The 250,247-nt window shown below is 37.7% G+C and overlaps 1 protein-coding gene, 1 long non-coding RNA gene, 1 other non-coding gene and 1 pseudogene across 3 annotated transcripts; 2 read left to right on the plus strand and 2 right to left on the minus strand.

Moving 5' to 3' along the window:
• Positions 1-928: 928 nt before the first annotated feature.
• MAN1A1 (mannosidase alpha class 1A member 1) lies at positions 929-173,673 on the minus strand. The gene is made up of 13 exons (XM_518868.8): positions 173,454-173,673; positions 172,374-173,198; positions 130,788-130,884; positions 125,871-125,986; positions 114,570-114,650; positions 72,180-72,274; positions 28,490-28,613; positions 24,990-25,083; positions 17,517-17,632; positions 13,403-13,622; positions 12,142-12,314; positions 4,050-4,165; positions 929-3,683 (listed from the first exon to the last, which is right to left on the minus strand). Exons 2-13 carry the CDS (start codon positions 172,974-172,976, stop codon positions 3,557-3,559), a joined length of 1,962 nt encoding a protein of 653 aa, XP_518868.3. The 5' UTR covers positions 172,977-173,198; positions 173,454-173,673; the 3' UTR covers positions 929-3,556.
• Positions 93,250-93,806, minus strand: LOC104006964 (large ribosomal subunit protein uL13-like; annotated as a pseudogene).
• On the plus strand, positions 109,879-123,988 carry LOC107975270 (uncharacterized). Its single transcript, XR_001718686.4, has 3 exons — positions 109,879-110,106; positions 120,183-120,272; positions 123,644-123,988. It is a non-coding gene; the product is annotated as an uncharacterized LOC107975270 (long non-coding RNA).
• Positions 151,166-151,270, plus strand: LOC112209602 (U6 spliceosomal RNA). The gene has a single exon (XR_002944436.2). It is a non-coding gene; the product is annotated as a U6 spliceosomal RNA (small nuclear RNA).
• Positions 173,674-250,247: the final 76,574 nt, after the last annotated feature.

Below are 250,247 nucleotides of genomic sequence, written 5' to 3' on the forward strand. Positions count from 1 at the left end.
CAAATAGTTGTAGCAAAGACTATGAATATAAGATCGAGTTTCCTAATTCATGCACTTTCTCACTCAATTGTGAACTACACTCTCGGCACTAGACGGAGAAATGGGGGAAAATGCCAGTTGAAGTTTCTTTTCTCATGGGGTTTCATACTAAGGGGTTAGAAAGACATAAATAAGGAAATAAATATGTAATATAGCAAATGCTAAGCAGAAAATCAAATAGTGTAGGGGACAAAAGGTGGAGAGAATTTTACACTGATTTGTCAAAGAAGCCATTCTAATGAGGTGACAATTGTGCAGAGACCTGATAAAGAATGAGCTATAAAAATATTAGGGAAAGCGAGTTCCAGGCAGTGGCAACGGCAACCAAAATATCTGAAATATTCTAAAAAGTAGAGTACGAATTTGAAGAACTTAGAACCTGGGCTTTTTGAAAAATTTTGGAGGATCTCCTACAGCATAAGTTCTCCTTTTTCTATTAAGCCTCTTTGACCACTCAAACGCTATGGACCTCCTGTTCCCATGAACTTATATAGAATTTTAGCTTGTAATTTAACACAACTAAATGCTATTTTTGTCTTGTTTTGAGGGGTGGTGTGGGGTTAGTCTCATTTTCTTAGCTGCATTGCAAATTTATGAACAAAGAACATAGTTTGTGCTATTTCTGACATCGAAGCTTCTAGCCTCTGTGTCCTGGTGTTGAACATATGTTAGATCCTTAATAAAGGTTATTTGATTACCCAAACACTGTATATGCGAAATTATGTGCAATGTAAAGTTTCTTAATGGGAAATATTTCCTTGTCAAGACCCTACAGGTGTGGTATGGAAATGCTGTTAGGATCAAATATTTTTATTTGCAACTGAAGGCACTCACCCCTTAGATATACAAAAGCCTACTAAAAAGGAGAAAAATATAACAAATGAGGAGATATATTAAAAGACTTTATTCACAATAGAGAAATTTTACAAATATAATTTTTAAAAATTATGTGTCAATCTATTGTTTCCCATAACATTGGAGATTTATATATAAAGTTGAAAATGACAGAATGGATTTATGTAAAAATAAAAAACAATCAATGTACACAATGTGTAGCTCATATGAAAACCTCATGACAAGTCACTGAGTTCTGTAAACTGCCATATAACTTACATGTGTAATATTAATTGCACAAAGTATATCAAGACATATTGAAGAAACACAAAATTAAGTGCTATTTTAATGGTTCATCTTTCAGTATGTGAATACGTATATAAATTTAACTGCACAGTTTTGTTGAAAATAAGTTTCAACAATAAGACTTCAGTTGTTAAAATTAACCCAAAATATAACTTTAATTAAATTACATCAATACAATATTAATCTCTTATCTTGTTTACATTTTTGGTGTTTTGGGACTTTTGTTAAAAAAAAATCCAAGTTCTAGAATTGCAAAAACTTCATTGTTGCCACTGAGAGAGCAACATATAGTACAGCTTCTTGTCTATTCACACCAGGACACCAAGGTACCTCATGATGCAGTGTGTACACACAACCTGATTTTAATACTCTATCTGCTGCAGAAATACTTATCAGCTTTCAAATCAAAGTGAAAAGAAAATGAGTTAATTTAAATGGCAAATTCAAGGACATTTATACAAACATTATATTCTTAATACATACAGCCCAATTTTGGCAATAATTTTTAATATTTTGCCTTAAAGTCCTGGGAACAAAGGGCTCTTGCTATCCATTCATTTCATTAGGTGAACTGAAGATATGAGTGGGAGAAGTTATTCTGGATCACAGAGACACATTAGCATGGAAATAATGATGTACGGAAGAGTCTTTTTCATTTACTAATTTTACTAATTTATTCTTTGACATACACCAATGTATGATATTGAAAAACAGAAAGCAGGTCATAAAGATGGTCCTGTCCGATAAAGGAAATCTTTTAAAACACTTTCAAAAGCTAAAATAACTAAAACTATGAAGCCTATTGTTAGCTAAGAAAATAATTGTCTTCAATAATATTAGGTGGAACCATATGAAACTGCTGACAGTTTTTAAACTACAAATGCAGCAATTTCATATGCTTCAGCCTAATCCATGGGGTTGTACTGATCTTTCTGACCATTCTCGGCTGAAAATTCACATGGTCAAAGTCTTTGCGCTTCAGTATATGCATCGTATTAGCCCTTTCATGGAAGTATATCTACATAAATATATATGTATATATAGTGGGCCAATGTAAGCAAACACAAGGTATCACACCAAATCTATTCTTGAGAAAATCATTCCTATTTCAAACTTAATGTTTAAAAGAATCATATATTGATTTTGATTTACTCCAGGACTGTGGGGGATGGGGAGTGGCCATTTCTTTATATTTCTTCTAAGTTGTGATCTCTATGTTGACTATAACCATACTAAATATGCTATATTCTTATTTGGCCTAAAATTTATTAGATTTTCCTTGATTGATCATGAATAAGTAAAATTGGTAAAGCTTCTTTCAGAGTCAAATCCTGCTTTCACAAACTGAAAGGAAATAATTTACTACATTTGAGATAGAGCCTTTTTCAAATCTGAGAAATCTGAACCAAATAGAATGCTTTATTTTCCGAAGAAAAAAATCAAGATGAAATACAAACAAATGAACTAAAAGCCATATGAAATACCCTCTCTTTAGACAGACCCAATTTCTTCATATATTCAGTTAAACCCATAAGCTAATCCATTAAGTTGTACTATTTTCTTTACATAAATGTAATTCAGTGATAGCAGAGCTCTGCAAAATTTGAAAGCTCACCTCTCTGTGTAGTAGGGAATGGAAGAAATTAACTAGTATATAATCCAGAAATGACACAGGGCATTTAAAGTAAAATTAAAGGACACATTTACAAAATAGAAAACACTAATATAATTAACCAACAAAAATATACTGCAGTTCCGATGAAATGAGGTCAACATGACATGATCCTTTTGGAATGACTTTCGAATTTGAATTACAATGTGAGTGAAGTATTTCAGAAGACATTCTATCAAATAATGATAGACCTGCATAACGAGGCTGTCACAGTTAGAAGATCTGTCTCTGGTGGACAGACAAACCAGATTAACATGAAATTGAAAAGGAAAAAGCTTTTTTATACTTATTATTATGGCTTTTTGCAACATGGCAAAACATTACAGCTTAAAGCAGACATCATCTCCTCTTAGAGGAGGAAAAAGTTTTGCAGTCAAATCAAATTATAATTAAGAGGTCATCGCTATACAATTCTATTCAGTTTAACAAAAACGATATTACACCTTCATGAACTCCAGAGATAATAGGTTACTTAAAAACATAAACAAAAAACTGGTGGATACACTGGCTGAATTAATAAAGGATATGATAAGGAATTTAGGTCCACCTATACCTATGATAATAAACATAAAAGACTGCAAAACAACTTAAGAACTTAATCGCAGACCTACTAATCAAAGTTCATCATGTGCCTGATTACCAGAAAAGGAATTATTAAGGTATACAGTGAAGGGAATGGAGCAGAATAAAATATAAAATGTCTTTTTATTCCTCTCTGATTTCAACTTCCTTTTTATCTTTAGGGAGGATAGGGAGAAGATGTGCCTCGCTATTGAAGATCCAATGCTCCAGTGGAAGAAGATCGTCGTCAGAAAATATTAGGTACAAATATCTGGTGAGAGAAACATAAGTATATGAGGCCCAAGAGACTAGGCAGGCAGTGAAACCACAAACACACAGCAAAAACCACATCAATGTCTCCATTCATCTTACCAAGAAACATAGACAAGAGTCAAATATATCAAAACCCTGAGGGGTTATACTCATTAACATGGGGTAAAGCAGCTACTCAGTGCTTTGGTGTTAGCAGTACCAAGTCACTGAACCTAGTTATTGAGAATACGCCTGCAATTATAGCCATGCCTGATATTCTGAATCAGTCATAGTTGATATTACTTGAATGTGTTCATGATAAAGACATCTACAAAGATCTGTCCAGGTACCTTAGCCACATGGTTTTAGAATAATTTTCACCTACTTCAATGTCTCTGCCAGGAAGAAACTCTGCTGCACGTCATCATAACTCTCATGAAGAAGGTAAACATCCCTTAGGCCTGAATAGCCTCCATTCACTCTGCAATGCTTTTCCAAGGCCTAAATTATAAAGAGGAGGGAAAAAAAAAATAGTCACATTTCAGTAAACTGATTGTCACTAATTTTTATTATTAGATTGTCAAGTTCAGATAAAACTTTTTTTTTTTTTTTTGAGACAGGGCCTTACTCTGTTGCCTGGGTGGAGTACAGTGGCACCATCATGGCTCACTGCAGCCTCTACCTCTTGGGCTCAGGTGATTCTCCTGCCTCAGCCTCCCAAGTAGCTGGGACCACAGGCATTCGCCACCATGCCTGGCTAATTTTTTGTATTTTTTGTAGAGATGGGGTTTTGCCATGTTGCCCATGGTTGTCTCAAACTCCTGGGCTCAAGCGATCTGCTTGCCTCGGCCTCCCAAAGAGTTGGGATTACAGGCATGAGCCACTGTGCCCAGTCAAAATTTATTTTTTACAAATTGGATTCAAATTAAATGAAAGTTTGTTATAGAGTTTTAGGTAAAAAAAAAATTAAAACCATAAACTAAATGTAAATTAAAAATGAAGTCATAGAACATATGGACCACATATCTTACCTAATTTGAAACACTTCTGTGTTTAGTTTTGGAAAAATTTTTCACTGATTTTTACCAATTCCCCCTATGGTCTGGAGCAGGGTTTAGCAAAGTATGAACTATAGGCTAAATCCAGTCCACTGTTTATTTTTGTAAATAAACTTTTATTAAACCACAGCCATGTTGTTTAAATATTGTCTGTGGCTGTTTTTGTACTACAATGACAGAGCTAAGTAGATGCAAAAGAGACTAGCTGGCTGTCCCCCAAGCCTGATATTGTCTGGCCCTTAAAAGAAAGAGTTTGCTGACCCTTAGTTTGGAGAGACTGCTAATGTCAACTGGGATCATAAACCACTGGTTGAGAAACCGTACTGGAACAAAATCAGCTGCTTCTATAATCAAAGTATCTGAGTTTCTGAAAATTGATTGTAGGGTACTAATCAGTGATATTGGTAACAGAGCTAAAAGAAGAAAATGAAAGACAGTGAGAGACATGTGGCTGGGATCTATTCCTAAAATACATGGTTTTTTTTTTTTTTTCAGTCTAGTATGGAAGAAGATGGGATGACTCCACTGACAACTCTCTAGAGAGAAATGATCCTACATTTCTGTAGTTGTCTGAATTTAATGAATATTTGGAAAACAGATGGGTTGGGCAGTGTGAGGATGAACATTTAGGTAACAACCTAAACCAACCTGCCTTCCACTTTGTTGGTTACCACTAAGATGGCTGCTGTTTGTGTTTTCTTTTTTCCTTTCAGAGCCCACTTTCTTTCGTTTGTTTCTATTTTTCTTTAACCTTTTTCCAGCTTTACCGATGTATGACAAATACAAATAGTATATACTGGAAGGTGTACACTGTGATGTTTTGATATACACTACTTCTGTGGATATACACCATCTTCTGTGGTGGATATACATCATCTTCTGATGTGGATATACATCATCTTCTGTGGATATACACCAAGAATTAGGATTGCTGGATCATGTGGTAGCTCTATTTTTAATTTTTTGAGAAACCTCCATACTGTTTTCCATAATGGCTATATCAATTTTCATTGCCACCAACAGTGTACAAAGGTTCCCTTTATTCTGCATCCTAAGACTGATTATCTCATGAATTTTTGATAATAGCCATTTAAAAAGGTATGAGGTGATATCTCACTGTGGTTCTAATCTGCATTTCCCTGATGATTTGTGATGTTGAGCATCTTTTCACTACTGGCCATCTGTACGTCTTCTTTGGAAAAATGTCTCTTCAGGTCCTTTGCCTATTTTGAAATCAGGTTGTTTTTCTGCTACTGAATTGTAAGTTCCTTATATATTTTGGATATTAACCCCTTATCAGATATATGGTTTGCACACATTTTTGTTGTGTTTTTAGTTGATTGTTTCCTTTGCTGTAAGGAAACTTTTTAGTTTGATGTAGTTTCATGTGTTTATGTTTGCTTTTGTTGCCTGTGTTTTTGGGTCGAATCCAAAAAATCATTGCCAAGCTCAATGTCAAGGAGCTTTTCCCCCGTTGTTTTCTCCTAGGAGTTTTATGGTTTCAGGTCTTACATTTAAGTCTTTAATTCATTTTGAGTTTTTTTTGTGTGTGTGTGCTGTTTATATTTTGAAATTACATTTGTTGCTCTGCTAGTTACCAGGCATATTCATCTCTAGGAAAGTTATTTTCTGTTCATCACATCCTACTAATCCTATTAATTATATGGTCAAATAAAAATTTCCATCGTACAAAAATTGCCATCTGCAATCTGGTTCTCATTTATTGACTGTAGACAAAAATAATAAAGTTTAAGACTAAAACCCTAATATATTTTATAGTGAAATAAAGAAAATATAAACAAGATATACTTACTCTTAGTTTCTCATGTCATTTTTCACTTACGTTTTAGTTTTCCCCTGTGGATCATAATTCTGTCCCTCTTTTTTTTTTACATGTATAATTGTACCCCATTTTCCCCCCATTTAATCCAACTACCAAGAAGATGGAAAGCATAGACTTTGCCTTATTAGTTGAGAAAAACCTTCTCTGGCTAGAAGGGATTTTGGAGGAAAATAAGGCTCTAAGAATGTAGAGCCCAGAAAAGAGGCGAGGGAAAGTAAGTACCAGCCACGGATTCTCATGAGCAGAGATGCTGCACTGAGAGCTCAGCTCCCATCTGCAGATACTGATAATGAGGTTATTGATTTTTCACATCAGGGCTGGAGGACAGAAGGGAGAGAGCAGAGAGACAATGAGGAGAAGCATTTAATTACCTGGTTAAAGAAATTCTGGCCAGCAGGCCACATGAATAAAGAAAATAAAGAAAATGCCTCATGATTTCATACTTTTAAAAAGCCCCGAAGAAAATAAGACCGATCAACTTAAAAACAGATGCTTCGATTAAATTCTAAGTTCCAGACAGTGCGTCAAATGGAGGATGAGCATGAAGAAAGAAACTTTCAAGTCCTATTATTTTTTCTTTCCTCCTTTTTTTTGACAAAGAGTCAAATACCAGATATGTAGAGTAAGCCAAAAATTATTGGTTAAAAAAAGGAAAAAAATCAGAATTTAGAAAAAATGGGCAAGCTTTTTATGGGAAACCCTATTTCCGGATATTTCTTTAAACAGATTTTAATCCCAAAACCTTTTCTTAGTTGTTCCCTTGAGGTTTTTTGGTAATGAGCTAATGAGAGGGCCAGCCATGATAAACAGCCACTCCTCCTCTCCATGGAAACTGCTCTAAGCTCCTTCTTTTGTTAGAGGAGTTGCTTTTGGGGTGGACAATGCCTAATCACCTTTCTTTCTAGTTCACCCTCTCATTCTTGTTCCCCACAAGTCCTCTTGGGGTAAGCTATAGTATTCAAGAACACAGCCAAAAATTTTGAGTAGTGGGCCAACTTCCAGCTTGAGACCCCCTTATCAGTGGCCCCAGAGGTTCCACGTCCCAGGCAGCATCTTCCTTCTCAACATGGGGTTGTACGTGAGAATAAAACAAAATGAAGAAATGCTTAGACAATAACAAGGGCTTCAGAGGGTTAGAGAGGCCCAGCCACTTTGTTTTTGAAGTTTTCGGTAAATTAAAAAAAAAATTTTTTTTTTTAAAGGAAAAGCACCCAAGAACTGCCCCTCGCCCCTTACGCAAAAGTCTAGATTTTAAGACATTAGGAACGTGAAGCTGGGGACAAATAGCTTTCCTGGGCCCTTACAACAGCCCTGATTCTATCAGCATCTCAACAGTGGAAGCTGTCACGTGTTTGTATGACTAAGTCTAACCAGATCATCATTGTACTACAATCTGTTCTTGGAATTCTCAGCCTCTAGGCATAGGGACCACCTTGGTTTTGAGTAAATGCTTCTATTATTAGTGACCCTATGTGACTGGGATGTGCTAATAGCAGAGAACAGGATATGAGAATGTTTATAATGATTGAAGCTCTAAACAAAGGATGAAGGGTAGGTAAGAAAATAGCAAGCATCATGAGTTAAATCCTAAGTCAGAGGACAGAAGAGTATTCTCTTGCCTACCAGATATATAAATGGCTGATCCGTGGAGTAAGGCTGTCTGCTTGAGTGTCGTCTGAACTCAAGGATAGAACACAGAGAATCAGGCACCTTGAACAAATCAAAGAGGGTTTGGAAACAGGATGAAGCCTGAGGAGGCAGGAGTAGGAAGGAGGAAAAGAAGTCACTTTCTGAGAGTCAAAATGTCTGAGTGGAAAAGGTTAGGTTTAGAAGAGCAAAGAAAATGTCTGTGCAAAAAAACAAAACCAAAAAACCTGAAACTACCAAAAAAAAACCCCTAAAGCCAAAAAAAAAAATCCCAAATCCCTAGGTAAGGCTTTACCCTTTACCATAGATCAGCTGAGACATTATATAATCTATGTGAATATATACATACAATATCCTGATAAAGCTCATGCTGTAAATTATCAGATGTTTAAATGGAAGGAATTTGTCAGTTTCTCATGATTTTTTTTTTAAAAATTTTCGAGAAAGTCTCGCTCTGTTGCTCAGGCTGGTGGCAGCAGTGTGATCTTAGCTCAAAATAACCTTGAACTCCTGGGCTCAAGTGATCCTCCCTCTTCAGCCTCCTGAGTAGCTAGGGACTATAGGAGTGTGCCAGCATGACGGGCTAATTTTTAAATTTTGTAAAGACAGGGTGATGACTTGTTGCCCAGGCTGATCTCAAACTCCTATCCTTGAGCCATCCTCCCACCTTGGCCTCCCAACATGCTGGGATTACAGGCTTGAGCCACCACGCCTGGCTTTCATGACATTTTTGAGAAAAAGCAAAAGAAATTATCAGTTAAATATTATTTCTGTCAGGCAGACTCACAAGTGCTTGAACACCTGTGATTAATGGAGTGCTGTTAACCCACAAAAGAACTCTCTAGTGTTGTACTGCTGGATTATATACCTTTTCACATGTTATTTGACATTATTATTAGAAATTTAATTAAGACACAGAAAGCAGGTTTCTCAAGTGTATCAGTGAAAGAAGGCTGGGAAGGGAGTGCTTTGTTAGAAGATAGGAAGACGGCTTACAAATACTTTACAAACTGAAAGTATGGGTGAAAAAGCACAGTGCAAAGGAGATGTGACTCAACGGTAGCAAATGGAGAAGCTAACACTGACCATAATTTCAATATAAGCCAGTTTTTTTTTATTTTTTTGGAGTTGGAGTCTTGCTCTGTCCCTCAGGTTAGAGTGCAGTGGCGTGATCTCGGCTCATTGCAAGCTCCGCCTCCTGGGTTCATGCCATTCTCCTGCCTCAGCCTCCTGAGTAGCTGGGACTACAGGCGCCCACCACCACGCCTGGTTAATTTTTTTTTGTACTTTTAGTAGAGACGGGGTTTCACCGTGTTAGCCAGGATGGTCTCGATCTCCTGACCATGACCATGATCCACCCCCTTTGGCCTCCCAGTTTTTTTTTTTTTTAAATATAAATCTACTAAAAGAACAAGTTGGACCATAAGCTGTGAAAAAATCACACTGCGAAGAGAGAAGAGAGGTTCACACTATTCAGCCCTAAAAGACCACAGCTGGAAACCAGGTCAGGAGAAGAAAATCAAGGGAAATGATGGATGAGGAAAGGAAGAGATGGCAGAACCTGCTGTCTTCGGATAACTGAGGAGCTGAAATGCAGAAGGGAGATTTTTTCCCTCTGGTACCCCCAGAGCACAGAACACTGTAAATTGTGGCTTCAAAATAAATAACTTTCTAACACCTTCAATATTACCAATTGGAATGAGTTACTTTATTAGGTGATACATTCCCCTTTGCTGGAAAGTCCTTGGGTTGATGAGGAACAGCTATCTTGCAAAGATATGGAGGGGAGTCTTGTCTTTAAGTGGAAAGCTGGATGAGGTGATTTTTAAGACCCCCTAGTTTCAGTTTGCGTTCCCTTAAAAATAAAGCATGAGACAAGGGTTGGACGCAGGATGCAGGAAGTCTATCAGGGAGGTGACATCAGGAAGTGGGCAAGTGGGAAGAGCAAAACAGGGACAGAAGAGCCAATGAATCATATTGTTACAACTGTGTGCAACGAGGCTCACTCCTGCTAGAAACCCTCTGAAGAACCATGTAGCATGCATTCCAGAATGATTCTTGAAGGAAAGAAGACTGGGATAGTTATCCACCAACTTCAAAACCTCCTTGGTTGATAGCCACTAACTCCCCAGCACTTCCCAGACCACAGCCAGCTGGCTAGGGAAAAGCTCTTCCACCTTCTTTTCCTGACGTGGTTTCCAGCTGTGGTCTCAAGTATGCATCAGAACAGCCAAGTGCTGGAGGTGGGAGCTGCAAGCATATGCGGGGCTGCTGCTGAAACACAGGAGGCCACGGGGGTGGGCATAACACCAGGGGAAAAACGTGCGGCCATGCCTTCGAAGTCCCAGTTTTTCTGGTTTAAAAAATGCAAGACCCTACAGCACTCCTGGCTCACCACTATAGCTCAGGTTCTAGCAGAGGTTACTGGGGGCATCCCCCAAATTGAGACCTCAGTGTTGTGACACAGGGAAACGATTTCACGTCATATATTATGTTAAAGAGTTGACAAGAAATAAAAATCATAACACATAAACCAACCTTATGATCCCATAAACAACCAACCCCCTGAAGAACACAGCAAACCAAAGCATCCTGTCTACCTGGCAATACGAATTTGCTTACTTCCCATTTTTGATCCCTTCTCGGCCATACATTTTGTACATTCTAACATCTATAAAATGGATGTCATAACTTAATTGGCAGTGTTATTTTTCTTAGCGGTATATAAAATAATGATGCTTCTTACTAATTATGGTGTTTTAGATTTGATGGAACACATTATTCCTGATATTTTCAACTTAAAATATTCAATTCATTTGCCGGCCAATTGAAGACCAAAACAATTCCCTATCACCAAAGTTTAGAAAAGCTTCAATTTTAACATTTTTTCCAGAGGAAAAAAACAGAAATGTAAAGAAATTACAATGACTACTGATTAAATGTAATAAAACTGCCCCCTCAAAGAGGCCTAGAGAATTGCTGTTATTTAAAATGACTGATGATTAATGATAAGACACATATTAAATGAAGAGGATAATAAGCAAGATTCACCGATGGCTTCCTAAGATATTAGTTAAATTTTACCAAAGGCAATATTCATTTTAGATTTCCTGAGAGAAGTCATTCCTCATGGACAGTTTTTAAAGATAGCTAACTTTCTAACAAAGAGTGCTAGAGAATGAGAGTGTAATTAAAGCATTTGCTTGTTCTTATCCCCTGAATTCCCTCCCACTCCTTGAGGAATAACAACTCTTACAATTAGACAGACATTGTTAGATGCATATCCTGCAGGTTGCCTCCTCAGGCATTCGGCACACAAAGCATTCACTAGATTGGTTTAGGAAGGAGGTATACTATCCTCGGCAGGAAGAGACCCAAGAGGTGACAGACAAAACAACACACTGGGCAGATGGAAAGCTTACAGATATTCCAAGAAACCTGAGACTGGTAAAGGAATATCCTCATACAAAGTAATTCTTCTATAAGTGCTTTCTAAAAGTTAGATCTAAGTAGCTATTTACTCTAAGTAAAAGCATATACTAGCATTTTAAAGCCCAAAGACAGAAAAAAACATGAAGTGGTTTATTGAAATAGAGGTGAATATCCCCAAGCTGCCAACAACCCTTAGGTGGAATTAAGAGATCATCATTTTTGTATTAATGGGAACTTAATTTTAGACTATGCCTTTCTAGTTATCTCCTTCAATATCTAAGTCTATCAGTAGATATATCTATATCAATGTTACACAAAGCAAAGCTGAAGCCAGGGATATAAAATGACTTCAATGAAAATACACAGTCCTGGGTGGAAAAAATCCTGGTCGAAGCATTAAAAATTATAGAAAAGTTGATAAGCCTGATTTATGGGTATCACTGAACATTTTTTACTATGAAATTTATCTATAAGAAACATGCAAATTAAAACATCACCTCTACGGCTTCCCAGGCCCATTTCCTGTACTTTGGATCATGAGTCAGTCTCCACATATACATGTAAGTCTCCATAACTTCTGGCCGTAAGATGTAGTATTTTTCATTTTGTCTTGTAGCGATGGCTTCAACACCACCATCAAATCTGAAAGCTTCTGGTCCCAGTTTCATAACTAAAGGACATGGAATGAATGAATAAGGGTTATTTTCCTGGACAGTGCTTACAGTCAATAACTTAAATGAAACTAGAAAGTACAGTCATCCCTCAGTATCTATGAGGTATTGGTTCCAGGACCCTCCGAGGATAACAAAATCCATGGATCCTTGAGTCCCTTATATAAAATGGCAAAGTATTCGCATACAACCTAGGTACATCCTCCCATATACTTTAAATCACCTCCAGTTTACTTATACTACTTAATACAGTGTAAATGTTATGTAACTAGGTGTTATACTGTATTGTTTAGGGAATAAAGATAAGAACAAAAACTCTATAAATGTTCACTACAGACAGAACCATCCATTTTTTGGGAACATTTCTGATCTGCAGTTGTGGAACCCAGGGATACGAAGGTCTGACTGTACTTTAACAACACTGAAGAGAAATGTCAAAGTAGTCATTTTAAAAAAGAGTTATAAACATCATGTAATATATAATATTCATATACTTAAACAATTTAGTCATTGAAAAGAGTCCATTTTAGAAAATATTAACAATTTATTTTTTTCATTTAACCCCCATTTACTGAGCACCCACCAGGCAGATACAAGGCACCATGAAATACCATTTGAGTTAGCCAGAAACTTAGTGGTTGACAATCCTAAGTAATTTCGTAACAAAAGGCCAGTTATTTACACTTTGTGTTTCAAATTCCTATTTTATAAGAAGGGAGTGGGATTCATGATCTATTTCATGGGGGATGTGGAGAAGATAAATAATGGTTAATAAAATGCTAAGTTTCTCTTTGCAGGGAGATAGAGACCCTTGCCCAATGTTATTGGCAAAAGCAGAAGTCAGTAAATTAGGCTGGCTTTAACTCTTTATGGCCTGGATTTTTGTTTCTTGGTAAACTAAAGGTAGATATTTTTAGGAAGAAAAGCATTGCCTTTTAAAATAAAATATACATTCCTTTGAGACATTAATCACGATCATCAAGCTTCATAGGCAGAGTGGATAGTCTTTTGAGGGCAGCAATGACAAAACTGCATGAAATCAAAGCATGTGGGAATAGACCGTAAATGAAGAATAACATGTACTCACATGTTCGATTATATGATTCATGACAAGTACGGGCAATTTCAGCCCCGAGTTCAAGGTAGTGTTGGGCCATGCCTTCGGGAGCTGCATCAGCCCCGAGTGCGAACATGCCCCCCGCGAAGCAGGTCAGGTGGCCCATCTTGTGCTCCAGGAGGCCCCCTTTCCACTCTGCGATGTAAGTTAGTCCGCTGCTAGACTTGCGGATCAAATGAGTCTCGATAGCCTGTGAAAAACACTTATTTTTTAACATTTTGTAATCTCTTCTCAAATTTATACTAAAAATATGCCCAACATTAAAAAAAAGAGAATAGAATACACCTGACAATCAGAGTTTGGTGTTAAAAATCCTTTCAACCTGAAATTACATGCCATTGCTTTCTGTATTCCTCCTCTAGTTTATGCCTTATTTGTTTGATTAGTCAGAATTAACACTGCTGCGCCAGCACATTTGGTTTTGCTTGGTTCTGTGACCAAACATTGTATTCCTCATATTCAAAAAACTTTCCCCTTCCCAAAGACAGGCCACTGTGCAGCAGTAATAGTTGGTTTGGTACATTTTCATTTCCATAAGTGGTGAAATAACACAGCCCCTGCAGGCCCTAAGGTGGATGAAGAACACAGCATATTTGTGCATGAGATCCAGGATGGTGGCAGAACTCTTCCTTTCACTTCCGTAGGCTTGGAGGGATAACAAAATAGAGTGGCAAAGAGGAGGTGTTCTGGGGCCAGAAGACTTGGCTTCAAATTCTAGCTCTGACACTATCTCTAATTTGTGGGAGTGAACAATTTGCTTACTATATCTCTAAATCTCAGCATCCTAATCCATAAATGGGAACAATAGGATCTCCTGATACGACTCTGCCACATTTTGTTTATAAAGCAGTCACTAATGCAAGTGGCACTTGATAAAAGTCATTTATAATTATCATTTACATCTCCAAAATGGTGATACTTGAATCAAGTTCCTCTCTAATACTTCTATTAAAAAGCACACTATTATATAATGAATAAATGTATATATTTTAAAAATCAGAAAAATCTTTAAATTTGGGAGAAATGATAATGTTTACAAAAATGATTTATAAGACATCTTTTATTTCTATCCCAGGTCTGTTGATATTCTCTTAAACTAGACAGGTAAGTAAAATATGCCTTATATTTTAAAAAGCAAAAATAAAGTGTGTTTGGCATTGCTAATCTCCAATTACTCTAACAGAAAATGTTCTCCCCGCTGCCCCACAATTACTTCATGGAAGGAAAAAGGACATGACTGTGTCTATACCTGTACACTGCTATCAAGAGAGAGGGATTTGTTAGGAAGCACATTTAGGAATAATAGACACAGAAAAAAACTTGTGATAGAGAAGAATGAATGAAAATGAACACACAGGAAGCTAAAACCTTTCCTACCTTTATTAGAAATAAACGAATGAAACCAAGATGGTAAGAAATAAATGAACATATTACTGTGCTCATTAACTGTGGTTAAGCTAATGTTATTGATGGTTTAGTTATTACATTAATATTTCATTGTTATTTTATGCAACTGAACATCTTAGCTATTTATACTTCTCACAACACAAATTGCAATAAAGTCCTTCAAGCAGATACTTGTTCATCACCTAAGAAATTATTCTTTCTACATGGCAAGAGTAATAGCTTTTGAGGATGAGTTAGAGAAACATTATTACCCTGTTATGGATCCTAAATAAAGTATTTCTGGCATGATTCGGACCAAGTTGCTACCTCCTAATAAAAACTACAATGAAATTCCAAGACCTTCAAAGCAATAATTTTGTGTGGCCATGGGAAATATAAATAAATACAAAGAAGGATAGTCTTTAGTAGATCTGAAAAAACTGTGTCAAGGATACAGATAATTGATTAGAAAAAAGAGTACTATATATTTTGTGATTTAATCCTTCTATAATTGATTTAAAAAACTGGTTTGATGAAGCCTTCAGAATCGTAAGTGTCTGATATGTCATCTGCCCAGGTATCATTTGCCATTGTGAGTTCCTACTGTAGTCTCCAGATAGGGCCATGATAGCCAGTTGAAAGCTCAAAATATTTTGTTATTAAAATAATCAAATAAAACATATCACTCTGGGATTAAATGCTTCCCAAAATCTACTTGAAGCTACAACAGAGTAGCCGTATCTTCAGTAATCAATTGTCCAGAACAATAGTGTACAGCATCCTCCCCTTGGTTTACAATAATCTTCTAAAGTACAACTTAGCAGAAATAAACTTTGCTGTATAAGACAATGCTACTTCTCAAAACAGAAATTTAGTTGTTCTAGCTTTGCTTTCTAAGTTGAAAATATACAGTGGATTGAAAATTAGCTTTTACTACTAAGAGAAGCAGGAAACACTTTGACTTCATTTGTTCTTAATGGATTTTCCTGTCAATGATTTGTCTGAATACAATATACTAAAAGTTGTGTGGGTATGGTTTTAGGAATTAGGAAGAAAATATTTCAAATAATATTTTAAAGCTGTCTTTTTTTGAACATCAAGAGCTTAGACGGCCAATTTAAGATTAGAATAATTAAAATGTCTGCCAGTATGGTAATTAGAGGATGAAAGAATGGAAACTATAAAATATGGAGAACTCCCCAGGTTAAAATCTGAAACCTCACAGCAATGAGGAAAAATAAGCCTAAAAGAGGCCATGTGGATCATATCCTAGTTTGCTTTTGATGTTAATCACGTGCTTTTATAAAGGCTGTGCCAAATGTAGGCCAATGTTCTCACTAAGGCGCTTCTGGTTCCTACATGTGAAGTAGTGAAGACTTGTAAAGGAAACCAATGTTATATTCAGTGTAGTTAACCAGAACAAAGCAAGCTGCATTTATATTTAAATAAACAAGTACGCCTATGTCAAAATAACCCAGACCTCTTGTTAGAAAGACCAATTTTATAATGGCTACATCTTTGGGATTACAAATTTCCATTTTTTTCCTATGAATTAACACTTTATTAAAAAATTTCTAAGCTGTCAAGAAAAATAAAATTTTTCTGAGGACTGAGCCACTATTTTACAACACTACTTGAGAAGCCTTGATAATAATATTAAAAGAATATATGTATTACCACATAAAATACTTAATCGCAAAAGCACCTGATTCCACTAAAAAATTTTGTTCCTGAAGAGTACAAATATTTTAGATAAAGTAATTTTCTTTCTAACTTTATTTACTTTCTAACTTTATTTTCGGTTTTGATTGAGGCTTAACTGGAGGTGTTTCTTAGTTTACTTTTATACTAGCCTCCTCCTAGAGACTTTAAATAGTTTCTAACTTACCTTACTAACTTACTGCTTGCAAATTAGTAAATGAAGATTTAAGTGTAGAATGGAAATTCTTACAAATAAATCCACAGTGGATGAGTTAAAAGGAACAGGTGCTGATATAGACAAACTTTAATCTTAATTTTGGTTCGACATGTAATCTCTCTGAGGTACAGCAACTTTATCTGTAAAACTGGGTAATATCTCAAGTACTGTGAGAGAGAAAAAAACCCAACTCCACCGCTTCATTTAAAGGAGCTACCTAACACACAGCTTAGCACATGGTAGGCAATTCAACACTCAACTGTTGTCTCTTACTTCTCCACTGTAAAGAATCTTTGATACTATTAATGATCTTCCCTGAAATATGAGTTTGTTCAGATTTTTATGTGTGGATTTCCTTAGAGTACTGTCCATTTATCTCTGGGGACAAGTTAACTTCACATGGAGGTAGCCATTGGGACTGTCTGTCTTCTCAGGCAATTTTAACTTAGGCAATTGTCAGAACACAAATTCAGGATTTCCCCCTGCATAATTTAAATTGTGGTCCTAAGTAGAGAATTCATATTTATCAAAGAATACTACTTTTTCAGATATGTGACTCTTAACTGAGGTTTAAACCATGCAAAAACTTTAACAGCCCTATTAGAAATAAACATCAAATATGATTACCATTATTACGATATTAGCAGATATCGAACTCTACCTAATTGGAAATACTTTGTAACTCACTCATGTAGTATACCACTTATTCATTAAAACTTGATTAATACACAAATTATAAGTTAGGGCTGAGTGGCAAAGATGATTTAAATATTGGGTTACCTGAACAGCATCAAAATACATCTTCTTAGCTTCCAGATCTGTCTTGTCAGACATTAACCAGGCCTTCAGCAAATACTCATAGAAGCTGTCTCCAAGTCCTCCAACTGATACATGATCTGGAAAGAGAGGGAAATGAATTTTAGAGTGATTCAGCTTTTAATTCAGATAATGCAGCAAAATCACATTAGCAACTAGGATGCAACCCTATGTCAACTGCAAGTCACTGTTACATTTAAATTCCAACAAATCTCTTATTTTCAGAAAGATATTCTGAAATGAGCAGATGGGCTATTAACTAATGTAACATACTCTAAATAATTACCAGAGTAGTTTTGTAAACATGGAAGATAAAAGATATGTAATTACCCCTAATTCTAAAAATCTGGTTCTCTAGTGAAAAACACCCAACTAAAATGTTCACAGTATATATTTAAATACATTTTTATTTGCTTTAGTTCTGAATAATATAAAATTCTGGCAAAGCTATGAGTATTAGCAAATCTTTTTCAGAAGGTGGTTTGTAATAAAACAAGAAGCTCCTCAGGTTCTTGCCATTATTATTATTTCTAAACTCACTCTGTCACCCAGGCTGGAGTGCAGAGGCACGATGATAGCTCACTACAACCTCGAACTCCCGAGCTCAAGTGATCCTCCTGCTTCAGCCTCCCAAGTGGCTGGGACTACAGGCACGCATCACCACGCCAGGCTCATTTTTAAATTTTTTGTAGAGACGGCATCTTGCTATGTTGCCTCAGCTGATATACAACTCCTGGCCTCAAGCGATCCTCCCACCTGGGCCTCTCACAGAAGAGGGATTACAGGCATGAACCACTGTGCTCAGTCTATTATTATTTGATAAATTTTCTAGTGCTATGAATCTGAAGGGTCAAATACCTATGGGACAGGGGCAGTCAGAAAGGATATGGGGCAGAAGAAGAAGTTTTTCCTCCTAATACTCCATTCCTATAGTCCACCTTCACTGCCATTTATCATGCCAGATCCACTACATGTATTATCAACAATCTCACAACTGTAGGATAGGTATCTTCATTTTTTTTCTTTTTTTTTTTTTGAGACGGAGTCTTGCTCTGTCACCAGGCTGGAGTGCAATGGTGCGATCTCGGCTCATGGCAATCTCCGCCTCCCAGGTTCAAGCGATTCTCCTGCCTCAGCCTCCCGAGTAGCTGGGATTACAGGAGCCCGCCACCACACCTGGCTAATTTTTGTATTTTTAGTAGAGACAGGGTTTCACCATGTTGGCCAGGCTGGTTTTGAACTCCTGACCTGATGATCTGCCTGCCTCAGCCTCCCAAAAGTGCTGGGATTACAGACATGAGGCACTGCGCCTGGCCCAGAGTTCTAATGACAGTGCCCCTTCAATCTATTCCCCACATTAATGCCAGAATAGCCCTCTTAATACATGAATGAGATCACCCTTTACTCGAAGCCTTTCAATCCTGTGTGTTTGGTGCCATGCAAGATCTCAATCTTCTCTATGCCATTCAGTCTTGCTCCACTTGCTCTCTGCTCACTTGCTATAAAGCCCTTCTTTTGGCTCCTCAAAAACATCAGGTTCAATCTCATCTCAGGCAGGGCTTCTATAGGCCTTGTTCTCTCTGCCTGAAATGGACCCTAGGACCCCCTTCCCCTTCTTTAGTAGTTCTTACTCATACTTTGTATCTGGGACCAAATGGCACTTCCTCAAAGGAGTGTTCTCTGACAATGCCACTAGGTTCCTTTGTCACACACTTTTTGGTAGCACACACTTATCACCTGCAATTTCATAATGTGGTAACATTTTCTTCTGTCTCCTCCACAAGATCATGAACCAAGAGGGCAGAGACCAGACCTATTATGTTTCCCAGTCCACCCCAGCCCCTGGAAAGTGTCTTGCACATGGTAGGTACTCAACAAATAACTGACGAACAAAGCAAAATTCTTCTATGTCAACCTTAATAAAGGGCTGTAACTACTCAAGCTAAAGAGCCATGTTTTAAAGTAGTAAAGTATGTGATTTTCTTTTTGCAGAAAGTGTAGAATTATAGTTTAAATTTTAGTGTAAAAATATATTTAAAAAATTCTAAGTCTGATTCTTGAAGTAACCTTTACAGTTTCCTAAATCAACACAGAAACCTCTGACATTTACAAACTAAATAGACTAAGTACGAACTCATCAATAATAAGCCCTGTTGTTATCAACATGATTGTAGGAGACACATGCAAGTGATGCGTGGAAAAGCAAATCATGGTTTGGCATTGTCAAAACAACACTGACTCGATGAAGTGATAGGAAACGATGGCCAGGATCCAGACGTGTCATTTGGAGTTAAAGCAATGAGAGCTGAAAACCAATGGCCAGAAGCAGCTTGATGTTTTCCTCCCCTTGGGTTATGATTTTCTAATAGACGGAAGAAGCAAGTTTGAGCAGCTGGGGATTTTTTTTAAAAAAGAAAAAAGTGTTATATAAGAATACATTTGTTTTAATTAATTTTGGTAAGTGCTAGTTTTCTATTTTTAAAATTTCCTGCCTATAAAAATTTCACATTTAAAAAAAAAGAACAAGACAAAGGAACGTAGAAGAGAAACAGGTCTTCTCATTAATTTAGCATGTCACTCACTAAGCTTCCTTCAGGCCTGGATGGCTGTTTGTCAACACAGTCCTGTGTAAACATCTTAGTGGATGTCGGGGAGAGCAGGCCTGAATTTATCAGCAGGAAAGGATCAACCTACTTCTGGAAATAACATAATATGGTATTTTTATGTCCAACTGCTCTAAAGGTGAGGTGTACTGTAGTCAGTCAAATATTACGCTCTTCTCTGAAGGAGTAATTTATTCTTTTCTTCATAAGAATAGGTCCCATAAAAGAATTTCTAATATCTAAAAAAGAGAAAAAGCAAGTAGCAAAAGAATCAAGACAAAGAAGAATTAAAATACTCAATATCTCCCTTTTAAAATTTTTGTTGACTTCATCTGAATTTCTCTCTTTGAAACAATCCCCCAATGATGCTAGTGACACTACACATAGCTAGCTAGACTAGATATAGATAGATGGATGGCTGTTACAGAAATCAAGGGATGATAAATACTCTGTGTACAGACAGGAAACCCTGCCATCTGGCCTCAATAGTAACAAGATCAGTTCATATTATCAGTGACCAGGACCAGATACTGCCTTTCAGCCACAACTGAGGAGCAGGGGCAACTGCTAAAAGAGAACAAGCAGAACAACCATTAAAAGCAGAGGCAGGTCCAGCGTGGTGTTTCACACCTGTAATCCCAGAACACTGGGAGGCCGGGGAGGGCGGATCACCTGAGGTCAGGAGTTTGAGATCAGCCTGGCCAACATGGTGAAAACTCATCTCTACTAAAGATACAAAAGTTACCCTGGTGTAGGGGCGGGCACCTGTAATCCCAGCTACTTGGGAGGCTGATGCAGGAGAATCGCTTGAACCTGGCAGGTGGAGGGAGCTGAGACTGCACCACTGCACACTACCCTGGGCGACAAAGTAAGACTCCGTCTCCAAAAAAGAAAAAAAAAAAAAGGTAAGGGGCAAAAAGATAGATCAGACACAGAGCACATATGTATTCACAAAATTCAAGTAAGTAAACACCTACTAGGTGCAAGACACTGTGTACTGGCTTAGTAAATATGACTAAGACATGGTTACTACCCGCAAAAGCTTTGGATCCTTAGGAAGATGCATATGGATGTGAATCATCAGGAAAAGGTTTGTGAGAGGAAAGCACTCAAAGTACTGGGGCAGGGAAAGAATAGAGGAAAAGTGGATGCTAATAAATCCCAACCGGAGCACTGAAGAGGGGATCCTGGAAGAAATGGCAATTGAGCTGGGTCTTGAGAGGTGGGAGGGCTAAGGAAATGGCACAAGCAAAGACCTGAACATGGCCAAGCAGGCCTCGATTGAAGAATAAAAAAATAAGTGTGTTTTCCTCTGGCTAGAACACAGAATGGGGGTTGGGGCAGGAGAGAGAGCTAAGACTCATCAATCCTGTTTTGTTTTTTGTTTTTTTTTTTCCATCAGGAAATTGGCCCATAAGGAATCTAAATATAAAGGGCTCTTTGTACTAGGAAACATGGCCAAATACATAGCATACAGGTGACCCAGAAGGTGAAGCGGAGATGTTCCAGTACAACTGGCTCCTTCTGTCCCCCTTCATAGCAGCTTCTAAATCCTAAATCATAGGAAGGAAACAGTAAATGAAGGAGACTTTTCTTCAGCTTTTGAAATGTGTGGTGAGGAATACTCCAAAAATGCTTGTGCTTTTAGAGAATCACATCCTGTCACCTTATACTTAGAAAAATATACAAGGGCCGGGAGCGTGGCTCACGCCTGTAATTCCAGCACTTTGGGAGGCCAAGGTGGGCGGATCACCTGAGGTCAGGAGTTTGAGACCAGCCTGGACAACATGGTGAAACCCCATCTCTACTAAAAATACAAAAATTAGCTGGGTGTGGTGGTACATGCCTGTAGTCCCAGCTACTCGGGAGGCTGAGGCAGGAGAATTGCTTGAGCATGGGACAGGGAGGTTGCAGTGAGCTGAGACTGTCCCACTGCACTCCAGCCTGGGTGACAGAGCGAGACTCCATCTCAAACAACAAAACAGAAATATACACAAGTTGTTTTATCCCTAGTCCTCTGGTGGCCCTCAAACTGTTGAGTCTCAGCACCCTTTTGTAATCTTCAAAAGAAATGGACACCCCAAATAATTTATGTAAATAATACCTATATTTACTACACTGGAAAATTAAAATAATTTAAAAATATTTTCGTTACCTCATTTAAAATAATAATTACATGCCCATTATGTTAACATATACAATTTTTCAAAACAGTTATATTTTACAAAACAAAACAAAAAATTAGTGAGAAGACTGACACAATTTCACATTTTTGCATATCTCTTTCTTGTTTGCCTTGACAGGAGACAGCTGGATACTCATGTCTGCCCTACTTTCAATCCTTTGCTATATGTTGTTTTGGCTGTAATACATCAAAGACAAGTCAGCCTCACACAGTAATACAGTCAGAAAAAGAAAGGATATTTTAACAAGCTTTTCACACAATTGTGGATATTTTTCTTTGATACTACAACAAGAGTCAACAAGTGGTTTCTTTTTTAAAGGTTAATTGCATTGTAAAATTAGAAATTACATTAATGAATTTTCGTATTGTTACATTAAAAGCCACTGGTCTATCTTGTACTTTACACAGATTGTTTTCCATATATGATCTTATAATATCATGCTTTGGTCATTTGGAAAATACTGGCTCACTGAACTATGCAGATCTTTCAAATATTGACCCATTCCATTATACAATATCAGAAAACCACATTTGTTAATATCATCATCAATCTAATAGGAAAAGTATTTGTGTCAAGCTCATGGTAGCATGCACAAGTTTTCCAAAATTCTATTTTTTATTTAGAAACTTGGATTATAATCATTGGCACAAATACCGTGACTTTTCCTTGAAGTGACAAGCTTATTTTCAAGAACATGGCTCCTGATTACCTAGCCTAAATAACCATTTTTTAAGTTGTTCTTTCAAGTAAAAATGTTGAATCTGTGAAACAGTAAGTGGCTAGCTCAGCTTGCAACTCAAAACACCCAAGAGCTTTTCCTTGATGCAACTATCATTTTTCATAATTCAGCAGGAGTGATTTATGAGTATTTTCCATTTCACGTCACAGAACATGACAAAGGTGTGTACTCACAGGTTGGTATTTATTAGAATCACTATTTTTTTTTTTTTTACTGTTTCAGTACGCACATTCATAAGTGAAACCAGTATCCTTTTTTTAAATGCTATTAAGAATACAATGGGGGCTGGTGTGGTGGCTCATGCCTGTAATCCCAGCACTTTGGGAGGCCAAGGCAAAGGGATTGCTCAAGCCTAAAAGTTTGAGGCCAGCCTGGGAAATATGAGACCTTCTCTCTACCAAAAAAAAAAAAAAAATTAAAAATTGGCTGAGCATGGCATCGTGCACCTGTAGTCCCAGCTACTCGGGGGGGCTGAGGTGGGAAGATAGCTTGAGCCCAGCTTGAGCCCAGGAGGCAGAGGTTGCAATGAGCTGAGATTATGACACTGTACTCCAGCCTGGGTGACACAGTGGGACCCTGTCCCACAAAAAAGAAAAAAAAAAGAAAAAATATGAATATTAGTACTATTTGGTGTTTGTTTGCCTTTGTTCTCAGTGAGGCTTCAGCAGTATCACCTAACACTGTAGGTGTAAATATCAACACATTAGAAAAGGCAGAAAGTCTTTCAAAGTACCACTATTAAAAGCAGAGGCAGAAAGAGAGATGAGATACAGAGCACATATGTATTCACGAAATTTAAGTAAGTAAACATCCACTAAGTGCAAGATACTGTGTCCTGGCTTAGTAAATATGACTAAGACATGTATTATATGTCTTGTTATTATATATCATTATACTAGTATTATAATAAAAATAGTTTTGACCTTGTGGGCCTCCTCAGAGGTCTCAAGGACTTCCAGTGATCTGTTGACCACACTTAGGTAAGTGGTAACCTTGATTATAGTCCTAAGGTTTCAACAGCTAGGCCTTCCAGAGCTACAGACATATTTTAGCATATGGATTTTGGCATATTCTTTCCTATTAAACTATTCTTTAAGAAAAGTACTTCTAAAGTAATAGTGAGGTATCTAAGAACATGATATTAAAATATAAAGAAAAAACCCAAATTAGAGTAAAATCTTAAGGCAGTGTACTCTTGCTACAGTTGGGTATCTCAATATTCTTCACTTGTTTTCAGCTATTTAATCTACTACTGTTTTTCCAAATCAGCTTGAGAACATTTCTTTCAACTACTCTGAATCTTTATGCCCCTGCTCAAAATCGTCTGAAGAGTCTTAAGTGCAGGCTTCTAGGATCAAAAGTTCTTGTGCAATACTTTCTCCCATCCTAAAGGTAATTCTACTGGCAAGAAACCTTTATATCTGGCAGCTTAAAATTAAGAAGAGAAAAACAGGCTGTTTGCTCTTCCAATTTCCCAACTCTTAAAAATTCAGGCTCCTCTCTCATTATATAGCCATGCAGAAACAGAATGTTAGGAAGCAGAATGGTCTACCTACTCTCTATAAAACCCTCATAGTCATTAGTACAAAGGAATGAATTTCCTTTCTATCCACATGACCAGCTTGTTACAGATTAACATCCCCACACTACTCTGGCCAGATCTTCCCTTTCTGATTAATAGCTGTAAATGTGCTTATATGTCATCACACTTGGAGTTATATATGAAAAATACACAATCCAGTTTCCTAATATCACAATCTGATGACAGAAGCCTGTTTATTAAAGGAGCCATGCCCTTTTCTCCTTTTCTAAACATTTCTCAACAAAATCTGTGCTGCTTTTGTGCTTCCTCTCTCTCCACGAGTACAGTACCAAAAAGAGCTATAATAATGCAAATCTTCTGACTTACGTTGACCCCACTGTCCACTACTGGGATTCAGATAGTTAGGATAAAGGCCTTGTGGTTTTTCCAGTTTGTTCAGTACTGTTCGAATATTCATTACCTATAATAGAAAATAAAATGTTACCGTGAAAATCTAAAAAACAATTTTCATGCCATTCTTCTTCTTCTTGAACATACAAGTTGACTTAAATGATGCAGAGTTAGAACAAAGATAACTGCTGTTAGCTTATTATTACAAACATAATGACAGTAAGTGAATATAGTCACACTGATCAGTTATCTACCATTAGCCAGATGCCATACTAGGAACAAGGGGCCAGTGGATAAACAAAGTCACCGCACTCTTAGAATTGTGCATCCTAGTGGGATGGGACAGACAATAAATCAGTAAGTCTAGTCATGTGTCCCTTAATGACAGGGATACATGCTGGGAAACACAGGCAATTTAATTCTTGTACAAACATCATAGAGCACACTGTCACAAATGTAGTTGGCACAGCCTACTGTTTCTAGGTTACAAACCTGTGTAGCATATGTTACTGTACTGAAGTATTTGTGTATCTAAACATAGAAAAATACACTATAAAAGATGAAAAATGATACCTTTCTATAGGGTTATACATTTTATAACCCTATACATAAATACAGGGCACTTTGTATAGGGCATTTATCATGAATGAAACTCGCAGGACTGGAAGTTGCAGTGGATGAGTTAGTAAGTGAGTAATAAGTGAATGTGAAGGCCTGGGACGTTACTGTATAGTACTGTAAACTTTATAAACATGGTACACTTAGCCATTATTAATACATTTATAAAAGTATTTTTCTTTCAATAATAAATTAACGTTAGTTTACTGTAATTTTACTTTACAAACTTTTTAATTAAAAAAATTTTGACTCTTTTGTAATTAGCTTAAAACACACTTTGTATAGTTGTACCAAAATATTTTCTTTCTTTATATTCTTATAAGTTTTTTTCTATTTAAAATTTCTTTTTAAAGTTGTTTAACTTTTTAAACTTTTTGTTAAAAACTAAGACACATATACACATTAGCTTAGGACTCCACAGGACCATCAATATCACTGTCTTCCACTTCTACATCTTATCGCACTGGAAGGTCTTTCGGGGCAGTAGCACGGATGGAGCTGTCAACTCCTGTGATAACAATGCCTTGAAGAGGAATACCTCTTGAAGGACCTTGCTTCTAGAGCTAACTTAAAAAAAAAGTGGTACATTCTAAAATAACAATAAAAACCATAGTAGTACATAAATCAGTAATGCAGTCATTTAATTATCAAATATTATGTACTGTACATAATTATATGTGCTATACTTTTATATGACTGGCAGTAGAGTATGTTTATGCCATCACCACCACAAACATGTAAGTAATGCATTGCACTACGACATTATGACAACTATGATGTCACAAGGCCGTAGGAATTTTGTCAACTCCATTATAAACTTACAGGGCCACTGTCACATATGTGGTCCACTGTTGAATAAACACTGTTAAGTAACACCTAACTGTATAGTATGTCAGGAGATGATAAATACTGTGGAAAAAAATAAAAGGGTGCTATGGATTGAACTGCATACCCCTAAATTCATATGCTGAAACCCTACCTCCCAGTGTGATTGTATTTGGAGATTTATTTGGAGATGGTTTAGGTTATGATGGTAGAGCCTTAAATGGGATTAGTGCCCTCATAAGAGACACAAGAGCTCTCTCTCTCTCTCTGTGACTCCTTCTCTCCCTCAGAGCACAAAGAAGACATCATGTGAACACACACTGGGACAGTTCTCGTCATCTACAAGCCCAGGGAAGAGGCTCAGAATAAAACCTACCTCATGGGCAGTTTGATCTTGGATTTCCCAGCCTCCAGAACTGTAAGAAATAAATTTCGGTTGTTTCTGGCTGCATTTTTGTTATGGTAACCCGAGCTGATTGAGAGTTAACGGGACAGGGTGATGTGGAGAGGCTATCCCCTGTTAGTCAGAGTGGCCTGGCGAGGCGGAGGTGTTTGAGCAGAATATTAAAGAAGTGAGGGAGTAGGCCACGTGGAAATGTGGAGGAAGAGCACTCGCAACAGAGAGAAGAGCAAGTACAAAGGCCCTGAGGAGACAGCAGGTTTGCAATGCTACTGAGGCCAGAGGTGAGGAGACAAAGGGGAGAATGTCAGCAGGTAGAGGAGAGGAGAGCCAGGGCCCAGGTCACCCAGGCCCCACAGGCCACAATAAGGGCCTATTTTACTCTGAGTGTCATGGGAAGGCTGAGGGGGTGAGGAAGGGGTGGTCAGGTGGCTACTGTATGGTGTACATACAGTACACCAGGTGACCTGATGGATCCCAGATCAGGACAGCAGTAGAGGCAGTGAGACACCCAAAGGATTTCTTAGTGGACTGGGCCTAGGGTTTACCAAAAAGAATAACCAGGAGGAGACCACTGGGTACAGTGAGATGTCATTTACCAAGATAGCAAAGACTGGAGAAGCACGTCTAGGCGTTAAGTCCGAGGCATTTTAAGTGGGACTTGTCTATCGGGCCTCTTAGTGGAGATGTTTAATAAACAGATATAGAGTCTGGAGTTCAGGGGACAGGTTGGGACTGAAATAATAAACTTGGAGTCTAGAGTATAGAGATGGTATGTAAAGCCCAGACACTAGATGCAACAATGTAGGGAGTGAATATAAAAAAGCAGAGGCACAGGATTGAGTGCTAGGGCTTTCCAATATTTAGAGGGTGGGGTGTTGAGGAGGACACAAAAAAGACAGAAGGAGCATCCAGCAAAAGAGGAGACAAACTGGGAGAGTATTACATGCCAAGCGCAAAGTGTATCTCAGGAACGAACAACTGACTGTGTCGAATGCTAAGAGGGCAAGGAAGATGAAGGGGAGAATGGTAAGTGGCTTTAGCACTGTTGTGCTCACTGGTCACTGTGACAGGTGTGGCTGGGGGAAAAGTCCTACTGGAGCAGGTTCAAGAGACTTGAAAAGTAGACAACAGAGACGACTCTTTCAAGGAATTTTACTGTAAAGGGAAGCCAAAAAGCAGGTTGAAAATAAAAGTAGAGTGATGGGGGGAACATGAATTTATCCAAATATTGATGGGTTTGCTTTCGGAAAACGAGGGACCAATTCAGGTGCAACATCACATTTGTACGACACTTTCAGTCTGTCTTTCACATAGTTGGCTCCTGTAGTGCATTTATTACTAAATATTTTTAGATAAGGAAACAAACTTCAGATGAGTTAAGTAACTAACTTAAGGTAGAGGGAACCAGAGGTGGAAGCTGTGCCCTCACATCCTGAACTAGAGTGGTGCACTGGAAAGGCTGTAGGTTTACAGTTTGGCTAAATGAAATGCTGCATGTTGCAAAACTTCAGAAAGAGCTATAACAAATTTGGTTATTATTTCCACTTCAAAAATTCCTAAACCTTCTCAGAGACGATACTGTTTCTCATAAGTGTTGCTTTGCAGGCCAAGGCACATTGAAGAATCTCACCTTTTCAGCAAAGATGGGGTTTCCTGATAAGTGGCTCAAGTGCATAAACTCCAAATGCAGGGTTCCAAATTCTGCCAGAATACTGCTGCCTCCAGAGGCCCAGGGCCAGTTCCTTCCAATACCACTAAAGAAGAGATGACATCGAAGAGTTATGGGTCAGACTAACTCCGTTTTTCACTATCTAAATAGCAGACATGAAATAGACAGCTTTTAAAAAAAGGCATCCTAGCTAATAGACCACTCTAGATATTATAAAACCAAGCACTGTCTTCTTTGGCTACCAGTTTTAGGGTTTGTCTCCTATCTCCAAATTGAAAATTACTGTTGACTTAATTTAGAAAAAAGCTGCTGAGTACTTGCTGTTGGTGAACACGCAAATCTTTTGGAAAATACAGGTGCTATATAGATGCATAACCATTCCACATAGAATATAAAAGAAAATCTGACCAAAACACTCCCACCATGCCCAAATGCCACATAAAGCTCTTCAACATTTTAATTTCAGCCTAAGAGACCAAGGAATTTTGGACATTCACATTATATACAAAATTTTATGTGGATAGAAGATAAATTTCAAAGATTCACTAATTATACACTCACTTCATCCCTCTCCAAATCTTCCTGCATTTACCAGACTTCCTTTCTTACGTGTATCTTCACACTATTTTATCTTTTTCTAAGCATATTACCTAAGGTGCTAACTCATTCTGTACTCTATATAACCTATGATCAAGAATCTCAACAAAATTTTGTTATAAAAATCTGGAAAGGTGAAAGCCATGAGCTTCAGAAATTATTGCTTCATGGCCTTTCTTGGAGAAATGCTTTTTTAAAAAACTAGGCCTTTTAAAAAAGTTATAAATGTACATACATACAAATACACATAAAGTGACTCCTGAGACATGGCAGTACTCTTGGGTGCAGTTTATTTCTGGAGAGCCACTTAACACTTCAAGAAAGATGTGGTAATTCAAAAGAATAAAGTTCATTATTCTCCTAATAAATTCCCTTTCTGATAGCTAAAATCCTACACTTTTAGTTTAGATGCACATTTAGTGCATGCCTACTATTTGCTAGGACTATACATGGCATTGGGTTACAAGCATGGTTATGATAATCAATCACTTTTTCTCAAAGACCTAATAGTGCAATGACAGAACAAGAACTAAGCATAAATAGTTCCAATCACATATGATGAATGCCGAGATAAATGTGTGAAGAGTTCTCTGAGCATCTAAAGCTGGGACACACAATCCAGCGTGGTGGGGATGGATCACAAAAGACTTCTTCAAGGAAGAGACTCCTGAGTTGATTCTTGAAGGGTAAGTACGAGTTGGTGAGAAAAAAATGATGAGAATCTGGGCAAGGGAGAACACACGAGCAGAGGGGCTGGCCAGGAACCAGAGGCAGCTCTTACACTGCAGAATGGAGGAAAGGGAGGTTGGTGGGAGAGAAGGTTGGAAGGACAGGCTGGAGCCAGGTCTTAACGGCTTGTGGAATTCTTGCTTTCCTCTCTTTCTAAGGTAGACCCCATCAAAATGCTGCTCTTGGTGTCCACCCCCACTTTGTTTTTTGCCATGTATCAGTCACAGCTCTGGGTAAACCCTTTCAGTCCTGTCCTGGCATCTGCTGCCAGGCTGCTGAGGAAGAGAGAAACCATGAGGATTACTGGCACTTGCAGTCCTGGGCTCGCCTCACTCTCACTTCCTGCTCCTTTCTACAGCAAAACCTAGAGTTTCCTCCAAAACACTGATATACAGTACATCTAAGAAAAAGTAAAGAGAAATAAGACACAGAGATCTGAAAATGATATATTCATTTATTTTACAAAATGCCCTAAATTTATTAGGCTCTGGGAATATGAGTCAGGTTTTATTTTCATAGTTGGCTTATAAAAAAGAATTTCCAATCATCCAAATAGGATAAATAGCTACTTTCAAAGTTTACTAACATATGGCAAATGCACATGGTAATTGGTCATTAACTAGTTGTCATGACATATCACTGTTTTATTCCAATCACTCCATCACTGACTAACGTCAATAAGCCTATTTAGCAAAACTACAAATTTCTGTGGTCTGGAGAAATATTAAAAACAAAGCTGCGACATAAGGCAATATCAGGGTAAGAGGAGATGATGACTTTATCCTGGAAAAGAAAGAGAACATAGTGTTGAGGAAGCCCAGCCCGCCTTCCAGATCTTCAGGGACTGGTTAAGTTTGGGGATTAGAGCATGTGGTAGCACACTCAGATGAGAAAGTTAAGCAATATATATGTACTAAATGAAACCTCAAATTACTTTGTATCCATGTATTTGTTCTCTGCCATCAATGTGGTGAATCGAGAAAAATCCAGAGATATACTGGAAAAGCATTCAATATGTTTAGAAATATTTCTTAACATTTAATTTAAAAAGGGTTAAATTTATCCTTCCTCCCTCTTTGTACACATTCATATCAGAAGGAAAATGGTACTCTTTTCTGTCACCACCCCCCCAACCCCCAACCACGGAAGCAAGAACATTAAAATCACTAGCAGAGGAAATGTTATGCTAATAGAAAGAAAACTGGATTTAGAATATAAAGTATGTTCATATGAAAGGACATCTTTGGTTACCATTCATTCAGTCTGCAGAATTAATGTATTTCAGTTAGATTACTTATGAGATCAACGGTTCTACTGGCTCTTTATAAGTCAGGGAAGGGGTTCAAGAAATTAGAGATGGCACAACTATAGACATTAGATGAGGACATGGGGCACACATCTATCTACCACATGCCGCCACAGCTGAAATGTGTCTGTGTGTCTCAGAGAAATGGCTGCCTCCTGTCTTGCATAGCAAGCATGTAAGCTTTGGTCACTCACAGATTGAGGGAGATGAACTGAATGATTTCTAAAGTCATTTTTGTCTTTTAAATTCTATAAATCTACTGAGGAATCTATGTGTTTATAAGGCTTTAATGTTTAAAATGATGTATGGACATGGGCATTTGACACTCAAATGGGGGGGTTGGTGACAAAGGGAAATGAGGCCAGAGTAAGAGTTCAGCTCCCTTGGTCTGGTGGAGAGGGGGTCACAGTGTCTCGGGCATTCCCGGTTACCAAAGGTGAGGCTGGGCCAAAAACGAATTTTATCTATGGCAGTGGGAGATTTAAAATGTCTCTAACTTCAGTTCCATTATGACAGTATTTTAAAGACAGCTATGGTGTTCTTTATCTGGTCTATTTTATAAAAACTAATAATATTTAGAAAAATATTTTAAAGATAAAATAATAATTTGTGTTCAGAAACCATTAGTTCCATAAGACAGGCATGAAAGGAAAAGATATTTAAATATTACCAATCTTGTTACAATGACTACATTTCAAGCCAAGACGACAAGTTGGCCAGTGGAAATATATACACAAAAAGGCAATAAATGTGGTCTGGGGAGCTGCCAAGTGTTTGGTTCAAAGGATTCTGCAGCAGAACTTCCAACTTCTACATCACTCTAATTATTTATTTCTGTTTCTTCCAATTCCTACTTCTTCCATTTTAAATTGGAGTATTACTTAATGTATATGTTTCAATTTTTAAATTTTCAGTATTCTATAAAGGTAATAAATATTTAAAAAGAAATATATCACAACTAAAATAATAGATTTTGGCAACTATAATTAGAAACATCTCTTTAAAGGAATTGAGTCACTATGATCTTTTGAAAGTGTGGAATGCTTTTGTTGCTTTGGAGGCTATAATTTGAATGTAGTTTATTAACTGTGGTAATATATTTCATCCTACTTTACTCAAAAACAAGAAGGCATAATTATTTGCAGACCTCAGAGCTCTGATAGCAATGGGCTTTATGTGCTTTTCCTCCTGTCTTCTGGGAATGGTTAATAGGGCCGGAGGAAGGAACCACAGTACTAATGGTGCTAGTCTATTCATATCTGAATCCTATGGGAGAGATGCTAACTCTTTTCCTAGAGCCTGTAATGATTCAACTAGTTGGAGGATTGCTCTGGATTGATAGTGTATTCTTTCAAAATAATCTTAAATTAAGGTAACTCAAGGTACAGGTTGCTGTGTGTGATGCATCATTCCAGTAATCCCAGCACTTTGGGAAGCTGAGGCAGCCAGCCCACTTGGGTTCAGGAGTTCGAGACCAGCCTGGGCAACATGGTGAGACCCCATCTCTACAAAAAATACAAAAATTAGCTGGTCATGGTGGCGTGCACCTGTAGTCCCAGCTACCTGGGAAGTGGAGGCAGGAGGATCACTTGAGCCTGGGAGACGGAGGTTGCAGTGAGCTGATTGCCACCGCACTCTAGCCAGGGTGATAGAGTAAGACCCCGTCTCAAAAAAAAAAAAAAAAAAAAAAAAAAAGGTATAGGTTACAGTGACTGTCCCGATACAATTTGGATCATTAACAAATATATTTGGCTACCTATTATCATCAAATGTACCAGATAATTTATAGAACTGAAGCAATTCTAAAAATTGCCAGATGAATATATAAACAAAGCATTAAATAGTTATAAAGTCTTGATTAGCTATGACTTTCGATTTATTCTTCCTCACTGCTTGCTATTTTATGCAAAATGGGAAATGAACCAAAAATAATTTTCTTGAGAATTCTGGTTTGAATAATTTCTGAGCTGTAAACAAACTTCATTCAAGTTCATAGTCCAGAATATAGCTGACTCCTTGGGGTTATACAGTTATCAATTTTTGGAAGAAAAATACTCCCTCACATCCCATACAATTATTGCAAAGGCTCAGTCATGTATGCAAACAGAATGGCAAACAGGGATATTTAATTCAAAAGAGCAGATAATCCAACATTATTCCTTTTGGATTTTAGCACAGATTGGGAAAGAATAATCAGAAATTTCATCAACGATTGCGTCATTTAGCTGTATTCTCAAAGTGAATTGATTTTTAGATAAAGCAATTTGGGCTTCACTTACAAATGCGTCCTTCCTGAAAAGGTTTGCACAGTGCTGATCTTTCAAATTTACACTCTTAAGACCTCACTAAGACCTGGAATAACAATTCCAGGGGACTGGCATTCTAAGACTAGCCACGATTCTATTGCAGCTTGCAGAAACTGACTGTGGAGGACTATTTCCCAATGACTATCCCTCTGGGGAAAGGTGGCTAATACAGGGCAGCTATTTACTGAATTAACCCATAAACCCCAGCTTCCTGCTTTCAAACAGCAGCAGGGTAAATCTCCACACAACTTTTTAACTAAGGGCCAAAATAATGTTTAAAATTAGTCATATCTTGCTCCATCTCATCATGGGTAGCTGTTTTAGACAAAGCTGAAACTGAAGGTGTAACAATTTAGTTTACTCTGACTCTCAGTACTGCTGTTCTTACATCTGACTATCTTGGGCTGTGCGGGAAGACGGGGGTTATGAAGACAAAGATGGCGAGAGGCACTCTCTGATTCCACAAATAACCTGCTCCTGAGAGGTTCAAAGATGCCATATTTCTCGTTCCCATCTATCTTTTGGGTAAGATCTCCTTGCTAACTTCTATCAACAAATTGCAGATAAGTCGAGTGCAGTTTCTGTCCAGTTACTGGGCAAGTTGGGATATTCTATCAATAGCTTCAGAGAACACCACCAAAAAGGCGAGCAGAACTGATGAAAAAGCAGTTTGGTGTATTTAGATGGGCATGCATATACACCACTTAAAAAAAAATCAGTCCTACATGCTGCTTTAAATATATACTGCATTTTTCACAAACATTTTCCATGCCAATCAACGTACATCATTATTGCTGTTGAGTGCATACTATCTGACTAAACAGATACATTATTTAAAAAAATTTTCCAAGGATATATTCCGATGTATTTAAACTCACTGCAGCACTGGACACTGAAGCTAATTTATTTTTATGTTTTTGCCACTATAAACAATTCAGTGGTGTCTAGTTTCTTTTTTTTTCATTCCTGTCATGTTTATGAATCATTTCTTTTTAAAGCTAACTTATTTTCAGACAAAAATGTCTACAAAGATGCCAGCTGGAAGATGTCAGTTTAATTATCTAAACTGATAATGAGGAAGGACTTGGGAATGTGTATTAGAGACATAAACATCCACTACTTACAGAGCTATTTCTCTTTCCAGTGTGGGCCAATGATATCCCACCTCATATGGTAGCCTCCATAGCCCTTGGGATATTGCACATCCACCTGTTGTAAATCATCATATTGAGTCTTTTTAAAACTGGGGAGGAGAAATCTACACACAATCATTTATATCAAGATATTTTTCCAATAAGCTTCAAGTTGGAATAGAAGCATAGTATATTCCATCTTCGGAAATAATAATATATGAAGTTAGTTTGCCAAACATCTCTTAAAATTTCCCCTTACTTTGATTTTAGATACAACTGTTCCATCACTGTAAGAGTTAAACACATATTTTCATTTCAAGACAGTACTTAAGACACTAACACCATAGTGAAATTTGGCTATGTTTTCCATCTCTGTCTTTCATTCTATGGGTCTGTGGATCATCTATGGCTTAAGACACATGAAATCGGTACAGACTTCAGGCTTTTAGCAACTCTCCAAATTCTGTCCTATGGTCTCTTACTGTAGCCAGTGTGGCCAGTATTACTCGCTTCTCCTAGTTTCTAAGATCATCAGCAACAGATACCTGTGCATCACGCACATGTTTTATCCCAAAGTCTACAGCAGTGCCAAGAAAACAGCAGTGCTCAATACATGCTTAATTTAATAAAACCGAAAAGCAAAAACAAAGAGGTTGTGTCATTGGCTCCCACCCTAAACTTACATCTAGATAATCTAATCCCATATTTAGTGTCACCACATACATGCCCCTCTTATAGCCAATTTAAGGAAAACTTCCTCTTCCAGGCTGATCCCATGATTTACTATCACAAATTTGCAATGGTCTGAAGTGACTTCTAAGAGTCAAGAAAAGGTGAAATGAGGAAAATAACAACAGGGTGGTAACTTCTTATGAAGGCTTAAATTTTATTCAATTTAAATGATTGTCTTTTATTCTGAATCTCTGTCCTTCCTATTTTTGTGATGTTAAGCTTATCTTTTTTTTTTAAATGAAATAATAGTAGGAATTTTTTTTTTTTTTTTTTTTTGAGATGGAGTCTTGCTCTGTCACCCAGGCTGGAGTGCAGTGGTGCGATCACGGCTCACTGCAACCTCCACCTCCCAGGTTCAAGCAATTCTCCTGCCTCAGCCTCCTGAGTAGCTGGGATACAGGTGCCCACCACCATGCCTGGCTAATTTTTTGTATTTTTAGCAGAGACGGGGTTTCACCATGTTAGCCAGGATGGTCTCGATCTCCCGACCTCATGATCTGCTCACCTCGGCCTCCCAAAGTGCTGGGGGGGTGGGGATTACAGGTGTGAGCCACTGTGCCCGGCCAATAGTAGGTTTTTTTTTTTTTTTTTGGTATACTTTTTAAATGAAATAAAAACATTGGTAACCTAAGGCCAATCTCTCAATAATTAGGAAAATTTTTACCTTGCCCATGAAAGCTACAAGTCTGGCACCATTAGTCTCAGGGCCCAGCTGAATTACCAGAGCAATTACTATTGGAAAGAACAGTTCACTATCAATTATACCAAAAGTAATGGTAGTTTTTGGCAGAAATTCTGAGGCATAAAGGCCAATATTAAGTGATTCTGTTCAACAGGTTAAAAAGTAAGCACTTCGGGGATGCATCTTGCCAAACTCAGCAACTTAAGACTGAGCCAGTCAGTCAGGCATAATTTACTGAGTGCTTACTCTATGCCCGTTACCGTGCCATCCAAACACCAAACACCCTAGGAAATATGCTCAGGTTATTTTTGATGACCAAGATATCCTACACTGAAATGTTGGAGGATTGGGGTCTCAATTGCAACTCAATTAAATTTTGTTCTGGCAGCTGAGTAGAGGAAAAACAGTTTTTGGAAAACCATTTCTGTTCTTCCTCTGGGCATTACTTAGCCAAGATCAAGAGGGTCTAATTAAACTTCTATAAAATAAACTGAACTTCATCTGACTGGTATATGAAACACACTGATATCTTATTACCCATTTCAGCAGATCCTTACTGTAGGTCTTTTCCGGATATTAAACTACTTAGGATTAAATGGAACGGATTCATTCCTTGATGCCTAGTACATTCATTATCACTACACTTCAGAGTGGGTAATCAACTGTTTTAAGGCAGGATCAGTAAAATGGATGCTATTAAGGAACCCACGGGGAGAAAATGGTATTCAAATTCCCAAATGATGAATTAATATGAAGCGAGTTTAGGAAAACAGATGATGTCTAGGTAATCAGGATCAATAATTAGGGTGTAATTTTTAAGCTGCATGAGGTAAGTTTAGATATTTCTCTTCAAATTAAATGCATCTACCCAACCAAAAGAAACCAGACAGTTAATTAAACCATCTTATAATTTAAAATGGTAGCTTTTCTTACTTTTGGTTTTTTTATGAAAGAAGTAATGCACAAATAAAAATGTGCGCATAGCTAGTGATAAAAACAAACAGATTCAGAGATTACTCTCAAACAGATGCTGAAGAATAAAGCTACCAAACTACTTCATTCTCATTTTCCTTCCTTCTGCCTACAACTTATGGTTTGGAGGTTGTTGGATGCTGTGTTATGAAACACTTTGGCATCTAAAATTTTAAAAACATAAAGATTAAAGAAAAAGACAAAAGAATAAAAAGGACAATAAAGAATAAAAAATGAGGAAAACTCAGCAATAAAGATAGATAATCTTTTCAACAGAACATAAACTACTACAACGAAGTCAATGTGTACCCTGTTTTGGTCCTTAGAAACACCTTTATATAAAATATAGTCAGTGTTAAAGGACAATCTGCATATAATCAGCTCTTTGCTGCCTTGCGACATCTTCTGTGTTTCAACTTCTCATGCCGAACTAAAGGCAGAAAAACAATTCTGTTTCTTTTACTACCACCACCGCTCCCTCAAAAAGACAGTTACATAATAGATGCCATTTTATAACTGCTGCATTTGTAATAAGGCAGCGACAAATCCATTTCTAACATATCACGGTAATCCATTATATTTTCTATGAAATAGAAAACAAACAAGGTTTATTACTCAAGAGTTAAAATATTTTCATGTATTGATACTTTCAATTTATGTTTACCTTTAATTTACGTGTTTATACATTTTCAGTGATTAAGATTATATTATTGGATAAATATATTGCAAATGTAATGAAACTCCTAAAAACATTTTTTTTTTTTTTTTAGATGGATTCTTGCTCTGTCAGCCAGGCTGGAGTGCAGTGGCACGATCTTGGCTCACTGCAACCTCCGCCTCTTGGGTTCAAGCAATTCTCCTTCCTCAGCCTCCTGAGTAGCTGGGATTACAGGCGTGCACCACAGCACCTGGCTTAATTTTTGTATTTTTAGTAGAGACGGGGTTTCAACATCTTGGCCAGGCTGGTCTCGAACTCCTGACCTCGTGATCTGCCCGCCTCGGCCTTCCAAAGTGCTGGGATTCCAGGTGTGAGCCACTGCACCCAGCCCTAAAAACCTTTATAAAGTAAGAATAATCAAAATGGGGCTATTTTTCATGCTCTGAACTTCTGGTAGCCTCTTAATAATGATACTAACATTAAAAAATGTTTCAAAGAACAAAGTAACTGGCTGATAGTAAAACTACATATTTTCTAGAAGAAATATTCAAAATATATCAGTGTTGACAGAAATAACTGCAGTTTATAAGTTTTTAAATTGTAAAATGCAAAAAGTAAAAACATCACTATAGTATTTTGTATTTTTGTTTTGTGTTTTTTAGACAGGGTCTCACTCTGTCACCCAAGTTGGAGTGCAGTGGCATGATCTCAGCTCACTGCAGCCTCTTCTTCCTGGGCTCAAGCACTCTTCCCACCTCAGCCTCCTGAGGCGCATACCACCACGGCTGGCTAATTTTTTGTATTTTTGGTATAGACGGGGTTTCACCATGTTACCCAGGCTGGTCTCGAACTTGTGAGCTCAAGTGATCTGCCTGCCTTGGCCTCCCAAAGTGCTGAGATTACAGGCATGAACTACCACACTTGGCCCACTACAGTATTTTGAAACAAATTACCGTCATTATTTTGCCTTTAAGGAAATACTCAGATAAATGAATGCTGACACAAGAAAACTGTTAACTTTTGGAAACTGTATTTTTTAGAAAGCATTATAAAATGCTAAAATAAAAATCTCAGAATAGCATTTTGAAATTAGAGATACTACACTCATAGGTGGGAATTGAACAATGAGAACACATGGACACAGGAAGGGGAACATCACACACTGAGGCCTGTTGTGGGGTGGGGGGAAGGGGGAAGGATAGCATTAGGAGATATACCTAATGTTAAATGGCGAGTTAATGGGTGCAGCACACCAACATGGCACATGTATACATATGTAACAAACCTGCATGTTGTGTACATGTACCTTAAAACTTAAAGTATAAAAAGAAAAAAACAAAAAACGGAAATTAGAGATACTAATCATTCTCATTTTATCTTTAAGGAAAAGGAAGAAAGAAAATAAAAACCTTTCTTCTTTATGTTCTGCTAATGGATTCTGGGCTTTACATGGCATCAAGCATACAGTATGAGGTAAATGGCAAAGGATACAGAAAAGTTTATGTAATAATTAGGCCCAAAACTCTCACTTCTAGGGAATCATTAGGGTTAGAGACTGGTAATGTGATAAGAGTCTCTACGAGATAGATGAATCTGAAACAGCAGGAGAGAGGCTGAACTTCAGACTGTTTATACTAGACTAATACCAGACTTTTCCAGATAGATCTGGTGTGAAATGAACTGTTGAGAAATAAAGCAATGAGCCAGTGGGAAGATTCCACAGTTTATAGATTGGGTCTACACTTGGCACAAAATATATCTTATGGTTGGGATGAGTTCCTTCTTTTTCCTTGAATGTCAATTTAAGTATAATAACAATATTTTTTGGGCTATTTTTCTCTTTACTCAAAATGAAAATGTTTTCTTGGATCCCAAGGGGGAAAACAGATATTCTTAGAATTTAAGATTACTTATTTCAGTTAACAGTGGAATGCCAATGTGAAAAATGGCAAAACTGTCTTGTAATGTGTGACGTGCAAAATAGAAAATAAAACAGGTTGATGTGATGGAGTCTGATGAGAAGCTTCTTTAGACTGGCTTGTTGTGAAGAACATGTAGAAGCAGAGATCTTCAAGGTGAGACCAGAAACGATCGAATGAACCTGCCAGTGAAGACCTGGGAGTGGCTCTTACAAGTGTCCTAAGTTAGGCATGAGTCTGCAAAGTGTGAAAACAGAAGCTTGGCTGGTGTAGCTGACAGTCAGTGAGGGGACTCCAGTGCCAGGGCCTCTGGAGAGCTGATGCAGGGGCAGATTACACAGGGACATTAGGCCAGATCAAGCGTTTCAATTTATTCTAAGTGCAGTGGAAAAGCATTCCAGGCTTTTAAACAGGGGATGATAAAGTCTGATTCACATTTCTAAAGTTCACTCTGGATACTGTGGGAAGAATAGGTTACATAAAAGGAAGAGTGTAGGCAAGCAAGCAAATGATTGTATAGGCAAAAGGCAGATCGTTGGTGGCCTGGCCTGGGTGCTGATAGTAGAGATGGACTGACGTGGAGGAACTGGAGTGATGTTCGGGAGGTAAGAGTTGTCAGGAAGAATTGGATTTGGGGATAAGGGAAGACAGGATCAAAGATGACTTCTAGTTTGCTAGCTCTAGCAGCTGGGTAAGTACTGACAGCATTTAAGACGGGGAAGAGTGAAGTAGGAGCAGGTGTGGTAAAGACAAGCATGCGTTCTCTTTTCAGAGTTTGCTATAATAACTATCACCCACAATTACAAGGAAAAAGCCAAACTCAAGCATTTTAATTTTCCTTTTTTAGTTATTTATAAAGATCAATTTGTTCAATTTGAGGAACATTTTTTCTGCAATGGCTTTTCTGAAATCATTAAAAAGTATAACAATAACATACATATGGCAAAAAATGGAAAAGAAACAAAAGATTATGTAACAGAAATGAATCTGCCACATACTCCAGATCCCACTGTCATTTCTCAGAGTAAACGTCAACGATGTAATGAAATCTCTTCCAAAATTTCCTAGTGCACAGTCATGTAATGAAGAGTCAAAATAATAAAAAAAAAACCCAACAACAACAAAAAAAACAAATGGAAGTATACCATACATGTTGTATACTGTGTTTGCTGAAAACAGAAAGTATCCTGGTGCTCTGCCTAATTACAGCTGCACAGTATTCTGTGGATGTACAGTAGTTACTTATTCAACATTTTTCTTTTGCTTCAAGTTTTGCTACGATAAACAATGTTGCACATGCATGGATAGGTCTCCAGGATAAAATCCTACAAGTCTAATTCCAAGTCATAAAGTATGTATTTAAAATTTAATAAACATTACCCAATTGCCTTCCAAAGAGTATGTCCTAATACACATTCCCTCTTAATGGGCATGAGAATGGTCTAGTTGCTCACTAACTGGGCATTTATCAAACTTTTAAAACTTGGTCAATCTTTTAGGTTAAAAGTAACATCTTAATGCTGCTTTAACTTGCATTTATTTAATGATAAGCTTCCAGTGTTGAATGGCAAATTGAATTTTTTTTGTTTTGTTTTGTTTTTTAAATGGAGTATTGCTCTGTCGCCAGGCTGGAGTGCAGTGGCCCAGTTTTGGCTCACTGCAATCTCCCCCTCCCAGGTTCAAGCAATTCCCCTGCCTCAGCCTCCTGAGTAGCTGAGACTACAGGCATGCACCACCACGCCTGGCTAATTTTTTGTATTTTAGTGGAAACAGGGTTTCACCATGTTGGCCAGGATGGTCTCAATCTCCTGACATCATGATCTGCCTGCCTCGGCCTCCCAAAGGCGTGAGCCACTGTGCTCGGCAGCAAATGGAATTCTTTTTCTGAGAAGTACACCTGTTTATGAATGTCTCATTTACATATTGAGTGTTACTCCCTCTTTCACTTCTATTATGCTTTATAATTAAAAAAAATTACACAAGTAATGCATACTCATTGTAATGAGTGAAATAATGTAAAGATGATAGAGAAAAATCTAACACTGTATCCCTACCCCATTGCAATTCCTCCTGCGCCTCCAACCTGCCAATCCTAGTTCACCAATGTTATCCATCCACATGCACACACATATATGGATATCTAGAAAGGGAGTTCGTTGTTTTTCTAATAAATAGGATTACATTGTATACATTACTTAGCAACATGCCTGTTTCAATTAGTAGTAGCTCATCACAGACACTTTTCTAGGATAATTTTTAACAGCTGCATAGTTACATTCCATAAGTGAAGAATCACATTTCATTAAACCAATCCTCTATTGACAAACAGGTAGACATCTCCTAATTTTTAAAAATTCTACAATCATGCCACATTAGCCACCAGTGGTCATCCTAATGGTTTTAGAAAGAGCTTTTTATATATTAAGAAAACTTGCCTTCTATCCGTCCTATGTTTTGTAATTTTTTTTCTTGATTTGTCGTCTTTTGATTTTAGTCATGTTTTGGGTTATACTAATTTTCATTTGATAAAAATTTTCAATTTTTCCCCATATGTGTTCTGGGTTCTGTACTCTATTTAGAAAGCTTTCTCCTCTCACCTAAGATTATGTTTAAAAGACCCTAAAAATCTGTACAATAACTTATTTTTTCCTAATTAGGTTCAGGAGAGAAAGTTATAGTAGTATATACAGTATGTAAAGTTTACTGTTTTAAGCTATAAATATTTTTGTTTTTCACATCAGATAACACATTGTATTAGGCTCACCTCTACAATATCTTAGCTAATTATCGCTATCGAATATTAAACCACCGAAGATCCTCAAATAAGGTCTTTTCAATGTCCTTTACTTATAACATCGATTAAAAAAAAAAAAAAAAAAAAAAAAAAAACTTGATTCCAGGCTGGGGCCACTGCCTGTACAGAGTTTGCATGTTGTCTCATGTCTGCATGGGTTTTGAGTACTCCAGCTTTTCTTCCACATCTCAAAGCTGTGCATGTTAGGTGAATTGGCATGTCTACATGGTCCTAGTCTGAATGAATGAATGAATATGTATGTATGAATGCACCCCATGCTGGGATGGCGTACTGGCCAGAGCTGGTTCACACCTGGCACCCTGAGCTGCCAAGGTAGGCTCTGGCAACCAGCAACCTTGAACTGGAATAACTGGGTAAATAATTATCTGTTTTTTTTTAATTAATCTTTCTTAAATGTTAAGTATAGCTCATATGTACTTCAATGTTTAATATTAGAAATGCTTTGATCTTTAGAAGTTTGGTGATGTTTTTGTGACCATGAATGTGCTGTAGAAACTTAACCCTTGTTTATAACAATTAGCCAAGGGTAAAACTGGTTTGGTTATATGTCATTTTGCTTAAAGCTGCAGTTTCAAAGAACCTGCTGATGACATTAAGTGAGGACTTACTGTATTCTGAAATTAATTTTCACTTTGGCATTTCTTTCTCTTTTCCCATCTTACTGCAAAATTTCACTGATTTATTTTTTCTTTATAGAGATTTAGTGTTTTCATCAATATTTCTCCATAAAGAGAAGGGAAAATCATTGCATTTAAACAACAGAGAACATTTTATCCAGAGGAGTTTTGACAATAGAGAGACTAAAGGTAAATTAGGGAATGGGTCAGACAATCATTAAGCAGCATTTATGCACTTAGAGAATTTTCAGGTGTTATCTTGGGCATGTCCCTTCAAGTCTTTGACAGCAATTTCCTGATCTATAAAACAAAGTAACACTTACCTACCCCACCTTATAGAGTTTTAGTGGGATCAAATGGAATAATACACATGAAAATGCTTTGAAACTACAGGGATTAGTCCAGCAAAACATTTTTATCTTTTTGGATTAAGCAACTGACATTTAGCTAACCAAAAGAGATCTGTTTTTGTTTTTTTTTCCCTTCAATTTTAGACATCTACTCAAAAAAAAAAAAATTCACCAAATGTTCACTTGGAGATAGAATTGTAACACAAGTAGTAATGAAACAATGTTAGGTATTCCCAAAATTTAAAAGTGTAACAAATTGCTACTGTTAACAGCCAACTTTCTTAAAGCAATGTAATTGCTACACAACTACCAAATATGTAGCATTTTAAGAAAGCTCTTACATGTCATACGTCTTCTAGAAAAAGGTAATAAAAGTATTTCTAATAGTAAGAGACAGCCACAGACATCAATGACACATTATACAACTTAGTAAGAAAAGCTAGGAAAATCTTGTCTGGTGATTTTTTTTTTTTTTCCTCAAAGGAATATCTTGCAGGTGGCTAAGTAATCAACTATGAGTTCTTACAGAATCATCATTTAAAAAATCCATACGCTTTTGAATATCCACATGCACAGGAAATTAATAAAAGTTATTCTCTTTATTCCATCATAAGAGGACTTTTACCACAATCTTCATTTTAGAATGATTTTCAAAAGACTACCATAGAAACCTTTCTTCTGCCAAAACTTGTTCATTACGACAACTACTTTACTATGGACAATATATAAGGTTTGTAAAGGACATCATGATATTTGGAGTTGCTGATCCAATCACCAGTGAACCCACTGGTAAAATGCAATAGAAAATTTAAAGCTTAATTCCAAGAGGTAAAAACTTGATAACATAGGAATTTATTTTACTTGGTGCGTTTAAAGATACATTGATTAAATTTTAATTTAATTAAACATAACTTTCATGTAGTATCCTTTTATATGTAAAATGGTTTAAGTTTCCTTCTCTTTAGAATGACTTGTAAACAAATAAGGCAATGCATATAACCAATGTTAAACTTCTAGCCCTTCATACTTATTGGTAATCCACATTAAAAAAATAAACAGGCACCTTCTTTAAATGAGGACACTACAAGTAAGAGTTGTTTATGTAATTCAATTAATCACCACAACAACCTCGTAGATGGTAGGGTATTACCGTTTAGCAAAGGAAACTGGGACTCTACAAGGTTAAGTGACTTGCTCCAGTTATTAAGTGCCAAGGGTGGGTGGGTTTCCACACCAGGTCTGACTAGTTTAACAATGTGTGCTCTGCTTTTTTCAGATACTACAGGATGTCATTTTTCATATAAATACTTCTATATAGGTTAGCAGTTAAATTAGCCAATTTCCTGAGCCAAGGAGAGCAAAGGAAATTTATTAGCACTGAAAATTGAGATATTACCAATCTATATTTATTTGAAACAACACGGCATTAAAAAAACCCAATATGTACAAAACTGACTCATAATATACTTTTTTCTTTAAAAGTCCCCAGTGAAAACATGTTATAAGAAGACAATAAAAGAAAAACAATGCTGACATGTTGTAACAAAGAAAAAGAAGACCAATTTTTTAATACCCCCGAAGCAAATTCTAAATGTATTATCAGCAGGTCAACAACAGTTACAAGCCCAGTGCTTTAGCATTATCTGAAAAAATTTCTGAGCATAAAATAAATTTTTCTATTTTTTTAGGCTCCAATCTTTAATGACAATATTCTCTTTCAATATGTAATTTTTATTAGATAATAAAATGTTACAAAATATTAAAAAGCATAAAAAAGTAACCACAAATTTTACTTCCAATTCCTGCCCCATCCACACTTTTCCTATTCCCTCTCCACAGATAACCACTGTTACTTGTTTCTTCAATCGCATTTTAAAGATAATTTTTGCATATACTGACAAATATGAATAGATATCTTCCTCATGTTACCTAATACTAGCAAACTAAACATACCATTAAGATCATATTCTTGTTTTGTGTCTAGAATATTCAGAGACCCGTTTTCTTTTCTTTTTTTTTTTTTTCGAGACAGAGTCTCATTTCTGTCACCCAGGCTGGATTGCAGTGGCACAATCTTGGCTCACTGCAACCTCTGCCTCCTGGGTTCAAGCAATTCTCATGCCGTAGCCTCCCCAATACAAAAAAATACAGGTAATTTTTGTATTTTTAATAGAGACAGGGTTTCACCATGTTGGCCAGGCTGGTCTCAAACTCCTGACCTCAAGTAATCTACCCACCTTGGCCTCCCAAAGTGCTGGGATTATAGGTGTGAGCCACTGCGCCCGGCCTCAGAGACCTATTTTCCAAAACTTTATTTTTAATGAAAAATGTCAAATATATGAAAAAGTAACAGCAAGAGTGAGATAAACACTTAAATTTACTCATATACCCACCACTTAGATTTAACAAATATTAGTAATTATTTTGTTGTAGTGGCTTCACCTATCTATATATAAGCATAATATTCTTTCTCCATATTAATATACTTTTGGGAAATTATTTTGAAGAAGTCACAGATATCAATTCACTAAATATTTTACTATGCATCTCCAAAGAGTAGGGAAATCCTCCTTTATGACCACAATACCATATGGCAACAAAGAACATTACAAAGAACAATAATTTCCTCAAATGACCTAGTATGTTGTCCATATTCAAACTTCCCCAACTGACTTCAAAATGTGAAGAGCCATATTTTCCAGAGTTCATTTTTGCTACAGTACTGTTAGCATAAGATAAATATTATATTTTGGCTAATATAAAACGTATTACGGATAATACTTTTTAGCTAATAAACACCCTGAAGTGTTTTTTATTTTGGTTGTTGTTATTATAGTATCTTTCATCTTTTTTTTTTAAGGATTTTTTTTTTTTTTGAGACAGGATCTTATCCTGTTGCTCAGGCTGGACTGCAGTGGTGTGGTCATGGCTTACTGTAGCCTTGACCTCTTGGGCTCAAGGAATCCTCCTACCTCAGCCTCCCAAGTAGCTGGGACTACAGGCGTATGCCACCATGGCTGGCTAATTTTTTAAGTTTTTATAGAGACAAGGTCTTGCTATGTTGCCCAGGCTGGTCTCAAACTCCTGAGCTCAAGAGATCCTCCTGCCAAAGCCTCCCAAAGTGCTGGGATTACAGGCATGAGCCACTATGCCCGGTCCACCTTTCATCTTTACAAAACAATGACAACACAAAATGATCTTGATTTCATTTTCACATTAGCACAGGGAATCTTCACCATGACTAGTTTTCTACAGTTTGAAAAATGCACAAAATTGCCTTTAAAATGTTATTTATATAATCACAGCTGAAATCCTGGGCAGAGTTTGGGAGTGAGGAGAAAAATCCAGCTTCTCTGGTGGCAGAATCTCTCTTCTCCTTGCCCCATAATCTCTCTCCTTCCTGACCTTGCCACTGGGATTCCATTTGGTACTCCCATTTTGTTATTCAAAAGGGAAGGGAAATTTGTTGTACTGATGGTTGCACAACTCTGTGAATATACTCAAAACTACTGAATTGAACCTTTTAAATGGATGAATTATATGGTATGTGAATTATATCTCAAAGTGGTTTAAAAAGGGGGGAAGGGAAGAAATAAGAAATAGGAAAAGAATTTTGTGAACAAAATTAGTTCCCTATAGTGGAATTTAAAAATTTTCTGTTTTTGTATTTACTGAAATAACAGTCTAATAATTAAACTAAATAAACTAAAGCTCCTACTCATTCTACTATTTTGGTTACATAACCATATTACAAGTGATATTTTTCTTAATGTAAGCATAGCCTATGCAGTTTATAAAACAATCAGGAATAATTTTTTTGCTTATAAAACAAATCAAATAATTCTTTTAGCAGAAACCAAACACCACCAAATCTCATAAGTTTAAAGTTATCTGACTTAAAAAAAAGTAAGTAACCTTACATTTCATAGGTGGCACTGAAAACTGGCACAACTATTCTGCAGGGATGTTTGGAAAAATGTATCAAATGTATTAATATTCATACTTACTAATTGAATTCATTTCTAGAAATTTGCCCTAAAAATTATAATTTTATCCCCAATAAAACTTATATTCCCAAGTAAAAATGGTTTATACATTATAGTACTAGTTATACTATTATAAAACTGAAAAGAGTTTGGATATCTAAAAACGGGAGACAGGTTAAAAATTACAGCCTATTTAGGAGATCTGATATTATGCAGCTACTAAAGGTCAGAGAATGCTTAATGACAGAAAACTATTGAGGATATTTTAAAAATGGAGGGACTTCTGGCCTCTAGTAATGGTGAAGAAAATTGGTTACCAAATACTCCAGTAATAGCAATTATAAAATCTGGGCATTATATATATATATTATAAAACTCACCTATTTAAAGGCATTAGAAAGTGACCAAAAGGCAGGCACAAACTAACAGAGCATTAACCATTGAAAGACAGCAACAGCAATTCGTAAGAATTTGAGTTAAAGGCTTTTTAAAAAAATCTGATTTTAAAAAATTGCAGTTATATTTTAAGATGGCACAGGACAGAGTTAAAGGCTGGCAGGGTAGCTGAAAGATCAGGGTGGAATCCTGGAAACAAGTAAGGCATAGAAGAGGTGGGACCAAAACACTGGGTATAATCTCTGCTGAAATCCCTGGATGACCACTAAATAAGACATGCTATAAGGGAGACACTGGGGATCACCAAAATAGCTGAGAGAAACCAGAGGGATAGCTACCTTTGAAAGACAGACTGCACTAGACAAGATTTCATGTTTGCTACTTTTATAGACTGAGTACTCCTGAATCCGTGCTCTACTCAGGATGCAGGAAGTGAAATCCTTACTGAAGTGTCAGAAGACAGAGCTTAGCAATGTCTACAAAATTTGCCAAAATCCTTGACTGAATGCTAAATTGCACAGGTACGGAGAAGATCCCCAGGGTGCCAGGTTAAAAACCAACAGCTGGAAATGGAAAGAACTGAGCAGAAATACCAGCTGTCGCACTTGGCAGGGGACACAGTTTATGGTTTGAATCCAAGAGAGTTAATGGCTAGGTAAACAATAACAAAATAATTCTCAGAAGAACGTAATATATCAAAAGCTACTCAACATATCTAAAATATCCAGTTTTTAACACAAAGTTACCAGACATATAAAGAAATAGGAAAACGTGACCCATGCTCAGGAAGAACAACAATGAACAGAAATGGACTCTGAGTGGGTCTAGATGCTGGATTTAGCAATGACTTCAAAGCAACTATTTAAATACATTCAAAGAATTCAAAGAAAATGTGCTAAATAAATGGGCAGAAGAAACAGTAAACTTGAAGATATCACTAAAAATAATTGTATCTGGGGCCGGGTGCAGTGGCTCATGCCTGTAATCCCAGCACTCTGGGAGGCCGAGGTGGACAGATCACAAGGTCAGGAGTTCAAGACCAGCCTGCTCAACATGGTGAAATCCCGTCTCTACTAAAAATACAAAAATTAGCCGGGCATGGTGGTGCACGCCTGTAATCCTAGCTACTCAGGAGGCTGAGGCAGGAGAACTGCTTGAACCCGGGAGGCAGAGGTTGCAGGGAGGCAGATGTTGCAGTGAGCCAAGATCGCGCCACTACACTCCAGCCTGGGCAACAGAGCGAGACTCTGTCTCGATAAAAAAAAAATTGTATCTGAAGAATATTCAGAAAAGATTAAATATAAATGAACAGAGCTTTAGAGACTTGTGAAATAACATTTAGGGGTCAAAGAAAAGTATAACTGGAGCCAGGTGCGGTGGCTCACACCTGTAGTCTCAGCTACTTGGGAGGTTGAGGTGGGAGGATCACTTGATTTTGGGCGTTTGAGGCTGAAATGAAGTGCCATTGAACTCTAGCCTGAGTGACAGAGTGAAACCTTGTCTCTTAGAGAGAGAGACAGAGAGAGAAAGAGAAGGAGGAGGAGAAGGAGAAGGAGGAGAAGGAAGAGGAGGAGGAGAAAGGGTAGAAAAAATATCTGAAGAGGTACTGGCTAAAAACTCCAGATTTTGTGAAAGCCATGAATTTACCAATATTAAAAAACCAGCAAACACAAGCAGGATAACTATAACAAGAACCACCCTAGCTATGGACATCAAACTCAAACTTCTGATAGCCAAAGATAATGAGAAAATCTTGAAAGTACCCAGAAAATAAGTAACACATTACATACATGGAAACAATGACAAGATTAATGGCTGACTTCTCAGAAACAATGAACAGCCATAAGACGCAAGAATGGCATCTTCAAAATTTGATAAAAAATCTGAAAACCAATAACCCTTCTTTATATATTTTTTAAACAACAATATATCTGATGAAACTTTTCTTCAAAAGTGAAAGGGAAGTATTTTTGGATTGGCAAAAAATGAGATAATTTGTCACCAGCAAACCTGCTGTAAAAGAAATACTAGAAGAACATATTTAGGCTGCAGGGAATAGCTACAGAGGAAAAAACTAAAGGCATTGAAAATGGCAAATTATGTAGGTAGATATAAAGTACATCTGTCTGCCTATCCATGCATCTATCTGAATTTTTTCGCAAAAGGTAAGATGGTTAAAAAGATCTCTACTATTTTAAAGTTCCTATAATTTACTTGAAATACAATACTAACTCTAAGTAAATTGTAATCCCTAGAGCAGCCATGAGAAAAGAAACTAATATGAAGACAGACAACTAACATGTCTAAAGAGGACTCAAAATGAATACTAAAAATATTTGATTGCCATAACACACACACACACAAAGCACAGGAAAGGAGTGAAAGGAACAGCAGGCAGCATGAGCTTCATCCATGCATCAGTGCCCCTTGCCTTTCACGTTACACAAGGGTGACGCACAGCAGCCTGGGTGGACGCTGCACATGACACTGGCTTGTGTTACAGCTGAGGGAACCCTAATCTTTAAAAGGTGCTGCTAGGAAACATGCCCAATCTTTGTTCCAGAAGGAAACATCATTATTGTGGACAGCAAACAAACTAAAAACAAATGAAATCAAACAAACAAAAAACTGCCCATTGTCCTAAAAGATGATATTTTAGACACATCTTCCCAGGCTGTTCAATAAACATCCTTGAAAAAGACAGTAGGGAATAAAAATTGATATGATCAATAATTCCATTCATAGGCATCTACCAAGAAGAATATATAAAATGTTCATATAAAGACCTGGATATGAACTTTTTATTTTTTAATTTGAGACAGAGTCCCACTCTGTTGCCCAGGCTGGAGTGCAGTGGCGCAATCTTGGCTCACTGCAGCCTCTGCCTCCTGGGTTCAAGCGATTCTTGTGCCTCAGCTTCCTGAGTAGCTGGGATTACAGGTGTGAGGCACCAGGCCTGGCTAATTTATATATTTTTAGTAGAGACAGAGTTTTGCCATGTTGCCCAGCTGGTCTTGAACTCCTGGCCTCAAGCAATCCTCCTGCCTTGGCCTCCCAGAGTGCTGGGATTAGAGGTGTGAGCCACCATGCCCGGCCTGAACGTGAACTTTCATTAAGCAGTTTTACTTATGATCACTGAAAATTAGAGATAACACAAACATCCATAAACAGGAGAATAAACTATAGTATATTCATACAATGAAATACTACTCAGCAATATAAAGGATTGAACTAGTATACACAGAATACTTACTAATGAACCGCAAACACCATGCTGTACCAAAAAAAACTATACAGCAGAGTACATATTGCACATTTGCTTGTATAAAATTGTAGAAGGGACAAAACTAATGTATACTGACAGCAACATATCAGTGGTTGCCTGGGGTCAGATGATGGCAAGTGAATGGCTGCAAAGGGTCACAAGGAAAGTTTTGTGAGTAACGAAAAGTTGTATATCTTGATTGTGGCAGTGTCTGCACAGACGTATACATTTGTCAAAATACACTGAAATTTATACTTAAAATGGGTGTATTCTTTAGGTAAATTATGCCTCCAAAAAGTGGATACAAAGCAAAAACGAATGGAACGAAAGTATACAATTTCATTGTTTTGTTTGTTTTTGAGACATGGTCTCAGTCTATTGCCCAAGCTAAGTGCAGTGGTGTGATAATGGCTCATTGCAGCCTTGACCTCAAACAATTCTCCTGCCTCAGCCTCTCCAGTAGCTGAGACCACAGGTGCACACCACCATGAGCAGCTATTTTTAAATGTTTTGTAGAGATGAGGTGTCACTACATAGCCCAGGCTAGTCTTGAACTCCTAGACTCAAGCTATCTTCCTGCCTTGGCCTCCTGAAGTGCTGTGATTACAGGCATGTGTCATTGCACTTGGCCTGTTTTTTAAAAATGAGACTTGAGTGATGCATATGTTAACATCGGATTGAAATTTCGAGTGATTATTTTTTCCCATGAAAATTTTTCTATAATCAGAAAAAAAAAAACTGTTTTATAAAGTGAATTTAACAAAAAGTTTTACTCACTAAAATTTTAAGAGAATGCACTATATATAGAGAAATACATCTGCAATAATATTTCATTGCTCTGTTCATTGAAATGCTTAGGAAACCAAAACTTTTTTAAAAATATGAAAGTATTTACTGGAGAGAAAAAGAGACAAGAAACAAAACATTTTGTATCCTAGTTCTTAGTTTAACATATTCAACTAAAAGTTAAACAATGTTGAAATTTATTAGACTTGTGAAAGGGATATGGTTCAGAGAGACCCCTGTAATACAGTTTTGTAGTAATTACTTATTGATTGTTCACCAGCATATTTATTCCTCAATAACTTAACTGAAGAAAGTTTTACCTTTAGTTTAAGAGCAAAGAATGTGATTAACTTCATTCCAACCCTAGTGGTATTTCATGTGTTTATAATGAATCCGAAGCTTTGGGTAACACAAATGATCATAATGCAAATATCATGACATTGTGGTATTATTGACTTAGGGTTTTCTTTAATAATATATAGTGATAATTTTCAAAAATCTTAATAATTCTTTCACCAAATTTTTCACTGAGAAACTCAACCATCTAGACTTGCCATTCAAATATACATAATGGAATACGTTATTAGAACACAAAAGACCCTTGTAATTCAGAAAAAGAATTCTATGATATTAGAACACAAAAGACCCTTGTAATTCAGAAAAAGAATTCTATGACTATACATCCTAAATTTTTATCACAAAATAGCTCAGACTCTTTTAGAACACTATTTTTTTTTAAAGAAAAACCCCTAATTTCTTAGCCACAATGATATGAAATTCAGAATAAATCTGAAGAACTTAAAAAAACAAATTTGGAAGGAAATGTTAGAATTTTTCTAAATAAAGATACAAATTATGTACCTATCCATAAATGAAAATAAATAGTTATAATTATAGTATGTCAATCTTATACTTTTTAAAAAATGACAAAATATAGGCATAAAAAGTGTGGGCCCTTATATAGCGGCCCATTGCAAAACTTCATATGTGTAACTCTGTGTGACTCTCCCTTGTTCTCACTACTTGGCCTCCCAACGTTCAATTCTCTCATTGAGGGCAAACAGAAGCCTGCTTTTTAATTTTTATTAAAAAGAAGCATAAACACAGCAATAATGCTAATTTTCTGCAGTGGGTACTTTTTAAGATTTCATATAACACACCACAGAGTATTCTCATTAGTAACTAGTATACATGTGTAATAAATGACTTACCTCAAATTATTTTCAAATATATTTGAGGCAAGAACTTTATTACTAGGGTAATGATATTAAGATGGCTATTTTGAAGAACATATAACAACATTTATCAGAATCAGTGACTATCAAACTGTGTTCTGGAGACAAAAAAAAAAAAAAAAAAAAAACGCAGATCAGAAATACTAATAATTGTTTTGGATAAAAGAGGTTCCATGGTGAAAAAAGTTTGGGAAGCAGTGTTATAATAAAGCTCCATCCCAGAGATGAGCAATGTACATTGCACATTAGCCAGTTAATAGTTCTGAGAAGTTTACAGTAATGAAACCTTTTAAATCCAGTGTTGACAAACTTATTTATCTATAGAGCTGTTTTCTTTTCATAGATCATCAATTAATATTTCATGGACATAATATTCTGGGTAATGCAATTTGGGAAATATTACTTATATATAAATTGTTATGTTAGCTTAAATATGTAGGTATATATTTCACAAATGCAGTTGAGCTGCAAGCATTTTTGACTGAAAATCAATGGCACCCACTTATGTCCTCTGAGTGTAAATACTTTAACAATACTAGCACAGAACATTTCATTTTTCATGAACCTTTCTCTTGGTTTCCTACAGTGCTAATCCCTCTGTCATGTTTTCAACTCAGGCAATCCCCTCTTCTCTGTTTTAAAAATAAAGAAAACAAACAGATAAAGATATGTACATATATCTGCCCGTTCTGACTTCAGTTTTTTGGTAACTGGACTCATTCTAAGCTGTAGCAATTGTGAACCTGAACCCATTTTACACGCCATTCTCTTCTTCAAATTAAAGGAAGATTCTTTTTTTAAAGTTATTTTTGACTATCTGAAACAAGTGAACAGAACTAAAAAATACAAACTTGTTAGCTCTGTCAAATACCTGCTCTTTCTCACAAGTCAGGCCTTTGTTTTGGTAGCAGTTTCTAGTCAAATGATCTGATGACAGATGATCTCAAATGAAATCTTTACTGCTTGATGGTGAAACCAATTCCAGGAGACCAACCAGAGTTTAATACTATACCCAACATTTCAAGGGCCTATCCAGCTAGGAACTTGCATTGCAGGCTTGTGTTTTTGGGAAAAGGTAAACAAATATCAAAGAGGTAAAACATGACAATCTAAAATGATCGCTCCTGATAGCTGGCATGATTTGGTCATAATGCTTCATGGCTCTTGAGACAGGGATGAGCAGGAACCTGAATTAACTAAACACAAACACGACCATGTCCTCCTCAGGACCTTGAGTGCTTCCCACTGATGCCAAGACAAACCTGAGACCCCACCACAGAGTCTGTCAGTGTTCGCTCTCCAGCCTGCTGCTCTCTGCCCCAGGCGGCTTTGCCATCCTTCAGCCTCTTGGCCTTGTCCTGTTCCTTTTCAATACAGAGTTTTGACACTCCACATGCTCTGCTGCCTGGACCATCCACTCTCTTCTCTTCCCCTAGCTCTCATCTACACATCCCCTTGATCCCAGCTCAAAAATGACTTCTTCACATCCTGCAATTCGAAATGTTTTTGTGATTAACTAATGTCTGTCTCTTCCCTAGACTATAAACTCTGTGAGAGTCACCAATAAAATGTTTACCACTTATCTCCTGCACCTGGTCCAGGATCTAGGAGAAGGGTGTTCACCTGATATTTCCTGAATATGAACATTTTTTTGTTTTAGGGGGAAAAAACCCCAAGTGAACATATTACTTTTTAATTCTCCCAAGAGCTTTCATTTTCTTGCCTTCAACACAGTTATGTATTAATGGAACTTTGTGGAGTCCCTCAACTCCATAGTATAGCTTATACTGGCAATGGGAAACCAAGTGTTATGAGAAGGAGGTGGTGATTACTTTTCCAAAGTGGGGAAGGGACAAGGATGAGAGAAAGAGATGATGACATCTTTCACAGATGAGATGACACAACTGAACCTTTAAAAATAGCAGGGTTTTGTTGGAGGTAAAGTCCTTCAAAGGGGCTACATGTGGATGAACATAGGGTTACAGAGTGCAGTGCCTACTTAAAGACAAGCCCTGAAGCTTTTGGAAAACTATTAAAGATTCTTGATTAAAGGGAAAAAGTATGAAAAGCAGAGTGCTAATATGTTTTGAGACAATGAATCTTGAATTATAATCACCATAATCCCCACGTCTCAAGGGTGGGTCCAGGTGGAGGTCACTGGATCATGGGGCAGTTTCCCCCATGCTGTTCTTGTGATAGTGAGTGAGTCTCATGAGATCTGATGGTTTTATAAGCATCTGGCATTTCCTCTGCTGCCACTCACTCCGTCCTGCCGCCCTGTGAAGAAGGTGCCTGCTTCTCCTTTGCCTTCCACCATGATTTTAAGTTTCCTGAGGCCTCCCCAGCAATGTGGAACTGTGAGTCAATTAAATCTCTTTCCTTTATAAATTCCCCAGTCTTGGGTTTTTCTTCATAGCGGTGTGAGAACAGACTAATACAATTACTGAGGAGCTTTCATCTAGAGAAGCCTCCTCAAGGCTGGAGGCTTGAGGAGTCAGGACAAGGTGGAGGGAAGAGCAAAGGTCTCCTCATTCCCTGAGGGCCTGGCCAAGGCACTGAAGGAAGGATGAAGCCCCTGGACTGGGGGGAAATGCTTTCACTCTTACCACTGAGGCTCTCACTGAATATAGTTTCACGTTTGATCACATGATCACAAAGACGGGGAGAAGACAGAAGAGCAGTGGAGTCAAAAAGATGGCATAAAGGAAGGAAAATCAGTTCTAACAAAACATGTTTAAAAGAATTCAGGTTCTATAATCCTAGCTTTCACATACAGGCAAGAAAGGTGCTATGTATATAGTTGCCACTTTTAACTCTTTAGAGAAAGATTTTGAACTTTACATTTATTTTTTATCTTTAAATAGTGAGAATATGCTTAATGAAAGGTGGTTGTATATATCAAACCCTAGGATTACTGGTGAAATATAGTTCTGGTAGGTACGTAGAATTCAACCTGACCCATGGAAAACTTTTAAAAATAACACTGGAGGCTGGGCGTGGTGGTTTACGCCTGTAATCCAGCACTTTGGGAGGCCGAGGCAGGCGGATCACGAGGTCAGGAGATCGAGACCATCCTGGCTAACACAGTGAAACCTCGTCTCTACTAAAAAATGCAAAAAATTAGCCGGGCGTGGTGGTGGGCACCTGTAGTCCCAGCTACTCGGGAGGCTGAGGCAGGAGAATGAGGTGAACCTGGGAGGTGTAGCTTGCAGTGAGCCAAGATTACACCACTGCACTCCAGCCTGGATGACAGAGCGAGACTCTGTCTCAAAAAAAAAAAAAAAAAGAAAAGAAAAACATTGGAATTACTTAATGATCAATATACTACAAATAGACAGAGTGATAGCCTACAATGCCAATGAGTGATAGCCTACAATGCCAATAAAATACTAAGATAATTTTATCTTCCCTGCCTTTGCCCTGAGTATCGGGAAGTTTAAAAGCATAAAATTATTTCTTTTGGTTCCAATAGTTCCAAACTATTTCAAAAGGAAATTCAAATTATAAAATTGGATATTCATGCTTGTACCAGATTAGATTAAATCAAATTAATGAGACTTCATACATACACATATATATGTGTGTGTGTGTGTATATATATATTTGGAAATCCTTGTAGGCTATAGAAAATTACAGAAGCATAAGGCACTAATATTAGCTTATCTGGCTGCCTATAGCTTCTAAATTCATAATTTTCCTGACTCCCGCCTCTTCTCTTTTACTCTCTTTTCCTTTAGAATCAACACAATAATGTATTTTGTAACGTCTTCAGTTTGAAAAGGGACCTATTTTCCCTTCTTTAGAAAAACTTGAAAAGCAAATTTATAATTCTTAAGGATTATTCTATATAGTGCTTATGCTTACACCACAAATTCCATTTTTTGAAACTTCTTTATCAAACATAAATATGAAATTATCACTTTCTTGCTCATTAGACTCAGAAACTCAGATTAGTGAATTCTATAATTTGAATCCCTTTGAATCTAGCAAAAATTTTGGATACTAGCACCAAATATGTTGTTCATTTATCACTCTTTTAGTACAGATTGACACCCTCCACCACTTTATTGCTTACCCAACCAATATTAGAGAGTAATGTGTTTAAGTACTTTCCAAGCGATTTCACATGAAAACCACCTAAGAAAACCTCTTTATCTAATCAATAACCTCTCTGGGCACATGAACACAGTTTGGCCTACTTTAAAGTGGAGAAAATTAATACAAATAAGAGTGTGCCGCAAATTTAGTCTTGTAATATTTACATCTAGTTAAAAATAATTTAGAATTTTCCTTTAAGCCAATTAAAAAAATATTCTCAAGAGTAATCTAAAGAGGATCAAAGTCCACTTAATGTAATGAGACAATATGCCCATTACAAACTGTCAGATGATAAGAAACTGGTCTGGGCTTAAAGGTAAATGACATTTAGATATTTATTGTTTATGGCAGCAGCCTTTGAAGCCAAATGCAGGACTCTTAATTAGAGTGCAATAAGCACAGGGTACAAGAGGAAACTATCAAAGCTGCTAATTCTTAAATCTAAAAGCAAGAAAAAAGGCTTTCTTAAATCTTCAGACATACATTGCTCCCATCCCTTGGTGCTTCTGTGAAAGGTGACACACAAGAGATGCTAGAGATTCTTGCAGAGACTCCACAATAAGAAGTTGGCAATGGGACCCTCACTGTTCTACAGCTTTCAGAGGCTTTTGATGTATTGCGTATTATGAGTTATAGAGTGCCACCAATGCAATTAATTTTAAAATCCAAAACCTTTGCACAGTAGAATTATTACATTATCACAATACTTTGTAAAGAGCTGGACAGTGACCACAATAATATCTGCACCAAACAGATTTTTGGATTGTCTTGAGGCAAAGTATTTAATCAAGAGTTGTCATTTCACAAAATAGAAAGGTATCCCCACATTTGCTGATTTTTTTTCTGTGACAAGTGGTTGTCAGCAAGTATGCTTCCTACCAGATAATTTGAAAAGAAGAAAACAACACACTTGATCTCCCACTTCAAGATAAAGGAGGTGACAATTTAACAATAGAACAAATCTGCATTTTGAAAGAAACTCATTCTAAGAAAAGATTACTTGGAAACTAAATTTAATGAAAATATTTGTGAAAGTGGTTCACCTTTAAAATTCATGTTTGCATTTAACTTAAAAATTGAGTTTTTCTACCTTATTTTAAAATCTTCCAGAGGAAAAGTTTCAGGAGTTTCTGAACTCATTTTTAAGAATTGTGTTTGTATATGTGTGTGTGTATGTATGCAAAATAAACATTAAAAAAAAATTTTTTTTTTTGAGAGACAGGGTCTCACTCTGTCACTTAGGCTGGAGTGCAGTCTTACAATCATGGCTCACTGCAGCCTTGATCTCCTGGACTCAAGCAATCTTTCCACCTCAGCCTCCCGAGTAGCTGAGACTACAGGCATGTGCCACCATGCCCGGCTAATTTTTGAAATTTTTTGTAGAGACGAGGTCTTGCTTTGTTGCCTAGGCTGCTGTTGACCTCCCAGGCTCAGGCAATCCTTTTGCCTCGGCCTCCAAAGTACTGAGATGACAGAGTATGAGTCACCACACCCAGCCACATAATTCTACATATTAAAAATTATACATTTAAAAAATTTACATACGGGGATACCTCATTTTACTGCACTTTGCTTTATTGCACTTCACAGATACTGTGTTTTTTACACATTGAAGGTCTGTGGCAACCCTGTGTCAAGTCTATTGGTGCCATTTTTCTAACAGCCTGTGCTCACGTTGTGTCTCTGTCAAGTTTTGGTAATTCTTCCAACATTACAGACTTTGTCATTATGATGATATCTGTTATGGTGATTTGTGATCAGATGGTACAATTCTAAGTGTTTTAGGGTGCCACCAACCACGCCCACATAAAGTGATGAACTTAACTTGTAAGCATGTGTGTTCTGAGCTGCTCCACTGACCAGCTGTTTCGCATTTCTCTCCCTCTCCTCAGGACCTTCCATTCCTTGAGATACTACAATATTGGAATCAGGCCAATTCATAACCCAACAATGGACTCTGAGTGTTCACATGAAAGTGAGAATCGCATGCCTCTCACCTTAAATCAAAAGCCTAGAAATGATTAAGTTTAGTGAGGAAGGCATATCAAAAGTGAAAACAGAACAAAAGCTATGCCTCTTGTGCCAAACAGTTAAAGGAAATTAAAAGCTCCAGCGAAATCATGAATGATAAGAACGCAAAACAGCCTTATGGCTATATAGAGAAAGTTTTAGGTGGTGTGGACAGAAGATCACACCAACCACAACATTCTCTTAAGCCAAAACCTACTCCAGAGTAAGGCCCTAACTCTCTTTAATTCTACGAAGACTGACAGAAGTGAAGAATCTGTACAACAAAAGTTTGAAGCTAGCAGAGGTTGGTTCATGAAGGTGAAGAGAAGAAGCTGTCTCTGTAACATAGAAGTGCAAGGTGAAGCAGCAAGTGCTAGAAGTGCAGAAGACTTGGCTAAGACTACTGCACTAAAATGTGTTAGTGGCCACACTAACACATTTTCAATGTAGATGAAACAGCCTTCTATTGGAAGAAGATGCCATCTAGCATTTTCATAGCTAGAGAGGAGAAATCATTGCCTGGCTTCAAAGCTTCAAAGGACAGGCTGACTCTCCTGTTAGGGGCTAAATGCAGCTGGTGACTTTATGATTCCAGAAATCCTAGGGCCCTTAGGAATTACACTAAATCTGGCTGGGTGTGATGGCTCACGCCTGTAATTCCAGCACTTTGGGAGACCAAGGTGGGCGGATCACTTGAGGTCAGGAGTTTGAGACCAGCCTGGCCAACATGGCAAAACCCCATCTCTACTAAAAATACAAAAAATTAACCAGGTGTGGTGGTGTGCTCCTGTAATCCCTGCTACTCAGGAGGCTGAGTCAGGAGAATTGCTTGAACCAGGGAGGTGGAGCAGTAAGCTGAGGTTGTACCACTGCACTCCAGCCTGGATGATAGAGCAAGACTCCGTCTAAAAAAAAAAAAAAAAGAATTATGCTAAATCTGTTCTGCCTGTGCTCTATAAATGGAAGACAAAAGCCTGGATGATAGCACATCTATTTATAACATGGCTTACTGAATATTTAAAGCCCACTGTTGAGACCTACTGCTCAGACAAAAAGAATCTTTTCAAAATATTACTGCTCATTGACAATGCACCTGGTCACCCAAAAGCTTGGATGGAGATGTACAAGGAGATTAACGTTTTCATGCCTGCTAACATAATGTCTGTTCTGCAACTCATGGATTGAGGAGTAATTTTGAGCTGGGTGTGGTGGCTCACGCCTGTAATCCCAGCACATAGGAAGGCTGAGGCAGGTGGATCACTTGCTGGTGTCGAACTCCTGACCTCCTGGCCAACAAGGTGAAACCCCGTCTCTATTAAAAACACAGAAATTAGCTAGGCGGGGTGGTGGGTGCCTATAATCCCAGCTACTCGGGAGGTTGAGGCAGAAGAATGGCTTACACCTGAGAGGTGGAGGTTGCAGTGAGTCAAGATCGTGACACTGCACTCCAGCCTGGGCGACAAAGTGAGACTTTGTCTCAAAAAAAAAAAAAAAAGGAATTTTGACTTTCAAGTGTTATTATTTAAAAAGTACATTTCATTAGGCTATAGCTGCCATAGACAGTGATTGCTCTGATGGATCTAGGCAAAGCAAATTGAAAGCCTTCTGGAAAAGATTTGCCATTATAGATGCCATTAAGAACATTTGTAATTTATGGGAGGAAGTAAAAAAAAACAACATTAACAGGAGTTTGGAAGAAGTTGATTCTAACCATTCTAACCCTCCTGGATGACTTTGAGGGGTTCAAGACTTCAGTGGAGGAAGTAACTGCAGATGTGGTAAAATAGCAAGAGAACTAGAATTAGAAGTGGGGCCTGAAGACATGACTGAATTGCTACCATCTCATGATAAAACTTTCATGGATGAGGAGTTCCTTCTTATGGAGGAGTAAAGAAAATGGTTTATTGAGATGGGATCTGGTGAAGACACTGTGCACACTGTTGAAATGACAACAAAGGATTAAGAATGTTACATAAACACAGTGATAAAGCAGCAGCAGGGTTTGAGAAGACTGACTCCAAATTGGAAAGAAGTTTTACCGTGTGGAAAATGCCATAAAAGAGTATCACATGTTACAGAGAAATCTTTCATGAAGGGAAGAATTAAAGCAGTAAACCTCATTATTGGCTAGGTGTGGTGGTGGCTCACACCTGTAATCCCTGGACCACACGGAACTCCCTCTCCTACATTTTTTTCAGCCCCACTGTGAGTTTGCATCCGTGGTACTTTTAAGAGGGAGTCACTGCTGCCGTCAGTCAGTAATACTTCCTCCTTTTTTGCTTTTTGGTTTTGTCTTGAGTTTCTTTTCCTCTCCCTCTCCCTCTCCCTGTCCCTCTCCCTCTCCCTCCCCCTCCCCCTCCCTCTCCCTCTCCCTCTGGCTAAGGTCTAAATCAAACATAGTGTGGATGGCCCCTTGATGATTTCAGGAAATCTGGATGGGCACTATGCTGGCAGCAACCTGTATGAAGTCCTGAAATTCCATAATGATCCATTCTCTTGGGTGTAAAATATTGCTCAGCTCCTCAAATTTCTAGGTCCTGTCATAAATGTGATCTTTGTAAAACTGATACTACTTATTAGTCCTACTTTAACAAATAAGAAAATCCATGCTTAAACAAGGTATGTTGACTAATGGCTGGGTAGCATGCTACATTTTTTTAAAATAAAAAAAGATATGTGATCACACTTAAAAAGATAGAGTTATATTCAATAAAGCACAGCACTTTAAATACACACAGTTAGATGGACCTAGGCAAATATATGTAACTGTCACATTATTCTTAAAGTGATGGAAGCAAGACTTACATCCCTGCTCTTTCTGCCTTTTCTTTACTGCTGATTTTTCTTAAACACAGTCAGCACAGTTATAGGAATTGGCACTGTCAGATATTAAAAATTATGGCAAATATGTAATTCATAATTGATTCATTTTTCAATGTCCATTGAAAAATGTATAAAAAGGTACCACGCTGACTTCGTCCCCAAAGGGGACAAAGAGACAATAAGACAAGATATTCTATAGTTCTCAGTGAAGAGATAACACCAAGGACACAGGACATAATAACAGTAGAGATGAGAGAACACATAAGAACATGTAATTGTTTTGTCCATGGCATACGGAAGACCTCTTGTAAAATTATATGCTCTAAGGGCTCTGCAAGTAGATTAATTGACCTTTGAAATAAACAAATGTAATCATATTTTAAAAGAAACATACAAATTCATACTACTTGTATAATGAACTCGAACACAGCTATTTGAAATGATACCCATCTTAAAATGGCATATATAGTTTTTAATGTACTTTGGGGGGTCAGAATAGATTTATGCTTAAATTTTGAAAAACTGTTCACTGATAAAGCCATTATAGTAATTGCATAGGGTCTGTTTATTAATTTGTCACAATTAAGTCAATAAGAGCTTTACTAATGTCCTATTACTTGATCAGTTTTGAAAGTGATTATCTTAAGAACTTGACTTAATTGGAAGCCTCTCAATTTACAAGGTACATTAAACTCTCAGTAGCATCTTAAGATTATTCAACATATGCAGCAATCACTGTTTTGTACAAATGTTCCATAAAAACTATAGCATGACATGACAAAGAGGGGAAGCAAGATTTAATTTATAATGTTAAACTCCCACTCACATTTTCAGGATAAAAGGGCAACATGAGCATTCACATAAAGTCTTCCTGAAACTGGGTCTATTATTATTATTATTATTTTTTTTGAGACGGAGTCTTGCTCTGTCGCCCAGGCTGGAGTGCAGTGGCAGGATCTCGGCTCACTGCAAGCTCCGCCTCCCAGGTTCATGCCATTCTCCTGCCTCAGCCTGCAGAGTAGCTGGGACTACAGGTACCTGCCACCGCGCCTGGCTAATTTTTTATATTTTTAGTAGAGACGGGGTTTCACCATGGTCTCGATCTCCTGACCTCGTGATCCGCCCGCCTCAGCCTCCCAAAGTGCTGGGATTACAGGCGTGAGCCACCGCACCCGGCCTGAAACTGGGTCTATTATTAAAAGATGAATAAAGGAATCCTAACAATTCTCCACCTTATAGATGAAGATAATTTGTCATGATTGCTAAATCACCAAATTGCACTGCCTGTACTTACGCGCAGCTGCACATTAATTTCCAGATTTGTAAATTACAATTAATTCTCAGTATTGCTCCATCACTTTTTTTCTCTAGTTAATAAAAAGAATTGCAATTAATAATTCTTCATCCCATTTTTCAGAACATATCAACTATAACTATTACTGCACAAGCAGGAAACATGGAGTAGTTAATGTATCCACTGAGACTGTGAGGCCTTTAAAACTATTGGCTGTAGCCTAAATATTTTATATTGACCTTCCAATTCCCAAAGATTCAATGTAGTTAGTTGAATATTTACAATGATTAACAATTATGAGGGCTGATAAAGTGCCTTGATACCTGGGCTGATTTTCAACCATGTATTCAAACTATTTCATAAATTTTAAAATTAAACTTTACTAATTAGATATTTGAAAGGTTTGTCCCACAATAACAACATAAGACCAGTTTTGAGATTAATCACAGGAAAATTGATTTCTGGGTCATTAAAAACCTGGGGAATTCAATTCCTTGAAAAGATTATTCCATTGCTAGCTTGTGAGGGAGGTATATGAATTTATGCATTCTGACTTGTTCCCAATCTAAGTTCTGTACACAGCATAAATTTCAAATTGCTGAGGCTGATTCGCAACCAATTGTGTGAACAGAGTGAACAAAGCTGAATCTGTAAAACACTAGTTCTGTGCATTTGAAAAACTTGAGATGAAAGCCACTTTGAAATTGTTGCATTAAAATAACTATAATTGTCCTTACATGAAATTTTCCTGGTGAGTTAACTGCTTAAACTGTGGTAGACGCTATGGGAAAAGTAGTGGTCATATTTAACAATCCAGTCCCATCTGCTTTGAACCAAGGTTCTATTTGCCCAAAATTGAAGGGTGAGGAAGCCCTCTTAACAGACTTCCCACATACAAGTCATTTAAAAAAGGGATTTAAGCAATTCTCGGGATAAACTGCCTCTAAATTCTCTACACATCACCTTGGATAAATTTTTGCACTTTAATCATTCATATGCTATAATTTACCCTTAAATTGTAGAACTTTCTGAAAGTATAGAAAAATATTTTAAAATATCTAATTTATTGTTGAGTAAAACGTGAACCTGGTCATTCCATTCATGTCAATTTCCTGCTCTTGCCCTATCAGAAACACAGCAGGAGCCTGAGCAGATGGAAATTCACGGAAAAGGCGGGAGGGTGGGGTGCAGAAGAAATGAGGACCGCTACAGCCTGTGTTCAGAGGCAGATATGGTCTGCTCCTGCCTTCAGAGAATAAAAAACACTTAAAAAACCCATTTACCTGAGTGTTAACTTCAATTATGACCAGAGAGGAGGGAAGAAAGGAAACTGTTCAGGCATCCTGAGGTTCAGGCATCCTGAGGTTCTTCAAATTCCTACCGCCTCACAATGCATGACTAAGAACATCCTTTGTTCAGACTTCCTTGTCCCTAATGTCTCCATAAAGGTGGCTATACACAAAGTACATTTAAATTAAGTGTTGCTATCCTGTTATAACTGTCCACTTGCAATAAATAAATGTCCTTAGTTTGGTCAAGGTATTGAGTGCCTGGCAGAGCTGTAGTGATCCAAAGTTTGGTGACAGGATTAAATGATCACAGAAGTGACCTCTGTTCCCTCCTGCTCATCTGGTGGGAGGGTAATCCCTGATTCTGCTTCATTCTTCGCAGTACCCTTAGGTACAGGGCCAGGTTACCAGCTGTTTATAGTAAAGCCATTTTGCCTGAAGCTACAAAGTGTGACTTTATGGAAATAGCTTTACTTTTAAACAGTAACCCAGAAGTTTCTAATAAAAAATGCTTATTTTTTCCCCTCTATGCTAAAAATGCCTAAAGTTTACTTTCTAGTCTCACTGGATTAAAAAAAAAGTACAAGGGGAAAAAGGACATGCAAACTCTGGGTAATTACTGCTTGGAATTGGCTGCTTTCCAGAAGAAGCAACAAACTGCTTAGAGTTAAGTGGAAACTTTGTGTAACTATTAATGAAAGTAAACAAATGATAGAAACAGAACACAGGCCCTACTCCTGCTTCCCCAACAGTGGACCTGGCTGCCTCACTGAACGGCTCTGAGATTTAACTACATGGCTCTGATGGCTCAGTCATTTCTTATTACAATGGTTCTCAAAGTGTGGTCGTTGGGCAAGCAGCAGCAGCAGTAGCTTCCCCATCAGCTGGAATCTGGTTAGAAAAGCAAATTATCAAACCTTAGTAAATACCTACAGAATCAGGCTCTCTGCTTATGATCCAGCAATGTTATGTTTTAATGATCTCTCCTGGCAATTGTTATATATTCTAAAGTTTGAGAAGCACGGTTCTATTAAAGCTGGGTATTTTCAAAGTAATTTTCTAGGATTTTAAAATTTCAATAATTAAATTGACCATCAGTGAATAGGGAAACGTTTTCAACCCAATGTTTTCAAATGCAACTGAGATGAGAAATAAAGCTAACCTCAGCATATAAATGCTGGATTTAAAACAATGATTCTTGACCCTAGCTGAATATTAGAATGTCCTGGGAGGTTTTTAAAAAATGCCAGAATTTTATCCCCAAACCAATTGAAACAGACTGGGGGAAGGGAAAGATGAAGGCAGCAATTATATGTGTGTGTGTGTGTGTGTGTATGTGTGTGTGTATATATATATTAGAATCCCAGTTATTCTGAGGCATGGGAAAGTTGAGAGTCACTGATACAAAGCAACCAGAACAGTTAGACCCTTAGCAGAACAGTCCAAGAACTAGGAAACAGGGCTATGTGGATATTTATAGCAGACAGACAGACAGACAGACAGACACACACACACACACACACTTTCATAGACTGGGTTTGCACCACATTAATTAGGCACTAGCTAGCATGTAAGATTTAGGATAAGAAGATAACTCTGGATTGCCTCGCATCCTTTTAAAACCTAATCGGCTGAACAGTTCTAGTTTTTAGTACATAATTCACTAATAAATATAATTTTAGGGAGCAAATTTAGTTTTGATCCTATAGGTTGGATCCCAAATAATTTAAAAAATAATAAAAGCTTGAGCATGGAGCCACCACTATCCTACATAAACCACATTGAGACATTCTCTCCACACATCCAATTGGTTCCATCATCTCTTTTCTGCCAGAGGAAAATACAACTCCAGCTTGAACAGGTCAGGAGCACTGATGGCTTAAAAATGAAATGATGTCCATGAAAGGACATCAGAACCAAGTTAGTCAGTTCTAGATATATACTATTTTATCATATACCATATTCATATATACTCTTTCATAATGAAATATTGAGAATAGAACCATAAATTAAGAAAAATTCCAATGTCCATCTGTTTCATAGCACTCTGCAAGGTTTAACCTTCTGCACATTAACCAGATTTCCATAAAAGCCTTATGAGGTCAAGATAGGCATTATTATTGCTATTATTTTAGTTTTACTTATGAAAAGTTAAGTGAATTTTCCAGAGACAGACAGCTAATAGCAGCTTTAACTATGGTAATAATATTCTAATGTTTGACATTAATAACTACATACCACTATTAAAATCTTAAAGTATTGTTGATTACTAGTTCCAGAAGACTACAAATGGCCAAATGAATTAAAATAGATAAAAGAGGGAAGTGGGAAACCCAACATTTAAAAAAAATCCAACTGGGGGAAGAAAAAGAAACCATAAAGAAGGTTAACTTAAAATACTTGGAAAGATGTAACTTCTTTTTTAAAAACTTTTCTACAGTTTCTAAACTTGTCTCTGACTTCTTAATAGATCCATAAAGTATATAAATAAAACATAAAGTGTAAGATGGAGCTCTGATTTTATACTCAGGCTTATATCACTGCTACAGAACATTTTTAGGATAATTAAGCAATATTTTTGCCTCATAGAATACTAGCACCATTAAATCAATTTGATCTTATGTTCAGAAAATTTGTTTATTGATATTTTCATATTATTTCTATTATATTAAAGTATGGAATTGTATTCTGCTTCATTTGAAAATATAATATACTTCTTTCAAATCTGAAACCAGGAACTTTAAAAAACTGTTAGCAAATTTAATAACGCAGAAATTTATGCTTTAACTGTCAAGTAAAAACATAGGGAGATATAGGAAAACACTTTAACAATATTTAACCTATCAGATCATCTTTCATAGTTTGAGTTTATTAAAATTAACCAACTATAATGTAATATTTAAACATTTTATACCACCAAAGTATTAATAAACCCAACAAGGGGGCTATCACCTTTTCTTAAAATATACACATTATATGCTTCCCTAGGATAATCTTTCACTATTAGAAGACAGGCAGCTATGTACTATTCTTAATTAAAGCCCTATTTCAGTCAAAGTAGAGCAATCTGCAATTTAATTATAACAATATAAACTGTAATGTAACTAATGACATCGTATGTATTTTCATCAGATAATTAGAATAGTCAGTAAATAAAGCTTTACAAAGCAGGAAATAAAACAGGTGAGGGGTTGTGCCTCATTCATCACCTCACTGACTAATGAGAGTCTGAATGAAGATCAGTCATTTCCTATACACGCCTTCATGGTGTGCAATAAAAGCACACACTGTAGACAGCTCTACTAAATGTAACACCAAGCAGGCGTCAGAAAAATCCATACAGAGAAGTGATAAAATAGTGTATAGCTAAAACTAACTCATTTATCAAGAAAGACAGAAAAATTATTAGGAATGCCCAGACTGTATGCCCTGTGATAGAAATGAATAATGGGAACATTAACTACATTATTTTAAGAACACACTTTTAAAAACCCAAAATCTAAGTCTACTCTACCTAGACTTGAATTACCTTTGCAAATACAGAAATGGTGAAATGCCTGATTTTACAAATCACAGAGGTAATTTTTCTGCTTCAGGTTTGAGAAAAAAAAGCATAGGCCTCTTGCTAATAGTAATAACAAGAACAGACACCAAACTTTGACATTTTCACATTAGAGAAATTGAGTTCTACCAAAACCTAATATTAGAAAGGTAATGATTTTCTTTTAGCAGAGGTGTGTAACTTATGCATTCTCATTCTATGATCATATTGGTGAAGGAAACATGTTAGTCTAGTGAGGAACTGTATAGCATCTAGGTTATCAAATGAGTACTTTCCATTAAATCACAATTTCAGAATCTATTGAATTAAGAATTCTTATTGAATTAACAATTTAAATAGATGTGGCAGAAAAGACAATTAAAATTTTTTTTTTCTGAACTGCTTTTGGGATAGAGTTCCTCATGTAGTATATGAGTGAATTATTTAGGTTCTCTGCATATATTCAGCTTGCACAAATACTGAAATACAACTTGACTTATTGATGTTTTGTCTCCAAATACATAAATCTCCCCAATTCAAAATGCTGCTTGCTTCAAATTCAACCTGGTGAGTACTTATTATCTCTCCTTGGTCCATCTTAGGTTTGTCAATTACATGTGTGAGTGTATAACACAGAAAAATAAATTCTGCTTTACCAACCAGGCTGTGAGTCCCCTGAGGGAAAGAACATGTCTGTTATCTTCTTGAATAAAGTGAAGAGAAGTAGAAACTCTTCCCAGGACTTAGTAAGAAATCTTTATCACAGCAGAGACTCAAATAAATGCTTAGTTTTGACAAAGAAAAGGTAAAGAAACCAATTATCTTTAGGCAATAACCAGAATACCAGAGGAATGTGAACAGATAATACCAATAAGTTCACACTGTTGTTAACATATAGATGTTGACAAAGAGACACATTCAAAACTATTTTCAAAATTGAGAGGGAAGAGCAGAATTATGATATTACAGCCAGCACATTCAGTGTCTCTCCAGTGGTAATTCTTGCCAAGAGTTTCAAAGCCAGTCAACAATGAATGCACAGCTAGTCTAAAAAGCATCTTTAAGCCCCCCTTTTTTCTTCTCCTGGGCAGCTTTCTACATTCTCTTATTCTGAGAAGGTAATTAAGAAAATATGATTTTGCCAGATACATGTTTCCCCACTCCTTTGAAACTTTTGCTGGTGACAGCCTTCCAAAACTACGAAAGCAGCTCTAGGCCAGCTGTTCCCTATACCTTGGACCATACTGTGAAAATAAAGTGATTCGCAAAACAGTATATATGTACAAATGACACCAACAGCACATTTTGAAAAGTAATCTTGTAGATAAATATGAAATGTCACTTCTTGCCCTACAGGAAAACTTTTAAGATGATAAATCAGTCTCAGAGCTGGAAGTACAGCTGATTCAAGGAGTGTACTTGATTAGGCAAAGAAACGGGGGAATTTTAGTGAACTAATATCACTATTAATTTTGCCAGTGCTTATTGTGTGAATTTGGGTAAGTCACTGGTATTTAGTAAATGGGATTGAGAGTGGATACAATATATAATTAAAAATTCATGCATGTTGCCAAGAAGAAATTATTATCAGCTGCCAAATGGTTGCTCAATTTCATCCAGTTTAACTTCAAAACATCAGTGAATACATAAATGAAAATGACACATTATTTTTCACCACATGCAATTTTTCTGTAATCTCTGAAATTAAATAAATTCTAATGTAAAATACTGCGCAAAATGAAGTCTTATAAAAAATTTGAACACCCTGGTTAATAAATTCTTGACAGACATAGGTATGAAAGATACTAGAGGATTTAGTAATTTAATAAATTAAGTATTTGTGTACGGAAAAATATCTCCATGGTACACTAAGGATAGATTTAACTAAGGAAAAATCCACTTGGCAGTTGGAAATAAACAGTAAAGTTAAATATACTTCAAAATAGTATATTTTGAATTCCAATTTCTTATGCTTATTTCAAGGGAGGCCAGTACTAATTAAGTAATATCAGCATCTCATAAAAATGAACTCGACTTTTGCAAAGATGTAGCCCACACCTCTATTAGATTTAGTAGGCCTTTCTCCAATTTCATTATCTTCCAGGAAACGAGAGAAACTAGCTTCACAGAATTTAAGAGAAGGCTGGAGTGATCATCTGCTCTAGGATTGTAAACTGGGGGTCATTGGTGGTCTTCCATTGTACTGTTAGCTTTTGGAAATTGTGTAAAAATCCATGTAGTCAGGAATATGCACTTTATGAGAGGCATATGTTCATCGGAATCTGAAAGTGGTCTGTGAACCCCAAAATGTTCACAAAGTAACTACTGAGTTCACCTACCTTCCTGGTTACAAATTAGCCAAGAGAGTTTAAATGACTGCTGCAAAGACAAACCTCGAGCAGCTGTAAAGACCTACATTCAGGTCTCTTGATAACCAATTAGTTTAGTGTACTACTATGCCCATAACACTTTTCTCAGTAGGGAAAAAAATGAGTTAATTGTGCACAGTGCTTTTGTGACCAGATCTTGTTTTAGGTAAGAGAGTAGTATCTTGGTCAGAATACTACCTATAAATACAAATTCTGAAGATAAAAAAGGTAAGAAAGAAGGTCTACAGGAGTCAAATACTTATGGGCCTCCAAACACAAACCAAGCTGCTTCCAAGCCAAGCTCAGAGCCACCCCTGCATTAAGGCCCTACAGTACATGTATGATCTTCAAGCTGACAGAGAAAGCCTGAGGACCCTTAAAGGAAGAACAGATCCTGAGGCATCACATTCTGCAATAGAGAACGATTAGTATCTCAGTTTAACATGGCCCAGAGGTGTGAACTCTCCCCACCCCACTCCCCACACCTATAGATAGGTACAGGATGATTTCAAGGTGTAGATATATAATATACAAATGAAACTAAAGCATGGCATCTCACAAATTTGTTAAAGGAAAAATAAAATAAACTGATTAATTTCATGGTTTTATGATTAATATTTGGACAGAATGTCACTAAAATAAATAATTAGGAAGAAATGTGCATTAATCTTGCCAAACCATGCTATGCATTCTCTTGGTGTTTCTAAACCAGAAAGCTGTTTCATTTGTACATATGCATCGATGTGCGTATAGACATCTAAGTACATATTCTAGCTCTACCATTTACTTACTGTATGATATTAGGTAAATTAATTAATCTCTCTGTGACTAGAGCTTCCTATTGGTAAAATGGAGATAACAGCATTGACCTTACTGGGTTGTTGTGAGGATAATATGTAGTAAAAGGACTAAAGAGCCCATCACGTTTTATAGTGACAATAATAGCTATCATCACTGTCTCATCATTATCACAGAGAGGTACAGGCAATTAATAACTTATGGGCAGGAAGGCGTTAAGAAGGAAGCTTAAGACAAAATCGTTTATTAATGAAATGCTTAAGTTATGAAAACTCCAACTACTCTCTGGGAGAACACCAGAAAGTCTGTTCAGCCTGGGATGTGTGTGTGTGTGTGTCTTTTCCAATTGGAGCCATATTCTCAAGAACTTGGCATAGCAGGGTTCTCCACCAAAGAGGATGAGAAGGTTGGATTGATCCGGGTGAGTGCATTGGCTGCCTTCCCTTCTTACAACTGGGGGCTGGGTAACCACAGGTGCTCCCAGTCTCCGTTATACCAGCTCCTTTTATGGGGGATCTGATTAGGCCAAATATTGTATTTCTGCCATATTTCTGACCAGTAGCTGAACTTAAATAAAGGTTCTTAGGAATTTGCTTCTTTGGAAGTGAAATGCTTTGATGACAATTAAAAGATAACGGGATTCTTTTGGTATTTATGGAGACAGTATCATTGATGCAAAGTCACTATGAAACAGTGTAAACCTCCAATCGTGTCTGGCCTGAATGACTCTGTTGAGGTCATGCCATCCCACAATGGGGACATATCTGAGGCTATGGAACACTGAAAAGCTAATAGCTGCCAACGAAAAGACAGATCTCAAGACTCCCAGTGGAGTCTGTTAGTCACCAGTATCATACAAGTAATTATCTATCTAATGTATACTTATTAGGCAACAATCTGGAATATTTCACCTTAAAACATGTTGTTGAAAATGAAGAGTTTTACCTTTTCATATTCAGCAATGCCCAAGGTATTCCAGAGGGAGTATGAAATGCAGGTAGCAATTTTACCCCAAGTTCCACTGCTTTCTTTCGAAAAATCTGAAAAGTCAAACAGTTAACTGTAAGCTACTGTTGCAAGCAAAACAAGATGAACTATACTATTATCTAATAGTTACCACTCTTCTACTTTAATATTTTAGTATTTTCTACTTTAATATCTGACAAAAAGTTTACCAAATTAACAGAATTACCCAGTAAAGCAACAATGGTCCAGGGGCCATCATACTGGGGGATATTTATTCCCAATCTTGGTTGCTCATTAGAATCATGTGGGGAGATTTGGATGCTACTGATGTGAATGTCTTACTCTTGAGATTCTAATTTCTATGGTTGTAAGCTTCTGGATCAGGATTTTAAAAGCATCACAGGCGACGCCAGGTGATTTCAATGTGCAAGCCAGTGGGAGAACCACTGTTGTTGGAGGATAAGACCCGGACTGAGAACCAGGAGATCTGGTCTATCCTACCTTCACAGCACTATTATTTACTAGAGCACAGAGAAAGAAGTTTGAAAAAGACATTATCACAGGTCTGTGTGTCTCCTCAGCCCTTGCAGCTTTAACTTTCTCTGATGTTAAGTGTAAGTGATATAAAAAATACTAAGTTAAATTAGGTACAGAGTCTGCCCAGAGTTTACTAGGGAAGATAATTATATGCACATAAATATCTAGAACACAGATATAATGAGCTGGAGATAAAATACTAGGTGAGTTCAGTGAGACTGTATGCTGGAGATGGCATTTAGATGAGAACTGTATGCAGCATTGAACTGGGGCTGATAATACCACAGACCGGAGTGAAGATTGAAAAGTAAAGAGGGAATCCCTGAGGGATCAGCCTCCTCCCCACAGAAGAAGGCAAGTGGGGCCCTACAGAATAAACAGGGAATGGGGCAGCCTGCCTGACAAAAAGGGGATACTGGTAAATGAGGTCAGGCATTCACAGCTCAGGGCAAAATATGGAGGGCCACAAATGCAAGGCTAAAACTTTCATTCTGGTTAGAATGGAAAAATAATGAAAGTCTAGTGTGCAGAACTGTGTTTTAGGAAGATTAATTAGATGAGGCCCATCCTCAGTTTTAGGTCCAAAGAAAAGCTCTAGCTTATTTACTGAAGAAAGGCCTGCTATAGTTGTGGCACCAAGCAGGTACCTGTTCCCCTCTCCTTTAAGCCGTATGACTGAGCATGGTGGACTGGAAGCGTACCATTTCCTCCTCAAACAAGGAAGAAGTGAGAGAGGCTGGAGGAGCCCTGAAGAGCATGGAAAATGGAGGCAAAGTTCTCTGTCAGCCACTGGGGAAGCATTCACTAAAGCAATTGACAAAGAAGTCACGTGTGGCTTCTCCAGAGGGAAGGACTTCAGTGTCTAACTCCTGCTCTAAGTCCTGAGCCTCTCCACTGAGACATCCAGGCACTTGGGCTCCCACACTGAAGGTAATCCAGTAATACCAATGTTGAGGCTACTTCCCAAGCCCTATCTTTTGAAATCTTAAAAAAATTTTTTTTTTAAATTTAAAATTTTCCTCATGCATACCACAGATCTTTTGGAATCTAACTCTCATTTAGTAGTGGAAGTCAATAAAGAAATGACTTTGGTTGACAGTCAATTTAGATAAACTGACATTCCTTGTATACAAATAAGGAAATACATTTGTAGTATATAGAAAATGCTAAAAAACAGAGGTGCCATTTTCTCCACAAATTATTGTAACTCTTGTCAAAGGGGACAATTTCCTGTATCAATAACTTGTAGTGTATGGAGAGGAGAAAAAAAAGTAGAGCAAAGGGTATATTCTTCTTTCCCTTTCTCTGCCTTACCCCAGAGAAATTTCATGTTGTCTTCTGCTACAAGGATTTATCCAATCACTGCCCAGCCATCTGTTGACTTTCTGGTTTCTACCCAACTTTTAAAAACTGTTAATTAACTCCTTTTCAAGAAACTTACATAAGATCGAAGTCAAACCACGTAATTAAACCACCAAGTTGGATATAACCATATGGCACAGTTGAGGGCTTTGAAGCACAATGCCTGTGCTTGAATCTCAGCTCAGCTTCTCCAAACTGGGCAATCTTGTACAACTTGCCTAATTTCTCTGTCCTAACCTTCCTCATCTGTACAATGGAGATAACAACAGCATTTACTTTTTTAAAGGCTGTGGAAAGAAATAATAAGTTATTATATTTAAAGACTTTAAGACACGTAGTAAACACTAACAGGTAGTTGTAGTTTTTATGGTGATAATGATAATGGTATTTCCTCAAGAAGGTGGCTTTTATCCAACTGTTGTTTTGGTGCCTTCTACTTATTCAGACTCCTCTCTCTTGTTCTCTCTCTCTGTGTGTGTGTGTGTGTGTGCGTGTTAGTTACTCCCCACCTGCCTCTTCCCCGACATACACACTTTTAATCATGTGTGTGCATTCTCAAGAGCTAAGGCTTCAGTTCTCACCACCTATTTGCATTCTCAAATTCAACCTTCTATTTTAGCTCTAGTTCAGTACTTCTACCTGTGTACACACATCACAACTTGGGTGTCTTGTTATTTTCTGACACTTAACATGTCCAACATGGAATTAATCATTTAATATTCTGGGCAAACTTCCCCAGCTCTATCACTGACATTATTTTCTGGTCAGTCCCTTGGACACAAGTGAATAGGCATTTTGATTTTTGATTTACTGCCTCCATCAGTCACTAAGTATCACTGTTAACTCATTTGAAATGTCTTGTATGCAGTTCATTCTCTGATAGGAGCATAGGCCATGTTCTCATTGCCAGGTACTATGAAATGCATGATTAAAAAGAAAGAAGGTCCTCCTATTTAGCCTGCTTGTTTCCTTATTTCCATTAATAATTTTTCCTCATTTCCATTAATCTGTATTTACGTTACCAACTTTCTACCACACAATTTTCTTGTTCAAGAAATGATAATGACTTCCTGTGTTGTCTAACATCGGGTCAAATCTGCTCTACTAACAGTTCAACCACCTCTATGAATCAGACCCTTCAATTATTTTCTGTCCGTCTGGCTCTGGCTCCAGCTCCAGCTTTTGAGTCTTCATGGTCTTAAGTTCTCATTCATGTTCAGTCCATCTTAGCAACTTTATTTACACATTCTCTCATTTTAAATCACTCTCTTCTGCCTCCTTTTGGCTGATCCAAATTTACCTATTCTTTAAGGCCAAAGTCAAGTCCAGGCCAAGACTCCAGGTCAAGATCTTTGCCTTCTGTGAACTCCCACACTGATAACTAGTACCACACAATGCAGTCTTTGATACAGATCTCTAAATCAAGATACAGAAGGCAAGAGAGAGATCTCTGAACGTTTTCTTGTGTGTTTTCTCTCATATCCCCCAATAATTTTTCTTACTAGAAGTAGAGAAAAAGACCCCAATTTCTCCTTCACTGCCTATTATACAGATCTAACCCAGATCAAGTCATTTTTTATTTAAATTTACTGATATCACCACAGGGCTCCTATGAGTAGTAGGCAGGAAGATATTAATATTCTCAGTTAACAGACAGGAACAGCGGCCCCTTCCCATATCGGGGTTTTTGCACTTGCAGTTTCCTCTGCCTGCAATGCTCTTTCCTGAGCCCTCTGTATGCCTCGCTCACTCTTACCTTCAGGAATCTGTGTAAATGTCCCCTCGAGAGGTCTTTTCCTAACCACCCCACACAAAGTTGGCCATCCTTATTTATTATCATATCACCTTGTTTCTTTTCCATTATTTGTCATGTCTTAATTATTTTATTTGCTTGTTTATTGTTTGATAACTCCACTAGATACGATCTCAACGAGGGCATGGAAGCAGCTGGCACTCAATAGATGTTCATTTAATAAATAAATGAATCAATTTAAGATTAATGATTAGGTGAGCACAAAAGTAATTGTGGTTTTTGCATTGTTGGAATTGGCCATTTGATACTGGAATACATTCTTAAATGTGGTTATGTTACATATAATTTTAATGGGCATTTCTCGCTTTATTAATTTTTTCCTAATGAATTATTGTTTATTTTATGTTGATTTTAGACTATGGAAAGGATGTTAGACAAAAAGCAAATTCCAGTGATTTTCTTATTTGAGTTCAAAATGGGTGGTAAAGCAGCGGAGACAACCTACAACATCAACAACACATTTGGCCCAGGAACTGCTAACAAACATACAGTGCAGTCTTGATTCAAGAAGTTTTGTGGCCGGGCACGGGGGCTCATGCCTATAATCCCAGCACTTTGGGAGGCGGAGGCGGGTGGATCACGAAGTCAAGAGATTGAGATTATCCTGGCCAACATGGTGAAACCCTGTCTCTACTAAAAATACAAAAATTAGCTGGGCGTGGTGGCACATGGCTGCAGTCCCAGCTACTTGGGAGGCTAAGGCAGCAAAATCACTTGAACCCAGGAGGCGGCGGTTGCAGTGAGCCGAGACTGCGTCACAGCTCACCAGCCTGGTGACAAAGTGAGACTCTTGTCTCAAAAAAAAAAATAAAAAAAATAAGTTTTGCAAAGGAGATGAGAGCCTTGAACATGAGGAGCATAGTGGCCAGCCATGGGAAGTTGGTAATGACCAATTGAGACCAATCATCGAAGCTGATCCTCTTACAACTACATTGGAAGTTGCCACAGAACTGGACGTTGATCATTCTATGGTCATTTTGCATTTGAGGCAAGTTGGAAAGGTGAAAAAACTGGCTAAGTGGGTGCCTCATGAGCTGAGTGAACATAAAAAAAAATCGTCGTTTTGAAGTGTCTTCTTCTCTTATTCTACACAATAATAATGAACAATTTCTTGGATTGTGATGTGCGACAAAAAGTGGATTTTATATGACAACCAGTGATGACCAGCTCAGTGGATGGACCGAGAAGAACCTCCAAAGCACTTCCCAAAGCCAAATCTGTACCAAAAAAAGGTAATGGTCACTGTTTGGTGGTCTGCTGCCAGTGAGATACACTACAGCTTTCTGAACCCTGGTGAAACCATTATATCTGAGAAGTACGCTCAGCAAATCAATAAGATGCACAGAAAACTGCAATGCCTGCAGCTGGCATTAGTCAACAGAAAGGGCCCAATTCTCCATGACAACGCCCAACTGCACGTTGCAAAACCGCTTCAAAAGTTGAACAAATTGGGCTATGAAGTTTTGTCTCATCTGCCACATTCACTTGACCTCTTGCCAACCCATTACCACTTATTCAAGCATCTTGACAACTTTTTGCAGGGAAAACATTTCCACAATCAGAAGGATGCAGAAAATGCTTTCCAAGAGTTTGTCGAATCCCAAAGCACAGATTTGTACACTACAGGAATAAACAAACTTATTTCTTGTTGGCAAAAATGTCTTGATTGTAATGGCTCCTATTTGATTAATAAAGATGTGTTTGAGCCTAGTTATAATGATTTAAAATTCATGGTCCAAAACCACAACTACTTTTGCATCAGCCTAATAACATACCTGGGGCATTGTAATAAGAAGCCATTGATATTATATTGTTTGCAAAGTGCTCCATCCCGTTCCACTAGTTGCTACTGTCTGAAAATAATTAGCTCCAGTATTCTAGAGTCTCAACCTTCGGCACAATTAGGGCACAATTACAAAATATTTTTAGATCAAAATATTAATTAGCTCATTGATGCTTGAATCAAATCATACATGAGACTGAATCAACTTCAATTCTCAATGTTTGATTTGTTATCTCCTCCTGAGCTCTGATGAGGTTACTGGAGGAAGAATCCAGATTCTGAAAGAGAACATCCTTCTATCTAAACTGGTGAGCTTGTAATAAAACTAGCTTGTAAAATTAAAATTGCTGAGAGAATGAAGGAGGCATACCACAAATCATTCTAAAGGGCAATTAAGTTTTAAGTAGCACATATGAGATGATGTGCTGAAAAGCAAATTATTACAAAAAGTACACTAAATGGTACTTTAGTGCTACTTCAAATGGGGATAGGCATGATGGAGAGAGCCCCGGACCCAGGTCCTTGGACTGGCTGTACTACTGTTTCCATGTGAGGCCTGAGCTGGTCAGTTAACTCTTCTGGTTCTCAATTTCCCCAGAAAAAAGAGGGAGAGTAAGGCTGGTCATTTCTGTTTTTGATTTATCACTGGAAAAATAAGTACTCAGAAGCTACAAAACTAGTACTAAAATGTGACTGGGAAAAAAGCAAGACAAATATCATCTTTTGAAGACAGGAATTGTTAATTTGCCAAACAATTGTTCACCAATCTTGGTTTCTGGTGTTTGTTGGTACCTCTATTTGGTGGGGAGGATTTTATAAAGTTAAGAGAGCTAGGTGAAAAATTACAGTTCATAAAATGTAATCCTTGCTAATAGAAGATATTTTTTAATGTCCACTAAAAGAAAATATGGTTTTTGTACAACTAGCAATCAGTTTGGGATGGGCAGACATCTTATGATCCAACAAGAATTTTCTAAAAGATTTTGCATTCTAGGGATTCTGATTACATTCATAGCAAAAGTCAAAACAATGTAACTTGCTGAAAGAAGGGTGGTAAAATATGATGCAACAGTTCTTTCGAGCATGTAACTAACAAATAACTTTAAATAAAAACTTTTATAGCCTAAAGTTAAGAATTTCAAAATAACTACATAACTGTATCTTTTCTTTACACTTAAGTAACATCATCAGTCTTATTGCTGTTTTTGATCAACGTTTTAAAAATTTCAAAATTTAAAATCTATCAAATAAACACATTTATCTTTTTACTTTACCCTGACAGATAGTATCAGACGAGGCTGTAAACAAGACATATGGTTTTCTTTGCCTTTCTAGTTTGCAGTTCCCTAAAGAACTATGTAGGAATATATACATGCGAGAGCAAAGAATAAGGAAAAAAGAAATGAATAAGAACAGATGGCTTTGGAAGGAAATATTTTCAGTTCAGACATGCTTCAGTTTGAAATGCACAATCAATATCAAAGCTTTTCTTCAAATGCTCATGTTGAAAACTTCACCATTAAAAGATCAAACGCTAATTCACCATTAGTACAAGTACAGTTTACCTATTACTCATTTTCACTACATAAAGCTTTCAGCACAAGATGCCATAGACACAACAAATATCTTTGGCTGCAGATAACTAAACCCATATACTGTTAGTTGAGTTGATAAACTTGCACATAATATGGGCCAAAATCAATCACTAAACCAGTAAGTACTTATTAAGCTATTCTGGCTTTTTAGAGTAGACCCTTGAAAGATTTAAATATCAGAATAAAGGTATGTAAAAATAACTAATCCAGCAGAAACTTAGAGCTGGAAGGGACATCAAAGGTTATCTAGTTCTATAATCTGATACACAGATGAGGAAACTGAAGTTCAGAGAGGGCCTATTCTCCTAGTTAAATGCTCTGATGTGGGATGGTTTACTGCCAGCTACACCCAAGTGAATACCAGCTTCCTGTCATCTCAGAGACGGGTGATCCTTTTGATCCAGAGGGACTCTCCCTTGTGGGCACACATCTTTCTTTCACTGTCTCTTTCTTTCTTCTCATTCTGTTTCTGTAATTGATCAAAACCTAAAACCGAAGTTTTAAATTAAAAAAAATTATGTGTTGTATTTGTCAAATTTCATTACAAACTTCATTTTTAAAAAAATAATATATTTAATTAGATGACTGCTTTTGTCAATTACTTTGTTTTTCTCCCCTGTGATTCAATACAATTTAATTTTTAGCCTTCAGGCAATTAGATGAAAAGAGTGTTGCTTATTTTCCTGAAATATTAAAGCACGGAGATCTTCCCAACTTGTTTTTTTTCAAAATAAAAAGGCTACACATGCTATCCTGCCAATAACCATCAATTATAACCAAGAAGAATCAATGCAGCTGTGCTTTAGTCTTGAGTTTACTAATACATAAAAGCATAAAATTTAAACAAAGGAAAACACTTCCAATTGTAAGCATAGTTTAAAAATCTAAATGTAGAATGTTCCAGTGAATAGGCACTTTAGATCTAGCTTTTTAAAGATATTTATTCTCATGAAAAAATAGGAGGTAGTGAAGAGAAGTGGCTTTTATGCTATCTCCTAGTCAAAATGAGTAAATGTTGATAAATGAATGAATAAAATTGTATCTCGTTATTGATTTTTTTTTTTTTCCTGAGAGAGGACTCTCATTCATTCCCTAGTTCCTGAATAGAGAGGGTTTTATAAAGTTAAGAAGGCAAGATGAAAAATGGGGAATGCTGGGGAGAACTTCAGGCTGTTGTTCAGGGCAGGGATATCACCACTGTCCACGTGAGCAGCAGTAAATGCCATGTTCTACTGGCAGTGTTTCCCTGAGCATCAGCGTGGTCAAGGCTGCCTGGGAATAGGCACACTGAACTAAGAGTCAGGAGCCCTAGGTTCTAGTTCAGGGCTTGCTACTCACCAGTTATGCCATAAAGAAAATGGGTCACTTCACTGTTCCAATTTTCTCTTTTGTAACATGGGAACACTCGATAAGACACTTCCTGAGGAACGTTTCTGCTCCACAGGACAGGCTTATTTTAAGACTTAATAAGCATTTACTACATATTTACCAATGTGGTAAGGGCTATAAGAGAGATACATGAGAAAAAATTAAATCCCTGATCTGAAGAAGCTTACAACCAGGAAGGTAAGTCAGCCATATAAAACCATATAAGCATAAGATATACAACATAAAACAATACAAACCATAGGTAGAGAATAAATTGATACATGCTGTAACTGTGGGAATTTTTTTTAAAAAGTGAGTTAGGTCTAGGGGGAGAGGTAAGGTTGAAGAGGTGACACTTATATAGATGCAGGTGTGTACTTATTTGGGAGTAGGTATGTACATGTTTGTGTACATGCTCTGGATCAATGTGGAGGAAGATGAGATAAAGCAAAAGGGAAGAGGAAGTGCTTTTCATGATAGCGAGCAGGTGGAGAGCTAGATTACTAGGGTCTAGAAAATGGTGAGAGAGAGACAGATTAAATAAGATAAGTTCATGGCCTTAAATACTGGGAAGAGAAGTTTAAAAGATGGTTAAAAGAGCACATCAGATGTCTTAAGGAAGTCCTAACACTACCTTAGTGCCTCCCATTTATGGTAAGTGGAGGGATTTCTGGGTCATCAGGGTTAAGAGAAATAGGGCAGGAAGAAAGGCAGTAGTTCTCATTGGTTATGGGACTTTTCTGAGTGTAAGAGGCAAACATATATGAACAACAACATCAAAAAAATACTGTATTGGCTACCTGACAGAAGGAAAATAAATCTTAAGAAATAATTAGGGTCCTTTAAAAAAATTTTCCTCAAGAAGAAAGTATATGCTTTTGTACACATAAATGAGTAGCGGGCTGGGAGCAAGGAAATAGTATGATAAAAGTTACATGTCCTTCTAATATGCATTCAATATGGAAGTTAAAAAAGGGAGAGGAGGCCGGGCGCGGTGGCTCACGCCTGTAATACCAGTACTTTGGGAGGCTGAGGCGGGTGGATCGCAAGGTCAGGAGATCGAGACCATTCTGGCTAACACAGTGAAACCTCGTCTCTACTAAAAATACAAAAAAATTAGCCGGGTGTGGTGGCGGGCACCTGTAGTCCCAGCTACTCAGGAGGCTGAGACAGGAGAATGGCGCGAACCTGGGAGGCGGAGCTCGCAGTGAGCGGAGATCGCGCCACTGCACTCCAGCCTGGGCGACAGAGAGAGACTCTGTCTCAAAAAAAAAAAAAAAAGGGAGAGGAAACCCAATGGCTATACAGCTCTAGTGCTTCAAACTATTCTTAAGTGTACCACATGTGTTATTGTAGGCTTTCTAATTACTAAAATACCTGCCCAAGAATGATAAATAATAATAAATTACAGCAAGAACACCACAGTAATCCAAGTCATTACACAGTGCCTAAAGCTACTCATTCTATCTCAATTTTAGGTTTAAAAAATGGGCAAATCGCCAACATGACATTTAGAAAAATATGCAGTATATAGTGAATAATGTTTACACTAAATATGACAATTTCTGAAAATACATTTCACATCAAAAGGAAAACATCTTTATTTTAAAAAATATAACGCCTACTAAAGGGATGGGAATTATGAAAGCACACATACTCTATCTGGCTATGATTTCTAACTGAATTTATGGACTCCACTACATAGATGTTAATATGTGACATCATAGGGTTAAAATTGGGGATGTTCTATTTACTACTGCTTTCAGACATCAGAAATCATTAAAATATACAAAATCCAGGCTTGGTGATCTTTGTTCAAGAAAAAGACAAAAGAAAAAATGATAGCCTCATCTATGCAAATACAGTTGGACCTTTGTATCTGTGGGTTCCACATCTGTGGTATCAACCAGTTGCAGATCAAAAATATTTGGAAAAAAATGTATGGTTGCATCTGTACTGAACACGTATAGACTTGTCATTATTCCTAAACTACACAGTATAACAACTATTTACATAGCACTGACATTATATTAGGTATTATAAGTAATCTAGAGATGATTTAAAGAATACAGGAGGATGTATTCAGGTTATATGCAAATACTGTACCATTTTATATAAGGAACTTGAGCATCTGTGGATTTTGGTATCCTCAGGGGGTCCTGAAACCTACCCCCACAGATACCTAGGCATGACTGCATATCATAATTCCCTGACATATTTTAGTTACGAAGCATTCTACACTAGTGAATTTTTTTCCTGTTAACTGAACCTCATCTCTGAAGAGCATCAAAATATTTATAGTTTAAAAATTTATATAAGTTTTAAAGACATGTTTATCTTTTTTTTATGATTCGGTGAAATGTAGAATGATCCTGCCTTTACTCAGCATCACCATCATACGCATACAGAGCTGGGACTAGGTGATGGAGTTTTCCATTATCACTTGAACAGTCTGTACGATCTTGAACGCTCACTTAACCTCCTTTCTGTGCCTCAGTTTCTAAATATGTGAATAGAGAATAATCTTCCCAAATCACAAGATGGTTATAATTAAAGGAACAAGTATTTTTTAAAAGAGCAACAATAGTTATTATTCTTGGCTATAAGATAGTGGTTTCCTCAGGAATAATAGAAGGATACTAGGCCTTTTGTCCACACACTAAATGGTCCAAAAGCTGCTGAGCTATCATGTCTGCTTTCTATAGTCCTACTGCTTCTTTGAGTTATTAGCTATCAGTTCATTACAACGAGACTTCTCACTGTTGTATTCATTCTCCTTCTGAGTTGCTGACTTATTTTGTAAACAGTTACCTGCACAAGGATCTGATAAGTCAAATGTCCTTCCTCTATCTTACGGTGAAGGGAACAAGCTTCAGGACATGGTCCCTTTTTGTGTCACATGCCTGAATTTGAACAATTAAACTCTATAGGTATGAAAGAGCAATTAATTACCATATTATGTAGTAGTAATAGTTTGCAGATTTACAAAGTCAACTGAATACCTATGTGTACAGGTTTTGTTTCTTTTAAAAAATGTAAAATGTAAGCTACTCATTTTTTCATTCTATTTAAGCAAATGTAAACCTATCCAGTACACACCTAATACCATTAGGCAGGTGGTTTGTTATTTCTGCATAATCCTCCTTTATCATATATTATACACTGATACCTTTAAATTGCCTTTGGGTACAGAGTCTATAGTTTTATTTCAGCTGACAGATGAGCATTTTAAATTATCAAATGGTGACACTGCTGGACAGAAAATTTGGTATCAATGCAATTTTTGTCTTATGTTTGTGTCCCTCCAGGCAAGTTAATTAAACTCTTAGTCTTAGTTTCCTCATCTACAAAATGGAAAAACATATTTGTGCACCTTGAAACTCAGAGAAGTTCTCTTTTTCCCCATGCCAATATTAAATTTTTATTTTCTTAAACAATGAATACATTCTCATTATTGAAAAATCACAAAATTAGACATAAAATATAGAATCTTATTAATCTTGTCTACCCAGAAATAACTATTAACATCTTAAGTGTCTAAATGGTATTGATTGCATTTTTTTAAAAAAGGTATTGTTCTATATATACTATTTCATAATGTTTTAAACCCATCCCTACCAATTTAATCTACATTGTATACAACATTCTATATCGGGGTCAGCAAACATTTTCTATAGAGGGTTAGATAGTAAATATTTTAAGCTTTACTAGTCACATACTCTGTCTCACGTTTATTTTTAATAATCCTTTAAAATTTAACAACCCACTCACAGCTCTGGTAGTATAAAAACAGGTCTTGAGCCAATTTGGCCAAAGGGCTGTAGTTTGCTGACCCTTGTTTCCTAGCACTGGATACATTTCTGTAACATCTTTTTAAAAATAGCTGTATCATACACTAGTTCTGGTATAATAAGGATACACCAGAACTTATTTAGCCAGTCTTCTATTAGTCAATATTTAGGTTTCCCTTGTTTTGATATTACAGACAGCTTAGAATGAACATCCCTGTACATACTTATTTGTATATATAATTATTTCCTCAGGTTAAATGTTTGAAAGTGCAATTTCTGGTCAGCATTCATTCAATTCATTCACTCACTCACTAACTATAGCTGTAGGGTCAAAGTAGCCATAGACAAAATGTGAATGAATGGGCTTGGCTATACTTTGCTAATCCCTGAATTTTGCTAATTTACTTGAAAGCATCTTTATTTTTTTTTCATTTAGAGGCTTTAACATATTTTCATATATCCCATTTCATGACAACACTGCATCTGTTTTTAATAGATCAGTGTTATATTCTTACAGTACTATAAACAACTCAATGAAAAAATGCCCTGCCTTAATAACGATCATCATCAGAACATCAAAATGTCACATAACTCAGTATCTTTTTTATTAGAAGAGTTTTGAAAATATCAGACTGAAATAGTTTGGCAGGCAAACGCCTCTTTAGAATACAAACACAAATAATAACAAGAAACATAATTTATGTTGTCCATTGTAGCTACTCATGCACTATCTAAATGTCTTGTTTTTTTATTGCTTTTTTTTTTTTTTTTGAGATGGAGTCTCGCTCTGTTGCCCAGGCTGGAGTGCAGTGGCGCGATCTCGGTTCACTGCAAGCTCCGCCTCCCAGGTTCATGCCATTCTCCTGCCTCAGCCACCTGAGCAGCTGGGACTACAGGCGCCTGCCACCACGCCCGGCTAATTTTTTTGTATTGTTAGGAGAGACAGGGTTTCACCGTGTTGGCCAGGATGGTCTCGATCTCCTGACCTCGTGATCCACCCGCCTCCACATCCTAAAGTGCTGGGATTAGGGGCATGAGCCATTGCGCCCCGCCTATTGCTTTTTAAAGCTATTGCACACATGCACATATTTCAACATAGTTGAAACTTTCTAAATTACAAACTTTCAAAAAGGAATTGCTTGCATAATTGACCTTTTAAAAATGTTAATCCATTTATTCAACAAATATTTATTTAGTGCCTATGTACTTACGCACCAAGTTGCACAAACACTTGGGATACGTAAGTAAACATGACAGCTGTGGTCAATGACTCATAATAACACTTGTTTTTGAAGTGTAACACTGGAAAAATGTGATACATAGGAAAAGGATCAAGTAATAACTTCCACTCCTCTTCAAAAAGAAAATGAAGACAAATACTATGAATACTACACAAGGTAATCAGATAAATCCTCACCATCAATCTTACCACATACAATTGGCAAATTTAGAAAGAGAATAGCACAAAACTGTAAAGAAAGTTCATTTAAGTGTTTTTGAAGATCTTAAATTCAGTTTTAGATAAAACTGACTTTACCCAATATGATTTATGTACATTACATGTATATGTTTTCTTCTGAGACTGGCCAACATCCTGAAGGTTATTGTTCAGACAAGAATCATCCTAAGTAGTGAAGTAACTGATCTATTAGATTTGTTGAAAAGGACTAGTTCTAAAAGAAAGAGTGAGATAGCAGCATGTGTGTTTAAAAAAGATCCAAAGCTCTAAGTGGAAAAAACATAGGCGGGCAAGGGTTAAAAGGGAAATAACAGAAGTGATGGTGGATGGCAAGGCAAGGGTAAAAGGGAGTAACAGAAGTGATGGCAGATGGGTGGCAGTGCAGAGTCCCGTCCTGGGGCCGGGCACCAAACACCGGCTGTCTATAAAACCCACAGAATCAAGGTGCAAAAGAAATTGAGTCAAGCTGTTTCAGCACTAAACAAATACAGCAACACACTGTTTAAAAACTTAATGTCAATACTGAACATTTCATTTGCTATAAAATAGAGTAAAAGTGAGGTACTGTTACTCTGGCCCTAATTTTAGTCACTCCAAACCAGTACCATTGAGGGCAAATGGCTGATAACCATGGGAAAAAGAAACTATCTTATTTTAGGCAGTGATAATAAAAACAAATAAACAATTCTAGTAAAGGTCAACATGGATCTTTAAGGAAATAAGATTTCAAAAGCCTGTTTAAAAAACTTCTTATATGGCTATTATAAAAAGTAATAAGTAAATAAATAAATAAATAACAGAAGCTGGTGGGGTTGTGGAGAAAAAGGAATACTTACTCACTGCTGGTGGGAATGTAAATTTAGTTCAGCCATTGTGGAAAGTAGTTTGGTGATTTCTCAAATAATTTAAAACAGAATTACCATTCAACCCAGCAATCCCAGTATTGGGTATATACCCAAAGGAATATAAATTGTTCTACCATAAGGACACATGCATGTATCTATTGTGCACTGTTCATAATAGCAAAGATACAGAATCAACCTAAATGCTCATCAGCAGTAGACTAGATAAAGAAAAGGTGGTACATAAACCATGGAATACTACACAGCCATAAAAAATGAGACCATGTCTGTGAAGGTTAATACTGAGTGTCAACTTGATTGGACTGAGGGATACAAAGTATAAATCCTGGGTGTGTCTGTGTGGGTGTTGCCAAAAGAGATTAACATTTGAATCAGTGGGCTGGGGAAGGCAGATTCACCCTTACTCTGATGGGCACAATCTAATCAGCTTCCAGTGAATATAAAGTAGGCAGAAAAACGTGAAAAGGAGAGATGGGCCTAGCCTCCCAGCCTACATCTTTTTCCCGTGCTGGATGCTTCCTGCCCTCAAACATCAGACTTCAAGTTCTTCAGTTTGGGGACTTGGACTGGTTCTCCTTGCTCCTTATCTTGCAGGCAGCCTATTGTGGGACCTTGTGATCGTGTAAGTTTTATATGTAAAAGGGGAGTTTATTAAGTATTAAGTTAATACTTATAGTTTATTAAATATTAACTTAATAATTATATTTTATTAAGTATTAATTTAATACTTATAGGATATATGTAGATCTACAGATATATAGTTCTGTCCTTCTAAGAGCGCCCTGACTAATACAATGTCCTTGCATCAACATGAATAAAGCTGGAGGCCATTATCCTAAGCAAACTAACAGAGGAATAGAAAACCAAACACCGCATGTTCTCACTTGTAAGTGGGAGCTAAACATTGAGTACATATGGACACAAAGAAAGGAACCACAGACACCGGGGCCTTCTTGAGAGTGGTGGGTGTAAGAAGGGTGAGGACTGAAAAGTTACCTATTGGGTACTATGCTTATTACTTGGGTGAAAAAATAATCTGTTTACCTAACTTCCGTGACACGCCATGTACCTACCTATATACCAAACCTGCGCATGTATCTCTGAACCTAAAGTAAAAGTTAAAAATAAAGGTAACTCAATTATGCAGCCAGGGAGATTAAGCAAAATATAATACAGGAAAAAACAACAACAAACAAAATACAAAAAAAAAGAATCTTTATTATATATTAATGATAGAAATTTGTGTCACACATTCTTCAGGGATTTTAAGAGGGCTCTTCTACCTGTTTTATTTAACAGGAGTTTTCCCAAATATAAATGAAACCTCGAATAGTTTAACACTCCATTTGATAAATACAACATTTGTAAGACTTCAAGAAGAAGCTTTACTATGATCTCCTATAGAAGAAATGTTTCCTTCAGTTCTTGACCCAGTAAATTAGAACATGCTTTCCTAAAGAGTGGTGACAGCCAAATCATGAGGTCTATTTTTTGTTTTTAGCTAACTTTTTAAAAAAGAATTCTGCTCATTGTAGAGAGAATGGTTTCATGGTAATAGGTCAGTGGTTCCCAAAATGTGGTCCTCAAGACAGGCAGCATCAGCATTATGGAGAAACTAAGAAATGCCAATTAACAGGCCCAACCCAGATTTACTGAATCAGAAGCTCTGAGAGCAGGGCTTATACATTTGTATTTTAACAAGCTCTTCTTGGGATTCTGATGTACACTACATTTGAGAACCACTGAACTAGGTTAACTCAGGTAATTCGAAAGGAATGGGAAATAAATTGATTGGAAACAATACTTTAATCAAAATATTTGTATAATACAAGTACTGTATTGTTCCTGCAGTGAACAAAGCAAAAATTGTTAATAATCTTTAGTCTGGCAAATAGCACATGAGATATTAAACCATGAGGTCCTGAATGTGCAGTTTAACAATCAACTCTCCATTTGCTGTTATATTTAAGAGTAAATAGGACAGCCAATTCCTGAACAAATGGCATGCCATCACTGCATAATTTTGGTTTTTATGTGCTTGCGGTTGTTGTTTAGGAGCTTATTTTACTGTTAAGTCATGTCTCTAAGTCATTTAAGAGCATTAGAATGAAAAGATATGGTCAAATTTATGAGGCCAAGAATGAACCTCGTGTGAGTACTTTACACCACATTGAGAATCTAATCATTGGTCCATAACACAGCATTTATTACTGTTTTCTCTTTTCATACAGACTATGTTGCAAATTGGCATACAATAGTATCCAGTTTTAAAGGGCCATTTATATGTAAAGTAGCTATTTTTATCTATTTGTGGTAGTTCATGGGTAAAATACCCTGTTTTAGCATAGGACTGGTGATAGGAGGTTAAAAACATTTTTAAGAAATGAGAACACCTTTCAACAGTGAAAGCTATGCCAATACTGTAGATTTGGAATAACATAATTGAGAAACATCTGTAAAATGAGGCCTGTCTTATTTTATGTACAACTTTCCTGAGATACATTTTGTACAACTTTCCTGAGATACATTTTGGACTTCTTTTAAGTGCCTTTTAAAAATTTTTTTTTTTTTTAAGACAAGGTCTCACTCTGTCACCCAGGCTAAAGTGCAGTGACACAATCATAGCTCACTGTAGCCTTGAAAGCCTAGGCTCCAGTGATCCTCCTACCTCAGCCTCTCAAGTAGCTGGGACTACAGGCATGCACCAATACACCCAGCTAATTTTTAATTTTTTTTGAGACATGGTCTTGTTTTGTTACCCAGGCTGGTCTCAAACTCCTGAGCCCAAGTGATCCTCCTGCCTTGGCCTCCAAAAGTGCTGGGATCATAGGCATGAGCCACTGAGCCTGGCCTCATTAAAATTCTTAATAGGGAAATCAACAGGATGGAAATATAAACTAGAGATGTATGTAAATATTTCTTGATGTCTAAACACTTCAGGAAACTTGAACATTTTAATAAAGTTTAATAAAAATTTTAAATAAATAAACATTTAAAAAAATTTCCTAAGGTCTTTCCAAACTCTTCACACAGCCTAAACTTCCTCTACCAATGATTAATTAGAATCCAGAAGGCAGGGGAAAATAAACATTGGTTTTGTGCTGGTTCAGCTTTTACATTTGAAAAATCATAATACTGTGAGAAATAGAAGATTTCCCACTAACATCAAGAACAAGGCAGGGATGTCCCCTCTTACCACTGCTTTTCAATATTGTACTAGATGTCCTATAAGAAAAAATAAAAAAGGAAATAAAAGGTATACTGATTAGGAAAGAAGAAAAATAAAATTTTGTCTGCAGATGACATATTTTCTATGCAGAAAATCTGAATCAACAAAAGAAATCTGAAACTAATAAGTGAGTATTGCAAGATTTCAGGATAAAAGGTTAATATAGAAAATCAATGTTTTCCTATATATCAGCAATGGACAAGTGGAATTTGAAATTAAAAACACAATACCATTTAGATTACATTGTGATCACACACTTAAAAATGAAATACTTAGGTATAAACGTAACAAAATATGTACAAGATCCATATGAAGAAAACTACAAAATTCTGATGAAAAAAAATCAAAGAACAGATGGAGATATTCCATGTTTATAGATAGAAGATTGAATACCAAGATGTCAGTTCTTCCCAACTTGGAATAATAGATTACTGCAATCCCAATAAAAATTCTAGCAAGTTATTTTGTAGATACAAACTGATTATGAAGTTTATGTGGAGAAGCAAAAGGTTCAAAATAGCCAATTTCTGACAATGATTGACACTACCCAACTTCAAGACTTTCTATAGAGATACAGAAATCAAGACAATCTTGTCTTGATTTGTGGTACTGGTGAAAGAATAAATCAATGGAACAGAATAGAGAGCCTAGAAATTGATCCACATAAATACAGTCAATTGATCTTTGACAAAGGAACAAAGACAATTAAATGAAGAAAAGATAGCCTTTTTAACAAATGGTGCTGGAAAAACTAGATATCCATATACACATACAAAAAAAAAAATGAATGTAGACACAGACCTTATACCTTTCACAAAAATTAACTCAAAATGGATCATAGACCTAAATGTAAAATGCAATACTATAAAACTCCTAGAAGATAATATGGGATAAAATCTAGATGACCCTGGGTTTGGAGATGACTTTTTAGATATGACACTAAAAGCATGATCCATGAAAGAAAAAATTTGACAAGCTGAGCTTCATTAAAATGAAAAACTGCTCTGCAAAAGACACTGTCAAGAGAATGAGAAGACAAGCCAAGGCCTAAGAGAAAACATTTGCAAAACATGTATCTAATAAAGAACTGTTAATGAAAATTATACAAAGAACTCTTCAAAATAATGAGAAAGCAAAGATTCCAACTTTAAAAATGGGACAAAGATCTTAATAGACACCTCACTAAAGAAGACAAACAGATGGTAAATAAGTATATGGAAAGATGTTCCACATCACAAATCATCAAGTAAATGCAAATGAAAACAACAAGATACTAATTAGTACCTACTGATTAGAATGGTCAAAATCCAGAACACTAACACCACCAAATGTTGGTGAGGGTGTGAAACAACGGGAACTTTCATTCATTGCAGGTGGAAATGCAAAATAGTACAGATAGTTTGGAAGACAGTTTGGCAGTTACAGAACTAAACACACTCTTACCATATGATACAGCAATAGCACTCCTTAGTATTTAAACTAACGAACTGAAAATTTATGACCATACAAAAAACTGGACAGATGTTTACAGCAGCACTTTCAGACATGTATTATAGAATATTTACATGTACATGTTTGAATTATGCTTGTTTTATGTTGAAATATAATCTGTAATTTACATACATCAAGATAACTCAGTACATTAAGTATTATTTACAGAGAGAGATCCAAAATATATCTCAAGATGTAAGGCAGATTCCACTAAGCTTGACTTTCTAAATAACCTTTTAAAAATTATGTAGTTATTTCAAAATATTTTTAATTAAAAAGACACACACAGATATGAACTCTCCAACACAAACATACAGCTGTATAGCCTAGTGTAACATTATAAGACACACGCCATAGTAAGCAGCATCCAGATCAAGAAACAGGACTTTGCCAGCCACCCTAGAAACCCTACGTGGGCCTTGTCCCAGTCATACTTCCTTCTCTCTCCCCCAAAGTAACCACATCCTGGCATTTACTATCCTATATGGTTTTAGCAACCAAATCTACATCATTAGACACTATAGACAGTCATGATCACTTCAAAAAAGGATGACTTTGAAGCCTCTTATTTTAAACCATAGGCGTCTCATTTTTTCTTTTCTTTTCCTTATAATTTATATGGACAAATCTGGGTTATTTCAACTGTGGGAGACTTATTCTATGGGTTCCTGACTGCATTATGTGTGGTGGAGTTTGGCACATTCTTCCTTCTGTATTTATGACAAATTGGAAGCTGGATGTGGAGACTTGATGCCTTTGGCAAGACTATAGGTGATATGTTATCAGGAGGCACTATGTGGTTTGCTCTCCTTTTGAGAAGTAAGCAGCTGTTGGTGACCATGGCCCAGATCCATTAATTCATCAGGGGTTGTAAAAATGGTGATTTTCTACTTTTATCATTTCACTTTCATTTGTAAGCAGGTATAATTTTAAGAGAAACAATGCTTATCTACTATTTAGTTACCAGTGATACAGTTCACATAGGAGGGGCAAGATAAGTGCCTGATTCTTTTCCTTTATTTACCAGACTTCTTCTTTAAAAGCAATTTATTTGATTCGGACCACAAAATACAGGGAAGGAGCAAGGGCTACCCTGTAACGCCCTGGTCACACATCTTCCCAGTCTATGCTTCTATACATACTCTTTGTAAAACAGCAAGCTCATACTGTCCCCAGGTGTTTTTTTTTTTCCACATTATCACAGCTGCAGAGTATAGGATAAGGTGGGAAGTTAAAACAGATGGCCCATTCAGAAGGTAGGGCTCCCTCCAATGCATGTTCCAGCTCCCTTTTGCTAATCTTGAAACCAAGGTAACTGGCTCTTCTTACTACTGTTTTACTTTTTTTTTTGAGACAGGGTCTCACTCTTTCACCCAGGTTGAAGTGTAGTGGTGCAATTTTGGCTCATTGCAGCCTTGACCTCCCGGGCTTAGGTGACCTTCCCACCTCAGCCTCCCAAGTAGCTGGGAGTATAGGCATGTGCCACCATGCCTAGCTAATTTCTGCATTTTTGTTAGAGATGGGGTTTCATAATGTTGCCCAGGATGGTCTCAAATTCCTGGACTCAAGCAATCTCTTGGCTTCTCAAAGTGCTCGGATTACAGGTGTAAGCCAATGCGCCCGGCCCTCATTTTTCTAAAACAACTCTCTCATGAACAAGTAGGCCATAGACAAATTACGCCTGAACAATTCTTAGAGTCGTTTAAAGTAACAATATAGAAAGGCAGTTGAATAATGCCCTTTCCTTACCCCCAGCTTCCTAAGTCCCAGGCTGTCTGTGGCACCTGGATTGCCACCCTTGGGTCCTCTACACCCCACGGCAGCAACGGTGGAACGGCAGGCCAGGCCAATCATAAGGAATAAACAGTCTTTACTGGGCTCAAACCAGGAGTCCATAGGTCTTGAGGACCTCTGTGTAATTGTTTTCTCCTCCACATTCTTTTGGGCCTGTTTACATAGCCTCATAAGCTGTTTTTTCTTCCAATAGCAGATATTGGCCTTCTCCTTCCTCTTCTCCTGGGTGGCTGTCACTGCCTGGTACTTCCAGCCAAACTCGTGAACCAGGCACCCCAGATAGGCAAATTTTCTCACAGGCTTCAGACACACAACCTTGGGAGCAGCAGGAAGCATCATCCACTTTTTCTTGTCATAGGGCAGTGGGATCCCATTAAACACCTTGGGGTGGTCAGGGACGGCCTGGCCTCGCTTGGTCTTGCGAAGCAGCATGCCTCAAGCGGTCTGCCAAAAGATGCAGCTGGGAGGCCTCAGGAAGGGTTGGTGTTCATCTACTTGTGAAGGAAGGCCAGGTACTCCAACCTGTTTCTGTGGAAAGTGCCAAAAATGTTGATGCCTTTGCAGTACACGACCACCACCTTCTGGCCCAGCAGTACCTGCCTATCCAGGACGGCTGTCAGGCAGACCAGAAGGTGGCCTTGGCCAGTGAGCACCAGGACCTGCCCCTCCATCTTTGGCAGCTGCCTGGGAAAATACCAGTTTTCAAGATAATTGCTTTCCTGTCATTCTTTGAAGGTGACCAATTATTTTTGCTTTTCATTATGATGAACTTATCCATTTATTGATTTTTATTTTTAATTAGAGATAGGGTCTCGCTATGCTGTCCAGGCTGGTTTTGAACTCCTGGGTTCAAGCTATCCTCCTGCCTCAGCCTCTCAAGTAGCTGTGATTACATGCATGCTTCACTGCCCATGGCTTGAACTTATCAATTTAAACGTACTTAGTGGATTTTAATCTATTATAGTTCTTATTTTTACTGAAACTCAAAATTCTCATTTTTGGCCAATGGAAGCCTCTTCCAGTTGGCTCCTGAGTCCTTTGACCTTACTCTAGCAGTCTTTGTTAGCTTCTTTGTTACCTGGTTTGATATTTCAGACTAATCTTGTACATTTCCAATTTCAGTCTCTTCTCCAAGAAGCCCTGGTTAGTGGAAAATATTAATTCAAGCCCGCACTCTGTGTGTTAGAGATGCTCATAGCTACTGGTTTCATTACTGTTTCTAGGTCTTTTCAGGGGACATACATATATACACATATTTATGTATATTTAAAATACAATATATCATATGCTCATATTAATATTTTCAATTAAAACTCAGAACTATAGTGTTTTTCTTTGTAACATATCATACAATTCACCCATTTAAAGTATACACTTTAGTGGCTTTAGTATACTCACACTGAGTTGATTCACAATTTTAGAACATTATCATCATCTCAAAAAAGAAGTGCTGTGTGCATCAGCAGTCACTCCCCATTTCCCTCCAACCCCTCTTGTCCTAGGCAACCACTAATGTACTTTCTGTCTCTATGAATATGCCTATTTTGGACATCTTACAGTATTTATTTGGTTGTCTGAAGCTTGTTCCCAGGTATATTCATCAGGAAAGGGTCCTGGAAACAATATTCCCAAGTTCTTGCATGCTGATAATAGCCCGCTTGTGTCATTTACACCTGAAAGTCAGTTTTGCTGGGTATAAAAATCTTTGTTTCTCATTCTCACCACGGCTGCCAGAATATCCCTTGAGTTGGTCATTAAAATGAGAGATCTATTTATAATACAATAGAATGCAATCTGCGAATTTGGGGTAAGAAATGAGTTAAAACTATGGTCATCCCCTAAGTAAAGAATCAGTACATATTCCCAACTGTTTCTGTGACTATTGCAGTTTATTGTTTTCCTTGAACGACTTCTCTACTTTTTAGCATCTGCTTTCCACTATCCACCAACTACCTTCTCTTCCATAGAACACAATATTTTTCCAGGGGAAAAAGATGCCCAACTTTTCTACTTCTTTTTCATTCCCATGTATACATATCTGGACTACCTAAGCATTGTATGGCAAGAAACATAACTCTACATTTAACTGGAAGGAGTCATTGTGTTTAGATACAAAAATGGGTTAAGAAGTTTTGAGTTACAGGAAGGAAATTTATCCCACTATACCCCTCCCCTAATTTATAATATTCTGTGAACTTGAATGTTAGTGTATCATAGTTCTAGAAAACTGGATTTAAAGGAATGCTTAAAAGACATTTATTTCATATTCCATTACTTAAATCAATTAAAAAAAAACAATGTGATAAGGGGTTTGCTCTAGGTAATACCTAATAACCAAACAGAGCCTGAGAAACCAGAATTCTAGATTCTAAAGGTAATGTTCTTTCCACCCTATAAGAGCTACTTCTTAAGTTCATTAGCTGGATGTCTCCAATACAATGATTATTTCAAGTAGCCCCATCTCTTTTTTTTTTTGAGGCAGAATCTCACTCTGTTGCCCAGGCTGGAGTGCAGTGGCGTGATCTCAGCTCACTGCAACCTCCGCCTCCCGGGTTCAAGCAATTCTCCTGCCTCAGCCTCCCGAGTAGCTGGGGTTACAGGCATGCACCACTACACCCAGCTATTTTCTTTGTATTTTTAGTAGAGACAGGGTCTCACCATGTTTGCCAGCCTGGTTTCCAACTCCTGACCTCAGGTGATCTGCCTGCCTTGGCCTCGCAAAGTGCTGGGATTACAGGCGTGAGCCACCACACCCAGCCAACCCCCTGTTTACAAATGATTTACCTATAGGCTCAAAATTTGGTGATTTCCCTTAGAAAGAAAGAGAACTAGTAAGGGCCTCAGATCACTACATAAAAGTCTACTCCAGTTACATGTTCTCAGACAAGTAGCTCGTATCCTATTACTGGAAGGAGAAACACAGTCTTAGGGTGACAAGGAAGTAAAGTGACAGAATACATTATTAGTTTTTTGTCACATCTATAGATTCCATGAAACAGCTTTAAAAAATTAAGTATTTCAAATTTACACACGGCTTCAATATCGGTGTAGTCATAACCAAACTATCAATTCCTATCATGAATAGTCTTACATTTGCTTTGGATAATTAAAAATAAAGTAAAATATTACAAAATTGTAAACATATACTTTCTAATTGTCTTCAGTTTCCATGGTAAAGCGAGTCTAGATTTTGATTTGTAAAGCCTCACGAGTTTCTGGTAGACTGTGTCCTTCCCTTTTAATAGTCACCTCTTTATCTCTCAGACCAGGTTTTCTTTTTTCTCCTGCTCATTACTGAACAGCTTTTCTCTTACTCCCTTCTTTCTCAAGCAAGCATTCATTCTTTTTGAAGTTTCTTAGGGGCCATTTACTGCTTGTAACAACAGGAAAAAGGCTCTTTGCTATGCCTTTCCTAACACCTTTCAATTAGATCCTGTAGGAATAGACAAAGTCACTGACTGTGCCAGGTATCTCAGTAGCCCAAAATTTCCATGTATGCTAGTAATAAATATAAACTTTATTATATGCTTATCTATAGCAATAATATATTAATAGAGCATATACACTTATCACAAATAATTCAACTTTTGACTTCTAAATGGTTAAGGAAAATGAAGAGATTAGAAATGCTCATTTTTTTTTAAAGAATACAAAATACATACTATTTTGTACCACACTTTCGACTGATTTATGAATGTGTGTGTGTTTTCAACGGAGAAATCTTGTTACTATCAGCAGCCTTTGTCTTTTTGAACTGCTTTGGATAATATAAAGACAAAGTAGTTGGATCTGAGACTGCAAGGATTTATGACCAATCTTTATTTAAACTTTATGTCACCTCCATTTCCATGTGAACTGAGGATAATATTAACAGCTAATAGATGTTGTTGTAAATAAACAACCTTCTAAGATGGAAATCTATAAATTGACTATAAAGAAGGAAATCCAGTTACCACTAAGTCATTTTCTTTATGAAACAGATGTCAGAAAGGGAAAAAGGTGATTTTCAAGACTTTATAAGCTGAATTCTAGTATGAAAAGTTAAAAAAATTTAAATCTTTAGAGGTTGGAAAAACTGAATCCTGAGTAAGACTGGGGCAGAAATTTAGTTAATGATTGTTTTCCAAATCTGTTGTGATTTTCTCCTTTAATATTTTCTGATCAAAAGAATATTACAAGTTCTGTATGGAAATTCAGATGAGTACAGAAAAACAGGCAGGGGGAAGGATCACATACCAACTGAAAGCAAATATTTAGGAATATTAGGTTTATAGTTTAGAAATAGCTCCACATGCATTTTTCTCTGTATTTTCCATAGCTGAAATCATATTATACATGAAAGTATCCTGCATTATTTACCCTACCCATACTTGCCCATGCCCTTGAATAAACAAGCATAAATTTTAATGGCTGCATATTACTCTGTTATGTGAGCATTCCATGATCTGCTGCACTCCCTTGCTGCTGAATATTTGAGATGTTTCTTCTTATTTACTAAATATATAAAATATTTCCAAGACCTGCTTCTGGCATAATATAATTACATTTTTGGATTATTTCCTTTGGATAGATTCCCCAATGCAGGATAAGAGTAACTGGAGCTAAAAGGATCTACTCATATATACAGCACTTGTTTTTTTTCTTTTCCACAACACTTTTATTATATGACATTCCCAACAGCAATGCCTGAGAGTAAAATTTTGCCCCACTCTTACCAAACTAGGTATTAACATGATTTTCTGTCTTTGTTAATTTGATAGGAAAAAAAGGTTGGGGGAGAGGAGTCTAAGTGTTGGTATTTTATTCTGAGTATTCATAAAGTGGGTAAATGCTGATTCAGCATCTATCTGGACATAGGGGAAAGCATTGAATGGTTAAGGAAAAGTAGTGGGAATTGCAACACCAAGTAGTGGGGTTGCATGAGATTGAGAACATCTGTCAGTGTGGAAAACTGCCCATTTATGAGTAATAATTAAACTCCATTATTTGAGGGGACCTCCTGAGATTTCACTATGGGTTGGATCCCTATGAAAAATTCCTGACAGATGCACGTCACTGGATCTAATCTTAGTTTAACCTTAGAAGCACTGGTTTTGAGTGTTCTCATTTGTGAACAATTAACATAATTAAGAGAAAACATACTATAAAATGTTCACTGTAAATCTTTAACTATAATGAGTAGATATTTTGTAGTTACTTTTATGATATATGACAATAAATCTGAGCAATCCTGTCTCACTTTTTCTAAGTGAATAAAATATAAAGAGCACTGGAGTCCAAATTTTTATTCACAGTCTAGAGAAATTCATTGAAGTGCTGTCAACATATGGTAGATTTACGAGCTATTTCTAAGTGCTTTTTGGAGTTCTCTAATTACATAAAAGCATACCAATTGTATTGGTAAGCCTTCATAATTTATGTCTGTTGATAAAGCCAAAATATTTTAGTTTCATCTGAAATGACAAGGTATTACCTCTTCCCTTCATTTATATCAGATATGATTTGAAAATTGAAAATAATGTTTTTTTCTAAATCGTGAACATCTACCTCATTCAGTGTCTCAACTACCTCAACTACCATTTTCAATATGCCTGAGAAAAGGCTGAATGTATACCTTAACTGTCACAATGTCACACCAAAATATATACATTTTACCAACATTTTGAAGTGTATCTGACTTTAGTTCAGAATAAAAAGAGGGATTAAAGCTGAAATCACATGGCTGTCTTTATATATATTGAAAGTTTTTGTTATATGTACTTACTGGATAATGAAAACCATTTTACTCTATTGATGAAAAGAGTCAGAGATTGAAGAATAAAAACATGGGAAAGAAAATGAGAATTTTTTCAATTTAATGAACTATATTAAAAATTCAAGGACAGCTTTGTGTTTTGAGAAAGACTTAAGTGCAATGAATAAATGTTTTCAAACACAACTTGTGCAAAAATCTATTATTAACTCATACGCATTACGAGTGTGATGGTTGAGTTTTCATAACTTAATTATTCTTTGTTGCCCAAGAAGTGGAAGATTTCATGGGCTAGAAGGTTGCTGCTAGTTCTTTTTTTTTTTTTGAGACAGAGTCTCACTCTGTTGCCCAGGCTGGAGTGCAGTGGCATGATCCTGGCTCACTGCAACCTCTGCCTCCCGGGTTCAAGCAATTCTCCTGCCTCAGCCTCCTGAGTAGCTGGGATTGCAGGCATGCACCACCATACCCAGCTAATTTTTTTTATTTTTAGTAGAGACGGGGTTTCACCATGTTGGCCAGGCTGGTCTCAAACTCTTGACCTCAGGTGATTCACTCGCCTTGGCCTCCCAAAGTGCTGGGATTACAGGCGTGAGCCACCGTGCCCGGCAACTGCTAGTTCATTTTTATGAGATTTAGGTATGTAACTGATGAGCAAGTAAACAGAAAAGGAAGAAAAGTTGTGGTACCAACCCTGGCAACACTGGTTTTGGGAATAATATGTGGACACGGTCATGTGCTTTGCTACAGACAGCAGAGTCTAATCCCATTTCTGTCATGTCCTATATGGCTAAGGAATTAGCTTCTCAGAGCTTCAGTGTATCTACAATATGGAGATGACATAATTACCCCAGTATTGATACTGTGTACTTGGCACACAATAAACCATAAAAAAAGTTTTATCACCATTGCTGCCCTCCTTCTCTTCTTCTTCATTCCAAAGGAAAGAAAGAAATGAACCATCAATACAGAACTCTTAAGTTCCTCTGTTTAGAATGTTACTTCCTCCAAATCTTCCATAGTTGACCCTTCTATGTCATTCAGACTGTGGCTCCGATTTGGCCGAAAGTAGTCCTCATCATCTCCCTTTCCCACCTTCCATCACTTTATCACATGGTTATATTGTATTTTCTTCAGAGCTCTTATTGCCATCTAAAATTATCCTGTGAACTTGTTTAACATTTTACCCCCTTATCATGTAAATTTTACGAAAGCAGAAACTTTGTCTAATTTGTTCACTGCTGAATCCTCCAGAGACTAGAACATGGCATGGAACATAAAAGATGCTTAACACATTTGCTGAATAAAGGAGTGAATCATAAGGTACTAGACATGTTAAAAATTGGAAGCCTGACCAGATGATAGACAGAAGTCTACTATAACTAGTTATTCAGGGCTCAATTCTAAATTAGTATTATTCCAAGTTTAGTTATAAAGCATTAGACGGCAGAAACTCATAAATGCTGGAGTTATTTGCCTTAATAGCTAAACCTAAACTGTATTATACAGTGTTCTTTCTACCTGACAATAGTAACTACATCAGAGAAAACTAAGGAAGTCACTATTTAATAATCATAATATCAAGTTAGACTTAAGAACTGAAACACATAAGTTAGCAGTAATTTATAAATTAGAGCAACTGTGGGTATTGTTTTGTCAATAACTAAAAATAACATAAAATATGATTACACAAGTAAATGCATCAACCTAAATGGTATTTATAAAACTAAGATGACAATCTCTTCTGCTTATCTTTTCTAACCCTAGCCTTCTACCTAATGGCAAGAATGAAAAACAAAAGTGTTTAGAATAAAGAGCCACGAAAAAAATTATTCTGTTCTATGCCTATCCTATTAAGGCTCTGGAATTTCCTTGTTTTTGAAGGACCTTAGAATCTCTATTTGTACTACTTCAGAGGAATCGGATACTTCAAATTATTATAATATAAAGATCAATTGTTAAGTTAAAAACAAACATTGCCCTCAAGGCTTATGTTTATTTTATTATCAATTTAAATGAATTTTCAGCTAAATTATAAGACTGGAGCTGTTTGCTTTCAAATGCAAACAAATTGTGGCATACTCAGATATATGACCTCTCTTGGGAAAACATTTCATCATGTAGCAGAAGTGAATTCATTATTATTATTAAAATGGTTAACCCTATGATCTGTCAGTGAACTATTTTCTAAAATGTTTTAAAGAAAAAAACTTAAAAAAATACATAAACCATAAATCTACATCATAAAGTGATAACACAAGAAAGTCTGGCAAATAAAATCTTTAGAGGACTTCCTTTAGAAGGCACCTAATTCCCAGACCATAAAAATTTTTAACAGAAACAAATTTTTTTATGAATCAAATGATAGTTTCATACATTAGGTAAGACTTAATTTATAGAAGAAATCCAGGCCAGGGGCAGTGGCCTCATACCTATAGTCCTAGCACTTTGGGAGGCAGAGGCAGGAGGGTAACTTTAGGTCAGGAGTTCAAGACCAGCGTGGGCAAAATGGTGAGGCCTTATCTCTACAAAAAAATAAAAAGTAGCCTGTAATCCCGGCACTTTGGGAGGCCGAGGAGGGTGGATCACGAGGTCAGGAGATGGAGACCATCCTGGTTAACACGGGGAAACCCCGTCTCTACTAAAAAATACAACAAATTAGCCGGGCATGGTGGCAGGCGCCTGTAGTCCCAGCTACTTGGGAGGCTGAGGCGGGAGAATGGCATGAACCTGGGAGGCGGAGCTTGCAGTGAGCGGAGACTGCACAACTGCGCTCCAGCCTGGGCGACAAAGCAAGACTCCATCTCAAAAAAAAAAAAAAAAAAGTAAAAATAAATAAATAAATAAAAAAGTAAAAAGTAATTAGCCAGGCATGGTGGTGTGCACATACAGTCCCAGCTATTCAGAGAGCTGAGGCAGGATTCCTTGAGCCCAGGAGTTCAAGGATGCAGTAAACTATGATCGTGCCACTGTGCTCCAGCCTGAGTGACAGAGAGACCCTCAATTCTGAAAAAACAAAACAAAACAAAAACCAATGACAAAAATTCAAAACAAATTCACAGCACCACAATCGAACTGTCTACATTTATCTATGCAGATAAAATTCCGTATAGTTTAGAAGAAACAGCTCTGTATAGGTATAGTTGCATTAAAATCCAGCTAATTAGCTGATATTCATTTTGTTTACATTTCTACTGCCAACTCTAATTATCTGACTTACTTCTTAAGGCTCTAGAGTCATAATGTTTGTTCAACAATCACATATTTAAACTTCATTCTGCATGAATATTTCCCTCTGCTTTTTGTTTAAGCAGCAACCTTTGCTCAGTACATATTTTAGTATGGATTTATGAATTTTATAGAAAGTGTTTATATTTTAGCAGTATTAAAAATCAGTTCACCGGTACTTAGTTTTTTTTTAAACAGCAATTTTTACATCTTATTGTTTTTAAAATTGAAATATGTTGCATCGTCAGTGATAATAGATATCTGTCCCCTCAAAATCTCATCTTGAAATGTGCCCCCCCCCAGTGTTGGAAGGTGGGGCCTAGTAGGAGGTGTTTGGATCATGGGGGTGGATCCCTCATGAATGGCTTGGTGATGAATGAGTTCTTGCTCTGCAAGTTCACATGAGATCTGGTTGTTTAGAGTATGGCACCTCCCTTCTCTCTCTTGGTCCCTTCTCTGACCATGTCACATGCCTGCTCCCCCACTGCCTTCTGCCGTGAGTGGAAAGCTTCCTGAGGCTTCATGAGAAGCCAAGCAGATGCTGGAGCCTTGCTTATACAGACTGCAGAACCGTGAGCCAAATAAATCTCTCTTCTTTATAAATTACCCAGCCTCAGTATTCTTTTATAGCAATACAAAATGGACTAACACAGCCATGCAGATAGACTCTGGCAAAATCCCCCCTCAACCACTCAATCTCATGTTATCCTAGATTATGACATCACTTAAAACTGCTTCATTAAAAAAAACTCTTTTAATTCATACATCCCACCATATAGCCTTAACTTTAAAAGCTTCCAGTAACCTATTAAATTATGGCTACTACTCCTACGCTACTTCAGCTAAACCTCAAGCAATTCAACCAGTCCATCTTCTCTCTAACCACTACTCACCTGCCTTTTTCCTACTGCCTTATATTCATCTTGGACTGCATGGTCTATACATTTAATAAATTCTGCCAATACTTTAAAATCCATGCCTTTCTCTCTGTGTTACCTGGCTACCAAACCTCAACTAAAACCAACTAACTGCCTTCTCCATGCTTGTACCTAAAGTGCCGAACACTGTTGGAAAAAGCATCATACACTTGTGAGGATTGAGGCTACCATAAATTCATGGCTACCAGCCTAGACACTGTCCAGAACCTCTACCATGTTTCTGTACTCAGCCCTTTAGAATGACAATTTTAAACTGTACACGTTCACATCAAACATCTCTCCTCTTCCCCTGAGTCTCAGCAGAAATCCTTGTCTTGTATTTAACAGGATCCACCAGAGAATAACTATCTCATTTATTTGCCACCAAGTCTAATAAGTTACCTACTTGTATTCCTACCTTCTCCTCCGCTTTCTCATATTGCAAAGGATGCCTCCCCAAAGGCCATCTGTTTTCGTGAATGCCACCTTCCCCTAACTGCTTAAAGACCTTGAACTAATCTTAATTTCCTTACCACCTTCTCTTCTTCAATCAAAAACAATTTGGATTCTATCCTATTACTCTACTGAAGTACCCTCCATAAAGTCATCCATGACCTCCATGTTGTAAGATGCTAAAGAGAGTCCATATACAACTTCTAGCAGCAGCACTTGACACAACTGAACATCTGTTTTCAAAATAGTATTTTCTCTTGGACTCTGTGAAGTCACATTCTACTAGTTTCCCTCCTACTTCCCAGACCACGACTTCTGAGTCTCCTTTTCTAGCTCTTTCTTCTCAACAACACTTAAATATTAAGGCCTATTTTCTCAGTGTATAATGCCCTGGACAATCTTACTCCTGTCCATTCTTTCAATTATCATTTAGTTGTTGATGACTCATGGGTTCAGGCCTATCAATATCTTATCTTCTGTGCTTGAGATCTCTAATGTCTAGCTGCTACTCAGTAGCTGGGAGCCAGAATGCCCAAGTTTGAAGCCTAGCTCTGCTACTTTGCATGTCCTTGGGCAAATAACACTCTGTGCCTCTGTTTCTTCCTCCATAAAATGAGAATAAAAACAGTTCCTACTCCTACTTTATAGGGTTGTTGTGAAATTAATATTTGAATTAACATTTGTCAATGGGGACTGTGTTTCTCTTATTCACTGTTGTTTCTGCGGCACCAACTGCAGTGCCTCAAAGCAGGTATTCAATAAGCATCTGCTGATTCACTTAATGAATGAAATTACCAGATGGTAAATTATCACAATTCTGAGGCATTTTCTGCTAGCCCTATTAAATTTTAAATTTCTTGCTACAGCTATCTTATATACCCTTCTAAAGGAGATCACAATTTGAAAGAAAAATAATTTGCAAGAACATTCCTGAAAAAAACAACTTTTGTTGAAAAACATTCACTCACAGGCAAAAATCTGTGTTAGAAATCCATGTCAATATGACTCAGGCAATAAAAATGATTTGAAGTATTGGTTTCAACAGTCATTATGAATTATAAAGTGATTCAATATAAATCAAAATAGAACATATTACCTCATCTCTTTCATTAGGCTTTTGAAAAATGAGAAGTGACTGACCTAGTGAGCACTGAAATCAAAGAAAAAGTGGTGGAAGGAAAAGCACCAGGTCTTTAACATCCAGGCAACACGGCAGGCCGCTGCCAAACAGCAACTGGCTCCCACCACAGACAACAGCAGTGGTGGTATAGAGGGCAGTATATGTCTGTCTGTCAACTTTACTGTTTCAAATCTGGAAGGCCGGGGAGAAGCCTACAGAGTAGACGGTATTTTCAGGAGAGGGGAAACTTTGTAAACAAGTGCTTTTTACTTGAAAATTTAGTGAAGATGTGTGTTAGTGAAGATTCATATCCCAAGTCACACTCGTCACCCTACTTTGGTGCCACTTTATTGAAGGCTTTTTCCAGTGAGACTTGCTGGCTCCAGTTTGGGGACTCTTGACAAAGTTATCTTCTCAGTAATTCTTATCTTCTGCTACTCTGGGCAGTTAAGAGGGCTACACAGTCTAACCCAAGTCAGTGGTCGCTGTGGTGGTCATGAATGCTGTTCATCACCACCTCTTCACCCCTTTAAGTTGTAGTGGCCCTATGACTTGCTCTGGCCAATGACATGTAAGCTGAAGTAACATGGGTCTTTCAGACAAGTGCATTAAAAGCCAGTGTGGGATTTGCCAGAATCTCTTTTGCCACCACTCCCTCTTCCCCATGACAACTAGAAATGACCTAGATGGCAGCTGCCCCAGCAGGTTGGACTCTGAAGGAAGGATGATGAGAAGCAGAGTCAAGGTAGAACATGCTGTCTTAATCCATTGAGATTTCAGGCTGTTGTTGAATGATAACACAGGTCTATTTCTCACTGATGTGAATTTGTAGTTTGCTGCTATGTGTAGGGAACTATGCTAAACTAAAAGGGATAAAAATATTTCATTAAAAAACAACTGAATTTGGCCAGGTGCGGTGGCTCATACCTCTAATCCCAGAACTTTGAGAGGCCAAGGTGGGTGGATCATGAGGTCAAGAGATAAGAGACCAGCCTGGTCAACATGGTGAAACCCCATCTCTACTAAAAATACAAAAAAAAAATTAGCCGGGCATGGTGGTGGGAGCCTGTAATCCCAGCTACTCGGGAGGCTGAGGCAGGAGAATTGCTTGAACCTGAGAGGAGGAGGATGCAGTGAAGTGAGCCAAGATCGCACCACTGCACTCCAGCCTGGGCGGCACAGCAAGACTCCGTCTCAGAAAACAAACAAAACAAAACAAAACAAAACAAAACAACTGAATTTTCTGACTTTCCCTTTCTGTTAGGTTTCAAGCACTCACTTGGCAATGAGATCAAGGGCTAGGCCAGCTTCTACCATTTACACATTAAGTATAAATAAGTTTCAGGACTAGGATTACTAGTGAAACGTAGAAATGTGCTCATGAATTGTGGAGATAAAATTTTTACAGCTTATAAAACTATGCTTTCAAAAACAATTATCAGTACAAGATAGGGCTTATGCAGAGGGACAAACAGAACAGATCTGAGTTTAGGGGTAGGTATGATTTCTGTAATTCACTCTAGGACAAGAAAAAGCAGTAATTTCTTTTGACTAAAGTATGTGTTGTTTTTGAATCAACTCTGTACACTCCTATATTCCTTTTAAAGTACAAATTAAATTTACCAATCATAATGGAATAGTCAATGTGTAACAGCTATAACTCATTAACCATGGAAATTTAATTATAAACATAATAAGCAAAATTACAATTCTCTGTTTTACTGAATTAAACTTTTAAATGAAAATATTAGCTATTCAGTATTTTACATTCCTTTCTTATAAAAATTTCAATAATGCCAAATAGTAAATTAATATTTAAAATATATGTAAGGCTAAATCTAAACCTCTAAGAAATCAAAGGGCCAAACACATTAATATACAACAATTACATAATTATATAATTACATTAATATAACAATCAGTATCACCTGATAAATATAATTAAAATTGTTCCTTTCTAGGAAATTGGCATAAATGTGTCATTAAGTTTTAGTTAGTTTCCTCAAATTAAGGACCATATATGTACCCTGTAGAATCACTTTCACATTTACTTTTTATAATTTCTTCTTAGGTTTATAATTTCAGAATGCTCTATGTTAAATCTATTTTAAAGGTCTACAATAAATGACCTACTGTATTTAGTAATGATATAATCTACAAATAGTCTCCAGCCGATTTTCAAAACTTTCTTTTTCAGAGAATCAGGATGTACAGAACAGATAAAAAGGAAGATGTTTTGCTAGCTGGGGTGGGGGTTGAAGGTGGAGCCACAGAGGCTATTTGTGGTTAGAGATCATGCATATTGTCAATCACCTTACTACATTACATTTTCTCCTTCCCATCTCCTACCCCAAGCCTTCCAGGCTAGTTGCTTATTTATATTATCCATGTACAGATTTTACTTTAAAAGTCACTGGAATAATTTTCTGTTGTGGTTTTAAAAAGTAAAGGTCACAGAAAACCTGTTGAAGAGTTTTAGTCAATGACTAAATGACTAAACATTTACTAAATGTTTTCTAGTGACAGGCATACAGTGTTAAGCATGAGGATATGAAAACAGCAGAAACGTCATTTTTATTTTTGAGTTGTACAAATCCTACTGGGGAAAAGGGAGTGAGTAGGTGAGAGGGCTCACAGAGCCATAAACAATGAACTATAATAATAGCGTATGCAGAGAATGCAGGAAAGGAAGTGAAGGGTGGGAGGGGGTCTCTTAGTGTTGTACAGCCAGGGAGGGCCTCGGAGGGGCTGTATCTATCTTGGCGGGTGGAAGGAGCAGGGTGAAAGACATTCTAGGTAGACGGAATGCAGATTTAAGAAGCACACAGATGCGCTTGGTGCATTTTTTGGAAGAAAAAGGGTCTGTTATACAGTGGAAGGTCCATGAGGACTGTTATGAAGGAAACCAGAAAAGGTAGGCTGAGGCTGAATTACAAAGGCTTTGTAGGCCAAATCAAAACGACTCAACTTTTAAGGCCACACGGACCAGTGGTGGTTTGCAAGAAGACTGTGTGGAGTGATGACAACCTTCCTTAGTGCCACAGTGGGGAAGAGACTGAAGAGGGGAGACGCTGGCAGTACGAAGGTCAGTTGGATGAACATCACTGTCGGTTTTCTCCCTGTGTACTGGCCGGTCATTCCAATAACAAAACCGACCAACCAGAACATCAACTTTTTTTCTTACAGGTCTCATCAAGTTTTCCAGTTTTGGTTTATGAGCTACATTTAATCACTAAAATGTAAGCTCCACAAGGCCAGGGATTGGGGGCTATTTTATCTCAGGCATATCTCGAGGCCATGAGCAGTGTCTGAGATATAGTTGGCACTCATCCAATATCTGCTGAAGAGATACTTGATTTCTTCCAAATAGTGATTGTGATCTGGAGCACATCTCTCACGGTTTTTTCCCAATCACCGCCCAATCTGATAAGCACCATTTCCATGTGCCACTCTGTACAGGTGAGGACACTATACAAAAACATGCCTAGAAGAGTCTTCCTGCTGAGGGGGCCACTCAAACTCACGGTCATCAAAACTTTCTGTCTCTTAATAAGTGAAAAACATGGTTCTTACTGCTCTCAAGGTCTTTCCCAGAAGACTGTCTCAATAAGGACGCTGTTGAGAAGGGGCAGAGAAAGCTTTATCAGCTTTTCTTTCATTCTGCAATCTATTTATATTCTTATTTTTCTTACGACTTTTTGTTTTTTTTCCCCTAAATTAATGAAATATAGACTTAACCACATATTTATTGTTTCTTAATGCAGACGTTTGGAATTATGTATTTTTTTAAGTATAACTCTGGCTGCTTTCCAACAAATTTAATGTGATGCTTATACTGTAGTTGTTAAGTAGTCTAATATTGTATACTCATTCCTTGATCTAGTTATTTGAGAGATTTTTAAATTTTCAAGTAGTTTTACCATTTTAAACGTGTACATTTCTAATGTTATATTTTGATTGGAGGTATGATGTACATATTTTCCTAAAATTTTCATTGTCTATAGCATATGAAAAATATTGTAAAGAATTTAATTACTATATTAGTCTGTTTTGTGTCGCTATAAAGGAATACCTGAGGCTGGGTAATTTATAAAGAAAAGAGGTTTATTTTGGCTCATGGTTCTGCAGATGGTAGAAGCAGCATAATACCAGCATCTGCTTCTGGTGGGGCCCTCAGGAAACTTATAATCATGGCAGAGGTGAAGAGGGAGCAGGTGTCACACATGGCCAGAGGGGGAGCAGGAGAGACAGGTGAAGGGAAAGGAGGTAGCAGACTTTTTTTTTTTTTTTTTTTAAAGTAGAGACAGAATCTGGCTTTTATTGCCTGGACTTGTCTCAAATTCCTGAGGCTCAAGTGATCCCCCTCCCTCAGTCTCCCCAAGTGTTGGGATTACAGGCATGAGCCACCATGTCCGGCCAGATTCTTTTTAACAACCAGACCTTGCTGTAGCTAATAGAGTGAGAACTCACTCATTACCCTGGAGGAAGGCACCAAGCCATTCATAAGGGATCTGGCCCCATGACCCAAACATCTCTCATGAGACCCCATCTTTAACATTGGGGATCACATTTCAATATGAGATTTGGAGGGGACACACATCCGAACTATATCGATTACCTGATTTTTAATTTCACTGTATCACTATTTCAATTCTTCCTTTTAACTATATTGCATAGCTGTTATTTCTTCACTGTATGGGATTAACATATATTTTTATTTTAAGGTATTGTGATCACTGTTTTCAATTCTTTTTTTTTTTTTCCAATTAGGCCTTTTGTTGATATCTCTACTTTCTGGATTTAAATCTACCTAATTAGAGATCATAATTAAAGTTCTTTCCATATATAAGAAAGCAGGATAAATGTGAGCTCAATTTTTATAATTTAGTATTTAGGCAGGATTTGGGAGGGTGCTAATGTATTTCTGGTGGATCCAAATGTATTGTTGGATTTTTCTTGTTTATACCACATATTTCTACCTTTTATGGAAAATTCAATATAAGCAATATATGTGGGTTATTTTATGGTATCAAATTTTTTGTGTTCATAAAAATAGCAAAACCAGATTGCTGTTAATGCTCTTCCATTCTTTGCTCTGGTCACTAGGAAACCAGAAGATACATTCCATCCAAAGCCCAGATGATTTACAAACTGGCAGAATACACTGCTATGTGCTAACCTTATCTGAAACTTTAATATGCCCTAACTTTCTTCTCTGTTTTTCCCCAGCTCTGTTTGAATCATACACATTTTCTGGCACTCTGATTTTTTTGCAGAATCAGGCAGGAGACAGATGGATAGTCTGGGAGATGACTCACTTTCTAATGAATTGTGGCAGACATTGAGTTTGAAAGGTAACCAGTCATATATCCTAATTTTCTAGAGAATTTCTAAACATTTTTATGATTATCCATAACTAAATAAACTCTAAAAAATCAATTTCTAACCCCCAAATACTCCGAATGTCTTAACCCTATTATGAAAAAACAACTACATCTTCCCACCAGTAAATTGACATTCTTAATCTTCTCTCTCTCCTCCCTACTCCACAATCCTACTCCCCTCTGTGTTTCCTCCTTGTTAGTCTTAAAATTTGGCAGTATTATATTTATTGAGTAAGTCTCTTTCAGCAGTATTTCATACTGGTGTTTGCAGCAGTGGATAACTTTTAGGGGGAATCTGAAGAAAAATCCTTTTGCTGCCTTCAAAATGAGAGGTTATCATAGTAAACTCACCTACTGTAAAAATCTATTCTGTGTCTTTTACCAGTCTTGGATAAGATGTCTTCCGCATCTTTTTTCTTTGAAAGCTAGTTCTTAATCATTTTGGCTTCCAGGAGTTGGCTACTGTTTTTCTATTTTACAAAGTTAAAATGTACAGGCAGAATATTTTCTTTGAGGATTAAAAACTCTGGTCTATTCTAAATGTCGTCTCTTAGCTTACAAAATATTTTTGCAAATCAGATTACATTTTTTCAGGTATCTTATTCAACTGTCAGTTTCCATGTGGTTTGTCTATTTTCTCTGCCATATTTATATTCACCATAGTGGGCGAAATCTTATTGTTGGCTCCTACACGTCCTATCTCCCTACTCATCTCACAGGGCCTCGATTTCCTGTTCAGGAATTATCTATACTTCCTTATACTACTCAGTCTTCACGGGATATGAATCCAAACTTTGAGGAAGACTTCTAGCGTATCCTTTTTCATTCTCCAAGATCCCCAAAGAGGCTGCATGTAACTGAAACTCTGACAATTAGCCTCTTTCTTCAGGGACTTTGTGTCTTGAGTAGAGTAACAGAAGGGTGGAAGAAATAGTCCATGTTACTAATTGCAGGGTGTCCCAAGGTGATAGTACAGCTATAGAGATCCCCTATGCCAACTTGACACTTTTTGTTCCAAGTTGCTCTTCAGCCCTCTCTCTGATTCTGTAACATTTCTATGTCCTATTACATTCACTTTCTGCTCAATATAGCTATTGGTTTCTGTTGTAAAACAAATAATGTTACATGGTATATTCACATAAATTCTTTTCTACATGTGTCATCTTCTCTTGCAATGTCATATTTTACACGTTTTGCACTTGTCAATTTCAATATCATCTTTGCTTTACTCTTATTCTGTAGCAGCATTTCCAAAATTTGTTCTGAAAAATAATTCTAATTTACTGTTAACAGATGTCACTTTTTTTTAATAGAGGAAGGCTATTGTTCAGTAAGTGTGGAAAATGCAAGGATAAATAAAAGTTAATTCACTTCTTTTTTTGTGCATTCTGAATTTCCAAGAAAGAATACAGGATGTAGCTCTTCCCAAACTTATTTTTAGTATGTATACAGATACAGATTTATCCTGCCATATTAAAAGAAACTAGTGGTCTTTAGAACATATTTTGGGTAATCATATTCTAGATGCTGCTAAATTTACTATCTCCAGTGAGAATTTTAGCTCCCTTCCAGCTTATAATAGAGCAGTGCTACCTTTTAAATTTATTTTTAATACTGATCCTTCCTATTTAATATTCATCTTATCCCCATCCTAGCTGTTTGTAATTCTTGTGGTTGAGCTTCTTATATAGCATTTGAAAATACTGATGCTTGACTTTTTTATGGTGCTACAAAATATTTTAACTGAGCTATGAGGTTTCAAATTTTTGAATATGTGCCTGTAATCAAAGTTTACTACAGGTACTTCATGTTTCTATTATTTTTTTGGTAGCTTAGACTTCTGCTGGGATTCTTAACTATTGTCCAGTGTTTCTAACTGTAACTTTCCTGAAACACATATCACAAATCAGTAGTACTTCTCCTGCTTTTGCATACAAATTGAAGAATCTTGAGCTGATATCAATGTGGGGTCTATCTACTTCTGATGGTGAATTGTTCTTAAAATACTCCTGAGCCTCAGTGATGAAATCAGAATGTTAAATTATGGTGGTTTAAAAGTCCCTCTATGAGATACATAGAAAGACGAATTGTCCTAGACACCTTAGTAAATTGTCTGATCTATGTAAAAAGTGTGTGGTATAAAACTTTATCAACTATTTAAAACCAACTTATTCATAATTTGCTATGTTGGTGTTCTATTAAATGAATGCTCATTTAAAAAAATTTTGGTATGAATACAAATAGCTCAAGAACAGACCTGGGGTAAAAAATTTTCTGGATCACATTCCTAATGGCCAATTCCCCTGAATGCATTCATCAAATGAAAATCAATTGTCAGGGTCTAAGTAACTGGGAGAAATAGGCAAGTGATGATGTTAAAACAATCCAGTATTAATCACTTCTCACTTGCCAACACCACTTCAGAGAATAAATATTCATTGATTATAGCAATATTATTCAAAATAAAAAGATACTGAAAATAATCTAACTGTTCAACATTCTGGAAACTATAAGAAAAAACATGCTAAGAATATGGGTCCCTATAACTAAAGCACTCTACAGATACAAAAATAAAAGAAAAAAATCTTAAATTTTTATCATAAAATTTAAAATACAGAAAACCTACATGTAATAAAAACATGTTTGTATAGTGATAATGACAAAACAGACTGAAAGAATAGTTATTTGCAATGGAAGTGTTCTTTGTAGCCATTTGTTTACTAAAGTTCACTATACAGAATTAAAAAATATCCTTACAAAGTCTTAGGCAAATTATTTTATCTATAGGCAAACTATAATATCTGTGGGTATTATAATTATATATATACATATCAAGTGTACACATATATAGAAACACATATATGTATGTAAACTTAAAACACTGAGTGAAAACGTATCCTAATCAAACATGATGTATATTTAGAATAGATACATATGTGTTTTTCCTACATAATACATATGTATTATCCTAATTGAGCCCAGACACAAAAGGATGCAATCCTTATTTCCTCCAAATTGTCTCACCTCCACATAGATTATGGAAAAAGTTAAAACCAAGGTCATCTTAGCATATCATGTCCAAAGCAATGAGAACATCCTGGCATTGGATACTCAAGGACAAGTATTCTAAAAGCAGAAACCTATTAACTAAAATAACATTAGTTAATTTTAAACATAACTTTTTAAAAATATAGGGTTTTAGGGTTTTTTGGTTTTGGCTTAATCCTTAGTATACCCTAAACTGAACTGAACACATGAAGTTATCTGGTAGTGGAAAAACAGAAAAAAGGGAGGAAGAGGCATAATAGACCAGGGGATCACATTACCCTGGCTGAGAAGGTAACAGAGTTCACAATGAACAACATTTAACACGAAAACAGGAGAGATATAGATGAATACAGAAGTCATCTATATACTTTGAAAAGATCTAAGGTAGAATAAAATCTAAACAGAGAGGAAATGTAAGATTGTGAGGGTTGTATGTTTTGGTTAAGAAAGTACTTGAGAGACAGGAACAAAGTCAAGCAGCTTTTCTCATTAAACATTTATTGCTGTGCTTAAATCTGTTTGAAGGAGCATAGCAATACATGAAATACTGGTTTGGGTAAGATCTACTCTTTCCCCAGCCGGAATGCTGAGGCTAACTCAAATCTGACTGACGTGCAACTGAAATATGTGACAGTTTTTCCATAATGTCAACATTTAACACTGTCAACATTAAAGATGAGGCCCATTCCAAAAACCCTTAGTGGACACTCAAACGATATTCATAAAGTTGTCCAAAACCTTTCAAGAAAATAGCATCAGTGACCTTTATGAGGATGATACAAAAATCCTTTCTTAATCTATCAATAAAAGGCAGCTAAATTTAAAATTCCTGCTTTGCTCCAAGCAGTGGATAATTAATGAAGCCTTGACTCAGGAAGAGCTCCAAAGCACTTGATACAGGGATGCTGGCCTTTAGGACTGTTTACTTGGTAGCTAAGTGTCTCACCCCCTTAATTACATAAAAACTACAATTTTTATATCTTACTTGCCAGGCTTTATTCATTTAAAAAAGTTTTTATTTGTATTAACATTAAAATAATTCTCAAAGAAAAAAATTCATCCACAAGCCTGCCACTACACTAAACTTCTTTAATTTGTCCATAGGCACATATAATTTGTAGCTATAATCACACCACACGTAACATAATAGAGCCAGTTTCTAAAGGCATTACTTAACATTCCCTGACAATATGTTCTGCCAAACTTTCCCAGCTTGCTCATTTCATTAGTACATATTGTAAGAAATTCAGTGTAAGCTACAGCTTCATTGAAACATAAAAATTCCATAGATTCCTTCTAAATATATGTCACGAATGGCATATTTTACCAAAAATGTAGTTTAAGACACTTTATAATTCACATTTATATACCACTTTTCATCTTACCTCTTCTCCAGACAGATAGTAGGCTGAGAGTAGTCCACCAACAAAGCGTATATTTACTTCAAAGACAGAAATTTCAGCATTCTATGGAAAAAAAATTCAAACATGATGATAGTACACAATTCAGAAAACCATTATTGTGATAAATTATACTAAATACTTAAATTTTGTTCAAATCTTATGCTTGCCCAGAGAAGTTTATATACAGGGGGAAATGTTCTCCCTTTTAAAATTAAGGTATTAAATATCACTGTGCATTATACGTATCGAAACATCACTAACGGACCCCCAAAATACGTACAATCATTATATGACAATTTTTAAAAATAAAGGAAGAAACATACTTAAAATAAATGATATGGTTTGTCTCTGTGTCCCCACCCAAATCTCATCTTGTAGCTCACATAATTCACACATGTTGTGGGATGGACCCGGTGGGAGATAACTGAATCATGGGGAGGGGTCTTTCCTGTGCTGTTCTTGTGATAGTGAATAAGTCTCACAAGATCTGACGGTTTTAAAAAGGGAGTTTCCCTGCACAAGCTCTTTCTCTCTTTGCCTGTTGCCATCCATGTAAGTTATGACTTGCTCCTAGCCTTCCGCCATGATTGTGAGGCCTCCCTAGCCATGTGAAACTGTTAAATCCATTAAACCTCTTTTTCTTCCCAGTCTCAGGTATGTCTTTATCAGCAGTGTGAAAACGGACTAATGCAAGAGATAAAAATAATTTTGACTGCTAAACAAAATTACAAAAATATTTGTCAAATAAAGTTCTTTCCTCTCTCTTCAACAGCAGATACAATATTTGATATTCTCTATTTGTGTAAACACAATGGGGCCAGGGCATTTTTTTTTTCCTGCTCTGCATTCTCCTTTATTTTATTCATTTGTCTGCTTTTTCTTCCTGAAAGGCTATTCAGCCTATACTTAGGCTGGTACTTCAACATTAGTCTAGGAATCTTTTCATCATGATGCACAACTGGACTGCAAATAGGATTTGAAGTCTGAGGACCTGGGTTCTAGTGCTGGTTTCCAACTTTTTGCCTTTGGCTTGGGATTGTTCTTCTCATCTCTGAGAAGATATTTCATCTTCGCATAAAGGACATGATAATAATCATGTATGTTATACCATGCTGAAATAGCCCTTATTTACATCAATAATAGCTTGCTTTTATTATTTACAACGTGCCAGGTGCTGTGCTAATGTCTTTATATAGACTCTTTTAGTCCTCACAATGACCTTATGAATTAATTACTATTCTTATATCCATTTTAAAATGCTGAAGCTGAGACTTATAGTGGTTAATGTGACTTTTTGAAGTTCAGACAACTAATAATTGGTAGAAGCAGGATCTGAACTTGAGTACTGTGGCTCCTGATTCAGGGCTCTGCTATTCTGACTTCTATATACCTCACAGGATAATGCACCAAGTCTCTTTATTCATGGTCATATAATTAGTAATTACTGCTAATATTTTATACTTGATTAGTAAATAGATCTGTCTTACATTCTGTTACTAGATAAGTTAGAATAACTAACCTACTATTTAGATTATAAAGTACATTTCAAGCTTTAGTTAGCTTCTTTTCATGTTCATTGGGCCTACTGAGTAGTTGTTCACTTTTGCCTAACATCAAACCATTCACTAATAATCATGGGACTCACAGCAATTTATAATATATGGAGTCAATATCTGGCAAATAAACTTAGTCAAAATCATGAGATATTATTTCCTTTAATAAGCATTTATTAAGCAACTACTATGTGCCAGACCCTGTCCTAGGTGATAGGGAAATGGCAATAAGGACTGTTAAGGTCCTCAAGCTCACTTGAGTCTACATTTTAGTGGGATAAAATATTTCCAGAAAAAAAAGGAGATATGTATTAATTTTATCCTTACATGCTCTCTGTAAAAAGGTTTAAGAATCTAACAATTAAAGCCAAGTAATTTCTTAAGTTAAAAAAAATTCAAAAAAATTCCTATAAAAGGACAATTATGAAAACAAGTTAGGAGACAGAATTACTAAGTCAAAGTTAGGCAAAAACATCACAAAATAAGACTGGTGTATTTAACTGTATTTTATAATTTGTAATGTGCACCTGATATAATCTGATTAAAAGTACTATATATAGGTGTAATTTAACTTTGAGGTCTATCACTCTGAACGAATTTTACATAAATATTGGCAAAGGCTTTAATATTCTACAAAATTACTGATAAGGAAAAGCGAAGCTAATCCATGTATTTAGTTTGGTTCACGTGACTACGTTTCCTATGTTTAAGAGTAATAATATCTAATAATAAAATCTAATAAACTTAAACCCTCAAATCATATTCCTCTCAATTAGTACTTGTGTTTTTCAGTTTTTAAACCTGGTAACAGTTTCCCACATTTCTGCCTATTGAAGACTGTTAAGATGATATTATATTCTTATTCTGGCTACAGGTTCTTGACATAATGCATTTTCTCTTCCTCCCGTGAAAATTTTGGATAATTAAGACCTTTATATAGACATCCGATAAAAATTATTGCAAGGTGGAGGTCTGAGTCATGTCAAACACCGCCAGAAATATATCTTCAGCTAGACATCAATCAACTGTTGGATGCAGTTATTCAACCAGTTATTGATCCAATTACATATTCTAAAACCTAAATTCTATTTATCTTGTACTGTGCGATATTGAGAAATGACCCTGCAAGGTGCCATACTCAAGGTCACTTGCTATGGCTTTGGATTTCATGGATCTAATAGTCTGTCCAGTGAGCCTGTTTAAGAAGCAAATCTGGTTTGTTAGTTAATCCATGAAGGATACCAGTGACTGCTATGTCCTTGTCTTTAATAAATCTTGCTCTGGAACATCACACCACCACCATCACTAGTTCTCAAGTCACCATCTTCTCTGTTTGAAAACCAGAACCACATTCGAATCTCCAACATATAATTCTTTCTCTCTCCTTTTCAAAGTTAAGTTTAAATAATTTAGAAACCTTAATTTGAGGTCTCTTTCAATATTCTAGGTTGTATTATGGTTTTAGGCCAAAAGATTGAAATTTAGACCCTTTAGTTAACTCTTTACAGATTCGTAGATGAAAAGGACTAAGAAGATAAAAATTCTCCCACCACACCAAATTGGCTGGCTATCCTGCAGAAATCAGAAAGACCTGGGATTGAAGGCTGATTTGGAAGCCATCGGAATTTGAGGTCCCAGATAACTAATTTATTCTGAGTCTTGGTTTTGTCATACGTAGAAAAGGACAATGAATTCCTCCGTGATGTAAAGCAATGTACACAATAGCTGGTAACGCACTCAACAGACACTCAATAGACAGCTGTTGCCACTACCACTGTGCAGCTCAGCCTAAACGAACTAAAACCTACCTTCCCAGGGTCACTGGAAAATCAGAAACTTTAGAATCATAAATACTCATCTTCTTTGGCCCATATGAGGTCTTATTTCTCAAGGGCTTAAAAATCCTCTTTTGAAATATAGAAGTTGACCAACTTCCTTTGGGGCTTGATATATTTTGTATGAAATCTGGATTTTCAAAAGTGAATTTCTACAAATGAGGGTCTCAGGCCGTTTTTATAAACTTCTGATTCTAATTTCCATTAAAATAATAAATTTAAATGAATACATTCTTATTAATAGTCATGATGTTCTAAAAGTTTTCTACCGACTTACCCTAATGACAGAGGGGGTATTTGCAGCAGGGGGAAGACAGTAGGCAGACAAAGCAGCCTGTAACACTAAATCTTGTGAGATTTATCCTAACAATTAATGTGAATTTTGCAGTCTACCTATCTGAGTTTGTTTTAAAATAAAATTAACTTCCCCTTTAAATCTTTAGGATTGCATTCCAGTATGCCCCATGTATTCAGTGGCTTCTAGTACACAGTCTTACATCAGTGGCAGTTTAAGAAGTACATCCCGTCTTTTATTTAAATTCCATGTACCTATTAGTTAATGTCAACTGATAAGCAAGAGGAGATTGGAAGTTTTTGGTTAAGACCAACCAATAAAAAAATCAGAATTGGAGAAATTGTTCTTTCATTTTGATTTACTTATAGCAATGACCACTTAATCAAAGAACACACTAAACCAGATTCATCTATAAATTGAATAAAATACATGGTATGCCTAAATTTACACCTAAAATCAAGAGATGAGTATTATAAATCATGAAAAAATTATACCTCAGTACTAATCTCTATTATTGTCTTGGGTGTTTGAGATTGATAACTTCCACCTTAAATCTATCCCTTTTCCATATATTTTTGTCTACTCATTTACAATACATGTATGTAAATTTATGAGATAAAGTGATAAAGACTGCTAACATGAAAAAGAGTCTAATATATAAATTATTTTGTATGCTTCCCTCCTTCAATCCTAACATCATGCTCCATCTCTCTGCAAAGAAAGGCTTCTTCTGAACCAACATATCATGAGATCATGGACAGGAAATATCTAACCCCATCTAGGCAACAGAGAAAATGAACACTTCAAAATCTGTTTCCAAATGAGTACCTGAAAGACCAACCTCTTCACACTAGACAAGACAGCACTTTAAACAACTCTGAAATTTGATATTTTTATAGGCAACTTATTCACCAAAATTAGCTATACGATGACGTATTTTAATAGATTTCACTAAGTGAAATAACAGGCTTGACAATGAAAATAACAAATTTTAGTTTTGGAGCAGATTCAGCCAGTTTCCTTTTGCTTGAGGAGCTATATCGAGATGCAAGCTTTCCCTGAGGAACAGATAAATTGTTTCTTTGGACCTTCAAGCCTTACGATGTTTATTTAGAGTCACACTTATATTAGAATTCTCCTTAATTATTATCTTATGATTCCATACAGCATGACAGATCTGATTGATTGCATTAAATGGAAAAATATTTCTTGGAAAAGAACTTATCAGACATATTTAAATTCTATTGAGTGTTTGATTTTCAGAGTGAACTAAAAGTGTAATAGTTTTTGTTTTTAAAAGGACAATTCTCCGATCTCTACAATCAGAGACTACTCTTTGGCTAGCTATTCCTCCAAACTCTGTATCAGCTTTCTACTTAGTGAATTATGAGCCTGGGGTACGGGACTATTATCATACATAAGAATCAAGCAAGCTTTAATAACTGCCCACTACATACCAATGCAATATTTCTGTTTAATATCAACTGTTTCACCAAAATCCAATGTAAATAACAACTGCTCCATTACTAGCACATGATAATGATACTTTAATCAATGGCTTTGTTAGAAGCAACATGAGACTTTTCAAAACCATTGATTAAAGACTGGTAACTACCAATAAGCCTTGCCTATGTTTAGGCTTAGCATACACCTTTATTTATAAATGATACTTCAAAGTGTGTGCTGGATTAACACTTTGAGGATTAAAAGTATACAACTCCTTTAAACGATTAAATTGCAATATTTCACAGTGTAAGTCAGTGTGTCACAGTGTATCCTGGCAGCCTTTGGTTTCCTATTTAAGCAACGTGGCAAATCTCTTAAGACTGCTAACAAAGTCCAAGTTCTGTGGGCCACAAAGATATGCAAATACCTATCTTCTCTATGTTAATAGATTGGTTTTACCATGCAGGTCCAGAGGCTCTCAAGCAGCAGTCCTAATTACCATCAGAGAGAACAGCACAGTATCCTCTGAAAACCAAAACCCAAATCATCACTCTTGGTAGGTATTCCCTAGCATTCAGATGGAACACACTCAATAACTTCATTTAACAGGATAATTAATTTAGTTATCTGCACCCATCAGGATGTAATGTGGCTCTAAAACAGACCTTTCTCAGGAGCAACACTAAGGCAAAAGTAACTTCTTTCATACTCTATGGCATGGAACTCTGGACCTAAGCCAGTACTCAGTAATGCATTTGAGAAGATCCAAAGTTGCTTCTTGAAGTCAACATATATCCTCCTGACAGGGAACCCTACAACTTACTTTCTTGAAAAGTAGGAGGGCATTCCAACTGGGTATGCAAACAATCTGGATCTTTACATTAAAGAAAAAAAAAAGTCACTGTTGCCACCAGTACTTCTGTTCTCCAAAACACAAGGTGTTCATTACAACCAAAGGCATGATCCAGATGCTTGCCAAAGATCACAATTACAGTGTGTTGCTAGTTAGTGTCCACAGCAGGCTGATCATCTATCCTTTGCCATTCTCAAGGCTCTGCCTCTCATACTGAGATATCGCTTTACCGCAGTCCAGAAATACGGCTTTAAGGAAAATTTTAACACAGCTTTAGCTTTTACAGAGGGTTAATATAAGAAATTGTTATCTGGAGAAAAATTCTACATATTCTATAAAATTCATTACAGAAGATAGTTTTCAATATTTCTCATGTGAGGTTCTAGGTAACCAATAATGTTTTAAGAGCCAGTAAAAGAACACAACTGAAATTAGAAATGCCCAAATAGGAAACCCTTGATCATTTGTTCTTATGCAACTGATCTTCCTGTTATCAGGGGCCACTACAAATCTGTTCTGGAAATAGGTTAGGTAATAACAGGTAGACCAAGTGACTTGAACTCCAGATCATCTGTAACTATATAAACAGATGACACAATACAGCTACCCTTGCACCTGAGCTTTTCTTCCAGCTGAGTATAGTATAGACTGTCAGGAAGTAGGATAAGATGGCTTAACTTCTCATTCATTTAACAAATATTTATCAAATCACTATTGAACAATAAGCTCTAATTAGTAATCTAATATTAAGATGACATGCCTAACCTCAGAGGACTCAAATTCTCTGGCTGCGTATATATTTCTCAACTCTTTGCATTTCTTCTCCAATTAAAAAAACACACGGTCATTGAGTTAGGCAGACTGTGTTCAAACCAGAGATCTTGCTGCACAATTTGGGACAGCCTAATTAACCACCTATTCATCTATAAACATAGTGAAAAATACCAGTTACTACTCTGTATGCTTGTCACAAAGATTAAACATGATACACCCATGAAAAAAATCACCTATCATAATACTTGGTATGTATCACATATTACTAAATAGTTTCCTTTTTTTTTTTTTTTTTGAGACGGAGTCTCGCTCTGTCGCTCAGGCTGGAGTTTTTTTTTTTTTTTTTTAAATAGAGATGGCGGCGGTGGGGAGGGTCTTACTCTGTTGCCCAGGCTGCTCTTGAACTTCTGGGCTCAAGAAATCCACCAGCCTGGGCCTCCCAAAGTGTTGGGATTACAGGTGTGAGCCACCACGCCTGGCCAAATAGTAGTTGACCTCTTTTCATTTTTCATTTCTTCCCTCCTGAGATAGCCTGGCTCTAGCTAGGGTTCTCTGACTACTTTTCCTGCTAGACTAAATGCTCCATAAGGGTAAATGCCTGATCCTTAGAAGATACTTAGTAAATAACAAATGAGTGAATGAAGAGTGACTAATCAACAATCAGTTTTAGATCCTTTGTCCTAAGATTACTTTGAGTTAAAATTAGAAAATGCATTCATGGAGTCAACACTTAGGGTTTTCTGCTAATATCTATGTGCCTCTACAGATACTTGAACTGAATACAAGCTCCTTCTGTGAAGTCCTTGTTCCTTACTCCCCAGAACATATTATCCCAGTAACTTATTTCAAGCCAGATATTAAAGTAATTTGAACTTTGTGCTACCAAGTATGCAAAATGAATCAACTTCCTATGCCCTAATGAAAAGAAAATGAGTTTTAGTTAATTACAGTATAAACCAATAGAAAACATTTACTTTATACTTTTCAGTGATATAAATTGGATATTTCACATTAACAAATTTATTCTTGAGTGTAAAATTTGTTTATACTTAGGAGCACCATAGGATAAACCAACTCTCAACAATAGTGTTTGTTTCATTTTTATTTTCCCTTTGCAATAAATTTAGATGCATTAACTTTTCTTTTTTTTTTTTTTTTTTTTTTTGAGTCCGAGTCTCACTCTGTTGCCCAAGCTGGAGTACAGTCGTGCAATCTCAGCTCACTGCAACCCCTGCCTCCCGGGTTCAAGCTATTCTCCTGCCTCAGCCCCCCAAGTAGCTGGGATTACAGGCGTGTGCCACCATGCCTGGGAAATTTTTTGTATTTTCAGTAGAGACGGGGTTTCACCGTGTTAGCCAGGGTGGTCTTAATCTCCTGACCTCATGATCCACCCGCCTCAGCCTCCCAAAATGCTGGGATTACAGGCGTGAGCCACTGCGCCTGGCCAACTTTTTAAATAATACCCTTACACTGTCAATTAGAATACCTTATCAGGAAAAAGTGTTAACTAAAATATAAGTAATAATATTTATAAGCTAGAATGATACTACATGTTATTTAGTATAATTTTTCTTTTTTTTGCTAAGGCTTTTTCAATTTCTCCTTTCTTCATATAAATGAGAAAAATTTCTCAATGTTTTTTGAAAAAAAATCCTGTAATTTTAAAAATAATCATTTGGATTTCTGGATAGAATGGGTGAATATAAGACAAATTCTAATGTGACATATTAAAACCAACTAGAATACAGTAAGCTGGAAAACTTCACAATGTAATGATTAGAAAAGTAAGTCAATATATTTCTCCAGAATTTATATGTTACTATTTTTAATATGGGAAACATTATTGTTTGGATATTGTTGACAACATATTTTTAAAAGGAAAACATGGTAATACCCAAAGAGACCTGCAACAAATATTTTTCAAGACCTCTTATATTAAGAAAATAGTATAATAAAGACATTTGAGAAATATGGCTGTAATTTTTTGAAATATGTATATTTAATTTTTATGAATACATAACAGTTGTATATATTTTAAAATTATATCTTGAAAGGTATAACCCAAAACTATCATTAACAGGCCTAAAATATAAATGCAAAAGTCTGCATACTAATTGAGTAAAATTTTATTAAAAACTAAAATAAAAATTTAAATAAACAAAGAAAACTTCAAAGTTCAGTATCTTAGCAATAACTCATTGTTAGTCTAATCCTTTCACTTACAAGTAAGGAAGCCCAGTAAATTCTTCTCTTCTACATAGTCTGATATCCCCTACTAAATTCATCTTTCCTTCTCCCAGGTCCCCAGGACCCATGGAACACATTCAAGGCATCCTGTGGTGGTCTGAGGACAGCCAACTGCCTTCTGTTACAGTAACATCTTGTCTGTTACCTTTGCACTTAGTCATTTTAAATAAAACTGCTCCTCATCCTCCACCAACCCCAACCTCTGGCCCCAAGTCCAGAGCTCCTCAGACTACCACAAGTTGCACAGGTCGTGAAAAGAAAAAAACTGCTATTATATTTGAGGAGGTTTGGGGCAACAACGCTACAATTACCAGATGGACCAACCCAAGATTCAGTAAGAAACTTGGACACTATTCATAAGTCAAGTGTTACTAAAGTTTGCTTTCCAGTTTTCCATCATTAGTGTTTCAGAGGAATTTAGTTATTATTCCCCCACCCTTTCTCGAAAAGACAGATATCAGTCGGTTTCATATATAGCTAAAGAAAAGTCTGCAGGTTTTTGAAGGTAGGAGCTGATTTTAATAAGAAGGTAGAACTGAAGTTTTTTTTTTTTTTTTTTTTTTGAGACGGCATCTTGCTCTACTGTCCAGGCTGGAGTGCAGTAGTGCAATCACGGCTCACTGCAACATCTGCCTCCTGGGTTCAAGCGATCCTCCTGCCTCAGCCTCCTGAGTAGCTGGGATTACAGGCACACACCACCGTGCCTGGCTATTTTTTGTATTTTTAGTAGAGACGGGGTTTCACCATGTTGGCCAGGCTGGTCTCAAACTCCTGACATCGTGATCCGACTGCCTCGGCCTCCCAAAGTGCTGGGATTACAGGTGTGAGCCACCACGCCCGGCCCACAGAAGTATTATTAAGAAAGCAAGCCTCCAAAATGAAACAGTTTTTTTTCCAGTGCTTTAATTTTTCATATTTAGCTCTATCAATATCAGCACTACCACAGGTCATTCTAATCAAATAGCTCCATAACCTTGAGCAAATCACTAGCTCCTTATGCCTGCTCTCTCATGTTTAAAATAGAAGGGTTTAACACATTGATCCCCAAGGTCCCTTAATATTGATCGGAATATTGTCTTCTTTATATTTTAGATTCAATTATTAGGCAAATTAAACACAGACTCATCTGCCTGTCTTTTAGGTCTCCCAAATGCAGTATATATAGCAATTAATTAGGGGAGTAGAAACAAAATATTAAACTTTTAATTTATATAAGTTTTTAATTGAAATAGATGGGGGAAAGACTTAGCTTTACTGATCCTTAATATTCTACCTAACACTGGTGTCCTCATTTGGTCTCTGAGAGAACAAGAGTGCCACAAAGCAGAGGCAACAGCAGGGAAATTCTCTTTGTCCACTTTCAACATATAGCATGTTACTTGTGCGTGGTGACTGGGATTTACAGAAACTATCAAATGCTTACCCGAAAGACAAAGAGACTTTACGAGAATTTCTGCAAAGTGGTCTCAGATTAGAAATAATACCGATAACGCACACTGAAGTGAACGACTAAAAAATTCCATGGCCTCCATGCTTTCTTTTCTTAGTATAAGTTCTTTGTCAATATCATTATAAAGTAAAACAACGACTATCAAATTAGAGCTGATAAGACGTAGTCCTCCCCAGTCAAAATTATCAAGAAGTATTAGAAGTATTCACTATCCTTAATTCTGATTCTTTCCCTCAGTATACAATGGGCCATGAAATATTTGCTAAGAATGATAGCATACAGAATTTAAAAAAATATATCACATATATAATCAATTTATTTTTACTGAGAGATGAATAAGATCCACAAAATTTGAAGCTTTCTTTACGGGAAAATGAATGCTGCTGCTACTGCTGGATACACCATGACACAGTGTAAAAGCATAAGCACTGGAGCCCCATGGACCTACATCAGAATCATAGCTCTTGACACCCAACCAGCTGTGCAGTCTGGAGTAAGCCTCTGAGGTTAAGATGTTTAATATACAAAGGTGTGAAATTAATGCCCATCTCATAGAGTTGCAGTGGGACTGAACAAGAATACTAGGCACATGTAGGTCTCAATAAATACTAATTTCTTTTCTGTTACTCTTAATTTGCCAAAAAACAAAGACATACATTTGTGTAGTGAGGACAATTTAAGAATATAGTATAAGATAATAATATCTGTAGTATCTAAAGTTGAAATATTTTTGTTAGGGTACATTATAATACAATAATAGGGCCCACTACAGAATTTATCCATGTTAATTGAAGTTTAAGGACTGAATTAGCAATTCTTATTTAACTTACCACATTAAAATCTAAATTTTCTTCAACCCATGATTTTGCTTCTTCAAATTCATGTTTCATTTCCATAATAAAAAGTGTATCCAGGGCATCTACTATAGTTGCTCCTTTGATGTTACCTGAAAAGATCAGAAAAATATTTGATAAAATACTTTGGCTAGACAAAATATATGTAAATTGACCATAACTAAGAAAGGGAGAGGGTAATACTGGATTTATTAATAAGCAATAATATTAAACATAGTCTAAAATTCTTTCAATGAAAGTATAAAACGGCACCAAACTAAAAATTATCACAGGCTATCGACTGATATACTAATCTTTAAAGTTTCTTCTGAGTTATAAAAATAAATGTCTCAGAAACTTCTCTTAGAAATTTCATTAGTGATTGCATTCTCTCTCTTTTTTTTTTTTGAGATGGAGTCTCATTCTGTTGCCCAGGCTGGAGTGCAGTGGCGCGATCTCAGCTCACTGCAACCTCCACCTCCCGGGTTCAAGTGATTCTCCTACCTTAGCCTCCTGAGTAGCTGGGACTATAGGCGCATGCCACCACGCCCGGCTAATTTTTGTGTTTTTAGCAGAGACGGGGTTTCACCATGTTGGCCAGGATGGTCTCAATCTCTCGACCTCATAATCCACCCACCTAGGCCTCCCAAAGTGCTGAGATTACAGGTGTGAGCCACCACACCCGGCCTGTGATTGCATTCTCTAGCAAGAAAAGAATAGGCCTAAAATCAAGGAGCAACAGACTTATTAAGACTGATGTAATTACATCAAAGTGCACCTGTGCAAAACTCTAAATATAATTAGATCTAAAATTGTTTAGTGATAGTTCTAAGAAGACATTACTCTAAAATGAAATTTCACCCCCATATGAATTCTGACTGATGCTAACTACCCTCCATCCCCTACAAGTCCTGACCTCTGTGGTTTATTTCCTCTGAATTCCAATGACATGGAGACTTCCTGTTGCCCTGGCATTCATCACCTTCTATCTTGTATTAAAATTACACGTGTGCATCTTTTAGTCTATAAACTTTTTTTTTCTTTTGAGACAGGGTCTTGCTCTGTCCCCCAGGGTGGAGTACAGTGGCGCAATCATAGCTCACTGCAGCCCCAAACTCCTAGGCACAAGTGATTCTCCTGCCTCAGCTTCCTGTGTAGCTGGGATTATACGTGTGTGCCACCATGCCTGGCTAATTTTAAAATTTTTTTTGTACAGATGAGTCTTGCTATGTGGCTCAGGCTGGTCTCAAACTCCTGGCCTCAAGCAATCCTCCCACTTTGGCCTTCCAGAGTACTAGAATTAGAGTCATGAGGCATGCACTTAGCCTATAAACTTAGAACAAACAAGTCATGTCTTATCTCCAGATTCCTTATGGTGTCCTGTGGAATTGTGACAATGATGCCCAATTGTAATTGAGTAGTTTAGCTTCAAAACGCAGTTTAAAATGTTTTTCTTTGTCCTTTCTTCCAGTCTCAAGATGTAACCTTGAAACAAACTGTAGAAACCTTTTTCCTTAGTCTTAAAATATACCCTTGAAACATGCTTTGAAACTTCACTCCCCTTTCCCACTATGCACTCCTTCACCCCATGAACATTTACGTAACTGTATACTTGGATCTAATTATGTGCTTACTAAGAAGTTCCAGGGGCTAATCTTGTGACAGATCAAGCATGGAGACCCAGCTGCAAAACTTCAGAGACTACCTCAAGGCAGTTAGTCAGCAACCCAGCTATTGTTGATATGTCAGCCCGCACTCCAGGTAGACTACAGCTAGAGACAGCCACCAGAACAAGACATGCAGATCTTATACTCAGGCACCCTTCCCATATGCCTCCCAGTCCAAGTCCCATTTTTAAGACCCTCTTCCCAGCCTCAAGTCTGAAGCAGTTTCTAGAGGAGTAACCCGGCCACTCCTAGCTTTGGAAATAAAAGTCATTTTCCTTTCACTGAACTTCATCCTTGTTATTGGCTGTGCAAGTGGCAGGCAGCCGATCCTGCACTCAGGAGCACAATGAATTGCTGCTGAAAGACTGAGCACTACACTTCCTATATGTAATTAGCACTCTGGACGATCCAAGACCAAATCTATAAATATAAGTGAAAATTATTTCACTGGCACATGCCTTTCAAATGCCAAGTTAAGAAGTTATCATTAGGAAACTATAAATAATAGAATATTAAAACACTTGATTTTCAAAAAAGATAAAAATTGTAAATCTTATCTAATAATAATGAGAAAGAAACCTGAAGATCCTTGCATTTTGTGAAATGTTTTACTGTAATCCAATTTCCTTTAAATTTTTTGAAGCTAGAACTATGGATTCAGAGAGACACTGGAGGGAATATTTTAAAGTGGGCATTTTGAAATATATCAGCTTCATATTTTCATTGACATTTCATTTCTAAGTTATTAAGAGCCTTAAGTTAATATTTTTATTTCTTGTATTTTAGCTTTACATGAGTATAATTGGTCAAGCACAAAACACCTCTCTTTGAGGTACAGTTTAACTTGAAATCTTTTGTACCACTGAAATCTTGAAATAAATAGTTCTAGTTTCCTGCTTAAGATGGAATTGGGAGATCATGAATACTTAAGATTTTTTTAATATTCATTAAAGTTGTTTAGGAAGGAACCAGTCTTACTCTGTCTAGGAAAAAGATGGATGCTTCAACATAGCTGGTGAGAAACAACCATGAGAAGGAAGCAGACCTGAAGAGCTCCCCAATGGCTAATAACCGGGAAAAGATTCATAATGCCTAATACTTTCTCCAAAAAGGTTGTTTTTAGGGTCAAGACTCAAAATAACTTAGCTCAAACTAAAAACTATTTCCTAAGAAGCCAGGTGGTAAAGAACTTACATTTTCCTATCCTCTCCCTGGTTTGCTGAGCGAATATACGGGACTACATATTACACAGATAAGAAATTTGGCTGAGAAGTGGGCTAAAGAAATCATTTAAAAGTTTTTCTCATCTATAAAAATGAAAACTTTGTATGTCTTTGTAACAAGTTCCACTGTATTGGTATTTCTATAATAAGAAAATCATTATGTATCTTATTTTAATTTGAAGATGAAATGAGATTAAATACCATTTGAATTATTAATATTTCATTTCCTTATGCTAATACCTGAAGCTCTTTTTCTAAGAGCAAGTTCTTGATTATGAAAAGTGTTTTTTACCGAAAAAGCCAATGAAAACCAAAAAGCAAAAGTCAGGCCTAAGAGACCTAGTATATTTTTAATGTTCAATAACAAATTTTAAAATCATAAATGTTTTAACAGAGAACCAAATAATCCCTTTGATAAAGATTACGGCAATTTAACACATTAACTGATTTCTTAATGGTACCAACGACTTTTATAGAGATAAACGCAAAATGGAGTTATAATTTTTTCAAAAAATGTTATAATAAACAATGAAAAAATAAAGGCCTCTGGCTCTGCATGAGGTTTCAGAGTTTCTCTCTTCAATTCATACCTCCCCTTACCCATGTTAACTGGTAGCTGGGTCCTAAAAACACTACTTTAGAAGTGTCTGGAATTACTTCTACTGCCTCTACTTCAGGTATAGGCGCTCTTCATCTCAAAACTGTGTCACTCTGATAGACCAACAGTCTCTTTTCTTCTACTTTTCCCAGTTCTTTCTACCTGTTCTTGCAAACCCTGCAATGCCTTTCTCCCAACCTGAGGTCCTACTGGTTCCTCAGAACTTCATGGAAGTATATATTGAACCACCTGGTGCATTGATAAATCACTATTTACATATTATATGCTGTGCACTAGGCAAAGACTTGTGTAAAGACCTGTGCAAAGACTCGTATTATTTTCATCATCACCAGTGCTACAAGTAAAGCCAAACACATGGAAGGTTCTAAATAAATGGAAAAGCAAAATGTCAGAATTAAGAGCATGGACTCTAATGTTAGCCACACCAGGGTTCAAGTCCCAGCTCTGCCAGTTAGTAGGTGGCTATCTCTGGGAAAACTATTCTCTGGGCCTCATTTTTCTCACCTATAAAATGTATATTTTAATGAGGCTAAATAAGATAATGCATGAATGGCACCTGGCACACAGTAAGTGCTCAATAAATGTGTGCTGAAACTGTTATTATGTGAATTGCTATTATTTAACATTTTCAGTTAAAGTATAGAAAGTGTTCTATTGTTGAATTCAGAAATTCCAGAGTAACACTGTATTCCCTTCATCCTGTTACTTACAGACAAATTTTGAGGATTAGAAAGAAATCAAGTGCAGTAGGAGGATACTGGGCAGCTCTGTGACCCAAAGAATCCATGACACCCTTGTGTTACTTAGCTTCCTTACTTCCACAATGGAATGTTATTAACACCCACAGTACCAGTCACAGAGGGCTGCTGTGGGAACCAAATGCAATAAAGCTTGCAAAAGTGGATAAATGGAAGTTCAATTAACCTAATCCATCCTCACTTTCTCTTCCATGGTACAAACAGGAGAAACCTACAGCCAAAATTGAGATACAGTGAAGATCACCACGGCTGGCTGCCTTGCCCAGATTATCTATAAAGGCACAGCTTTTACCTAACAGGAAGCAGTTAGTGCAGCCCACCAAGTGCTTCTATGCTAGGAATCACCCGAGGCTAAAAATTATGATACTGCATCCTATAACCATTAAGTGAGAATCTTTAGAAGTATGCCCCAGGCATCAGTACTCTTTAAAGTTACGCAGGTTATTCGAGCAGGTTATTCGAACACATAGCCACTACTCTAGCTGAAGGACACACTATGCACAATCCTTATCTAATTCCATCAGGTGTGCAAGTTTCCTAACCAAATGGCCTGGAGGGCCATATTACACAGACTTCTCCACCATCCATAAGCTCAAGCAATTGGGGAGAAGTTATTGTCACTAAGAAACCAAAGCACATCTACTCACCAAACAAACTGCTTGAATGGCCTCCTTTTGATATAGGTTTGAGTTCATTTAATCCCCAGGCATAACCTTTATAATTATTCCAAGCATGTTTCATCATCTAAAAAAAAAAATAAAAACAGGATTATAATTTGAATGGAGATGTTTTTGCTACAAAATAGGTAATATATGAAGAGCAAAGGCTAAAACATTAAAATTCATTAGTTAAAAGGATGACTAAGTAAAAGAGTTATGATTATATAAACCAGAACACACATGCTCATATAAACATGCTGGTACACATACACACTACCCTTTTATGTTTACAAATGGAAAGTTTTCGTTTTTGAGTCCATTTAATCCTATTTAATACAAATATCATTTTCAAAAGTCAGTTCCCAACAACAGGAATTTAGCTTATCTTAAAAGCATGAACCATGTCTACATTTATCTAGTTCATTTTCATAACAGATTAAATCTGCAAAGACTATCTTTAAAATTTATATTTCTGCACAAAGTTCTTCTTACTTTGTTGGCCTCACAGCATACAGACAAATATTCAGGTTATCCCTTTAAACCACTTTGATGTTTCCTGACGAAGACTATATGGAGAAGTATTTTTAAATATTTACAGGAAATAAAAAATAACACTGTGATTATGCCTAGATTTTGGAAAAACTTGTCTATTTTAATGTAATCAATCTTTAATTGGATACACGTGTGTATATGTATGTAACTGAAGATTGATTCAGTATATTCCTAATTGAGAGTCCACACACCAATAATGGTTTTAAAAGCCAAATCCCTCTGCCATAAATTAGTTGTATAAACTTTTTTCAATGACTCAAAGAACACATATAATTATTTTTGTATACATATTTTTTAAAAGGATTGGGACTCTTCAACTGTCTAGAACTCAGTAATCAAAATATGGACATAATTGAAAAAGGTTCCAATCAGGCTCCATATTTTAGAGTATCTTAAAGCATCACACAAAGTTATAGATATTATTTACGGGCCGTTTACAACTCAAAATCTTCATTGAGATCAGTATCATTTTATTAATAACAAAGTTTTCATATGTTCCTGAACACAACAATCAGCATCTTTAAGCAACTTGTAAATTACCTTCCTAACTCACCACTATTACTACCAACAGTTACCAAGAATCAGTACTATCTGCTAAGTACTCTGCTAAATGCTATAACTTCAGTATTGTAACCAGTTCTTGCTACAACCCTATGAAATATGTTTTATTACCATTGTTAGGGAGATGAAGAAACTGAGGTTTGGAAGTTAAAAAACAACTTTACTCAGTCACCACATTTTTCCACAGAGAAGGTGCCAGGGTTCATCTCCAAGCTAGCCTGACTCCAAAGCCCATGGCATTAACCAACACATTGCATCACCTTCCTTTAATGAGTCAGCAAAAAAATCTTCCTTTACTGAATCAGATTATTGATCTTCCAACAATCAAAAGAATGTGTATATGGTAGTGTTTTCAGGATTTTTTTCTTATACATTAATTTTGTTGAGAAGTAAAACAGATTTGAGGGTCACATGACTTGATTTATAATCCCTACAATGCCACTGATGAGTCACATACTTAAGGATGAGTCACAGTTTTTGTGACTCTGATCTGAAAATTTGGGATAATTCCTTACAGGATGCATGTAAGGAATACATGATCGTGGTATATGTTTTTGCACCTTGCATACTGCTTGACAGATGGCAGGTAATCACGTTTATTAAATTTTAAATCTATATTAAAACTAATTAAATTCACATCACAGAAAAATAGAAACCAATGAGCCTCTGAAAGACTAGGTATATAAAAAATCTACAGAACACCTAGAGATTATATTTGAGTTTTATTTGGTTTTTCCATTAAATGTACTACATTTAGTAAATTCTTCATTCCTGTAAATTTCCAAAGATACTTTATAAATTCAAAAGCTTTTGGAATATACTGAACATCAAAACAGAAAAAAAAGTTATGATAATTTGTTTCAGCTTTGTCAAAAATGATCATTTATACAATGTACCACTAGTAAAGGATCTCCTAAAGTAACCTCTGTAGTATATATTAACTTTTCCTATCTTCTTCCCTCAAGGGAAAAGCTGACACTAATTGGTTAGTTTCCTACATTTCAAAAGTTGCTGACATATTTCTCAAAATGGGTTCCTGATCCCATGGGATTTCTATGAGTTAAAGTTAGAAAATACGAAAATGATGTGGTCAAAATGCCCTGAACGAAGCACTGGGAGGGGTTTATCCAGCAATTATAAAGAGGAACAGTCATATTGTTAACCAATTCCACCAGCTGATCACTGCTGGAAATGATTTACCACATTAAAGCTAACTGTAAGACATTGTGTGAGTGTGTGTGTACACATGCATAGAATAACTATAAGCTTCAATTTAAAAGTCACATATAAAATCAACTTGTTAACTCAGATTTACGACTTACACAAATATTTGAAACATCAAAAGGCTACCAGCTTTTAATTTTGTAGTATTAAGCCATTACCCAGCTGAGTGGCGATGGGGATAAAGTCATTTAATTTCTCTAGACCCAGTTCTCATGAGCTGGCAGGACAAGGAAGTCACTTCTAAAAGTTAACTACTAACAAGGACAGAATTGATCCCCCCTCTTCACAGGCTCCTTAGGTTTCTTTTGTAGTCTTTCATTAACTTAATTAGGGTTCTAAAGCCTGACATTCCATGTAGAAGTAAAATGGGCCCAAATTTCAAATGCAGCAGTGAAACCCTCACAAAAAAAGATAAACTGAAAGCAAGCCAAAGATGTTTTCTTCCTGAATACGTATATTTGCTCCTGGTGAAAGGTAGAGCTGACACACTGTGTGAAAGGAAACAAAGGACCAAAATTTCATAATTGCAACCCATTATTTTAACCCAGAAAATATTAAATTGGGTATAAGGCATTAAAGAAATAGTACTACTTCCCCTTGACTCCATGCTTATAAGAAAAGATTCTTTGATTTGTACTTTCTTCTTAATTGGCATCAGGGCTCATTAATTAGGCCAGGTCATTTATTGAGTATCTGCTACACTATGAAAAGATTCTAAAGGACTAAAAGGGAAGTATACAGGACGCTGTCTCACTTACTATCTCATTGATAATGTATGGAAACATAAGATACTGCCTGTTTACATACTCAGTAAATGTTTATGAATATAGAAGAGTAAGAAAACTAATTAAATGTTGTATACAACTCTATTGTTGTTTCTAACAAATTAAGTTTAATGTCCTGATCTAATCAAGCACACTGAAGAAAGAAATACGTTGGAATTTCCCTAGTATGCATAGACTTCATATCTTGCATATTTATTGCTAGAACTCCTCTTAGCAAATACTTCTATTTGCTGAAGTTTTAAACACATAATCTTTAAATTTTTATATTAGACACATTAAAAGTCTTTGAAAATTACATGATTTTTCCAGACGGATCTCAGGAAAACTTTGGGCTTTCATTGCCCTATTTCACTGAAGCCTACAAGTTCAAGTCCCACTTATGGCCTCCTTCTATGGGATCTTACATAAAATTTCCGTAGTTTGTAGGATGTGATGCTGGCCCAGCTGAATGAACCAGGGCTTGGTGCCCAACTCAAAGGCAGATAGCTGAGAGCTAGCCATGAGCCTCCAAGGTGGGGTGCCCTGGTGTGTAGTTCTCACTAATGGATGGGATGAGTCAACCCAACCATCCACTCTACCTAGGGAAGTGTAACTGGGAAACATTCAGAGAGAACCTAGAGGCCAGACAGTGATACAGAAACAGAGAAGTACAAATACACAGGAGAAAGGGCTGTGAAGCAGTAGAAGCCATGAGAAAGAAGACAAGAAAGGCAAGGAGAAAAAAGTTAAGAGGAGGCTGAGGCAGAGATGATTTTGCCACTTGGATGGTTCCCCAGTGGAACTGTGTTAGGCCTGTACAGCAGCTATAGAACTATCAACAATGCTGTGGAGTCCTGAATGTTGGTGAATCATCTTCCCTTTTCCTCTTTGCCTGCTAAGACTGTTTGTTTACTTCCCCATGTGTACTTGTAGAAAAGCTTCTCATTTACTGAGGAGTAATGCGTAAAAGCGGGTCACGGGCGAACGCATATGAGAAACTGGGTTCATATCTGAGCTCTGCCATCGTCAGTGTGACTCTAAGCAAGGCAATTAATCTCTCTGAGCCCACTTTCTGCACACACAAAATGTGAATAAAAACACCTCACTGGTTGTGGTGATGATTAAATAAAACAATGCATGTAAAGAGTTTAACATGTTGCCCGACACACATTAAGTGCTCAATGCATTTTAGGCATTATAATTACTTTTATTAAAAACCTAAGAATGTCTGTGATCTTTGCAATCTAAAAGAGCTTCATAATTTTTCCTAGTATAACACATAAATAGGAAGGACAAATATATGTGAAACCAGGCAAACTTATATTGTACACAAGCTCTTTATCAATATATACATTTAAAAATATACACAACTATTTGGTATCCAAAAGATGGAGGAAGAAAGGAAGAGTAGAAAGGTCCTCTCCAGGTGTAAGGCAATGTGGGGTAATCTTTAGCTATGGAGGTTCATACACTAGCTTTCATAAAATCTTAGTTGTGCCAAGGTACTGCTGTGTTAGTGGGGGTTTGTTCGAGGGATTTGAGGTTGATCTGGGAAAAAGACAGGACCACAGAGGCAGTTAACACACAACAACCTTTAATGAGTGGTGCTTTGTACAGGGTTGCGTGGGAGGGCATCCAGAGGCTTAGGGTGAGGAGGTCACCATGCAGAAGGGGAGGAGGGCGAAGGAACTCCCAAGAGAGGTGCATCGGAATGAGGGCTTAGGACTAAGTGATGTCACTTTGCAGCATGATGGAGTAACTCTATTATCAGAAGACTTTGAAGGGCAGTAGCAGCTCGGTGTCTAAAAACCACAAAGCTCTATCTTATCAATGGCTAACAGATGCTAGGTAAGGTTTCACAGAATGTGTAAGGCAGGCTCTAAATGCTAAAAATCTGCTTGTTCGGGCTATTTTTAAAATAATTAGATGTATTAAAAATTAGTTTGGTGTTGGCGGGCTCTTGAATTAACGGGTCTCAGCCTGCAGTGAGGAAATAACCTAGAGACCAACAGACAGAGGCCATGTTTGGCTCACTTATATAACAGTCCACTGTTTGTCATGAAAGGGAAGAAGCTCTGTGGTCCAGTGATACTCATGTCCCTGCTGTTCTTGGGGACACAAGGGGCTGTGTCTGGTTCAGGCAAGGTCTGAGGTGGAAGAGCAATCTAACTCACTGATTGTTAAACCTGAAAGTGATGTGCCATTTCTCTTAAAATTACACTTAGGGTTGATGCTTTGAAAAACAGTGATTTTAAAAGCCTGACAGCAATTTCCATCAAACTTTGCTTAAAATTACTTGGCTGTCATATAAAAGTAACTTCTAGAACTTTCAGATAAAATATTTTCAGGGTCATTGAATTAACCTTATTTCTTTCAATCTTTGGTGGAACTGGAAAACAGAACGGAGAGACATAGATAAAAAGCAACTTGGGGGAAATTAATTCACAATTTCTCCAAACCTTCACTTATCCATTGGAAGAGAATTTCTCCATGGATCAACAAAAGACGGCAATCTAACCACCGCTTCCACCGCTTATCTAATGCTATCCCCACCACCTACATTTCCTTATGGGAATGAAGATCTGGAGGGCCAGGACAACTGGGCAGCAAGAGACCTGATACTAAGGCCGGTCTATCACAGCCACATGGCAGAGCAGGTCACAGTGGATAAGCCTGAGGCCAGCTGCCTCAGGGTCTGCCCTTCTACCCCTTAGTTCTCTCATCTTTCAAAAAGAATAACCCATTTTAACAAATGCACCACTGTGGGTTGAGGTGCTGAGACTGCGAGGTTGTGCCTGTGTGGGGACAGGGTGTATATGGGAACTCTCTATACTTTCTGCTCAATTTTGCTACGAGCCTAAAACTGCTCAGAAAATACAGCTTACTAAAAAAGTAAGTATTATCTCCCTTACAGCACAGTGAGGAGATCAGGTGTGACAGGGCACCTGACTAGAAGACACTCAATGAGCCTGGCTGACCTTTATCCACTCACGCCACCTCCTCAGAGTCCTCCTAGGCTTCAGGAGGTTAAACAGATAAGGGAGAACTTAGGGAGGAAGTTCTCCTTCCTTTGATGCTTTGACCTTTAGCTGAACTCAGAGTGGGCAGAGCAATTACGGGAAAGGAAAGAAAAGAGGCTAATGTCACCAAGAGGTGACAGTGCAGAGCCTGATGTGACTCCGTCTTCACAAAGACTGCCTGCCTGGAGTCTACCGCAATTACACCTGAAAGTATTTAGCACCCTCTCATGCAACAGGTATCAAGATGCCACCCAAGACAGTCTTAGGAATGATCCTTGTCCTTACATCATTCCTCAGTGAGCGAGGGCCACCTCCAGTCACCTTCTAGCTGTCATCACCCAGTATGTGAAAAAAAGCCCTCTAGCCATGATAGTTTCCAATTTTACCCCATATCAAATTCAAACACTCATTCACATGCTTTGCTCTTTCAAATGCTGAAATAAATGTATCCCCTTCTCTCTTTCCCAAAGGCTGTCAAGGTGTTCTATTTTCAAGATTCTTTACCCCAATGTTACAATGACAATTACTACTTAGTAGCTACGGTTGCGAGGATGAGAATTATAAATGGGAATAAAGCAGTATTGCCAGATTTAGGAAATGGAAATATTACACAGAACCTACTTATACTAAAAAAAAAAAAAGTTGTTTATCTGAAATTCAAATTTAACTGAAAGTGCTATATTTCATCTGGCAACCCTAGGACAATGGGATAGGACACATTCGGTCCCTGGTTCTGAGTCCACTGTCTGCTCTCTGGTTTGTGCCCCTGTTCTGTGATAGGCTCGAAAAAGGGGTCAGAACATTTGAAGGGCCAGACAGGAACAGAACCACCAGGTATAGGGCAACTAGAAGTGAATGGGAAATGTGACAAAACGAGAGTCAAGCCCCTGACTAAAGCTATTTAAAAAAAAAAAAAATCAAAACTACGCTGGCTAAGGGTTAAAAAAAAAAAAATCCGTGAGCCACAGTTAGCCCACAGTCCAGCAGTTTGCACTGCAACCTCTACTTTACAGGCACGCGTCTAGAACTAACCACTCTGTTTTTAGGTCTGTGGGCATGTGGCTTCCCACCAGCCCTGGTTCCCATAGCTCCGCGAGGAGCTTCTATTCCACTTCTAGCATAGGCTACCCTTCAGGGCCAGCTTCCTGGACTGCTCTGGGAGCAACATATGTGCTATCTCTTTGCCACAAATTAGCAAAAGTCTTTGAGATCTGAGGTGCATAAAGCATTATGTGGAAGCTTCTCAACAATTCTTTCACTGGATGAGCAGTAGTTTCACATTTTAGAAGTATTATTTTGTTCTACAAATCAAACTATAGGAGCTGTCGTCATCATGGGTTATGGAGGCCGAGGCTGTAAAGGAGGAAGTGAATTAACTTTGTCAAACAGCTACCACACTGCACTGTGAGGGGAATTTGATATAATTTAACACATCCAATCCTTACAACACCCTCTCTGGGGTATTATTATCCCTGTTTTACATATGAAGCTGAGGCCCAAGGTAGTGTAGAGAAGAGCGAGGCTGGAAACTCTCTCACGCTGATTTTCTCCACTATACACTGAACAGAGCCCTCACTTTTTTGCTGCTTGCAAACCTCAGACAGTCATCTGAGGCCTCTGAGCCCTCCTGCTCCTCCATGCACAGAAGGCAGCTCTATCTGGGGTCTGAGAAGCTGTGGCCAGGCCTGGCACCAAAATGACACATGCCGAATCAGGACTGGGAGCTGGCTCAACTGAAGACCCTCACAGCACCACCTTTCCTTGCCTGCCCTACATCCTTCAGTTCTCACAGCCTTCCTCCTCCTCCACTTCGGCTCTCAGCTCCAGCTCTGTACCTAACTTTTCTCCTCCTGCCCTGTATGCTACTTGGGCAGACAAGATGGTGTTGCCCTATTCGACCTGGCCTGTCACTAGATTTATGGAAAACCATGAATTCCTCTACTCATGCCAAGCTGCTGTCTACAGCTCTGATATTTCCTGAAGTTTACTACCACCACGGGAGCTAATGTGGACCAGCTTCTCTTTCCTCTTTCTGTATTACTCGACTTCTTGTTGCTATGTGTGCAATTCGTTTGTTGCCAGGTACTCGAGGTTGCCTCTTATCTACTGAGTGGAGAATATATATATGGATGGGGATTTTCTTCAGATTGAGGTGTCCTGAATTCTCCTACAGCCAATTTTAATGTACTTCTAAGTTGGCAGGAGATATATAAAGAAACAGTAATTATTTAATGCTATTGCATGAATTCTAATGTGCTACTGAGCATTAATTCCCCAGTGAAATGAAAGCGTGGTTAGCAATAGCAATTTCTTTAGAATAAGAGTCAGAACAACTGATAAAGCCAGTTTTAAAAAATGAGAATTCTAGTAATCACTACTTGTAAAGGACAGATTGTTCTGTTTCTAAGAAGTATCTCGTTCTCCTAAGGAAAACCGTGTTTCCAGTTCTAGCTAAAAAAATTGGATCATATGCATTTAATGGTTCTCTTTTTTTATGGCCAAATTTTGACATTATTTTATAAAAACTCTTGTGCTGTTACCAAATGGCAGAGGGTACAGGGGAAAAGAAAAAGAATAAAGAAATACTTGACCAAAATATAAGTCCATTTCTCTAAAACATTCTAAGGGATTATAATTTAGCAACTCAAAAGTTAGAGGTCAGAAAAGGGCTTATTCATAGGTGAATATCTAGTCCATTCCTTTTTGGAAGGAGGCACTATTGCTGAGAACACTTTCCTTACATAGAACAGTTTGGCATCAGCTTAGGGTCTACCATTTGTAGTTATTTCCTTATCAAAAATATCTGTCTTGTGGTTGATGACTATGGTCTCCAGGCAGAAGCTGTCACTGAGTTCAGAAGTTGTCACTTTGTGTTTAAAGGTTTAACCTCAGGGTTTTTGGTCTGTTTATTCGGCAGATTTTTAATTAACACGGAAACTTTGAATTCATTAGCCTTGCTAAGACCTCTGTGGTCAATGTGAGGCCAGCAAGTGACCCCTTGCAGGCCTGTGGTGACAGGTGATCTTCCTCACTTGGTCCCCAGGCCAAGATCTGACAGGGCTTTCCCAACATGGGAAGCATCAGCAACTACAGATCTTTAGTGATCAAGAGAAAAAGGTATTCATTTTTTGTGGGTTTTTTTTTTTTTTTTTGAGATGGAGTTTTGCTCTTGTCGCCCAGGCTGGAATGCAGTGGCACGATCTTGGCTCACTGCAATCTCCGCCTCCCGCGTTCAAGCGATTCTCCTGCCTCAGCCTCCTGAGTAGCTGGAATTACAGGTGCCCGGCTAAATTTTGTATTTTTAGTAGAGACGGGGTTTTGCCATGTTAGCCAGGCTGGTCTTGAACTCCTGAGCTCAGGTGATCTGCCCACCTTGGCCTCCCAAAATGCTGGGATTACAGGAGTGAGCCACCATGCCCAGCCAAAAAAAGGTATTCCTTGCTGGGATATCACAGATGCTCCCTTAATATCCTAAGGAGAGCTAAAAAAGTGTGCCATAGAAGACAAATACTATTTTCATGTAATGTCTAATCTCAAAAGTTTTTTTTTAATACTTGTAATAAAAAGGTAAGCCCAAACATTCTAACTCATACATATATCATTCCACAACTTCAAATTTTCACATTTTAATTTTTGCAGCAGTGACAAAATGATTTTTAAAATTGAAATGTACTATCTTTAAAAGATTTGTTTATAGATTTATCAACCTTATAAAGACTAAGCTTTTTCTTTTAGATTCCTTTTTTAAACGTTACAAATACTATGAGGTTATCGCTAGTATTACTAGTAGTTAATAAAGTTACTAATTATTTAGTGATTGATAAAAATGAATTAGCTTGAATTTCATTAAAATGAGCAAAGTCAGATATAGTTACCTTTTTAAATTACATTCTTTTATTCTTCTTTTTTTTTTTTTTGAAACAAGCTATCCCCAGAGTCAAGCCCCATTCTTCAGTTAGCAAGAGGAGAATTGCAGGGCACAAGTATTTCCCTTTTATCCTTTCTTTCCTGTGTGTATGTTTTCTAAAACAGACTTTTTTTTAAACAGAAGTTTTAGATGCACAGCAAAACTGAGTGGAAAGTACAAAGTTCCTATATATCCTCTGTACCCCAAAGGCACAACCTCCTCACTATCAACATTACGCACCAGAATCGTACGTTTATTACAACTGATGGACCTACACTGACACATCATTATTACCCAAAGTCCATGATTTACATTAAGGCTCACTCTTAGTGTTGTATATTTCAATGGTTTTGACAATGTATAATGGCATGTATTTACCACCACAGTATCATAGAGTATTTTCACTGCCATGAAAATCCTCTATGTTGTGCCTATTCATCCCTCTCTCCAATCCCCAGTAATTTACTGTCTGCATAGTTTTGTTTCATCCAAAATATCATATAATTGGAATCATAAAATACGTAGCCTTTTATATTGTAGCCATGTTACTTCCTTCACTTAGCAACATGCATTTAAGGTACCTCCATGCCCTTTTATTGCTTGATGGCTCATTTCTTTTTAGTGTTGAATAATATTTCTTTCTAGTGCTGAATAATATTCCATTGTCTGGATATACTGCAGTTTAATTATCCATTTACCTATTGAGGAACATCTTTGTTGCTTCCAAGTTTTGGCAATTATGAATAAAGCTGTTAAAGAAGAGACTTGCACAGTATAAGCATTTCCTTTTCAAATTAAGGCCAGAAATCACTATTTTCTTAATTAAAGGATTATGAATTGTAATTCTGTAAGTTATTATTATTTGAAGGTAGAATTCATTAAAAATAGATTGGCCATAAAATGTCACATATTATAGGAAAATTTGTTTTTCCTAAAAAAATAAAAACACCTTCTGAAGTAACTGTCCTTAAAATTGTCCATTATTAATAAGTGGAATATCCATTGTCATCTAGAATCCATGATCTTGTAAGATTCTGAAAGTAATCCTTTCATACTGCTGATTACAGTTTTACAAATTATTATCTGGGCATAACAATAATAAAAATGTATAAAAGGACTTTACTTACGAAATGTAATACTACCAGAAATGCTGGTTCCTAAGGATAATCTTGGAGTAGCAACTAGTGATTCTACAAGACTTAAAATCCATAATTGGTGTGTCCCAAAAATGTATTTTCTTATCATCATCCTTGTCACAGAAATAGCATTTACTGAACACTTACACATCAGGAAGTATGTAAAGCATTTCTCCGCTCATCCCTTACAACAACTCTGCAAGGAAGGTAGTCTCCCCAGAAAGAGTCCCATTGCACAGATGAAGAAATCAAGAGGTAAAGTAATTTTCCCAACATCAGATCTTGGTGGTGGAGGTTGGCTATGAACTCAGATTGAGTCTGAAGCCTAACATATATTACCTTGTACACTGTCCTGAGCCAAATGTGTGACCCATGCAATCTGGGGGAAACTAGGCTTCCAAATAAAATGTTACTCATGTGCTGTTGATATATATATCTTTGTATGTTTCTGTTACTTATCTCATTATTCTGGAAAAATTTACATTATGTTTAAGAGTGAGGCTTTCAGAAACATGACATGCAAAACCAACTTCCAATCTTTCTTTTTTTGAAAACCTTGCAGATGCAGGGAAAGCATTAAACGTACTGCTAAACTAAAAAAGTGAAAATATGAGTATCTCTTACTTCTGTACCCTGTAGGGAAAAAGTTACCTGACATATACTGAAACAGAACTTTGCTTTACATACATTTTAATAGCTAAAAGTTCCTTCCTTTGAAAGGTATCTGTTCACCTCTACTTGGGCATCCTACATGGGTTCTTTCATCACCATGAGTCTTGGTTTCATTGAGGATTGTATTTCATCACCAAAAGAACACCCTAATAATTTCATTTTGTGTTACTGAAAAGAGACATATTGCTCAATATTACTAGCTTGAATGTCAATAATACTCTAAACATTGCCACTAAATGGCAATATCAGATTTCTCATTAAACACATGCAGAAAAAAAGTACTGAGATATGGATTATTTTTCAAAGCTCTCTTCTATGGTTTCATCTAGACTTCTACATTACTAAGATTATCACTAAAAATGGCAAATAATTATTTTAGACTATATGTGATACAGTACCATCTTTAAGGCAAGCACAAACATCTAATATGCCTGTATCATTACCACCCTAAAATCATATTTTCTATGGACTGAAGATCATCTGAGGTATTCTGTAAGTGATGGCAAATATTTCCTGGGCCTGCAAATGCATTACTCTAACCCTTCTGGTAGGGTTTTAAAATCTGATAGAGCCTGATTTTTTTTCTTCAAAATGGTAAAAATAAAAATAATAATAATAATAATAATAATAATAATCATCATCATCATCATCCATTCTATTGTTGATGGATGGCAAGTGGCCAGCAATAAATATATGCCAGATTTGGCAACCTGTTAAAATAGACTGCATTACTTAATATGAGCTTTGAATGCAATGACTTCCAATTTTCTTCAGCTATTTTATGGCTTAAAAATTGGGCAAAGACTGCCATAAATTAAGAAGTCAAAGAAATGTCAAGTTTGTCAGCAGAGGTGAAATTGTTTTATTATTCCAAAAGACTACACAAAGCTGCAAAACAATAATAAAAATATGAATATCTATTAGACCTACTGCAGATAATATAGATATATTTACCCCACAACCAAACCTCTTTTTCCTTTGCTTCTTGCTGAAACTGACAGCTGTAAAAGCCTAATGTTCTTTCTCAGCCTCTTCACAGCTAGAAGTGGCTACTGGTCAAAGTTCCAGCCAATGGGACTTTTGTCAAGGTCAATGGGTATCTTTGCTTTCCCTCTTCCTTCTGCCTTGAAAAAAGGTGTGGCACATGCAGATATGCTGTCGCAGTGGTTGCTCTGCTGTCATAAATGAATTAAAGCCAGGAGAACTGCAGTGGTATCTTCTATTTTTTTTTTTTTTAAGAGACGGAGTCTTGCTGTGTCCCCCAGGGTGGAGTGCAGTGGCGGAATCTTGGCTCAGTGCAACCTCTGCCTCCTGGGTTCAAGTGATTCTTCTGCTTCAGCCTCCCAAGTGGCTGGGACTACAGGCGCTCACCACCACGCCTGGCTAATTTTTTGTATTTTTAGTACAGACGAGGTTTCACTATGTTGGCCAGGCTGGTCTCAGACTCTTTACCTCGTGATCTGCCTGCCTCGGCCTCCCAAAGTGCTGGGATTACAGGCATGAGCCACTGTGCCCGGCCAGTATCTTCTCTTAAGGATGGGTCAGCCAGTTGTGTTTACAGTTCAAACTAAAGTTTGAATTACCACCAATCACTAAGGCATTTAGCATTTAAGTAGTTATACTTTGGTTGTTTTTTAAAAACTAGAGTGATCAGCTCAAAACTGGGCTATGTACTATTGCCCCAATTTGAGAAAACAGAAGTTTTTCTCTGCAGTATTTTTCATATTATTTCGCAGCTGAAACTACTCTAAAGGTTTGACAGTGACAACTGTGTAATAATAAATAGTATGATTTACCAAAAAAATTACAGTAGCCAAGTCCTCTGATTAAGTTTTAAAGACTGATGTGGGCTTGGGGGAAGGCACAAACGGTTAAAAACAAAAAAAAAGAGGTATGTGGTTGGGGTTCCGGGATTCACTCAGAAAACAGCAACATCATGGAATAATTTGAGGAGTTTTTCTCCACTTTCTTTGAAAAAAGTAAAATATTTGACCAAAATCAAATAAATTATTCAAGTAAATATTGTTATCAAAGAAGGCTATATTTCTTGGTATAAACCTCAAATATTAAGGCATCTTCTATAATACAATTTATCTGTAGTGCTAGTAAAAACTGAATTACCCCAATAATTACATACCACTCTGTTAATAACATTAAACAGCTTCAGCTTTGTGAAAAGGGGCTCTTGTTAAAAAATATTTTATAATAGTACTTGTATTAAATACTACGTTTCTAGTCAGCAAAACTTATAATACTATTTGAAATGTTTAATTTTTACCTAATTTTACAGGGTATCATAGCTGAATTACAATTTCTCTTTCTCAAATGTAAAATTTTGGACTCTCAAATATGTGTACGTGAAAGAATACAACTTTCTCCCCAAAGTTTTACTGTAACTACATGAAATCTTATTTAAAATAGGTCAGTATACTTGTGATCTTCTACTATCGATTTCCATATAAACTGACTCTCTCACACTGTTTTCTTTTCAATGTTTGAACAATATTAGAATTCCATATCCTTCATTTCTGGAAACAAGACTGTTGTTCCAAACAGAGAAGTATGACCTTCTACCATTGACAGAAAATACCTTCCCAGTACTGAATATAAAACGCTGTCCTTGGCTTAGGACTCTCTAACTTGATTTAAAATATCCTTGTGTAAAATGCTCCTCCAAACCAGAAGGATATTTTACCTTCTACAGGATGCTCTGTCAGGATTTATGAAGGATCTGTCCCTCTCGCCTGCTTCCTTGGTCCTGTCTCAGAAGGTCACCTTCCCAATAACTAACTACTCACCTTTGAATTTAACTGACAAAGAACCAAGGTCCTGAAATCTAGTGGACTGACTACATGGCCTGCAATTTTTTTTTTTTTCTTTTTGAGACAGGGTCTTGCTCTGTCTCCCAGGCTGGAGTACAGTGGCACAATCTCAGCTCACCGCAGCCTCAACCTCCTAGGCTCAAGCAATTCTCCTGCCTCAGCCTCCCAAGTAGGTGGGACTACAAGCACGTACCACCATGCCTCGCTAATTTTTAGTATTTTTAGTAGGGACAGGATTTTGACATGTTGGCCAGACTGGTCTTGAACTCCTAACCTCAAGGGATCCACCCACCTCAGCCTCCCAAAGTGCTGGGATTACAGGCATGAGCCACCGCCCCGGCCCTGCAAATGTTTACTTTGAGCAATGGTAAAAATGTTCCAGGGGCCGCAGCCCTCCATAAGTGGCCCACTCCTATAGAACTCACAGAGAAGGAAGCAGATCACAGCTTCCTGAGCTAGGCAGAAAGCAAATTCCCCCAGGAGATTCAGTTGGGCAGCAGGGTGGAACCTGTCCTAGTACTGGACTCTCCAGACCAAATGCCATTCCCATGTTCCTTTGTGCCAGGCAGAACCATTCATTCCTTCCACAATCATCTTGAGCACCCACAGCTACATGGCCTATACTGCATTCAATTCCTGTCCACAAGGAGCTCACTGGTGTACAGCTGTATGTCTGTGATGATCTTATCCACATTACTAAGTGTTGTCATTCTGGTTCCATTTCTGCTTTTTTTCTTCTCCTAGGCTTGATCCTCTCAGTACTGGGCCCTGCTCAGCTTAGACTGATTACTACTATGATATGCCTTGCCAGTATTCTTTGGAATCCAGACTCAGATCTCCGTTCTATTCGCAGAACTAATGGTAACCACCTTTTGTAAAGGAATTGTCTTCCTAGTATGAGCTCTAGTCTTTGGGACCCTCTAGTCACTGGTCCAGAGTACCACAATAAAATGCCACTATGTACACCGAAACGAGGCAAGAAACATGGTCCTGTGTGTGCTATTTGCTACTACTCGGCCAGTCCTATTTATAGAAATTATATAATATACATAGACACTGATTCACTATAATCCAAGTCTCTCTTCCCCAGTGTTTAATCCGTCTCTTTTCCCCAGATCAACTAATTATTGATGAAGACACTTAAGTATTTCCCCATATTTCACTGATAAAACTGTTGAGTTTTTTCCAAAAATGTCTTCAGCATAAGGCTCTGAATTAGGAAGTAGCAAACCAAGGTGTGGGTAACAATCATTTCAAAGTAGAAGGAAGGCCTTAACTAGTTTTCAACCGCTACGTAGCTGGGTCTTTGATGTGGTGCTCAGCACGTAACTGAGCCCACAGCAAGGTGGTGGCTGACAGAAGACGTTCTCTGTTCTAACACCCTGACATCACAGGACACTGGCTGGACTTTGCCCAAACCCTTGAAAGGTGCCAATTATATTTAAGGCTGATCTCTCTTAATCACAAAGTCTGTGAAGAAGTACTTATCACTGTTACACCACTTTAGAGAGTGTCAGAAAAACAAACTAGTCAAATTGAACAAAAGATCGCATTATAAAATGTAGTTCTGCTATAAGCTGCTTTTCCCAGGTTCTAGCCCCAATTAAAAAATATGGCAGACATGATCGGAATCAAAAAGGTTTTGTTTCTTCCTTTTAAATAAGGAGTCAGGGTGTTTCCCTTTATGCCTATAGATTCAAAGTTGTAATACAATGACCCAAAAATGATGCAGTGGTTATCATCCTCGCTGCAATTAACACCTTCCTTTTGCCATATTGATGTAAGCCACAAATGTGTTAAATACCATGAGACAAATGTATTTCTAATATGATCACAATCTCATATTTTTTTTAACCAATACTTAGCAATTGTATCATGTAATCAATTATCAAGTATTTTTAGCACTTAGTTGATGCCCAACATATCAGTGTTCTGCTTAATCTTAATGATGAACAACTGCAGGTTATTTTTGTTTGTGTCTTGTGATTCTCAGTTTCTCCAAGTAGGTTAACAGAGTGGAAGGTATGGGAATGTGCCCAGGTTCTTTCCTACATGATCCAGGATGTCAGTCTCAACAGCTTCTGCACCCTGTGGTCATGCAAGTGTTGATGATTAAGTGACCTATCATCAAAAGGACAAATTCTGTAATCACAAGAATGAACAGAGTCTCAGATAGTCCTACAGAATCTTGTATGGACAAATCAAATAGCTAAAATTGATAGGAGAGGTGGTGGAGAAAAAAGTAGTTGAAGAATACCCTAAATTCTAAATTATTCAATATACCTACGGGATGAGACGGAGTGAAGAGAGCAAACACATAAGCCTTATATAATATTCAGAAATAAAAATAACAGTGGCAAAAACATTTGGGGACTTGCAAAATTTACCACTACTACAATATAGGTAAATTCCACATAAGCAACTGTAATGCATAGTTATCTTAACCCTCACTGTGTTTCAACATACACAGCAACAGCAAGTTTCCAAATCCAAGTACAGCTGACCCTTGAACAACATGGGTTTGAACTGTGGGAGTCTGTTTATACTTGGATTTTCTTCCACCTCTGCCTGAGACAGCATGAACACCTCTCCTCTTCCTCCTCCTCAGCCTACTCAACACGAAGACAAGGAATGAAGACCTTTATGATGACTCACTTCCACCTGAATAAATATATTTTCTAACAATTTTTTAAATAACATTTTCTTTTCTATGGCTTACTTTGCCATAATAATACAGTATATCATACATATAACATACAAAATACGTGTTAACTGACTGCTTATGTTTAGTCAGTAAGGCTTCCAGTCAGCAGTAGGCTATTGGTAGTTAAGTTTGGGGGGGAATCGAAAGTTATACGCAGGTTTTCAACTGCATGAGGGGTTGGTGCCCCAATCCCTGCATTGTTCAAGGGTCACCTGTAATTTCATCCCTTATAATCTCCAGAAGAACCTCACTGGAAAATTAGAAAATGAGAACTCCCATTCAATGATTCACAGGATCAGAGTATTTCTTACCCTTAATTATATATTGTAGAAGTTAAGCACACTCTTTTCCTGTGATATCTCTTTTTATAATCACCAGAACAATTATTTTCTACTTTTCACTTTATTGTAGAACTCAGAGCCCTATGGCTCTCAGTCATGAATTTCCTCATTGTTAAAAGTCACTCATGATACATGAATATTTTATTTGAAAATGAAGTTGTTACTAAAAACATAAAAGGCCACTGGTTTAAACAGGGGCTTTTAATCTTGACACTACTGAAATTCGGGCTGGATAAGCCTGTGTTTGGGGGGTTGGGGAGGGCAGCCGTGTGCATTTTTGGACGCAGAGTGGTGTCCCTGGCCTGTATACACTAGATGTCTGTATCTCACCCCAACAGATGTGACAACCCTTATCTCCAGACACTGGCAAATGTACCCTGGGAAGCAAAACAGCCTTAGTTTAGAGCCAATGGTTAAAGCATATTATTCAATTAAAATAATAATCCTAAGACTCACACAGCACTATATAGCAGTTACAATTCCAGACACTTTACATATATCAACACATTTAATTTAATCCTCAATAATAACTCCACAAAGTTGGGCCTGTATTTACCTTAACAGATGACAAAACTGAGGTATAGGGAGGTTAAGTAACTTGCCCAAGGTCACTGGACACATAAAAGACAGGGAAATCAGAATCAGGGAGTCTGGCTCTAGAGTTTTTGCTCCTAACTTTTACACTATACCTGCTAAGATGCAGGGTGAATAAACAAAAATTAGAATTATTTTTCATTCAAGATTTTCAGTAGTCTGGCCAGACATGGTGGCTCACACCTATAATCCCAGCACTTTGGGAGGCCGAGGTGGGTGGATCACTTGAGGTCAGAAGTTTGAGACCAGCCTGGCTAACATGGTGAAGCCCCGTCTCTAGTAAAAATACAAAAATTAGCCAGGTGTGGTGGCATGCACCTGTAATCCCAGCTACTCAGGAGGCTGAGGCAGGAGAATCGCTTGAACCCGGGAGGCAGAGGTTACAGTGAGTTGAGATTGCACCACTGCACCCCAACGTGACAGAGCAATACTCCGTCTCCGGGGGCAGGGGGGTGTGGATTTTCAGTAGTCTTACAACACTGGGTACTTTAAATACCCCTATTGAGCCCAGAATACGAACAATAACGGAATTGAAATAAGATAGTTTGTCAAAGGCTTCAACAAAAGTCCTAAGAAAAAAATGGAATATTCTTCCTATTGATCAATATTCCCTACACGTGGATACAGCATGTTTGCTTGCCTTCTCTATTTGCATATACTAGAAGTTGCTATACAAAGGAACTACTGTATGACTATCAACCTAGCTTCTTTTGATTTGCATTACTCCTACCAGCAACCTGAGGCACAAAATATCTCTTGGGTAACAGTTTATGTTTGTTGAACATAAATCACAGCAACAGACCTGTTGTTAGGTCTAGGGTCAGGTTCCAGCCCATGCTGAGGTCCGAGGGGAGTGGGTGGATGAATGGCAGATAGCTGAAAGAACACTCAGGGGCCGTAGATAGGTGAAATACAGCTTCATTCAGCATCTCTCTTACACTTTCTGCTCTGTCTCGACTGCTTGAGCCGGCTGCTCCCACGTATACCTGTGTGGGCGGCTCTCCCTGCCTTCAGGGTCAGCAGCTTAACTCTTTCTCTCTCTGGACATAAGCAGGCCGAGCTGTGTCCTGGCTCCTCACTGTCCGTCTGCAAAGACGGAAAAGACAGACAGCTCTAGCTCTCTCTTTCTCTGGGCACGAGCACCTGTATAGCGTCAGCAGGACAGTTATACCTTTTACAGACAATAGTGGTCCAGAACCAAGTACAAACTTACACAAACAGGTTATAACAAATGGAGTATGCACCTGTGCCCTAAACTCACTGAGTCATGCAGGCTCGGATGTCTGCCTTGGCCTACTCTTGACCAGAGTGCATCCATGTACATTATACCTCTATTAGTCTGTTTTCACACTGTTATAAACAACTGCTGGAGACTAGGTAATTTATAAAGGAAAGAGGGCTCATGGACTCACAGTTCAGCATGGCTGGGGAGGCCACAGGAAACTTACAATCATGGTGGAAGGTGAAGCAAGGCAGGGAAGGAAGAGCCCCTTATAAAACCATCAGATCTTGTGAGAACTCACTATCAACACAGCATGGGGGAAACTGCCTCCGTGATTCAATTACCTCCACCTGGCCTCTCCCTTGACACGTGGGGATTGTGGGGATTATGGGGATTACAATTCAAATGAGATTTGGGTGAGGACACAAAGCCTAACCATATCAAGACCACATGATTTACCACTGACTGTTGAGTAGCTCTACGTATGCAAGTGACTGTGCTTGACTTCACACACTGTACACATACATAGTACCAAAAGTGGTAAGCAGAGTGAATGACCACCCTACCCCAAATATTTCCATGCTGTAATCCCCAGACCTGTGCACATGTTATTTCACATGGCAAAGGGAGTTGGCAGGTATGATGAAAGTTACTTAAGAACAATTAAGTTGCCCTTAAAATAAAGAGCAACCTGGATTATCCAGGTGGGCCCAATCTAATAAGTGGGCCCTTAAATGCAAAGAACATTCTTCAGCTGGGGGCAGAAGCGATGCAGCAGAATGGAAAGTCAGAGATTCAGCTGAACAGGACTCCATGTGATGTTGCTGGTTTGAAAAAGGAGTGTTCAGTTCTTGCTTTGTCAACATGTATGAACACTGGAACAACACAGAGAAGATTAGCATGGCCCCTCCGCAAGGATCATGTGCAAATTTATGAAGCATTCTGTTTTTTTTTTTTTTTTTTTTTGAGACAGGGTCTCGCTCTGTCGCCCAGGCTGGAGTGCAGTGGCTCAATCTTGGCTCACTGCAATCTCCACCTCGTGGGTTCAGGCGATTCTCCTGCCTCATCCTCCCAAGGAGCTGGGATTACAGGCATGCACCACCATGTCTGGCTAATTTTTGTATTTTTAATAGAGATGGGGTTTCGCCATGTTGGCCAGGCTACATTCCATATTTTTAAGATGGTAGTACAACATGGTGACTATAGCTAAGAACACTGTACTGTATGCTTGAAAACTGCTAAGAAAGTAAATTTTAAGTGCTCCCACCAAAAGAAATGGTAAGTATGTGAGGTAACAGATATGGTGATTAGCTGAATTTGGCCATTCCACAATGGATACATATTTTGAAATGTGTACACCATAAATATATACAATTTTTGTCTAAATGAATGAATGAATGAAAAGAAAATGAAGGGAGCAAACTGACGAAGAATGCAGGTGGCCTTCAGAAACTGAGAGTTGACTGACAGCAAGGAAATGGGGACCTTAGTTCTACAGTTGGCAAGGAACTGAATTTTGCCAACAACCTGAATGAGCTTGTAAAACAGATTCTCCCCCGGAGCCAGAGAAGAGCCTGGGCCAGCTGACAGCTCATTTTTGGCCTTATGAGACTCAGTGCAGAGAAACCAAACAAGGCCACTCTGACTCTGACCTAGAACTGTAAGATATTAATTTGTATCGTTTTAAGTCACTCTGTGATAATTTGTTAGAGCAATGAAAGAAAACACACCACACAACATGCCCAAGAAGAACAGTAAGTCACCCACTGCCATACCATGAATTACCAAGTGGCAGACAGGGATTTAGAAACCCGGTCTTCAAACCCCAAAACTATTTCCTTAAGTAATCAATATCTGCAAAGGTTTCCTAGCATGCAAATAGTTTTGCATCCACTCACTTGCTGGCTCCTCACATCCAGGAAAGGTAGGCATTATCATCACTCTCACAGGTAAGAGATAAAGCTCAAATGCACTGTATATCTTCACAGGGTTGGACTGCTAATAAGTGGCAAAGCCACAAGCTCTCTCATCTCAGTGCCTTTGTGTGTGCTGCCTTTAACACTAAGAAAGTAGTAAGTAGGTTAAAACAAAGTGAGTCATAAAAACAGAGAAAAATAATTTTCTGCTGTTCAGGGGATAAGAACAGGCAAGAATTTATGGAATGAATAAGATTTAAATTGGGTCTTGATAGACAGGTAGGATTTCAAAAGATAAGACCTGATTATTTTGTAAATTTGGAATCAAATTCTTGATTTGATGTGTGCAGGTGTGTGTTTTAACTGGTCACCATTTACGTGTTTAGACTTCATCACATAATGAAGCAGCAATATGAGAGGCTGTGAAACGGTTACCATCTCAGGGAAAGTAAGTTTGGTTCGTGAACTGATATTTTGCAGGAATGTTTGTATGACAGTTAATGGAACAACATAAAATGCTAAAGGTGGGGAACTGTCATTTCAATAAGGTAAAACCTTCCATAATAAATATATAGCAGAACCCTGGACAACTTGCCTCTGACAAGTAGGCCCACAACAGAGAAATCTTCAATAAGATAAATACAGCAAAGCAGATGCCTGGATGCAGCAGAGATGCCAGAAAACCTCTGTGCAGCCAGGCAATCCTCTTCTTTCTGTCACTTAGGAGGCTCTGTGCCATGCCTACATTTGCACTAAAAATCAATACTCCACCCCCTGGCCATAGATGATTAGACACTTAACTAAAGCTGGGTCAGATTCTCCATTCTGGGAATTTGGAATTGAGCCTCTGAGATGCTTATTATAAAGGCTTTATAAAGTGTTTAAACTTATTGGCCATGTAAACTTGAGTACTGATTCATAAGACAGCCTGTCTGCAGAGGAAAGAATAAAGCATGTATGACTGAAGACAAAAGACTAGGTAGCCCAGAGTAAGAAATGAGGAATAGTGGTCTTGGTTCCCGGTACCTTCACATTTGTAATTCCAGGCTCTGTGAGGTCTTCACCTAAATCCATGAGAGATTCCTTTTTATAATAAATATCCCCCCCACCCACTGACTCCAAATTAAGTGGATTTACATTCTTACTAACAAATGATCTCTTGTATCAGATTCTCAAAAAAGCACTTGGGAACATGTGTCTTTCTAGATAGGTCAATCTACTTGTCTGCCTTGTCCAAATATGGCAGAGTGGTTGAATCCCGCTAAGGAAAAATCAAACGAGTGAGCAGAGGGGGCCAGCTGCTGGCTTCAACTGTGTGCTCAGCAGTGTCCAGCAAGTATTCTGTTTCTTTACTCAGCCTTCTTGTTTCTTTACTCAGCCTTCTCATTGCCCCGTGTCATCCTGCAGCTACCACCCCACCTCTCTGGCCTCGTTCACAGTGACCTTCTTGAAAGAATAGTCTGTGCCCTTCCTTAGCTCCACTGCAATACAGCTGCTACCCTGAATACTGCACTGAATCAGCCCCAGTAAGGGGCATCTTCTACCTGCTTCTTACCAAATCCACAGAACACTTCTTAGTCCTTATCTTGACTCTCAGCAGCATTTGACACTGCTGAGACTCACTCCTTCAAATACTGAATATCTAAAAATGCTCCAGAGTGCCACACTCTGCCAGTTTTCTTCCTGCATCTCTCTGATTGCTCCTTCTCTGTCACCGCTTACTCTGCACATCCTGTAAATGTTGATGTTCCTTGGGCTTCTAGGCCCTTGACTCTTTGTACAGAACACATTATCCCTAATGGATCTTATTTATTTCCATAGTTTGATGGCCTCAAGATTGGCATCTCTAGCCTAGACTTCTCTTTGCAGTGCTTGTTGTATACATCCAACTGCTCACAAGAGATCTCCACTTGGACATCTTTCTCCTCTAATGCCACATATCCTAAACCACATCCATTACCCCTCTCCACTCCCCTCTCTCTCCTGACGATTCCAACCATCAGAAAACCCGTGACCCAATCAGGAACCCAAGAACCTCTTTATCTCCATTTCCTCTCTCACTCTCCATTTTTAAGTGCTCACAAAGTTCTATAAATTCCGGTTTTAAGTATCTCAAGGATCTGTTCACTTTCTCTATCTTCACTACCCCTTTATGCATTTAGGCCAACCTCATCTCTCACCTGGATTACTGCGGAGCCTTCTAACACATGTCCTGGACTCCAGTCTTATCCAAAAATGCAGATTTGATATTATTTCTGCAACTTAAAACCCTCCCATGGTTCCTGATGATCTCAGGATAAAGTCTAAACACCTGGTCAGACGCCTTCTATGCTTCATTTCTGTGGCCCACTTCCTCTTCTCAGCCCTACTACTCTGGCTCAGTCCTCTGGCTGCCCTGGGGACCTTCATACATTCCATTCCTATCCTGCGGCCCTCTTCATCTTGCCTGCAACTGGCTAATTCCCACTCATCCTCAGGTCTAATACTTTACTTCATTTAGAAAGTGTTCCTGAACCCCACATTCTGCCAGAGTTATGTTCTACTCCAGGCTCCCACAGTACCTCTAGGCCCCTCCCAGGGTACTTGTCATAGGGCCTCCTTACTCTCTACCCCTTTCGGCTCCATGTGGGCAGTGGTGATAATGGTCTTGTTTACTGTCATCTCTCCAGTGCCTTGCACAGGGTGGTACTTCTAAATATTTGTAGGAGGGTTGTTGGAAGTGATTCTTAATCTGATTTATTAAAGGAAAATAATATTAAAATTAAAAAAAATTATTTGGGTTTGAATGATAACTGTATTGCCCCATTTGCAGAAAGAGTTATACTGTCCAGATCTCTTAAGATCAATTAAACAGAGCCTTTGTTGTCACTTCTATATACAACTTGACTGTCAAGTCAGTAACAACATATTATTTTGACTCATAGAATTCTTTTTGGTGATATACCTCACTGTGAATTTAAAATTCAAACTGCATTTTTGTTAATGTGGTCACACTTTATAGAATCTCTTGCTTAAAAATTAAATAATTGTAACATTATGTATCCTAAACTTTAGGAGTCATAGTTGCCCCAAGATGAGGGAGAATAAAGGAAGCAAATTTAGATTTGTTTCTTCCAGTGACAATTGTTTTTCTCTTGATTTAAACAACTTTCCAGAACCCCCAATAACTTCCATTAATGCTTAAGGTATTATTTTAGATAATTATATACACACACATAACCATGTACATATTATGCATATATATATATATATATATAAAAAAAAAATCAAGGGGATATAAACATACATGAACACATACTAGTAAATATAGTTGTTAAGTTGAGCACAATATTACTCTTGAGAGGCTTTTCCAAACAAACTGAGCATTGGTGTTGCTTTCAGAATTAAAGCATGTTGTCTGCCACAAGCTGGGGTGGAAATTGTGCCAGTCCTCACCTCACTTCCCTTTACTTCCTTCTCAGGCAGAGGAGTGACTGCAACAGGAGTCCTGATTCTTTATTCAAGGTGGGTAAGATCTGAGCCTGCCAAGGCCCCAGGGGATATGGGGAACCCAGCAGAGATGAGTGCACAAGAAGAGGGTGGGGGCAGGAACCAGACAGACCTGGATTTCAACCTCGCAGGAGCTGCTCGACCCTGGGCAATTTGCTTGCCCCTTCCTGGCTTCAATTTCCTATGTATAAAATGAGGAGAATAATGTCAAATACCCGTATTCTGAGAAAAACCAAATACTTGTTGTTCTGAGAATTTAATGAGAATATGTACATAAAGTGGTGAGCATAGTATCTAACAGGAAGTGAACACTCAACAAATGGTATCCTGTAGTTACCGGCATACTTTTCACCATTCCAGAATTAAAACTGCAGATAAAGGAGACAAAATCTATGCCAAGATGATATTTTAAAAATCTCATTATTGATTTCCTTAATTATATATAATAACACTAACTGATGGTATAAAATCAATTAAGGAGCCACTCTCAGAACAGGAAGAATAACAAACACATTCTATTAGGAGAAAAAGGGAATACATGATGGAGTATAACTGAGAAGCTGCACTTTTTATTAAAAGTATAGTTTTAACTGTTGCCTCTGTTTTAAACCTAGAGAAAGAGATAAAATTATCAGACGTTGCTATTATTGCTGTTGTTATTCATAAACCAAATATACTTGCAAATTAATAGCTGAGGTTTAAGAGCCAACTGGCCGGGCATGGTGGCTCACGCCTGTAATCCCAGCACTTTGGGAGGCTAAGGTGGGAGGATCACCTGAGGTCAGGAGTTGGAGACCAGCCTGGCCAACATGGTGAAACCCGGTCTCTACCAAAAATACAAAAATTAGCTGGGTGTGGTGGCGGGCACCTGTAATCCCAGCTACTCGGGAGGCTGAGGCTGCAGTGAGCTGAGATCATGCCACGGCACTCCAGCCTGGGCGACAAGAGCAAAACTCCGTCTCAAAAAAAAAAAAAAAAAAAGCCAATTGAGGAATATAATTTTTATTTTAAATATGAAGGCAAAATTCTTTTTAAAAGAGAAATATCTAACTTGGGGACTTGGTATATACCAGTGGAAGACTCTGGGCTGCATAACACACAACAGACACTCTTATGGCTACTAATGTGTTGTGTGCCCCCGGGGTTTGTGAAGACAGGGCACTCCAGAGTAAAGTAAAGGAGCAGAGATCTCACCCTGAGGTGGAGGAAGAACCCTCCCTCCCTGCCAGTTTGGTTTATTACCCTCAAATCAGCCCCCGAAAATGCTGTCTGCAAAAATCCCTCAGTGTTTTGGAAAACACTAGCAACACGGGTGATGCATGAGATTTCAAGTCAATCAAAGGCATTACTTCCTAAGATAGCTTTCGAGCAATTCTATTGATAACTAAAGGTCCACAAATATGCTAACTAATCATATAACTAGACAGCTTCCTCCCTCAGGAATTCTAAAAGGTAGGAGTGAGTGCCCACAGGTCAGAAAAAGGTGATCCTTCTGAACACCAGTGGTAATGTATGGAATTCACCTCTCAAGGTTCCAGGAAGCGAGAGGGCTGCTCATTCCCTGCTGCCAATCATAGTCAATTACTGAGTATTAAGGTGACTAGTCTTCTGACGTGTGTAACATATATAATACCACTTCTGCAACTTTCCTGATGTCTGCCTTTGCACCATTAGTACCGCCTCTCTCCAGCAGAACACACTGAAGGATGGAAGACGATTAAGAGCATGGGTAAAGTACCACAGAAAAAGACAGCTAATACTAAATTAAGCTAATTATTAAGCTAGAACTAACACCTGATTACCTGCAGCATATCTGGCTATAAAATCCTCAACCTCTATTACCAGATCAGTCAAAAGTGGAGAATTTCTGTCAAAACTTGTATTTATGAAGAATACACAAATTCAGACTAGTTTTCTAATAAATAATCTACCCCTGGGTAACTCAGACCAATACCTGGTATTATACTTTGCCCATCTTCTTCCTAGTTTTCAAAGAAGTCCCTTCTAAATGTCTAAATTCTAGTGCCTTTACCTTATAAAAACCTAGGGTGTAATTCTTCAGATCACAGGTGGGTGGAGAACTACAACCACAGAAGCAAATACACTGACTTCCCAGACTCTCAGGTATATTCTAACAGGACCGTAGTTAAAGCTTTAAGCAAGAAGCAGATGGAAAGCATCACCATCCCCAACTCTCCCAAAGACACCTGTTTTAAACTTCCTATTTCAGCTCATCCTACTATGCTATATCTTGGAATATAACTCTTTTTTCAATTTATAAAATTACAATGGTTTGTTTTCGATCAATTTTAGAAACATGTGACAAGGTATGGGAAGTAAACAGAAATAACCTTTGATTTTAATTTTCCTATTTTCTTTACCATCAACAGCACGCAGATTTTAAATTCTAAGATTGAAAAATATAGACCTAGGGGGATTTTAAAAAGCTTGGGAAAAGAGACCCAAATATCCTCATGCCCAACAAAGAATATCTTTCCTTTTATTAGTTGGTTTTTATTAAACAATTCCTGCCTTGAAGTCTAACATGAAATACTTTAAAAGTTAAAATTAATATCATAGATTAAAAGCTTTCTATTGTTTTAGGTTGAATCATAAGAACTTAAGTGTACCTCGTATGTTAAGACTAAAACAGCCAAAATGTTCTTCTGAAAATCTTTAAGAGTATAATGTTCCAATAAAAGGAAGTAAACTTTTAGAACATTAGTTGGTGTTCTTTTTCCAAATCTAATCCTCCAGGCATAAACTACAAAGTTAATAAGGAGCAGATTAAAACCACCCAAGAACAAATTATTAATTCAGTTTTCCATTTCACTCTTGAATTCTTGTCTTAAATGCACTAGGAATCTCTGCTGTCAATGTAGTTAAAGCTGCAGCAGCTCTAATAATCAACGGATATTATCACAAAGGGTGGATACATCCTAAAATGAAAGCACCATATGCCTAATTATTGAGCTAAATTTACACATGTAGTTATCTCTGAATGAAACATTTTCAGCTTTTCAGCTCACAAAAATTATTTCTTTCTATGCCCTGAAGGTATTTCTCCAGATTTCTTTATCCCTGGCTTTCTTTCCTCCCCACATATCTGAGTGTTGTGTGACAGCAGGCCCAGAAGTCAGAAGTAACTGGACACTGATGAATGAATGAAGAACCACTCCATTCAACACCCTCTCTATGGTTTTCCTGAGGATGAGCATCCCTTCTGTGTAATAACAATTCTAACAAGGCAAAATAATGTTTACTTTCCTGCCATAGGAAGTGAGAAATTTGGCAACAACAACTAAAAGGGGAGGCAACAATAGAAAATAGAAGCTATTGGTCAATACAGCAATACTGCAGCCAAAACATACTTTTCTTTCCTGGAAATGACTTTCTGAATCCAATTTACTTACCAACCCCTTTCCTTATCACTCCCACCAATTCCTAGCTGCTAGTAAGTACATACTATGTATTGAATAATGAATGATACATGCCAGGCATTGCGCTGAGAGATTCACATACATTTTCTATTTTAATTCTTACAACAACTCTGAAAAAGAGGAATTATTAACTCCATTTCAAAGGCGTGGAAAGGGAGGACAGAAGTGTTTCTACTCTGCCATACTGCCTCACATTTATAAAACATTTTGTTGATACACTTAATCTGGGTTACATTTAGGATGAATTGCCTTTTATTGTCAAATTCTGGGCCACGGACCTATGAGATAAAAAAGGTGTCCCCACTTCTAGGGTGTCTGAAACCTACTTGAAAGATAACATATATGCACACAAAATCAGTGACACACAGGCCAAAGATAGAAATAATCAATAACATGGGAATTTGGAGAAGGGAGAAATCAGTGAAGGTTGAGAGTGTAGAGAGGGCTTCATAAGGACATGGATTTTGAGCAAGTGAGAAGACTCTCCTTTTGAGAACCATAAAGTAAACAAGGTGAAATCCTAAACTACATGTGTTCTGGAGATAGTAACTATGTAAGTTTTGTGGAAGCACAGTCCTTCCTGGGAAGTAACAGAGATACAACTCAAGAAATAAACTGATGCAGATTTACAGAAGACTACGGATGCCAAGCTAAACATTTGTGACTTCACTGTGACTTCATTCTAGAGCAAAATGTTTTTCTAGCTGAAGTCACTGGACCAGAAGCATCAGTATCACCTAGCAACATGCTAAAAATGCAAATTCTGGGGCCCACCCAGGCCTACTGAATCAGAAACTCCAGGCTTTTAAAATTTTTTTATTATTATTTTTTTTGAGACAGAGTCTCACTCTGTCACCCAGGCTGGAGTGCAGTGGCACAATCTCGGTTCACTGCAACCTCCGCCTCCTGGGTTCAAGTGATTCTTCTGCCTCAGCCTCCCGAGTAGCTGGGACTACAGGCTCACGCCACCACACCTGGCTAGTTTTTGTATTTTTCGTAGAGACAGGGTTTTACCACGTTGGCCAGGCTGGTCTTGAATTCCTGGCCTTAAGTGATCCTCCCTTTGGCCTCCCGAAGTGCTGGGATTACAGGTGTGAGCCACTGCGCCCGGCACCAGCAATCTGTTTTAACATGCCCTCCAGGTGATTCTGATGCATGTTGAAGTCTGAATCATTACTTTATAGGAAATGGAGGACCATTAAAACCTGAGTTGGGCAATATGAGAGAAGTGATGTTTTAGGAATATTAATAGTCATCTGTAGAATAAACTGCAAAAGGGACCACTGACAAATGCATAAAATTCATTGAGCCTCTACCATGCAATTATTTATATGACACAGCACTTTTCAGGAGAAACAATATGAAATTGGGAAATAGAAAACCAAGCTTCTTTCTCTTTCTCAAAATATCACACCTTCTTAGGGAGGAACATGTTTATGTAATTCTGATTTCTCTAGTGGAAAATAATAGCTAACCTATGACTTTTCATTTTAGTGTGGTACTGTAAGCATTACTCATTAAGACACCTTCATCTCTCAAAAAATTTTGCCAAAATGGAAACAAAACAAAACCAACTCTAGGTATATCCTGTATAAAATTGAAATACAAGAAAAATGGCAACCCTTATTAAATACTGTCCAGTATTCTAGGTAATAAAGAAAATAAATGAAGACTCTACCTACTTTAAAAATAACATATCTAAAAAAAAATACTGGCTGTAGATATAAACACTTTTCAATAAAATAACAGAATCTTTATATTCGAGTGTTGACCTTTAAAGGAATCTCACAATCATCTACATTTATTTCAGCAGTGTTGTATTTGGTCAAAAGATTTTTTTTTTTTTTTGGCACCACTTTCACCAGTTTACAGTCATATAAGAAAATGAATGCAGTTTTCATTTTATAAATCATTCTGGAAAACAACTTGAAAACTGGAAAAGGCATTTCCTATATTCATTAGTCTCTTTATTCACTAGGTCTGATTCTAAATGACTTCTCACTGTTGTAAAAAAAAAATCAAAAAGACAAAGACTTGTAGCCCATGAGTATACACATTAGAAAGGACTTCAAAGATGAGTGGACACCACTTCTGGAATACCAGATTACTTAGCGCGAAATCACACTTAACCTGAGTAACTCCTGTAGGCATGTTTATTTCAAAGAGCATATTCATTCAACAAATACATACTGGGCCCTATTATGGGCAGGGCCCAGAGCTAACTGATCTGTTGGACACATGGATGAATAGGGGAAGCTCTTTCTCCTGCCCTCAATATGATAGTTCTGGAAGGGACGGACGACTGCAAAGAGCCAATGTCATAGAAATTCTGTATTCTTGGGAGTTAGGGAAAACAGAAGTACTTCCAACCCTACACTGTGGCTTTATCTTATTACTGATGGAATACTTAATAAATCATCATTTTTATTCACCCTAACTGCTAAAGCAGCTTTCAACAGTAGTTAATAAATCATCTTCATTTTCTATTCTCCTCAACCACCCCCCCTTTAAAGCTACTGAGTTCTTCATTACACATTCTATGTTAAGTAACCACAGGAGGATTAAATAATGAAGACTAACCAAAATGCTTAATATGAGTGAATGTATACAATGCATTAGATATATGCCAATTATAAAATACGTTTTTTACTACATAAAGTTCATTTTATACTTCCTAATAAGAATGCCTTATAAAATTGCTGACTTGGGCTAATAACTCCTTAAATCATAATATGGACTTCTCAGGCATTTCTAATTATGAGCTGAAAACCTGTAGTTGGCTAGATAAAACATTCAACACTGCTAGTTGACTAAAAAAAAAAAAAAAGTCTCCAAAAATAGCACTGTAAATATTCTAAAATTACTATCATGTCTAACCACAATTTATAAAAATAATATAGTACATTTATGTCAATCGTTATTCATCATGTTAACACAGTGTTATAGCCAAATTTAAATAGTTCTGGCGCTTGGCAGACTTTTATGAACCAAGGTCAGAATATAAATACATTTTGAAATATGCAGCTCTTCACTATCTTAAAAAACATGACTAAAAACATTTGAAGGATTTAGGGTGGAAAAAAAAAAGCCCAAACTTCACACACAAAAAATCATGCTTTTCTTTAAAAATAAAATATCTTTGACAAAATGCATATTTATCCTATTTACAACACTGAAGGCCTCTCAAATACAAAAGATTAGCCTGCCTCTTCACACATAAGAACAAATATTTCTAGGAAATCTCATGATTTCCTTTTGGTTAATTTTTCTTCTTTAAGAATTCAGCTTTGTAAGACTTGCCATTTTCTGGCATCATTAAAATCACTTCTGAAATTCTATTTGGACTACTTTTGATCTTCAACTATTAGAAAAGCATCCTGATTCATTCCAAAAGGAGAAAGATCCTTCCGCAGATCTCCAGAGAGGTCAATACCTTCCTCAAGTATCTGAGGCAAAATCCCAACTGTCACTTAAAAATGAAGATGCGCTGGTAAAGCTGGCTAGGTCTCAGCTGAAGGATGTGGGCTGTCCCAAGTGCCTGGTAAGAGCTCCTATCAATAAAGGATATTTTATCCTAAGTGTGCAATCTAGGGGAAAAATTTTTTTCTTGCAACTTTGCTTTATAAAATCCTAACTCTCGCCTTCAGGACTTTGCCTCCCACAGGAGTCCACGTTCATTGAGCCGGCTTGCCAGATCCATCTCCCCTGGTGGATTTCACTCCTTAGGCCTCCAACCTCTGCCATCTTCTCTATCTTCCTCCTTTCAAAATTTCCTTGTTCTATCTATACAACTCACAAGGAAGAAATGCAAATGATCAACACAGGAGAAAGTGTTGATCAAAGAAAAGCAAACTGAAAATGCCATATACTGCTTCATCACCTATGAAATTCACAAAGAATCAACAGACTCCATTCATTATATGACACATGGGAGTATAAATGGTTTCTGGAAAGTTATCCCTCAAAATGTACTATCTGTTGGCCAATTTATTTCCCCTCTTAAGAATTTAAGAGAAAATCCCACTTACCAGGGTGTGTGCAATAAAAAGTGAGACACAAATTTACTGGACAAAGGTGTCTGTCTCAGCATTTTTAATAAAAACAAAAAAGTGGAAATAATCTAAATGTTCAGGTCCAAGGGACTGGTTAAATAAAGTATCATGTTTTGACATGGATATACTGTGCCAACATAAAATGACACTTGCAAAGAAAATGAAAAACAAAAAGTATATATAGTGTGGTTATAACCTGGCGTCGGGGGGTGGGAACGAACTTACATATTGGGGTTAGGGAGGAGCATCATTGACACTACTTAGTGACTGATAAAACTATGAAGGATTTGTTTTTTTTTTCTACTCTAGTGTGCTTTCAAATTTTTCTTTCCCAAGCAGACATGAGTTTATAAAGCGAAATAAGACAATGGAAGATACTTGCTTCAACAAACCTATTCTATCCTTTGATAAGACAAATCTCAAAGTATAATATTAATAATTCTGCTGAGCAACTTTATCCATCTATTTCTAAAGCAAGCCTTTAAGAATCAATAAATGGACACGCATGGTGGCTCATGCCTATAATCCCAGCACTTTGGGAGGCCAAGGTGGGTGGATCACTTGAGATCAGGAATTTGAGACTAGCCTGGCCAATGTGGGGAAACCTTGCCTCTACCAAAAATACAAAAATTAGCCAAGCATGGTGGCAGGTGTCTGTAATCCCAGCTACTCAGGAGGCTGAGGCAGGAGAATCGCCTGAACCTAGGAGGCGGAGGTTGCAGCAAGACAAGATTGCACCACTGCACTCCAGCCTTGGCAACAGAGCAAGACTCCATCTCAAAAACAAAAACAAAACAAAAACAGTAAAAAGGAAACACTGGTGGTGAATTTCTGGCAGCTGGGAATGAGATTTTGAGACTGGGTAGATACCCCTGAGCTTCCCTAATCATTCCACAGGTCTGTTCTCTTGTCTTATGCCCCGATAGAGATACAGTGAGGAAACACACTCCCCTTTTAGTACATAGCTCCAGCATGTATTCCCGTGAAAGAGGAACTAGGGACAGACAATCATGACCTAAACATCAGCTCAGGAAGCTGGACATGCCACCCCCAGTGTAGGCTAGGATCCCTGGCCTCCTGTCCTATTTCTGAGATCATCCTGTCACTTAGAAGAATTGAGTGTTCTGAAGGGACCTTGAGAAGACCATTTAATGAGGAAGGATTTGGCAGAAATGGAGACACTAGCAATAGCTTGTAGTCTATGGATGGCTTGAGTTCACGTCTTGGCCATAGTCATTCACAGGCCTTCGGACACCAATTACTGCCACCCCCTTTCTCATAAACTCCTAGCACAGACAAACAGGCACCAGCAACAAAGGTTGTTTCAGAGGGTAGCAATGCTGTGTTATTAAACCACCCTTTCAGAACTTGGTGTCCTTCATCAGGTTTTTATACCCTCATCTCCACGCCCTCTCTCTTACTAAGTTGCTAATACTAAACACTCCCACACAAGACAGGACGATCTAATTAGTGACCCACATAAAAACATGAACAATGCAAATGAAAAGTTAATATAATATGTTCTGAGTGTCACTTGAATGAACGATGTAGAGCAAGAGTGATGAGAAAGCAGCAGAGCAAATCAGGAACTGGGCTTTTGATAAACTTAAGAGCCAGGGAGATGAGCAGATTGAGAAACACGAGCGAGAAGGAGTCATTCTAGTCACAAAAGTCAAGTAAACAGGAAGGATACGTGTACTTTTCAATTTTATTATCTCTGTTCTGGATTATCTGCAGGACTGCTCAGCTCTAAAGTACCTAAAGCAACTACCAGAGTATTCATGACAGAAATGAGGGCTGTGACTTTTAAATGCTCTTAAGCCTTAATCTCATTTGGTTTTTTTTCAAGTACCTAATGATCACAGAAGTCTTTATCAAAACTCAGTGGGGGTGGGGCACTGCTGCCACATTCTCCGGAGCAAAGGAATTAGCCAGTATTGCTTTCTTAGGCAATCCCCTACCCAGCAAAGACGTCCCACCTCCCTCTAGGATGGTCTCAGTGGGGCTTCTGGCAGTTGGCCTGCCATTTAGGGCTGAGGAGGAGGGAGGGCCTGGTCAGCCAGTCACCAAAGCACACGTTCTCATCAGAGTCAAGATTATCCCAGGTGGAGTGGGGCCTGGTTCTCAGTACTTCTCAACACCTAAGAAGCAATTCTCAGCTATTGTTTGTACACTGGGGGAATCTCAGGAAGTCACAGCTCACAGGCCTTATTTCTCATGTGTAAAATGAGTAGTGGGTCTGGAATCATAATAAATCTAAATTCAATGTGAAGCTCTCAAAAAGACCAAACTCTCTGAGCTACAAAATAAAACTATTTATGCTAACTTTGACTACTAAGTGATGGACTGAGCTCTGATTATAGAATTTATCATAATTATATAATTTTTGCCAAGCCTAAAATAATAATTCTCACTCCTTAAAAACACTCCTCCAAGATGAAACAGATTGAAATTCACTTTACTCGATCTCTCTCTCTATTTAGAAGAATAACTTCAATACTTAAGATAGATAACTCAGCCAAGGCATGGTGGCTCACACCTGTAATCCCAACACTTTGGGGTGCCGAGGTGGGAGGACTGCTTCAGCTCAGGACTTTGAAACCAGCCCGGGAAATATAGTGAGACCTGATCTGCATTGTGTAAATAAAAAAATTATTTATTAGAAAAAAGAGAAATTAAGATAACTCGACTGTGACTACTCTAAAAGATGGTATCTGCGGGAATAGGCATATTTGACTATGAGAAAGAGACAAATTAATTCTTTAACATATATTCTGAAGAAGCTGAAGATGTATATGCAGTAAGTATAACATTCTAAAGATACTTAAGTTTTTTTGGAATTTGGTAAAAATCAAAGAAAATCAGAGTTGACCGTAGCAAAATAAAATTATAGGTATATGCGAAGGTCTTTTTGATGAACTGGAAATGTATCCCTTTAAACACTAAAACTCAATTTTAACTATTTTTGATACCCTTTTGAAACTTCATTATCCACTTTCCTGAGTTATTAAACAGCATATGGATCAATGCAATCTTGGCTTGATGGCTTTAGGTGGTGACCAGTAACAGCAATAATCACAAGCAGCATTTATTGTGTGCCCAACTTCATGTCTGATACCATTCTAAGTGCTTTACTATCACATTTAAGCCTCAGGATCCAACAAAGTGGGTACTATTAACCTCATTTTACAAATGAGGAAACTAAAGTTCTGAGAGATTAAGTAATTTGCAGATGGTCACAAAGCAAGAGAATGGTAGAGGCCAGATTCAGACCCACGTTATCTGAGTCCAGATCCACCCTTCTAACCACTACATCGCTTCAAATGGATGGATCAGAGACAGGTAAGTGCATCCCAAAAGAGAATCGCCAGAACCTACTTGGGTAGAGAGAATTGCCCATAGATTGGTGTGATTTTTACATGTCTACTTTAAAAACAATCATCCTTTAGGTTAGCTGTCATTCTTCTATTATCCATGGTGCAATATCAGAAGAGCACACACATTTATAATTTTAAAGCAGCCCTTCTAGTCATCACATGTCCCTTCTCTGGGTGATCCCCTTTCACCCTTTGTATATACAGTAACTCACTCTCTTCTTCTCTCCCTTCCTTCTTCTTCCCCACTTTTCCTCATAAAGAATGTTTAACTGAATGATTACAAATGCTTGTGCTTCTTGGAGAGATCTTTATAAAGAAAACAAGATGTCCTATCAAGCTTTCCCCGGGTGTCTTTACAAAGAAGATTTCTAAACCATGCCACTGGTAAGATTTTAAAAAATTACTATAATTGACTTAAAAACTACTTTGATCCATCGTTGGCTAAAAAAAAAAAAAAGAAAAACCACCAACTTAGTATAAGGTCAAATTTATAAGAATGCAGAATTGTATGTTTTCTGTATTCTCTATTAGGGTCTGCAAATAATAAGCACGGATAATTTATACAATTCTTTGGAGTTTTATTTAGGAGACAAACCATGTGGGAGACAATGCGCAACACTCACAGAAGACTGGGGCTTCCCTCTGCAACTCAACTCTGCCACTAGCTGGTGATGTGATTTCCAGAATGATCTTTGTGTCTTGGTTGTCTCTACTGTAAAATGAATGAGCTATCTCTCAGATCTCATTCAGATGCAATACCTTACGACTTGGAGCATACACTTAGTTTTAAAATCTGAGATTTAAAGTTATCATGGCATAATTTGCAGAGTTTGTGTAAAGGGCCTTTTAACAGATTGAGAGGTTGGGGGTGGGGATAAGATATAGTTCAATCACTGAACACCAAGCAAGGAACTAGGCTAAGAATACTGAGGGAAAAGTCAAGACTTATTTCCTCGAAGAGGGAATCTCTTCCCTAAACTACCAAACAGGTATCTTGTTTATTATTTTCGTCTACTTGGTGGGGAGGTTGTTTTGCCACTCGTTTCACAGTATCTCTGGAGCCCACAGTGGCTGTTCCTATTTTGACTAATCAAACCCTTCTTTGACCAACATACACAAGATTATAAAGAAAGAAATTTAAAAGACCACAGGTGCTTGACTGGGTTAGGGGGTATAACCAGGTTCCAGTGCAATTCTGATCTACCCTGTGTATTTAGCCCTCATCCCTCACACGGATCTGCAGGCATTCCTCCCCTCTGACCTTCGGACACATGCTTAAAATTCTCTTCAATGAAAAATTTGTACCACCACAGCTTATGAAATAATCTGATTCAAATATGTAAGTTCTTCAATGAATTCCAACCAATTCAGATCTCATACAAATGCATTTTGTGTAATACTAAGATAAATTTTTCAAGATGGTTTAGTTCATTAGCTCACCTAAGAAGTACAGATAGATGCATTTGTTTGAAAATACATTTTTAAAAACCTCTTTTCACAGTTTTAACTAGTTTCTAAGTCCCATATACATAAGAAGTTCCTTTATATGAATCCCAGTTGCCTGATAAGAGGAAGACAGAATATTCTAGGAGAAACTATCAACAGCTTACAGAAAATGAAGCTGAACATAATTAACTACCCATTAATGTATATATGTATTTTTTTGCTTTTGTATATTAACAGTCAGCACCTACTCCAGTACTTAAACTGTTGAAAACTAACCTACTTGCTAAGGAGAGAAAAACCTTCACAAACACTCCATGTCCTCCCTGCTCTGGGGAAGGGCCTCTGGGTGGAGCAATCCCACACTAGCCTATGTTCAGTAGGGAATGTGTCACGGCACAGTGGCACAGGCAAGCAACCTAAGGATGTTGAAGCTTCTTGGGTCAGGTCTCCAAATCATGGCTTTTATTATTTTGTAAATATTATTTTCCACCCCAGAACTACCCATAAAAATAAACTGGAAAGCTAAGTGTCAAAATAAAAGTGTTTTGTTTTAACCTGCCAAGGCAGATTATTCTCACATCTGATCTTTACCAAAAGGGTATAAACTGTCAATAGTTAATATAAATTATAGGCTATATGCCTAAGGCTAGCATAAAGTATAATAAATGTGAATTTTAACTACTAGCCATCAATATGAAAATGTTCTTTAAATTCATGATTACACAAATAGGTCTGGAATAAAATACTAAAGTCTTGTTTTAGAACTGAGAGAAGAAAACTGTGACCCCACAGGTGCAGGGTCCTGAAGCCTTACATGACAAATCTAAGGCTGCCAGTCTGCACATACCCCTAACCCCCACTTAGGTTGGTGAGGATTCCAGCCTGAGAAGAAAGGAGTCCCCTCTGACAACCTGACTGTCTTTAGCCCCAGCCCCTATTACTCAGGTCTCCCCTTAATTTCAGAAAAACGAAAAAAAAAGTCATCCTCCAAATTGGATTAAGGTTCTAATCCTAAAGGACAGCACAGGCTAATTGAGAAAATGGGAGAGGTTGCGGGGGGGGGGGGGGGGGGGGGAGCGGGGGAGAGGGGAAGCTAAAAATGATTTCTGATTAAAAAAAAAAGTAAATGGACTATTTTTCTAAAACTTCCATGCTGCTATTTTAACTTTTGTGCTTCATTATTCTAACACTGCTTTTTAAAGCTAAGGACAACCTGAGTACAATTTTAAGATCAAACTCATGAAAATAAATATACACTATGTATGCATCATAAATCTCAGAGAAATCCCAGGGTTAATTTACAAAATTTTAACAGAGGTGAAGGGAGGAAGATCTTAATTCTATTTTGAAGTTTTACATCAAAGATTTATCATCCATCAAATTAGTAGTGGAAAGCATTTAACATTTTTTGTGAAGCATTCTGTACAATGACCTATTTGAAATTAACAGAGTATCTCCCCTAAGACACGAAGTTGTTAAAAATCTACTGCAGTACTAGTAACATAAATGTGCCATAGATATAAAAAATAGTATTGACTGACTTTGAACCAAGTACAAAATAACAGGTTGACTCAAATTACAATCCAGTCTTCCAACATGTTAGACTTGAGTGCACTTTCTAAATTTTAACTATAAGTGTTGGTGCATTCAGGTGTGATAGAGAACCTAAGTATAAAGAGAATTAGAAAATACAGGAACAGGTCAGGCATGGTGGCTCATACCTGTAATCCCAGCACTTTGAGAGGCCAGGCGGGTCGATCACTTGAGGTCAAGTTCGTGACCAGCCTGGCCAACATGGTGAAACCCCGTCTCTACTAAAAATACAAAAATTAGCTGGGTGTGGTGGCACGTGCCTGTAATCCCAGCTACTTGGGAGGCTGAGGCAGGAGAATTGCTTGAACCCAGGAGGCAGAGGTTGGAGTGAGCCGAGATCGCCCCACTGCACTCCAGCCTGGGCAACAGAGCCAGACTCTGTCTCCAAAAAGAAAGAAAAGAAAACACAATGGTAAAGAAAAAAACTAAGGCAAAGATCTACTGGTTGATAACAAAATGTCCACAGTGGTGCCTGAAACTGAATCCAAATATGTAAAGTTAAAGTCCAGTGCCCTATTTACAATGGGCAACCACTCTTGCCTCTCTAAAGCCAAATATTTACAGCACAGTTTTTAGAACAGCATCATAATTTCTTTTTTTTTTCTTTTGGTTTACAAAGGAATATATCTGCCTGAACTAATCTGATGGAAAATCATAATCCATTTCTTCCCATTAGCCTTTGACTAAACGCTAAAGCTAATTATGCTGGCTCTTTTGGGTTCTCACAGCAACAAGGAATTTTAAAGAACACATTTAGTTCCACTACTTTATGCAAGACTGAGCGGTTTCAAAACATCTAGGTGCTAAGATGTTAGACAGAGACTACGTAAATCTCGTTTACACGGTTAATTAAGACCTTGTGATTTAGGCATACAGACAACATAGATCTACTGGATGGATATGCACACTGTTAATATGCTGTCCTGAGTCTGAGACTGCTACTGCCCCACTGGTTCTGCTCTGAATGCACTTGTAATCACCGTTGGTCAGTACCAACAGCTTAACATCTATGTATCTTTCGTATTAAAATCTTTTCCTCGGACAACTGTGATTTTTGTACTAGCTAACTGGCAGCTCGTATGACTTTGGAGGCATGAAATGTATGAATTACACCGTTCAAATTTAACAGAAACACAGGCAGATACAGATCATTTGGGTTAATTTCCTATGGTTTTGGTTGGATATTATTAAGGAGTCTGGGAGGATTTGGTAAGAGGTAGAGCTTTGTTCCACCTTCCTGATTTGGTAGCACAGGCAGGATTTCATGGAGAAAGGAAACTGCTAGACAGTTGTTCTGGAAAGTAGAATCCATTCCCCCAAGTATGGGAGGGTTCTGTCCCTGAGGAGGGGTCTCAGAAAAGCAGATATGCTGATGGACTGTGGAAGGAAGCTATCTGCATAGGAAGGATGAAGGCATTCTTCCTAAACTGAAAGGGATCCAAGTCCACTTTAACTTGATCAATTACAGCTTAACCAAATTCAGCTGATCTTATAATACAAAGTCACAAATCCCATGACAATCCTGCTGCCTTCATTCTGCAGCCACTTAAGCTAAACACCTCTCAACCACCTCAAAAATCTGTTTACTCTCTGAAAATGGGATCAGGGACTTCCTCTCCTGATTACCTACCCAATATGAAAATACAATATTTATTTTCACAGATCGTATTATTTTTTAAATGGCAAAAATATTACTTCCATTCATATTTTAGAAAATTGAACCAAGATTTGGAATGACATGCTTTTAATGTGGTTCCTACAGCTTTTCTATGTAAAACGCAGGCTGGCACCGTTTCACACAGGGAAGTAGCTCAGAGAGGAGGCATGTCCACAGACCGCGTGGTGACAGGTGACTGGGGGAAGTTCGGACCTCGGGCTTCAAGTCCTGACTCATCACTAACGGGTTCTAGAGCTCTGGGCCCTTCGATTTTCATCTTGAAAATGACAGCCTGAAAGGACTTTTTACGGCCCCTTTCAGCTTTAAGCTGGTCCTGACCTAATCACATGTTTCAAGTTCTAACTGAAAATTACGAGAAGGAAATTAGGAAAGATGTATCAAAGTCCATGTTTATCCTGGATTAAGTTTGTCACCATTGTGCTGCTGTGGAGGCAAACCTGTTGCATCACATGGAATACCCTATTTCTGGCTGTGCATTAGAAATACAAGAGGCAGCCGACTGGCTTTTTATATTTTCATTTTTTAAAAAAGTAAACAATAGTATCCCTCGATGATGGGAAGTTCTCAGGTTTCACCTTTATAGTCTGAAAGTACACACAGAATGCCACCTGGCAGACAAGGGCCACACAGCTGAACCCGGGGTATGCTGGCTAGCTTTACCACGCGTGAAGACTCACTTTAAAGCCACGTCCCCAATCCTTACCAGGGGGCTGATCAGTGCCGTCGCTGTTACTGGTGGGGCGATTAACCGTGTAGCGGCCAGAGAATGAGGTTTGTGTATTACCTGCCCATGTATTTATACCCACCTCGTGTGGCTTGTGGTCACCAGAGCAAGAGCATGCAAATTAAAAGCAACGAGATTTGACCTTAGATCTTACTGGACACATCTACTACTATATTGGAAACAGGAAAAGAAAGAGCTTTTGACACAGCACCTGGTGGAAGGGGCAAACCTCCATCTCCCCATACATTGCATTGTTGCAGTCTTCAGAGTTTCAAAGGCTTGCCGTTTCTCCCTGAAAAACACGGCCGGTCGGCAGGGATTTCTGGCGCGGCCCACTCACCTCTTTGATCTTTGCCCTTTTCTCGCGGATGGCGGCGTCGGCGGGCTCCCGGCTCTCCACCCCGATTGGGGGCACGAAGTCCACCGGGGGCAGGCCTCTGAACGGCGCCTTGTCACGCAGCTGGTCCCGGGCCACCTTCTTCTTCTCCAGTAGGATGTCTCTTTGGATCTCCTCGGGCAGCTTCTGCAGGGTCTCCTTGGCTTCCCTGAGAGCCCGCTCGTGGTTTTCGCGGATCCTGGCCAAGTTGTCCTCCAGGGCGGCCTCCGGGTCCCCGGGTGCCCCCTCCTCGCGGCGCCGGGCTCGCCCCTCGGCCGCGTCCTCGGCGCGCGCCCCGGGCCCGGGCTTGTGGTCGGCGTCCGGCTGCAAGGCGGGGCTGGAGTGGAACAGGACCCCGCTGAGCAGCTTGGAGGAGTCTGGCAGGAAGAAGATCGCCCCGAAGCAGAGCGTGATGAAGGCGCTGAATACCAGCAGCAGCACGAACTTCTCCGTCAGGCGGAGGGCGGCGGGGCCCGACCCCTTCCTGCCACCGCCGCCGCCGAGCCCCCCGCCCAGGCCGCCGCCCGCGGGGCTGCTGAAGAGCGGCAACAGGCCCCCCACGGGCATCGCTCCCGCCGTCCAGTGGTCCGGCGCCGCGCCGCTCAGCAGCCAAACTTCGCCGCCGCTGGGAGTCCGCGGCTGCGGGGCTGGGTCCTGCGTAGCCAGGCCGCCCGACCCCCTCGGCTGGGCTGCGGATCCTCCCTGGGGGAACAACTCCGCGCCGGGTCTTCTCCCCGGGGCGGCTCCTCGGGCACACAGGCACGCGCGACAGACCGCTGGCTGCAGCCCCTGCGGGGAGAGAAACAGTAAAACGTAGTAATTACGGCGATGATAAAGTTTCCAGCGGGTCTCCGCCCTCCGACTCCTGGCGAGCCTCCAGGACCGCTCCCCTTGAGCAGAGTCCTGTCCAGCTCCGGGCACCGCCCTCGCAGCCCACTCTTTGGACTTGGGGTGAAGTTTTCAGGTCCCATGGGTAGGGGAGGGGTGTCCCGCGCAGGAGGGGGGCAGGGCAGCGCGCGAGAACCTCGGGGAGGGGCAGCGCACCTCTGGGCAGGAGGGGCGCAGCGTGGGCGGGAGACTCGTCAACTTCGCCCGCTCCCCATCTCCGCGCTGAGACTGCTGCTTCTTTCCTAGGCTGGGCTGAGCGCGCTGTCCCGCGGTCCCGCAGCCCCGGCGCGGCTCAGGTGGGCGAGCGCGCCGACCTGCGGGCGAATGGCAGCGAGTAGAGCAGCACGGTACCCTCCGCCGAGGCCCCGCGAGCACTAATCTCACTGCCGGTCTTGGGGCGGTAGAAAGCGAGGGAGGCGACGCGGCCGGAGAGTGACGGCGCGGCCGGGCCAATCACGCGCCGCCCAGGGTCCCGCGGGGGCGGGGCCGAGGCGAGGAGGGGGATGCGCGGGGCGGGGAGTTTACGGGAAGCGCAGCCTCGGCGGGGCCCGGCCGGCGGCGGGGAGGTCGCGGGGCCGGGAGGCGCGAGGTAGGCGGGAGCCGCGGTGAGGAGGACGGTCGAACCCGTGGCTGAGGCCCAGCGCCGAGAAGCGGCAGGCAGAGTTCGGGGTCGGGGAGTTTATCCTGCGCTGGCCTCGGCAGGGGTCCCCGGGGTGGTTGATCCTCGACTGGCCCGGGAGGCGCCTGGGTCCGCGCGGGACCTCTCTGCCTCCTCCTCCGACCCGTGCGGGGCGGTCGGGGGCGCTCCCGAGGGGGTCCCGGGAAAGGCGGGGTCTGGCAGGGGGTCCTGGGCGCTGGGTCGTTCAGAAGCACGGCTTTACTCCAGTTACCCTCTTTTTATCCAAGGCCGGGGTTCCCCGGGTGCCTGGTAGCAGTGAAACCCCAAGTCCCTCGGTTAGGGGAGCCGTGACCCTGGGAGCTTTTGAGCTCTCTGGTATAACATCCTTTTACATCCTAAGAGATACAGTTCTGTGCTTGCTTAGGACTTTTTTCGTATGCGCCCTTTCTTCCCCCAAAAAACAAAAAACCGAAAAAACTTGTATGTCTCTCCCGCCCACCCCTACTTTCACTATTCATTTACCTCATAGAAGTTGGTCAAATTTTCCATTCGAAGACGAGTTTTATGCTGCGGTAGCTTCAAGCAATAAGTCGAACACTGTGTTGAAATTAAGTCTTGGATCCGACTACTTCCAGCGAAGTGAGGAGTTGGTCCAATAGAAATTATTTTCCAAAATGTGTTGTAATTCCCCTGTTGCTCCACAAATAAGGGGTTATCAGAGAGGAAAACGTTGACTGACTTCGCATTTCTGAAAGCTGGTTTGTAGTCGCCTTATTTCATCCTTACCCTTCTCTGGAAATGTGACATTAGTTCTGTTTGTGCTTAAGACAAAGGAAACAGCTGGCACCTTTCGGGAAGGTGGCTCCAGTACAGTTGTTTCCAGGTGTTAAGCTGTATGAGAAAGTAGAAAAGTAATCAGAAATCCTTACTAGTTTTCATTTAATTATTTAATTATTAATTTTAACCATCATTATTTGTCGTCTACTTGTTTTGTGTAAAATGAGTCATACACTCAAAGTTCTTGTTAATAGGAAATTATTGTTTGATAAAGCTGGCTTTATGGCTTGGTTATTTTGATACCTGCTATGAAATTCTATGTCCAGAAGAGTGCAGCATATCCAAGCAGGGTAATAAGTTCAGAAGGACTGAAAAAGAAAACAAGGATGATTTTTCTTTAATGATGGAAAGGCAATTTTTATTTCAAACGATTATGCATTTGTAGGTTGTGCATAGGCTGAAAGGTTTGAATCACTGTGAAATAATGTTTCTAACAACATCCTTAAAACTGAGTTACCTCTTGAATGGATAGATAAATAGGAACTGGGTTAACTACCCCAAACGCTAATCTCTTTATGATCATCCTTTTTTGGAATGATTTATTAGTTTAAAAATTATGTTTTAAGAATGGAATTATAGCCCCAGAAATATTTAGAAGCTTTATTTCAAATTAATGTTATTAAGTATTCCAGCAAAACAATAAATTCCACTTTCAAGTATATGTTAAAATGGTGATAAATAAAAGTTATAACTTAATTCTATTTCTGACACTTTAATTTTGATACCAAATCAGTTTGGGCATTTAACTTCTGTAGTGGAAATATTAAAAATTTAGTACGTGGGTTTAAGGATTTTTTTCCCCTAAAAACTTTAAATTTATCTATGTTGTTTCTAAATCTTTTAAAGTAACTATTCTTTTTAAGTTCATCATGAAGCTTATTTTAAGATTTTTTTCTTATTTTCCGTATTTCTTAAATGACAGGGTTATACTTGCAGCCTGGCTTTGATAATATGTTAAACAAGAAGTTAACATGGGTGGTTGATTATAGGTACATATTAAAGGGTGTCTGTGTACATTAGGTGGGATAAGAACTATATGGGAACACCAATATTTGGGCCAGAGCAAATTTGAAAAATTCACAAAGAAGGTATCTGAAGAGGCATAGCAATCGAATTATGCATCCTCTTTAAAATAATCACATGAAGCCCTGTGTGCTCATGGTAAGGGAGGAGTAGAAAATAGTCAACAAGTAAAATTGTGCATTTTGTAGAAGCAAAATCGGACACTTTCCTCTGATTTCAGTACTACAAAGCACTTGACATTCTGCCATTGAAAAAAGTACTTTGTACCCTGAGATAAAATAAAGGTGATTGGTTCTTGTCCTCCAAGTAATGAAACCTTGACTTTGTCCCCTAAGTCAAGACTCCCTAGCCACATCTACCTGAAGGTAATGTCACCATCTTTATGAATGCAATGATAGTGCTGAAATTGCTGTTTCTCATTATGGATGGTCTAATGTAAACCTAAGAACCTTAGTAATTTTGTGGGATTTTTAAAAAAATACTTGCTATGTTTTTTTATTTGGCCAGCCAGTCCTTTTGAAGTATAACTCTCTTGTAATTTTTGCAGATTTGCTTGCAAACTTAATTCTTACATTTTCCTTTTTCAATACTTAATGTTTGTGTGTATTTCTTTGATAATTTGTAAATTTTTGTGTTTCAAGATTATATCTTTGAATCAAATAATTTTTTAAAAACCTGATCATCAGTGATACCACAAAACACTACAAAGAAATCCCCAAATAAATGTTGTTGCTTAGATTTTTCTACTTTCAAGAGAAATTACCAAAAGGTAGATTTAATTTTTACATTAACATGCCTAAAATGAAATATAGTAATAATTATGAGCAGAGTTACAGAGGAAAAATTGGCAATATTTTTATAAAACTGATAAATTTATATTTTTATAAAATTATAAGTTCTCAAAAATTGAAGTGTAAGAACATTTCTTAGGAAGTTTCTAGGCAGTACTAGTTAGAAGTTTGTGGAAGAATCCTTTTGAGGATTTTTGTTCTCTCACTTTAAATAAAACTTAATCTAGTAAAAGAAATGAATTTAATCTACATGTATAGTAAATAATGACTGAAATTCTTCAACAAGTTAGATTTCTGATAAAATCTTTTAATGGGAGATTTTCTAGGTCACAATAGGTCTTTGCTCTTATTTTTTAAAAAATCCAAATGTAATACGTAAAAAATGATTCATTGTGAATATTAATCTTGAAGTTTCAATACTTCAGTGGGCACTCTCAATTTTACATGAGATATATTAAGGTGGAAATTAACCAGAGTTTTAAAGGAAACTATCAGTGTTATTTGTATGCAAATTGGAGTCTACTGTTATATTTCTGATTCCATGTTTTTGCTCTTCCTCAATTTACTTTGGAACTGCCTGAGTGGCAGATTATTTTTATAGAATTCCAATCACATTTTTTTGAGGGGGCGTGGGTGCCAGGGGCGGTGAGGGCAGGAGCCCTCTGTTCCTGCAGGCTCCTGTTGAAAGATACGGTTTTGTTTTGAACACATTTCATAAATATTAACTGTCCCCAACTTAAAAACATTGTGTCCTGCAAGTATTTGTGTGCATTGGCTCTTTGGAACTTTCAGAGCATTTTTCTTCATAGAAACAGGGTTGTAAATGGTGCTTTGGGTTGCTAGCCTGCACTGCAAAGACCTCACCCTAGGGAAGAATAACATGTTGGAAAAAGTACTGTTGCAATGCTGGTAATCAAAGTAACATTAAATTAGAAAGTGTTCTATTTATTATGAATGTTGGAGCCTGAGGACAAACAGATTTATTTGAAAGAGGAGATATAATGATAGTTTCAGAAATATTCTAAAATCAACTTGCAAGGTCAGAAAGGTGTATGGAAGTTCTTAGGTATAGTTTTCCTTCACTGTGTGTAGCTTTCTTTTGGTTTGAAAAATATCACAACTACTGCCCTTAAGGTATTTTTACTTTGGTTTTGTTTTGATTTGATTAACAAAGGGACTGAAAGAAATAACAGGGGGAGGTTTTCCTGAGGTCACGGGGCAAGGTTTTGAATAAGAGAGGAATTTATTGTAGAGCACGTGCATGCGCATGTGCTTGACTATGTGACCGAGGCCAAGAAGTCACCTATTCTGTGCCTCTCATTCTTCATCTGCAACTTTGTTGTTCCTCTTAGGTTAAATGATGTAACTAATGTGTCTGGCACAGTAGGCATTTAAGAAATTTAAGTCCATTTTTCCCCTCTCTTAAAAGGGTAATTAATGTTGGGAATGAGGAAATAACAGTGTCTCTTGGATTCTTATAAAGAAGACCCAAGAAAGGATGGCAGGAAGGATATTTTAGATTATGTGGCTCTTCATATGGTTGTCACTTTTCAACTCCCAGCCCTTATTTGAATAATATCCACTGGAGAAGAAAGTATGGTTGGGAGGAACAGCGTTGGGTTTGGTAGCTGGAGAGTCTTAAAATGTTTCTTCACCCTTTATAGGATCAAAAAGTTGACCAACTAATCTACTGCTACTACTACTACTTGTTAATTGGCAATTTATAATTGTATAAATTTGTAGGGTAAAAAGTGATGTTATGATTTCTGAATATAATGCAGAATACTTAAATCCAGGTAGTTAACATATCCATCACCTCAAATACTTAATATCTTTTGTGGTAAGAACATTTGAAAATTACTTTCTCATCCAGTTGTAAATGTACAGTATTCTATCATAAACTATATTCACCATGCTGTGTGATAGAACTAGAAACAGAAATTCCTCTCATCTGAGATTTTGTATCCTTTGACCATTATCTCCCCATCCCCAGCCTCCGCAGGGTAGAATGATGATTCTGTTATCTGCTTCTGAGTTCAGTTGTTTTAGATTCTATATATAAGGGAGAACATGTGGTATCTTCCATGCCTGACTTATTTCACTTAGCATTGTTCTCCAGTTCTATCCACATCATCACAAATGACAGAATTTCCTTCTTTTTTAAGACTGAATAGTATTCTTCATAGTTCTTAAAGCCTTGAGAAAATGTGAGTGATGGCAAAGTCTCAAAGTAAGGAGACTTATGGTTCAGTGCGTGAAGAATTAGGAAACCAAGGTCTTAGAGCAGAAAGGTGGCACTGAAGAATGCTAACAATGACCACTGGGGTCCTTGTATATAAAATGTTTGAATTGTATGACTTGAGGAGAATATACTGTTTCAACTAAGTGAAACAAAGGAAAAGTTTATTTCCATGGCCAGAGAAAGATATAAAATATTTCCTTTTTCAGTTTCTAGTACATTAAATATATTTTTAAAATAAATCAGTTTTTCTTTTAGAAAATCTTTTTTTCTCTCCATTCTCTGTCCCATAAAAACCACATGCTTTTCCAGAACAACAAAAAATTCAGAAAGGGAAAAAAATAGTGAGACGTCATTCTGCCCAGTTATAATTATTTTTCATGAAATAAAGTGAAATGAAACCACCACATGTGCTTGTTCCTATTTTGGAGAAACTATCTACAACTATGACACGACAGCACTTGGCTTCCCAATTTCATTGCAAAATAAATGTACTGTTTGCACAACATGTTCTGTCTTTCATATGGTCCTTGAGGACAGAACCTTGTCTTAGCCTTGGGTCCCTGTAAATGGATAGAAACTTGCCTGCGGTTCTTTGTCCACTAAACTTATTTTTTAAGTTCACTTGGAGCATTCTCCTGGAATGTATAGACTCATTTATGGGATAAGGTGAAAGCAGATCTGTGTTGCAGATAGTACCTTGACAAATTATATTTCTGTATGTTTGATTTGTAGTCATTTCATTTGGCGTAATTAATACTGGTCTGGATTTGGGGAAGGAGAGAGAGAGAGACACACTGAAATTACCATCGGAAAAAAGAAGGGAAGAATTTCAAATCAGTGACCCATGTATTTATTAGACTTAATTGGCTGGAACTGGCAGGATCTCATATACGGTTTCTAAATTACTGGGCTTAAAATGTGATGAGTTTGAGATACTTAGCCTAACTCCTAGATTATAAACAGTTTTTGAACATTCATCGAGATCATTAGGTTCTCCAGTTTTCTCCAAATGCTAAATTTGTGTGATATATTCTACCACGAAAATACTGTCATATCTTTAACAGTAACCAACAAGAAATGAAAATATCAAGTGTTAACAGAGTGCCACCTGTTTTATATTTTTATTATTAAAATTCATGTATATCTTCACCAAGAAATTGACTTCAGTATTGTTAAAAGCAAGTCAGCATTATAAATAGTTTACTTAAGTAATTCTAGGACTACTTTTTTTTATTTCGTAGGTATTCGTGGGGTAGAAAAAACTACTGTAAGAAGAAAGGAAATTTAAATTTGTGTAACTTCAGTTACTAGAGAGCTATATATAATGTGCCATTAAGTATGTTTTATTAAGTGTATGTAGCTTCATCGTTTCTCTCTCCTTAAAAAAAGTGTTTTTCTCTCTGGTAGAAATGTAAAATGGTGCAGCTGCTTTGGAAAACAGTGTGGCAGTTCCTCAAAAGGATAAATATAGAGTTACCATATGATCCAACAATTCCACTCCTAGATACACTCAAGAGAAATGAAAATATATGTGCACACACAAATCTGTACATGAATGTTCATAACAGCATTATTTATAATAGCCAAATGCTGGAAACAACATAAATGTCCATCAACTAAATGGATGAACAAATGTTGTATATCCATACAAGAATTATTATTCAGCAATAAAAAGGAATGAAATGTTGACACATACTACAACATGCATGAACCTTGAAAGCATTACACTAAGTTAAAGATGTCAGTTACAAAACACCACATATGGTATAATTATATTTATATAAAATGTCTGAAATAGGTAAATCTATAGGGACAGAAAGTAGATTAGTGGTTGCCTTGGGCTGGAGGGATAGGAGGACGGAGGGTCACCATAACAGTATAAGATTTCTTTTGGAGGTGATAAAAATGTTCTAAAATTTACTATGGGGATGGCTGTATGACTTTGTGGATATACTAAAAAAGTATTGAATTGTTCTTAAACAGTTGATTTTTATGATGTGAATTATATTTCAATAAAGCTATTACCAAAATAATGTTTTCCTTTCAGAACTGTTTTATAAGAATCTTAAGAACCATGGAATATCTTACTAAAAATATATAAAAATAACTAGATGAAGTTGACATTATACTAAATAGCATTATTAAATTTTAAAGTCCAAAAAGTACTAAGAGGATAAGGTCAAGAACCATTTTCAGAAACACAGAAGAAAATGCTATTGTTTTTCAGCTTGAGAAATATGTATTTTTGTTTAGTAGTCAAACCAAGGGAATTTTTTAAAGTTATGAATCACTTCTATGCTGTATGCTCATTCCTATTAAGTAAAACATAGTCAAGTAATATCATTCATATTTTTGATGTGTGGAAAATTACTATTAAATGTACCTCACAGCACTGTACTGACCAAGATGTTTCCAGGAGAACTTAACTTGTTTGTAGTTGGTGACTTTTTTTGTTGTTGTTGTTGAGACAGAGTTTTGCTTTTGTGGTTCAGGCTGGAGTGCAATGGCATGATCTCGGCCCACTGCAACCTCTGCCTGTTGGGTTCAAGTGATTCTCCTGCCTCAGCCTCCTGAGTAGCTAGGATTACAGGTGTCTGCCACCACGCCCAGCTAATTTTTTGTATTTTTCGTAGAGACGGGGTTTCACCATGTTGGTCAGGCTGGTCTTAAACTCCTGACCTCAGGTGATCCACTTGCCTCGGCCTTCCAAAGTGCTGGGATTACAGGCGTGAGCCACTGCACCTGGCCGGCAGCTGTGAAACTTATACAAAATGATGCAGAGGCAAGAAAGCTGGATTGGGAATCAGAAGATCTATTTTTAAAACTGGCTATGAGTTTTATGAATTTAAACAGCCTCAATTCCTTTGTAAAATAATGGGGACTCCTAACTGAAAAATTTGTTGTGAAGATCAAAATAGATATATGTGTACTGCAGAACGCTGTACAACTGTAAGGTGCTGGAATAACAATTATTAATAATTAAGATAAATCATTGGGAACAGTGGCTCATGCCTGTAATCCCAGCATTTTGGGAGCCTAGGCAAGACGATTACTTGAGGCCAAAAGTTCAAGGTCAGCCTAGGCGACATAGTGAGACCTTGTCTCTACAAAAAATAAAAATGTTAGCTGGCATGGTGGCATGTGCTTGTAGTCCCGGCTTAGGGAGCTGGTGTAGAAGGATTGCTTGAGCCCAGGAGTTTGAGATTACAGGTAGCTATGATTATGCCACTGTACTGCCTGGAGAAGAGCAAGGCGGTCTAAAAAAAAAAAAAGATATAAATAACACTAATATTGTTTGTTAACATTTTATATTATTGTTGTTGGAGAACCTAGCATTAAAATTCCAGGCTGGGCGCAGTGGCTCACCCTGTAATCCTAGCACTTTGGGAGGCCAAGGTGGGTGGATCGCCTGAGGTCAGGAGTTCGAGACCAGCCTGGCCAACATGGTGAAACCCCGTCTCTACTAAAAATACAAAAATTGTCGGGCTTGGTGGCTGGTGCCTATAATCCCAGCTACTCGGGAGGCTGACGCAGGAGAATTGCTTGAACTCGGGAGACAGAGGTTGCAGTGAGCCAAGATCGTGCCACTTCACTCCCACATGGCAAAAGAGCAAAACTCTGTCTCAAAAACAAACAAACAAACAAACAAAACAGTAAAATTATCATTGAGAAGACCAAAGGGATAAAATTTCTCTCTCTCTCTCTCGCCCTCACTCTTCTTCTCACTCTCCCTCGGAGATCCTGAACTCAAAAAGTTAAAATAGTTTGAAGAACTTACTATTATTCCATTTTCTAGAGAAATCATGAATATTTAATAAGATATTATCAAATTTATAGCAAAACCTATAACTGACTCTTTTATGTTCAGTTAATCTCATCAAAATAGAAACCATTATCTTTCATGCCTTCAATAGCTAGTAGCAGTATATCCTGAGATCTTTTCTATTGTGCTTTCATATAGTATTCCCCATTTAACTTATATTTCTTTTAAATGGATTTTTATCCTTTTTATTGTTATATATTCTTATAGCAAATATAATACATAGGTATAAATAAAATTTAGAATATACAGACCAGCAAAAAAAAAATGAAAAAAAAAAACCTTAAAGTTCTTACAATAATAAGTTATACATGTCTTATAAAACAGCATAATTGTGCTGTCTTTCAAGATGTTCAAATAAACATTGTTTCTGGATTTCCTTCTCCTCCCTCCATCCTTTAAATAATTATTTGTAGTGAGTAGTATCTGTCTTGCCTGACATGGAAAGCAGATGGAGATGCGTAATGCTTTTGCTAAATCTCTAAATGTTCTCATTTTTGAAAAACAGTAACCAATGGTAAATGAAAGAAGTATTATCACTGATTCCTCTTTCTAATCAGTGGAGTTTTCTGTTTACTCTGACCACCTATTTCGTTACTCTTACTGGATGCCAAATCATTACAATGTGATTTGGGGAAATAAAAGACATTATAAAAAGAGAAACCAGTTATTCATACCTCATAGAAATAATCACATTTAATATATTTTATATCTGCCATATATATATTTTGTATCTGCCATATATATGTGGTGTTATATATATGGTTATATATATATGTAGTTATATATAACCAAAAATATTTAAACACGAAGATGTAAAACTGCTAAACCATTCAGGTGCAATTTCTTTTTCAAACCATAGAAATGTAGAGAGAATAATCTGAACTAGTCCAAGCAGACTTCTCTTAGCATCAGCTCTTCTATGTGCCTATGCTGTTTTTCTTAGTAGATTAAAATTGTGCAAACCTTGTTTGGTTGATTAAAAGCTGTAATTACTCTCCACTTTTTGTTGTGGTTTGCTTTCTCCTTGGCTAGAAGTTTTTAGTTAGATTTAAAATGTTTGTTTGTTTTTTGTTGTTGTTTTGTCTTGCCTGTCACATATGAAATCTACTGAGAAGAACCTGGCACATTAATTATTTCCACTTCTCAAAATAGATTTATTGTTAATTTCCCCTTTCAGTGTTACTATTCTTTCAAAGAGATAAAGATTTAATTCTGGGCACTGCCCTACAGAAGCCATACAGGACATTTTAGTTGACCAATCTTTAAGTAAAAACAGAGTCCTTTTTCATTTCATAAATACCTTGCTGTTTATATATTGCTTATAGCAAATAAGAGGTTCGGAAATCTGAAATGCAAAGATAAAATTCTTTGCAGCAGTTTTCAGAAGTAGTTATTGATAAACAATGCTGTAACAATGAGTTGTAATTAGGATGCAAAGTAAACAGAACACATACTTGTTTATATTCTAATTTTCTTCATTTAGTACACGAGGAAGGGAAGCATAAGCTGTTTTTGAAATAAGTTTGTGTGTGTGTGTGTGTGTGTGTGTGTGTGTGTATCTCTAAGATGTTTGGCCAAAATTTCATTTCTAGCTCCTAAAGTTACCTCAGTATTCCTCTTTAAAAGATCTTTTTCTTAACTGTCCTCTCTGCCCACCAACCTACTTAGATTCTGTGGTTCATAATTCCAAGAAGTGCTTTGCCAGTATCTCAAGCCGTTTTCTACTTCATTTTTTTTTTTTTTTGGTCCAACCCTCTAACTTTAGCAAACATCAACTTTTTCAGTACCTGCACCCTAGCAGCCTAGGTCTTAGCAGAAAAAGTACGATATGGCAGATTGATTCCATCAGGTTTCAAATCTGACTTCAAATGATCCTCAACACTGTCTGGCAAGCCCCTTGTGTTTATTTGGTTGACTGACTTTCCCACTTAACAAGACACTTTCAGACTTTCTCCATTCCCTTCTACTCTCTCCAACCCAGTGGTTGTCACAAGAGAGTGGGGTTGTGGTGGGAGGAGCAATTATGCCTCCTACCCCTCGGTGACATTTGGCAATACCTGAAGACAGTTTTGACTGTCACTGTTTGGGGTGGGCAGGAGTGCCACTGAAATGTAGTGGGTAAAAGCCAAGGATGCTCCTCAACATCCTGCAAGTCAGAGGACATTCCCACACAGTATAGAATTGTCTGGTCCACGATGTCAGTATGCCGAGATGAGAAACCCTACTCTAGCACCTTCATCTCGGCAGATGCCTTCTTTTCTTTACAGAGAAATAGCAGCTAGCTTTTGGGAACTCCATCATCTTTTCTATTTCAAACACAAAACACGTTTTTCGGCACTGAGCCTCACATGTTGTTATGATAGAGCGATGATACCCTTCTCCTGGCTGAGGCTAACTCTACCACCCATGCGTTGGACTTCAAAACCTCTCATTTTCTCTGTAACATCATACTATTTTTATCCATTTTTTGTTCATGTATATTCAATTTTGCCTTTTATATTCGCCCTTTTGACTTTAAAACAATACAATTTCTTCAACTAGACAAAACAGAACCAAAAGACTTTCTTTTCTTTCAGGTACTGCCCTGTCCTTCTCCCTCTTCACAGCCACATTTCTCCAAGTGGTTGTTAATGATACCAGCTGTCTACAATTCGTCACCACTCACTCACTGCCCAACCTACTCCAGTCTGGCTTCTGGTCCTACCACTCCATTAAAATAGCAATAATGAAAGTCACCAATGCCCCTCATGTTGTGAATTCCTGAGGTATTTTTAAATCTTCCTTTGACTTCACGTTGCAGTAGCATTCAACAACGCTTATCTCTCCCTGCTTTTTGAAACAGTCTTCCCTTGATTTCTGCAAGACACAGTCTCTTGGTTTCAACATCTCTGGTCAATTATTTTGTTTCAGATGGATTCTTCTTCCTGGCCTTTAAATGTAGGCATTTCCTTAAGGTTCAGTCCTGGAATTTCTCAATTTTCACTGGCTTCCTAACTCATGCCGTTCAAACCCATTGCTTTAGTGAGTATGTATATACAAGATATTTTCAAATTAGTATTCCTGTTTCAGACTTGGAGTTTGAGGTCTGTATGTCCAGGTACCTACTTCTTTTTCTGTATGTCTCGAAATATCTCAATTTCAACATATCTCTAATAGACATCTGCCTCTTTTCTTAGATGCTCCTCCTTCCAACACCCCTGTTTCTCTTAGAACATGTTTATGGTCCTCTGTGGTTGTAGGACCTGCAAAGTGACCTCAGTTTTTGTCTGTTTTTCAAGCCTGGTCATTCAGAAAAGTGGAGATTGTTATAAGGGAGCTTATTTGGAAGGGGTCTTTCCCTGTGCCCTCATCCAAATTCTTTTGGAATCACTCTTCCACAATCAACTGTTATTTTCATGTGAGAACTAGATAGATTAATATTCAAATGTGGCAGCCCAAAAGTGGATTAATATTGGGAGTGGTGAATGTCTGGTTTTGGTTTTGGTTTGCAAGGTCGGAGGTGCTGTTAGCCCAGTAACTAAAAGTTCCTAGGTTTTAGTTCATACCGTGAGACAAAAATTTATGTATTTGAATTTGATAATCTCTTTCTTTAAGATTACTAATGCCATCAAAAACACTGACTTCTACTGATAGTCACTGAATTGTTTGAATTCTTCACTGGTGGTGGCAACATTGTCTCCTAGAGCTTTATATCCTGTTGGGCAGTTGAGCTCAGGTGACCAAGGAAGATAATTTAATTACCATTTAGTCATTTTATGAAATATACTTCTACATCATCTTCCCAAAATATTCAGGACACTTTCATGGCTTTATGTAACACCCTACTTCCTGATTCCAAATTCTTTCAGTTAAGATGCTTTTGATTGCAAATATAACAGAAAACAATACTGGTTTCCTTCAGCAAAAAAAAAAAAAAGGAATTTATTAGAAGGATATTAGAAGGATACATAGGCTCACAGAATCAACATGTGACTACTATTTCCTTAAATGAGGTGGTTATGCTGCTAGAAGGTAATAGAATGATTTGCAATTTATATCTAGAGTTAGAAACCCAGGCAGCCTCAGGACAACAATTATAAAGTAAAACCCAGGAGAAGGCTTAGACATCAAAAGATTGTAGGACTCCCCCAGTTTATATCAGTAGCAATCACATATACTCATGTAAGAATAGAATTTTAGGGTATATGACCAGAGATGGAGAAAAGTTTTAGATTAGTCTGAACTTATCAAAATGAGTTCACTTACTAGGGATTCCTGATGCCATGTAATAGAAGCTGGGCTGGTTAACACTAACTTGAACTTACATCTGGACTTCAGGTGTCACAAATGCCTTAGAATAACATGAAGAAGATTATTAAAATAAGTGGGAGATTGAAATCTTGGATTTGATTTATCATAAGTGTCCTGCCACCCATCCAAAAATGTATCCCTAAAGCAGGCCCAGAAAACATTCCATTCATTAGGGCTTTTGAGATATACATTGTATTCAAAGCTCTGACATATTTCAAAAGGGTTGTACTGGTTGTTCTTTGCAGGTTGTTCGAGAAGCTGAAATAGAAATCAATTTCTTGATTTCAGTAGGAATAGTGAGTCCCTGAGAGGGGAGAAGCCAGGTGAGTCACTTATCACTGGAGGAATAAATGGTGGGCCTGGTCACCATAATGGCAGCAGTGTACGAAATGGGATGACTACAGAAATCTCTAACAGGGAGTAATGGATCATAGAATTCTTGGGGCTGAAATAGAACATTCCATTAAGGCCACGTTTGATTTTACTATCCAAAAACCAAGTCTGGTGAACAGAGTTCTTTTCTGTATACTCTATAGTAGAATAAAATATATATCTTTTATTAGTGGAGGTTAATTCTAAAATTTATTGTTTAGACTACAGAATACATATCACAATGAAACTAGAGGGAGAAAGGATATAATCTGGAGACTATAGATTTGTGACTAAATAGAGTAACTGATGCGATTTGTGATTACCTTCATTTGGAAAAGGAATATACTTTTGTAATATCCCTTATCCAAAATGCTTGGGACCAGAAGTGCTTCAGATTTTGGATTTTTTTGGATTTTGGATATTTGCATGTACATAATGAGATATCTTGGGTATGACAACCAAGTCTAAACATGAAATTCATTTATGTTTCATATACACCTTATATACATAGGCTTAAGGTAATTTTATATAATACTTTAAGTAATTTTGTATATGTGTTTTGACTATGACCAGTCTCATGAGGTCAAATTTTCCACTTTTGGGTGTAAAATTTTCTGCTTGTACCATCATGTTGGTACTCAAAAAGTTTTGAATTTTGGAGCATTTCGGATTTTAGATTTTTGGATGAAGAATGCTCAACCTGTACAAATAATACCTATATTACATTAGGAGGAACAATCTTTTGGGCAGTGTAATTTTGAGAAGAAGGATATGAGTGAATGTTGTGGTATACGCTTGCCATTTTATTTCTGACTGTCTAATATTTAACCATGTTGTTGTTGTATGCTGTGCTCTCTATTTGGAAGCATTCCCCAGTGAATATAGTCTAGGAAATAAAAATGCTTCATTTCCTGCTACTGACATGAAGGTGTCAGATGCTCTCTCTCCCTATAATCATAGAAGCCAAGGCTTGGGTGTGTCACCTCATCAATTAGACACTGCTGCCAGGGATTGTAAATTTAAGTAAGAAGGACATAAATGAAGACAGGATTAGGATTCATCTTTGGTAGTACAGTGGCATGATGCTTGTAGTGTCGGGTCTCCTGGCCAGATGATTCTTGTCCAAAGACACTCTCTGGTTTTCAGGCATTTTGCTCTAGCATCCTTTGATTTGGCGAGTTCATGATTTTCTCCTCCAATTTCATGTTTTTAGATAATCAGAGTTCATTTATATTGCTTGCATCCTACTGGACACAGAATTTAAAACCACCCTAGTATTTTTTCCTCCCTAATCCTGGTCCTCTTCTAATATTCCCTGTCTCAGTGAACAAATTGAACAGGCCAAAAACCCAGGGTGTATTCTTGATAATCCCCTTTTCTCCAACTCATGTCTAATCCATCATTAAATTTTATTGATTTCTCTGCTTGAATCTATCCACTGCTCTCTAGCTCTACCACCATCAACACCAACGCCTGAGTCCAAGCCATCCTCATGTCTCACCTGAACTACAACAATGTATTTGTTCAACCTAAGCTCTTTTCTTTCCCCAACCCATTCTTCCCCAAATCCTTTAAATGTAAAATCTGATCATGTTTTACACTACCCTGCCAGCCAGCCACTTCCACTTTCTCCCTCAGGGAAATCGCCTTGCTTCCTACCTCCAGGCTCTTTCCTCTTTCTGGAATTCTCTTCTTCCCCTACTCCCTCCACATAGTTAACTCCTATTCATCCTTCTTCACACCTTCTACCTCACAGTCTTCCCTTATGATTGCTGTCTTATTCTGCTTGGACTGCTAGAACAAAATGCCACAGATGGGGTGGCGTAAACAATGGAAATTTGTTTCTCTCCATTTTGGAGGCTGGGAAGTCCAGGATCAAGGTGCTGGAAGATTAGGTTCTTGGTGAGGATTCTCTTCCTGTCTTGCAGATGGCCAACTCCCTATTGTATCCTCATATGACCTTTCCTTGGTGTGTGCTTGGGAAGGGAGAGAGAGAGAGAGGGAGAAAGGGGGAGAGAGGTAGAGAGAGAGATAGACAGAGAGAAAGAGAGAGAGAATCTTATAAAGCTACCAATCCTGCCATCTTGGAGCCCCACCCTTATGACCTCATTTAACCTAATTACCTCTTAAATTCCTTATCTCCAAATACAGTCACATGGAGGTTGTATTAGTCCATTTTCACGTTGCTAATAAAGATATACCTGAGACTGGGTAATTTACAAAAGAAAGAGGTTTAATGGACTCACAGTTCCACGTGGCTGGGGAGGCCTCAAAATCATGGTGGAAGGTGAAAGGTATGTCTCACATGATGGCAGACAAGAGAAGAGGGCTTGTGCAGGGAAACTCCCCTTTATAAAACCATCAGATCTCGTGAGACTTACTATCATGAGAATAGCATGGGAAAGACCCACCCACATGATTCAGTTACCTCCCACTGGGTCCCTCCCACAACATGTGGGAATTGTGGGAGTTACAATTCAAGATGAGATTTGTGTGGGGACACAGCCAAATCATATGAGAGGTTAAGACTTTAAGTATGAATTTGAGGATGGGGAGACAAGATTAAATCCATGGCAACTGACTTCCTCAAACTCCCTGGCAAGGTTAGAATCCCTATTGTATGCTCTCATTGTCCCATGTAACTCTTCCTTAGAGCACTTGTCCTGGTTGCATTTTACATTTTATTTAGATGATGTGTGATTAATATTTGTCTACTTCTAGGAGGGTAGTTCCACAAAGACAAGGATCTTGTTTGGCTTTTCTTACCAGTGTTTCTTTGTAAGAACTGATGTAAACCAATCTGGACAAGCACAATGAGTATTTATGTTTTAAAGATAACAGAAGCTGCTAATAGTTAGATATGGGTGAAGGTTGGGTGCTCCCCCACAATCTCTTCTCCAGGTTATGATGAAAGCAAGTCTTAGACTAAATCCCGCTACTCAAATAATCATTTATTAAACAAATACGGATTAATAAAAGGCAAAGCCAGTGTATATTATCTATTCTGGTAAACTGTAAAATCCCAGTATTCAGTTCTTTTATGTACCTAAATTACATTTGAGAAGAAAGTTTCACTGAAAGCAGATGCAACATCAATTTAGAGTCAGGATTCAGTTATCTTTATAGTTAGCACCAGATGCCAGAATTGTCTGAACCAATGATTAAATTCAAGAGATCAAGCCTTCAGTGTCATCCCAAATGGTGAAAGATGAAGGATGAAGATGAACTAACTGTTCACTAGACTCTTATCCCCTGTTCATGGAAACATGGGAGTGGGGAAGGGGGCTCTAAAATACCCTACTTTAACCACCTATTTTGAATACCACTAATTTCACTAATGGGTATCCATTTCTAATATCCCCTATACTAACTAACAAGCCACTAATGTTACCAAAGAAAATGATTTTCTTATATTCTTCATACTAATTCATGGAAACCTCTGCTTGATATGTATAAGAATGCTATGTATAAGGATGACTGAAACCCTTGTACTAGCTGGTTCTAAAATGTGGCCTTTCTGAGTACTGTATATGTTAGTTGATGACCCTGAAGTTCAGGGACAGACAGTTTTTGTTTAGGACAACAAGGAAAAAAACACACATTTAGGGTACAACTTCAACATGTATTATCACATTGTTTATGCTAAAGTATTTTAAAGCAAATTACAGATAAACATTTACAAGTGCCCAGCACTCAGCCATTTGGTGAATGCTCAATAACCATGTGATACATACACACGTGTTCTTTGCAGCTCTATTCACAATAGCAGAGACACGGAATCAACCTAAATGCCTATGAATGGTAGACTGGATAAAGAAAATGTGGTACCATATACACCATGGTATACTATGCACCACAGAAAAGAATGAGATCATGTCCTTTGCAGGAACATGGATGGAGCTGGAGGCTATTATCCTTAGCAAACTAACACAGGATCAGAAAACCAAATACCACATGCTCTCACTTATAAGTGGGAGCTAAAGGATAAGAACACATGGACACATAGAGGGGTACAACACACACTGGAGCCTATCAGGGTGGAGGGTGAGAGGAGGGAGAGAATCAGTAAAAACAATGAATGCGTACTAGGCTTAATACCTGGGTGATGAAATAATCTGTACAAAAAACCTCCATGACACAAGTTTACCTATATAGTAAATCATCAAATGTACCTCTGGAACTCAAAAGTTAAGTGAAAATAAAATGTAGAAAAAATAACAGATATTGGTGAGGCTGTGGAGAAAAAGGAACTCTTATACACTGTTGGTGGGATTGTAAATTAGTTCAGCCACTGTGGAAAGCAGTTTGGAGATTTCTGAAAGAACTAAAAATAGAACTACCACTTGAACCAGCAATCCCATTACTGGGTATATATGCAAAGGAATGTAAAGCATTCTGTCAAAAAGACAGAGACACTCATTTGTTCATTGCAGCACTACTCACAATAGCAAAGGCATGAAATCAACTTAGGTCCATCAATGGTGAATTGAATAAAGAAAATATGGTGCATATACACCATGTAATACTACGTAGCCCTAAAAAAGAGCAAAATCATATCCTTTGCAGCAACATGGATGCAGCTGGAGGCCATTATCCTAAGCCTATCAATGTAGAAACAGAAAACCAAATACCGTGTGTTTTCACTTATAAGTGGAAGCCAACCATGAGGTATACATGGATATAAAGATAGGAACAATAGACACAGGACTACTAGAAGCAGGAGGGATGGAGGCGGGCAAGAGTTGAAAAGCTACCTGTCGGGTACTATTGATAGAGACAGGAGACAGCCAAGGGTTTCTGGTGAAACTCCACCTTCAAGCCTAAAACAGCCTGAAGGCTGAAAGACCAGACTGCTGGTCCCAGATGAAACCCACGACCTAGAGGGAGAACTGCCCCTGTTTGCCCACACTTTCCTGACTGATTCTTTCTGAATAATGCCCACATGCACACTGGGGGAATGGGGTGGAGCCACTGGAAGTTTGTGCATTGTGCAAGGATGAGCGTGGGCTCTTCAGCTTGGTATTCAAGCTGAAGGTGGCCTGGTATTCAATCTGTGAGGTGGGAGCCCGTTGGCAGGAATCCCTCTAGCTTTGCTGAGCGCTGTTTTTTTTCGTTTTTGTTTTTGTTTTTTTCCTTTTCACCCACTAAATTCTGCTCTCCTCACCCTTCAGTGTGTCCATATGCCTATCTTTCTTGGTCGTGACACAAGAACCCAGATTTAGCTGAACTAAGGAGCAAAAATTCTGCATCAGTATGTTTACTATCTGGGTGATAGGATCATTCATACCGCAAACCTCAGCATGACACAATATATCCATGTAACAACTCTGCACATGTACCTGCTGAATCTAAAATAGAAGTTGAAATTTTAAGGTAAAAACTATGTGATGGGTGATATAAATGAATCCATGAATGAATGATGAATGAATGAACATTAGCCTGGTTTGTATTGTTTGGGAAAAGATTATAATGCTACTTTTACTTTTTGTTATATTAATCATTGAGTTAGTATATGCTACAGATGCAGTCAGTTGAAAATAAAACTGTTTTCATTTTGAATAACAAATTGGCTCGTATGTCCTGAGGGCAATATTTTGGCCTCTTTGTAGTATCAAATGTTCTGATCAAATGTTGCTAAAGGACCCACTTGAGATAAAGAAGTTTTCATGGAAAAAAACAAACTCTACATGGCCACAGAATTGCTAATATCTAACAGTGTAACGCCCAACAGGTTCTCCTTGTTGCTGTCTAGACAGACTGGATTTATCAAGACAGGGAAGTTGCCATAGAGAAAGAGTTTAATTCACACACAGCTGGCTGTACGGGAGACTGGAGTTTTATTATTACTCAAATCAGTCTCCCTGAACACGCTGTAGCGGCCAGTGAGTCGGCAGGAGTGCTGATTGGTTGGGTCAGAGATAAAATCATAGGGAGTCCAAGCTGTCCTCTTGCATTGAGTCAGTTCCTGGGTGGGGGCCACAAGACCAGAGGAGCTAATTTATTGATTCGAGTGGTGCCAGCTGATCCATCAGGTGCAGGGTCTGCAAAAATATCTCAAGATGTTATCCCCAGGACCGATTTGAAGAGGGTCAAAATCTAGCTGCATGACTCCTAAACCATGATTTCTAATCTTGTGGCTAATTTGTTAGTCCTACAAAGGCAATCTAGTCCTCAGGCAAGAAGGGGGTTTGTTTCAGGAAAGGGCTATTATTGTCCTCGTTTCAAAGTTAAACTATAAACTAAGTTCCTTCCAAAGTTAGTGCAGCCTATGCCCAGGAATGAACAGGCTCAGCTTGGAGGTTAGAAGCAAGATGGAGTTGATTAGATCAGATCTCTTTCACTGTAATGATTTTCTCAGTTATAATTTTTGCAATGGTAGTTTCAGTTGGAAAGAAATATTAATAAACCACATGGCTACAGAGTTGCTAATATCTAAGTCTCTCTTAGGATAAATGACAATTGGGAATGGGACTTCAAATGGTGTTCAACGTACCGTCTAACTCATAGAAATGCTCAGCAGAGACTTACTGAACTATTACACGGAGTGGGGGATGTTTTACAGCAGTGTTCCCAATACTAGGGCTCATTGAAGGCAACATGAAAGGGTCCTGAAGGTGAAACTCCATGGCCATAGCAGTGTTTCCCAAATTTGCTTGAAGATAAGATACACCAGGAATGGGTGATTAAAAACAGATTCCAGAGCCCTGAGCCAAATCGGTTATACCAGAATATCCAGAGACATGGCCTAGAAATCTGGTATTCAATAAGCGCTGTAGGCCAGTTGTTCTCAAGCTTTACTAATACACCAGAAGCACCTGCAGAGCTTGTTAAAACAGACTTGAGAATGCTGCTCCCCTCTCCTCTCTAGCTTCTGATTCAGTAAGTCTGGGGCGGGGCTTGAGAATTTGCATTTCTAACATTGAGAATCACTGCTTTAGGCTATGAAAGTGCTTCTCAAACTGCATCTGCATCATCTGGAAGCATAGTCAGATTACTAGCTTCCAAATCTCAATCTAAATTTAACAACACATTTTAACATGATTCTGTGCCGATTAATGTTTGAGAAGCATGGTTCTAAGTGCTTTGTATTATCAGAAAATTTAGAAAAACTACCATGAATAATATGATGCACTTGCATTGCAGAAAACTTGTGAATACAAAATAAAAGGGCAACCAACAGATTGGGAGAAAATATTTGAAAACCATACATCTGATAAGTGGGTAATATTCAAAATATATAAGAAACTCCTACAACTCAATGACACAAAACAAAGCAAAACAACCCCCCCCCCCCACAATATCCTGATTGAACAATGGGCTAAGGACTTGAATCAACATTTCTCCAAAGAAGACATAAAATGGCTAGCAGATAAATGAAAAAAATGTTCAATGTCACTAATCATTAGTGAAGTGCAAATCAAAACCACAATGAGATATCACCTCATTCCTGTCAGGATGGCTATTACTAAAAGGACAAGAGACATGTGTTGGCCAGGGAGTAGAGAAAAGGGAATTTTGTACACTGTTGGTAAGCATATATATTGATATAGCCTTTATGGAAAACAATATGGTGGTTCCTCAAAAAAGTAAAATTAGAACTACTACATGATGCAGTGATCCCTTTTTTGGGTATGTACTCAAAAGAAATGAAATCAGTACCTTGAAATATCTGCACTCTCATGTTCATTGCTGCATTATTCACCATAGCTAAGATACAGAAACAACCTAAGTGTCTGTCGATGGAAGGATGGATGGATGGATGGAGAAATTGTGATGTGTATATATATATAATAGAATATTATTCAGCCTTAAAAATGGGGATCTGCCCATTTGAGACCACCTGGATAAACCTGGAGGACATTCTGCTTCATGAAATAAGCTAGACAGAAAAACATTGCATGATCACACTTACATGGGTTATACTAAAAAGTGAAATACAAAGAAACAGAGGTAGAACAGTGGTTACCAGGGCTGGAGAGGTGGGGTAAATGGGGAGATGTAGGCCAATGGATACATAGTTACAGTTCTGTAGTATGAATATGTCTAGAGTTCTAGTTTACAGCATGATGACCGTAGTTAGTAATACTGTGTTGAATATTGAAATTTTGGTAAGAGATTAGACTTCAGGTGCTTTCAAGGAGGCACACAAAAAAGGTAACTGTGAGATAGGTATATTAATTTGCTTGACTGTAGTAATTATTTCACTGTTATATGTATATATATATATAAAAACATCATGTTGTATACATTTAATCTATACAATTTTTATTGAAAAAATACACTTTGTCCATGAACAGTGGTATTTAGACAATATTCACTTCTAATACTTTTATAAGCCACTTCTAAAATATATTACTTTTTTGATCTTGACAGCAATGCTGTTAGACAAGCAGAGCAAATATTCCTATTTCTGTTTGATAGTTGAGACACTAAAAATTAGTGTAGATCAATCAATCATTTATTCAAGGTCATACAGTTAATATATGACAGGATTTTAGTTTGAATCAAGTACTCTGCCTCAAGTCCAATACTCTTTTCCTTAAGTCATACTTCCAGATTCTGCTGTCTATTTTAAAAATTACTAATCTGGAAATTGCATTACCTGAGAGAGAATTGATCTTTTCAACCAAAGCTTTTAACATGATTTGTCAGCCTGCCTCTTCCAATTCTCTAAAAAATAGCTTTCATCCTTACTACTATCATTATGCTCTTCCAAGATGTTCTTTTCATTTTACTTCTTTGACACTTGGAATATAGCTCAAGTCAGGAAATAAAGAGAGCTCTGCACAGCCAAGATGGGAAGAACAAGATGAAAATACTAAAGTTTATGCAGTTCATTCCTAGATAAATAATCTCTTACATAGAAAAGTTCCTGGAGCCCTCTCTCAAAGTTGGGATACTCTCAAACAAGTCCTAGAAGGATGGAAATTTCTGTTCGCCCTTCCTTTTCAATCTAAAGCATATAAAAAGCAGCATTTGGAAGGAGAAGAGTTGTTGTGACAGGCAGATGTAATGACAGAAGTAAAAAAAAAGTGGACCTTTTTACAGTGGAAAGGAGACAGTATCCATAAAACAAAACAAAATAACTCACAAAGCTCAGCAATACTCAGTCTTATCCACCACAGTAGATCATGCAGCCACCATTGCTGCACACTAGAGTGGACTTTTATTTTAAAATAATAATAATCTTATATCATCTAAGAACAGATTAAATTATAGAGTACTTTGTTTAAGAATGTAGTGAAATAAGCAATGCAACTTAGAAAGATTTTTATAAGAAGATTCAAATGAGCAAATCTTTGACATTTCGGAATGACGTATTCTCTTAAGGATTCCTGAAGATAAGATTTTATTATAATTTTCTTTCTTTTGTCTCCTTTCTTATTGTAGTGTTTTAGAGCATGGGGACGACATATTACACTTGCATTTTACTTAACAGGATTCAACTATATGTATCCAGGACAAAAAAAAAATGAAGTGAAAGAATGAAGAAAATAATTTTTTTTTTTTTTAACCAGCCACTCTACTCAAGGGGCATATATTTTGGCATGAGGTTGGGATAGAGGACAGGTCATTGCTGTAACTTCAATCTCAGTTACTCTCAGGGCTCACATGATGTGAACATTTTGCTCTGTGATTGTAGCATTTGAAGCCACATATTTTTTGGTGCCACATTGCCAAGTAAATGTTTTATCTGTTGAACAAGTTAGAAAACATTAAACTCTTTAAGCTGGAGTAAACCTCGTTGTATTGTCCTTATTGAGAAATATTGTGTTTGTTTCCAGTGCGTAGTGTCAAATAAAAAACAAATTTGGACACAGTAAAGAGAGATTTTATTTGCAGGGATTATTACAAGGTGGATAAAGGGCAAGAATCTCAAGAGTTAGGCAAAAAAAAAAAAAAAAAAAAAAGGTTTGGCTTTTCTTTTATAGAGAGGAGTAACCTAGGCTAGAATGAACTGGGTTGGGGGAAGAAGGATGAAATGGTGGCATGATCTGACAGAGAATGTTTGACTCTGAGACCAGTCTGCTCTCTTGGGGGTGCTGTTTAAGGAAAGTTGTGTGCTGGCTCAACTTGAGGGTAAGCCAAAGTTCAGGGATTTTGGGAAAGGAAAAAAACTTAACCAAAATTTGGTTAATAAGCATCCTGTTTCCATCCGTCACTGGGGATGAGCAGTTTAGCTTTCAATGTATGAGGTTAAGAATGGGAATTTCAATCTATCTTGAATTAATTTTTGTATAAGGTGTAAGGAAGGGATCCAGTTTCAGCTTTCTACGTATGGCTAGCCAGTTTTCCCAGCACCATTTGTTAAATAGGGAATCCTTTCCCCATTTCTTGTTTTTGTCAGGTTTGTCAAAGATCAGATGGTTGTAGATGTGTAGTATTATTTCCAGGGGCTCTATTCTGTTCCATTGGTCTATATCTCTGTTTTGGTACCAGTACCAGGCTGTTTTGCTTACTGTAGCCTTATAGTATAGTCTGAAGTCAGGTAGCGTGATGCCTGCAGCCTTTTTCTTTTGGTTTAGGATTGTCTTGGCAATGCAGGCTCTTTTTTGGTTCCATATGAACTTTAAAGAAGTTTCTACCAATTCTGTGAAGAAAGTCATTGGTAGCTTGATGGGGATGGCATTGAATCTATAAATTACCTTGGGCAATATGGCCATTTTCACAATATTGATTCTTCCTATCCATGAACATGGAATGTTCTTCCATTTGTTTGTGTCTTCTTTTATTTTGTTGAGCAATGGTTCGTAGTTCTCCTTGAAGAGGTCCTTCACATCCCTTGTAAGTTGGATTCCTAGGTATTTTATTATCTTTGAAGCAATTGTGAATGGGAGTTCACTCATGATTTGGCTCTCTGTTTGCCTGTTCTTGGTGTATAGGAATGCTTGTGATTTTTGTACATTGATTTTGTATCCTGAGACTTTGCTGAAGTTGCTTATCAGCGTAAGGAGATTTTGGGCTGAGACAATGGGGTTTTCTAAATATACAATCATGTCTTCTGCAAACAGGGACAATTTGACTTCCTCTTTTCCTAATTGAATACCCTTTATTTCTTTCTCTTGTCTGATTGCCCTGGCCAGAACTTCTAACACTATGTTGAATAGGAGTGGTGAGAGAGGGCATCCCTGTCTTGTGCCAGTTTTCAAAGGGAATGCTTCCAGTTTTTGCCCATTCAGTATGATATTGGCTGTGGGTTTGTCATAAATAGCTCTTATTATTTTGAGATACGTCCCATCAATACCTAGTTTATTGAGAGTTTTCAGCATGAAGGGCTGTTGAATTTTGTCAAAGGCCTTTTCTGCATCTATTGAGATAATCATATGGTTTTTGTGTTTGGTTCTGTTTATACGATGGATTACGTTTATTGATTTGCATATGTTGAACCAGCCTTGCATCACAGGGATGAGGCCAACTTGATCATGGTGGATAAGCTTTTTGATGTGCTGCTGGATTCGGTTTGCCAGTATTTTATTGAGGATTTTTGCATGGATGTTCATCAGGGATATTGGTCTAAAATTCCCTTTTTTTGTTGTGTGTCTGCCAGGCTTTGGTATCAGGATGATGTTGGCCTCATAAAATGAGTTAGGGAGGATTCCCTCTTTTTCTATTGATTGGAATAGTTTCAGAAGGAATTGTACCAGCTCCTCTTTGTACCTCTGGTAGAATTCGGCTGTGAGTCCATCTGGTCCTGGAATTTTTTTGGTTGGTAGGCTATTAATTATTGCCTCAATTTCAGAACCTGTTATTGGTCTACTCAGGGATTCAATTTCTTCCTGGTTTAGTCTTGGGAGGGTGTATGTGCCCAGGAATTTATCCATTTCTTCTAGATTTTCTAGTTTATTTGCATAGAGGTGTTTATAGTATTCTCTGATGGTAGTTTGTATTTCTGTGGGATTGGTAGTGATATCCCCTTCATCATTTTTTATTGCGTCTATTTCATTCTTCTCTCTTTTCTTCTTTATTAGTCTTGCTAGCAGTCTATCAATTTTGTTGATCTTTTCAAAAAACCAGCTCCTGGATTCATTGATTTTTTGAAGGGTTTTTTGTGTCTCTATCTCCTTCAGTTCTGCTCTGATCCTAGTTATTTCTTGCCTTCTGCTAGCTTTTGAGTGTGTTTGCTCTTGCTTCTCTAATTATTTTAATTGTGATGTTAGGGTGTCAATTTTAGATCTTTCCTGCTTTCTCTTGTGGGCATTTAGTGCTATAAATTTCCCTCTACACACTGCTTTGAATGTGTCCCAGAGATTCTGGTATGTTGTGTCTTTGTTCTTGTTGGTTTCAAAGAACATCTTTATTTCTGCCTTCATTTTGTTATGTACCCAGTAGTCATTCAGGAGCAGGTTGTTCAGTTTCCATGTAGTTGAGCGGTTTTGAGTGAGTTTCTTAATCCTGAGTTCTAGTTTGATTGCGCTGTGTCGGAGAGACAGTTTGTTATAATTTCTGTTCTTTTACATTTGCTGAGGAGTGCTTTACTTCCAACTATGTGGTTAATTTTGGAATAAGTGTGATGTGGTGCTGAGAAGAATGTATATTCTGTTGATTTGGGGTGGAGAGTTCTGTATATGTCTATTAGGTCTGCTTGGTGCAGAGCTGAGTTCAATTCCTGAATATCCTTATCAACTTTCTGTCTCGTTGGTCTGTCTAATATTGACAGTGGGGTGTTAAACTCTCCCATTATTATTGTATGGAAGTCTAAGTCTCTTTCTAGGTCTCTAAGGACTTTCTTTATGAATCTGGGTGCTCCTGTATTGGGTGGCTATATATTTAGGATAGTTAGCTCTTCTTGTTGAGTTGATGCCTTTACCATTATGTAATGGCTTTCTTTGTCTCTTTTGATCTTTGTTGGTTTAAAGTCTGTTTTATCAGAGACTAGGATTGCAACCCCTGCTTTTTTTTGTTTTCCATTTGCTTAGTAGATCTTCCTCCATCCCTTTATTTTGAGCCTATGTGTGTCTCTGCACGTGAGATGGGTCTCCTGAATACAGCCCACTGATGGGTCTTGACTCTTTATCCAAAAGATTAAATGGTAGACCTACAACCATAAAAACCCTAGAAGAAAACCTAGGCAATACCATTCAGGCCATAGGCATGGGCAAGGACTTCATGACTAAAACACCAAAAGTAATGTTAACAGAAGCCAGAATTGACAAATGGGATCTAATTAAACTGAAGAGCTTCTGCACAGGAAAAGAAACTACCATCAGAGTGAACAGGCAACCTACAGAATGGGAGAAAATTTTTACAATCTACCCGTCTGACAAAGGGCTGATATCCAGAATCTATAAAGAACTTACATAAATTTACAAGAAAAAATCAAACAACCCCATCAAAAAGTGGGCAAAGGATATGAACAGACGCGTCTCAAAAGAAGACATTTCTGCAGCCAGCAGACACATGAAAAAATGCTCATCATCACTGGCCATCAGAGAAATGCAAATCAAAACCGCAATTAGATACCATCTCACACAAGTTAGAATGGCGATCATTAAAATGTCAGGAAACAGCAGGTGATGGAGAGGATGTGGAGAAATAGGAATGCTTTTACACTGTTGGTGAGACTGTAAACTAGTTCAACTATTGTGGAAGTCAGTGTGGTGATTCCTCAGGGATCTAGAACTAGAAATACCATTTGACCCAGCCATCCCATTACTGGGTATATATCCAAAGGATTATAAAACAACATGCTGCTATAAAGACACATGCAAATGTATGTTTATTGCAGCACTATTCACAATAGCAAAGACTTGGAACCAACCCAAATGTCCAACAATGATAGACCGGATTATGAAAATGTGGCACATATACATCATGGAATACTATGCAGCCATAAAAAATGATGAGTTCATGTCCATTGTAGGGACATGGATGAAGCTGGATACCATCATTCTCAGCAAACTGTCGCAAGGACAAAAAACCAAACACCGCATGTTGTCGCTCCTAGGTGGGAATTAAACAATGAGAACAGATGGACACAGGAAGGGGAACATCACACACTGGGGCCTGTTGTGGGGTGGGGGGAGGGGGGAGGGATAGCATTAGGACATATACCTAATGTTAAACGATGAGTTAATGGGTGCAGCACACCAACATGGCACATGTATACATATGTAACAAACCTGCACATTGTGCACATATACCCTAAAACTTAAAGTATAATAAAATAAAAGCACAACAACAACAACAACAAAAGAATCTACTGCTTAAGATGACTCTATTAAAATTATTATATCCACAAATATAAATTTGAAATTTCAGTTCTTGGTATTTTGAAATCTCTAAAGAAATGAGATCCATATATCTAGATGAAATATAAAGTCATGCTATTACCTCAAAGAAGCCTTTCTCAATTCAGATCACTTCTGATTTAGAAGCCTGTTAGTTGCTTGAATTCTCCTTCTTAATATTTGTCACATTTATAAGCCATGCACTTAATATTTTTCTTTAGTGATAGATGGCAAGCTCATTGTGGACAGGGAGCCTACCTGTGTTGTTCACTATTATATTTCAGCACCTGTCCTATAATCCTCAGTCCATATTTCTTGGATGAATGAAAGATGTTTATATCATTCTCTCATTGTAGAATAAAAAGTTACTTCACCCTATGTCCTCTATTGTGTGTGTGTGTGTATATATGTATATATATGTATATATGTGTGTATATATGTATATATGTGTATATATGTGTGTGTGTGTGTGTATATATATATAGAGAGAGAGAGAGAGAGTGTGTGTCTGGCTCTGTCACCCACGTTGGAGTGCAGTGGCTGCATCTCAGCTCACCTCTGCCTCCCAAGCTCAAGCTACGCTCCTGCCTCAGCCTCCGAAGTAGCTAGGACTACAGGAACACCACCACACTTGGCTAATTTTTGTATTTTCTGTAGAGATGAGGTTTCCCCATGTTGCCCAGGCTAGTCTCAAACTCTGGGCTCAAGCTATCAATCTGCCTGTGCCTCCCAAAGTGCTGGTGTATATTTTTTTGACTATTTATTGTAATTTAGGTTTGTGAAAACTGGAAGAAATGTCTGGAGATCATTTTATAATATTTTGCATAAGACTATGTAAGTGAAATATTGTCACTTATTAATCAATGTACCTAATATTTATTAAATGCTTATTGTATGTTATATGCTATGCATAAATTATCTTTTTAAATCTACAAAATAATCTTATGAGTAAACTATGGATTATATAAGAATGGATCTAGACAATTTAGATACAAATACATGTTAGAACAGTCAGAATATCTTACTCCTATTGTAATCATAAACAAACCTGGTGCATAGAAAAAAATGGTTTCTCATGTCAGTGTGGTATCTTTATTTTCTGGAGGTATTTTGTACATCTGAAATACATAAATTGTCAAAACATAGTGGTAAAAAGAATTTGGAAAATAATTATTGCTTATGGAGTCCCATTCCAAATTTACTACCATAACAGTTTATAATGGCTTCTCCTCTGGCTGCAAATATAGATATTTTTGTGGGTGAAAAATATAACAGAGGAAGTTATTAGCATTGGACAGAATTTATGTAGCATAAATTCACTTCTGTAGGTCACATAAAATGACTGAGAATGATGTAAGTTAAAAAATTATTACATATAAATTAGGGACTAATAATAAAATTTGAAAGACTATCCATTTGTCCTAGCAGGGTATCCAGAGTACAGAAGAAAATGAATGAAGATATAAGGGACAGAGGACCATGGTATTGGTTCCTTTGGCTGGGTCCAAAAATCCAGACTTCTGGTCATCATTTAATTCCTCACAACTACAGCAAGTTTAGTGTTTAAAATAAGTGAGCACTCAGAGATGGAACAGCTTCCCAGATTTTACCTACTTTTAAATTATTTGGACTCTAAAATCTGGCTGGACCTGTTAGGTTGTGATGGCCAGAGTAGAAATTTGGCATTTCATCTTCCTCTCCCTTCTCTCCTTCCTAATGTCTTTGTGTATTCTATAAATGTAGGGGTTTGGGAAAGGATGAAGGAATAATTAAGAAGAACAGAGCCTTTCTTGCCCTTTGTTCTTTGCCCTCTATTGCCCCAAGGCAGAACCTTAAATATAGTTCTGAAATTCAAAGCTAGCTTATTTAGATTAATAGGGAACTGTCATTTCAGAATAGGCAAAGTTGTGATTACTCCCAAATTATTTCCAAAATCCAGTCTGTTCTGGATCCTCTTTTTTAGGATTTTGTTTGGCGTAGGATAATAATGGTTATCAGAATTAACTCAGGTAGTTATTGGAAGGCAATTTTCTTTTTGAGCTAGTTTTGTATGCCAGCCACTGTTTTAGGACCTGGAGAAAATGTATGAACAAACAAAGTTCTTGTTTCCTGGAGCTTAGGTCCAATGATAGAGCCGAGAGATAATCATAAACAAAAATATAATATGATTTCAAGTAGCATTAAGTACTTTGAAAGGAAGCAAAGCAAGATAAAGTGTAGGAAATGATGGGTATGTGTGTCCTTTCTGTTGAGGTAATGTATGGATAAGTGATTTCCACAAAATGAGAGAACAGGGCAAGCAATAATTTGAGGGAAGAGCTGTCCAGGTAACAGAGCAAGTGTAAAAGCTTTGAGGGAAGCATGTGCTTGGCAGAAAGCCAGTGTGATTGGAGCAGAGTCAGAGTATGTGTGAAGGGAACAATTAGAAAGGTATTCTGAGAACAGATCATAGAGAATATAGGTTAGGATATTACATTTTACATTAAGTATGGTTGGAATTTATTGAGAGTTTTAAAAATATATGTATTTTGTTTTTAATTTTTGTGGGTATATGGTATATCTATTCATGGGCTATGTGAGATATTTTGATAACAGGTGTATTAGTCCATTTTCACACGACTGTAAAGATACTATGTGAAACTGGGTAATCTATAAAGGAAAGAGGTTTATTTGACCCCAGTTCTGCATGGCTAGGAGGCCTCAGGAAACTTACAATTATAGTGGAAGGGGAAGCAGGCACCTTCTTCTCAAGTCAGCAGGAGAGAGTGAGTGCATGAAGGAGAAACTGTAAAACACTTAAGAAACCATTAGATCTCATGAGAACTCACTCACTGTCATGAGAACAGCATGGGGGAAACTGCCCCCATAATCTGATCACCTCCCTCCCTCATCATGTGGGGATTACAGTTTGAGATGAGATTTGAACGGGGACACAGAGCCAAACCATATCAACAGGCATGCAATGCATAATAATCACATCAGGGTAAATGGAGTATCCTTCTCCTCAAGCATTTATCCTTTGTGTTACAAACAATCCAATTATACTCTATTAGTTATTTAAAATTATTATTGACTATAGTCACCCTGTTGCGCCATCAAATACTAGGTCTTCTTTATTCTTTCTATTTTTTCGTATGATTAATTATCCCCACTTGCCACTCCCACCACCCCTACCCTGCCCAGCCTCTAGTAATCATCCCACTCTCTATCTCCGAGTTCAATTGCTTTTAGTTTCACTCCCACAAATAAGTGCAATCATGCGAAGTTTGTCTTTCTGTGCATGGCTCATTTCACTTAGCATAATGACCTCCAGTTCCATGCATGCTGTTCCAAATGACAGGATCTCATTCTTTTTTAGGTCTGAGTAGTACTCCATTGTATATGTACCACATTTTCTTTATCCACTCAGCTATTGACAGACACTTAGGATGCTTCCCAATCTTGGCTATTGTGAACAGTGCTGCAATAAGTATGGGAGTGCAGATATTTCTTTGATATAGTGATTTCCTTTCTTTTGGGTATATACCCAGCAATGAGTTTTCTGGATCATGTTGTAGCCTCTTTTTAGTTTTTTGAGGAACATCCAAACTGTTCTCCATAGTGGTTGTACTAATTTACATTCCCAAAAACAGTGTACTAGGGTTCCTATTTCTTCACATCCTCACCAGCATTTTTTATTGCCTGTCTTTTGGATAAAAGTTATTTTAACTTGGGTAAGATTATGATCTTGGCTCACTGCAACCTGTGCCTCCTGGGTCCAAGCGATTCTCCTGCCTCAGCCTCCCAGGTAGCTAGGATTACATACCCACACCACCATGCCTGGCTAATTTTTGTTTTTTTGTTTTTGTTTATGTTTTTTTGAGACAGAATCTCACTCTGTTGCCCAGGTTGGAGTGCAGTGGCATGATTTCAGCTCACTGCAAGCTCTGTCTACTGGGTTCAAGTGACTCTTTCACTTCAGCCTCCCTGGTAGCTGGGACTACAGGCATGCACCACCATGCCTGGCTAATTTTTGTATTTTAGTAGAGACGAGGTTTCACCATGTTGGCCAGGCTGGTTTCGAGCTCCTGACCTCAAGTGGTCTGCCTGCCTCAGCTTCCCAAAGTGCTGGGATAACAAGCGTGAGCCACCGTGCCTGGCCTATAGTTTTGATTTGTATTTCTCTGATGATTGATGATGTTGAGCACCTTTTCATATGTTTGTTTGCCATTTTTTGTCTTCTTTTGAGAAATATCTACTCAGATCTTTTGCCTATCTTTTAATTGGATTATTAGATTTTTTTCTATAGAATCGTCTGAGTTCCTTATATATTCTGGTTATGAATCCCTTGTCAGATAGGTAGTTTGCAAATATTTTCTCCCATTCTGTGGGTTCTCTCGTCACTTTGCTAATTGTTTCCTTTGTTGTGAAGAAGGCTTTTAACTTGATGTGATCCCATTTGCCCATTTTTGCCTTGGTTGTTTGTGCTCATGGGGTATTACTCAAGAAATCTTTGCCCAGTCCAATATCCTGGAGAGTTTCTCTGTAGGAGATGGGCCAGGGTGGTGGGAAAAATTATAGGGAAAAATGAAAACCTTCTTAGAAGGTCAGGAGGTTTTGCAAAAGCTTCGAATGAGGATATAGCTGAAGGCAGCCAGATTCTCTTATCTGGAGCCTGAGAGCAAAAGGTAGATAACAAGGGAATGTAAATGAACTTATCTAGATAAATTTGTTTACTCTTTTCTCCAGAAACCAACCTTTGATCATTCACATGCAAGACTGATCCTGCAGTCAACAATGCTTATTACCCCAAAATTTTGTATGCTCCAAGCCTTTGTCATTAAATCTGTACTAAATAAATATGAGCATCACTGGCTTACGGGAACTGCTAACTCTCTTCAGCCCCTAATGCCAGCAGTCCTGTATCCTGCTCTTTCACTGGATACCTGTGTCTGAGTACTCCTTTCATCCGTTGCTCAGCCAGAGTCTGCAAGACAGACTCAGCATTTCCCCAATGGTTTCTTTTAATAGTTTCACAGTTTGAGGTCTTAGATTTAAGTCTTTAACCCATTTTGATTTTATTTTTATATGTGGTGAGAGATAAGGGTCAAGTTTTATTCTTTAGCATATAGATATCCAGTTTTCCCAGCACCATTTATTGAAGAGACTGTCGTTTTCCCAATGTATGTTCTTGGCAACTTTGTCAAAAATGAGTTCTCTGTATGTGTACAGATTTGTTTCTGGGTTATCTCTTCTGTTCCATTGGTAATGTGTCTGTTTTTACACTAGTACCGTGCTGTTTTTGGTTACTATAGCTCTGTAGTATAAATTGAAGTCAAGTAATTTGATTCCTACAGTTTTGTTCTTTTTGCTTAAAATAGCTTTAGCTACTCTGGGTCTTTTGTTGTTCCATATAAATTTTAGGATTGTTTTTTCTATTTCTGTCATTAAGAATGTTATTGGTATTTTGATAGGGACTACATTGAATCTGTGAATTGCTTTGGGAATTATCAACATTTGAACAATATTGATTCTTCCAATCCATAAACATGAAATATGTTTCCTTTTTTTTTGGTGTCCTTTTCAATTCATCAGTGTTTTATAATTTTCATTGTAGAGATCTTTCACTTGTCTGGATAAGTTAATTTTTAGGTATTGTATTTTATTTGTAGCTATTGTAAATGGGATTACTTTCTTGATTTCTTTTTCAGATTGTTTACTGTTGATATATAGAAATGCTACTGATTTTCATATGTTGATTTTTTATCCTGGAACTTTACTGAATTTATCAGTTCTAATAGTTTTTTGGTGTAATCTTTAGATTTTTCCAGATATAAGATTATATCATCTGCAAACAAGCATAATTTGACTTCTTCTTTTCCATTTTGGATGACTTTTATTTCTTTCTCTTGTCTGATTGCTCTAGCTAGGACATCCAGTATGATTTTGAATAACAGTGGTGAAAATGGGCATCTTTGTGTTCCAGATCTTAAAGGAAGGGCTTCCAGTTTTTCCCCATTGAGTATGATATTAGCTGTGGGTCTTTCCTATATGGCTTTTAGTATGTTGAGGTATGTTCCTTCTATTTCCAGTTTTTTGAGGGTTTTTTATCATAAAGGCATGTTAAATTTTGTCAAGTGCTTTTTCCACATCAATTGAAATGACCATAGGGTTTTGTTCTTCATTCTGTTGACATGATGTATCACATTGATTGATTTACAAATGTTGAACCATTCTTTCATCCCTGGGATAAATCCCACTTGATCATAATATAAATGATCATTTTAATGTGTTGTGGAATTCAGTTTGCTAGTATTGTGTTGAGAATTTTTGCATCAGTTTTCACCAGGGATATTAACCTGTAGCTTTTTTTTTTTGGATATGTCTTTGTCTGATTTTGGTATTAAGGTAATACCGGCCTTGAAGAATAAGTTTGGATGTATTCTCTTCTCCTCTATTTTTTGGAACAGTTTAAATAGTATTGGTGTTAGTTCTTTAAATGTTTGGTAGAATTTGGCAGTGAAGCCATCAGGTCCTGGGCTTTTCTTTGCTTGGAGGCTTTTTATTATTGCTTTTATCTCATTTGTTTTTGGTCTGTTCAGGTTTTTTATTTCTTTATGGTTCAATCTTAGTAGGTTGTATGTGTCTATGAATTTGTTTCTTCTAGATTTTCCAATTTATTGGCATATAGTTGCTCATAGTAGTCACTAATGATCCTTTGAATTTCTGCAGTGTTGGGTGTAATATCTCTTTCATTATCTCTGATTTTATTAATTTGGGTCTTCTCTCCTTTTTTCTTAGTCTGGCTAAAGTTTTGTCAATTTTGTTTATCTTTCCACAAAACTACCTGTTTACTTCATTGATCTTTTGTATTGTTGTCTTAATTTCAGTTTCATTTATTTCTGCTTTGATTTTTATTGTTTCTTTTCTTCCACTATTTTATGGAGATGGGGGAGGGATGGTGCAAGCACTCCCTTAGGTGCTCCAGCTGGTGTCTCACTATGTTGCTTGCCTCCCAAGTCCACTGGCTGTGAGCCCATATAGTACAAGCACTTGGCCAGGAATTGCAGTTATTGTAGTTTAGACTGCCTTTCAAGTATATTTAGGATCCCAGAACACTTTAGTCTTAGTGGCAATGATTGCCAAAACCAAGTTCTGTCTGCTGGAATGGGCAGTTCCCCTCTTGTTAGGGCTGGTCTAAATCTTCCTTCTGTATGGATTTGCTTTCCATTGTGACAAGGCAGCACTGACTTCAATGCAAAGTCCTGCAGTTGCTGCACTCTTCCTCCACCAAGTGCACAGATTTTTCTCAGTGCTACACAACTGCTGCTGGGGGATGGGAAAGGGGTGCTTTTAGTAATTCAAGACTGTCTTTCCTACCTTCTTTGGTGCCTCTTTCAGCCATATAAAGTTCTAACCAGGTACTGTAATTGCTCACCTGATTTTTGGTTCGTATGAAAGTAATTTTTTGGTGTAGTTATTAAATTTGTTGTTCCAAATTTAATAGGAGGGACAATTGGTGGAGGCTTCTATTCAGCCATCTTGCTCTGCCCCTTCTCTTGGAGAGTTTTAGTGGAAGAAAAACATGATAGTATTTATATTTGCAAAAGAAATTCTCTGGCAGAAGAAAATTATACTGGATAGAAATTTGGTCTACACAGAGGTATGAAGGACACTGGAAATGGTGACTATATGGCTAAATATAAAATACTTTATTGTCTTTACATCTAAATAGACTAAAAAGAAAATTGACTGTTTAAAGTAAAAATAACAATAAATTGTAAGATTTATAACATATGTAGAAGTAAAATATATATCAACAATAGCACAATAGCCATTTGTTCATTGTCTCCAGGACCCAGAGTGGCTAGCCTATAGAACTAGCCCAAAAAGAAAACTGCATTCTAGTAAGTACCTGAGTTAGTTTTGGGAGAGGAGGGAGAGGAGAAATGAAGTATGTTTTTTATGTTATTACACTACAGTTGTAGTGGTAAATTATTATTTGAAGGTAGACTGTGATAATTTAAAGGTATACACTATAGGCTGAGGATGGTGGCTCATACCTGTAATCCCAGCACTTTGGGAGGCCGAGGTAGGAGGATTGCTTGAACCCAGGAGTTTGAGACCAGCCTGGGCAACATGGTAAAGCCTCATCTCTACCCAAAAAACACAAAACAAAAACAAAAATTTACTGAGCATACTGGCATGCACCTATAGTCCCAGCTGTTCAAGAGGCTGAGGTAGGAGGATTGCTTGAACCTGGGATGTGAAGGTTGCAGTGAGCTGAGATCATACCACTACACTCTAGCCTGGGTGACAGAGACTCAGTTTTAAAAATATATATATATATCTCACTATAAACCATAAACAACAAGTAAAATGCCAAAACAAAAAGTCATAGCTAATAAACCAATAAAAGAGAGAATATAAAATTATAAAAAATTACTTCAAAAAAAGAGAACATGGAAAAAGGGAATAAACAATAGATCAGAGAAATAGAACACAAATAGAAATGTGATAGATTTAAACTCAACCACGCATAAACAATTATTAAATATAAATGGTCTAAATACTCCAATTAAAAGGCAGAGATTGAGTAGAAGAAAAAGCAAGACCCAATTATGTATGGTTTACAAAATTCAAGTTACACAAAGTAGGTTTTCTGACCACAATAGAATTAAATTATAAATAAGTAACAGGAGGACAGAAAACCAAACACATGTTCTCACTCATAAGTGGGAGTTGACCAATGAAAACACATGGACACAGGGAGGGGAACATCACACCCTGAGGCCTGCTGGGGGATGGGGAGCAAGGGGAGGGATAGCATTAGGACAAATACCTAATGCATGCGGGGCTTAAAACCTAGATGATGGGTTGATGGGTGCAGCAAACCACCATGGCACATGTATACCTATGTAACAAACCTGCATGTACTGCACATGTATCTGAGAACTTTAAGTATAATAATAAAAAATAACAGGAGGATAGCTAAGAAATCTCTAAATATTTGTAAACTAAATAACACTTTTCTAAAGAATCTGTGAATTAAATAATAAATTTTAAAAAAGTTAATTGTATTTTCAATGGAATACAAGTAAAATGTGAAACAAATTATTTGATACAGTTAATATAGCAATTACAGAAACATTTCTAGCACGAAACATTTATATTCATTTGACAAGAAAAAGGTCTCAAATTAATGACCTCAGCTAAGAGCAAATGAAACACAAAATAAGCAGAAGTAAGGAAATAAAGATCAGATAAAAATAAATGAATTAGAAAATAGAAAATGAATACTGGAAATCAATGGAATCACCAGATGGTTTTTGGGATTAATAAAATTAATAATCCTGGCCAGGCGTGGTGGCTCACACCTGCAATCCTAGCACTTTGGGAGGCTGAGATGTGCAAATCACTTGAACTCAGGAGTTTGAGACCAGCCTGAGCAACATGGTGAAACCCCATCTCTACCAAAAATACCAAAAATTAGCCAGGTATGGTGTTGTGTGCCTGTGGTCCCAAGTATTCAGGAGGCTGAGGTGGGAGGATCACTTGAGCCGGGAGGTGGAGGTTGCAGTCAGTTGAGATTGTGCCACTGCACTCCATCCTTGGCAACACAGTGAGACCCTGTCTGAAAATAATTAATAATCCTGTAGCTAAATCAATCAAGATTAAAAGAGAGAAAATATAAACACCAAGAATATGAATTAAAATTATGATAGATTCTACAGGTATTACTTTGTGCCAATGTAGTTAGCCATTTAAATGAAATGTTCAAATTCCTTGAAAGTCAATCTACCACAGTTTACTCAAGAAAAAATAGATAACCTCAATACTTCTAAATCTATTTAACAAGTGAATTTGTAGTTTAGATCTTTCCACAATAAAAATTCCATGTAAGATATTTTCATTGATGAATTCTACCATATATTTAAGAAAGGAATATTATACATTTTACACAAACTCTTCCAGGAAACAGAGGGAAAGGAAAAGTTTCTTACTCATTCTATGAGGGTAGTATTATTCTAATACAGAAAGCAGGCAAAGATAATACAACAGTAGAAAATTACAGACCAGTATACATCACGAACATAGATAAAGATATTCATAGCAAAATTTTAGTCAATTCAATCAAATAATATATAGAAATGAGAACACATGACAGTCAAGTGGTGTTTATTCCAAGAATGCAAGGTTTAACCAACCTTAACATTTAAAAAATAATGAAAACAAGTCAGTGTATTACTAGACTGTATTAGCTCAGGCTGTCTAACAAAATACTATAGACTGGGTGGCTTAAACAACAGAAATTTATTTCTCACAGTTCTGGTGGCTGGGAAATCCAAGCTCAAGGTTCTGGCATAGTTTCATTTCTGGTGAGGACTCTTTTTTTCACTTGCATACGGTCACCTTTTTGTCTTCACATGGTGGAGAAAGAAGTAATTCTGGTGTCTCTTCATTTGCTTATTGGGGCACCAGCCCTATTGGATTAGTATTCCAATCTTATGACCTCATCTAACCTTTATAATCTCCTCATAGGCCCTATCTCCAAATATAGTGACAACGGGGTTAGGGTTTCAATATATAAATTTTGAGGGGGAGGGGGACCCAAACATTCAGTGTATAACACAGACTAAAAAGAAAAAAAAACACAATTATCTCAAAAGATGCAGAAAATACATTTGACAAAATTCAGTGCCCACTCCCGATAAAAATTCTCTGCAAATGAGTAATAGAAGAGGATATCGTCACATTGGTAAAGAGCATTCATGAAAAACTGAGCTAATATCATATATCATGGTGAAAGACTGCCTATATTACCCCTGTAAGGCATGGATTTTTGCTCTTACCACTTACTTCTATTCAACATCCTACTAGAGGTTCTAGCCAAGCAATAAAGCAAGAAAAACAAATAAAAGTTATCTACATTAGAAAGGAAGAAAAATAAATACCTTTAGTCATATATGACATGATCATTATATAGAAAATTCTATGAAATCTGGAAAAAAGGCACTAGAAATAAGAAGTGAGTTTAGCAAGATTGTAGGATACAAGATGGATATGAAAATCAATCTTTCTAAATATCTGCCTTTCTAAATAACTGAAATGGCAATCAAAAATTCATGTTAAACAATACCATTTATAATAGCATCGAAAATACTGAATATGTACCAATAAAGCTTACAAGATGAAGGGATTACAAAAGGGTATGAGGAAACTTGGGAATGATAATTGTGTTCATTATCTTTATTGTGGTGCTGTTTTGAGGATATTCATAGGTTAAAATTATTCACTTTAATTATTTTAATTTATTGTATGTCAATTGTGTTTTTCAATAAGGTGACTAAAATTGCATTATAATAAAACTGTGATAAATGTACTTTTACTTTTTCCCAGCAAAAATAATTTGTCCTATCTAAAAGTTAAATAGTAGGCAGAGTTTTATTTAAGAAACTTTACAATGAAAGCAGAAATATGATCTATTGTTTCCTATTACATGTATCCATGGACCCTTTTATTGTATGTTATTCTCTTATTTTAAGAGATCATCTTATTTTCCAATTCTGGCTTGAAACAACTTAATAGATCAGTTCAATAAATTATAATATATTCACTCCATAAAATAAAACACAACTCTTCAGAAGAATCAACTAAGTTTACATTTATAGACCTGGAAAGCTATCCATAATGTAATATTAAAGTAAAAGAAAATTGCAGGATAACAAAATGGGATACCATTTTTGTAAAAGGAAGGAACAGGCTGGGCGTGGTGTCTCACATGTGTAATCCCAGCACTTTGGGAGGCCAAGGTGGGTGGATCACAAGGTCAGGAGTTTGAGACCAGCCTGGCCAATATGGTGAAAACCTATCTCTACTAAAAATACAAAAATTAGCTGGGCGTGGTTGAGAGTGCCCATAGTCCCAGGACTCAGGAGGCTGAGGCAGGAGAATCACTTGAACCCAGGAGGCAGAGGTTGCAGTGAGCCGAGATTGCACATTGCATGCCAGCCTGGGTGACAGAGTAAGACTCTGCTTAAGAAAAAAAAAAGCAAGGAACAATAAACCATTTATAGATGATAAATTAATGTATATATTTGTGTGATAATGGAGAGGGGTGGCAAAAGATTTACATCAGCTATCAACGTACCTTGCTGGTAATGGGAATGGAGAAGCATAATTTTTTCCCCCTATCATTTTTCTGGTTACAATGGATGACTATTACTTTTATAAAAACAATCAATCAATGAATTAAAAAATAAAGTAATTTGATAAGTTTTCTAGTAACATACCCATGGACTATAAAGCCATTATTCTGATTTGGTCTTTAGGTATATCTGCATAAATCATTACTTAAATATAACACTTTAAATATAACTACTATATTTTAATTCAGTGGATTTTAATATGAATGTTATACTATTTATCTGAGTAATGTATACTACTTGCTCTTCCCACACATACAAGCTAGAGGCAAGACCTTAGACAGTCTTCAGTTTCCTCCTAAGTTTATTTTTGAGATTTAAATAAACTGATCTATACTAAAGTACTGAGAAAAGTGACTGGTGCTTAATTAACATTCAGTAAATTCTATTTATTATTACTAAATGATAATTTATTCTTTTTTTATATGACTTAGTAACAAGTTGCAACAGATTGTGTTTCCCAAAAGTGGTTTAAATAATATTTCTTCACTCACATGTTCTTCTGCAATCTGATCTTACTTCTACTCCATCAAGAGGTGGAGTTTGGATGTGTACAGTAACTGCTTTGACTATCAGAATATAGTGGAAGCAAGACTCTGTGCCAGTTCTAACTAGAACTCTTAACTTATCTTAGCTTTCATTTCCTGAGCTGTGGAATGCTTGCTTTTGGGACAATGTCTCTTGGAATGCAGCTGCCATTCTCTGAGAATCTGAAGCCATAGGGAAGACCACATGTAGATGCTCCAGTTGACAAACCCAGCTGAGCTCCAAGTTGACAGCCATCATTAGTCACAAACCACATGAAGGCATCATGGCTGTTTAACTCAGTTGTAACTTGTAATGACTCTAGGCCCAGCTACCATCTGACTGCAACTGCCTAAGACACTCTAAGTGGGGATTATCCACTTGAGCCTAGGAAATCTTCAGAACTGTGAAAGATAATGATAAGTTGTTTTAAGCCATTCAGCACAAATTGTAGTACAATTTTCTTATCAAATATCATAATTTTACTATATATATTTTAGCATTTTAAATACAGCATGCTGTTTTAAAGTACTTACAATATGGCTGCAAAGCCTATAAAATATTTATTTAAAAATTAATTTGTTGAGCTATTTAAGGGTAACATTTTATCTACCAACTTTGGAAACCAACTATTTAACTTGGCATAGAGTAGCATTCTTTGAAATTAGCATAATGTTTTTAACAGATCAGACCTATCTTGCCTTTTACACATTCTCATTCCTTAGTTCATAAATATGTAAAATTTTTATCTTCTTAATCAAAAACATATATCCATTAGGCATTATGTTACTTTAAAATTAACAATCTGAAAGTCACCAACTACTAGGAGGGTTTCAATAGGAGTAATTTGAGACTGAGAAGGTTTAAGTCATTCTTCAATTTCTCTTTTAATATAGTTGACTTGTTAATTTATAATTCTTATCCCATCCTACACAAGGGTATCTATTTCATTTTTATAAAGTTCTTCATGTCATAGATCTTGTAGCTCAAAGGGAACATATACATCTAAGGCTTAAGAAGGTAGAAAGTGCATAAAACAAAGCTCTGGACTAGTACTCTGAAAAACTGGATTGCAGCTCCAGTTGTGTGGCTAGGTTTGGTCACTTCACCTTTCAGTTTTTATCTTCTTCCTCTATAGACAGATATTAGCTCTTCTTTAAGGTCCTTTGTACTCTAGTTGGTGACAAAGCAAGTCATTTTTATTATCACTACTGTCCTCTTTTCCTGCAATGCCTCTTTTCCCCCTAACTTTTGAGAAGAGGCCAAGTTATGCTGTATCACCTTGTTTTTCATGGTTGGCTCAAAGTAAAGGTTATGTCTACCTATAACAGCTGCAAAAAAATAAACTAAATGTGTGAATATCTCCATTTTTAGACATCCTACTATTATCTGTGTCAATTTCTGTGTTCACATGTGTGTCAATAAAGAAAATATAATATTGGAAAAATTGTAGATAATATTATGAATTGTGTATGTATATAAATACAATAATTAAAAACAATTAGAAACCATCTTCCTAAATCTGTGAATTTCTAACTTTACAATATACCTCTCAAAGTTGTAGTTACATATGATTAGCATTTGAAGATGCCTGGCATATGGGAGCTAAGCTGACTTAGGAGGCTGACATGAGAGAATTGCTTGAACCTGGGAGGCAGAGGTTGCAGTGAGCCAAGATTGCGCCATTGCACTCCAGCCTGGGCAATAAGAGCAAAACTCTGTCTCAAAAATACATATATATATGTACAAAGACATTGATAGATAAATCTGTAAAAGGAATAAAAAATAAACAGGACACAGAAAAATGTTCACCTTTTCAAATAATTGAAGAAAAGCAAATGTATGGTCTCTGAAATGTTTATATGCTTTTCACTTGTTTTTTTTTTTTATGGTACATTTTTTTTTTTTTTTAATTGATCATTCTTGGGTGTTTCTCGCAGAGGGGGATTTGGCAGGGTCATAGGACAATAGTGGAGGGAAGGTCAGCAGATAAACAAGTGAGCAAAGGTCTCTGGTTTTCCTAGGCAGAGGACCCTGCGGCCTTCCGCAGTGTTTGTGTCCCTGGGTACTTGAGATTAGGGAGTGGTGATGACTCTTAACGAGCATGTTGCCTTCAAGCATCTGTTTAACAAAGCACATCTTGCACCACCCTTAATCCATTTAACCCTGAGTGGACACAGCACATGTTTCAGAGAGCACAGGGTTGGGGGTAAGGTCATAGATCAACAGGATCCCAAGGCAGAAGAATTTTTCTTAGTACAGAACAAAATGAAAAGTCTCCCATGTCTACTTCTTTCTATACAGACACAGCAACCATCTGATTTCTCAATCTTTTCCCCACCTTTCCCCCTTTTCTATTCCACAAAACCGCCGTTGTCATCATGGCCCGTTCTCAATGAGCCATTGGGTACACCTCCGAGACGGGGTGGTGGCCGGGTAGAGGGGCTCCTCACTTCCCAGTAGGAGCGGCTGGGCAGAGGTGCCCCTCACCTCCCGGACGGGGTGGCCGGCCGGGTGGGGGCTGACCCCCCACCTCCCTCCCGGACAGGGCGGCTGGCCGGGCGGGGGGCTGACCCCCCACCTCCCTCCCGGACGGGGCGGCTGGCCGGGCGGGGGGCTGACCCCCCACCTCCCTCCCGGACGGGGCGGCTGGCCGGGCGGGGGCTGACCCCCACCTCCCTCCCGGACGGGGCGGCTGGCCGGGCGGGGGCTGACCCCTACCTCCCTCCCGGACGGGGCGGCTGGCCTGGCGGGGGCTGACCCCCACCTCCCTCCCGGACGGGGTGGCTGCCGGGCAGAGACGCTCCTCACTTCCCAGACGGGGTGGCTGCTGGGCAGAGGGGCTCCTCACTTCTCAGACGGGGCGGCTGCCGGGCGGAGGGGTTCCTCACTTCTCAGACGGGGCGGCTGCCGGGTGGAGGGTCTCCTCACTTCTCAGATGGGGCGGCCGGGCAGAGACGCTCCTCACCTCCCAGACGGGGTCGCAGCCGGGCAGAGGCGCTCCTCACATCCCAGATGGGGCGGCGGGGCAGAGGCGCTCCCCACATCTCAGACAATGGGCAGCCGGGCAGAGACGCTCCTCACTTCCTAGATGGGATGGCGGCCGGGAAGAGGCGCTTCTCACTTCCTAGATGGGATGGTGGCCGGGCAGAGATGCTCCTCACTTTCCAGACTGGGCAGCCAGGCAGAGGGGCTCCTCACATCCCAGACAATGGGCGGCCAGGCAGAGACGCTCCTCACTTCCCAGACGGGGTGGCGGCCGGGCAGAGGCTGCAATCTTGGCACTTTGGGAGGCCAAGGCAGGTGGCTGGGAGGTGGAGGTTGTAGCGAGCCGAGATCACGCCACTGCACTCCAGGCTGGGCACCATTGAGCACTGATTCACTTGTTCTTTTTTTTCTGCTTTATGGTTTCCCTTTTTGTATTATTTACAGTAGTACAAACTAGAAATGAAAACCCAACATTAGAAGAATGACAATGTAAACTATAGTAGATATATTCTGTGTAACATAAATTCTTTAAAAACATTATTTATAAATGCTATGAAATAAAATGAAAAAATATTATTGTAATATTGTCATATGAGTAAATAAAAACATAGCACTAAGTAACTTGACTGACCTTTTAAAAAATACTGGATTAAACATATATTTTTAAATTTTTGAAAAGGGATCCATGACCTAAAAGTAAGAAATATCCAGTCCAAAACGAAAATAAAATCAGGAACCCAGGTAAGTAAACAGAGGATTGAGGCTGGGGTATTATTATAACCTGGTGAACTTCAACTTTAATCTGCATTTTGGGGGTAGTGATTTTGGAGTGTGGCTTAGGCACGAGAAAGCAAGCCCAGAATTTGCCCACGGTGTGGGATTAAATAGAAAACATCTCTCACTAAGCTGAAACACTAAAGGGCTGTACCTTCTGCTTGGGGGTGAAATAAGAACATTTCAGACAAGACAAACTGAGACAGTTTGCCACAACCAGAGGCTAACCAAAGGAAATTTGAAAAGTTTTACTTCAGCTGAAGAAAAGTGATGAAAGATCTGAGATGCAAGAAGAAATGAAAGTGAAGAAAGCTGAGAATAGTAGTCTATTAATTTCCTGAAGGTATTTAATGGAAGACCTGTTAGCTGTGGGGAAGTTCTTTCTTTCCAGTTAGTGGCAGGGGCATGGAGGACTAGGAAAGCATACTTAGAGTTAGTATAAATGTTAACTGCTTTCCCTTTGCTTAATTCAAGTGCCCTCGTGAGGACAATTAGCTTGGTTAGTTGAGCACTTGTGCCCAAGGAGAAAGAGGTGCTCTCAACAGGATCATCCAGAGTAACTATTGTGTACCCTGCTTTATGGATCCCTTATTCTACAAAAGAACTTCTTTCTATGAAGAGAATCCAGTCTGGGTTCTCTAAGGGGGTTTCCTTGAGGTCTTCTCTGGCCACATAGGTTTGTACTACTATCTGTTCGTAGTCATGTTTAAGCTCCCCAGCTTCCTCTGGGAGGAAGGTGGCTGGATTTAGGGAGGGGCAGGTTCTTAATTGTACTGAAGATCCCTCTAATAACAGAGCTTGACACCTGAGGAGATGGCTGTCCTTTAGCCAGATACTCCCCTTAGAAGATAGTCCTGCCACATTATGCAGAGTATAAATGGTTAAGTTATTGCCCATGGTAACTTAGTAGCCTTTGGTGCCAGCAAGGTTATCACTGCAACTGCACAGAGGCAGGCCAGTCATCCTTTGGTTACCACATCAAGCTCCTAATTTGGTATCCTACAGGCTGGTGGGATGGACCTCAGGCCTTGGTTAGAACTTCCAGGGCCATTCCCATTCTTTCTGACACATAAAGATTTAACATCTTCCCTATGGGGAAACTAAGGGCTGGTGCTTTAAGTAAGGCTTGTTAGAGTTGAGAGTTGGTCAAAGGCCTTTCTAGCCTCTAGTTCCCAATTTACAGAGTGAGCCTGAGTCTCCTTTATTAAGTGATATAAGGGACGAGCTACTTCACCATACCCAGGTATCTACAGTCTGCAGAATCCTGTAATGCCTATGAAAACCCTCAGTTGCTTGAGGGTTTTGGGGAGGGGAAAGGAGGAGATAGGCTTAATCCTTTCTTTGCCCAGTGCCCTGGTCCCCTCTGACAAGACCAAACCTAGGTATTTCACTGAAGTCTGACACAGCTGAACTTCAGATTTTGAAACCTTATATCCTCTGTTAACGAGAAAATTAAGAAGACCTTTACTGCCCTCCTGAGAGATTTCTTCAGTTGGAGCACAAAGAAAACTATCATCTGCATATTGTAAAACTTTAACCTGAGGATAAAGGAATGTGGAGAGGTCCCTTGACAATGCCTTCCCAAACAAGTGGAGGCGTCTCAGAATTCCTGAGGCAACACTGTCCAGGTTAACTGGGTGGTTTGGTTAGAGGGATCCTCAAATGCAAACAAATACTGGGAGTTGGGGTATAACAGTATACAGAAGGCATCCTTTAGGTCCAGGACTGTGAACTATTTCATTCCCTCAGGTATTTGAGCTAGCAGGGTATACAAATTGGGACTCACCAAGTGAATTGGAACCACAGCCTCATTAATGAGGTAGAGGTCCTGAACTAATCTCCCTTCCCCATTGGATTTTGTATCCCCAATATCAGGATATTACAGGGGCTATTGCAAGGTTTGAGGAGGCCTTGCAACCTTAAGTTGTCAATGATGGCTTCCAATCCTTTCCTAATTTCTGGTTTGGAGGCATATTGTTTCTGGCTAGGAAAGATGGGATCCTTAAAGTGGACCTTGACCAGTATAGCAGTTGTGGCCTGACCAATTTCCCCTTGAATTGCCCAAACTTCTGGGCAATCTCCCCAGGGGGAGAAAAATAGTTTGTCCTGGGGCCATCAGGGTGGTGGTCCCATATGGGTCAGAATATCCCGGCCCAACAGAGGAGTTGGGCTTTCAGGCATATTTAGAAAGTCATGGGTAAACAAGAGGCTTCCTCCACTACAAATCACAAGTTGGGAAAAATATTGGGTTAAAGGCCTTCCTGAGACACCCCTTATGGTTGTGCTAAGAGAGAAGAGGAGAACTGAGAGACCAGCCCTGGTGTCTAGAAGGAGGTCCACTTCTCTTCCTTCGATTTTTAGAATTACTTGGGGCTTCTGGATGGTAATGGTGGTCTGGACCACTGCAGCTGGCGAGAGGGGCCCCAGGACCCATCAGTTCTGCTGGACCATTTGGGAGATTGGCTCTGGGCCCAGTGAGCAGTGTCCCTGGAGACAGTCCATCTTCCAGTGGTCCCTGTTGCAGATTGGACAGGATTGAGGTGGCTTCCTTATGCTGCCTGGGCAATCCTTCCTAAAATGCCCTGGCTTACCACATCTGTTTCAGTTAACAGGTGCACCTCAGGAATTCTGGGGTTTGTGTGCTTGCATGGTGGCCATTAAAGCCTCCATCTCTTTCCCGTGTTTCCTCTCTCTCTCTCGGGCCTCCCTATCTATATTATAAAACACCGAGGTGGCCACTTTCAGGAGGTTCTCTAAAGTACTCTCTGGCCCCAGGGCCTATTTCTGCAGATTCCTCCTGATATCAGGGACTGCTTGAGTAATAAATTTATCCTTTAGGATTAGTTGTCCCTCAACTGAAATCAGGAGACAGAGAGATGTACTTTACCAAGGCCTCTCTTAGCCTTTCCAGGAAGGCAGTGGGGATTCTCATCAAATCCCTGGCCTATCATGGATAGATTGGTATAATTGAGAGGATTAGTTCTAGTCCTATGCAAGCCCTCCATTATGTACACCTGAAAATGTCTCCTCTTCCATTCTCCCATCTCATCATTGGGATCCCATTTAGGGTCATCCGCTGGTACTGCTTCTCTTCCAATTGGATAACGTTCGACCCTTTCCCTCACACTATGTGATACAAAGCTCATTCCCAAATTTCTCTGCTGCTTGCAGAGCGGCCTGCTTCTCAGTGTTAGTCAGGGTTTGAATCAAAAGTAACAATGTTTTTCCAGGAGAGTTCAAATACTTTGGTTATTCTGGAAAGACTATATATATTTCAGGGTCATCTGAAAGCTTACCAAGATCCCTGCTAATTTGCCTTAAGTCCTGTAGAGAGAAGGAGACCTGACCCTTACTGTGGCCAAATTCACCAGGCATCTGTTGGAGGGGCAAGAGTGAGACTGGGGCTTGTCTAGGGTGAAGATTTCAGGGGGCAAGCAAGAGAGAGAAATTGGATAGGAAGGATGGAGTGGACCTGGAAAAGCAGGCTGGAGGGAGCTGGCCTCCCTGCTGGAGATGCCTCTGGGGTTTGTTTCTTTAGTTCCCTGGGATTGCCCTTGCAGCCTCTTCTGAGATAGCAAATAAGAGGACTGGATCAATCCTACACTGTTGGCAAAGGTCTGGATTACCCTGCAAGGTAAAGAAAGCCTGCAGATATGGGGCCTCAGGCCATTTGCCCTCACATTTACAGAAAAGGTCTTACTGCAGGATGGTATAGAAATGAGTGGTTCCTTCCTGAGGCCAAGCCAGTCCTTCCTGCAGATTATCATTTGTCCAAACCTTTGTGCAGAGGGCTATGAAGCCAGCCCCACAGCAGCATCTGGCAGCGGGTGACTGTGACCTCTGAAGACCCAGAATGAGTATTACAGTGCTTTTTTAAAAACATATTTAGAAATAATTTATATATGAAGAAGAAATAAAAGATGGCTAAATAGGAACAGCTCCAGTCTACAGCTCCCAGCATGAGTGATGCAGAAGATGGGTGATTTCTGCATTTCCAACTGAGGTACTGGGTTCATCTCACTGGGGAGTGTCAGAAAGTGGGTGCAGGACAGTGGGTGCAGCACACCGAGCATGAGCCGAAGCAGGGCGAGGCATTGCCTCACCTGGGAAGCACAAGTGGTCAGGGAATTCCCTTTCCTAGTCAAAGAAAGGGGTGACAGACGGCACTTGGAAAATTGGGTCACTCCCACCCTAATACTGCGCTTTTCCAATGGTCTTAGCAAACGGCACACCAGGAGATTATATCCCGTGCATGGCTCGGAGGGTCCTACGGCCACGGAGCCTCGCTCATTGCTAGCACAGCAGTCTGAGATCAAACTGCAAGGCGGCAGCGAAGCTGGGGGAGGGGCGCCTGCCATTGCCAAGGCTTGAGTAGGTAAACAAAGCAGCCGGGAAGCTCGAACTGGGTGGAGCTCACCGCAGCTCAAGGAGGCCTGCCTGCCGCCGTAGACTCCACCTCTGGGGGCAGGGCATTGCCAAACAAAATGCAGCAGAATCCTCTGCAGATTTAAATGTCCCTGTCTGACAGCTTTGAAGAGAGTAGTGGTTCTCCCAGCAGGCAGCTGGAGATCTGAGAACGGACAGACAGCCTCCTCAAGTGGGTCCCTGACCCCCGAATAGCCTAACTGGGAGGCACCCCCCAGTAAGGGCAGACTGACACATCACACTGCCGGGTACTCCTCTGAGGCAAAACTTCCAGAGGAATGATCAGACAGCAACATTTGCTGTTCACTAATATCCACTGTTCTGCAGCCTCTGCTGCTGATACCCAGGCAAACAGGGTCTGGAGTAGACCTCCAGCAAACTCCAACAGACCTGCAGCTGAGGGTCCTGACTGTTAGAAGGAAAACTAACAAACAGAAAGGACATCCACACCAAAACCCCATCTGTACGTCACCATCATCAAAGACCACAGGTAGATAAAACCACAAAGACGGGGAAAAAACAGAGGAGAAAAACTGGAAACTCTGAAAATCAGAGTGCCTCTCTTCCTCCAAAGAAACGCAGCTCCTCACCAGCAACAGAACAAAGTTGGATGGAGAATGACTTTGACGAGTTGAGAGAAGGCTTCAGAAGATCAAACTACTCCGAGCTAAAAGAGGAAGTCCGAACCCATGGCAAAGAAGTTAAAAACCTTGGAAAAAATTTAGATGAACGGCTAACTGGAATAACCAATGCAGAGAAGTCGTTAAAGGACATCATGGAGCTGAAAACCAAGGCACGAGAACTATGTGACGAATGCACGAGCCTCAGTAGCCGATTTGATCAATTGGAAGAAAGAGTATCAGTGATGGAAGATCAAATGAATGAAATGAAGCAAGAAGAGAAGTTTAGAGAAAAAAGAATAAAAAGAAACGAACAAAGCCTCCAAGAAATATGGGACTATGTGAAAAGACCAAATCTACGTCTGATTGGTGTACCTGAAAGTGATGGGGAGAATGGAACCAAGTTGGAAAACACTCTGCAGGATATTATCCAGGAGAACTTCCCCAATCTAGCAAGGCAGGCCAACATTCAAATTCAGGAAATACAGAGAACACCACAAAGATACTCCTCGAGAAAAGCAACTCCGAGACACATAATTGTCAGATTCACCAAAGTTGAAATGAAGGAAAAAATGTTACAGGCAATCAGAGAGAAAGGTCAGGTTACCCACAAAGGGAAGCCCATCAGACTAACAGCTGATCTCTCTGCAGAAACTCTACAAGCCAGAAGAGAGTGGGAGCCAATATTTAACATTCTTAAAGAAAAGAATTTTCAACCCAGAATTTCATATCCAGCCAAACTAAGCTTCATAAGTGAAGGAGAAATAAAATCCTTTACAGACAAGCAAATGCTGTGAGATTTTGTCACCACCAGGCCTGCCCTAAAAGAGCTCCTGAAGGAGGCACTAAACATGGAAAGGAACAACTGGTATCAGCCTCTGCAAAAACATGCCTAATTGTAAAGACCATCGAGACTAGGAAGAAACTGCATCAACTAACGAGCAAAATAACCAGCTAACATCATAATGACAGGATCAAATTCACACATAACAATATTAACCTTAAATGTAAATTGGCTAAATGCTCCAATTAAAAGACACAGACTGGCAAATTGGATAAAGAGTCAAGACCCATCAGTGTGCTGTATTCAGGAGACCCATCTCATGTGCAGAGACACACATAGGCTCAAAATAAAGGGATGGAGGAAGATCTACCAAGCAAATGGAAAACAGAAAAAGGCAGGGGTTGCAATCCTAGTCTCTGATAAAACAGACTTTGAACCAAAAAAGATCAAAAGAGACAAAGAAGGCCATTACATAATGGTAAAGGCATCAATTCAACAAGAAGAGCTAACTATCCTAAATATATATGCACCCAATACAGGAGCACCCAGATTCATAAAGAAAGTCCTTAGAGACTTACAAAGAGACTTAGACTCCCACACAATAATAATGGGAGAGTTTAACACCCCACTGTCAACATTAGACAGATCAATGAGACGGAAGGTTAACAAGGATATCCAGGAATTGGACTCAGCTCTGCACCAAGTGGACCTAATAGACATCTACAGAACTCTCCACCCCAAATCAACAGAATATACATTCTTCTCAGCACCACACTGCACTTATTCCAAAATTGATCACATAGTTGGAAGTAAAGCACTCCTCAGCAAACGTAAAAGAACAGAAACTATAACAAACTGCCTCTCAGACCACAGTGCAATCATACTAGAACTCAGGATTAAGAAACTCACTCAAAACTGCTCAACTGCCTGGAAACTGAACAACCTGCTCCTGAATGACTACTGGGTACATAACGAAATGAAGGCAGAAATAAAGATGTTCTTTGAAACCAACAAGAACAAAGACACAACATACCAGAATCTCTGGGACACATTCAAAGCAGTGTGTAGAGGGAAATTTATAGCACTAAATGCCCACAAGAGAAAGCAGGAAAGATCTAAAATTGACACCCTAACATCATAATTAAAAGAACTAGAAAAGCAAGAGCAAACACATTCAAAAGCTAGCAGAAGGCAAGAAATAACTAAGATCAGAGCAGAACTGAAGGAAATAGAGACACAAAAAACCCTTCAAAAAATCAATGAATCCAGGAGCTGGTTTTTTGAAAAGATCAACAAAATTGATAGACTGCTAGCAAGACTAATAAAGAAAAATTAAGAGAGAAGAATGAAATAGACACAATAAAAAATGATAAAGGAGATATCACCACCGATCTCAAAGAAGTACAAACTACCATCAGAGAATACTATAAACACCTATACGCAAAGAAACTAGAAAATCTAGAAGAAATGGATAAATTCCTCGACACATACACCCTCCCAAGACTAAACCAGGAAGAAGCTGAATCTCTGAATAGACCAATAACAGGCTCTGAAATTGAGGCAATAATTAATAGCTTACCAACCAAAAAAAGTCCAGGACCAGATGGATTCACAGCCGAATTCTACCAGAGGTACAAGGAGGAGCTGGTACGATTCCTTCTGAAACTATTCCAATCAATAGAAAAAGAGGAAATCCTCCCTAACTCATTTTATGAGGCCAGCATCATCCTGATACCAAAGCCTGGCAGAGACACAACAAAAAAAGAGAGTTTTAGACCAATACCCCTGACGAACATCAGTGCAAAAATCCTCAATAAAATACTGGCAAACTGAATCCAGCAGCACATCAAAAACTTATCCACCATGATCAAGTGGGCTTCATCCCTGGGATGCAAGGCTGGTTCGACATATGTAAATCAATAAACATGATCCAGCATATAAACTGAACCAACTACAAAAACCATATGATTATCTCAATAGATGCAGAAAACACCTTTGACAAAATTCAACAAACCTTCATGCTAAAAACTCTCAATAAATTAGGTACTGATTGGACATATCTCAAAATAATAAGAGCTATCTATGACAAACCCACAGCCAATATCATATTGAATGAGCAAAAACTGGAAGCTTTCCCTTTGAAAACTGGCACAAGACAGGGATGCCCTCTCTCACCACTCCTATTCAACACAGTGTTGGAAGTTCTGGCCGGGGCAATCAGGCAGGAGAAGGAAATACAGGGTATTAGATTAGGAAAAGAGGAAGGCAAATTGTCCCTGTTTGCACATGACATGTTTGTATATTTAGAAAACCCCATCGTCTCAGCCCAAAATCTCCTTAAGCTGATAGGCAACTTCAGCAAAGTCTCAGGATACAAAATCAATGTGCAAAAATCACAAGCATTCTTATACACCAATAACAGACAAACAGAGAGCCAAATCATGAGTGAACTCCCAGTCACAATTGCTTCAAAGAGAATAAAATACCTAGGAATCCAACTTACAAGGGACGTGAAGGACCTCTTCAAGGGGAACTGCAAACCACTGCTCAACGAAATAAAAGAGGATACAAACAAATGGAAGAACATTCCATGCTCATGGGTAGGAAGAATCAATATCGTGAAAATGGCCATACTGCCCAAGGTAATTTATAGATTCAATGCCATCCCCATCAAGCTACCAATGACTTTCTTCACAGAATTGGAAAATACTACTTTAAAGTTCATATGGAACCAAAAAAGAGCCTGCATTGTGAAGTCAATCCTAAGCCAAAAGAGCAAAGCTGGAAGCATCACGCTACCTGATTTTAAACTATACTACAAGGCTACAGTAACCAAAACAGCATGGTACTGGTACCAAAACAGAGATATAGACAAATGGAACAGAACAGAGCCCTCAGAAATAATGCTGCATATCTACAACCATCTGATCTTTGAGAAACCTGACAAAAACAAGAAATGGGGAAAGGATTCCCTATTTAATAAATGGTGCTGGGAAAACTGGCTAGCCATATGTAGAAAGCTGAAACTGGATCCCTTCCTTACACCTTAAACAAAAATTAATTCAAGATGGATTAAAGACTTAAATGTTAGACCTAAAACCTTAAAAACCCTAGAAGAAAACCTAGGGAATACCATTCAGGACATAGGCACGGGCAAGGACTTCATGTCTAAAACACCAAAAGCAATGGCAACAAAAGCCAAAATTGACAAATGGGATCTAATTAAACTAAGGAGCTTCTGCACAGCAAAAGAAACTACCATCAGAGTGAACAGGCAACCCACAAAATGGGAGAAAATTTTTGCAATCTACTCATCTACAGAATCTACAATGAACCCCAACAAATTTACAAGAAAAAAACAAACAACCCCATCAACAAGTGGGCGAAGGGTATGAACAGACACTTCTCAAAAGAAGACATTTATGCAGCCAAAACACACATGAAAAAATGCTCATCATCACTGGCCATCAGAGAATGCAAATCAAAACCACAATGAGATACCATCTCACACCAGTTAGAATGGCGATCATTAAAAATTCAGGAAACAACAGGTGCTGGAGAGGATGTGGAGAAATAGGAGCACTTTTACACTGTTGGTGGGACTGTAAACGAGTTCAACCATGGTGGAAGTCAGTGTGGCAATTCCTCAGGGATCTAGAACTAGTAATACCATTTGACCCAGGCATCCCATTACTGGGTATATACCCAAAGGATTATAAATCATGCTGCTATAAAGACACATGCACACGTATGTTTATTGCAGTTCTATTCACAATAGCAAAGACTTGGAACCAACCCAAATGTCCAACAATGATAGACTGGATTAAGAAAATGTGAAACACTTACACCATGGAATACTATGCAGCCATAAAAAATGATGAGTTCATGTCCTTTGTAGGGACATGGATGAAGCTGGATACCATCATTGTCAGCAAACTATCGCAAGGACAAAAAACCAAACACCGCATCTTCTCACTCTTAAGTGGGAATTGAACAATGAGAACACATGGACACAGGAAGGGGAACATCACACACCGGGGTCTGTTGTGGGGTGGGGGGAAGGGGGAGTGATAGCATTAGGAGATATTCCTAATGTTAAATGACGAGTTACTGGGTGCAGCACACCAACATGGCACATGTATACATATGTAACAAACCTGCACGTTGTGCACATGTACCCTAAAACTTAAAGTATAATGAAGAAAAGAGGAACTCATAAAGAAAATTTGTATATAAACCAGAATAACAAAAGCATTATCTGCGAGAATTTATGGGAAGTAGCCAAAACATTATTAGAGGAAAAAAACTTTAAGAACTTCATCAGTAAAGCTGAAAATGAATTATGCGTACATCTGTGAAACAATAAAATCTCTGGACCCCAAGCTTACTATGCCAAAGGGAAATTTAAGGTTGGAAACTGAGACATTCAAAACATTGTCTTCCTTTTGTTCCCAAACAGCTGTAATTTCACATACTTATTTTATCTTATGGAAAATGTAGATTTCCTGTGCATGAGACAAATGCCTAATTAACTTTTTCCTCTACTCCCTTCTTTCCACATGTACAGTGTAGATTTACTGAGTGCTGGCCAGCTGCAATGTCTCACATCTGTAATCCTAGCATCTTGGGAGGCCAAGATGGGAAGATCGCTTGAGCCCAGGAGTTTGAGACCAACCTGGGCAACATAGTGAGACTTTGTCTCCAATTAGGAAAGAAAGGATTTACTGAGTGCTAATCAAAGCCTCACAATATGTAACCACTTGCTTCATTGCCTATTCTCCCTCCTTTTTTTCTTCCTTTTCTGCTTGCTCTTTCATCTTAAAATATTGAAGTTTCAAAAACTCTATTTGAAAAAAGCACAAGTCACAGATTCTACTGTAAGTTGTGTTTCCTTTTCCTAGGTGCATCCTCAACCTTCGCAAAATAAACCTCTCAACACTTGAGTTGTGCCTCAGTCACTTTTTGGTTTACACATCTTAAGAAGTGAGAAAATAAAGAGCTAAGTAATCTCCAAGAAAGTAGAAGGAAATAAATAATGAAAATAAGAGTAAATATTAATGAAATGGAAAACAAACATAAAATAGGACAAACAAAATAAAAAATCAAATCTTTGTTAGATTAACAAAATCAATAAACTTCTGTCAAGCACACTCAGAAAAAAATGAAAAAAGGCAAACAATATTAGAAATGAAAAAGTGGACATACCTTCAGATACTGTAGATATTAAAATGATGAAGACACTTAAAGCGATTTATTCCCATACATTGAAAGCATAAAAGAAAGGAACAAATTCCTAGAAAAATATTATCCACCAAGTGACTCAAGAAGATATAGAAAACCTGAATATCATTTGTCCATTAAAGCTGGTATAATATTGTGAAATAAATATTTGGTTTTCATTGGTCTAATCTCCTAAAATCCTTGGAATGTCCAAGTGATGTCTTTTTGTATGGTAATGATTGATTGATGGCTGACCTTTCCTAGGCAGCTTCAGGATGGGAGCTTCTCACCGGAAAGACCAAGGCATAACTAGAGGATTGGAACGTTTCAGCTTCAATCATGTCTACATAATGAAGCCTGCATAAAAACCCAGTGGGATGTGGTTCAGAGAGATTGCAAATAGCCAAACACAAGGGGCTTACACATCGACATGCTGGGAGGGTGGAGCACCCCAACTGCATGGTAACAGAAGCTCCTGGGCTTGGGACCTTTCCAGACCTGCCACTATGTATTTATTTGGCTATTTATTTGTGTCTAAAATATTATTTGTAGTAAACTGGTAAATATTAAGTATTTCCCTGAGATCTGGGCAGATAGTGTCAGAACTGAATTGAATTAAAGGACATTAGCTGATGCCCACTGCAGAACTGATAGCTTGCTTGCTGGTAGGGAGAAATACCCATACATCTAGTGTCAGAAACGTGCTGTGAGAGAAGACAGAAACTGCGTTTGTTTTTGCTTATCAGCTGAAATTGGCAAATGATGGTGTATGAGCTAAATCTGCACTGTGGTCAGTTTTTGTATAGCCTGCAAGCTAAGAAAGGTTTTTATATGTTTAAAATTTATAAAATAAAAAAACAAAACCAAAAGAGAATATGTTACAGAGTTTGCATGTGGCCCACAGAGTCTAAAATATTTACTATCTGGACCTCTATAATAGAAGGAAGAAAAAGTTTGCTGATCTTTGCATTAAAACAATTTAATCACTATTTAAAAATTCTTCAGGGAAACTCTAGGCCCATGTGATGTTAGGGGTGAGTTCTATCAAATATTCAAAGGACAAACAATTCCAGTGTTACCCAAATTTTTCTAGACTATAGAAAAAGAGCATTACCCAACTCATTTTAGAAATTAGTATAACCTTAATAACCATACCTGACAAAGATAGAATAGTTACAGGACATTCGTACTTGTGTACACAGATGGAAAGCCTTAAAATATTTTTAGCAAATCTAATCATCAATATATAAAACGCGTAATAAATATAACAGAAAAAGTATATCTCAACCCTTTTCCATTGGCTGGGTCAAAAGAGCACATCATATGCACAAGAATAAGAATGCCTGTTTCCTAGTCTGTAAGGTTTTTATAAGCAGAAATGAAGAGGGTAGCCAAATCCCTATTGCTCTGTACTCTCCTAAACTCAGCCTTACCATTACTACACCTACAGATTATCAGAAAGAATATGGTTATGCTTGCTATATTTTTCTATGTTAGTTTTACAAAAAACACCATATTCTTTTGTCATCCCCATCTCTTGTTTTCTCTTACCATTCATCTGAACATTCTATTCTCTTCCTCTCCCACCTTTCTTCAACACCTGAAATCTTTCCACTGGGACTTCTGGAGCTAACATTGAGTCATTGGCTAAATTCCTTAGGTTTTCAAACTTTTGCTTAAATGCTTACTTCACTTTCTTGCTTTTGTGGAAACCTGACTTTCACCAGAGGACATTGCTCCTAATACTGTCTTCTCAATCTCAAGTGGTGGATTATTCTCCCTCCACACTTCTCCCTACTCCCAGAATTAAATCTTGAGATTCAGTGATGTTCCAGATCATTCTTTCTCTCTCCTCTGAAGCCTCCACTCAAATTTTGCATTTCAGATTATCAGTTAACACAAATCTCCTTTTTTGCAGTCATTTACTGAGCCTGGTTCATTCATCCCCATTCCTTAAAATTTTACCTCCCAGCTATGTCTTACTCTCTCCAACACTATTCTTATCTTAACTGTTAGAGATTTCAACAGTCACATAGGTAATCCCTTTAAGATCTTACTCTCTCAGTTCATTGACCTCCTATCTTTTAATGAGTATGTTATTTATCCTACCTTAGCTACTTATTCTCAGCAGCACACACTAGCCCTTTTCAGTACCAATGTTAACACTTTCAAAATTCTCAGTTTCAAGTATCCCATTTTCTGAACACCATTTCATCTTTTTACAGCTTTGTTGCTGTAATACTCTTACAAGGTAATTTATGTAATGCCTAGAATAGTGCTTGGCAAGTTGGGGTAAAGGGCATACTTGTGAAATGAATGAATGATCAGTTTGGGTTTATTCCAGGAATAAAAAATAAGTACAAAAATAGAATATTTATTAATGTCATTTACCACATTAACAGATTAGAAAAGAAAAGCCATATAATTTAATATATGTAGAAAAATGTTGTGATAAAATAACACCCATTGAAAATTTAAATAAAATTAAAATCTTCTTTTAACAATCTAGCAATAGAAAGAAACTTGGAATAATAAAAGATATCTATTAAAAAACAATATAGAAAACAGTATTCATCATAAAAGCTTCCCTTTGAGAATGAGAGTAAAGATGTCCCCTGTCTTCTATTCAGAGAGTCTAGACAGTAAAAAATGTCAAGGAAAAAAGCACACATATTACAAAGAAGTAAACAAATTGTCATCATTGTCAAAAAATTAAATTGTGAAGAAAATCCAAAGGAATATGGTAAAAATTTATTAAATAACTCATTTCACAAGATTTTTAGGTTTAAGAATCAATATACAAGTATCAATTTCTATGCAACACAAAAAATATTTAGAATATTGAAATTTAAAATGATGCCATTTAAAATATTATCAAAACATCAAATGTAGAGGAATTAATATAATCATACATGAGCAACACCTTTATAGAGAAAATTATAAAACTTTAATTAAAGTTATTAAAGACCTAAATAAAGGAAGAGATGTATCATAGTCATGGACTGGAAGACAATATTTTAAATATGTCAATTCTTCCTCTATTAATCTATGGGCTAATGATGGTTCAATAAAGTTCCAAATCAGGTTTCTGTTTGGAGATAGGAGAGGTTGTTGCAAACGTAACGAGGTGATTCTAATTTTTATGTAGAAATACCAAGAGCCAAGAATAACCTATGTACACTTAAATAAGAAGACCATAGGGGCATTAGCTGTACTTAATATCCAGATTTTTTATTATAAACTATAGTTATAAATACACCGAGACATTGGTTCAGTGATAAGTATCTAAGTGGTACAGAATAGGGCACCCCAAAACAGATCACACAAATGAGACTTGACATATAATAGAGGTTTCATTGCAGATAGGTGGGAAAAGAATTTTTTAAAAATAAATTATGTGGAAAAATTGATTATTCATATGGAAAAAATTAAACTGAGATTCTAATTTTTGTACAACACAAAAAATCAATTCCAGGTAGAATAAAGGTATAAATCTGAAAGGCAACATTTTAAGATTTGAAAGAATAAATTTGAGAACATCTTTATGAGCTGAGGTCAGGAAGAATTTATAAATAGACACAGAAGGACAAAACTAATGGAAAATACCAATCAATTTCCCATCCTTATAATTAAGGAACTCTTTTTCATTTTAAAAAATAGCAAAAAATAGGTAAAAAAAATATAGCTAGGAGAAAACTTTGCAACATATATAACTGAAAAAGATAAGTATTTAGAATACACAAGGAACTTTAACCTGTCAGTAAGGGAAAGAATATGACAGAAAAAAAAATCACATAGTGTCTTTCTTTTTTATGTATGTATTTTATTTATTTTTATTGTTATTTCAATAGTTTTTGGGGAACAGGTGGTGTTCAGTTACATACATAGGTTCTGTACATAGATAAGAAATCATAGTGATTTCTGAGATTTTGGTGCGCCCATCACCTGAGCAGTGCACACTGCACCCAATGTGTAATCTTTTATCCCTCACCCCCTCCGATCCTTTAACCCAAGTCCCCAGAGTCCATTATGTCGTTCTTATGCCTGTGCATCCTGAGAGCTTAGCTCCCACTTATATGAGAGAACATACGATGTTTGGTTTTCCATTCCTGAATTACTTCACTTAGAATAACGGTCTCCAGCTACATCCAGTTTGCTGCAAATGCCATTGTTTTGTTCCTTTTTATGGCTGAGTAGTATTTCATGGTAGTATTTCAGTATATAATATATGATATATATATATTTCATATATATTTATATATCATATTTTCTTTATCCACTTGTTGGTTGATGGGCATTTAGGTGGGTTTCGTATTTTTGCAGTTTCAAAGTGTGCTGCTATAAACGTGTGTTCAAGTGTCTTTTTTTCATATAATGACTTCTTTTCCTCTGGGTAGACACCCAGTAGTGGGATTCCTGGATCAAATGGTTGTTCTACTTTTAGTTCTTGAAGGAATCACCATACTGTTTTCCATAGTGGTTGTATTAGTTTATAGTCTCACCAGCAGTGTAAAAATGTTCCCTTTTCACCACATCCACACCAACATCAATTATTTTTGATTTTTAAATTATGGTCTTTCTTGCAGGAGTAAGGTTGTATTGCAATGTGGATTTGATTTGCATTTTCTTGATAATTGGTGATGTTGAGCATTTTTTCATGTTTGTTGGTAATTTGTATATCTTCTTTTGAGAATTATCTATTCATGTCCTTAGCCAACTTTTTGATGGGATTGTTCATTTCTTGCTGAGTTCTTTGTAGATTATGGATATTAGTCCTTTGTCAGATGCATAGTTTGTGAAGATTTTCTTCCACTCCGTGGATTGTCTGTTTACTCTGCTGATTATTTCTTATACTCTGCAGAAGCTTTTCAGTTTAATTAAGTCCGATCTATTTATCTTTGTTGTTGTTGTTGCACTTGCTTTTGGGTTCTTGGTCATGAACTCTTTGGTTAAGCCAATGTCTAGAAGAGTTTTTCTGATATTATCTTCTAGAATTTGTATGGTTTCAGGTCTTAGATTTAAGTCTTTGATCCATCTCGAGTTGATTTTTGTAAAAGGTGAGAGATGAGGATTCAGTTTCATTCTTCTACATGTGGCTTGCGAATTATCTAAGCACCATTTGTTGAATAGGGTCTTCCTAGGATTGTTCTTCTAGTTCTGTGAAGAACGATGATGGTATTTTGATGGAAATTGCATTAAAATTATAGATTGCTTTTTGGCAGTATGGTCATTTTCACAATATTGATTCTACCCATCCATGAGCATGGGTAGAGCATATTTGTTTGGGTTGTCTATGATTTCTGTCAGCAGTGTTTTGTAGATTTCCGTGTAGAGATCTTTTAACTTTTTGGTGAGGTGTATTTCCTAAGTATTTTATTTTATTTTTGCAGCTGTTGTAAAAGGGGTTGAGTTCTTGATTTGATTCTCAGCTTGGTTGCTGTTGGTGTATAGCAGTGCAACTGATTTGTGTACATTGATTTTGTATCCTGAAGCTTTACTGAATTCATTTATCAGATCTTGGAGGTTTTTGGGTGAATCTTAGGGTTTTCTAGGCATATGATCATATTAGTGGCAAAAAAAGACAGTTTGACTTCCTCATTACCAATTTAGATGTCCTTTATTTCTTTCTCTTGTCTGATTGCTCTGGCTAGGAATTCCAGTGCTATGTTGAATGGAAGTGGTGAGGGTGGGCATCCTTGCCTTGTTCCAGTTCTCAGGGGAATGCTTTCAACTTTTCCCCATTCAGTATAATGTTGGCTGTGGATTTATCATAGATGGCTTTTATTACCTTCAGGTATGTCCCTTATATGCTGACTTTGCTGAGGGTTTTAATCATAAAGCAGTGCTGGATTTTGTCAAGTGCTTTTTCTGCATCTACTGAGATGATCATGTGATTTTTGTTTTTAATTCTGTTTATGTGGTGTATCACATTTATTGACTTGTGTATGTTAAACCAATCCTGCATCCTAGGTATGAAATCCACTTGATCTTGGAGTATTATCTTTTTGATATGCCGTTGAATTTGGTTGGGGGAAGGGGCAGTTGTGGGTGCAGCTTCAGCAGACTTAAGTTTTCCTCCTTGCTGGCTCTAAAGACAGCAGTGGATCTCCCAGCACAGCTCTTGAGCTCTGCTAAGGGACAGACTGCCTCCTCAAGTGGGTTCCTGACCCCTGTGCCTCCTGACTGGTAGATACTTCCCAGCAGGGGTCAACAGACACCTCATACAGGAGAGCTCTGGCTGGCGTCTGGTGGGTGCCCCTCTAGGACGAAGCTCCAGAAGAGGTAGCAGGCAGCAATCTTTGCTGTTATGCAGCCTCCACTGGTGATACCCAGGCAAACAGGGTCTGGATGGACCCCCAGCAAACTCCAGCAGACCTATAGAAGAGGAGCTTGACTGTTAGAAGAAAAACTAATAAACAGAAAGCAATAACATCAACATCAACAAAAAGAAGACCATGCAAAAACTGCATCTGAAGGTCCCAACAGCAAAGACCAAAGGTAGATAAATCCATGAAGATGAGGAAAAACCAGTGCAAAAAGGCTGAAAATTCCAAAAACCAGAATGCTTCATCTTCTCCAAAGAATCACAACTCCTCGCTAGCAAGGGAACAAAACTGGACTTAGAATGAGTTTGATGAGTTGACAGAAGTAGGTTTCAGAAGGTGAATAATAACAAACTCCTCTGAGCTAACGGAGCATGTTTTAACCCAATGCAAGGAAGTTACGAACCTTGATAAAAGGTTAGAGGAATTGGTAACTAGAATAACTAGTTTAGAGAAAAACATAAATGACTTGATGGAGCTGAAAAACACAGCATGAGAACTTCATGAAGCATACAAAAGTATCAATAGCTGAACTGATCAAGCAGAAGAAAGGATATCAGAGATTGAAGATCAACGTAATGAAATAAAGCACGATTAGAGAATAAAGAATGAAAAGGAATGAACAAAGTCTCCAAGACATATGGGACTATGTGAAAAGACCAAACCTACATTTGATTGGTGTATCTGAAAGTGATGGGAAGAATGGAACCAAGTTGGAAAACACACTTCACGATATTATCCAGGAGAACTTCCCTAACCTAGAAGACAGGCCAACATTCCAATTCAGGAAATACAGAAAACACCACAAAGATATGCCTCGAGAAGAGCAACCCCAAGACACATAATTGTGAGATTTACCAAGGTTGAAATGAAGGAAAAAATGTTAAGGGAAGCCACAGAGAAAGGTCAGATTACCCACAATGGGAAGCCCATCAGCCTAACAGTGGATCTCTCTGCAGAAACCCTACAAGCCAGAAGAGAGTGGGGGCCAATATTCAACATTCTTAACAAAATCAACCCAGAATTTCATATCCAGCCAAACTAAGCTTCATAAGTGAAGGAGAAATAAAATCCTTTACAGACAAGCAAATGCTGAGGGATTTTGTTACCACCAGGTCTGCCTTACAAGAGCTCCTGAAGGAAGCACTAAACATGGAAAGGAAAAATGAGTACCAGCCACTGCAGAAACAAACCAAAATGTAAAGACCATTGACACTATGAAGAAACTGCATCAACTAGTGGGCAAAATAACCAGCTAGCATCATAATGATGGATCAAATTCACACGTAACAATATTAACCTTAAATGTAAATGGGCTAAATGCTCCAATTAAAAGACACAGACTGGCATATTGGATAAAGAGTCAAGACCCATCAGTGTGCTGTATTCAGGAGACCCATCTCACATGCAGAGACACACATAGGCTGAAAATAAAGGAATGGAGGAAGATCTACCAAGCAAATGGAAAACAAAAAAAGGCAGGAGTTGCAATCCTAGTCTCTGATAAAACAGACTTTAAACCAACAAAGATCAAAAGAGACAATGAAGGGCATTACATAATGGTAAAGGAATCAATGCAACAAGAAGAGCTAACTATCCTAAATATATATGCACCCAATACAGGAGCACCCAGATTCATAAAGCAAGTTCTTAGAGACCTACAAAGAGACTTAGACTCCCACACAATAATAGTGGGAGACTTTAACACCCTACTGTCAATATTAGACAGATCAATGAGACAGAAAATTAACAAGGATATTCAGGACTTGAACTCAGCCCTGGACCTAATAGACATCTACAGAACTCTCCATCCCAAATCAACAGAATATATATTCTTCTCAGCACCACATAGCACTTATTCTAAAATCGACCACATAATTGGAAGTAAAAAACTCCTCAGCAAATGCAAAAGAAAGGAAATTATAAGAAACCATCTCTCAGACCACAGTGCAATCAAATTAGAACTCAGGATTAAAAAACTCACTCCAAGCCACAGAACTACATGGAAACTGAACAACCTGCTCCTGAATGACTACTGGGTAAATAACAAAATTAAGGCAGAAATAAACAAGTTCTTTGAAACCAATGAGAACAAAGACACAACATACCAGAGTCTCTGGGAACAGCTAAAGCAGTGTTTAGAGGGAAATTTATAGCACTAAATGCCCACAGGAGAAAGTGGGAAAGATCTAAAATTGACACCCTAACATTACAATTAAAAGAACTAGAGAAGCAAGAGCAAACAAATTCAAAAGCTAGCAGAAGACAAGAAATAACTAAGATCAGAGCACAACTGAAGGAGATAGAGACACGAAAAACCCTTCAAAAAATCCAGGAATCCATGAGCTGGTTTTTTGAAAAGATTAACAAAATAGATAGACCACTGGCAAGACTAATAAAGGAGAAAAGAGAGAAGAATCAAATAGACACAATAAAAAACGATAAAGGGGAGATCACCACTGATCCCACAGAAATACAAACTATCATTAGAGGATACTATAAACATTTCTACACAAATAAACTAGAAAATCTAGAAGAAATGGATAAATTCCTGGACACATACATCCTCCCAAGACTAAACCAGGAAGAATTCAAGTCCCTGAATAGACCAATAACAAGTTCTGAAATTGAAACTGTAATTAATAGCCTACAAACCAAAAAAAGCCCAGGACCAGATGGATTCATGACCGAATTCTACCATAGGTACAAAGAGGAGCTGGTACCATTCCTTCTGAAACTATTCCAAACAATAGAAAAAGAGGAGGGACTCCTAACTAACTCATTTTATTAGGCCAGCATCATCCTGACACCAAAACCTGACAGAGACACAACAAAAAAAGAAAATTTCAGGCCAATATCCCTGATGAACATGGATGTGAAAATCCTCAATAAAATACTGGCAAACTAAATCCAGCAGCACATCAAAAAGCTTACCCACCATGATCAAGTCAGCTTCATCCCTGGGATGCAAGGCTGGTTCAACATATGCAAATCAATAAACATAATCCATCATATAAACAGAACCAATGACAAAAACCACATGATTTTCTCAATAGATGCAAAAAAGGCCTTTGACAAAATTCAATAGCCTTCATGCTAAAAACACTCAATAAACTAGGTATTGATGGAACATATCTCAAAATAATAAGAGCTATTAATGACAAACCCACAGCCAATATCATACTGAATGGGCAAAAACTGGAAGCATTCCCTTTGAAAACCAGCACAAGACAAGGATGACCTCTCTCACCACTCCTGTTCAACATAGTATTGGAAGTTCTGCCAGGGCAATCAGGCAAGAGAAAGAAATAAAGCGTATTCAAATAGGAAGAGAGGAAGTCAAATTATCTGTTTGCAGGTGACATGACTGTCTATTTAGCAAACCCCATTGTCTCAGCCCCAAATCACTTAAAGCTGATAAGCAACTTCAGCAAAGTCTCAGGATACAAAATCAATGTGCACAAATCATAAGCATTCCTATACACCAATAGCAGACAAACAGAGAGTCAAATCATGAGCAAACTCCCATTCAGAATTGCTACAAAGAGAATAAAATACCTAGGATGCAACTTACAAGGGATGTGAAGTACCTCTTCAAGGAGAACTACAAACCACTGCTCAAGAAAATAAGAGAGGACACAAACGAATGGAAAAACATTTCATGCTCATGGATATGAAGAGTCAATATCATGAAAATGGCCATACTGCCCAAAGTAATTGATAGATTCAATGCTATTCCCATCAAGCTACCATTGACTTTCTTCATAGAATTAGAAAAAACTACTTTTAATTTCATATGGAACCAAAAAAGAGCCCATATAGCCAAGACAATCCTAAGCAAAAAGAACAAAGCTGGGGGCATCACGCTACCTGACTTCAAACTATACTACAAGGCTACAGTAACAAAACAGCATGGTACTGGTACCAAAACACATACATAGACCAAATAAAACAGAACAGAGGTCTTAGAAATAACACCACAGACCTACAATGATCTGATCTTTGACAAGCCTGACAAAAACATGCAATGGGGAAAGATTTCCCTATTTTATAAATGGTGTTGGGAAAACTGGCTACCGATACGCAGAAAACTGAAGCTGGACCCCTTCCTTACACCTTATACAAAAATCAACTCAAGATGGATTAAAGACTTAAATATAAGACCTAAAACCATAAAAATCCTAGAAGAAAATCTAGGCAATACCATTCAGAACATCGGCATGGGCAAAACTTCATCACTAAAACACCAAAAGTAATTGCAACAAAAGCCAAAATTGACAAGTACAGTCTAATCAAACTGAAGAGCTTCTGCACAGCAAAAGAAACTATCATCAGAGTGAACAGACAACCTGCAGAATGGGGGAAAATTTTTGCCATCTACCCATCTGACAAAGGGCTAATATCTAGAATCTACAAGGAACTTAAACAAATTTACAAGAAAAAAAAAACAACCCCATCAAAAAGTGGGTAAGGATATGAACAGACACTTTTCAAAAGAAGACAAAGCCAACAAACATGAAAAAAAGCTCATTATCACTGGTCATTAGAGAAATGCAAATCAAAACCACAATGAGATACCATCTCACACCAGTTAGAATGGCCATCATTAAAAAGTCAGGAAACAACAGATGCTGGAGAGGATGTGGAGAAATAGGAACACTTTTACACTGTTGGTGGGCGTGTAAATTAGTTCAACTGTTGTGAAAGACAGTGTGGCGATTCCTCAAGGATCTGGAACTAGAAATACCATTTGACCCAGCAATCCTATTATTGGGCATATACCCAAAGGATTATAAATCATTCTACTATAAAGACACGTGCACACGTATGTTTATTGCAGCACTATTCACAATAGCAAAGACTTGGAACCAACCCAAATGCACATCAATGTTAGACTGGATAAAGAAAATGTGGCACATATACACCATGGAATACTATGCAGCCATAAAAAATAATGAGTACATGTCCTTTGCAGGGACATGGATGAAGCCAGAAACCATCATTCTCAGCAAACTATCACAGGAACAGAAAATCAGTCACTACATGTTCTCACTCATAAGCAGGAGTTGAACAATGAGAACATATGGGCACAGGGTGGGGAACATCCCACACTGGAGCCTTTTGTGAGGGTTGGGGGAAGAGGAGGGATAGCATCAGGAGAAATACCTAATGTAGATGATAGGTTGATGGGTGCAGCAAACCACCATGGCACATGTATACCTGTGCAACAAATCTGCATGTTCTGTACATGTATCCCATAACTTAAAGTTTCAAAAAAACCCAAAACACTGTGGAAAAAAGTTGACATTAACTAGAAGAGTTGAATAGTTTTATAAAGCATTTTACTATAAACATTATGCAAGGCCCAAGCTGCACTTTCATTAATATGCTTAGGAATTTCCTCTGCTAAATATCTAAATTTTATTGCTTGTACATTTTACTTTCCACAAAACACTAGAACATAAACACAATTCAGCCAAATTATTTGCTACTTTCTAACAAGGATCACCTTTACTCCTGTTTCAATTAACATGTTCCTCATCTATCTGAGACCTCACCGAGATGGCCTTTAACATCTATATTTCTACCAACATTCTTTTCATGATTATTTATGTGTTTTCTAAGAATATGGAGCCTTTGTCTCCAGTCCTCTTCTTTTCTTTCTAAATTCTGACCATTATAACCAGTAACAATGGTATTTCTACCAACAGTCTCTTTATGACAATATCAACTTTTCTGAGCCTGCACCTCAAAACTCCTTCAGCCCATAACTATTACTTAGTTCCAAAGCCACTTCCACATTTTTGGTATTTGTTATAGCAACACTCTACTTCATATTACCAACATCTGTCTTAGTCTTCTGGGGCTATCATAACAAAATACCACAGATGGGATGGCTTAAACAACAGAAATTTGTTTTCTTATGATTCTGAAGGCTAAAGTCTAAGATAAAGTTCTAGCAGGGTTAGGTTTCTGGTGAGAGCTCTCTTCCTGGCTTGCAGATGGCTGGCTTCTTACTGTTTCCTCACATGGCAGAGAGAGAGAGAGAGAGAAACCCTTGCGTCTATTCTTGTAAAAACATTAATCCTATTGGGATCAGGGCCCCACCCTTATGATCTAATTTAACTTTATCTCCTTATAGGACCTATCTTCAAATACAGTCACACTGGGATTAGAGGTTCAATATATGAATTTTGGGCAAGACACAATTCAGTTCACAGCAGGTTCTGAGGCTGGAATATCTCTGGTACCATTGAGGAAACCAAGTTGCCTGTGTGACTGGAGTGGAGCAAATGAGAAGAAAACATTAAGAGATGATATCACAGAGATGATCAAGGCAGATTGTTAGGGCTTTAAATGTCATTGCAAGGACGTTGGCTTTTATTATGGAAGAAATGAGTAGCAGAGGAGTGACATGATCTAAATTACATTTTAACAGTGAAAAGCCAGTTGCTAAGTAGACTGTGGAGGAGCAAGAAGGAAACAGTGTCAGCAGGTAAGGAGGTATTATAATAATGCAGATAAGCGAAAATGGTTGCTTGAACTAGTGGTAGAGCAGTGTCAGTGGTGTTAAATGATCAGATTACAGGTGTCTTTTGAAACAAGTCAACTGTATTTGCTGAAGGGTTGGATAGGGATGTATGTGAGAGACAAGGGCATCAAAAATAACTACAGATTTTATGGCCAAAGAAATTGGAGAGATGGTCTTGCCTGAACTAAATTGAGAAGGATATATGTGAAAGTGTTTGAGGGGGAAAGTTGAGGGTTGAGTTTTAGTTATATTCACTTTAAGAGGTTTGTTAGATTTCCAGTGGAGATGAGGTGTTGGATATATGGATATGTAATTCAGAGGAGAGTGCTGGGATCAAAATATAAATGTGGAAGTTAGCAACATGCAGATGGTGTTTAAAGTTATGGGATTAGGAGAGTGAGTACAGATAAAATAGAAGGGTCCAAAGACTTCACCCTGGATTATACCACCACTAAGATAGGCTTTTTTCCTGTGTACAAAAGAGGACGTGTACAAAAATATTTATAGCAGCATTGTTCATAGTAGCAAAGAACCAAAGATTATCTACATGCCTGTTAATGGTAGAATGGAAAATATAGATTGTGGATTACTATGGGTTATTTGAATGATGGAATATTACACAGCAATGACAACGAATGAACTAGAGTCATGCACCAACATGGGTGATTCTCATAAAAAATGTTGACAGAAAAGCACAAACCACAAAAGAATACTCAAAGTGTGATTTCAATTATATAACATTCAAAACTGAGGCAAAATTGAGCAATATTAGTAATATTATGTTACAGGTACATTAACATCGGGCAAATATATAAAGAATAGCAAGGAATGATGAACACACAAGTTGGAGTGAAAGATAGGAGGATGTGATTACAGAGAGTCATCTAGGGACTTTTAGAACGTTGCCAGCAAAATATATTGCAGCTTTGATTTTAAAAACACATGCAGAGGAAACTAGAAAGAATTATACCAAAACGATAACAGTTGTATTTGGAGAGTGACTTTCAGCACAATTTCTGCTCTGTGGATTTGAGTTAAAGTGAAAGTAGCAAAAGCAGAATCAATCACTTTGTTTCTTGCTTTAGTTGATTAACATAATTTTAATCACAAATATTTCTTCATGCTTTTATAAGTTTTGTAAACAAGGCAGATAATTCAGATAATTTTTCTTCCTTTTTTGGATATACATATATAGTTTAAAAACACAATATGTTGTGTTTATAATTATATAAACTTAAAAATAAATTATGCATTTTGTTTCCTCTTTGTCTATTGAGAAGACTTTTAGAATGTCTTCATATGTTGTTATAAGCCAGAAAAGCATACTCTCTCTTTTGAAAGTGTGACAGCAACACCACACTTCAAATCCCACAGCATACCAGGAGATCTGACCGTGGCATGCCTGGGTCTGAGGCCAGCTTTAGAGTTAGGATTCATCGGCTTAGCATTCAGACTGGTGCCCAGCTGGTCTAGCGAGAAAGCCTTGGCTTGGCTATGACTCCAAACACACATGTCAATACTCCCTAATAATTTCCTCTCCTGCCAGGTGGAGCTCCTGTGACAGAGGAAGAGAGAGTCTGGGAGTCCAGGCAGTCTACAAAGACTGCTGTCTTGTCAGTACCCAGAAATATTAAGCAGGATACAATGAGGAGAATGGAATAGGGTCCAGTTGGTGTTCTGTGTTACAAGGAACTGCAAATCTTGTTAGTTTTTGAAAACGAAATATAACATGATAAACTGGAAGAAGAGAGGGTCCTACACGTATATCTCCAAAGAGCCTACTTCTTGTCTTGTGTAAAGAGAAGAATGGATGTGGGAAGCTATGTATATTTATTTGCAGTATACCTTGATAATTTTACTCTACATTCTTATACTTTTATAACAATGAATGTGTTTCTCATTAGTAGTAACCTTGGTCCATAGGATACAGGGATGATTTGGGAGTTTTCTCTTTCATAGAAAAAAAAATGAGGACCTATATTTGTGAAATGATTGTTTTAGTGAATTGGAGTTTAAATTAGTAAGTTTTAGACGTAGATTATATTGTTTAAATAAAAAGTTAACATGAAATATTTTCATGATATTTCACAATGTGTTTAGTAAACCTGACTGCTTACTTTGCTTTGTCTAGTTTATCTTCCCTGAAAATAGGGTGAAATTTTTGATTGAGCTAGTTGGTTGATTTCTTGCTTGCTAAAGATTTGACTGATTGCTTAAGTTTCCTGACTTATTTTTATTTGTTCTTCTATAAATTACCAGAGAAGGCTTCCTACTTTTCCTCTGTAGAGAGGACAAATATTCTAGAAAGAATACAGTTTCTCAAATAAACTACTTGTACAATAAGATTTCTCAAATACATAAAAGAAACAGAAAGCCTAAACTGTAATTTTTGTTAAGATGTATATGTTTGAAGCTGGGATGGAAATAAAACCTCCTGGTCACCAAGCAAGGTTTTGAAGATCCTTTAAGCTAAACTTCTGTGATGACCTTTATTCCCTGGGAAAAGCTTTTTCTGTGTTCTAGGCCTTCTAAAGTTGTAAGGTCATGGATTAGACATGAAAAAAAATGACTTGGTGGAGAAAATAATTGATGTATGAATATCCTCCAATTCTCCTCCTTCTCTTGTCATGCGGCCTTGGGTAGATCATCCTTGGGCCTTTGTGCGGAATTCAGTTAACAGGTAAGGGAGAGGCAAAGAAGTTACATAGACTTTTTTTTTTTTTTTACTTACATTGGATAGAGTAAAAACATTTCTTCAGGATGGAAAAAGACTAGACCCAGGAAAAGAAGGAAGAAAGAGAAAGGAAGAGACTCAATAAGGACCGCATTTCAGGGAAAATGTTTTAGGAATTTTTGGAGTAGAGGTGAGGAGAGAGCACTTCGTACTATGTAAAAAATTGAGAGAAAGATGTGGTAAAGGATAATTTAAATTTTTGCTGTACCTTATAAATATAATGACTCAGGCATTGTTGAGAGACAACAGTAAAGATTTTAATTACTTTCATTTATTTTTGGTCATTGAATTTGGACTGAATTCTAAATCCAAAAGAAATGAATTCCAAAAGAAGTAAATCTTTTGAATGGGATATTGTGTAAAAACAATCCTTAAAGAAGGTGCGATGACAAATGTCCCAGTTTTATTCTAGTTGGAATCATTGTACCTTCCCTGAGTGTATTTGATACTTCCACCTTCAAGGGAGTTAATAAATACATTTGTTTACTCTGATAATCCCTAAACTTAAGGGGATTGAGATAGGCCTATGGGGGTGAGCAGGAAGAACAGGTAGGAGAGAGAAGAAACTTTTTGTTTTCTATCTTTCCTTGCACTGGAAGCTCTGTCTTTATCAAGCCCTTGATTTCTGAGTATAGCAAAGAGGCAAGAGGCCAGTATGTTTTCTCCTAATTAACACATGACTGATGAGACATTGCTACTGTCAGAAAAATAGATTCAGCTGAGAAAAGCAGCAGCAGTTCAAGGGGCAGAACTTAAGTGCCTTGGAATGAGAAGCTGACTCAGACGCTTGTCTTCTATCTTTATTCCCATTTGACTCTGAGGTTGGTTAGGAATAAAGATAAAAGTAGAAAGAGCATGATGTCTTGGAGGTTGGCCTTTTGCAGTGAGCTATGTTCTTCTGTGATTGTAGAGTCAAGCACTCCTATTTCTTGTTCCTTTCCCTAGGATTTTTCTTCTTGGCCTCACTTTTACTTGGGTCTATCCTTCCATTTCTTTGTTTGCATTTTCTGTCAATTGTCCATATTCACTGCTGTTTTCATTCCTGCAGACACATACCTATATACCTTCTCTCTTTCTTCATATCTCTCTTTTGTTTTTACATTCTCCTGCCCCCTAATGCACACCCACATAATTTTTATTTTTGCTTCATAATATTCATCAATATTGATATTTATCAAGGTTTGGTTGGTTCCTATCACCACTCCTTCATTTCATACTTGCAGCACTACAATGGACCTATACTAGTTTTTTACAGAGCTAAGAGCTTTCCATTCTAAGAGACAGGATATGGTGTTCCAAGGGGCTACCAACCTTTCCTCCTTCTGAGGAACATTATTGCAGTAAATTCCTGTGATTTGCCCTGCAGCTGATTGAACAAAGGGTTCATCTGAAGGCACCATCCTTAGGTAGGTCAGTGACCTTGAGCAGCCTCATGGGAGAACTCTGTCTAGCAGGAATGCTCTTTCTGGATAGTGTCTAATTAATCACCTTGAGAGTTTGAATGCAGGTCACTAGAATAGGCAGAAGTGGTTGGGAACACGTGTACTCAGAAAAGAAGCAGCAGAAGTCGTGAGGCAATGGAGGCATGAGAATGTAACAGATCAGAGGAAAAAGGGCTTTAGAGGCAGAGACAGAGAGAGGCTGGCAGTCACTAGAGTTGTTAGAGGAGGGAGCAGAAGTACTCACTTTTGAGAGTTCAGCTGCTTTTCCATCCAGGAGGCCTGGCACTGGCGCTGTTAGACTGAAGCAACCAGAATGTACCTTCCTTTCCCTGGCGGCCTGAAATAACTAACATGTATATTATGTTATGTAATATTCACAATTCCAAAAGGTTATTCCCATTTTATTGACGAGGAGTCATAATTACAGAGAAATTACATGATTTGACCATTGTCTTGTGAAAACCCCAAGTACTTGCTTGTAATGAATAATATTAAAGCAGTGTTTTTGGAGCCTATAATTCAAGTAGTCTAATGTGATATTTTTTCCTATTGTAATTCCCTTTTCTGTCTATATTCTGATGCAACTTTAATGCCTTACTATTTTCTTTCTTGCCACTCCTCTTTTTGTCTCATTAACTGATACACGTTTAGATTATTTCAACCATGTGCTCTTTGATGCCAATATTTTAAAGACTGTCTTTAATAAAGCACAATTGGGATGTTCTAATTTTGACACAATTTATAAAATGAAATAATCTGTACATGCTCAATCAGAGCTACACCTGATTTGAATTAACAGTGTACCGGAATATATGTATAACTTGCGACTTGAAAAACTTAATTTCCCCAATTAGGAACCAAAGGGCATGATATGGTCTGTAGGTCCATTTTGGTTTAAAATGTTTACTTATAATTATTGAGGTTTTTAGAAAATATTTTAAACTCAGGACATTAGAAAACAAATTATTTGGGAAGTCACTGCAATATGTATAATAAAAAAGGTTGTATTTAACTACTATTCCCTCCTCAAGATAAGGCAGATTTTCTCTATTGATTTATTATCTATCTATCTATCTATCTATCTATCTATCTATCTATCGTCTATCTATCATCTGTCTGTCATCTCTATCATCTATCTATCTTCTATCATCTGTCTGTCTATCATCTATCTATTACCTATCTGTCGTCTGTCTGTCTATCTATCTATCATCTATTTTCGTCATTCCAGGATGGGAGGCTGTTGAGTCCTGGTCAGGCCCTCTTTGCTTTCCTCAGATCCTCACCTCCTCCTGAGTATTGACACAGAATTTCAATTTCCCTCAGGGGTTTTTCCTTCTTGAATCGTTGAGGATTATGTCTTGCTATCTTGCCTCAAACAAATTCTCTACTTTTTCTCAGAGCTTTTGGGCTTTGTGCTGAGCTTGATTTCCCTCATGCATTTCTTGTGCTAAACTATGCAATCTAGCTATGTGCAATCTCTGTACATTCTCAGAAAACAAGCCTGAGGCCTCCTTGTCCAGGTGACATTTAAGCACTGGTGATTTCTCTGATTGCATAATATTCTTGTTTTCCACATTGCCATGGTTGTTTTGGCTGTGTGGTTCAATTGTCAGACACTACTATCTTAGTTTGGACTCTTCCAATTCTTTTTTTTCCATGATCCTTGAAATGCCACTGGATGAACAGTCCTTGAGAAAACATGGACATCCTGGTCCATGATCACTTCCCGCTTTCTATCCTTTTCCATATGTGGCTGAGAGAATTTAAATCATGCTGTGGCTTGCAGCTGGGGCTGTGTATAGCTGGAGAAAAGCCTCCCAGCACAAGATTGTTTCTTAAATCCTCTACCCCTGCTTTATACTTTATAATGGTCTCTCATTGATGAAATAGAACCATAGAATAGCTATCAAATAGAAAAATAACAATAAAGACATCTGGCCCCAAATTTGGCTATTTACATTTTTTTCTTTACTGAATTTTTCCAGAAACTAAACTTAAAAAGATATTTTTCCATTCTCATCTAGAAGAGGGTCCTGTCATCATTCCTCAAGGATTCCTTGGGAAGAGAAGCCATCGTGGGCTATGCTTTCTGAGCTAATGTGGGGATAGATTTTATTTCAGTCACTAAGGGCTCTGGAAGCATCTAGCGTTGTCTGACTTAAACCTTACCTGGAGAAGTGTTTCTAATCTACCCAGTGGGGCTGGCTTCATGGGCTTGTGACCTGTGCAGTCACAGAGGGGCCCACATTTCGAAGGTCCTCACTCTTGGTTTATTACTTTGCTGTCACCATCTTGAAATTTCCAATTATTTTTTAGCAAGGGGCCTGCATTTTCATTTTCTACAAATTATGTAGCCAATCCTGCTCCTCAGACCATTTGCGTCAGAATCACTTGGTGTAGGAATATAAATCAGATTCTTACTGTATCAGATCCTCTAGGGCTAAGGCCCCTGAATCAGCATATTAATAAACATCCAATGCATTTTTTGCAAAGTTTGCAAAACTTGAGAACTACCTGGATAGAGAGTTAAAATATCAGGTTCTTGGGCAGCTCTGCTTGATGAAAGATTTAAAGCAGAATTCTTGACTTCTATTTCAAGTGAGGGAAAAAAGAAACATTCATAATTAAAAACGCTTTATTTGAAATATAATAGGTGGTTTTGTCTTATTGCCAAAACAAATATTTGGGAGTATGCCTAAATTGTTGATCTGAGGATTCTCACACACTCTTTGTTCATTCCAGCATTATTTATTTATGTTTATTTTTATTCATTTCCCAGTAAGCCAGGGAAATGCTTCCCTTATTTGTTAACTAATTAGATCTGCTAAAAGAGAGTAATACTGTCTGAAAATAGTTTCACATTTCCTCCAATCCCCTCAATACCCTGACAAATCAGAAAAGATGGAATCCTCATAAATTACTTGTAGGTTTTTGAGAAGTGCTAGTTGATGTTTCTGCAGACATATGTATTTCGTTTTTATTCCAAAGTAGCTCCAAGATAGGAAAGAAACAGCGTCAGCCTGCCAGACTATTTCAACGACAGATGTTAACCTGGCTCCAGAAGGCAAGGCCCCGGATTGAGGGCATCTGGGGATCTTTTTTGGGACTATGAACAGGAAGATAATTAGTATTAGTTGCTCTAAGATTGTAGCATTAAATATTTAATCTAGGCTAAATCACCATAGAGCCATTAGAAGGACACAGCTTTTCATTACAGTGCATAGAACAAGATTTTCACCAGCACTCTAGGGATGAACAAGTTCACCTGACACCAGAAGGTCTTGGATTCATCAGATGGCAGCACTGTTTGATATTTACGCTTCAAATTTCGTTCTTTCTGACCACACCTGACCAGATCTGTGAACATCAAGTATTTTTCTAACTCATATTCTCAGACACTTGCCAATCAATAGACTCTTTTAACTGATTTTTGGTGTACTTAAAAAATAATCTATATCACATTTTTTATTTCTGATAAAAATAGGATTTCATGGCAAAAGATTCAGAAAAAAACTATGTATTTGGTATGGTTAGGCTTTGTGTTCCCACCCAAATCTCATCTTGAATTGTAAACCTCATAATCCCCACATGTGAAGGGAGAGACCTGGTGAGAGGTGATTGGATCATGGGGGCAGTGTCCCCCATGCTGTTCTTGTGATAGTGAGTTCTCATGAGATCTGATGGTTTTATAAATGTCTGACAGTTCCTTCTCTACACTCTTGCCTGTTAACATATGAGACATACCTCTTCCCCTTCCACCCTGATTGTAAGTTTCCTGAGGCCTCCCCAGCCATGAGAACTGTAAGTCAACTAAATGTCTTCTCTTTATAAATTCCCCAGTCTTGGGCAGTTCTTTCTAGCAATGTGAGAACGGACTAATACATTATTTTGGACAAATATTTTAAGGCCTTTTGAGATTTCATCTTACTGAATCCATTTTACTTAATACTTAAAATTGTTTATAATATATAGTTGTCATCTTTTTACTAAACGTGTGAATAAGAATGTAGTTTAGATTTAAAATTAAAATCTTTTAGGATGGAGTACATTTAAAAAAACACTCATTTTAACCTGAATTTTCAACAGTCTTTTGACAAATTCAATTTTTAGAGAGGATGGAAAAATATGCATAAGTCAGACCCAAAAGTAAATAATATAAATAGTTCCCTGATG

The sequence above is a fragment of the Pan troglodytes genome, chromosome 5, assembly GCF_028858775.2.
Source record: "Pan troglodytes isolate AG18354 chromosome 5, NHGRI_mPanTro3-v2.0_pri, whole genome shotgun sequence".
NCBI classification, from domain to species: Eukaryota; Metazoa; Chordata; class Mammalia; order Primates; family Hominidae; genus Pan; species Pan troglodytes.

Excerpts from the sequence above, each read along its gene's own strand:
- MAN1A1 (XM_518868.8), bottom strand. The coding sequence starts at position 172,976 with ATGCCCGTGGGGGGCCTGTTGCCGCTCTTCAGCAGCCCCGCGGGCGGC. Across the intron at positions 130,885-172,373 it reads AAAGGGCAAAGATCAAAGAG|ATGATGAAACATGCTTGGAA; the intron begins GTGAGTGGGCCG and ends TTTTTTTTTTAG. Across the intron at positions 114,651-125,870 it reads AAAATTTAGATTTTAATGTG|AATGCTGAAATTTCTGTCTT; the intron begins GTAAGTTAAATA and ends TTTTTTCCATAG.